The sequence below is a fragment of the Emydura macquarii genome, unplaced genomic scaffold (genome assembly GCF_026122565.2).
Source record: "Emydura macquarii macquarii isolate MOO-44397 ecotype Brisbane River unplaced genomic scaffold, CSIRO-AGI_Emac_v2 contig_2863, whole genome shotgun sequence".
NCBI lineage: Eukaryota > Metazoa > Chordata > Testudines > Chelidae > Emydura > Emydura macquarii.
The window spans coordinates 2,327,370-2,604,597 of record NW_027133000.1 but is presented as its reverse complement, the minus strand read 5'-3'; the positions used below and the strand labels follow the sequence as shown (position 1 = coordinate 2,604,597).

Genomic DNA, 277,228 nt, shown 5'->3' with positions numbered 1-277,228 from the left:
TGCTGTGCCTTTATTTCTCATCCCCCACCCTAGCTACATCAGCACCCTCCCTTTCTATCCCCACCCAAGCTATGAATGAATAAAGACACGTTTTCTAATGCTGCAAAGTTTTATAAATGACTCGTTTTAATGGGGGGAAAAGGAAGATTAATTCACATTTTAAAGTGGCACTGTGCAAGCAACTGTGATTGCATGCAGTTCCTAAAGGGGCCATTGCATCCTTCTGCTTACCTCCACCGCTGTGGAGTGCAGCACCTACTGCACCCTGCTCAGTCTCCTCCTAGAGCTCTTGGGAGTAGGGGGGCTGCTAACAAAGAATTAGGCGGCGGAGCATTTTGCAGGGGCTGCAGAGGGAGTCTTTCCTGCCACTGCTCTTCCTGGAGCTCTACCAGATACCTCAGCATGTCGGACTGATCCTTCATAATACGTAACATCTCTTGTTGGGTATCATGCTCCTGTGCAGATCTTCTATGCTCCATCCATGTCTACTTTTTCAGACAAGGACATCCTGCAGGCTCTAAGCTCTGTATCAGCAGCCATGGAGGCGTTCATTAGTTCACTAAATTTGTCATCCCACGATTTTTTTTTTCCCGCTTCCTAATCTGGGAAAATCTTTCAATGGGAATTCGGCAAGGGCGGGCCAAAGGCCAAGGTGTACTGTAAGAAACGCAAAGCACAATGTTGCCATTGATAGCTGCCCAAAGTAGTAAAGGAAATGTTACAATATAAAAAGTATTCCCCTTCATGTTCACAAGTCTAAGCCAGACGCGCATTCCATTCTGTACATTTCAGAAGTGTCGGACTGGTGTTACAGACATGGTAAACAAGGGGTCCTGGCATCTGTTATAGAGAGGCTTCATTAGCACTAAAATCCACAATCCACACTTGAGCAAGGAGAGGGTTCACTGGGCTCCCCTGTTACATGCAAAGGAACAGTTTGGGAGGAGGTGGGCAGAGCAGAGCAGAGCAGAGGACACTGTGGGTGAATTGTAGTGGCAGAAAGATTAGGGCAACCATCATACCAACCCACAATGCCCATTGCAACAGTAATAAGAATAGGAAGGGACTTGGGGAGGTGCCCAGAGACCCCGACCATGGCACAGGATTAAAACAGAGCGACTGTATTGGTTGGGTACTTTAAACTTGCGCCATCTTCCCTAGGTGACCATGTGTGAGATCAGTCTCCTGAGGGGAATGCAGGCAGAAAGGGAAGATTTGCTGCAAGCATCGGGGTACAGGCTTGGCCCTTATGCTGCTATGCTGTGTTTTGCCATAATTCCTGCTAATTTAATAGCACAGTGGTGGGGAAAAGTCTCCAACCATGGCAGAAGAAATAAGGCTGCCCTCCCCAGAAACCTTCTGCAAAGATGAACAGATTACCTATATGAAAGTTTCCTTGAGATTCCAACGGATTCTCAGTGCATACCTCTGCACATAAATAGTCTGTTCCAGGAGTAACCCTCCATTGAAGTTTGCCATCACACATAACACCCTCCCCTCCAAAAAAAACCCCGTCCTTTTAAGAAGCTGGATTAGGGACATAACTGCAAAAAAATAAAAATTCCACACACACTCACCAGATGTGCCTTCTCTGGCATCTCGATCAGTCCCGCTGAACTGTGTGTGTCTGGATAGCTCTGGGGTAACGAATAGTTCCTGGCTGTCAGGGAGAATGGATACCCGTTCTCCTACACCCTGCTCTCCTCATCCTCATCCACAGAGTCCTCCTCATTCACCCTGGACTGGGATTCTTCGGAGGTTATCGATGCTGTGTGGTGGCACAGTGGTGGGGTCACCACCGAGAATTGTATGCAGCTCCTCGTAAAAGTGGCATGTTTTGGGCGAGGAGCCAGAACAGCTGTTAGCTCCCAAGCTTTCTGATATGCCTGCCTCAGCTCTTTGATCTTAACGCAGCACTGCTGGGTGTCCCTGTTGTGCCGCTTCTCCAACATGCTGCAAGATATCTTCTCATATATAACTAAATTTCATTTGCTGGCTCTGAGCTGAGCCAGAACAGACTCTTCGCCCCACAGACCAATAAAATCCAAGACCTCTGATTGACTCCATGATGGAGCGCATTTGGGCCGTGCAGTTGCCATGAGTGGTTCAGCTACAAAGCTCTCTCCACTCTGTCTACACCAGAAATGAAAATTCAAACTTTCCCAGGGATTGAGGGGAGGAGCTATTTCCTGTTTATGTGGCCATGTTACAGTAGAGTGTGAATGTCCAGAGCAATCACAATGGGGCTGTAGAAAGGTGCAGTGGCCTTCCTCCGAGCCAGGGCCCGAAAAAGGGCCACAGCTGTGGGGCCAGACAGAGAAAGACCCGGCAGCCCAGTCTGCCTGGCAACCAGGAGGCCGGCTCACGATAGGGCCTGCTGGCCGACCAATCCAGCACCAGAGGGGCAGAATGCAGGCCCCACAGCTCAGAGTGGAGGAAGCTGCCGCCGGAGGCAGACGTGCGGCCCCACCGGCTACAGCTGAAGCCTGAACTAGGCCAGGCTGCTGACACAAGCGAGCGCCCTCCGGGGCGGAGACCCTGGGAGCAGCCCAAGAGACCAACCGGTAAGGGTTGGGTAGGGCCCCGGGCCCCCTAGACTGGCCAAGGCCTACAGGCCCCCAGGACTGGGCCAGGCCCGTAGGCCCTAGCGATTGGACTGAGTTTCCTGAGCCGGAGGGCTGGGAGACCCCTCCCGAGGCCGGACCTGACCTACAGGAGCTGCCCGAGGCCGAGCCATTCCCCGAGACGGGACAGGACCTAGAGGAGCTGCCGGAGGCCGAGCCATCCCCCGAGCCCTGGGACCTAGAGGAACTGCCCCTCGCCGAGGAGCTTCCTGCCTCGCCACCTGTGGATGCCGAGGGACTGGCAAGCCTGTCGTGGGCGGTCTATCCCAGTGACTCTGAGGAACCTATAGATGCAGGTCTCTGGGGATACGGGGAGGAAGTAGCCCAGGGGTGGCCATAATTGTGGCTGAGACAGTGGCAAGTCCCAGGTGGCATGTTGCAGCAGGAGCCCCGCCGACTTATTGGCATGCCTTTGCCACTGCTAGGGCCCTGGGCTGGGACGCAGTGGAGTTGGGTGGGCCTGCGTCCCCCTCCGCTCCCCCCTTACCTTTGCCACCCAGAGAGTGAGTACCGTCCCCTGCACTCTCGAATTGAAACCACTGCTTGGCTCGCCCGCCCTGCCTGAGGGCCGGGGCGATAGACTCATATGTGCAGCAAACATTTCCCTTTTTGGAAGGTATAGTGGCTGTCCTCCAAGCCAGGGCCCGAAGAAGGACCACAACTGCGGGGCTAGACAGGCCCCCGTGTTACATGGGCATTATGGGATACCTCCTGGAGGCCAATGGCATCAATTTACGTTTACACGCTGCCTACACTGATGCAACTTCAACCCATGGAATTAGATTTAAGCGCTATGCCACTTGTAGAGGTGGTTTTATTAGGTTGACTTTTACCATGCTTTAAATTGATGGAACTAATGTGCCAGTGGAGACGCATACTTCAGGGGTTCAACTAAGCAGCGTTACATCGACCTCCATTGCCAGTCTCCCCTCACCTGTTGTTACTGCTGCCCATGATGGTGTGGCAGCAGTGGTGGGCAGCAAAGCAGAATGAATGGCAGCAGCTGTGAGCTAGTTGCAGCAGCAGCAGCCACAGCAGCTGAGGCATTACTGGATACTCTCCTCTGAACACTGGGTCTTCGCTGATCAAGGACAGAAACTGCAAATGAGGAGCAGTGGCAAGTGAGAGGAGTGGCAAAAGGAATATTTGTTGGACTTTTGCACTGCAAGGTGAGAAACTAAGGCAAAGGACACTACCCAATGTACTCTGGGGTGGGTGTTTTGCTCCTGGCATATGCTTTTCATAGAATCATAGAAGATTAGGATTGGAAGGGACCTCAGGAGGCCATCTACTCCAACCCCCTGCTCAAAGCAGGACCAACCCCAATTTTTGAATCATGGTGTTTTTCCCAAATTGATGCTGGCTGTTTTCCCAAATTGATGCTGACTTCCCTTTCCCTTTAAAAAAAATTGTTTTTTCTTTGCTACACACATATTCAGTGTTTATGAAAGGGGAAATGTTGCCTCTTAGAGGCACCTCTGCAATGGTGTTTAATTTTCCCAGATTGCTTGGGAGGGGGCTCAAACCGGATCTGTTTTGTATTGTTAAAAGGATCCCCCTATTGAACCCGGCCCTTGTTGCTGATGACTCCACCTGGAAGAAAGGTTATATACAGAGCAAGGAAACACAATTAAATTAATGTAACAGTAAAGCCATCAGGCACTGAACAGTGATTACATAGTCCCTCCTCCGTCACCCCCATCAAAATTTGACCTGTTTCAATTTTGTGTGTAGTCATGCACAATAGCTGATGAGTGCTGTTATCACCACATTCATTCAGCTGTGAAAAGAGAGAACTTCTGAAGTTCCTCCCCACCCTTAAATAACATTTTAAAAGTCATTGAAACTGATTGGGTGCTCCTGAAACTGTTATCTTCAGACAAGTGTTAATATTAACACAAAAACATTGCATGATGATGGCAATAGAACTGGGTCGACACCCTCTGCAGCACAAAACCCAAACTCTCAGGTGTTAACCCTGTGGAGACGCCCTGCTATGATTGTCTGTAATGAGTCCATAGTTACAAGTTCCAATGGCTAATTACACAGTTAGAAACATCAGCTACAAGGGAGCAAAACCCTCACAAAGGTATGCTGGTTCACAAATATGTACCAGCATTCTCTTGTGCTATTCCAGCAGCTGCATATGGTGTGATGGTGTCCCTCAGCACAGGCAGAAGTCCCCCATCTTCCCCTCTGAAGTACAATCCCAATCTCCTCATCATCCTGACATCATGAACCTTTAGTGTGTTTCTAGTGTTGGTGATCAGGAACCTGCCTCTGTGGTCCACCAAATCTTCTAGAACAAGTGAGTAAGTGACCCTTTTAGTTCACAAACACACGCACCCCTTTTGGTGGGCAAAGTATTGAGATGTGAGTGCCATTGATGGTCTCTGCACTCTTCAGAGAACCCCATCCTCTAAAATCCAGCTATAATGTCTGGTACTTGGGTTATGGCAACTACCTGTGGGTAGAGGACAGTATTGATTGCCCTGCAGCCACTGCTCATCATCCCAGGTTTCCAAAACCATGTGATTCCACCCACCCCATGGTGGTTCTCCCATATCAGAGGCAGTTGTCCACCCATGGGCATAGTGGGGCAATATTGGCAGTCCCCCTGTCTGTTCCATGGGACCAGAGTGGATTGTCAGTCACCCTCTCAGAAAGGCTTCTTCTGCGTGTTCTAGAAAGTTCTGGCCTAAATCTGTCCAGTATCTCAGTGATTGACTACTGCACCACAGAAACTTGTCCTGTAAGAAGGAGCCAGAGCAGAACCATATCTTCATTCACTTGCTTCATGTGTTCCACCAAGTTTGGCAGATGGGAGAGGTGAGTGGGAAATGCCATGGGCAAATGTGTGAAGGTGGTAGAGAATACCAACAACACACTGCAAGACAATTCCTAGGGTGTCTCCTGTGACCCTAGGATACTGCCCTGAAAATGGTGGTGTTAATGTAGCATACCAAATAGAGGCAGTATGGACATGGGTACACAGCATATACCCATGTCCAGCACAGCATATGTAGGCACTCTGTACGTGAGTGGGGCACATGTGCGATCATATACATGGTCAACTACCCAAATATGCTTACAAATGTAGACTTAGCCTTAGAGTCACTGGTCAGCATTTCGCTGAAAAGACACATACTCATGAAGTAGACTTTGCTGAGCCACAAGCTAGAATGATAAGGTACAAGCAAAAGCCATAGAGGACATTGCTTCCTCTTTAGTGCAAACATAAACTACCCTCCTCTGGCTTCCTCTTGAATGCTAACTCACCACCACCCTTCTCCAGTGCAAGTTGATAACGGTTCTTCCTTAGATTTGTGTGTAATAAGGTCCCTGTATCTTCATTAATTATTTGTATAGTGATAGTGCCTCTGAGACACCATGGTGCTAAGTACTGTATAAACACAGAACAAGAAGAGCCTACAGTCTTATTTCTGCATGTTGATCTGAGCCTTTCCAACCAGAAGAGGGGAAAACAGCTGCCTTCATGGCACCAACCCCAAGGGTAAAGAGGGTGGGGCAATGGCAATGTGCATCATGCCTCTGTTAAAAATGCAGAAAATTCACAGGACAAATGCAATGAATCTGCATCCATCCATCCACTTGTATAAATCTCATCATCATAGCATCTGAACACCTCTGCAGCGTTAAACCCTTGGAAGATGAGTATGCAAAAATTCCACCTACTCGGAAGTGGAATAAAATATCTTGCTAACAGCTATAAGGCAGCTAGAGATTTCAATCAGAAAGTGATGCACTTTAAGATAATGAATGAGTTGACTAATGGATGCTTGAAAGAGAAAACAACTCTTGGCTCAAAACTAATACTTTGTCCTGGCATAAATTGGCCCTTGGAAGTTACTCAGAAATGGGGTTTGTTTGATTTTCAATCTGACTGCTTTAAAAGATGTTTGATATTTGGTGTTTATCCTCTTTCCTTTTAATTTATAATATTAAAAGTCATTAGACTGTATCATGCAATTTTAAAAGTGTAAACCTGCCCTATGGTCAGTATGCCTGTTAGACACCAGAGAGCATTGACAATGCAGCAGCTGTTAGTCAACTGGTGATTTCAGAGAGGAACATGTAAGAGTTTTTGCACAGCTGTGTTGTTTTACCTTGAAGAAAGCCTGAGGGTTGAAATAGCAGGGCCTCTTTTAAATTTGCTTTCTACTTTCATAATAAACTTGGTTTTGATTACAGAACAAGTTGGATTTTTACACAACCTTCAAAGTGGACATGGGGTTTCTCAGTCTCTTGCAAGTCTTGCGCCCACCCTTGTGGTGTTTGGGTTTTTGACCTGTATCCCTTTTGTTATTTAGCTTTTATGAAAATATTACATTTTGCTCCTTTATGAAGAAGGGTGGGTAGGAGGGTGTGTGCACATGCACCAATATCATTCTTGTGACATTACCAGAACTGATTGTCCTAGAAACACCATCTTGATATCATTTTGAAGCTGAAGGGGAAGGCAATTTCACTGAAAACTAGATCAGTGCTTTAAAATTACATCTGGAATTCTTAAAGACAATAAATAGTTCCAAGTTAAAATGGAGTACAGAGGTGTGCCATAAAATTCCATTAGATTTGGATTCAGTCAAAGGATTCCCTCTTCCAAAGTATTAATATGCAGAGTAGCTGTAATCAGAAGGCTACCTGTTTATAAAATGGCATCTTACTCGACATAAATCCCAGTGGAACATAAGTGGTGCACAGACATTGTGCTAGTCCTCTGCATTCAAGGGAATTCCATATCCTAAACATACCAATTGAAATTGCATCTCTCATTAAAAATGTCCATGCTCTTATTTCACTCTTCCATCGTTTCAACTTAGAACAGCACTTACGGTGTCTTGGCCCACTATTCCCTGAGAGTTACTGGTTGGGTGGGATTAATTTATTAAAACTAGTAAAGAACAGAATTATCAGACATAGATAAACACGTTGTGGAAGAGTCAACGGACTTTTTGTAAAGGGAAATCATGCCACACCAATCTATTAGAATTCTTTGAGGGACTCAAAAAGCATATGAAGAAGGGTTATCCAGTGGATATAGTGTTCTTGGACTTTCAGAAAGCCTTTGACAAAGTCCCACACCAAAGGCTCTTCAGCAAAGTAAGTAGTCACTGGATAAGAAGGAAGATCCTCTCATGGATCAGTAACTGGTTAAAAGATAGGCGATGAAGGGTAGAAACAAAGGGTCAGTTTTCACAATGGAAAGAGGTAAATAGCAGGGTCTCCTGATGATCTGTACTGGGATTGGTGCTGTTCAATATATTCATAAATGATCTTGGAAAGGGGGTAAACAGTGCAGTCAATATTGAATTATTACAGATAGTTAGGTCCAAAGCTGACTGCTAAGAGTTACAAAAGATTCTCTCAAAAACTGGGTGACGGGGCAACAAAATGGCAGATGAAATTAAATGTTGATAAGTGCAAAATAATTCACATTGGAAAAAATAATCCCAACTATATATACAGAATGATGGGGTCTGTTACCGCTCGAGAAAGATGGATGGTTCTCTGAAAACATCTCCCCAATATGCAGTAGCAATAAAAAATGCTAACAAAGTTAGGGAACATTAGGAAAGCGAGAGATGGTAAATATCATAATACCACTATATAAATGCATGGTATGGCCACACCTTGAATATTACATGCAGTTCTGGTTGCCCCAGCTCAAAAAAGATGTATTAGAGTTGAAAAAAGGTACAGAGAAGGGCAATGAAAATGATTAGGGGTATAGAACAGCTTCCATACAAGGAGATTAAAAAGACTAGGACTGTTCAATATCAAAAAGTGACAACTAAGGGGGATATGATAGAGGTCCATACAATCATGAATAGTATAGAGAAAGTGAATAGGAAAATGTTATTTACCTCTTCATATAATACAAGAACCAAGGGTCACCCAATGAACTGAATAGGTAGCAGGTTTAAAACAAACAAAAGGAAGTACTTCACACAACATACAGTCAACCTGTAGTCAACTTATTGTCAACTTATTGTCTTGGGATGTTGTGAAGGTCAAAAGCATAACTGGGTTAAAAAATGGATTAGATAAGTTCATGGAGGAGAGGTTGATCAATGGCTATTAGCCAAAGTGGTCAGAGGCATATCCCCATGCTCTGGGTGTCCCTGAGTGTGTGACTGTCAGAAGCTGGGACTGGGTGATGGGATGGATCACTTGAAATTGCCCTGTTTTGTTCATTCCCTCTGAAGCATTTGATGTTGACCAATGTCAGAGATGGAGTACTGAGCTAGGTGGACCATTGGTCTGACTGAATATGCCTGTTCTTATGTTCTTATAATGGTCCTGGGCCATGGTCAACTACTCGTGCCACAAGTTCCTCCCCACCAGCCCTTCATCTCCATGCTCCCCATCCAGGTGCCTTGTGCCCAGATTGCTTATGCTTAAAGAAACAACTCATGGAAATGATAGCAAAACGTTAAGAGATGTGAAATAAACATGAAGTGATACAGATGAGAGAGCAGAATGAATTTCTAGATTGTTAACAATTTCTAAGCAGTGTTGGCATACTTGGTGCTGCACAGAACACCAATCTAAAGGACACCTGCAGCTCTCCTGCCTCATGCAAGCAGTCCCATTAACTTCAATCCACCACTCATGGGAGTAAAAGCACACAGGTTTTATGACCAATTGATGTCAGTGGCCAAATTCCATTGGCTTTAATGAAAGCAACAGCAAGCCCTGGAGTCTTAAAACATCAGATGCGAATTGTAAAGGCAAAGTATGATGTGGTGCATAAATCCATTATTGCATGATAAACAGGCTGGAAGCCTGATGGCTCACAGAGCACTTCTTCGTTGCCTGCAGAGAGAAGGCTGGTCACATGGTGTTGGCTTCTCTGCCTCATTTCCAGCTGCTGAGCTCAGTAAATATCTGCTGCAGTTGCACCAAAGATGATATGTAATTGCAAATGGAGTGACATATACAATATCATTATTAAAATGTGGTCCGTGCTACAAAAAATTTGGAGAATTCCGTTTCATATCATTATTGAATTTGTATTATCATAGTGCCTAGGAGCCTTAGTTATGCAGTATATGGACCAGGATCCCTATAACTTTATATTCAATTTTAAATTTATATTTTGTTAACAACTTCCTCTCTAAAGCCTACCAGGACTTGTCCATTACATTTTCCTTATATTTATTTAGTCTGAACTGAAGCCCATTTGAGTCAAATGAAAACACTCCCAGTGACTTCAAATGGGCAATAGATCAGGGCCATTGAGAACGAGGGTATCTTGTGAATGAGAAAGAGGAGATGGTTTTAGTAGCTTAAGTGCCAGAAATCTGCATGCTGAGCACCATACTATAGTACAGGGGTGGCCAACCAGTGAGAGACAAAGAACCGCAGTTACCTTGCCCTCCGGCAGCGCATCAATTTCACTCCCCCTCTTCTCCCAAGTGCCGCATTTGTCTGAGCAAAGAGCCGCATGCAACTCGCGAGCCACGGGTTGGCCACCCCTGCTATAGTAGTTTCCTATAAAACAGGCATAGATTGTGAATTTTATTCCATACATTAATATTTATTCCGTGGAATAACTTGAAAACACAGTCAGATACTGATCCAAAACATACGATGATGTAAATCTGGAATTACTGCACTAAAGGAATTACTTCAGATTTGTACTAGTATAGCTGAGAACAGAATTTGTCCTCTAAGATTTTTAAAAATCTTTTCTTCTTTCAGGCTATATCTATGTGATGAGCTACAGCTGTGATGCCCAGCTTACGGTACACATACTTGTGCTAGCTCAATGAGAGCTAGTGCGAGTATAAATAGTAATGTAGCTGTGGTAGCATGAACGCATCAGCTCAGCTTAGACATGCCGAATACAAAACTTGCCTGACCCCATGAGTATGTGTATGTGAGCGGGGAATCACACCCCAGCTCAGAGTGCAGACACAGCCTCATTGATTAGTGATTTGGGGTGACTCAATTTTTGGGTGCCTAATGTGAGACACCCTAAAGAGGCCTGACTCTCAGAAATGGCTGAACTGTGAACCTAGACCCCATTAAATGTGTCCATTTTGAGTACCCAGATATTAAAGCACCCAAAGTCTGTAGTTACTTTTAAAACTTTGGATACAATTTCTGGGCGAATGTCAGCTTGAGCAAATGTTATTCTCCAAAAGGCATCCAGTTGAAGTTTAAAGGCTGTGAAAATGAGCAATATTCTGGCTACGTGAAACATAGACCAGATACAACCCAATCCTAACTACTTTCCAGGCACAAATGCAAGTCTATTACACTGTAGTTTTTACCCATGACCAAAGCTGAAGGATCTTGTGGGTCAACTGTGCAGCTCTTCTGTGGCTGGAACTTCTCTCTTCGAGTGATTGCTCATATCCATTCCCATTTAGGTGTGTGTGCGCTCCGTGCACAGTTTCTCGGAACTTTTTTGCCCTTAGCAGTCCCGGTAGGGTCGGCTCAGGCTCCCCCTGGAGTCCCGCGCCCATGTCACGGTACATAGGGCACTGCCGACCCCACCGGCCCCCAGTTCCTTCTTTCCGCCCGTTGATGGTTGTTGGAACTTTGCTTCTTGCTTGCAAGTCGCAAACCCTTAGCTCTTTTGTTATTCACATCATTATAAACCAGTTAGTAGATAGTTTGGAAAACCCTCAGGGGTTCTTTCTCTTCGTTGGGCCATGCCTGGCTCAACAGGTTTCAAACAGTGCACTGAATGTGCTAAGCCGGTCCCTGTGAGTGACCCTCACTCACGCTGCCTCCGAAGCCTCGGGGAGCAGCACCGCAGGGACAGATGTAAAATCTGCAGGGCCTTCAAGCCGCAGACCCAGAAGGAGAGATAGGCGCGGCTGAAGGCGATATTGATGGAGTCCGCTCTATGTCCGGACCCCGAGCCAGCGTGGTCATCTGCAGCACCGAGCGTCTCCTCGGTGTGGAGCGCTCCGCCGGCACCGACATCATCCAAGGGGCCGGCACCGAAGCGCCGCAAAGAGACAACGCGCCGGGACTCCTCCACACCGCTGTCCCGGCACCGGGGGAGTCCGGAGATGCCCCAGCCACGTGCCATAGAGGTTTCTCCGGCACCGGCATCTCCACGCAAGGAGCCCTCCCCAACTCCTCGGAGTGGGGCAGAGCCCTTGCAGGGGCCGTCGACGCCAGAGGCGTTCGCCACAGCACGCGCCCTCATGGGCCTGCCCACGCTTCCGCCCTGCCCTCGGCCGAGGTTGGGGCTTGCGTCTCGGGGTAAGCCCGTAATGGGTGGACCCGGTGGGTGGAGACAGGAGTCGAAGTCTCCCCCCAGACGGTCATGGAGGGTGGAGAGTGCGGGCTCCCCTCCCAGCTCCGGCACCGAGTCCAACTCCTCATCGCCACGGGACCGTGGACGATCGAGGAGCTCTCGAGGGACGACGACACCATCATCCCTCGACAGCCCGGCTCGGCACCGCAGCACCCGGCACCGGTCCAGATCCCCGACACCCAGTCCGGTGCGGATCCCGGAGCCTCCCACGACGGCACAGCCTGAGTCAACGGCACCGCTGCCGCGGCAGACCCCATCATCACCGTCTGCGGCAAAGCCAGCTGCACTGTCACCGACTACGGCACCGCTTCCTGCGGCACCGGCATCTTCAGCACCGCTACTCGTGGCACCGGCGCCATCGGCACCGACTCGCCAGGCACCGACGCATAGTCCATCTCGCGTTCGGTCCCGCTCTACAGGTCGGCACCGATCCAGATCCCGGTCCTGATCTTCTCGCCAGCACCGACGGCATCGCTCCCGGTCACCTAAAGGGGGCAAACGCCGTCGGAAATCCTCAAGAGGAAGGAGACGCTGGGGTTCGAGCAACTCCTCCTCCCGCCGGCACCACTCGCGACGGCACCGGCATTCGCCGTCGTCCTCCAGTTCCCGGAGCCGCTCCCCCAAGACCAGGAGCAAACGCCGCTCCAGTGGATCCGGGTCTAGATCACGGCACCGGGTGACCCACTCGGCACCGATGCCGGCTCCACAATGGCCCCAGGGACCTTGGCAGTGGCCTTATTGGGGCCCTTGGGGTACATAGGTGGGACAGGCGACGGTTTCCCTCAAATCATCTGGGGCACCACCGCCTCCGCCTCCAGCGTTCCACAGGGAAAGGGATCACCCCTCGGACGAGGGATCCGATCCGGAGGAAGGCCCCTCCACAGGGCCCCTTCCCCAGTCCTCCTCCTCATCCCCCGATGACGTCACCTTCCAGGGTCGCAAAGGTCCATGGCAGGACTTTCGAGCCCACCAGGACATGCTTAAAAGAGTCGCTGGTAACCTGGGACTAGATCTCAAGGAGCTCTCCGAGGAGGAGAACCCCCTATTTGGAGCCTCGGGGATGGTAGGGCCATCTAGGGTAGCCCTCCCGATTCACGAGAGGGTGCTCAAGGTGGCCAAGTCCCTTTGATAGACTCCAGCCTCGGTCCCTCCAACTGCCAAGGGGGCCGAGAAAAAGTACTCCGTCCCTGTGGAGGGGGTGGAGTACTTATACACCCATCCGGCACTGTGCTCTCTGGTTGTTGATGCTGTCAACCAGAGAGAGAGGCAAGGGGGTCAAGCCAACACCCCAAAAAATAAGGATGCCAAGAAGTTGGACCTCTTTGGCCACAAGGCCTATACAATAGTGTCTCTGCAGCGGAGGATCGCCAACCACCAGGCGCTCCTAGGGAGGTACAACCTCAACCTATGGTCCTCGCTGCAGAGGCTTGCTGAGGTCCTTCCACAGGTCCTGCCCCAGGACAAGACTGCGGACTTCATGGCGGTAATAGAGGAAGGGGCCGCGGTGGCGGGAGCGGCCCTGAACTCTTCCAGCGACGCGGCGGACACCGCTAGTCGGGCCATAGCATCGGCCATCACCATGAGGAGGGCCTCGTGGCTTCAGTCGTCGGGTCTGTCCCAGGAAGCCCAGCGCACCATCCAGGATCTTCCTTTCAACGGAACTGGGCTTTTCGCGGACACCACTGACGACAAGTTACACTCCCTCAAGGACTCGAGGGCCACGCTACGCTCCCTGGGGGACTTTTGATGGTGCGCAAGGGGGTGGTACTCTTACTTACCCCCTGCCTCTCGACCGACCCTTTGCCCACAGATTACGGCCGTACTACGCCCACTGGCAAAGTGTCACGTCGGACCAATGGGTCCTTGGTATAGTCCGCAGGGGCTATGCTCTACAGCTCACGGCCTTCCCCCCGGACTCCCCTCCGGTCCAATCTCCCTTCAGGGACCCACTTCACGAGCAACTCCTCACTCAGGAAGTCTGCTCCCTCCTCCGGCTGGGGGCGGTGGAAGAGGTCCCACCAGGGGAAAGGGGACAAGGGTTTTACTCCCGATACTTCTTGATCCCCAAGACCAAAGGGGGACTGAGGCCCATTCTGGACCTCCGCCGTCTGAACAAGTTTATCAGACACCTAAAGTTCCGGATGGTCTCCCTGGCCTCGATCATTCCTCTCCTGGACCCAGGGGACTGGTATGCAGCCCTCGATCTCAAGGACACATACTTTCACATTCTATCCTCCCGGGACACAGAAGGTTCCTAAGATTCATGGTAGCTGGTATCCACTACCAATTTACAGCCCTGCCATTTGGTCTTTTGTCTGCCCCCAGGGTTTTACAAAGTGTATGGCAGTGGTGGCAGCGCACTTGCACAAAGGAGTCCAGATATTCCCATACCTGGACGATTGGCTGATCCGGGGCAGGTCCTGGGGCCATGTCAGGAACAGCCTGGAACTCACATGCGCAGCATGCACCGACGTGGGTCTGCTCATCAACGAGCAGAAATCCATTCTCACCCTGATGCAGCGCATAGAGTTCATTGGGGCCACGCTAGACACCACCCAGGCCAGAGCCTTCCTCCCGAGACCCCGCTTCGAGGCGATGGCTGCCTTGATAGACGACCTTCACAGGTCCGCCATGACGACAGCCAGGTGATGCCTTCAGCTGTTGGGACACATGGCAGCCTGCACATACGTGGTGCGGTTAGCTCGCCTCAGGCTCAGGCCCCTTCAGAGGTGGCTAGCCTCTGTGTACGCCCCAATCAGACATCCTCTCCACAGGATAGTCACCTTACCCACCCCAGTACTGACTTCCCTAATTTGGTGGAAGGACCCGAGGGAGGTGTTGAAGGGAGTTTCCTTCAGGGAGATGGTACCGTCGGTAACCTTGATCACTGACGCCTCCGATGTGGGGTGGGGAGCACACATCACGGGCAACCTCAGTACCCAAGGGCGCTGGTCACCAAGCGAGATCTTCCTGCACATCAACATCAGGGAACTCAGGGCAGTCCGCCTTGCTTGCAAGGTCTTCCTCCGGTTCCTCTGGGGCAGAGTGGTACAGGTCCTAATGGACAACACGGCATCCATGTTCTATATGAACAGGCAGGGGGGAGCACACTCCTCGGCCCTGTGCCAGGAAGCCATATTGCTCTGGGACCTGGTGGTGAGGCACGACTTCCACATAGCTGCCTCTCACCTCCCGGGGGTCAGGAACGACGAAGCGGACCGCCTCAGCAGATCATTCCTCCCCCGGCATGATTGGTCACTACACCAGGAGGTGGTGAATTCCATCTTCCAAAGGTGGGGGGTTCCCCATCTGGACCTGTTCGCATCGGCCTGGAACAGGAAATGCCCGACGTTCTGCTCACTCCGAGGGCACGAACTGGGCTCTGTTTCCGATGCGTTCCTGATAGAATGGACGGGGACCCTCATGTATGCTTTTGCCCCCGTCCCCTTACTATCCAGAGTCCTCTTGAAAATCAAGAGAGACAAGGCAGACATCATACTGATCGCCCCAGCCTGGCCGAGACAGCATTTGTTCAGTATATTGCTGGACCTGTCCATAGCCACGCCCCTGCCGCTCCCGAAGCGTCATGACCTGCTCTCCCAGGACCAGGGTCGCCTGCTCCACCCGGACCTGGACTCCCTCCATCTGACAGCATGGAGACTCTGTGGCTAACAGAGGGAGAGAGAACCTGCTCCCTACAGGTGCAGCAGGTCTTACTTAACAGCAGGAAACCTTCCACCCAGTTGGTGTACAGGGCCAAGTGGAAACGGTTTACATGTTGGGCTCAGTCCCAGGGCATCCTACCGAGCTCCTCGCCAATTCAGGTGATTTTGGAGTACCTCCTTCACCTGAAGCTGCAGGGCTTAGCCCTGACCTCTCTCAAGGTACACCTGGCGGCCATCTCGGCTTTCCACCAGCTGATGGAGGGCAGATCCCTGTTCTCACACCCCATGTCATCTAGGTTCCTTAAAGGGGTGGAGAGGCTATATCCCCATGTCCGTGACCCGGTGCCTCCCTGGGATTTGAACCTGGTCCTCGCCATGTTGACGGGCCCCCCCTTCGAGCCCTTGGCGACATGCCCGTTGCTCGTACTCTCATGGAAGGTGTTCTTCCTGGTGGCCATCACATCGGCCAGAAGGGTCTCTGAGATAAGGGCCTTAATCTCAGAGCCTCCCTATACGGTCTTTTACAAAGATAAGGTCCGACTGAGACCCCACCCAGCCTTCCTGCCGAAGGTGGTGTCCCAGTTTCATTATAACCAGGATATCTTCCTCCCTGTGTTTTTTCCCAAACCACACGCTTCGGAGGAGGAGCGGAGATGGCACTCCCTGGATGTCAGACGAGTCTTGGCCTTCTACCTCGAGAGAACCAAGCCCTTCCGGAAGTCGACGCAGCTGTTCGTGGCAGTGGCGGACCGGATGAAAGGCTCACTGGTCTCCACCCAGTGCATCTCCACCTGGATCACCGCCTTCATCAAGACCTGTTATGAGCAGGCAAAGGTACTGCTTCCAGGCGCTGTAACGGCACACTCGACCAGGGCCCAGGCCTCATCTGCAGCCTTCCTGGGGAGAGTGCCCCTGCAGGACATCTGCAGAGTGGCGACCTGGTCGACGGTGCATACCTTTACGTCCCAGTATGCCATAGTGCAACAGGCGAGAGAGGACGCCGGGTTTGGCAGAGCCGTCCTGGCCAGGGCAACGCAACTCTAACTCCTACCTATCTCCAGGTATGGCTATCTAGTCACCTAAATGGGAATGGATATGAGCAATCACTCGAAGATAGAAAACAGGGTTACTTACCAGTAACTGTTGTTCTTCGAGATGTGTTGCTCATATCCATTCCGCACCCATCCTCCGTCCCCACTGTCGGAGTCGGCAGAAAGAAGGGACTGGGGGCCGGTGGGGTCGGCAGTGCTCTATGTACCGCAACATGGGTGCAGGACTCCAGGGGGCGCCTGAGCCGACCCTACCGGGACTGCTAAGGGCAAAAACGTTCTGAGAAACTGTGCACGGAGCGCACACACACCTAAATGGGAATGGATATGAGCAACACATCTCGAAGAACAACAGTTACTGGTAAGTAACCTAGTTTTTCCTGACTTACTAGCTGACAGCGCCAGCAGGGCAGAACAAGTCGTCAGTGCCAACATGAAAAGCACTATATAAGAGCTCTGTATGATCCTTGCTAATTATTTAGAGGCCTTTATAAGTAACTTCTGTTACTATTGCTTTATTCATTATTTCTCTAAGCCACAAGCACAGATGCTTGTTTCAGAAGACTGCCAATCTACTCGACAGTTAGAGATATGTTGAGTAACAATTAGCTAATGGTTATTTTCGGCTCTTACATTTACTGTTCTGCTTCAAGTTTTTTCTAACTGCAGGGTTTTTTAGCTAATTTTTAAACTCCAAATTAGCACCAAGAGTTTTCTTTGTCAATTACTAAACATCCCTTTTGGGTCACATTTTACATTTGTGTTTATGATTTTTCTCTCTACAAGGACTAAATATCTTATATAGAAAATAGCTAGCTTGGATACAGAAAACTCTTCAAATGGAAGCCACTAGTCAACAATTGTGGTCTGATTATTTCCTTCTTACACAAGCATTCAGCTCAGTGCCCTCTGTGTCCTTATTTTCTGTGTTGCAGTTGCCTCTTGTGAAACACCAAGCCGGAGTGAAGAGTTTGGCCTTGGTTGAAGCTGGTGTGGTGGGAGGATGAAACCCTTGAACTGAATCAGTGGAACACTGAATCTATCATAAATAAAATAAATGATGACCTCATGTAATACAGAACATGTTTGCTATATCTTCAAAAAGAATAGTTTATAGCTCACTGGTTTAATAATTTGTGGAGGATTTTTATTTCCAACAACAAAACAAGTACATAACTCTAGATTTAAAGCAACCTCTAACTGAACAGGGAACAAAAAAAAAGGAGAGAATGAATGTCCTTTGGTCCCACTTGGATATATACCTGATGGGAAAAGCTTCCTTTAATCCTTTGAGTATTCTCTGGAGAAGAAATTTTTCCCAACAAAAGATGTGTTTTATAGAGCCCATAAAATAGTCATATAACTGAGACTAGATCAGGTCTCTCAAGTGCTGTACTTGGACCTGAGCCTTAATGCTACTGGCTCCCATTGTTTCTCTCATCTAACTGTTGAATCATCATCAGTGAGAGGATTAGCTGAACGTTTTCACTGAACTGCCCTATGCACGTCACTTCTGACAGCTCTTTGATCAAACCAAAAGCTGCTCATTTCACTCTAATACTCCATTGTGTGTTTCACTCGTGAGTTTAAAAGCAAGCAAAGGAGAGAAATCCATGAATGTCTCTGGTCTACTTATGCAGGTAGTCAGCCTCTCTCATTCTGCAACTTCCTCATGCCTTTCCACCAATAGTCCTCTCTCTCCTTCTCCCCAAACTACCCTCAAACCTTCCAGTCGGTGTCACATCTGTGGAACACAGATTTGAGACTAATGCTCTGGAAGCCTTCTCACATCAGTTTTATGAAGTACATTTGGCTGGCAGTCAGCCAGCTATCTTCAATCTTTAAAATGTCTGCTTCAGAAAGCCTTAGCTGGGTGTGGATAAACTGTGATTCTGACTCACTGAGTGTATCTGCAAAACATCTCAAATGAGCTAGTTCTCTTCTTATGTAACTGAAAATAGGCTATCAATATGCAGGGTTGTTCACTGACAGGAAATGGGAAAACCAATCAAGTTGTGAACTGTGGCAAGATGGCTTAGAACTTCATAGTGACAAGCTTGGTTTAAATAGTTAAACGAAGATACTATATGGTTTAGGTTTTTATAATTTTTTTGGTCCATGACCCACAAAATGAACAAAAAATTGTCCCCCTGCCCATCATATCCCACAATTCTTTGTGCCTTCATCTCCTCAGGGGAGATGCATTTAATGTGAAGGATTCCTGTTTTGAAGATGACTCCACACTGTACACATTTACTGAGTATTTTATGGTTGCTATGGGATCTTTAATATTTATTCAACCTCTATGTGCAATTTTAATAAAACACGTGCCCATGGGGCATTCCACTCCTGTATCCTTTCTTCCTTTTCTCATAAAAGAGTCCTTTATTGTTTCAGGCTGAAAGTTTGTCTTGAATTTGGACATATCTGCAAGAAAAATACCACAGTTTAGAGTTTTATCATGTAAACTATGAAAAACTCAACCAAATTATGTCTCTCTCATCATGGATTCACAACTTGTAAAAAGCCACATAATTATCAAACCCACTGTAAGTAGAAACAGAGACTGTCCGCGTAGTGTAAAATGCCTCAGAAGGAAGGGAATTATTTTCCTCTCTGACTCTACATTTCCCCAATTTATAGAGGTAGGGAAAATGTAGTGTAAAGGTATGTCTACACTGCAATTAAAAACCCATAGCTGGCCCGTGCCAGCTGATTCAGGCTCATGGGGTTCATGCTCAGAGGCTGTTTAATTGTGGTGTAGATGTTTGGGCTTGGGCTGAAGCCTGGGCTCTAGAACCCTGTGAAGTGGGAGGGTCCCAGAGCTTGGGCTGCAGCCTGAGCCTGAACATCTATACTGCAATCAAACAGCCCTTCTTCGACTGAGCCCTGAGAGCCCAAGTTAGCTGGCATGGGTGTCTAATTGTGCAGCTGCAGGTGTCTAACTGTGGTGTGGGCATGCCCTAAGAGAGGAAAATGAGAGGGGAATTAAAATAGGAATATATGTAGGTAATGGTAAAAGAGTAGTTGAAGAAAGGAAGGCTGGCTTTGTGGTTAAGGCCCTGAGTGAGGACTCACAAAATCTAAGTTCAGTTCCCAGCTTAGTCATCCATTTCCTTTGTGATTTTGGGCAAATTGCTTCATCTCTTTGTGCTGCAGTTCCCTATCTGTAAATCAGGGATAATGTTTCCTTTCTTTCACCTTTTAGCAGTCTTGTCTATTTAGAACTTAAGCTCTTAGGATCAAGGACTGTCTCTTACTATAGAATTACAGAATCATAGAAGATTAGGGCTGGAAGGAACCTCAGGAGGTCATCTCGTCCATCCCCCTGCTCAAAGCAGGACCAACCCCAACCAAATTATCCCAGCTTGGCTTTGTCAAGCTGCACCTTAAAAACCTCTAAGGATGGAGGTTTTGTACTATGTGCAGGTACAGCATTTAGCACAATGAGGCTTGAATCTTGGTTGAGGCATCTAGATTATTATTAAATAAAAGTCCATGAATTCTTTTTGTATAAAATTAGGGAAAGAAATTGGTGCATTAAAAGAAATAAAAATAGAGAGAGAAAGGGAGGGGGGAATATTAAAGATAAAGAAGGACAAAAGAAACATGAAGTAAGCAGTATCCATCAGCTAATTACACATTTCTGTTTAACCCAAATTCCTTTTCTTCTCCTACATCTACAAGAAACAGCCGATATGTGATGGCTTTTCTGTCCAGGTTCATACACTAGCACCCATCACTACAATATGGGTGGGTTGAGGGATTTTGGAAGAAAGTTTGTTAATATTTATGTAAGACCAACGTAAGTATATAAAAAATGAGATACATCTGTCTGCCACCTTCTGCCCAGATTTCATGTGTTGCTCATCTTCGATTGTAAATTCTTCAAGGCAGAGACCTTGGCCACCTCTGTTTGTGCAACCCCTACCTCAAGAGGGGCCTGATCCTGAATGGGATGTCTGGGCACAATTGTAATCTAAACATTAAATTGAAGTCCACAGAAGGAGTTGGTGCCAGAGCTGGAATTAGACTGTAGAAGTTCTCTGATTTCTTCCTACCTTGCCACGTAGCTTTGTCATTTGTTAGTCCCCAAAATCAGAGAGATTCCTTTCAAGGGGCTTTGTGTGGTCCTGAAAGGCTGGATTTGCACTACCAGCTTTTCAAAGTCGAAAGGACACTGAAGCAGCTGAAGTTCTAAACTGGACCTCTTTTAAACATATTCTTTCTGGTGCATTGGTTAGGCAGGTGATTAGCTGTGACTTTTGCTTTTCTGCTAAATTCTGTTAATTATATTGTTGACGCCACCATCCTCCTGCTGTATTCTGTCTGACACCTAGATTGTGAGCTCTCTGGTTCAGGGGCTATTTAATTGTTACCAATTGGTACAGTGTCAGTCTAATGGGGCCCGGATCCTTGATTTGGGGTTTAAAGGTTATACTGTAGTATAAATAATAATAATGATGGTGGAGAAAATCCTCTGGATTAGCAATGTGTCATACTCTTATTCTCCCACTGGCATCACTTCACTGACATGTTCCCAGAGCCGCTCCAACATCATCCATGATACCGCTGCACAAAGTAGGAAGTAATCAAAAAGGCATCTTCATTTCAAGCTCCATTAGAAGCACAGAAGGAAAGAGAAATCTTCATATGCTCCAGACCAGAAAACATACCAAGTCAGTAAGGGGGGCAAAATATTTTAAAATCTTCTTAAAGGCTATTTGAAAGACAAAAAGAAATTAAATTATTTTACTAATATTGGGCATGACACAGGCAAAACTGCCACTGAGACTTTTGCGTATGTTAGGACAGCAGGATTGAGCCTGGTTTTTTTGTTGGTTTTTTTTTTATCATGAGTGTTGCCACTTCTTATTCTAAAACTAGCTTTTAGTTCTAGTCTAAGTGCTGTCAAATTTAATTTCTTAAATCAACACAATTTTTTAATTATGAGTGTGGGGGGAAAAGCATCTGAAACTGGTAAACTTCTAACTTTTTAAACATTCGTATGACTTAAAAGTAGCCAAACTGTGTGTGTGTCTCTCTCTCTTTCTCCCTTCCCGCCCCCACCCTAAATCTGTAAATAGAATAAAATGCATGTTTTGGCCGAGACCTTCTTTGCCAAGGTTTTGTTTTGAATTAATTTTTTTTTATATCAGGCTAAAACTGTAGGCAATTTTTCAGTAAGGTGTATTACTCTATGACTAGTGTGAAACTGGTTTGAAAATTTAGGGCTGGATCTGCAGGTGTATGTGCAAAGGTGAGGTAAAGTACCCCTCTATACTTCTCTAATTCTGCTGCCATTTCTGGGCAGGGCCAATTTCTCCTGCACCAGCCTGATCCTGCATACCTTCCCCAGGAATTAATCTGATGTGCGCAGCTTTAAAGAGGCCCAGTAGTTGATAGAAAGAAGCTGCTATAGGGACAGCTAGATCAGTGCATTCTTTAGCTAACTAGCCATGCCCTTTCCTTGTTAGCACTTCCCATTTTTGGGGTGTTGTTTGTTCCTCACAGGCTCCCTGGCACAGGGAAGGCTGCAGTCTCTTCAGCTGCCATTATCTCACCTCTCTTGGGCTTTCAGCTACTTGGGGCTCCTGGCAGAAGTCAGCATGTAGTCTAGCCCCCCGCCCTGGAAAGGCTACTCCATGTATCTGTGAGGAAAAGGTCCCAATGGTATAGTCAATCTTGACCTTTTTCTAAACAAGCCTTGTTTTCTTCTATCTTGGAATGACTTAACTAGGAGGCTGGAATATTGCCTGAAAAGTCTCAGCAATGTCCTCATTTTTTTTCTTACTGGATTTTTTATTTGCCTTATTATCCACGTAATTTTTGTAAAACTATAAAACGCTCAATAAATGATATAATATAGGAGAATAAAAGTCCACACAGATTTGTGCTGAACAAGCAGGACTGTAATAGTCTTTCCAATAATCGCACACGAAGCACACCTTCTGCTCATATGTGACACTGATTTCCATTCACTCTGATCTTTTGCCCAAATCAGAATGCAGGAACTGAATAGGATTACAGGGCAATTAGGGGGTTCTTTTTATGCAGGCAGTTGTAGATTGCACACTTAATAAAGTATTGAAACATTATTCTTTTCTATCATCCAGCTTCTCTTGAAGACCAAGCTGCTAATGTTGACTTTTTTCTGTAGGAAGTCCATAGCATGGTACAACAATAAAAGAAATCAAAATATACCTGTAATAATTAGAATAAAAGTTAACATTTCTTAGATTTGTAAATCCGAGGGGGAAGAGGTTATGACTGCCTCTGTTTGTACTGTACCTGTACTCTGAACCTGATCAGGATGTCTAGATGCTACTGTAAAAAATAATTTATATAGTTTTATCTTCAAGAGCTCAACTCATAATAAGTATCCTAACTAATAACTAAGTATTCAAAATTCCATATACTTGCTTGCATGAGATAACTAGAATAGCAAAACATTAGATTTATCATCATCAGAAGGGTAGGCAAGTAAATTGGCTTGATTCTGATTTCACGCCAGGGTAAATTGAATGTAACACCACTTAAGTCAACAGAGCACAAGTGATGTAAAATTCATATCAGATTTGAATCTGCCTTCTACTGACAATTTTAGGTTGGTGTAAGTTGTATAGTAAATGGTCCTACTATTCAAGAAGGTAAACTAGCTATTTGGAAGTATCTGGGTTTAATGCTGTAGCTTTTCCTCTGATCAGATCTTTCAGAATGTGATTCAGATCACATCTTTGAAATGAATTTGGTGCTCTGGGTTTAGGTTTGGAAGGTATTTGTCCACATCTCCCAAAACACAACTCATGTTTTGTTAATAAGAATGGCAAAAATAGGTCAGATAAAATAAGAACTGACTTGAATCTTCACTTCTTGAAGTTAACTTTGTGTTTCATTTTCATGTCTCTGTACTTTGTACTTTATACATGCAGGTGGCGCTGGCAGCAGAAGTGCCAATATATTACCAGAGAGCTTGTTCTTGGAGTGTGAGCAGGCGGTACCCAAAATATCAGGAAAGATCCTCTTCCTGCAAGATTTTAAGCCCAATTTATAGACTAAAGAGGCAAGTTCAGCCTTGGCTCTTTAAAATTATTTCTTTCCTGAAGGAAGGGTATGTCTTCAAAAGGAACTCTGTGTTATTCAGTAGAACTCGCTCTACAGAATGGGAAATTCCTTACAGGATTAGGGCCTTTTAAAGAGCCAGGATTTTAAATTCAAGTGAGGTTTGATAACAAGGGTTTCAGAACTAAGCACTTGTCACTTCAGCTAACGCATCAAATACACAGATCTAGGCAAAACAGTAAAACACGTGTACGCATTTCACCACTCTTGAGCATTTTTGGGCTTAGGCCAGAGTCATCTAAGGAGCCCAGAATTCCACCCCTCCTGCCCATGACTTCTCCTTTGAATCATGGAGCCTCTCTCCCCTCTGCAGCTAGCTTGTCATAGTTAAATAGCACTCTGGAACTACAAAAGCACGTCCCTCTGTTTTCTCTCCTACCCAAGTTTCCTTCATCTCTGAGAGACCCTCCTGTATCTTTCTCAAGCTCTGTGGTTTTTAAGACCTAGCCCTAACACCTGATCTCTTTGTTCTACTGGCGGGAAAATTCCACTTTTTCAATCCCCAAACCTCTGCAGATTGCTTGGAGACAACTGGCTTTATCTAGGATGCAGTTACTCTTTTGTTCTTCCCAGGCAAGATCTGTTCAGGTGCTGATAGTCTTAAGTGATCAACCTATTAATGGATAGACATAAAAATCCAGACAATCCATAAAAATCAAACAGGAATTCTTAAGTTGCAATAAACTCCCCAAATGGTCTAAACGTGTTCACGTAACAATGGCACCTGCTTACTCAAAGAGATGTGCTTCCTTTGAGTCTCATCTGTTTTCTTTAGCAACAAAACCAAGTGTTTCTTCCTGTTGGCATTGGAGATCGATACAGCTGTGGAAGAGTCAGCTGAATTCCATTCTACATTATCAACTGAACAGCCAGCTACATTCTGATTGTGCAATCTTTATAAGCAGAAAGAACACAACCTGAGTTTTCAGGTCTCGGGTTGTGTTTGCTGTGCAGGCAATTACAAAAATAAAATAATCTTATAATCTATATATTAAACTCCTTGCAATATGAAAGCCAATGATAGAGAACAAACCTAGAAAGCCTCCACGAGTGAAATGGCACTTTTTCAGAGTTGACTCCTTGTGTGAGATTTAATCAGGGCCTGTGTTGTACATCAGAGTTTAGTAACATTCCTGAAGTCAACACAAGAAGACGTCTTACTATGCCAATATTAAAGAAAGTTTATTGTTTTCATGTGCTTGTGGACATAAATCCTATCTTTTTTACTTGAACTACACTTAACTTTCTCATGGCACCAGCAGTTTGAGAGTCAACTTCTTCTTTCTCCCTCCTTTTTCATATTCTTCTCTTCCTTTCTCATTCCACCCTTGTAATAATGTGTATAGGGCCATGAGGTGGTACACAAAGTTTTAAAGGAAACGTGATCTATATCTGCAGTATGCTGTATATTTTAATTCTTGTATTTGATAATTCTCTCTTGGAGTGATTGCTCATATGCATTCCAACATAGGTGAGTGCGCGCCCCTTGCATGAGTCTCCGGAAGCTTTTTTGCCCTAGCAACCCCCACAGGGTCAGCTCCAGTGCCTCCTGGAGTGCCGCTCTCATACCGCGGTATATATGGCGCCACCGACCCCGCGCGTCCCCAGTTCCTTCTTTCCGCCCGTGACGGTAGCTGGAACGCTTGCCTCTTGCTAGCACAAGCAAGTAGCAACCCTTGTTCTTTGTTCAATTGTTAGATAGTGTTAAGTACTTGTAAGTAAATAGTGTTAAGTAGTTATAGTGTAAACAAATAGTGTTAAGTATGGACTTTAAGCCCCTAGGGGCTTGGACAAGACCATGCTGGGCTCTACAGGCTTCAAAGCCTGCGTGACTTGTGCGAAGGCCTTCCCTGTCAGCGATCCACATGACAGGTGCCTTCGATGCCTCGGGGAACTGCATCGCAAAGCAAGATGCAAAATTTGCAAAGCCTTCAAGCCCCGGACACAAAAGGAGCACGATGTCCTCTTGAAGGCTATGCTAATTGAGTCAGCACTTCGACCCAACTCCGAGCCCTCCAGGTCGCCGGCGGCACCGAGCGTATCATCGGTGCAGAGTGCTCCACCGGCACCGATGAAACCGGCACTGACAAAACCGTCACCGAAAAGAAAGAAACGGCCTGAGGCCGTATCTATGGACTCCCCCCGGTGACCGGGACAGTTGCGGGTGATTCAGGAGATGCCCCAGCCCCGTGCCATGGACATACCAGCACTGGCATCTCCACGCAGGGAGCCTCCCCCAACCCCGGGGGGTGGGGTACTGCCCCTGCAGGGACCGGAGGCATTTGCGGCTTCTCGTGCCCTCGTGGGCATGCCTACGCCTCCGTCCCTACCTCAGCCGAGGGTTCCGGGAATAGCATCTTGGGGTAAACCTGTGCTGCGTTACCCCAGTGGGTGGCAGAGATGGGATCCGAGGTCTCCCCCAAGACGGTCGAGGAGGGACAGTGACAGCTCCCCTCCTAGCTCCGACCAAGGGTCATTGAGCCCCTCGGCACTGCGCCAGAGTGGGCGGTCGCGAGGTTCCGGACAGAGGCATCACAGCTCTGCCTCTGAGGGTTCCCGGTCCCTGGAATCCCGGCACTGCTCGCCTGCCCATACCTTGGCACCGGCGACTACGGCAGAGGGGGGACATTCTCCAGGGCGCAGCCCAGTGCGCTCGCCAAGCATCTGCACCCGGCACCGATCTCCCTCCCAGTGGAGGTCCCGCTCCCCCAGGTGCTCCACTTCACCTAGAGACACCTGGCACCGGTCCCGCTCACCAAGGGCCTCTTGGCACTAGTCCCGTTCCCCGAGGCACAGCCTGCACCAGTCACCATCTCCACTCCTGGTACGGCCACCCTCAATACCGAGGTGCGAACGACGCTTCCAATCCCCAGCACGGAGTCCGGCGCGGATCCCGGTGGCCAAAAGGACCAAATCCTCTCGGCACCGGTTGAGATCCCTGGTCTATAGCCCACCCAAGACGCAACAGCCTGGAAGGGAAAGGCGTCGCGAGACCCCCAGTCCAGTGTGGCCTGTGGCACCATGCAGCTCGACACCGGTGGAGGCCCCCGACTCTGGTTGCAAGACAACCAGGGGCCATAGTCGAGACCACAGAGGCTCTAGATCCCCGATGTGTAGCCCGGTGCGGGCTCTGGCACTGGAGTACACGGCACCAACTGCTCCGGCACCGCACCTTAAGGAGCGCACGCCAGAACGACACTGCTCCAGATCTCCAGTCTACAAACGCCATTCTAAATCGAAGGTGCACAGTAGACAGTCCTCCACCTCCTCCAGCCGCTCCCCCCCACACCGGCGCCACCAGCATTGCCAGGACCGCTCCTGGTCATCCCAAAGCACATCTCAGGAGCGGGGAGACAGAGACCACGGAGCCAGGAGGCACCACTCTTATAGCGCTGCCACCCAAGGGGCTCCCTCATACACAGTACTGGGACCGGTACCACAAGGACCCGCTTCATACCCGGCACCGGCAGCGGTGCCGACATGGCCGCAGGGTCCTTGGCAATGGCCATACTGGCAATGGGCCCCTCAGACTACCCAGGGCACAGGGTCAGCAACGTCCATGGGACCTCACCCCCCCCCTCCCCCAAAGTCAATTAGATAAAGGGAACTCTTCGGAAGAAGAATCAGATCCCATGGAGGGCCCATCCACGGGTCCGATTCCTCAGTCCTCCTCTTCATCCCCAGCTGACACAACTGCGAGAGATCAGAGGGCCCCTCTGCCAGATTTTAAGATCCACCAAGAGCTCCTCAAGTGACTGGCAGAGAATTTAAAGCTAGACATCAAGGAGCTATCAGAGGAGGAGGACCCTCTCTTTGGAACTGTAGGACCAGTGGGTCCCTCTAGGATTGCACTCCCGGTCCACGATCGGATACTTAAACTTGTTAAGCCCCTCTGGGAAACCCCAGCCACAGTGGCACCTATCTCTAAAACAGCAGAGAGGAAATACTATGTCCCACTGCAGGGCCTTGAATATCTTTTTAACCACCCGCCCCGGGAACCTTGGTCGTGGATGCGGTAAACCAATGGGACAGACAGGGTGCCCAGGCAAATACTCCTAAAATTAAGGACAGTAAAAAACTAGACCTTTTTGGGAGGAAGGTCTATTCCACAGCAGTGCTGCAGCTCCGCATGGCCAATTACCAAGCGCTGTTAGGATGCTATAATCTCAATCTATGGTCCTCCCTCCAGAGGTTTGTCCAAGGCCTTCCCCAGGATATGCTGACAGACTTCAACACGCTGGTGCAGGAAGGCTCCTTGGTTGCAAATGCTGCCCTACAATCGGCCAGCGACGCTACGGACGCCGCAGGAAGGGCTATGGCCTCTGGCATAGCCATGCGCCGGGCAGCTTGGTTGCAATCCTCCAGCCTCTCTCCAGAAGTACAGCAGACCATTCAAGATCTACCCTTCATGGGAACCGGCCTCTTCTCAGAGAGGACTGACGAAAAGCTGCACTCTTTAAAAGACTCCAGGGCCACCTTAAAATCTCTTGGCCTATATGTGCCACAAGCAGCAAGGCGGCAAGGCAGACCGCGCCCCCCGAGGTGGCAGCAGCAACAACAACAGCAGCCTCCACCCAGATCACCTCCCAGATCCCCCCAGTCAAGGAGGGGTAGAGACCGCTTCCAACAGTCGAACCGTCGGGACCGCCAAGGCCCTGCAGGAGGCTCCCAGCAAGGGCTGCAAAAGGGCGCCAAGCGGCAATTTTGATGGGGCGCTCGAGGGTGGCACCCTCCCCCCCATCTCCTGGGATATTACTCAGCCATTCATGAGCAGGCTGCGTCCATTCCTCCCTGAGTGGCAGAGCATAACCTCAGACCACTGGGTACTGAGTATAATACAGAGAGGTTATGCCCTGCAACTCTCTGCCTTCCCACCAGACCTTCCCCCTACCCCGTCCCTCTTCAGGGACCCCTCTCACGAGCAGCTCCTTATTCAGGAGGTAAACGCCCTCCTCCTCCTGGGGTCGGTAGAAGAAGTTCCTTCTCAGGAAAGAGGCAGGGGGTTTTATTCCCGATACTTCCTTATCCTCAAAGCGAAGGGAAGCCTCAGGCCCATTCTGGACCTTCAGCGTCTAAACAAGTTTATCAGGCGCCTCAAGTTCCGCACGGTCTCCCTAGTCTCCATCATTCCTGCTCTAGATCCAGGAGATTGGTTTGCCGCCCTCGACCTCAAGGATGCCTATTTTCATATTTCTATCCTCCCGGGACACAGAAGGTTTCTGCGCTTTCAGGTAGCTGGTGGCCACTAACAGTTTTCGGCCCTGCCCTTTGGCCTCTCTTCAGCACCCAGGGTCTTTACAAAATGTATGGCAGTGGTGGCTGCCCACCTCCGCCGCAAGAGGGTTCAGATCTTCCCCTACCTGGACGACTGGCTAATCCGGGGCCAGTCCAGAGACCATGTTCAGAACAGCCTGACACTGACTTGCGCAATATGCGACAGGCTGGGTCTGCTCATAAACGAGTAGAAGTCCACCCTCACACAAGTACAGCGAATAGACTTCATCGGGACCACCCTAGACGCTGTTCAAGCCAGGGCCTTCTTTCCACAGCCCCGCTTCAAGGCAATGACCGCCATAATAGACAATCTCCACAGGTCCCCCATGATGACATCCAGGCACTGCATTCAGCTGTTGGGGCACATGGTGGCTTGTATCTATGTGGTGAGGCTTGCCTGCCTCAAACTCAGACCCCTGCAGGGTTGGTTGGCCTCTGTATACGCCCCGGCCAGGCACTCCCTCACATGGGTAGTCACTGTCCTAGCTCAGGTACTGGTATCATTCAATTGGTGGACGAACCCAACGGAGGTATTGAGGGGTGTCCCCTTTACAGATTTGACACCCTCCATAACCCTGATTACAGACGCTTCGGATGTGGGTTGGGGGGCCCACATGAGCAGCGACCTCAGCACACAGGGGCTGTGGTCCACACAAGAACAGCGGCTCCATATCAATGTACGAGAGCTCCGAGCAGTCCGTCTGGCCTGCAGGGTGTTCCTCGGATTTCTGAAGGGAAAGGTAGTCCAGGTCATGACCGACAATACAGCAGCCATGTTTTATATAAACAGGCAAGGGGGAGCTTGCTCCTCGGTCCTTTGCCAAGAAGCGGTGTGACTGTGGGACCTTGCGGTGAGGCACAACTTCCATTTGTCTGCCTCTGACCTCCCGGGGGTCAGGAACGACGAGGCAGACCGCCTCAGCAGGTCGTTCTTACCCCGCCACGACTGGTCACTACACTGGGAGGTGACAACTTTTCTCTTCTGCAAGTGGGGTGTTCCCCTACTAGATCTATTCGCGTCGGCATGGAACAAGAAGTGCCCGAGGTTCTGCTCCCTCCGGGGGCATGACCTGAACTCCATCTCCGATGCCTTTCTCATAACGTGGATGGGGGCCCTAATGTATGCCTTTCCCCCCATCCCGCTGCTCCCCAGAGTACTCTTAAAAATAAAGAGAGACAAGGCCAATGTCATCCTGACTGCATCAGCTTGGCCGAGGCAGCACTGGTACAGCCTACTGCTAGACCTCTCCATAGCCACGCGAATACCGCTCCCGAAACGCTACGACCTGCTCTCCCAGGACCAGGGTTGCCTTCTGCACCCGGACCTGTACTCCCTCCACCTGACAGCATGGAGGCTTTGTGGTTGACGGAGGGAGAGAGAGCCTGTTCAGTGCAGGTCCAGCTAGTCTTGCTGGGAAGTAGGAAACCATCCACCCAGGTGGTGTATAAGGCTAAATGGAAGCGTTTCACTGTTTGGGTGGTCTCCCGGGGTACCCGCCAAGCTGTTCGTCCATACAGGCGATTCTGGATAACTGCTCCACTTAAAGTCGCTGGGCCTGGCACTGGCCTCCCTGAGGGTACACCTAGCGGCCATTTTGGCCTTTCACAAACTGATGGAAGGGAGGTCAATCTTTTCACACCCTATGTCCATTAGGTTCCTCAAGAGGGTATAGAGACTATATCCGCAGGTCCGTGACCCAGTGCCTCTCTGGGATCTAAACCTGGTCCTCTCCATGCTGACAGGACCCCCTTTCGAGCCCATGGCTACATGCCCATTGCTCGTCCTCTCTTGGAAGGTAGCCTTCCTGGTGGCCATCACATCGGCTAGGAGTGTCTCCAAAATAAGAGCATTAACCTCAGAACCCCCATACACGGTCTTCCATAGAGACAAAGTGCGACTAAGACCCCACCCGGCCTTTCTACCCAAGGTGGTGTCTCAGTTCCACTATAACCAGGATATCTTCCTCCCTGTGTTCTTTCCTAAACCACACGGTTCGGAGGAGGAGCGGAAATGGCACTCGCTGGACATCAGATGAGCCCTGGCCTGCTACATAGAGTGGAACAGGCAGTTCTGGAAGTCAACGCAGCTGTTTGTGGCAGTGGCGGAACGGATGAAAGGCTCACCTGTCTCCACCCAGCGCATCTCTACCTGGATCACCGCCTGCATATGGACCTGCTGTGAGCAGGTGAAGGTGCCACTCCCAGGACCTGTCACCGCACACTCCACCAGAGCCCAGGCCTCATCCACGGCCTTCCTGGAACAAGTGCCCCTGCAGGACATCTGCAGGGCAGTGACCTGGTCATCGGTATACACCTTTACGTCCCACTATGCCATCGTGCAGCAGGCGAGAGAAGACGCAAGCGTTGGCAGAGCCGTGTTGAGAAGGGCTGCTCGCCAGTGACTCCTACCCACCTCCAAGGTATGGCTATTTAATCACCTATGTTGGAATGCATATGAGCAATCACTCGAAGAGAGAAAACAAGGTTACTTACCAGTAACTGTTGTTCTTCGAGATGTGTTGCTCATATCCATTCCAAACCCACCCTCCGTCCCCGCTGTCGGAGTCGGCAGAGAGAAGGGACTGGGGACCCGCGGGGTCGGTGGCGCCATATATACCGCGGTATGAGAGCGGCACTCCAGGGGGCGCAGGAGCCGACCCTGCGGGGGTTGCTAGGGCAAAAAAGCTTCCGGAGACTCGTGCACGGGGTGCGCACTCACCTATGTTGGAATGGATATGAGCAACACATCTCGAAGAACAGTTACTGGTAAGTAACCTTGTTTTACATAAGGAATTATTAAAGAAAAGCAATGTTTTTCATGGATGTGCATCAACCTAAAGAATCACTGTTCTCTTTTAATTTGTCTTAATAATACTTCCAGGAAAAGCTTCTTAGAATTCTGCGTAATGTCCTCTCCAGTTAGAGCAGCACATACTGCTTTGCAATACTTTACTTTAATTGATTTTTCGTGGAAAAATGCTATTTGTGCCCAACTGCAAAGTTAATGCTGGGGAACTGTGATTAAGCAAAGTGTTCCTGTTAAGACCAAAGATAAAGAAATTTTAATTGCAATGAGTTTTTATTACTATTCCATCTTTCACAAAGCCTGTTTTAAATACAAAAAGGCTTTTAATTTCTTTCCTTCAGTAATATGTAATACAGAAAAATCATGGTTTGAATTAGCTTCATGTTTATGCAGAATATACTGAAAAAGCATTCATCGTTAACTCTTCCATTCTTCTAGTATTTAAGTCCCTTGGCAGAACTGAAGTTGGTGCCACATAGAGTAGAATCTACCTCTTGACATTAGTAAAGACTTCTGTGAAAACTAAGCCGCAAGTAATATTGATGTGCGCTCCACCCTTAAAGTTAGTTTTTCTCAAGCTGAGCTAGTGGAAAATGTGAAGGCATAACTTCTCCCTCCCCGCCCCATATTTTTTGTTTGTGATGGTTTTTATTATTAAGATACAACATGACTGAATGGTCAAGATTTAGCAGGTCTTGATAGCTGGGCATATTCGTAAGCAGTGTTCTTAAAACTGAAGGAAGTGGGAGGGAAAAAAAGAGGGGACTGAGGTGAGGTGAGTAATGCACAAGATTCTCTCTTTTTTTTTTTAAATGACTCTTCTTATGCCAATATAAGGGATTTTATGTCATGCAATAGAAACATGGTAGATTCAAAATAATTAAAAAAACGGGCTGATTGACCTGGCTCTGAAGGAAAGCACCATATTCAGTAGACAGCAAACCCCAGAAATATTTGAGTCTGTTTGGATCAGTTTCCTAAAACTAGTCAACTAAAGATCCCTGTAGGAGGCCTAGATGAAAGGCAGAAGATAAATCCACACACTCCCTTTCTCCTCCCCTCTCCTCTTTGTGGCCCGTTCCCCCTCAACGCCTTCCCCTCTTGACTTGGTTTCCTTAATTTTGTTTATTTGTTTATAATATGTGCCATAAAAATGCATGTGCTGGGAAAATGGCAGTTAATACACGTGGATCCAAATATTGTGTAAATATCTTGGTGTTCTCTAATGCATACTTCTTCTGTACTTGTTTTATATGTGGGCACCTAGAAAGTGTTAGGTTTGTTATAAAATAAAAGATTGAAAATATTTAATAAATAATACTTAAATAATCTTAAGTGTAAAGAGTATATTGCAGAGTTAAAACAAACTTCATTCAAATATTTAACATAGCAAATAGGTCATTATATTTGCGTTTTGTCTCCCTGTTAGGCTATGTAATGTGTAGCATGATTTCAAAGCAAAGTTTATTATGGCATCAGGATACTGTAGGGATCTTCACTGCTGTGGTACAAAGCTAATTAAAGGTGGCAAGAAGAACTTGTACCTTTGCAGCATGATCCCTCACTAACTTTGGTAGGTTTTCTACTACAAACTCAGTGGGTGAAATCTGCTCTTTTGCAAAGGGCCAGCTCAAGGGTGATGCACCTCTTAATAGCAAAATTTTCAGCTGATGTAAATTGGATCTCTATGAAATCATTTGCCGAGAGTCTGGCTCACAATATCATAGGCCTCAAATGGTGCATAGGTCTTGTGCTTAACACTCTGCCCAGGGTGAATTTAACCAAGTATAAATGGACAACCCCATCCTTACATGAAAGGGCTTCATCAGCTTTTAACAAACCATATGGTAAAAACATCTATGCATATTTTTCTGTTACCTTCAGGCACTGCTAAGCAGCTGGTATTAATGAATAAAAATAGCCAGTGAAATCATAGCATGTGGTTGCTAGGAAGGAACAATTTATAGCCAGGAGTATTATAGATTACTGAGGGGGGAGGGAACCCCACGACCTCTGAAAGCATGTATGATTTCTTCATTTCATCTGGATCTAGGGCACCTGTACCGCTCAAGGCAACAGAATGCTGGACTGATTAGCAAGTATTAATTCTATTCTTACCACTGATCACCCTGGAGAGTGGGAATCTGAGAACTGCAGTTTTTTAAAAGGGTCATTACTGTCATTTGTTTCCTTGTCACTTATAGCATGATGTCATCAATACAGGGCACAGAAAGTTTTACAAGGGAAGTTTCCCTCTCATATTCAATGCCTGTTGGAAGTATTTTCACAACCAATAATCCAAATGCAATCCATAAAACCAGCCACTAAAGGTGGCTGTCACATGTCTTAGTTCACTGGTTCTCAACTGCGGCCTGTGGGCCGCTTGCACCCCAGTCAGCACATAGCGGTGGTCCATGTGACATCTTGCTAAAAATAATGAAAGATGTCCGCACTGATTGCATCACCCCCAGGTGCTGGGAGGGGCGGGGCCTGGCTAGCTGGCTGAGAGCAAGGTGTTGCTATGGCGCCCTGCTGGAGTGCTTCCTGCCCTATCTGGGGGGGTGAGCATGTTCCAGGCTGCAGCACTCCCTGTATCTGCCCAGCCCTGGGCTGCTCTGCAGCAGACAGTACCTGCCTGCTGGCCGTGTCTGGACCTGGAGCTCACAGCCAGAGCAGGAGGCTGCCCTGTAAGTCCCATCTCTGGGGAGAGACCTGGTGCGGGATGGAAATTTGTTTGGTGGCTTCCCAGCTAGGGTCCCCATGGCCCAGTGGGTGGGGTTAGCCCAGCCACTGACTGTCTGGGAGCAGGCATGGCGGGTCAGGTGTCCGAGTGGGCAGCCAAAACTGGCAGGGGGGCGAGGAGTCCCCTCCCCCTTGTGTGCAATCTCTGCTTCAGGGCTCTAATGCCCTCCACAGCAGTGCCCCTCTCTAGCTTGAACAGTGCCCCAGTGAGGAGCCCCAAGTGGGGCTGAGGGCACACTCCTGGGCCCTGCTGCACTGAATGGGGGTCAGAGCAGCCCCCGAATCCCAGCAGCACCCCTTCCACAGTCACTTCCACCAGCCGGAGGTCAGGGCCCGCTCAGCCACGCGCAGAGACAGCGGCTGGGCAGCGTCCAGCAGGGCTCTTCCCTTGCCTCAGACAAGCTCCAGGTAAGAGGTGTTCAGGGCACAGAGCTGCTATGTGCCAAACGCCCTGCATGCTGCCCCCTGCACTGCAGCACTTATAGTGGAGGAGGAGGAGGACGACGATGACACGCTGCTAACACTGCAGATGTTTGTGGGCCCAGCTCAGGCAAGGTTTAAAGTGGGCAGAGTCGCTAGGGGTCACAGTCCTGGCAAAAAGGAATTAAATATGAAGTTGGTCATTGAGGGGTGCACTTTAAGTGCTGCCCTACCAAGTGCATGAACATTTATTTCAGATAGGATTATTATACCCCCTCACCCTCCCATACATGTTTTTTCCAGGCCACTTTAAGCGCTGAACTCTGGGTTCAAAATTATCTTACAGTGATCAACTCAGAACAAACCTGACTATTGTACAGAAACTGGATGATTCACCCCCCACTCCCCCTACCCGAAAGCATTAACAGTTATTGTTACGACTTATTTGGCTAATTTAAAAGGCTCTTAGACGTTTGGCAGTGTTGATCTGAATCGCAATGCTGTCATAACAAATACTAAACCTTGTTTTTTGTAGATGTACAGGTAGTACATATGTTGTGTGGATGCAGCCCACATAACACAGAAAGAGCTGCATATGCAGTGCCCAATGGCAAATAGGTGGAACCACTAACATAGGTCACATCTACATTAACGAGCTTACAGTGGCACAGCTGTACTGATGCAGCGGCATCTCTGTAAGATTGCTTGTGTAACTACTCTAATGCTGATAGAGAGAGCTCTTCCGTCGACATAATAAAACCACCTCAACAAGCGGCTGTAATTATATCAGTGGGAGAAGCTTTCCTGTCAACACAGCACTGTGCACACCAGCACCTATGCCTGAGTGACATACGTTTTGCTGACATAAGTGGTAGTGTAGACGTGGCCTCAGTTTAATGTGAAAGCACTGGACCTTGTAACATGAGGCAGGTATTCATATCCCTGGGTTAGATTTTCACACCTTTCTGTTTAGTAAAGTTCAACAGTACTTGAGTGAGCCCCTTTCACTTACAGAGAGAGCAGTGACTAATTTGCAGAACCAAACTGGGGTAACAGCATTAGAAGATTGAACAGAAAAGTGAAAGCTGCTAATTTTCAGGGAGGCATCTGATTTAATGCAATGCCATCCATTTAAATCAAAGTTCCAGTGACGTCCCCAAGCCCCTCCCCCCCAACAGAGTGGAACATAAAGTGTTGGGTAAGGAAGGGGTGCTGGCTTCATGGCATATTTTCCCGCAAATGCTCTTGTAGGTGCAGCAGCTACTATTGGCAGGACAACTCAGTACAACTGGGTTAGCATTCACTGGCACTGATTCACACCCTGCTCAGTGAAACCCCTCTGAGAAGCACAGGGAAGCACTAAGAGTTGGGAAGGAGAAGTTGCACTGACATAGGGGCTGATCAGCAGGACTACTTACTGTTCCCTGCCCTTTCTGCCTGGGGACAGGAACCTTTTCCTTCCCACAGACAGGGAGCATGGCAAGGGATCTCTGAGTGCAATCCCTCCTAGAGAAGAATGGAGGGGATAAGGGTGGCAATAAATCAATACATCTGCCTTGGACAGACAGCACCCAGCCTCTTTTTATAGTCTCTCAACACTAAGCCCAATAGACTGATGGCAAACTGACTGTGACTCCTAGCAGCAAACTTTCTTTTTATCTTGCTTGAGGCTCTACTCGCATCTATTTGTGAATAATGTGAAAATTACTGTGGTGGTTGAGTGAACTGATTGTTTCCCCACTACTAATAGCTATGGTTCAAATTGGGCAATAGTGCAAATTGTCTCTAGAAAACTTATGTCCCATCATAACATAATAATACTTAGCTTTGATAATAATCCAAACCTGACTGACTTCAATGGACTTTGGACCAGGCCCACGTTGTGCTTTTTCAGCTTGAATTTTCAAAGAGGCCCAAGAGAGCTAGGCAGAATTTGTGCACTTACTGCAACTCCTGTAGGCTCCTCTGAAAATTCCAGCCTACACCCACAGGTCTCAAGCTCCTTAACAAAAGTAGGTTAAATATGTAACTGTAGGTTTTATGTTCACCCTGTAAACTTGTATTTTATTTGTAGCTAAACAGTGACTTTTGGCAAAATTCTTATTAAGAGGCAAGAATCAAAGTTCACAATGAAAAGCAAAAGCAGGAAAGTAAGTATATTTAAAAGGGAAAAACTTTCATCACACATAAGACAGCTAAAAATAAATACTTTTAAAAAAATTCTAACACTTTTCCATATAGGTAATTGCTGTAATTGCCAGAAATGTTCTGATTTAAAAAAAAAAAAAAAGGAACACTATATTATACCATAAAGTGCATGTTAAATGGATTAAGAACTGGCTAACTGACAGATCTCAAAAATAAAGGGTTTCATAATTTCACCTTTTACATTTAATGACCAGTGTTATGGAGAAGGTCAGACTAGATGACCTAGTGGTTCCTTCTAGCCTTAAACTCTGTGAATCTATATTTGCAGATGAAAGGGAAGGAGGTCTGCAATGGGAGAGAGATGATCCACCAGGTAATCTCTTTACAAAAACTGAACCCACACTGTGGAAAATGTCCGAGAACCCCTGTTTCAAGCCACAAGCAGAACTTTTATACAAAAAAGGGTAGGAATTTCAATAGCACTCAGCATTTAATCAAGTTCTTCTGGCATTAAAGTCAAGGGGAGCTGAATTAGGCCAACATTTACTTGCTTTTGAAAATCCCATTTCTGTGAGTGTCCAGGGAGGTTTCATGTATCATGCAGGCTGTTACTGAGTGGATATTCCAATCTCCATCTAGCTGACAGTGGAACAGAGTGAATGTCTGTCATGTTTTGTGGCAAGCTCTAATAAGGACTTAATCACAAAAAAATTCTTGGGGGATAGGGAAGGCATGAACATCACCAAATCATAAGCAGCAGCAATCACGCAGTATTTGAGAGCATGAAGAGTATTTTGGCAGCCAGATAGGCCTGGTAGGGACTCTAGTTCCATGCTTTTATTTTTTCTTTAATTTTAGCTCTTTTAAACTTGCTTCAAAAAGCAGTCTGAATTTTTTGTTTACTCTCCATTGTTGGTAATGACCTCTTAAAAGCTGGGAAATGTAACATCTTTCCCTAACCAATTTTGTCCTTTTCCACTTGGTAAATGCTAAATCTGTGTGTTTGTCTGGTTCTAATATTCCTCTCTGGCCTGGTTGTCAGAAGGGCTGATTCCCTGCTGCCTTCAGTCACTTCCAATGGTAGTTATGGGTGCTCAGCTCCTCTGAAAATCAGGCCCTCTTTACGGCTTGGTTTTCAAAGCTGCTGAGCACTTGCAGTTCCCATTGACTTCAACAGGATTTGTGGGTGCTAAGCACTTGTGAAAAGGTCATTTGCTCTTAACATAGCTGTCACCTGCCTGCTACAAATCAATCTTAGCTAAGGATTTAATATGAAAATTACAAGACAATTAGTCCTTCATGTGGACAAGGTACTTCTTAGATACATCAGACAAAAAATAAATTGAGATAATTTATGAAAACAGAACTCCACAGGTACGTTAGCTAAAGACTTAAAAACTTTTACTTCAGAAGTCTTGATATGCATATTTGTCACATTTTAGCTAGACATTAATAAACTCCAATTCCTAGACTCTCACATTAGAGCCATTTCTAATTATGCCCAGCTGAAACTTGGCATAGCAGCTATCTACCCTGATCTTGGCCTTTTTTAGAGTTTTAACCTGAAATAGTCTTTTTTGGGTTTGTTTGGGTTCTTTTAAAATTTAGAAAGCATCCAAAACATTACATTTTTCTGGAATTTGGAGACTTCGTTTTTTGGAAAGTTGTCACCCACAAACTGAGTTATTCATCACTGTGGGCTAAGAAAAGCCTTAGGCATCAAACTTTTTTTTTTTTTTTTTTTTTTTTTTTTTTTTTTCTGTTGAGAGCATCTCATACTAGCAAATGTATGATTCATGTAGTAATATCTTTCAGTACAACTTCATGGCATGCCAGCTAGACTGTTACTGTACAAAGACCCAGCCAAATGAACAGGTCCATTGTACTGCTTATTTCAATGAGATGTTATGCGGTAATTTAAATGTTTATATAGAGAAATATGGGACCTGATCATCCACTCCATTATAGCAGTTTTACACTGACTTAACTCCACTGAGATTCAGATATATGCTAGCATAACACGGATGTAACAGAGGATGGAGTAAAAAAATTGCAGTTGTGTCTTTTATGATCAGAGTATCATTCTGCAAGCAGCTTGGTTGGGTACAAGTTCTGCTTTAGCATGTGTACTATTTTTACATTGAAAAGTCTACGAGGCACTTGTACTGTTGATCTGAATAAGTCTTTGCTTAAAACTATAATTTAGAATTGAATATAGACCTAAAACAAAACTTGGAGGGAGGTTTGAAATACAGATCTAAATTTCAGAGCTAGTCTTTCTGTCTATAATAAGCCAAACCAAAATTCTGGACCTCCAGACACATCTGAATGTTGGGATGCTCAGGTTCCAGATACAGTTTCTGGTTTGGGACTTTCTGTATTAGAACTACAGTTACACAGATCTGTGTGGAAGAAATAACATGGCAAGAATGACACAGTTAATTCAGATTCGTAGATGATTTGGGCAGCGTTATATTCATGTAAGTACCCCATATAAGTTAGCTGCAACTTAAAAAAAGGAGAGAGCTAAAAATGCAAAAATGGTTGTTATATTTACATTAACTGACCTATGTGTTTAAAGAATTAGAAGAAGAGTTCAGGCATGTAACTCCTATTGCTGAGAATGAGAATCTCATGGCTAGAGCCTACGGGCATCTCTGTGAAATAGTCTGACTTACTACATACCCTGTGAAGTGAGAATGGTTAGAGTTAACTATTCAGTAGAATTGTATTTATAGCTGGAGACTACAGAGTAGATGGACTTACCCATCTTTAAGCCAATTCTTGTGAATAACTATTTCAATTTACTTGACTTCCTGTCAGTTGAACTTCAGAACAGTTAATTAATCTTACTCTACTTAGTACTGCTTTAACAAACAGAAGCAAACCCATATTTTTATCCCCTACTCTGGGATGGTCAAGATGACAAGTCCACTCTGAATTGACCCCAGAAGTCTTTATTTTATTTTTAGGGGACCAAATCTTCAGGTTCTTATTTGATGTTTACCCAAACTCCTGCTGAAGTCAATGGGACTTTACCTGAATAAGGAATGAGTGAAAACTGAGAATCAGATCACTCTCTTCCATGGTAAATCCTGCAAGCGTAAGGCTAAGAAGCACCCTCTTGAGGAGCTTCCTCACCAGGCTTAGAGGGGGAGGGTTTATCATGGAAACAATGCTGAACATTGGATAATTGCAGGGATCTGAAGGAGGCCAGGACCATCCACAAGGAAGCCCTGTGCTCTGCATTCACTCTGTCCCTCCAGTGGTCTCTTACACTCCCACAGATATTACATACCAAGGACTCTCCTGGCCACACGCTCCCAGCCTGTTCCCTAAAAGGGGATATCCACCATAGAAAAAGCTCCATGGGAAAAATAATCTGGTTGACAGAGGAGCTGATGTGTCCCCATCTGCTTCTTTCTTCCCGAGCACATCCACTGCTGACTCAGACTTCTGCCAGAGAGGGGTGCGTGATCTTGCCCAGAAAAGTCCCCTCTGAATACAGACTGAGGAGCCTGATCTGGTCCTGAGTGATTTTCAGAATTTGACCAAAAGTGTTGAATCCAAACACCAAAGTGTTATAATAACCCAGTTTATTGTGTTTGGACATGCAGCCCATGAAGAAACTAGGCAGATTACCATTAAGAAATACCAATAGTGATCCTGGGGAATCCAGCCAACGCCTTGCTCCCCTGGCTTATGAAGCCATACACTGACCACCTCAACAGCTCCAAGGAATGCTTCAATTACTGGCTCGCAGGTGCAGAATGACAGTTCAATGTGCTTTTGGTCATTTGAAGGGTTGCTGGCATTGTTTACTCACAAGATTTCACCTCAGTGAGAAAAATAACTCAACAATTATAGCAGCCTGCTATGTCCTGCATAATGTATGTGAAGTAAAGAGGGAAAAGTTTCCTCCAGAGTGGAGGGCAGAGGTGGGGCACCCATCTGATGAATTTGAACAGCCAGATGCAATGGCTAATAGAAAAGCTCAGCATGGAGCTATATGACTCAGGGAGGTTTTGAAAGGCCATTTCAGCTATGAGCTGGAGTGGTGTGTGGTGTTGTAGTGTGCTCTAACTGGCTTTGCTCTTCTGTGGCCTGGTAAGAATCGTGTGTTGATTGCTGTATATGTAGGAATATAACCTTGTCAATGCCCCTATTAATTTTGTTACAAATGAGCCTATGAGTTGTGCCATGTTGTGCAGTAACTGGTAATTGGTTGCTTTCAGACCTGCTATGCACTCGGCAGCATGTGTTCTGAACTAATAAAGATGAATTATGTTCCAGAATTCATGTCCATTTCAGCTACACATATGCCAACCATGGCTTTCACAGGTCTGTGTGTGTGAAGCTGTGATTGTCTTTAATGTCCCCCAGGGTGGAGTGGTAGGGTAGTGCGGTGACCCCAGATGCCATGTGGAATGCTGGGAGAGGGTGTAGAGGGAGGTTCTGCTTTGGAGTTCTCAATAGGCTGCAGAGGGAGGTCCACCACAGTCTGCAGTGTCTGTTTCCTACCAGAGAAGCCCCATTATGCCGTGGCGCATCTCCCTCCCCTTTTCCTGCAGGGACTCCAGGGCCTTTTTCCTCTCTAATCTTTCCTTCTCCAGGCTGTCCTCAGGCCTTGTCTCAAGGTCCTATGCAGAACTGCAGGATCTCCTGGAACACGTCATCCTAGGTTCTCTTCTTTCTTCTCCTTACCTGGTTCAGGGGCTCCATCAGTGTGGAGGGGGAGACCCTGAAGGCCTCAGTGGCAGCAGCTGCAGATTAAAAAACCACACCGAGGAAGCAGTACCAGTGCAATCACTACAGAAAGTGACACTTGTGACGCTGAACTCACTCCCCTTGCTCTCCAAAAGTTTTAAGCACTACCTTCTCACTTCCGCTTGGGATTGCTTGCACATAGTACCAGTCATGGTGAATATGGCCCGCCAGGGGTTGAGGAAATGAGGAGGGAATTGCTCAGTTGCCTGATTCGAATAGTATAGGACAATGTCACTGAATACTGGCACTGTTTTCCACAGGCAGTGGTGATTTTAACTGGTACCCTCAGGAATGAGATGACAGGCAGAGAGAAGATGCTGCTGGTGTCCCCAAGCAGCCTGGGCCTATAGGCTGCTAGCCTGTGTCCTGCACTGATGCCTGCTGTAGTCATTACTGAGTGGTGTGGGAAAGTGTCCTTCTGTGGAGGAATAAATGAGGCAGCCATCTCCAGAAACCTTCAGCAGAGGATTGCAGGGTACCTTCATGAAAATTTCATTGAGATCTCACAGGAGGGTTCGAAGGACTTCCCTGTGTATGTAAACCAACTGCACCACGTGCCTCACACTCCCTGCCTAACTCTAGAAGGGAATGAAAAGCAGACAGCTACTCTACCTCTCCTGATTGGACCACTACCTCATCTAGCATGAATAAGTTAATGAAAAGTCAAAAGATTATGTCCTGCTACTGTGGGGATGTCAGCCCTGTAATTGAAAATTTATCTACACTCTTAGCTGAGGTTCCTTCCCCTGCATCGGGCTCACCTGTGCTTGACTTGTGGGACCAGACTGCAGTGGAGTTAAAAACAGTCCCAGCTCACCGTGCAGTCGGATCCCCTGGTTGCCTATCTCCCATATGTCTCCTCTTCCTTCTCCATGTTCTCCTCCTCACTGTTCACAGCAGGGGCTTGTAACTTGGGCTCCTTGGAGGTATTCATGGTGCTGTTTGGGGTGTGTGGGGGGTCTCCGCCAAGTATGACATGTGGCTCTTTATATGTGGCTTGGCACCAGATCAATTTTTGGCCTCCCTGGCCTTCTGGTATGCCTGCTGCAGTTCCTTGGCTTTCACGTGGTCCCGTCATAGCCCTTCTCCTGCATCCCCTGAGCAATCTCATAGATGCTAATGATTTTACAGTTCGATTGGAGCTGTGCCTGCACAGACTCTTCTCCCCACAGGTCCAGGACATCAAGTATTTGTTGTCTAGTCCAGGCAGGAACGTGTCTGGAGCACGTATCCAGCATGGGCAGCTGTGCAGCTGCACTCAGTGATGGAGAGCTGCTAAGTGTCCTTGCCAAGCTGGGCAATCAGGAAAAGGAATTTCAAAAATTCATGAGGTTTTAAAGGGGAGAGAAGCTTCCAATCTCTGTGACCCCGGGGCAGTGGAGTTCACAATTGTGACCAGAGCCTTCAGTGTGGGGCATCATGGAACAGCGCTGGTTGATAGTTAGTCAACATAACCAATGCAATGTCTGCACTTGCATTGCTTTATCCTCAGATCATGGCTCAATGCTGTTCGGTGTTACTATGTGGGCTTAATGGGGCGCTTACAGTGGTGAGAGAACAATTTGAGTGTAGACACATGCACATCTAGGTCCACGTAAGCTCCGTTTCGTTGACCTAACCATGTAGTATAGTCCAGATCTCAGAGACTGTCAAACAAGGAAGCTTTTCCTCCTAAGATTGGACTTCAACAATAGCAGCAGTAGCAGTGACATCTCCAGGCCATCTTAACTTCTTCTCCTTTTCCCCAAAAGGACAGTTAGTATCATCTTTGATACCCTTAAAGTGATTGCCAGACAAGGGATTTTTCCTTCTTAAAAGCTCTCCAGCTAAAGGGAAAAGAAACAGAAAAATTGTGTTAAAATAAAAGCATTTACATTTCAAATGTTTTTCCTTTTTTTCTTTTGATCTTTAATAAAAGGTTAAAAGGAGTTTTAATGGTGTGTTTGCCATGGTGCTAAGCAGGCAGTGGCCTCTGTATACCAAACATTGAACCTTGTTTAACATTGTTTAATGTTAGAGAGTGACTAAGTTATAACACCACCTCTGGCCTCTGTGTTCCCTCTACATTAGAACAGCAGATGTGTGATACTTAAGTGTAGAAAGAAGTTGGAGGAGTTTCCTGAAATGTCTTTGAATGATTACTAGCCTACAAATTAAAGTTTTAGAAAGAGTACTAGAAGGAAAGTATAAGGCTGAGATCAGAAAAGGGAGGCAAGGAGCATGCATGTAGGCTCATTCAGCACAGAGAAAGATACTGTAAATACTCAAAACTTTGAGTATATTTGAAACTGACCTTCAGGGGACGATCCACTTTCCAATCATTTTGTGCTTGATGCGCCAGTAGGATACTGAGCTAATTATTATAAAATATGTTCCCAATAAGCAAATCAGGAAGAGACATGGAAACTGATGAAAATCAAATGTGTCCTATGTTACATTACCACTCAAATCAAATGCATGTCTGTCACATTATCACTTACAGTAGTCTCTTTTCACCTGGATCACACTGACTGCACTGCATGATTTGTCCTGCATGATTACAGTTGTGAGAATACTGTGGGAGGATGAAAAAAATAGTTTATTGTTAAGTATTGAACACCCTATTTAATTTTAGAAGTATGGAGTGCTAGAACATGGGAAGACTACCGCACACATGCATGTGCACACGCACACACACGCACACTGTTATAGGACTTAAGACGTGCATACAAGAGCATAATCCTCCCCTTTCTCTTCCTTATTTAGTCTACTATTAAATCCATTCACGCTTTTTAATTTATACCTCAAAATGACATTTGGAAATCTCAATGGAATATAAGGAACATTATTATAATCTTAGTAATGATGGTGGTGGGTATTATAGAAAACACTAAGGACTATGTTCTCACTTTATGATTGCCCTATGTAAGGCTGCTCCTAGAGAAACCTGGGAAAGAGTTTGTGACTCAGTCACGATGTTCCTCCTGGTGTCCTCGCTAGTCCAGGGAGGAAGTATTTAGGTCTGTGTTTGGTGAAGTGTACTTCCCCCGGCACAAATATGTACGCTGGTGCTCTGGGGGCTATACCCTTGGCTCTACCCATTCACAGCCCTTCATTTGTGGGTTGAGAGGATGTAGCAGCTCTGTCCATTCTGCTTTCCCTCCCATGCTGCTATCCATGTTATGGGGAGTCAAAGTAAAGGGGCACCATATACCTCTTTCACTCCACTGTGTGGCTGTATAAGCTGAGCTGCTATTTGACACTTTGATAGGTAGACAGAATATTAATGAAGGTTTAAAAAAGGACTTTAAAAAAACTTCAGAAATGTTGCACAATGTGTGTATTAAATAGGTCACCTTATAGGGTGTGGCTATTTAATAAATCTCTGGGCATGGACAATCCAGGCTGACATCCATTCTTCTGTCCCACACTTCCCTGCCTTGAAACGGACCTGGAATACTGGGGCTCAGCCAATCATCCTTCCCGCTTCCCTCCATGGCAGAAGTGGTAAACAGCCTTGTGGGTTTTTCACCTTCCTTTTGGCATCCAGGAAGCCTGCTTGGGGTGCAATGTTTGTTGTTGCAACTTTTGGCAGGTTTAAAATGAAGACCATAAGTGACTTATGAATCCATAGCTCTAGTGTTGAGCTAGTCAGGATTGGGTTTTGAGTATTGTCTTGGTTCAGTGGGATTCCAGCCTCTGTCTCACTCCACTTGAAGCTCCCTCATACTAACACTTGACCTCATCTGAAGAAGGGAGAAGGGACTCTGGCTATCTGTACCAAGTCCTTTAGCTAGGAGTTTGAGTGAGACGGTATAGATAAGAGTCTCCTTCCTTATGCTTTCATTTATTTCTATGGCCAGCTTGAAATATACACGGACCTGGTACCAGGTAGTGTTTAGGGATATCCCATAAATCCTTAACCTTAATAGAGTAGAGTCTGAGTTCTCTTCCACCCTCCCGTTAGGGCTCGGCATTAAGCTGGCAGGGACCCCTCATTCGAGGAAAGCCTCTGATTGGCAAGTCCAACCGCAACCTCCTCGTGGTGAGAGTCGGTAACTGGCAGAATCCAGGCTGATCGCGGAGGACGAACCCCCCCCTGCTATGTAGGGGGTGGGGGGTGGGGAGGGCAGCCCCAACACCTAACTGCCCCCCTGGTAACGGGTTAGTCCCCCCTGGTAACGGGTTAGTTTCCCCCTGGAAAGGGTAGCCTCCCCCTGGTAAGGGTAAGCCTCCCCCTGTGAAGGGTAGTATCTTTTAAATCTATGGAGAAAACAGAAATTTTATTTCATACCGGATTGGCGCTGGACCGGGTTAAAAACGCCCCCGCTACTAGTTTCGACGCCCCGGCTAGTAGTGTTAAATTGATTAGGGGTATTATTCATAGAGCCGGACTGATGCGATCTCCTTATGCTATAGATAGAGTAAAAGATGGAATAGCTGGTTTTATGGATGATTTTAATCTCCAAGTTGGAGAGAAGAGTGTTGTTCGGGAGGAACAAGAGGATTTTAGTGAGAGCCAAGTTTTAGATTTTAATCTTTTACCGATGGCTTTTACGAATGTTTTATATAGTGACCTTAAGATAATCGATTCTAAATCTAGCTTTTATGACAAATATTTAGATTCTTTTGATGATCCATATTTAATAGAATTTAATAATCCTAATAATAATAATAATACCAATTTTAATAATTTACAACATGATTTTATGGAAAATAGAAGAAATATTTTAGGAAATAATTTTAATACAAATTTTATGAATACAGCTAGTTTTAAAGAGAGTAGTTCATTTAAAGAGGGAATATTTTATTTGGAATATCCCGTAGATTGTTTTAATTGTCCTATATGTTCACAAATTTTAGTTAGTTTCGGTAAATGGGCGAAGCATATAAAGAATGTACATAAAAGCACTTCAATAAGAGTTATTTGCAAAAAATGTGGTAAACATTCGCAGTTCCATAACATAGCTTGCCACTACCCCAAGTGCAGGCCCAAGGAGGTGGATAACTCAGAGAAGAAGTATGCCTGCATGGTCTGTGGGTCTGCCTTCTACACTCGCTCAGGGCAGAGTCAACACATCAGACATAGGCATCCCGAGGTGAGGAATGAGGAAAGAAAGGAAGCTAGAGTGGTTGGGAAAACAATTCGCTCTCGGGTATGGACAGAAGAGGAAATTGAATTATTGATTCAGCTTGAAATAAAATATGCGGGGACTAGAAATATTAATAAGTGTATAGAAAGTGAATTAAAAACAAAAACAAATAAGCAAATGTCAGATAAGAGGAGGGACCTGGCCAAGAATAAGGTTAAAAAGGATGAAGATTCTATGGTTTTATGGGAAGAGGATGGGATGGGAGATATTTTAGAAGATATTCCTCCACGTGAGAAAATTAAACCCTTAAAAGATAAAATTTAAATTGATAGGATTTTAACAGGAGTTAGGTGCAATGGGGCTCGTATTTTAGAGAAATTGGATTTTATTGACCAGCAATTAAATGCTTCTGCCACTGTAGCAGAAGGTTGGGGATTATTTGAGGAATTATGTAAATTATTGATGAACTCTCCTCATGAAGATGTAGAGAATTTGGAAAATAATAAAGAAAATAATATACAGAATGATAATGGGAAACAAGAAAGAAAAGTGGGTAAGCCTCCTGATAAATATAATAGAAATAGAAAATATGCTGGGAGAAAAGCTAAATTTAGATTCTATCAAACCCTCTTTGAAAAAGATAAGAAAAGGTTGGCTAGGATCATTATGGGAGAACCTGATAAAGCGATGTGTAAGACAGCAGTTAAGGAGATTGAAACCTATTATAAAGAAATTTTGGGTAGAGAAGGACATGGGAATACCAGAGGATGGCCAAAAGTAAAAAAAGTGGTAGATAATGAAATTTTAAATTGGCCTTTATCAATTGATGAAATTAGAGAAGCCTTAAGAGAGATTGATAATAGTAGTGCTCCTGGACCAGATGGAATTAAGGTTAAGGATTTATGGGATATTTATAATTTAGACAGTAGGATTTTAGTAAGGATTTTTAATATTTGGTTTTTAAATAGACAGATTCCAGAGTGTTTTAAAGGCAATCGTACGATCCTAATTCCTAAAGTCAAAGATCCACAAGAGTTGAAGAAAATATCATCTTGGAGGCCATTGACTATTGGTTCGATTTGGATTAGGTTGTATACAAAAATTTTAGCTAAAAGATTATCAAGTGCTGTTAAATTATGCCCCAGACAAAAAGATTTTATCGCAGCCTCTGGCTGTGAGGAAAATATATCGATTTTAGAAAAGTTAATTAAAGGGGCCAAGAAAAATAAAGATGAAATAGCTGTTGTTTTTATTGATCTTGCTAAGGCATTTGATTCGGTTGGCCATGGTCACATTTTAAAGGGGTTAAAGAGATTTGGGATATCAGAGAGTTTTATTGATATTGTAAAGGATTTGTATACAGATTGCTACACTGAAATTAGTGTTGGTGAGGATAAGACAGAACCTATTTTAATTAAGAGTGGAGTTAAGCAAGGTGATCCGCTCTCCCCTATTTTATTTAATATAGCCATGGACCCTCTTTTATATAAATTGGAAGATGAAGGAGATGGTTTTATAGTGCAGGGTAGAAAGATAACTTCATTGGCCTTTGCTGACGATATCGCTATATTAAGTAGGTCCTATAAGGGGATGGTTAAGAATTTAAAAATTCTTAATCAGTTTTGTAAAAATTCAAGTTTAAAAGTAAATGTTAAAAAGACAAAGGGCTTTCATATTTTCCCAAGCATGGGAACATATGTTATCAACCCAAAAGATAAATGGGGATTAGGTGATGAATTAATTGATTATATTCAGACTCACCAGGTTGAAAGATATCTAGGTGCAAGAATAGATCCATGGGTGGGAGTGGCTAATAATTCCCCTAAGGAAAAATTAGTTGATTGGTGTGAAAGTTTATGTAAGGCTCCGTTAAAACGTGTGCAGAAATTGATAATTTTAAAAGTTTACATTTAAACAAGAGTTTTTTATGAATTACTTTTAATTGAGCCGCCACTTTATATGTTAAATGAATTAGATGTTTAGTTAGGAACACTCTTAAAAAGATTTTACATCTCCCCCAGTGTACAACTGACGGGCTATTCTATGCTAGAACTAGAGATGGGGGTTTAGCAGTTACAAAATTTAGTACCCAAATTCCAAACATGTTAATTCGTAAATGGAGGAGACATATAGTCTCCAAAGATGATTGGATAGATTTCTCGTTTTTATATGCTGGGGAAAATTTAGTGGAGAAAATTTTAATATATAGTGCTAAAACAGCTAATCCTAAAACGTGGAGAGATGAAGAGTTTTTAAAATGGAGTAATTTAAGATGTCAGGGAATTGGTATTAAATATTTTAAAAATGATTGTATTAGTAATTCGTTTTTAAAATATCCTTGCTTGGCCAGGTCCTCCTCTCTGATTGCGGCATTGCAAACGAGAGCGAATGTTTTTCCCACCAGGGAAGCTCTAGCAAGAGGACGGAAGATGGAGGAAGGGTTATGTAGATGGTGTGGTAAGGTCAAAGAGACAATTCCTCATATCTCTGGTCAGTGCATAAAAACGAAAGAAGCAAGAATTAAAAGACATAATAGAATAGTTAAAGCGCTAATTGATAAAGTAGGAAATAAAGGATGTAAAATTTGGATTGAACCTTACTTTCATAATAAAGAAGGGAAGTTGAGAAAACCCGACCTCATTATTGAAAAGGAAGGAGTGGTAGCCGTTGTGGATATCACAGTTAGATGGGAAGACAACGCTGACAATGTGGAGGCAGCCCAAAGTGAGAAGGAGGCATACTACTCTGAGTTGGAGGAGGAGGTGCTGCAGCTCACTGGAAGATCATCCACTTCCTTGAATTTGTGGTTGGGGCGAGAGGTAAATGGAGTGAAAGAAATGATGAAATTTTTAAAATTTTAGGTATTGATAAATTTAAAAGTTTTAAAGAAAGTGTGTGCAGACTTGCTATGTATGCTCCGATGGATATGTTGGCTCTTTTTAGCGATAAACAGTGAACCCGAACATTCATTTTGTGTATCCTGTGGATTTTAGATATATTTTAGATATAGATATATTTATTCTCCATATTCTAAATTTTATCAATGGGCTTTAGTTTTTATACTATTGACCTGTTGGCTATGTTTAACTGTTCTTTCATGTAATTTAATTTAATTAATTGAATGATAAATATTACTTATAGGTTAGATCTTGATTTTAGATTATCTTAGGTACTGAATACTAGATTGGACGGCGGACTGGCCGCATAGTAACCAGGAAAGGGCAGGTATTTATGCCTGTACAATTATTGAGTTCATGGTTAATTAATAAAGTTGTGACTTCTTCGTAGAACCCATATTGCTTTGCTTGTGTCACATTGTGTTGTGTTCAGAGCGAATGGTCAGATGTATATACAATGAATGAGATAAAAGACATCCTAAAACCCTTACAAAACTGATTAAAATCAGCATGGTTATTTGCACTGCCATTTATAAGGGCCATCAAATATCAAATTGTGGTATCATCAGATAAAGATTTCCAGTTTTATCCAAAATTTGTGAACCTTCAAAAATCTTAGTACAAATGCCCATTTATTTCAATGCAAGAGGTAAAAAGTTTTAGTAAATTCTAATTTTTCATCTTATCTGCTTATTCCACTGATTCTGATAAAACAACCCACTTTCAAACCGAAAATAGTCTTAGGCTGTCATAAACAGTAAAAATATATATACTTTACTTTTCAACATTAGCTGAAATTTGGCTGGGAAAGAAATTGCTACACTAGCATCAATATTTCTTCCTTAAGAAGATGCTTGTTCCCCTGGTCACAGTGGGAAAACATTAAAACTTGATAACCCTGAAAACAGTGCATTTTGAGAACAAATTGCATTAATATTAGCAAAAACATGCTCTCCCCTTTGTTCAGTAAATTAAATACTTTCCATAACTTGTCTGTCTCCCCCGTGTTGATAACATTGCTGGACTTCTATTTCAAAATGAACAGTAAATCACATAATAAAGATCTGTATTTTTGTTTAAAAATGTAAAGGTAAATTTTGGTACTCAGAAAATGTAAGACGGATGGACAGACCAAAGCCAGGTGCAGTTCAGATGCACACTCAACCAATTTCCCACAGACAACTCTGTCAATGCACTTCAGTCCTGACCTGTAGTACTTTCTGCTTTGCCACTGACAGCGCACCACCAATGCACTTCAGTTCTGACTAGCAGTACAACTGGCTACAGTCTTCAGTCCTGAGCTTTAGAATGCAAGACCTAGCTTTGGGTCTGATCCAAAACACACTGATGTCAGTGGAAAGATTCCCATTCACTTCAAGAGGCCTTGAGTCAGGGTCTAATTGTACACAATTGGTTTTTGTTTTGGAGGGCGAGTGCATTTTAGTATTAAGACTGTCCTGCTCCTTTTCATTTCTTTGGCACTGGGTTTGAAGTGTATCAGGAGCTCTAGAAATATTTCATCTTGATACTGAAAATATATGTACTCCACTGTCCCATTCAATTTTGCCTTTTACCAATAGGCCAGAAAGCAGTATAAGGAGTACAGGAATAGAGGAATAGTATAATGAAACCTAGCTCTTATATAGCTCTTTTCAGCTGTAAATCTCAATGCGATAGAAGCACATCCTACCTGTCTATCTCATCCATCTACTTATATTTTGTCATTAACCTAGAATGCAACCTCTTTAGGGCAAGGACTGACTCATACAGCACCTAGAACAATGGGGTCATAATCCCTGAATAGGGTACCTGTGCACTACAATAATAATAATAATGCTAAAAATGAAGCCTGACACTGAGCAGCTGACGGCTTCTGTGACGCAACACTAGAAGAGCCAATTGCAAGAGAAAGGAGTGGATCATTAAAGGAGAGAAGTACAGCCCTTATGAGGGAAGACTGGACCACAGCACTATAATTTTGGTGTCTTTCCTTGGTGTCCCAAATGCACAGATATAAGACCTTAAATTCTATATTGCCCTCCTTGTTTGCATTTGGAAGAGGGAGCAGGTTTTCTTGGACGACAGTATGATTTTTCCTGAGAACAAGGCCTGAGGGTTCATTGATTAAAAGTTATAAATGTTAGATGATGGTGAGGGTAAGGTGGTGATTCACATGAACACCAGATGGGGCCATTGTTTTTTGTTTTGTTTTGTTTTTTAAAAACAATAAGCCATAAATTAATTCACAAGGTTAAAGGTGGTGCATTTATAACACAATTGCAGCAGCAAATAAACAAACAAACCATGCAGCACTTTCCAGTGCAGAAATTGCACATAATTAAAACGTTATTCTTAGAAGTATATTGACAAACACTTAAATCTTTTAATAAATAACGGTGATTTTCCTTTTTATATGAAGTAGACAGCTTAATCCTTTCCCCAAAAGCCCTTATTTCTAAAAGCATTTCTTCATAAATGCCTCTTGAGTCTTGGTATTATGTAAGTTAATGAGTCCCTGGGTTACAATAAATATGGGGTTGACGTTTTTAAACAACATTTTGAATAGTTTGGTTTCAACCCAAAGTTATTAGTAAATCAAACAAATACAAGTACTGCTCTTATTTATTACTTGTGTTGAGCCAGTTTATTCTTCTATAAAACTCAGAGTACCAGGACCTGACAAACATACCTGGAATTAAATATACATGATTTGTTACTTTAACACATAAGTTTTCAGTAGGAGAATCACCTACAATACCTGTAAGGTGACAAAACTGTTGCGCTATTGCAGATTCAATTCAATTATGAAGTTTGTAAACTTCTGTTGCTGAACCTGTGTTTATGCATCTTTGCAAATAAGATACCTGAATACATTTTTCAGTTCTCTTGTTGTTATTCTTTTGCTGAAGACCTGAGATTTGAAGTCCTAAGGATCTCATACAGCAAAGCACTGGGGCTACTAGTGCTTAAGCTCTGAAGGAGTAACTTGTTCAGGGATAGATAAAAGACTGGTCATCTTGATGAAAGAAGAATGTATAATCAGATGTTAGAATTGGATGGTAAAAGAAAAGCTGATAATCTTGCTTTGGCTCTGGATAAAAGTGTTTGTTTTTGGCTGTTGTAACTATAGCAGGATCTGACCAAAGACCTTTTGCCTGTTAATCTGCAAAGCAAGTCTTCCTCTTTTTACCAAACCCAGTATGTCTCTTCCCAGGCTATAGAAAGAGAATATTAAGTGTCCATTCCTTTACGAGTTACCTTCTCCTGGAAGGCCTCAGAAGAAGCAGACAGAGAATTTAAGGAGAAGCTGAGGTACCGAGAGTATGCCTGACATCCCTTTCATCATTCTCTCAATCTTTCTCATCCTCCAAGGAAGAGACAATACCCTTGCAATATTATATTATACAGGAGACTGGGATTTAGCAGGAGAGTCAGACACAGGTCTAGCCCCTTTGAGGACATAGATCCCAAGCTCATCCTGGCCCCCTTAATATGCATTTTCTGTCGCTGACGACTGTTCTCTTGCACGCACTGAAAGGGCTACATAGTCCATGAAGCATAAATATCATGTAGAGGGGGAAAAAAGAGACATCATAAGGTTACCTCAATCTGTAAGGGAAGTCAAAGGCAGACATGAATGTCTTCCTTCTGGAATCTCTATAACAGAGGAAAAGAAGACTGATTTCGAGAGTGACATGGTTCTGAAAGTAGGAATCTTGCTGGATTCTTGAGCTGCTGAGTTTCACATAGTTATGGTGTCTCTGGAAGCAGGAGTGAACGGTTCACTATCCACCTCCCTTTATAACCTTACTCTATCCAGAAAGGGGAAAGAATAGGTCATTGGGAACTTCTCCCATCTTTCCTGCTTTCTAGAGGGAAAAGTTGGCTACTAGCTGCTTCTGCCACTAATGTCAAATAGTTCTTATATTAATCTGATGACATAAACCACCTCGTGTATGTTGCCTTAATATTTCCCTCTTCCAATCATCTTTCAAATGATAATCTGACCTTCCTGTGTTTTATAGCCCTTTCTTCCAGACACCTCCACTCCAGGTCAATTCTGTGCTCATTTTTATGGTGCAGCCAGATCCTATCAATGGATGGTCAGACTATAATGGTGCTAACCAAACTACTCAAAATGAAAATCCAGCCCTTTGGCAATGGGGATGAGCTTCTCACACACTGACTAATATGGCCTTATACGGCAAGGTGCTGAATACTTTCAATTTCCATTGAAGTCACTCAGTACAGATCAGACTAACGAAGACCCTCAATTTGTGTCTTTTGGAGTGTGCCTGAAATGCAAACAGTGAAAGGCCCAGATTCTTGGCTCTCCTTGTGGTCTATTTGCACTGTTCTACATTACAGAATAAAATAAAATAAAAACAGAAAAATCTCATCCTCTCACATCCAGAGTAACATGATGTGTTTTCTTTTCCCCTTATTATTTCTATTGCATTAAGTGTCTCTGTTTGCTGACCTATTGGGCTGATTTTGAACAACTGTTGTCGTGCATATGCCTTTCTAATTGCCACTTACCCTCTATTTCTGGTCTCACAAACAGCAACATGGATCACATGCCAGAATCCAGATGGGATCTGGAAATAGCATGAATGTACCCTTTTCTGTATTATTTCAACATCATTGCCAGATGCTGACACTGGGCAAATACCAGAAAACATTCACATAGAGAAATGATTAAAAATACTAGGAACTATATTATGATTTTTAAAATGTGAATTGGAAAAACATTCAAATAGATAAACAAAAGAATGCTATGAATTATATGAATCTGATTTTTAAAATGTGAATTTATCTGATCTCTTAAAATTATGTTTATCTCAGTCATTCAGAAATATTGCATTTTCGGTTAGGCTGAATAATCTACATGTGAAACCTACTCTTTTTTGAGTACTGTGTAAATTTAGGTCATTACTGAATTCAGAATAAAATTATGTACCTTTATTAATTCATTTGAAATTCACTGTAGTAATCTTGGCATCAAAATAATAATATTCACATGTTGGTCATGTACAGTAAATGTCATGTACTTCTATTGCTCATCATCTTACCTTGATATATTTATTTTCTCCTGCACAATAAATAAAATAATTTAATCCTTGGATCAAGGACTGTATCACACAAATATATCTGCAGGTGGGTGGGTAAAGATCAAAAGAAAGCAAACAACTTCATACCCTCCACAGAAATCTAATCATTCCAAATAGTAGAATTAAACCCAGGACCACTTCCAAGATGATTGTTCAGGAAATGGATGAATAATAAATCTGGACTCAGAGAATATAGAAGAAGAGCCTTAAAATATGGATAGATACTCGGCATGAACAATAATTTCATTACTGTCACAGAAATAGCTCAGAGCACCATCATTTTTATAAATTCGTCCTAATGGTATTTGAGACGCTATGTGGTTTTTCTGAAGGAGCTGAGAATTGTTAAACTAAGGGCTCAGATCATTGCTCTACATGAGTTGACCTTAGTATCAGCTTGTACGTTTTCAGGGCCTGAGAATCATGATTACCTATCTGGCCCAGTCTCTATGAGTCCAATTTCATATGTATCCCCTCCAGTTCTGGTTCCTCAGCCTCCCCGGTCCTAGCTCTGTCTAGTTTTCTTTTAACTTCTTTGGGTTATGAAGTTTTCCCTCATCTGCTGGTTGCAGAACAAAACTACAGTGATTCCCTGTAGATCCACTGATTTTGATGATGGTCATGACAAATGTACATCTGTTTAGGTTGGGAGGGATTTTAGGCTGCAATGTGGCCCAGGGTCACTGGTCTCTTATAGGTAGGGCTCTTCCAATCAATAGACTAAAAACAAAGGCTTTTTCACACAGCATCACTGTCATTTCACTCAGGGGCTGAGGGAAGGCAGTGAGGATTCAGATGGATTCCTGTTGTCAGCCAGGAATTTTCTCTCTCTAAAACATTCATATTGTCAAGAATCTGATCTTCATAGGTGACCAAATGAGCTGGAAACAGATTCATTTTAGGAAATGGGAATGGCACATTACTCATTTCTGTTGTTTTGCTATAAAAAGGGGATTCCCTGAGTGGACCTGCAGGCCTCCCACTCAAGCAGGAATGTTTTTTTTTTCTTTTCCATATTCAAGGATCCAGGATTCCATGATCAGCATGAATGGTCTCCCTCCTGTTCCTGAGGGATTGTCCTGGTGAACACCTTTTCTCTGATAAGAAAAGCAAAGCCCCTGTTCACCAAGTGTTTAATTATGTGACTAACTTTAAGTATGTGAATCACTGTGGAATACTAATATACTTAAAGTTAGGCACATGGTAGGGCCTCAGAAAATTGTAGGGCCAAATACAAGGCCATCTCAAGAGTTCTAGATAGACTCAGCAGTTTTGGGAACCAATCTTTAGTCACTTTACTGCTAGTAGAGAAGCCAAATACCTTCGCATTACCTTTTACCTACTCACCAAGGGAATTCTGGTCAATTATGTCAGTCAGCTTGACTCTTGAATTTTAAAAGGAAGAAGGGTTTTTCAACAAGCAACTAATTGACACATTTCTACATTTTCTGCATATTACAGGGTTAATATTGTGATGGTGGGAGTTGTCATTGTGGAGTTGGGGGCCTGGTTCAAGTCTAGGAAGTTTTTGATTTTCCTGTGGCTATCTCCTGAGAGGAGGCATTATATATGTCTGAACTTTCTCCTTATCGGACTTTGAGAACTTAAACTAGCAGCTATGAAATTATCTTACTTTCTCTGAAGCTTTCTACAACTCCTTGGTGTGGAGCTGGTGTGTTTGGGGATTTGGAGGGGTCTTCTGCATTTATGTAGCAAATGGACACTCAAGACTAAACTTGTGAAAACACAAGGTTTGCATGGCCAGAAGGCTATTTTCTTTTAGATTAGGGGTGAAATTCTGGACCCATTGAAATCAATAGCAAAATTCCCATGGATGCTACTGGGCCCGGATTTCACCCTAGGTCTAAAATTTGTATGTGGTAGAGGAGAGCCATTAAAACCAATTATAATTTGATAGGCAACTGAGGATGTGCTATGAAAGGGAATCATAGTAGTTGACGACAGAAAACAAATAGAGTACATGAGAGCTCTTATTGAGTCCACTGTTATTAATATATATATGTTATTTATATATATGTGGTTGCCCTTAAAATCTTGTCAACTTTGGCAACATAATTATTTCCTTAATATAGGGAATATCTATAAATATTGTTAATATAGAGATAAGAACAGATCTGAGATAAACAGATATGGTTAAGGTTCTTAAGGTGTTCTTGGAAAGTGCTTACGGTGTCCACTTGAAAACAATCTAGCAATCCATTAACAGTGAAATGAGCTGATATTGCTGATGATATGAAAGTGTTGGGCTGGTCAATTCCATAGAATAAAATAAACAGTTTCACAATGATTTGAATATGTGAGGCTCATGGCCTGAACTAATGCATGTTGAGGTTAATGGGAAGACTCCATTGACTTCAGTGAGCTTTAGATCAGGCCATAAATAAGCAGCTCATGCAAATCAATGTAGGGAAGCACCAAAAACATCATGGGAACACTAATCTCGAGAGGCCATCATATAGACAACTGATTAGGGAGGGAGACTCAGAGCAGATTGTGGATGCAGTGAAACCATCTGCACAGGATTTGGGACCAGAAAAACAAGGCAAAGCAAGGTTCTTTCCGTGTGTAGATACTGAGAAGGCAATGCAACACATCAGTTATCAGTTATTCTGGCATTAAATAAAGCACCAATGAGAACACATTTGGAATATCATTGCAAGTAATTCTAGTCACCATTTTATTGAGAGGAAATTACAGATACTGAAAATGTGCAGCAGGTGGCAACCAAAATGATTTTCTGGGGACAGGAGGGAAGAGGTTTTAAATATATGAGTTATGCTGATAAACTTTCCAATATAGCTTAAAGGAAAGAAGGCTGGGAGAGAAGGGGAAGTTAAAGAAATAAATAATTTCCTGAGAGGTAAGGAACAGATTGATGTCAACAAGCTGTTTGAGTCAGAGACAATAAATAATTCCAAATGAAGAGGTCATGAAATGAATTTAATAAGCACTTCAGGCAGAGTCTGGTAAATAGAAACACCCGCTGTACTCCATGGTGAGTCCCAGAAAGGTGGGGGCTGAAACAAAGCTCCTTTTATTTTTTGCAGAGGTGGTTTAAGGCCTCATTCAAAAACCATTGAAGTCAATGGAAGGACTCCTAGAAATTAGCTGCTCACTTGAAGCAAGATTCTGCTACCCTCTACTCACACTAAGGGCTGGTCTACACTGGAAACTTATTTTGCATAGTTAGGTCTCTCAAGGGTGTGAAAAATCCACACCCTCCTGAGAGACGTAGCTATGGCAACCTAATCCCTGGTGTAGACAGCACTAGGTCAATGGATGTATTCTTCCATTAACCTAGCTACCATCATCAGGGAGGTGGATTACCCATGCCAGTGGGAGAACCACTACACTGCAGCTGTACCACTGTAGCCATGTAAGTGTAGACAAGCCCAATGTAGTACCTTACTCTGCAAACAGCATAGTTGATTTCCACATGAGTAAATGTGGTAGAATCTATCTGAAAATGACAACACAATGGCAGTCAGTCTGCATCATGAGGGTACTAGGGCTGTAGTGTTATTGGCAAAGTAATAGTTCAATGAAATTTCAGTGATATTGGATATTATTGGTCAACGTTAAAGTGAAAACCCACTCAATTAATCCGAATAGATCGATCTGACAGTAGTGAATTTGCTGCCGTCATTGAAGACGTACCGTTAGTAAAAGATGGTCCCTAACCCAAACAGCTTACGATCCAAGTAGATGAGATAAAGGATTGTAGAGGAAAGAGGTAGAGAGAAGTGAAGTATCTCGCCCCAAGTCACAGAGCAGTTCAATGGCAGAGTGAGGAATAGAACCCAGGCCTCTTGACTCCTAGTCTATTGCCTTAAAACCGTCACTGACATAAGATTGTTGCTAAATTAAGTAAAAAGTCACTAGCAAATCAATAAGCCACCATCATGTTTATTTGCCGTCTTAATTTCACAAAAATTGTGTCTTCTGTTTGAGATAAAGGAGATGATGCTCATCACTTGTTAATTAACATTAATTCAATATGAACAATAATGAGGCAGGCCATTTGTCTGGTTGTAAGCTGGAAAGTCCTGTTTTTTGAAAAGGTTTGTCCCTGTCTGGCACTGGAAGTGATTTTGTCTGGTATCGTCAGGGATGATGCCATTTTGCAGGGCAAAGCGCTCTGTCCCAGCCAGCATGACCTCAATGGGTCAGTGGCTACCCTAAGAACAACAGGCCAAATCATGGCGTCCTTTCTCAAATAAAGCTTCCATTGGAATCCATGAGAATTTCACCTGATTAAGAACTACAGGATATGGTTCAATACTTCCTATGGTTTTTGACAAAGATTTCCAGTAAATAATTGAATCTCCAGCCTTTGTCACTGATTTCAAAGGAAGTAGACTGAGGTCCAATTAATAGGGTTAATTTCATGCAGTAAAATGGCAGCTTCTACTGAGAGACAACAGGAACATTCAAGTTATAGAGGTTATTGAAACAATGACTTTTGAAATATTAGATATAAATAGAAATTCATATGATGTTTTCAAAATTAATTTAGACCCTGAACCAAAACCCACTGAAGTCAATGGCAATCTCTTCACTGAGTGCAATGGGTGTTGAATCAAGGCCCTTAAATAGCTAATAATCTGACAGAATTGTACTTTTCTAAAAAGATTAACATCAATGACTTCCTCTTGAAGAACATTTAAAAAAAATCTTCAGCCAGAAAAATCCTGCTCAATTTTAGCATGAGAACAATTTACCAAACTATCGGATGAAACAGGAGGTTCCAATTTCACAGCGCTTTAGGGGCTCCTGGCAGAGAAGAAAGCTGTGCATGTACATGCTGACAAGTACAGGATAAGCAGGTTTTCCATTCAATGGAATCTTGTCAATTTAATTACTCTCCAGGGTGTATTTGCAATAGCCATTTTGGAAGGCAATGCTGATCATGCAGGTTCTGCTAGTTACCAAGTAGTCACGCCTTTTCATTGAGAAAATGGGGCTCAGATTAAAAAGAGAAAATACTGCAACAGTAAAACTCATAGCAAGCATCCTCCTCAAACACTTAGGCCTTGTCTACACTACAAAGATAAGTCGACCTACGTTAGATCAACTTCCAGCCACCACATTAATTACTGCAGCAGCTGATGTCCACATTACCTTCCTTGGGTTGGTGGTGTGCTTCCTCACCAGAAGCACTTCCATCGACCTAACAGGGGCAGTGTGAGGAGCTTGGTCTCTCAGGTCCGCTGGCAGCGCTCTGTTGGGAGCTTGGCTGCCCCATAGGTTCCTGATGGGTTGCCCTCCCCGCCCCGTTCCCCTCCGAGAGCTGGGGGAAGCCACCTGAGGCTTCTTGCCCTGCTCCTATGGTTGTGTGGGGCAGCTGGACTCTAGCTGACTGACTTTCTCATCAATGACAGCCAACAGCTGGTGTAAGGAATGCCGTGTCTACACTGACACTGTTGCCCTAGCTATACCGATATAAGCCCTACATTTCTTGCTGAAGTGGTTTGATTGTGTCAGAATAGCAGGAGAATTACATCAGTGAGAGAAGCGTTTCAGTGTGTACACCTCCACTGTTTTGTTGACAAAAGCTAACTTTTGTCAACAAAACTTTGTAGTGTAGACCTGTCCTGAGTCAAGGCTCTACAAAATTGCAAAACTAAAAATCTTTATTTAGAAAGCAAGTTAAGATTGCTAAGTGACAGTGTAGTTACTAATCACAACATTAACACAATCCAAGCTTTTAAAAGCAAGGAAAATACTAGTTAAGGTAATCACAAATCTTGCACTTCCTACATAAACAAATATATTCATAAGTATTCTGATCTTAGGATAAAAATGCAAATTACATTACAACTATAACTCTGATCACTGGATGATATAGGGGCAGGTACATTATTATTTTAATATTTTTATATATTCTTTTTTAGGGATACCATTAAATAGGAAATACCAGTTAACAGATTTATCAGTTGACTAGATTTATGTGGTAAATTACGGTAAATAGTATAGTATCATATATGTAGCTTAATATGAAAAATATATAATATTATTGATTTGGGGTACACACACACACACACACACACACACACACACACACACACACACACACACACATCATGTGGACTTTCATATGAGGCTGATCTTTATACTCATGTTAACAACACATCACTTGTATTTTTTTTCCTTACAGCTATGTTATAATATTTGGGTTGGGGTCAGATTCCCAAGATTCCAAACTTTAGGACTGGCTGGTCCAACTTTTTTAATTCAGGCACCACGTCTAATGTTTAGCTCTTTTAATTTTCCCCCCTGCATAAATCAGCCTCAGCTTCCTAAGCATTTTTTGTTTCTTTTCTCTAAATTTCCCTCCGATTTTAAAATATTTTTCAGATAATGTAATCTGTGAAGGGCACAAAACTGAAGGCATTGTTAGCAGCTATGATTTTGCCAGCTAATAAACAATAGAAAACAAATATTAGCTATTTGGTCTCTGATGTGATGCCTCTGCATGTGTGTAGCCTTCAATCATACTTACCTGCTTTGCTAACATACCTTTTCTTAGACTGTAAGATCTTCAGAGAAGGGACCTGATATACTTCTGTTTGCATAGTGCCTAACACAGTGGACCTCTGATTGTGCTGGGGCTTCTAGATAATACAATACAAATAAATAACATAAATATATCTCTTTTGACATTACTACTTTACAAGTTTCTTACTCTAATTGAATCTCTCTCTGTTTTTAATTAATTCTCCCCAGATGTATGGTACTGACTTCCATCTTCCCAAGAATCTCGTTTTGTCATTTATACTCATATTCACAACCTATCTAGATCCTTACTGGAGTTCACAACATATCCCAGATTGGTATAATCTACAAATTTCATTGACATGCTCTTAACTGTTCTATTAATTAATTAAAATATTCAATAATATTCAATATTCAGATCGAAAACCTGTCTTTTCAACACCACACTAAACTCCTTTCCCAACATGATGCATTGCTGTTTATTATTACCTTTTGTTTAGGTTCCTTCAGTAAATTTTCAATCCATGTGATAATGTCCAAATCCAAGCCAATTATCAAATGTTTCACTAAAATTTAGATACAAAATGTCAGATCTATTATGTCTAATGCATTTCCTTCATCTGCTAATTTCATAATTTGTGTAAAAATTATTAATTTCTTCTTTATAAAATAGTGCTGGTTAGTGGTCATGATTTTGTCATTCTCTAAGGATGAAATTAATTCCCATTCAGAAGGCTGTCATAAAGCCTTATACATACACTTCTTAAGTTCCATTTTAGCCCTATATTAAAAGTTAAAATAGGGATGAAGTGGTGCACAGGACCTTGATCTGTCCCTCTGCACTGGGACTGATATCACCCTGGGTGCTTAGGGTTTTTTTGCTCTTAAATTATAGAAGGAACTGGAGACCATCTGTCTTCAAAATAATTATCAGGATTATTCTTTTAAAAATATATTAGCACCACATTAGCTTTTCTATAATCCTCTGGTACTTCTCCAGTTCTCCATGACATTTAAAAAAAAAAAAAAAAAAAAGCTAATGGTTTGATAAAATAGCTTATTTTTTTAATGATGCATGTCATCTGCATACCTTAACTGGTATGTATTCAAGTTTTTCCAGTTATTCTGTTACCTGATTTTTACTGCTTACATATCTCCATTGCTGTCTATTTGTCCAAACTTCTTCTCTTCCCCCACCCCCACACAGTTAAAGAAAGATTTACAACAGAAGTTAAGTATTTCAGGAAATCTCAAGACCATGCTTATGCTTAGCATTGCCTTTTTTCTCTCCTAATGACTCAAGAATTGCATAGGGCACAAGTCAGTATCCACTGACTGCAACACTTACAGTCATGCCCAAGTTTGAAAATTTGGTCCTCAGTGATTTCAAACAGATCTCAGAATTGTCCCAAAAATTAGAATAATTACCAACATTACAAACTCAGAACCCAATCATAGTCCCACTAAAGTCAACAGCTAAATTTCTAGGGTCATTAGTGGAAGTAGGATCAGCCCCATAGCTCAATTGACAATAATCAAGCTATGTCCCAACATGAGCAAGAATAAAATTCTGGAATCAGACTTAGTTGTCAATCAGGACAAAGAATAGAATGGAGTTTGCTCTTTTTGCCAATAATGTCACATTACAGAACTACACTAGTGATTAAGTCAGTAATTGCAGATGAGTCTGATAAGACACTAAGTGCAATAACACAAAACATTTTTACAGAGAAATTTTTCCACTCAGAGGTACAATTTAAGGGCTCAGTGGAAACCATGTGAGGAGGGCAGGTATAGATGACTGAAATATTTTTATAAGTAAATTTCTACAGAGCCATTTTTCTCTGCCTGCTCACTATTTTTCCTGCTTTCATGCTACCCAGATATACTTCACAAACCAGGGGACTTTATAGTTCCAGTTTCTATGGATTCTTAAAACAAAAAAAATCATCTGAATGAAAAAGATAACATTGTAACTCAGTTGAGTTGTGTAAAATAGCAATGAGCCCAAACTAAAACCTCAGGTCTGAATTTTGGAAAAGTTTTGATCGAGATCTAGATCTGAACTTTATTACCGGGATCCATCTCTACTTAAATGACCTGATGTGGACATGGTAGATTAAATTCTGCTTTATAACACCATTTTATCTGGATCACTAAATCCATTGTATTGTTTAAATTAGGGCAGGGTATCCTTGATATTTCAGATGAAGCTTGTATAAGTTAAAACACTAACCCTCTGCTTTATACACTAGGAATCAAACTGACAAATAGAGACATAGAATCTAAGAGCCAGACCACGAGTAACTATTGGTTCCACTTTTTGAATCCAAAGAACTTTGAAAGTACCACATTCTCTTGCTTTCATTATTGATTGAAGTCTGATAATCTGTTGAAAATTCTCAAATAAATTGTTCTGTACTCTGTACACTGTAATGTGCATTCTCCTTAAGACTGCCAATAGGATTGCTGCCTTTCAGATCTTTTTCTTATGCTATCTAGGAAATTAAAAACCAAATCAAACCAAACAAAACCAAACCAAACCCTGGTGGTCTAGGAGGCATATCAACAAGGTGCAGGAAAAAGGCAAGAATGTTTCAAACTATTGTTTAATATGCTTGCCAAAGTATGTACCCCTACAGGTCATGCCACAGGACAAAGAAATTATTACAGCCAATACATGCCATCAGATAGCTGCCAAACATTTCCGACCTTTTTTCATTTGAACAATTAACATGCTCCATCCAGGTTAAAATGAGCCTAGAAGAGAGAAATCTCTTTCCTAAAACCAAAAAAATGAACTGTTTCTTAATAGGTTCGATTAGCACCTATGTTTCTACTTTCTTTACTCGTTTATGTTATTTGAAGTCAGGCCTTTTTGGAGAAGAAATACAAGTAAAAAAAAAATCCTGTAGCAAGCTCTGGCCTCTTGTGAGCCTCAAGAAAATGTTACATTTTAATCACTGGTAGAAATGCTTTTATTAAATTAATAAGAATAATAAACCTTCACAGTTGGGGGTAGGTAGGTATGTGTGCACCTATGTTTGGCTTTTGCTGATAAGCTGCCAAATTACCAGCCTTCCCCATATGCCCTTAAAATACACTCCCAGGACACGTATTCTATAAAGTAATGCTAACGAGATCATATACTGTACTGCTGGTGTATGCATTTATAATTTCTGGTTTGCCTTTGGAGAATAATGTGACTTCCCTCCTCCCCCCACCCCCGTTTAATTCTCTGAAATAGTCTTTTGCTTGGTGGGTGGGAGGTTAGGTCTCCCCAAATGCTTTTGACATATGTTGTAAAGCTCAGCAAGTCAGATGAAAACCAAGCATTTTGAATTATTTTCTTATTTCAGTTTCTGGAATTCCTGACCAACTTTGAGAGCAAAACCAGATGCTAGGGTTTAGGGGAGGGGTCTTCTAAAATGTTCTAAGTGTCAGAGTGCCCAAGGCATCAGAACATGCATGCGTTTGGCTCTTTCCTACACCCCTGGTTGAGAGGTACTTTTTAGGGTATATCAAGAGGATCTCATCTCCAGCAAGCAGTGACTCACTAACTCACGATGTTGGTGAGGTTGAGAGGGCTCCACATTGGACCTTCTATAGGACCATCTTTCTTTCATCTTAGAAGCTATCCCACCCCAATCCACATTTCAACAGCTGTGTATGAAAAGTTATATTACAGTTCAAAGGACAGATGATCTCTTCTGAGGCTACACTCAATGTCTCATGATGACTGGATGCTAGTGGAAACATAACTCACCTAAACTTTGCCCGCTTCTGGAGATATAGAAATGTTGTTCCCAAGTGCTCTGGTAGCTCTTGACACCTGTTTCTCACCTGTGGTAATGCAGGGGCACTATGATACTATGGATTTATCTTCATTGGAGATTTAGCTTAGGTTCACCCATGCATTTTCTTCTTAACATGCTCCACATTCACACAGCAATGTGCCTCACTTATGCCATAGTCATGCCATGTGGTGAGGCAGCCACCGTGCCCTAAGGTATATTGTTAAGCCTGAGTTAGATTATTGCTAATCCAATCTTACTGCAGTAGAAATGCGCAGCCAGTCACAACAGTCGGTTTTGTCTCTCGAGCTCCCTAGACCCTGGGCACCCAGTCCTATCTTGCCATCTGTCTGTTCTCTGATTCCTGAGTGGAAGTAGCCTACCTTCATATGCCACTGCCTACTGTCCTTGGTCCCTTGCTGCTTGAAGTGTCTCATGCTTTGGTTACCTCTGGTCATCAATATGGTAGCAAAAAGAAAGCCTGGTAAGAAGCCCATGGATCAATGTGCAGCCACCTGACTTGAAGAGCGAGGGGAGGACACAGCATCTCAGCTGAGTAAGATGGTCATCTTTGTTATTAAAAATCACATTAAGAAATATTTATCTTAGAATCACAGCTAACTTTGTAGTTGTGGGGGGATGAAGCACCATGATGTTTTTCCCCCTCATGCCCCAAATCCTTCTACCTCTCTCTTGGTCATGTCATGCAAAATAACAGACAAGTGGAGAAGAAAACATTGAAAACCAGCAGCTTACAGCAGCATTTTAATATTGGAAAAACATTCTGTGGATGTTAAAGACTTAGAAGTTAAAAGTTCAGTGCCCATAGCCCAGGTAAAATGTGGTTTGCCATAACACAGTCCTTGAAGGCATTACCAGTGAAGTAGCCCAGCCTGTTAAGGTTCCATCCCACTAGTGGTTTATTGCTGATCTTATTTTGCTCCATTCTTGGAAAGTAACAAAATAGAATTTTTCCTTCACTCTTCCTTCCAGACACTCTTGGTGGTCTGATTTTTTGGTATGGAAAGGTTTCCCTCTGCCCCCATTACAACTGGCAAGCCATCTTCATCATTTATCAGTTCTTTGGTCACAAGATGCAGAAAGATTTTTATTACATTAGTTGAATGGGCTCCTACCCAAGACGTGAAATATTTACTCTTCCACTTTGGGATCCTGGGATCCGCAGCAGCCTGGAAAGGCTGCCACCAGCCCCTCCAATCCACCCCGTTCCCTCCAAAAAGAAATGTTTTGGAAAGATAGAAGGTAAAGTTAGCTCAGCATTTCTCTTACTGGAAATAGTCCTTCACATAACTTCAGACCAGCCAGTGGGTTGCTTGGCAAGAGAATCAGCAAAGGAAATGGCATTTTTAAAAAGATAAAATGTGATACTTTTATGAAATACAGCATTTGTTTGGTCTATGCCTCCATGTCCACATGGCCCTGATACGTTGGCGTGCTTCTGCTTGTAACTGCAAGCTGATGCCTACTTCTTTTTGGGCACCTATGAAAAGCCTGTGACCATCTCTTGGCAGAACCTTCTGCAGAGACACACCAGAGAAATATTGCCTCCATAAAAGCCAGCAGCTATTGGCCCCACGTATTAGGATGAGTGCAATCCATACGTTCAGCACTAAGCACACTGCTACTCCAGCTTGAGCCCTGCAGAAAAAATGAATATCCTGAGCTTAGATAGGGTTTTTAACTGGTGTAACCAGCTTTTGTATGGCTTTGATGTTTAAAATATTTAATGTGCCAGTTTTTTCCCAGTGCCAATATTTGGGACATAAAGTACTGTATAAGTCACACCCCTGTAGTCAGGCCTGCAATACCCTGTTACAGTAAGATAAGAAAAACAATAAAATAACAAAAAATCTATATTGGGTGTGTGTGTGTGTGTGTGTATAAAATGGTTTTCTAAAAGAGACTAATTAGCTATAGTTGGCCCTAGGACTTCTTCTGTTGGTAGGGGGACGGGAGCAGTGGCCAGTTTTTGTTGTTGGTGGTAGGGTAGCCAGTGGTCATTTTTTCTTCATTTCGGAGGAAGCAGACCTAGGCCTAAGCCATTTCCTCCGACAATCCCCAGAGTGATCAGACAAGTTGTTCTACAACACCCTGAAAGTAACACAGGGAGTTGTGGTGCTATGAGTAATAGGATACATACCTAGATATCTGTATTGTCTCTCATGATCAGATGCAGTACCTGTGCAGATGTCAGGCATGACAGACACTCTGGTGCATTAGGCTACCACATGTTGATTAACCTGTGATTGCTTAACTTGTGGTTAGCCTGCACTGAAGTAGTCAGAAGTGAAGAAAGCTACAGGAAACAAAGCATATTCATTTCCTGAAAATGTTCTGATGTAACATTCTTAGATCATCTAACTCCATTACCTAAGGTAAAGGACCTGTATCATGATGCATATGACTAAGTACCTGTTCTTTTGCTCTTTTCTGTGTACCACACCTTTACATTTTTAAGTTGTACAGAGTGGCCATTTTATTCTCAAAATGTTGCAGACAGTTAGAGTGTCCCCTAAAAGTACTTGAAGAGTTTGAGTAATGCCACTATGGCCTCAGCTTCCACAAAGAGGAAATCCTAACTGTAACCTCTGTGTGGTAGAGGATGGCAACATTAATTGAGTAGTAAATATGGCTCTGGGTACTGAGCACTCACTGGTATAAAAGATTAACCCTAAAAAGGGCCAACAACTAATTGGGCAGAGAAGCATTTGAAGCTTTGGATGGCAGTTGATCTAGGAGAAGGTAAATTCCAAATGAAAAATGTTGCAGGACTATTGCAGTGGAGGAGTGCCAGTGGGCTACTTCACGCCAATGTTCTTTATATACCATGGATTCTTCATGTTTGAGTAGTTTAAAACATGCTATCACATTTGGGATAACTGATGCACAGTCTTCCAGACAATAGCAACAAAACTGGCAACAGCCTGGAAATTGCACCTGAAATGTAGGTCAACGGAGGTGGTTGAGGCAATGGCTAGAAGGAAAATCCATATACTATTTCTGGAGGACAGTAGGTGGTGTAGAGGCAAAAGAAAAATCTTGAAAGATGAATTTAAAATGTGTTGGTGTGGAGCAAAAAAGAATATCAGGTAGCTATCATCACAAGCCAAGAGATTGCTGAGGGTCTCATGAGCGTAGAAAGAAGAGACCAATTGATAGCAGTATGGTTGATATAACCTACTGGGTTATATGTGTGATGGCAGCATATGCTCTGAAACAGGGTAGACCTATGGAAGAGAAGGAGAGCTTTAGAAATGAGTTGGCAGAGTTGATTATGGTAGAGAGTAACACCTTGTTAGTGGTTGGTGATGATTTAAACTGCCATGTTGACGAAGGAAGCTCTGTAGAACGAGTGATCAATAAATTTGGTTTTGGTAAAAGAAATGCAGAAGAAGAGAGGTCGGTTAAATGGTGTTTGTTCAATAGGTTTTCAGTGGTGAATATATGGTTTGGGAAAAAAAAATCCTACATGGTGACATACTGCAATGGAAATACTAAAGCCCAGGTGGACTATATTTTGATAAGAGGAGAACATATGAAAATGGTGAAAGATGTAAAGGTTATATTGAGTGAATATGTGGCTGAACAACATGAGGTATTAATAGAAAAATCCAACTGCAACCTGAGAAAACAGGAAAGAAGATGAAATAGAGGAAGAAATTGCAGTGGTGATTATGTAAGGGGGGAAGAAAGGAAGGGTTCTGCCAAAAAGCAAAGGAAGGCTTTCATGCTTTGCCAACAATAATAAAGTCAGTGGAGGAAGAATGGAGGAAATGTAAAGAATGTTTCATTAAGGCCTTGGAGGTAGCGTGGAAGAATGAGTGGTAAAATGGGGAGCTTTCAGAGAACAAGCTGGTGGTGGAAGTCTGATATACAAGAGAGATTAGAAAGAGAGATTTATTTAGAGAAAGTGTGGGGTCCACTCACCACAGATGGGCCTCCTTGTGGCTGGGTCTAGGAAGTAGCTTTTGCACTACCTGGTGCCCCCTTCCATCAGTTCCTCAGGCCGTGGTGACTCTCTCTCTGTGAGACTAAGCCCTCTGCCAAGTCACTATATGGTCCCTCCCACTTCCAGTGTAACAAAGTCCTACCAGGCAAGCTGTCCACATGCCATCCCACGTAGTCTTCTGTTCTGATTCCAGGTCCTGTGCCAGGTTGATGGTGGTTGGTAGGGGAACCCAGGCCTGCCCACAATTCCAGGTTCTAGCCCAGGGACTCTATGACTAGCAACCTAGGTCTGCGCAGTCTCAGACTTTGTTGCTGTTTATCTGGGCTCCTTCCTACCCTACCTCTCTATCTCCTTGCCTATCTCTGGGTTTATCACTGGAGTTTCCTCTGTTCCCTGGGGCTACTTCAACCTTCTTAGCCTCTTGCAGGATTCCCTAGCCCAGGACAGGATCCCAGGGTTTACTTTCCCCCTGGACTGTTTCATTGTCCCTAACCAATTCTCTTTCCCTCTAAAGAGTAACTCAGTCCCCTTTCCTGCACCCCCTTCCTACTCTTACTTCCTGGCTTTATACTCCTATTCAGCACCTCCCCCTATTGGGCTTCCTCTGCAATTAATGCTTATCAACCTCTGGCTTTCCTTCAAGTGTGGTATATAAGGTTAGTTGGCCCCTTCTGGCCCACATTAACTCTTTCAGGGCATGGGTATGGTGGATACCTCATCACATAAAGTTTTAGGAAGCAGATCATCAGAATGAGATAATCAAAAATCAATACAAAAAAAGGAGGAAAGGCTGAAAAGGATGTTGCTAAGAGAAGAATGGAGGCTGAAGAGGAATTATACAGAAAGTTGGAGAATGATGATGGTAGGAAATCTTTGTGAGTGAAGGATAGAAACTGTGGTGACTAACCCTAAAAAGGTGGTAGAGGTATGGAAAAAAGTCTGTTAAATGAGAAGAGAGAGTTGCAAGTGCCAAGCATCACCAAGAATTATGGGGAAACCTCAAAAGGTATCAATTTCTGCAGAAGAGGTAGAAGAAGCACTGAATAAAATGAAGAATGGTAAAGCAGCTGGTGAAGATGAGATAACTGTTGATATGATCAAGGCAGTTGGAGATACTCGGGTAAAGTGGCTTAACAGATTACTATGTGTTTGCTGATATCAGGCAAGAATGCCAAATGACTGAAGAATGGCACTGACTGTGCCTCTTGAGAGGGGTAATGCAAATGATACAAACACCTATTGAGGAATTACCCTGTTAAGCCAGCATCTCAGAGTCCTTGAGGAAGTTTCAGAAGCAAAGTTGAAATACAAGGTGGAGGGAAATATAGGAGAGGGGCAACATAGCTTTAGGAAGGGAATGAGTACTATAGACACCATATTTGCATTGAGACAGAGGTCTGAAAGAATGATCAATGGAAGGCATAACTGCTAGATAGAATTTATTGATCCTCAGACAGCATATGACTTGGTTCCATGGGAGCTGATATTTGGATTATTGAGATAAATGGGAGGGGAACTTCAAGAAGTGGAGGTGATAGAGGAGCTGTATTGAGGGTGAAGAGCTAAGGTGGTAACAATGGAATTTCAGAGACTTTTGAGGTGACAGTGGGATTGAGGCAAGGCAGTGTGCTGAGTCCACTTCTCTTCATCCTAGTTATGGAGTTAATTAGTAGGAGAACCAATCTGTGAAGAGAGAGAGAAAACTAGTGTATGCTGATGATCTGGCCCTTCTGGCTGACAGCAAAGAGGAAGTGCATATATGGTATCAGAATGGTCCTCTGTTTTTGAAGACCATGGTTTGAAGGTAAACACAAATAAAACTGAAGTTATGCAAGTAGGAAAGGTGGAAGAAGAGTTGTTGATTGACATTTCAGGAGAGAGGCTGAATCAGAAGAAAGAAATTTTGTACTTGGGAAGTACACTAAGTGCCATTGGGGAAGAGATCTGGACAGTTGAAATGAACCAACTGTGCATGGGTGACAGTGATTTTTTTATTTACTTCCAAATCATTGATGAAAATATTGAATAGTGTCAGACCTAGTACCAACCTCTGCAAAACCCCTTTAGAAATACTCCCATTCAATTTTCCAGTGACTATTTTTTGAGATCTGTCAGTTAATCAGTTCCTAATCCATGTAACTCATGCTCGATTGATATTATATAGCACTAATTTTTAATTAGAATGTAGTACTGTGTCTCAAATGTCTTACAAAGGTTAATTACATCCATTTAGTTATCTATATCAACCAATCTTGTTATCTCATCAAAGAAATGAAGCAGGTTTGTTTGACAAGTCCTATTTTCCATAAAAACTTTTTGACTGGCATTAATTATATTTCTATCCTTTAATTCTTTATTAACTGAATCCTATATCAGTCTTTCCATTATTTTGCCCTGGATTGATGTCTAGCTAACTAGCCTGTAGTTACAGGGGTAATCTTACTTGCCCTTTTTGAATATTGGTACAATCTTAGCACTCTTCAGTCTGTCTTCTGTTTGTCCATCTTGAATGTATCAAGTCATGATCACTGGTTTATAGGAAACCACCATCTTCCAGTCCAGTGATCAATTTATCTTTATCCATCATAATGATGTCCAAAACACAGTTACCTCAAGTTGGGTTTTGAGTTAGAAAATTATCATCTATAATTGCCTTCTGTCTTTATAGTCCTCTATTTTCAAATATCAGCTGAAATTGGTTTTTTCCTTCCTTGCCTGTGTTTTTTTGTCTTGTTCCACTATTTTATTATTTCATTCAGTTCTCACTATGTTATTTACTGTAACACCAAGGCATTTCTGGGAGGTGTTTACATGAAAAACTACATCTTTATTGTATTTTGATTGGTCCCAGTTCAAGCTAGAAGTTTTCATAGATAATCTTTTGCTGACGGAGGGAAGATTTACAGTATGAATGAGACAAAATTAGTCATTAATGCAAAAGATGTGTTTGCATAATTCAGTGTTTATGACTGTTGTATGTTCTGTCACATTAGGGCCATGTTATTTAATTTTTATAAATGATTGTGTGAGAGAAAAGGCAGAGCACACTGGAAAGGATTTAGGTTTGCCAGAAGAAGGAAGCTATAGAAATATAGTACACAAGGAATGGTAACAGTTGTTGGAATTTTAATCAAGATATAGGTAAGGTGTGTAGGGTAAGAATTCTAACTCTATCTATGCTGAAATTGAAGGTGTCATTTGCAGCTCATGTTGGCATACCTATGCTAGTTTTAATAGAGCTAGCAAGCTAAAAATACCAGTAAAATATGGCAACCTGGGCTTCAGTGAGGGCTAGCAACGTAAGTACATACTCAGGATCCCTGGGTGAGCTAGCACAGGCAGCACTGAAACCTGTGCCACCATGTCTTCACTGCTATTTTTAATAGCACTAGCTAGCATGGGTATGACTACTTTCGAGTGCAGTATAGACCTACCCTAAGACTATATCCTTCACACAAGATCCAGTCTAATTTAAACCAACCAGATTTGGATGTTTCCTTCCTACCTTCCAAACTCCAGCATCCCCAGCACTAACAAAGGTACAATCCAAGGAATAGAAGAGAGACAATATTTGATCATGATCTAACTGCAGTCCATATGCAGTGCTAGCTGTGATCTAGCTAAGTCACCACCACATGGATTCTTGGGTTCAGAAGGTCTTAACTTAATATTAATAGCAAAAGCAGAACATAAGATAATAGACAAATAATACCTACAGGTAATCAGACTATTATAAAGTTAACAGAGGCCTCTTGCAAAAGTATATACAAAATATATTTATATTTATTTATTTATATACAAAAATATATTAGCAGACAAGCCTTCACCTCAAACACAATGGACATCCAAATGTAACAGAAGTTGTATTACAGCACAAGTTCCACAACAATGCTAACAAGCATATGGCTGATCACAGGACACAGATCTATATGGTGATTAGCTATGTACTCTTCACCCAATTCCAATGGATATATTACAAACAAATGCCACAAAGAAAGGTAGCTACAGATGTTTTCTAATGGACATTATCAAAAGTATTCACCTTAATGGCTTTGGAATTTTCTGGATGGCTCCTGGCATGGCCAAGATGATCCTTTGCTACCTTCTTCATAGCAATCAGGAAGCTGGAATCCCTGATATGAGCAGTGGTTAATCTTCCAGATAGTGGAATTTAAGACTCACTACATTTGAGCAACAACACCCAATTCTGCCAAGGAGTGTCATTTGCCAGCTACATAAACATTATTAGGGCAATGGATCAGATGGGTCAGGCTGCCTCCAATCAGCTTTTTTTCATCTCTCTGGCACATATTCAAGCATTTCTGACTCCTGTGCAAGAGCTTTCTGAACGAAGCTTACATTGCTTGTGCTCATATACCAAGGTGGTAAGTATGATACTAATAGCTAGACAGAAATTAGTTAGGTAGGAAAGGATGGATTACTGGTGCAGCAAGCAGTGCTGGTATTCAGACATTCAAACATCCACCTCCTTTTCCCTTGGTGTGTGGACAAAGGGACCCAGTGTCACAGGAAATACAAACCAGCTCCTCTTTCATTAGCTTGAGGGAAGGTGAGGTGTGAAAGATCCTGCTGGTACAGAGGCATTCTTCCCCCACTTCTTTCACCACCCAGGGATGTGTGTTTGGGTGCACTCCTCTCCTGTTCTCCCTTGTTTTTTTAAACGTATCATCCTTCTTATGATACAGTGAAGGAGAAAAAGGACAGAGAATGTCTATGAAAGGGGATAAACGGTGGCTTTTAGTGGTATGTGCAGCATTTTAATTGGAAAAAAAGAGAAAGGAAGAGGGAGACGGTGCAGTTTCATCCACAACAATCTTTCCCTCTTTATTTTCTCTCTTCTTCCTCATTACAGATCTCTCTTTCCTTTCCCCGTGACCCAAACAACCATGAAATCCACTCCTCACTTTTCCCTATTCTCTGTCCTTTTTATCCCCTCTCCCCACTTTCTTTTTCCTCTGTGCTCCAATACTCAGTCAGTCATTTGAGAGTGGCTAGAAGGAGTTCTGATTGGTGAGAAATTGCTTGCAATGGAATGTTAATAGGATGGGAGCAGCACACCAGATGCAATGTAAAGTCTACGAAGAAGAGGTTTATACAGTAATAAAAAATATCACTCTGTGGCAGCACACCAGATGCAATGTAAAGTCCATGAAGAAGAGGTTAATACAGTAATAAAAATATAACTGTGTGTGAGAAAGATGGGGAAGGGAAGAATCGGAAAATGAATTACACTATGCAGACTTGAAAGACTCTCTAAATGTCTTGCAATGAAAAAAAAACCTACATTGAAAATAAAAAGCAGAGTGGATGCTAAAGAACAACAGCTGTTTTTTTCAGCCAGCCAAAATCTATACTAGCTAATATCTTAGAAGAGGTCAGTGCTAGGGCTTGCTGCCTACCAACCTTGGTCTAACAAGCAAAATCAGGAGTTCCAAGTCTCTGGAGAAACTATTTTATGTTTTAATCATATAGAATCATCTCTAGTTATCTGTCATATCTGCCATGAAAACATGATATCATATGTACTTCTGATTTGGACAGCTCTGAACAAAGGAGTGACTTGCTTGTGTGGTCACCACTGGGAAATCTAGATATGATCTTGACATTTATTGTTTGGCAAGTTTACAACTTAATTCTGTAGTAAAATAATGGAACAAATATTTAGAGAAAAGAAACCAAATTAATACCTGATGTAAATCCCATTGAAATCAATGGGAATCACATTCATTTACCCCAGGACTGAATTTGGCAGAAGATTTGTGAACATCTAGAACATCCCTGAACCAAGATCTGAAAGTGGCATGGGTTTATGAAATACAAATCATGCAAGACAAACTTGATTTTTTTTTTTTTTGGAGGGGGGAGAGCAGATTTACAAGTTTATTGGATGAAGGGAATGTAATACTGCAGATGTAATATATCTGAATTTTAGTACAACATTTCATACCGTGTCTCAGAAAATCTCTCTGACTAAATTAATTCAATATTGGTTTGCATTGGAACACTTTCATGTATTCCACAAAGTGGCTGATTGAGTACAAAGAGAGGATAAGGAATGTTAAAGAGCAGTATATTGAGTTGGGGGAGAAACTGAGAGGGATGCAGCTGGTATCAATGTTATTAAGTTTGTTGTGGTTTCAATAGCAGTACTAATGACCTAGATGATAAGAGTAAATAATTAATCACATTAATAGAATTTGCAAATGGAACTAAATTAGGAAGAGATGGAATACCAGTGGGGAGAGGGAAAGCTAGGGACCTATAGGAGGTGAGAAGTGTAGGCCAAAATAACAGATTCACCTTGCAAAAATGTAGGTTAGTAAACATTGGGAAAATATACTGAAACACAGCTATTCACAGGGAGGGAGAAACCTGAAAAACAGTACAGAGAGGTGTCAGAGGGCAGCAATTTAGACATGAGATTGCAATGTGATATGGCAGCTAAAAATATTAATTTTGGGTTCATCTGGAGAGATGGTTCAGGTCATCAGGACTACAGGATCAAGCCCTTGTCTATCTGTACATGACTATGCCAAGACTGCATCAGAACTATTATATTCAATGTGAAGCTCCTCAAGGCAAGGAATAGATAGAGAGAGAGAGAGAGAGAGAGCGCTCAGGGAAGAGAAACAAAAATGGTCAGGTTAAGGGTGTTCCTACTCTTGATTCTGGAGGAAAGACTGAAAGGTCTATATCTACAGAGCATGGCTAAGCAGTGACTGTGTGATGTGCAATAAATTTTTACCACCTTTCGAAGGGTGTGAACACCAGTGACAAGGAGGAATTATTTAGAGTGGGACATGGGGCATAACTAGAAATAATGCAATGGAAATTAAGCCCAAGAAAAAGATAAATTGCATATAGGAAACTGGTGAAGACCTGCTGGGTTTTCCAAAGGTTCCTGTCTCCACCCTTTGGCCCTGGCTCTAACATGAGGCCAAGGTAGAGCTCACCAAAGCTGTTGGTTCCAGTGGAACCTAGGATATCTAGTGCCTCCAGCACACTTCTGGCCAGGGTTTGTGGCTGAGCTACTTGAGTCGCTTTGTTAGATACCTCAACTATTGCTGTGTCACTTAGTTTAATTCAACTAATCTGCCACCAGTTTCACAGCCCATTCTCCTCTTCCAATGATTCTTTGCTGTTCATTTTAAAACACACATGTATAAAAAGGCTTTAATGTTTCTTTAGCAGCTGGCACTATTTGCATCATTTCTGCATTGGGCTTCAAGACCCTAGGCTGCCCACTTCATAGAACAGTCTCCGTTCTTGTTTGGCATTGTCCATTTAGCTGTTCTTATTTTTTCTTGTTGTAGTTGGTCTCCCTGTAAGCATTTATCATTAAAGATATTGAGAGGAAACAGCCCAGCTTCTCCAACAGGCACATGCAATATAGTCAATATGTGTGCTCCTGACAGACAAGACGATTGTAGCATTGCATGCGATTGGCTGTGCCGTGGGATATTCTCAGAGATACGTTCACTTGCATCATGTGCTTGATGGACATAATACTGATGGAAACACAAAGACTGCTCTAGTTCCTGTGAGTTCAATGTGCATGTGGCCTGGAAGGCCCTGAAGGTGAAAATCTCAGAGCACCAGAGTTGAGACCTCACCAGTATCATCCAGGTTGGTGTCTGTGACTTTTGTCTCCTTGGCCCAAAAGGAAACCAGCACAGATACGGACAGGCATACAGGCAGGATCCTGTCATTCTCCCAGCAAAGGAACCAGATGCCAGATAGTGAAAGGTAAAAACAAAGAGACAATTGTCTTCTGGCATTTGTGTGTCTTTGGAAGCTGTGTGCTTAAGGTATTAAATGACTACAGCTTGTTGTGTACTAAGAATGGACTTTGCTGTTACTGATTTGTACACTGTAGTTCAATTGTCCTCAATACAACAGTCAAGGAATTTGTAGCTTTCTTGGCTGCTAGCTTTTTTAAATCACTTTTAAAAATATATTAAATTAAATATCTATAGTAGCTAACATCCAAAAAGATTCAAATGCCAATAGATGGTTCTTGTTTTATTCCCATGGGCAAGTTTGACATATTTCTAGGATGTGTGGGCCAAATTATGAATCAGGTAGCAGAGGGACTTGACCTTGGGTCTCCTACATGCAAGATGAGTAGCCTAACTATTAGCTTTTCTAGAGTGCAGTTTCAGTGGCCTGCCCTTTTCTATTTTTAAGGGGAATTTCAGAAGGTGTTGGTTTTGCCCCAGTGTGGAACCAGATAATTTTTAAACTCTCAAGATTTTTCACAAGATGGGAAACCTTTTTCCATACAGCTCTAGCATTTTTATTGGTAGGCTTTGCAGACATGTGTTTTATGTACTGATTTGAATGAAGAGAGGGTCTTCATGTGTTACACAAAGCGAGAAAGGGAAATAGAAGCATAAGCACAGAATTAGGTGCAAAGATGAATACGGGGAAAGCTGTGAAAGGATCAGAAAGGAGGTCAGGGTGGAGCATAAGTAGTAAGAGGTTTATATAGGAAATAGGCAAAAATCAGAGATGTAGGCAGGTCAGATATGTACAGAAATATAAAAGTGAGGACAAGACTACCATCAAGAACCAAAGAGCTTGCAACAGCTGATACCTGACTAAATCCAGTCCAACTGTGGATAATATCCAAGAATTTGAAAATGCCACAGATGGGGAAGAGAAAAGTAAAAACAATAGCTCTGGCTCAATCATGAAGAGCAGATGCAGAATATTATTATTTAGTGCCAGAGGAGGTGGATTCACTTTCCATGAAAGAGTGATGGATGAATTTGATCTGCTCTCCAAAATTGGATTATTGACTATTTTAGCTAGCAAACACAGGACCTAAAACCTGATGTTTTTTTTTATTTTGCTGAGCATGGAAGGGGATACATCAGAGGATGTGTGGAAGAATCCACAATACTTTAGAAACCAGATCCTGCCCTCTTTACTCCCAGAGCTGTGAGTAAAGCAAGCAGGATTAGGCCCAAGAATTCATCTCCAGTCTCTGTGTTCTTCTTAATTTCCTGTTTCATTTCAGTAGTTGGTACCATGAAATTGCATTTATGATTTAACACGTTCTGGATCTTACAGTCAAGGAAAGTTAATATATAGGGGCTATGCACCCACCAATATTACAGACAAATAAATCAGAGAACATACCTGTGAAAAATATTTCCAGTGTTCTTGAGCTACTGGGGAAAAAAAAAGTTCCAGACCGGAGTGTTAGTATTGCATCCTTGTTACAAAAGTTTGTCTGGCAAATATGTAAAAGGAATGCATCTTCACTTCTTTATTGAGCCTTGATTTTTTCATTAAAATATATTAAATCTTGTAGTATGATGAAGCTTTTTCTTCACACTAACCACAAAAACTTGGGAGGAGATCTATTCTTATTAAAACTTGTTCCAGGCAAAATAATTTATGATGATCACAACTGTACTATTGATGCACCAGTTCTGAGAATGAAAGTTTAGAGAAATCTCCTGGGTTTCTCACCAGCCACTATGTTCAGAAGTGTCAGGGGCCCACAGCTGAACCCAGACCCTGATCATTGCCCTCAGCTGACTCAGTTAATGAATGGCTGATTGGCTGAAGAATGCAGTGGGCACAGCTTTAAACTCTGCAGCAGACCTGGCTTCTTCCTTAGCTGCTCAATAGTGTTCTATACTCTCCATAGTGTTTGTGGTCCTGTGTTAGCTCTCTTCTTGCTCTTAGTCCTTGTTTTAGTTCCCTGTTTCTGCTCCTTGTCTGTGGTTTGAATTCTGGGTCCCTGTTTTTGGCTCCTGCCCCTGTTCTGGCTGATAGTCTGTCTCTGACTCTTGGCTCTTGCTTGCTTCCTGGACTTGGTATTCATCTTCTGACTACAGCTCAGACCCCTGGCTCTTGGATTCTGGCTCTTGGATCACTCCCTGGACTTGATTATGTGGCTCCTGACTTGGTCAGTAGCCCTGGCTACCCCTGTTCCAACTGTTAAGCCAGCCTTCTGCCCTGACCATCAGGTAAGGCCACCCATGCTCCAGTCATTCTAAGGAGAGGTAAGGTAATGCTTTCACTTCTTTTTCTGTTTGGGAAGGAAAATGGGGGTAAGTTTACTTTTTATTCTTCAGTTGAGGAGGGCTATACCAAGCTTGTTGTTAATCATTGAATTTTGCTTTCATGGTGCAGTGTTTTTGGAGATCTCCTATCTCAGAACTTCTTGATAGGAAGTGTTGCACAATAATTCACAAATCATATAAAACATGCATTTTCCTTTATGTTGCAGAAGATTTAGGTCAAGGCTAACATGAGAGGTATTCATAACAGGCGTTTTCCTCTGATCTGCATAAAGCTAGTCGAGGATAACAAAAAATGTTGCATTCCTTTCTCAGAAGGTTTAGTTTGCTAGTTGTGTGTGTGTGGTTTTTTTTTCCTGGTCCAGTGAAGATTTCTGTAGTTTCTCAGGTTCTAAACTAGAGTCTTAGCTGCTCCACGTTCATTTTTACAGTACATGTAACACCTCAGACTCAAAGTACTCAGTGCTACATGCTTAGGTGGGAATCAAATGTCTGTTTCTGCATCTGCAGTTACAACATTCTTTCACACAATCTGCTTTTACTTCTTTAACAAAAGCCATCATGTCTGATCCAATAATCCAACACACACAATCTCAACTTCTGAGACATGAACATTTCAAATGATTAAAAACACTTTTACTCTGTTTTTTTAAAAAAGCCATGGTTTTATGTATTCTGATTGTGAAGACTGTCGCTGGAACAATGGTCAATTTTATCAAATGATTTAGGAACTGCAAAGAATGACAAAACCAATGCTGGTAACCCCTTACATTATATAGTAGCTTGTTAGTTTGAGGAGGAAGATATGTAAGTTTGTATCGCAAATGATTTTTAAGAAATATAGGTTCAGATTCTCAGGTGATTGTTAATATTATGTTATATAGAAAACAAAAAATAGCTATAACCAGCTATATTTTTCATGGAGTGTCTTCCACAGATTGTGGCTGGTCCTTGCTTGCAATCTTTCCCTCACTGGACATGCATGTAATTTTTTTCCCCAACACATGTGGCCCACACAAGTATGGGGTAGTTCCTGTACTCGGGCAAGCACTGCGATTGGGAAGAATTGCACTGGGAAGAAGTAGAGCTATTCTCCTTCCTGCACTGTGAAATTGGTGCACCATAGGGTGCAGGCTGCACCATCCTAAAGGATGTGCACCGCACATCCTAGGTGGATAAGACACTTCCTCCATGAGTGCCCTCAATGCCTTTATCAATATGCTGTTGATCCTAAAAACCTTCATTTATCATGCAGCGAGACTGCAGCAAATAGATTTGTGAGGGGACGCTCTCTTTGTACATAAGGAAAGTTAAGTGCTGTGCATGGTTGTGTGGCTTTTGTTTGTTCTGGTTTTGTTTTTCTTTACACTGGGCAGTCATTTCCAGTCCTTTTGCCTTCCTGTTGCATTACTCTCTAGCACAGGGTAAAAATGTAGTGTGTAGTAAGTGAAGAATGGCATGTCACTGCGCTGATGAGGATCTTAGCTACACATTCCCCTTATGCTTTACTCTGGCTACCAGATAGGAGAAAGTTGGTGGCTATGCAGCAATGCTCTAATTTACTCAGGATCAGGTTTCCCTATAATTCAAGTCCTACTCATTACTTTTACCTTATGTTTATATGTGCAACATTCCACACCTAAGCTGTACAATATCTATAACCCCATATGTTAGCCAGAGTACTGTTCACGCTGTACGAAAATAATAGAGGACTAAAAGACTGCTGCTGTTCTTTAGCATTTAATTTTTATAGCTGAGAAACCTCGGTAAATGCTGTTACTCCTAGGCCACTGTTGGCTACAATGTGACATGAGTCATTGTTCAGCTGTAGGGAGTATGAGCAAAAAGGTGATGCTGTCATCCTTTCAAAGTACCATATGTGCAAAGTTTTGATGGCCAGGAGCTCCTTTTATGGGCATTTTGTCTATGAAAGCAAGCAAGGGTAAGCTTCTTTCTGCCACCTGTGTTTTGATGTAATTCAAAGTTCAGCCAATCTGTCAAGGCTGTCCAGGAATGTAGTACTAAAGTGAGCACACTTAAATTCTCTATAGTTGTGGATATGAATGCAATAAAACGAAGTACAATATAGACCGTATATATAACTTCCACTGGCAATACAAAGTGGCTAAGATTTAAATTGTATAGTGGAGAAGGGTGACTCTCAAAACCATTCAATTTTGGTGTAGTTTGGATAGCATTAAAAAAATGCAGATGCTGAGCTGAACCTATTGGAGTTTCAAAACTGGCTAGGGATCTCAGAAGAGAAGGGTCATTCACAGGATCTCTGGTCAGTGATAGACTTTATTTTGAGCTGGATGGATCAGTGCTCAAGCAGCTGTTACCAATGGGCAATAGTCAACAATTGAAAGTGAGAGATGAAAAAGCTACATAGATAATTTGTTCATTTTTGTTTCAGGTTTAACTCGGTTTTGTGTATTTTGTTTATGGCTCCTTGAAGTCCCTTGCTATATAGATCAATAGATTGAGCAAAGTTTTACTCTCCTACCCTATTGCTCCTGAGTCTCTAAATTCCTGCTTTATGTTAGCAGTTCAGGAAACTTATAGTTAATTTCAACATGAACCTTAACACTGTTCCCATGTCCCCACCCTCACCAGGTGTAACAACATAACCTGCAGATGATCTGTCTTTTGGAAAAACTAAATGTAGTGAGCAGGAGGTTTGTCTGTCTGTCAGTGCGTGCAGTGGAAACTAGTGGGAATAATGGTGATCTATTGCCCATAAAGATGGACTAAAGGGGCCTGGGATACAGAGGCAGAGTTAAGGTTGATTTGGCATCATAAGGGCAAATTTCCTGTATTTCTGGAATTTTTGTTTAACTGTCATTTTATGTGTTTTAAGGAACAATATATTCTTAGCCTTAACTCTGTTACCTAAACATTTGTATTTGAAAATTACATCAGCTTTATTAAAGTGACAAAAATGACAGACTGGTTTATGCTTCTAGCAGTAATGAGACCTGTATTTTATCAGCAGTTCTCATGAGCATTACAAGCTCTTCAACCTAGCCTGTCAGAATTTAGAATCCCTATGAAACGCCACATGTGGTTCTCTGGAGATTACAAACTGATAACCATCATGAGCAGAACAATATTGGAGGCCTCACAGAAGTTATAAGCTTTGCTGGCACAACCTGTGGCGCTTGTAACTGCTGCAAGGCTCACATTTCATGCCTAACTAATGAGGCTTATGACTTTTTGGCAGAGTCCAGGGCTTAAAAAGACTTTTTTTTTTTTTTTTTTTTTTTTAAACTACATGTGGCTCAGAAACAATCATTGAGGCCCAGAACCCCAAACAATCACTGAGGAGGCCCCTTCTGATTCTGCACTCCCTAAGGCACTGTATTATGGACATATGACAATCTCTCTCTAATTACGATTCCAACCAGGAATCCATTATAAATCTGATTTTGTTCTTTGCTGCTGTATAACTGTGGATCGACATATTGTTTTGGCTTCAATAATTCTGTGGCTTATCTCAGGCTGTTTGGGATTTGTTTTTTAAGTATCAAGTAAATTGATCAACCCCAGTCTCTTCCCTCCGTCCCCTTTTTGTTACACAACTTTAAAAATTGCCAGATGCGTTTGGTGAGAGGTGGCTTGAGTGTTTCTGGTCAATAGCTTGAGGCTGGGCAGAGATACATGGGTGGAGTTGATATTATTTTTGGAATATGCAGTGTGATATCTTTAATGTTTATTGGAGTGATTACATGGACTGTGGGAGTATTTAAACCTCTTCCTTTAACTGTTCATTTCTATACTCTGATTTTTCCAATCTCCCAAATATAAATTATTTTGCTTTACTGAAAAGTCATGGGGTGACAGTGACCGTGGTACAGAGGGTCTGTCCGAGGCCTGCATGTTTCTTTACATTGAGGTGGCATGGAAGTATGACTCTGTGGGCAACAGCAGCTTGTGCTCTGGAAAAAACCTCCTCACCAGCTTTGCATTGGTCAGTGTGGAGGATGATGGTGCTAATGGCTGATGCTAATCACAGGAAGAAAACATGGGACTGTGGTTACATGGATTGAGTAATTTTCCCTCCACACACACTATTCAAGTGGCATGTAGAGGGTAATGTAGCCACCATTTCAGCTTGTGGAGAATGGGGGACAATGCAATAGCTCCAAGCCCAGGCCTCAAGCTGGGACATGCATTTCACTTAACCAGCCTACTTGCCTTTCAGACTCACTACTGAGACTTCATACAGCAAAGAAATTCCATATACTATAAATCAGTGATTCTAGGAAAAATCACTGTAACAGACTTACAACCTGAGGGATGGGTTACATTTTGTAGCTTATCTCCATCACAGAAAGGGCTAGAAAATAGACGGTTAACAAATCCAGGGGCCCAAAGTTGGATGCTAAAACCATATTTAGGTACCCAAATAGAAGTGACCTGATTTCTTTGTTTTTTTTGTTTGTTTGTTTGTTTGGTTTTTTTGGTGTTTTGTTTTGTGCTTTTTCAAATGCAAATCCAAATGTTCTCGGTGACTTCAGATGGAGCTGGGGTCGGTGAGCAACTCTACAAATCAGACCTTTTCTATTTAGGTGCCTAAGTATGGCTTTGGAGACTAAATTAAGTTTTATTTTATAAAAAAAAAAAAGGAAAGCTTTGATTAGGCAGAGCCTGTAGCATTCACCAGACCTGTCGGGGAAGCTATAATACCTGTGACAATCACTTTTAAAAAAACAAACAAACAAATGCTCACATCCCACCTTGGTTGAAAATAGTCGCGTGTGCTGGTGCTCACTAAGTTAGTGCATATAGCAAATTTGCTTTTACATAAAGACATTTTTTGAGTTGATAGTGACCGATAATGAGGAACTTTCAAACAGTAAAAAACCATGTTTTTCAAAGTCTCATTCAAATTCAAAAATGGTTTGTCTGATTACTTCACACTGTGTCCTCTGGGCACGGTCTAGACATGAGACAGTTTATATGGAAAGGAGCCTTTTTTCTGTTACAGAGATTCTGGATCACTGTATATTGGACACCGTTTTACTGCTCTGACCATGGAATAATTATCATGACTTCATAATAATGTGTGGTCAAGGGATGTGAAATTTAAGAATTTTCTGTTCTGTAATTCATCAGAGTGAATGATCTAGTTCATAAAAACTGGTGGCTGCAATATAAAAGTCAGTGGGGGAAAGTCCTGATCTAGTCATTCTGGCATATGTGCAGAACTCAAAGGATGCAAATGAGACACTTCAAGAATGTCATAATTTTTGCAATGTTCATATGACAAACCTCACTGAAGGGAAACAGACCCCAGAAAACCAGAGCTGCTTGATATAATCCATGATGAATTTCAGATATGATTCCATGGGTTTTAGTTCCATGGAAGAGGAATGAGCTGGTCTGGATTTATAAAGGCAGGAAATTGGCAGCAGCAGAGGGAGGTGGCAGGGAAAGTCTGCAGTCCCTCCCCGGTTGGAGGGAGTTGAGGCTGGCAACCCCAGAGAAGGAGGGGGTGCCAGGTGGTAAGAAAGGACTCTGGGAAAGGCAGTAAGGTCTAGAAGGAATAGACTGGGTACCCAGAGTAAAGGGTGGCCTGGGTCATCATGGGGCAATGAGTGGGAAGATTGCTGAAGACTGCTGAAGAGACTTTGATACTCTGAAAGGGGGAAGTGTGCATAGCGACCTGGCTTGTCAGCCAAGTCATGAAGAGGCAGCTCATAGAGTGAGAGAGGAGCTGCAGACTGGAAGATGGAGGACAGTGAGATGGCATGCAACTGGGAAGGGACACCTCACAAAATTCATCCCAGAATGGCCAGAAGGAAGTAGTATCCTAGCCGTGAGCAGAGCATCCTGTTACAGCTCTGTTTGACTTATTGCACATTCACTAAGAGCTAGCTCTACTAGTGTTTGGTTGATGCGCTCTTCAGTATTTCCTACATAATTTTTTGTTGCTAATTCTTTGGTTTTGTTGAATTGTACATTGCGTATCTGCTCCATAAACTACAGGTAATTCCATAACACTACAGTGAGTTAAACCTAAGTATTACACACTCTTTTTTTTAGATTGCTTTTTGGTGCATTTTGTTCAGCATTTGTATGCAGTTCTTCAAACTCGGCTGCAATATTATTTGGTTGTCACATATGTTAGTTTATGGGAAAACTTTTTGTCTTAAAGCAGAAACAATAATTAACTCCTGACCCTAGGTTGATTCTTGATAACTATTTAGGATAGTTTAAGTTATAAAAATTTTTATTTTAAATTTACGACCAGAAGTCAAAACTGAACCACTGAAAGATGAAAAACTAACATCTCTCAAAAAATTGTAGTGACTTAAATAGCCTTCTTTATTAAACAAAAAGCCTATGTTGTGATATGATAGTGAGTTTTGGGAGGGCTTTTTGTTGGGCTTTCACACTATAACTGCCACTCATGGGGTTGTATTTTAATCACTTTAAATGATCCATTAGTGATGCTGGTGCCTGGGTCTAAAGTAGATTTAGAACCTGGCAATATTTGAATGTTTAAGCAAACCATTGTTAGCAAACTGTAAAATGAAATTATTACTTTGAATAGTCATTGCAAGCAATCTACACAAGATTGTCTATTCTATATCCAGGGAGAGAGCATGAATCAAGCTGTATTGATGATTGAGAGTTCCATTGTTTCAAGTGTGATTCTACTCTGAAAGATGATTTTTAAACACTGTTGTGGGGATTCCAGAGCAAATTAGCTCAATTAGCTAATAAAAAGATGGCTTTTCGAACTGTGAGCCTTACAAAATCACCCATCTGATGAAATTATTTATTACTGATAGAGGTGAAAATGCATCTTGCAGGCCAGATGCTGTCCTCAATTATGTATGTTCATCACCATTGCCTTAAAATTGTGCCCTGAGCTATGTCTGCAACACCATTGCTTTTGAGAGTGTTGTATGAGTACAAAATTGAACATTGTCATTGGCACTTGCCTATGAATTCCAATGATGATCTATGAACCAAAAGAGAATTCAGTTCACTCTCATCTGTATTGGATATGCAAAGCTAACCGGAGCAGTCTCTTGAAAATTTACATTTGCCACTACAGTAGGTAGATCTGATTTGAGTACAGAGGTGCCATTTGTACATAGTTACTTTTTTTTGTGGTAGATGCACTTTGGGCCTGATCAAAGCCCACTGAAGTGGAGGGAGGGGGGGAAGAAACAAAAAAACTTCCATTGACTTTGGATTGGGCCCTTTAAGAATTGATAGGCAAGTCCTCCAATAAGGTTAAAATAGACTTTCTTGGAATGTCTTTAGAGAGTCTCCTAGTGTGTTCATATGTTTGGACAATGCATAACCCTTTGAAGATGCTATTGGGATATAAATAACAATTCAGTAGTCATTTTCTATAGTTCTCCATTTTTCCTCCCTCCTCCCCCCCTCCCCCCAATTTCTTATGCTACCTCTCAGTGCTTAATTTGTAATGAAAGAGGTGCCAGGACTTTTTTTACTTTCATAACTGATGTGGCAAGGCCAGAGGTGCTGGGTCTATGAAGTGCCAAGCGTAGAGTAATAGTGCTCAGCTCTGGCACAAATTAAGCACCGCTACCTCCGTTCTTTTAAAGGTATATCTGTCATGGTTTTAGTGTTTGGGTATAAGAATGGTCTGGTCCAGTCCATATGGGTCTTCAGAGAGGAAGGGGGAGAGCATTAGGGGAAAAACAAACTAAGGTAAATTTGCATTTATTGACTGGAAACAAGCAGTATTGAACTGGACAGGTTTGCAAATACCAACAGGTGTAGCAAAAACTAGTACCATAAACACTACTAGCTGTTGTATCTTAATTAAAATATAGAGCTTGCATCTCCAGTTTGGCCACTAGAGTCTAGTGTTTACTAAATTGAGACTAATTTTTGATGGGCTGTTTAGTAAGACTTTGTCCTTTCAGCAAAAGACAACTTAGAATCCAGCAATACATGTTAAAATAATTTCAGAAAGCAGTAGACCAGGATTAAATACAATTAGTAATAAAAATAGAAAACATAGAACTAGCAAGGTGCAGATACCATTCTGTCCCCTGACTCTGTCTTACTACATGTTTCTTCCCCCGCCCTTTCCTTCATCTGTTATAGTTTTTGCTAGATTATGGTCTCTGCAGGGCAGGAATCAAGTCTTCCTGTGTGTTTGTACAGCCCCTAGCACAGTGGGGCCCTGATCCTAATTTAAGCTTTTGGATGCAATTGTTTTTAAAAAAAAAAAAAAAAAAAAAAAAAAAAAAAAGGTGAGTTCACCAAATAAATACAACAGTAGTGATTTGTATTAAAGCAGTCAAAATCATGTTTGGAAAAATCTAATGGAATTTAATAGGAAAGCAACAGAGCTCTGCAGACATTGAATAGTGTTTTACAGAAATTACTCTAAAAACCTAACAAATTTGATAGGGAATGGTATTTTTTCTAGGTTTTTATTTAAAAAAAAAAAAAAAAAAAAATCTATAGAAAGGCAATCATTATCCCTTTTAATTATGTAGGTCTTTTCCATAAGTGGAAATTACAAAAGTCATAAAGGTTTTGTTGCTCAAGGTTTTGTTTTTGTTTGGTTTTTTTTTCCAGTACTCGTAATATCTCAGATTCAAGGGCATGTCAATTGGGTAGAGAGCATCTATATGGAGAATTTACATAGTGGATTCTTTAAAAGTATCAAGATGAACTTTTACCTCCAAGTATAATTAGCGTTAAGACATTAGGTAGAGTCATACTAGTTTAAGGTAGTTGCTTGAGAGTGTGGGAAAGTGCAGTGCTAGGACAGGAGGATGGGATCAGAATGCATATTGTTACATTATTTTTGGGTATCTAAATGCTGAGAAACAAAAGGCTAACAGTATACATTGAGAATGTGACGGTATCGGATCTGCGGACAGCAAGAAAAGGGAAGTACTGCATACAGAAGTTCGTTAAAACGAGTTGCAATCCACTTTGATCACTGCCCCTAAATCTTCCATATATTTATGTGGGACAACATTCGTGTGTGTGTGTGTGTGTGTGTGTGTGTGTGTGTGTGTGAGAGAGAGAGATGCCTCTGTAGTATACACCTTTTAAACTTGCTGGTACATGCTGTAATTCTGATAGAAATTGGATGAATTCAGTTAAATCAAGATTTCTGAACAGAGTGACGATTACCACAACATACAGCCATCCACTGCCTAAATAAAATTGAGAATTTTTTTCAAAGTTTATCTACAGGATAAACCATGTATCGGGGGAGGGTGTGTGTTTGAAATCCCCATAAACTAAAGGGACGGGATAGAGTGGTGTGTGTCTGTGAGGAGTTTCCTTCTGCTAGGAGTCATGTAAAAACTGTCTAGTTTTCACTTTGCTTACCCCCAGAATGTTTTTGACATCATTCCTCATAAAGGTAGAAATGCGCGCACAATGGGTTTGTATGAAGTACAGTGAATATCCCACGAGTGGGGAAACAAGACATAATTTGGAGCTGGAGCCTAGAGTGATTTATGAAGGTCATTGTCTTACTAGTTCAGATACTTTCCATATGTTGTAGAAACCCCCTTATGTATTGTATGTATAAAACATATGTAGTAAATTAGTTTCTATTTAACTTTTCTCTCTAATTATGTTTTGGTTTTAAAATGACAGTGTCTTTGTTCAGCTGATCTGTAATGTCCTACCTTCTTTTTAAAAGGAGTGCTTAAAATTATAAGATTGTCATCTCAAAATGTGAGGTTTGCTTTGGAGCCTTTGACAATAAAGCTAGGAGTGCTTCCAATACTAAAGCATCCCTTTGCATTGGATTTATGGTTTAACTTCTGTATCACGCTTAGCTGATATATAGTATGTTCTGTATCATGACTAAAGCCCTGAAGGTACTGACCTCTTGCAGTATGGGGGAAATACATGAGTTCTCTTCTTCCAGCTGTTGTGCATTATATATCTTTATTTAAAAAAATAATTTGAAGAGGGAACTGCTTCTATTAAAAGATATGCTATTTGAAATATGATTACTAAAACACTTTGGTATTTGAAGCACTAAAATACCCAATTTAACTTAAGTGTAAAAATGATTTTATTGTACTAGAGACTTTTATTTTACTCGTTGCTTAATATGTGAAGGGACACTTGTTAACCAAATAAAGCAACCTCATCCAAAGCAAGTTGACCAGAAGTACCCATTGAGTATAGATGAGTAAATAATTCATAACAAAATATTTATTCTGTGAATTGTCTGTTTGCCATTTTCTAGAATGTATTCATTGTTCAGAATTATTTGCCAAATTCTGCAAAACTTGACCTGTTTGCTCAAACAATTTATCATGTGTATTCAAAATACACAGTGCCTAGCATAATGTGGTCCTGATCCATGACTGGGGCACCTAGGTGCTACCCCAATACAAATAAATAATTCACATGGTATGTTTCTGTTCCCTGATTTAGGGCCTGTTCCGAAGCACCCTGAAGTCCAATAGAAAGACTCCCATTGACTTCAATGGGCTTTGGGTCAGGCTTTGAAGAGTATAACTCTTAGAATCAGATTTTAGAACCTATCGTGGTATACATTCAAAATTCACTCTCCACAAATTTTCTTCTTTTGCTTGAATTAGTTTATGACCATCCATTTCATCCAACTCATTTGCTAGAACATTTATGAAAAGAGAAGCATGAACCCAATTGAAACAAATTTTTGTTTCAAAATTAAAATTTAGTGGCAACTTTTTGGCTCTTTAAAATCAATATTTTTAAGCTTCTTTGCCCTCTGCAATGCTGAATAAGGCTTTTAAAGCTTCCCAATACTTCAGTTGCAGAGGGTATCTTAAAATCAGCTCATCAGCACAAAAAACTCAAATTTTAAAGATTTTAATAAAGCTTAAGCAACATCAGCAATACAATGTACTAACTGATATAGTTCCCTGATTAAATCAACCCAAAATAATCAGACAGCATGTTGTTCAGCAAAACATAAATTTTATTCTCTTCCCTGTTGCTTCAATATGCAGCTGTGCAATATATCACTGTAGCAAAGTCACTCAGTGTAATGCTAGTATGACTGAAGGTAAGTAGTACAGTAGCAGGTCTGCAGCTGTCTTTCTCCATGTCCTGTACACTCTGACTGTATCAGTGCCACATAATTGGGTGGGGGTTTTTTGTTTTTTTTTCTTTCCCACCTCCCCCCAGCCGTCAACTGTGTGTGAATTTTTTGCTCCTGTTAGGGGAGAAGAAATGTGACTGAAGTTTTAACATGTGCGAGAGCGCTGAAGATCTTGTTGGATGAGCTCATCAGCAGGTAGGTCCGCTTCTCCTTAGCACTGCTGTTAGCCAGAACCACTACTGTTGACCCACTGAGAATTACTAATGTATTTCAATGGACACAGGGGTAAGTTAGTCAGCCAAATAGGTATTTTTCTCATGTCCTAAGGGAAGGACAAACAGCTGTGAATGCAGCTTCTACTACTATGTGCATGTACATGACAAGGAAAATCTTGCTGGACCTTATCTGGTTTACTCATTCGTCTGTTCACTTAAGATGAAATTCAGCCCTGTGCAGAGGACCGGAACAAGGTTTATGTACCACTTAAATCTCATTTAAAGCCCTATTTCTGAGGGCTTAAGTGGTCCATAGGCCCTGTGCTGGCCCTTTGCACAGGACTGAATTTTACTTCATAAGACAAATTCTGCCTCCATGGCTGCAGGTGTTTTCACGTGGTTCCATTTGAATGGGGTGTGATGAGAGGATTTAGTGGGAATCCATGAGGGAGTTCTGTGGAGCAGGAGGGCAGAGCAGGAAGGGAATGGTCATGCTCTGCAGCGGCTCTCTGGCTTTTTACTGTGTATTTGTCTAGCACACAGCCTGGGTACTGGGCTGGGCCCTGGGTGGAGTGTTTGTCTCTTACCTCTGTCCAAGAACTTGTCTAATTATTTCATGGGTTCATTATTCTTTCCTACTTTAATTGTCCATCTGAGTAATTCGTTTTCCTAAAGAAAAACATATTACCCTTGCCGAAACTGCTAACTTGTCATCTGCATTTTATAACTCTCTTGAATGACTTTCTCAATGGTTTTTCTTAGGAATGAGCTAAGGTTTCTGATCTGCAATCCAGGCATTGCCATTACTGGGCACCCTTGACGCCTTTCTATAGTAACTATTATTTTAACCATCCCTTTCATTGTTTTTCAGCACGGAGCATTCAGATACAGTATATACTTGTTACAGGTTTCAGAAATGAGGCAGTGTTTGGGCTCCATCCTGGAAAGGCTGAGAAATCTAACCAGATGCTTTAGTACATGCTTAATTTTTAAATTGACTGACTTGAATTGGATTATTCAAATACTTTAAGTTAAACACATGCTTAAATGCTTTGCTGGATGAGGACCAGATTGCTCAGCACCTTGCAGGATTGAACCCTAGATGACTAAAATGCTGCCATAAATATATACTAATATTAACTGAAATAAACAATATAGATCGGGGGTGTCAAACTCACTTCCTATGGCGGGCCAGGTTGGAAGTAAATGTACTTCAAGTGGGCCAGACCCTCGTCATATCCACTGCCGAGAAATCTCGTGGCATCCTACTCTTCGGTGGCAGCCGCCAGGGGCCAGACCGAAAAAGCTGGTGGGCTGTATCCGGCTGCCCGCGGCCTGGACCAAAAAGGTTCCGGTCTGTGGGCCGGATGTTGGACACCCCTGGTAGATTTAATATACCACCTAAATGGTTCCACCAAAATGTCTTGGTTGGCTCTTTCCCAGTTATTTATTACAATATGAATTAATTTGCTAATATTCTTAACTCACAACAATTCAGTAAACCCCACCAAAAAAACCCAACAAAACCATACTTCAAATAAGATTTTTTTTTTTTAACCCTGTAAAGAGAGAAGGAAGAAGTGCCAGAGAATACATAAAGGCCTCTTGTGACTCAGAGTAAATGAGACTGTCTTGAAAAGCTTTTTGCAACATATTAAAACTTATAGCGATTTAATTGCTCTTCAATTTCTATTCAAATGTATGCAGCCGCAATACAAATAAATGCATACATATTTTAGGAAGTTATAGGGCACTGATGTAGCCAGAAATTAATAGTGAAAGAGTTTTGAGAATTGTCTTTCAGGAGTCTACTGGTGGTTGCACTGATACTAATAAATAAATGTTGGAAGCAGGGCTTGAATTAGACTCGGAGACAACAGTCCTTTCCTGGATGGAGGAAGTGACTATCTATCCCCTGGGAGAGAAGATGGGATCTCAGCTGACACTGCGGACTGGGGGGAAACTGAAGCAGGGCTTATCTCTATCATTGCAGCTGGCCACGGGAAGGCACCTTGGCAGGAACCCAGTTGCAGGGTCTATTACAGGGAGAAACAAAGAAGCGTTAATGCCACTGTACAAGACACAAGTAAGACACCATGTGAAATACTGTGTACAATTCTGCTTCTTGGCAGTCTGGTAGAGGATAGCTGGCCTCTGTAAAGACCAGGCAGCAGTTGAGAAAAGGGAACACGAAGGAGCAGCAGGTGAACATTGTGTGGAGAGAGCTACATGGACCCAAGAGCAGTAGTTGTGCTATGCTGGTGAAGAGATGTAGTGCAGAGAGAACTGTGGAGTGCTGTGAATGGGAACTGTTGGAGAGAAGGAGCCAGAGCAGGGAAATCCTGGTGAATAGAAGTCTCATGCAGAGGCCCCTAGATAAAAGGGATGAATACTTTCAGTCAATGAAAGCCAAGCTCAGGAACAAAAGGGTTGATTCTGGAAGGAGGTTCCCATGAGCAGGGGTTAGAATCCTAGGCAAAGAGGTCTGTGGAGAGGAATACTGCAGGACCCGTCTTGCAGACCACTTGTGTTGGTGGCCTGTGATGCACACAAGGTTAGACTAGATGCTCTGGTGGTCCCTTCTGGCCATAAACTCTGACTCTGTGGAGTGGTGAACTGTTTATTCTCACGGCTGCATCAGCTGCTTTTTCTTAGCCGAGCCACTGGAGTGGTTTCCCCCACGACTAATTGTTATCTTAGACCTCACTGGTGCCAGTTAGCTTCATTTCCTGGCTCCTCTTGAATGACACAACTTTAGAGAGGTGTGAAATCAGGTGATACAGTATTGGGGCACCTCCTACAGTACATGGCTACTACTTGGCAAGGAGTTTACCCTACTGTTCTTTTGTCACAACCATCTGGTTGTTACTACTCCACGCGTGTGCCTGTGTAGACATTCTCATCTTTATATACGTTGGGTGAATGACCCTTCCATTGAATAACTCTTCTCTCCAGATTCTGGGATGTCCTAATCAACATCCTCTATGGACAATGTGCTCCCCGGCCCTAGTCTCTAACACGTGCTTCACTATCCTTAATTATCTGCGTGCCTCCCTTAAATGGGAGGTGCTTGGCAATAGGAAAGCTACAGTACACTGCATCTCCTAAACTTGGCCTATATCAGATTGCAGCCCTGGGTAATAATACCTCTGCTGGTGGCCCAGTTTGTTTCTGCACGTATAATGAATGACCTTTGCCACTGCTATTACTACAGGATTTCAATGTGGGAGTAATTATCAGGTCCATGGCAGAACTGTGTGCCCTGTGTCTAGAATAGCTCTCATGCCCCAGATGACTGGAAGAACCCTCTCTCATCTTCACAAGAATGTTGTATTCACTCATAAAATGCATAATTGTCCGATTGAAATCCAGGAAGTTTCTTGAGTCTGTGGTTTGGTGGGGGTTAGTAGGGCAGTAATATATGGCAGACTGATATCTATACCTTTTTCTGGTTGAAACCTCATTAAAATAATTGTCTGCTAAGTTCCAGTTGTGTGAACTTGTGATGGTGCAAGAGAGAAAGAACTAGCTTAGCTGTTGAAGTCCAGGTTGGGTTTGGAGCAGTGGTGGTTAGGAAAAACACTTTTTAAGAAATTTGGCAGTTGAATAAATTTTGCTCTAGAAGTATTGAAACATGTTAAACTTGAATCTACACCAGGACAAGTGCACTCATTTTTCATAGAACAATACTGGAACAGTACCAATAGTTTATTTGTATGCATTATTTATTTTGAACTGTCTTCAGGTACACACAAAAAAGCACATTTTCCAAAATCCTCAACTCCTCTACTTTGGAAAGGCATGAGGTTTTACTTTAATCAATATTTATTGCTTTTTTCCCCAGCAGGTGGCGCCTGACAACCTGAAATGCAGTACTCTAGTATTGATTTTAAAATACACTTTGTATACAAACTGCATCCATGAGACTATTACCTTGGTAATAACAATATAGTAGCCCTAACATGCAAAGATGATAGCAACTCATAAAAAATAGAACTCATTCCTAACTTTTTTCTCTGAAGCTATAAATGAAATTGAGTAGAACAATAGTCAGTGTCCTTTCTTCATTTCTGTAGAAAGGGGTTGATTCAGGAAAGCACTTAAATACTATGCTTAAAGACTTAAGTGCTATCTTGAATAGGGAGGCTTTCCTGATTTGGGACCTAACTACTCAATTGTGTATGTACATGTCTATAACTCATCGGTATGAATGAAATTAAGTGTAATGGCATTATGTACTTATTCCACATTGCATGGAAATGACCAGTTTTTCCTTTATCCAAAAGCCAACGTTATAATTCAATTAGCTTCTTTTAAACAATGTTGTAGGAAAGGCATTTCAATCCAGTTCCGGCAAAGCACTGTAGAATTCCAGTTAATAATGAGGTTCTTGCTTATTCATTTAATCTAATAGGGATATATCCTAAATAATGGGACATGGGGATTTTTGTAATGACTGCACATACATTGAATAATGTGACTTGGTTCAAGTTTCAGAAGCTTGTCAGAAGTGTAATTCTATGAAATTCACATTCTATGAGCTTGTATTTACTGGGTCTTGGTGACTGGCAATTCCTTCCTCCATATTTTAGTACTTTTTTTTTAAAAGACATTTTTAAGTTATTTTGAAATATTCAAGGACTGCTAGAGAGTGTTAACAGAAAAGACCTAAGGGGAATAAAATTATTACTTTGAATAAAAACAAGAGGAAATAAGATCTTTGTGGCATCTACCTTTAATAAATGTCAAATACGATTGCTAAAAATTAACACTAATCTTTAAATAGAACAAATCACTTTAAAACGGGGGTTCTCAAACTTTTTTCCTGGCATCCCCTTTGAAAATATTTCAGGGTATAATGCTATAGACCTTTATTAGACAAGCTGCCAAATTCCAAAAGAAACTTCTCCTGTGGATTCTATCCTCGTCAGTGTCTTAATGACCTGCAGGATCATATTTTTCCTCTGGCCATGGACCCTAGTGAGACTGGGAAAGTTCTATGACTAGGTGTTGCAAACATACCTTAGATGATGTAGCTCTTCCTAGTATTAATTATCATTACAAATATAATCCTGGATTGAGCACTGAGATGATCACCATAAAAGTGGATGAGCTGCTCCCTGGAAACCCAGTTATAAAGGGAGATACCTCAAAGGAATTCGTCTTAGATTATGTTTTTTGTTTCAGATAAACTCAGATATTTTGTTTGTACACATTCACCCTTAGGTCACAAAGGGTGAGTACCTTCCCTCATCCCTCACTCTAGCCTCCTAGCCAACTTCCCAAACTCTGCTTCTGGCCTGATGCTTGTAACCTTGGGAACCAGCAGTGGGGAGGTATGTCATTTGGGGAATATATTCTGAAGATTGAAGGAGGTTTCAAGCAATGGGAAATATAGAGGTCTATGTGGCAATTGCCTGGCTGCTTAAAAAAACTACATTCCTCCACAGCTTAATAAACATACTTTTTGTCCTCAAACTCTAGTAGGGAGTAAAATTATTTTCATAAATGCCAGATTTTGGGGGAGGTGCCCAGCTGGCTATACCCATGTACAAAAACCTGATTTACCCTTGGACATCTGGTATGTATACTCATATGTTAGGGACACAATTATTCTTCCATACCTCACTGAGACAATCTGGCCCTATACTACAGCAGGATTTAAAATGGATGCAGTCCACTACAGGGGGACTGGACCTTCCAGACAATCAAAACAGGGCTCTAGATATGAATCCCAATTTCAGTGGTTGTCCCATTTGTATTCTGGATCAAACCACACACCAATTAATTCCTCTCCTATTTCCTCCTACCAATGAAGAAGAAGCTACGACTTATCGGCCCTTCTTACAGCGAGAGAGGAGTAAGCGTCTTCTGTCTTCCCGTGCTCCAGAAAGTGCTGCTATAACTTCCTTCTTCAGAATGGAAAAACAAGTGTACAGATAGTGGGCTTTCAACTATCTTGCAACCTACCTAGTTACTTACACTTGTGCCAAGTGGGTAAAAACATTACAATCGTGGAATGGCAGCATTTTAAATTTACATTCCATAGGAGTAAACCTGAAGCATCAGGGAATGGTAAATAAGACCTATTGTCTTTTAGTAGGGTTCTGAAGGCAGCTGATACTCCACTGAGAGGTGTCCATATGAGCTGTAATAGTGAATTAACTTATGAAGTATGGTTACAAAAAAGGAAATACTTCTGGAATAAATGGCCAAAAAAAAAAAATCCAATCACCAAAAAAACAAAACCCCAGTGGAGCCTGCTAGTGAATTTAATGAGTAGGACTGGACAATGTCCTTCAAGCCTCACACCATCCCTTAAAGGAAATAGCTGCCAAAAATCCCATTTGTGGACCCCTCTCTATCATCAAAATATCTACAATATGCATTCATAGGTCAAACCCACTATAGTACACAGATTGTTAAAATAAGTTAAGAAATCTCAAATTAAATATAATCCCCTTACCGTGTAACAAATAGTATATTTTGATGCACAATTGAAATTTCAAGCCTACTGCAAGTCCCAGCAGCACACATTCTCCAAATGAATGCATTCCAGCAAATACCAAACAAAAATAACTTCTCAACAGAAGTCTCTGGGGCTAAGTAAAATACCAACCCCCTGAGGACAATCATGCAGGAGAAAGTTAGTAAATAACTCATCAGAAACTGCAACTTCTTCCATGGATGCAGCCAATAACATCATGAATGGATGAGGGTGAGAAAAGCAAAGATTATGTGACAAATTCCTTTGTGCTCCAGATTAAATGAAATAAAGTCCTCCATTGCATCTGGTGTAATAAAGTTATGCTATTACCCCCTTCCAGGCCAAATGAGGCAATCAGAAATGGACACTTTTGTGCCTTGCTGCTGCTGGTTTTGATCAAAATTACTCTGTGTTCTTAGTGACTATAAATCTGAAGAGGGAAGTCTTTTTAGGAGATGTACGAGACACCCTCTTTGGTAAGCAGTCAAGACCGTCTCTGTACTGGGGAACTGCAAAAAACAGCATATGTGAGAATGTGGGATGCCAATCCTTTTTAGAAAGGTTTTCTGTAGCAAAGGTATGATGCTTATTCAATGACAGCATATCATGAACATTATTCAAGTGAAGGACTCCATAATCCGGGATCAAACAATTGTAGGCCCTTAAAAATTGTGATGGATCTTACGGGTTTGGGACTAGCCCTGGTTCTGTTCACCTGCTCATCCATGAAGTCCGTAAAGAGATTGAACAATGCCTATGTTGTCAAGCTATTGGAATCCTTAAGGATGCTAGTAAAACTAAACTGACTGAGCCTGACTATACTTTGCTGGTTACTAGTCTTGTACTTAATCATTTCCAATTGTTTTGTAAAGCTTTGAGGTTTTGTTTAGTTGATTGGTCTCTCCATAATCCTTTTAAATAACTGACACTATGTTCTAGATAATGAATACTCCAGGCAACATTTTTAAACTCAGCCTGCACTCCAATTTAAATTCCAAGGGAATTTCATTACACTGCTTCATGGTATAATGACTGATGCTTGATCTACTGTGAGAAAATAGTATTATAATCGAGTTTGTTCATCTGGAAAAGAGTTGGGAAATGAGGATCATAGAGATTAAGTATCTGAGTATGTCTTTTATACAGACTGTTTCCTATTAAGATTTACCTGATTAGGACCATGCAAAAGGTTCATCTGGAGCCTTAAACCTGCCTACCCAAATCAGCTATGGCCACAAATACTCAGCACAGCTGGCATGTACATATCTCACATTCCAAGCTGACTTCACACTTTAGATCCAGGAACCCCCAAGATATTATTTTTACTCTTTTTGAGTGGCTGGTGGCTATCTCCTTTTCTTCCTGCTATTTACTCTGATCTGCTAGCACCTCAAATTGTTTATCTGGGGCTGGTGCTTCTTCCTGTGGTTAGTAAAGTGTCTGGAAACACCATGGGTTGAGTGGGCAGCAGTCCAATATGCCAGCTTCCTTTTGAAGAAGAAAACTGGGAGGGCCGAGCACCCACAGTCCACCTTGGGGATGGGCTCATTTCCTCATTAAATAGAATAGATTTCATAGTTTGAGGTCAGATGGTACCATCAGATCATCTAGTCTGACCTCCTGTATATCACAGGCCATTGTTTGCTTGCCCCCAGGTTACTGAGAGATCCAGACAATTCTGTATCAGTTACACTTTTTATATTTTGGCAGAACATTAACTTCCTTCCAGTCTTTTGGAACGTAGCCAGTGTTGCGGGAGTTATTGAAAAATCAACATCAATGATCTAGCAAGCTCCTTGGTCAGCTCTTTTTAAAAGCTCTTGTATGCAAGTTATCTGGATGTGCTGATTTTAAAATGTCTAACTTTAGTAGCTGCTATTAACATCCTCCTGACTTACTAGTGGAATGGAAAGTAATCATAATACAATTACCCCATCTGGCTTATACCACAATACAGAACAATATTTCATTATATGCTTCTGCTTTTTCTGCATTATTATTGACAATTCTATCATTTCCATATAGTACTGCACCAATACCATTGTTGGGATTCTTTTTGTTCCTAATATATTTAAAAAACCCTCTTTATTGTTAATTCTGCTGGCCATAGATTTCTCCTTGCGTCTTTTTTTGCTTCTCTTATCAATTATCTCCAGTTTTACCTCTGATTTATATTGATTACTATTATCTTCTCCTTTCTTTCATTAGTTAACCTCTTCAGCAAAAAAAAGATATCTGTGACTCTCGAGTCCCTCTCTAACTCACCTTTTTTCTGGGCAGAGTCACCCATCCTGTAGGGGGTAACCTAGATTTATTACCTTGCATTTGGCTGTTGTTGTTTGTTGGATTGTGACCTTTTTAACCAGACTCTTCAGATCATGCTGTAATGGTAACCTGTCCTTATCATTGTTTACTGGCCCACCAAACTTTTGTGTCATGTGGAGTTGAGGCTACCAACCCCCTGAAAACAAAATTATAAAGTTTGGTAGGGGTGCCCTATGAATGGGGAAAAGACTTTCTGGGAGCTCTGGGTTCTAAGGAGCCCCTAACCCCAAATGAACAGACAGGCTTGCTCTAATTCCACTACCCATGACTTAACCCTATACATTTGGTTCCTGTAACCCATGTAAACAGAGGCTATGTCTTCACTGACGGTGGCATATTTGCCGCCGACAGATCGACTTATCTGGATCGACTAAGCGGTCAGTGAAGACCCGCTCAGTCAATCCAGAAATTGACATATTAAGACCACCTTCTCAAGTGGTGTGGCGCTGCGTCAGCGCAGTTCAGTGAAGACTGTGCGCAGAACAGAAGCACGGAAGTCGACAGGAGTTACACAAGTTTTTGCGTAACTCCGGTCGACTGCTGTCGAATCTCCGAGGTAAGTGTAGACAAGCCCTGACATTCAACCTTTGTCAGCGTTTAATGGCGCAAACTCATAACTAGTTTGTTAAAGCTATGAATGCAAAAAATAAAGAGTAACCATTTTAATGGGATTAGAGGGCGTCCTTTGTGTGACATGCTGGAATCTGCCTCCTCCCTCGTAGTGTGTGTTTGAGCTGTGTGAGATGGACTGATCCTCCCTCAACTTGATTACTGTTCTCATAGCCTCAATTGAGAAGGGCTGACCCTTTTTTCCCCATTCAGAAGCATCTGAGGAGTTCTCTTCTTTTAGAGCTAGACTTGAAAGAGCCCATAAAATAAGAATGAAACACTGAATTTTTCTGTCCCCCCCCTTGGAAATCATTCTTCAACCTCGTTTTCCTATCTATTTGATCTGGATTATACCAAAGTTCCATTGGGATACAGCATGGTTCAATGAATAGGGCACAGACCTAATAGTCATGACGTCTGGAGTCTAGTCCTACTTTTGCCAATGGCCTGCTTGGGCAGGACCCTTAACTTTCTATACCTCAGTCTTTTCCAATCATTTTTACTTTAACATATTACAAAAAATCCTATAAGATTAATGGAATGATGCACTTGATTCCTTTTTCCATTTTGTTATCAAATAGGCAATACCTAAGCCCAGGCAATTGACAATACAGTTAAATATACTGGATGCATAAACTCTCATCAACATTAAAAACCACAAACATGCCCAGGAATGAGATAACGAGAACATAAACCTAAGAAAAGGGGGATACAAGAGGAGGACAGAGTAAAATAGATATACGTTGTATTTTAAAATCTTTTGAGATCCTTCTCGCTCTCTCTTTTTACCCTGGGCCTTTGCTCTCAGACTAAGCTACATCAAATAATTATTTTGTGGGGATGTTCTGAGACCATAATTACCATCAACATATATAAACTGTCTGTATCCGCCAAAGTTTTCAGAGTTTCAGCGGGACAATTTCTGCCAAAAGTTAAACATATGCATAAATTTTTGCAGGATCGAGGCCCAAATAAGTGGCCTGATTTTTCTAAAGTGCTGAGCACCCAGCAGTTCCCATAAAAAATTGCTAGTTAGCCCAGCCAGCAGATGGATTTTGTATGTGCAGAGGAGAGAGGAGACTGTAAAATGATTAACCGACAATATGAATGGGCCTTCAGTTCAAAGCCATTTTATGCAGGTTTCATGGAAAATGATTAACTACAATTTTCAGTCCAATTTAAACTTATCACAAACATAAATGGTGACCATTTTTTTTTTTTCCTTTCAAGATTTTTATTTTGAATGATCCTTTTGATGGTGGAGAGAAATGTATTTTAATGATCAAGATGTAGAAAATGTTTGTCTGGCACAGATTTCTGTCATTCTTTCCCATTGTGGGCATTAGAATACTACAAGACATTTAGCATAAATGGAATATTTAAAGCTCAATGAAAGGACATAGTAGATAAAAGCCATATAAAATTTATAAAAATACTACTAAGTTACATCTTTCATGTTTCCATTATCTCGCTTGTAAGAACAATGAACTTCAAAGCAAAATTCTACAATATTATTTTCTACTTATAAACATAAGTCTGAGTCTATTTTATTAGTTACAGATTGCTATAAGTATACAAACTTTGCTTTCTTCTTGCCATTAACATTCCTAACTTTTAACGTATTTAAATACATTAAAAATTTGCATAGCACGGCAACACACTCCTAACTACCTATTTCTTCAAGGTCTGCACTATTCCAATCTCTGATAACAATATTTAGATATTGTTTATCAGTATCATATGCTACGTATTTAAAACTTCTTAAATCATATTTATCTGTGAAACTTTTGGTATCTCCTGTTTAAAGGGATACTGTCAACTTAAAAACCACATTTCTGTCTGAAATTTTCATCTACAATTTTATAATAGCCATCTAAGGGCTAGATCATGGTTTTGCCACAAGTCCTGTGCATGGAGCAGTATGTAAATTACTACTTTAACCCATATGTGTCTGCATAGTTCAAGGGGCAATCTAGCATCTGTGTGTAGTTAGATTCACTGTTTCCTTTTTATAGAGCTGTATATTGGTAGCCAGTCAGTTTTCTTAGTTGTTGGTTTAGGCCTTTCATACAACAGCAGGTAAGAGAAAAGTGTTTGTTTTTAAAAATAGGAAACCCTGGTTGTAAAACAACAAAGGTAAAAATCCCAAGTCTGCAAGACAATTAAACTGATTTTTAAAAAATTACTAGATTTCAAATTGATGGTGTCCTTTAACTATGCCAGTGATCCCCCAAACGTTTTAGATCACGCCCCCCCTTATTTGGTCTGCGTCCTTCCCCCTGCCCCCATACCCATGGGCTGGGGTTGGGGCCATGGCCAGGGCCTATGGATGAAAGTGGGGTGGCAGTGGCCAGGGGCTGAGTCGGGAACAGTGGCTGGGGGCCCAGGCCACGTCCCCAAACAGCCAGAGCTAGAGGTCAGGGTCAGGAGCTGTGGCCGGAGCCACGGTTGGGAGGTGGGACCACAGCAGATCTTGAGGCAGGGCTCCCTCCCTGCCTCCCATGGGGTTGGGCCCTGCTACGTCCCTCCCCTCCCTACAATGTTCCTCCATGCCCTCCTGGGGGAGGTGTGTGCACTCCACAGATTGAAGACCTCAGAATTATGCCTAGTAAGTGAAAATATGCACTTATGTTGCTGTATATAGTATATATGTGCACATATATACTATGCATGAATATGTAGGTAGAGTATATACAAGTGAGAATTACATAAGTAAAATTGCCAGATGAGACATAAAGCTATACAGTTTGTGGGGCTTTCAAACATCTTTTAGAAACCACAGAAGTGAAACTATATTATATTAGATCTATCTTATCTAATATGGTGACCCGACAAAAAGACTGTTTGCTAGATTTGATATAACATTTGCACAAAGTGTGAAAGGAATGTTCTAAATTGTCCAGAATAAATAGTACCCAGAATACATACATCAAAAATTCAAAATCCAAAAAATAAACTACTGATGATGATGATGATAAATATTTCAAGTCAGGAAAGGAAATTACAGATTGTGAGGTCATTGAATTCTGAATGAATAAAGCATCCTGAAAGTGCATGATTAAAAAAATGTTAGCAGCATTCTTACCCCCTTGTCATAATACTTATTATCTTCCTTGGAACAACAGTAGAATCACCTAGTAACTCAGTAAAATACCTCTTTGTGTGTCTTAGGCAAAATGTTACTGAGAGAGCTATAGAGCATTGTCACATGTGAAGTCCAATTGAAATTCACTCCAGTTTTAATCCCATGTGACTTCTCTCATCTATATAATGATTTGCAATTAAATTACTTTGTACTAATTATCCTGGGAAACTGAGCTGGCAGGGAACCCATAATTAATGTGTGATCACAAAAGTTAGCTTCAGAGAAGTTATTTGGAGAATCATGATGTCTTTGAATATGAGACATGGATGAGAAGAGAATTAACTCTTCTCTTCTCTTAGCAATTATATATCTGAAAAGGAAGTGGGTGCTTAAAGAAAATATTGCTTAAATATTGGTGCATGTTTGGTGACAGGAAGAACCATTGATTTGGCAGAAAGGGTATTTGAAAAGGAATGTGTGTGTGGTTTTGTTAATGAGTGGATTTCATACAAAGAAAGTAAGTTTCTTTGGTCTGATCAGGGAGATGAAGTCATCCCAAAAGTTAATTGAGACTTGACATGTAAAACTACAAAGTGAAAAAGGGCTTTAAGATAAAGGAAGTTTTATTGGTTACAAATGGCCACTGGATCTGAGACGGAATAGTGAACTGAGGCTGAAACAGACTACATTACGCTACGAAAGAAAAGCTTTTCTGCCATACTGCAGGTAATGTTCTGTACCATGTATTATTGACATGGAGCAATGCCTTTGGTAGTAGTCTTTTCTCTCCTCTTCTCCCTTCTTCTCTTCTTTCTGTACAACTGCCAAGACAGTCTGAAGTGAGTCATGGAATTGGGAATAACTAGAGTAGTCCATGACAGACACCTCCGAGAGGCTTCATTCTGATCTTGTAAAATGGAAATAGGAGGAGTAGATAAGGGTTTAATTCTGGGTGTGAAGGTTCTGGTGGGCAGCAGGCAGAGGTGGCATACAGGGAGGATTCAGTGGAGTTCCAATATCTGGAAAACCACAATTACCTGCTAGCCAATTCAGGCATCTTCCCAACTGCACGTTTAAGATCTTTGGAAGCTGAGCTCCTCTCCTCTGCACCTCCCAAACTATGGAGTAATGGTGCTCCTTTTTTGTAGACCGTAAAAAGCTAGTCAGTATTCACAAGGTACCGTGTTGAAACAACAGGTCAGATTATACCACAACAGCATGAGGGGCATAGAGGGTTAGGGTCAAAGTTTCCTGGGTGTTGATGGGAGAAGACATGATAGAAGGGATCCTAACTGGAATCCACCAAGACGATGCAAACGTTGCACCTGTTGCATAAACATTTCATTGAGAACTATGGTGTTTGAAAAAAGTATGTTCCTGCCACACACAATATCAGCATCTATGTCCTCTTTTTCATGGTTCCTGATATTTCCTTTAAAGTATTTCACACACTTTTTTATTAATTTACAGATAAAGTTAGTACGGTAAATAAAGTAACCCCCTAACTGTTGAAGTATGGAACTGATCAGAAGCAGTAATTGACAGATATATTTGGTTACTATTACAGGACATACATCCTTCCCAATAACAGACATGAGAAAATTCAAATGACACATTCTTGTAACACCTTCATTTCTGACCCTTTGCCAGAACTGATATTTGTAAAGGAACACGTTTTAATTTAAATGAGTGGACTTCACACAAAGAATAAACTATCTTGGTCTGATCTGAAAGATGAGTTAGTACCAAATGCTAATTTGTGTAATAGTCTTTCAGCAATTCAAATAAAATGCAGTGGTAAAGGAGAATAAACAAACAAATGATAGTGTTCAGTAACATGTACTCTACATACAAAAGTGGCTTAATGATGTACATGTTAAAGGATGGATGTGAAATGCTTTGTAAATGTCTTGAAAATTGCCTTTGTTTTTATTCAGCTGGTCAGAGTTAAGCCTGTTAAAGTGACTTTTCATGTCTATTTTGCTAAACAAATGTAGGAACTATAAGGATAAGATCTTTCTCCACACTTTTTTTTTTTTTTAAACTTAGTGATTTTTTTTCTGATGTTCTTGTTATGTATTTTGAATAATGGTTTTAATTGCAGTAATAACCTTAACTGTAAATGTTGTGGGATTATGGAGAGGAAGTAGTTTTTGTATAATTACAATGGGAATGAGTTACAGTCTAATGCTTCACTTCAGCTACACTATAGAACTATATAGAACTATAGCATGGAAAATTGGTTTGGCTGGAAAATTGCCACATTTACTCAGGAACCAAAGAAAAATTCTTTTACGTTACTCTGATTCAAACATACATTTTTGTCTCACATTTGTGTCCTTCTAGCTCAAAAATGGCTTATTGTCCGTTCAGACTTTCCATTTAGTTAAATGTCCTTGGAAATTTGTGCCAGTTATGTGAAGAAAAATAGGCTTTAATTAATCCAATGTTCATGATTTCTTGTTATGAATAGCTGTGTATGGAGAATACATAACTGCACTGTACTGGGGGAGTGTTTGAAACTGGAGGTTTTGGTGGCTGAGTATGGAAGACTTGGGGTTTTTGGTACCTGGGAGGGTGTAGAAGTCATTTAGAATTGGGGGATAAAACAAATTAACATCTTCGCTGAAATAATCAGTAGTGAAATAGTTAACAATGGTGAGATTTAAAGTATGGAATGTGGTCAATCACACCTTCCTTAGATTTACTGTTTCAGACAGTTTGCAGATGCAAGCAGACATCACCTTTATTGGTTTGCACGCAGAACATATTGGAAGGCTTTCTTAGCCATAAAAACAATTTTTTAAATGAAGGCTTAGTTTCCTGAAGACTATTTTGCAGCAGGAGTTCTTTTCTCTGGAACTATGAGCACAGGACTATAAGCTTTTATACCCATACAGGGTTTGTATTTTTTTTTCTCATCTTTGTATTATCTTCCACACAATAGCTGTAAACCAACTAGACTTCACATCCATTTCTTCCCCTAGGAAACAGAATTATCAGGATGTCCTTAGAGTTGCTCCAGATTGAATAATGTAATGAATAGTTCCAGAAGTAGATGATCTACCCTTGAAGTTATGGTGGATTTTATTAACTTCCAGATGAACATTTTCTGCCCTGTTATATCCATGCAAATCCTCTCATTTCATAGGGTGTTTTGGTATAAAGAGCAGATTTTAGCCCAGACTATACAATTTTATTCCCTTTTAAAACCATGTCTCTTTTAACTGATTGACTGGAGGGAGTTTAAAGAGAACATGTTAATATTTAACTGCATTGCAATAAATACAGACATTTTTAAACTTCTTTCATTCAGATTGGTCTGGATCTCACTAGCTTAGTTTATTTTTGATTATAGAAATTCATTTCAGTTAAATCATTCCATTATCAGCAGGATCTGTCCGCACTCAGTTAAATTAAATAGCTTAAGAAACCACAGTGTTTTTTTCCAATTGCTTTGATCAAAGTCACATTTAAAAATGTTTTATTGAATTGAGCTGGATCTCATTAATACAGAAATGATTATATAAAAGTCTTTAATATTTAACTATGATGGTACACTAGCCAGTCCCAATTTGACTGCAAGAAGGGACAATCATTCTGAAAATCATCTTTGCTGCCATTCACTGTGGTGTGCAAAAGACTAGAGGCTTCAGCTTTTCCTTTCTTTTCATTATTCTGTTGATAAATTCAGCAAGGATTTTTTTTTTTTATTGGTTGGTTTCTCCTAAAGTCTTAATTCTTGGTGGAAATAGCTGGCAGGTCAAAAATCAAAACTATATGTATATTGTTTTGGCTAATACTTACATTCCATCATGCTTCCAGTAGCTTCACATTGTAAGTAGGCAGCTTTACATTGGCTCCACCAAGACAGATCAAGAAAGTTGCTGTAAGCTTTTGTTTTTCAAAACAACTTTCCATAGGATCAGACTGATCTCCTTCACGAGTGTAAATCAGGAGTAATTCCACTCACGTCAGTGGAGTTATATCAGTGTAAAACTGGTGTGGGCCTGACTGTCACCTACACTAAGGCACATTTACATATCACTCTAGAAGCGTAAAGGGTCTTAAAGTGGATATAAACTTGTTTTATGCTCATTTTAAGGCCCTTTTACTACCAGAGCAGTGTAAAGGGGCCTTAGTGTAGAAGAGAATCAGGTCAGTGTGAGATCAGAATAAGGCCCATAGTTGCTAGTAAATATACCTCTTTTGCAACAGTTCCATATTCCCTCTAGACGTGCAAAACTGATGCAAGCATTCTACAGACATATGAAGAAGATTTTCTTCAACTCAGGGTCAGATTCTGCAAACATCTACTCCTACCCATAGTCGCATTCAAATACTCCATGATGGATTTCCAGGATCAGGCTTTCAATTTCTCTGACCTATAGCCATTCAGACTGCAGACTAAGCAAAATGTAAACATAAGCAGGCAAGGTATTAATTAGAGCTAGGCCTGAGCTGAGAAGTTCAGAGTAATGCCTGGACCCAAATTTCCTCTAAGTTCAGGGGTGTTCAGATCTGGGGTTCTGGTTTGGATTTATTTCTAGTATCCACCTTGATGATAATTAGGTCTAGTTTCTCACTCCTCTATGCAGCTCAGGCAACACAGGGAAACTGGAATCGGCTTGCAGCTAGACAGCTGAGAATTCTGGAGGGGTGAAAAGAATGCCGAAGTGGTATAAAAGCAGTGTAGCCACCCTCTACATCAACAACCCCTCTGTTCCTGGTGTAGGATGCTGAACGTGGAGTGGGAATAGCAGAATGCTTTTCTCAGATGGTTTACGCTTCCTTAGGGGCTATAAACAGGTGTCATAAGTTGGAGCAGCCCCATGGCTCTTCCGTGGTCATTTGGTGCATTTCAAATGATAAGGTTCCTTCTCAAATGCTTTTTAGCTCTTGGTAAATGGCTCCTACAGTTGTATGCTCACTAACCTTCACCAATTTGTTTTATTCCTCTACTTGATTAATTCTTGTTCTAAGCTATATTCCTAATTGAGATCCCTTACGTCTCTGCTGTTTGTTGATCCCGGCCTTGGCATTATTACAGTTGGCAAGGTCTAGGTTGCTTAGTAATTGCTGTGACTGAAAGGATATTGCAGAAAAGTGTTTCCATAGCTTTGTAGAATCACAAGTTAAGAATGTTACTAGAATACTTTTTGCTATTACCCTTGTATAAATAGTTCATAATTCAACTACTTGTAATAAGTCTGAGAAAATATTGAATTCACAGATGTGTGCACACACTTCACAATTTATGTGTAGGAGAATTGCAGGTAAGAAGGTAGTAATCATTAATGAATGCAAATGTATTTATGATGATTTCAAGTATTTATAAAGAACTCAAGTTAGGCTTTCTATATGGGAGTTCTCTTTACTAATTGTAGAAAGACACACTAGAAAAATGTGAAACATGTTCAAAAGCATTGTACAATGCACTTAGGATATCTGTCTTGTGTTTAGTGTGAACCTTTCTCTGGGCTTGTCCTGAAAATATCTAGGGTGAAATCCTGACCCCACAGAAATCAATGGTAAAACTTCCATTAACTTTAGCTGGGCCAAGATTTCACCCCTCATGACTTTCACCCCCACAAATGCCTAAATAGTTATTAAATGGTGGGGACCATTACATAACTGATGCTCAAACAGGGACTTGACATCCTGTGGATGTTACACACTAAAGATGAACTTCCCTTGAGAAGAGAGTGTAAAATGTGTATTGCCCCCTCTCTAGTATGTAGAATCATAGAATATTAGAGTTGGAAGGGACCTCAAGAGGTCATCTAGTCCAACCCCCTGCTCAAAGCAGGACTAACCTCAGCTATATCATCCCAACCAGGGCTTTGTCAAGCTGTAGCTTAAAAACCTCTAAGGATGGAGATTCCACCACCTCCCTAGGTAACCCATTCCAGTGCTTCACCACCCTCCTAGTGAAAAATTTTTTCCTAAAGTCCAACCTAGACCTCCCGCCCTGCAACTTGAGACTGTTGCTCCTTGTTCTGTCATCTGCCACCACCGAGAACAGCCTAGCCCCATCCTCCTGGAACCCCCTTTCAGGTAGTTAAAGGCTGCTATCAAATCCCCCCTCACTCTTCTCTTTTGCAGACTAAACAAGCCCAGTTCCCTCAGCCTCTCCTCATAAGTCCTGTGCTCCAGCCCCCTAATCATTTTTGTTGCCCTCCGCTGGACTCTCTCCAATTTGTCCACATCCTTTTTGTAGTGGGGGGCCCAAAACTGGACACAATATTCTAAATGCGGCCTCACCAATGCCGAATAGAGGGGAATAATCACTTCCCATGACTATGTAGAAGATAACAGCCCTTCACTATTGTTGTAAACTCCAGCTAATAGAGTTACTCCTTTTAGCTCGAGAGAGAGTTCAGCTCTGGTACAAACCTTGAGAGGACCTTGTGAAGGAACATGTTACATCTCCAGCATGGATAGGCTCATTACCTGGTTAATGCAGGTCACAGCCAGGTTCTTTGAAGCTGGTTAACAGATTGTTTTAGACACAAGTAATTTAAAACATGGCCTGCCCAGGTGTATCTCTCTCCACTCAAGGAAAATACGCCCCCCCAGCAAGGTTTTTGTTCTTGCCGTGTTGTAATGTTAGGCACCCAGTGTCTTCAGAAATACAATATTATTCCACAACTCCTTGCTGCACATCAGAAAAAAGAATACTAAATGTACCTTCATATTTATTCTAGATCATCTGCTGAGTGGTGTAAATAGGGCGAAGTTTGTGTTAGATCAGGTGAAGGCTTTAATACCAAGACTTATACTGTTACATTTCACATGTGGCAAGGATATGTATTGTAGTGGTACTGTACAATGTAACATAGTACAGCAAACAGTGAGTCATTGTCACATGAGTGGTGGTGATGTAGGTCAAATTCTGCCTTCCATACTGCCGGCACTTTGGGATGAATTATGATTTGTCTGCGTATTGCTGATTCTTTGTGGTTGGCACCCAAAGAGCTTGGAATTTTAGATGGAAACCATCCAAAGAAACTTGTTGTATGAGACAGAGAACTTACTGTACTGTTAGATACAGTCCAGCTCTTATCTCAGTTGAAAACAAAACAAAAGAAAATTTTAAGAACCCTATAAACTGATTATTTTTAATGAAGATTGCAGGTTGTGTGGAGAAACCCCATTTCTCAAGTCAAACACATTCATCCTACTAATTAAGAGCTCAGTCACATCTTACAAACAGTGGTCAGCCTTGGTGTTCGTGAAGGGTCAGCTTACTACACAGAATGTCCAGGGAGGAATTCTGGCCCCTTGCAATAAATAGCCTTCTGGAGTGCTCTGGCAATTAGGGGAGTAGGAGTGCAGCATACTCATCGCTGTGCGCAAGCCACTACTTTTTCTCTGCCCTTACTGGCCCTTTTGGAGTGTATTTGGCCCAACAGGTTTGAGTGATTCCTGCGTTCAGAGGACATCAACTGTGCCTGGCTGTGGGGAAGCTTCTTGTGTCAATCTCTTATGTACCCCCTGTGCACACAGGCACAATCTGATTCTGAAAGTGCAGTGTCGCTTTGTATTTACATAGATCCCAATTGCAGCTCTCAGGACACCAATTTCCTAGATCTTCACCAACTGGAAATTACATCCTGTATTACGGATTGAAGGTTTCTAATTAGAAGGAAAAAGTGGCCCTGTATTCAGGTGATTTTTTTTTTAATCTTCATAATCAATGCTCATCCAAAAATATTCCCCTTGTACAGAGTACAAGTGTACAGAGTGTTTCAGTAATGTCTAGTTAAAAAGCTAACTGGAACAAGTCTGACATCTTCTTAAATAATCTCTGCTTCCTTGCACTTTTTCAGTCTTTCAAATGCAGCCTATTCAGAGTTAAGTGTGTTTATGGGGCTGGAGGATTAGATTTAGGAGGAAAGAGAAAAGCAACAAAATATTAAACTTGTCCAAACAATTTCTGAGGCGGGGGGAGGGGAATATGAGGGACTTTTGTCTGGAGGGTGTAAATTCTCAGGAGGTGGGGAATTGTTTAGACTTGAAACAAGAAGATGTAGCTAGGAGTAATGGAATAAAATTAAACAAAGGCAAAGCTAGCCTGAACATCAGGAAAATAATATCTAACAGTGATGGCTTGTAGATTGTAGAATAGTCTCTCATGGATTTTTTGGAAGTCCCCTCACTTCAGTGATTTAAAACTAGACTGGTTCAAGTACTTGGAGATAATTTGTTTTTTTAATATATCTTGCATTATTGATGGGACAGACAAGATGACCTGAATTCCATGTAATTTTGGAGTTTAGAATGAGAGTATAAAAATATAAATTCAATAAAATGCTATTATTTTATTTGTATTACCGTAGTGCCTACGTACCCCACTCATGGACCAGGGCCACAATGAGCTAGACACTATTCAAACACTGATCTATGCAATGCATACCTTTTGATGCTTACCTCTTAATTCAATCTGTTTAAGTAGATGAATGCACTGATTGGGACTAGTTGTCAGCCTTTCTTAGGCTGGACACAGCAAGTACAGAACCCACCACAAAATACCATAATTTGATCCTATCAGAATGGTCACTGTCCGCATCTTTTTAAGCATGTTGCCACTCATTTCCCCAGGGTTTTTGTATATTTGTGTGTGTCAGTGAGAGTGAGAGAAATGGATTTTCAGAGTCCGTTCTGATGAAAAATAAAATCTCAAGGATTAGGTTCCAGTCTTGCAAGGGACTTCTTTTGGATGGTCCCTTGTGCCACACAGAGCAGGTTGCAGCGTCAGAGCCTCAGACTGCAAAGGCATCAGCAGTACCATATACCTCCTGTTTCTGTTTTTGAACCCCTCCCTATGTATGTCTGGTCCCTATTGGATATCTTTTCCTTTAAACTCAGTTAAGTGCTGCACTCTTCATTTATTTATTTTTTCCAAAGAGCTAATGCTCTATGGGTTTTTGTTTTTTATATAAAAGTTTCACTCATTGCTTGCACTGCCTGAAATGGGGCCTCTTCCAGAACAACCAGGAAGAGCCAACTTTCCTGACGTTTTTAATTACCATCAATCGTCCTCTTTGTTGAGAGGCTAAGTGGTCTGAAAAATGTGGTGTTGAACAAACTAGGGGGGGAACTTATCATGGAAAGAGACCTGGCCTCCCTGTTTTTCACTCTTCGCTGTTATTTTCCCAATGGATATACACTAGTATATGAACATCCCACAATCTTGCCAACTGTTGAAACTTTATAAATATTAAATTCAGTTTATGGGAGTGAACTAATTATGCTTACCCAAATGTATAGTTGAGTTGACATTAATTATCAAAAGACTTTCACCTGGAGAACTTGTTTAAAATCTGATATAAAATTATTAGAAAACATGAGCCCAAACCAAAACTCATAGCAGTCTATGGGAGTCTTTATATTGAGTCCATGGCCTTTGGCTCAGGCTCTGAGCCAGGTTTTCAACAGAGCTTTGTACCCAGTAGGCACCCAATCTGACTACTTTGTATATGTGCCTAAATATGGGCACTTTTAAGCTTCCCATTTCATTAAAGAAAGCAATATTTCAATATAAAACATTAGTTACTTGCATTTAAACGATTTCATGATACATATTTTGTAAGATCTTCCTAACATCTTGGTTCAGGAAAATAAAAGAAATATAAATAGCTGCCATGGCAATAAGCATAAGAGAAATGAATATAATAAAAAATTTGTATCCACAATCTATGGTTCTTCTCATGGGGCAGCCATGTTGTACTGTATTCCCGAAGCAGTCAGAATGCCAAAACCACAATTTTCAATTGCTCCAAGTCTGGGAGTCTGTTCTCTGATTTCATGTATGGTAAGAATAGAATAAAAGACAGTCAGTTACGGGTAGCTATTAGAATATCTTATTCAAACTACTTTTTGGTTTTTTTGTAAAGTGAATTTTCGACCCCCTTTTAAAGTCAAGGTAAGATACGGGTCCTTCCTAGATTTCACTGCTAACTCATTTACTACTTGAGTAGTACAAAACTCTTCATAACTGATAGAAATTAATGTGAGAACAAAAATGGCTGGTACAAGAAGTTGTTTTTATGGCTTTCTATACAAATACTTCAATCATTTGGTACCACTAGATGACACCACTACGTATATAAAGAAAGTTATTGATATTCCCCTATTTTGTCACCTACATCACCTGAGGAGAGTGGGGTGCAGCACTTTGAAAGCCTCATAGCTGCAGCTGCACAGTGGAGACACTACTTACACCAATAGAAGGGCTTTACCATTGGCTCAAGCAATCCACCTCCCTGAGAGGCAGTAGCTGGGCCGATGGAAGAATTCTGCCATCCACTTAGCACCGTCTGTGCCAGGGATTAGGTTGTATAACTGTCTCTCAGGGGTGTGGCTTTTTCACACCCCTGAGGGATGTAGCTATCTCTATGTAAGGTCCTAGTCTAGACCAGCCCTCAGTTGAAAACCATTATCTAAATAAATCGTGCGACCAGAGTGTGACACTGTAATGACTATTTTTAGCCATCTTCATAATAAAATAAATTATACTCTGAGCTATCCACTTCCCCTCAAACCATATCCTGGAAAAAAAACAGGCCATTTTATAAATTGTGAGTTGCTGTTAGGCTGGAGGGGATAACTAGTGCCCTTTTGGAGCATTACAGCATTGGAGGTATAGAGTTGCACTATCCCAAGGAGCTGCTACCTGGTGTGCAAGATGCATCATCGTTAATAGGAGTAGCCTGCTTCCAGGGGCACATTTGGCCTGTGTTTGGAGGCATGTGGAAATATGTCCTGCCTTTTCGTCTTTCTCCCCATGCCCTAATGAGTAAAGTGAACTTTGAGGGATGTATGGAGGGAGCAGTCTCTGTGCTACCCTCAGCATAGGGATGGCAATTGGGATAGGTTGCAAGGGCTAAGGACAATCTGGCTGTTAGTTTTAAAATGTTGTCAGCCTCAAAACTTGTGAAAGCTTGAGGTTGGTTTAAAAAAATCTCAAATTTAAAGAAAATAAATAAAAAATTTGAGTGTTTGCCTTCTGTTTATGTAACATTTAGGCATCAACCATGAAGGCTGGAACTTTTTTTTTTTTAAATGAAAGGTGAGATTCTCAGGTGGTAACCTGACTTCAGCAGACAGAACTTGAAGAAAAACACCAAATTTTGAGGGACTTGTGACACAATTGCAGGAGTTGGCAACACTGTTCATTTCTCCTTTAGAAATTCACATATCTCTTGCAAAATAAGCCAACTAATTTATCATTAAAATTAAGCTTCCACTTTTACATTCTAACTAGAGCCCAGTGTATAAAAGGTGATGTTTCTGCAAAATTAGTTTTTTTGGTCAAGCTGCTGCCTTAGTCCTTATTAATGAGAGATGCTCCTAGATTAAGAATGGTGGCAGCAAAGCCCATATTGATCACTGGCCAGGCTGGACCTCTCTCTGAGGAGAAGTTTGGTCCTCTGCTGAGTTTTACTGTATGGCCTCACTGGAGAGGATGCATACAGAGCTATGTAGATCTCCAGTGAAGGGGAGACTGGCCTGCTGAGATGAAGGGGCAGCCAGTAGCCACAGAGACAGACTTGGAGGAAGAGTTAAGAACTCTGCGTGGCAACTATCTTCCCCGTCTGCACAGCTCTTTAATGGCAAAGAAGCATGATTCCATTCCTGTAGACCTTAAGACCTTCACAAAGGTAGTGAGGAGGGAAAGTATGAAGTTGGCTGTTAGATGGTGGCAGATGGACAATATTTGTGGGCCAGGAGGAGGTGATTGATAAGCCCTGATGCTGCTGCCTGTTTCATGCACCTCTACTCCCTCAGTCTTGGATGACAAAATCTGCTCCCTCCTTCCCCCAAAATATCAGCAAATATAAATTCCTTTTTTTTTCTTCACATTCACTTCAATGAGGTCTGAACTTCTGAAATCAGGCCCCAGTCACCACAGTGAGATGTTAACTTCTTAGGTAAAGCTTAGGAACTGCTCCAGGCAGGCACTCTTTCACCAACCACTGCTTTGGTAAAAACAACAAAAATGACAAGTGCACCGAATCGCACCTCCTGTCAGTGAACCAGAGATGAGGCAGTTCTGCACAACTCATGCTATTCACAAATCGGGTCGCTTTTGGCTACCCCCTTCCCTTTTTGTTTTCACAACTTATGAATTGCTTTTTAAAATGTCTAAGATCAGTGTACTTAGTATTTGTCAAGGGCAAAAATATTCTCTATCAATCCTTTTAAGTGAAGGTGAGCCACAAATGTAGATGTCTATTTGTAAAGTGCTCATCTTCTTTGTTAGTATTTCCCAAACTTTTACTCCATTTATCTGTAGCCATTTGTAGCAATTACTAGGTGGGCTGCTAAAAGGAGGAATTTAAATGAATGGTGTGTCTCTTTGGAGGGATTGCTCTCCTCATCTAACAATGTCAATGTTAGACTGAGCAATAAGTGTTTACTGCTAGTAAATAAACACCACTCTTGGCTTGGTCTACGCTTACCTCCGCAATTCGGCGGCAGTCGATGGGAGTTATGCAAAGAACTGCTGTGCTTCTCTTCCGCGCGCTGTCTTTACTGCAGTGCACTGACAGGAACCGTGTTCCCATCAATGCAGCACTACAACACTTGCGGGGTGGATCAATAATGTCGACTTCTGGATCAACTGAGCAGATCTTCACTGACTGCTCAGTCAATCCAGATAAGTCGATCTGACGGCGGTGACTTTGCCGCCGTCAGTGTAGACATAGCCTCAGCTACTCTTCTCCAAAGCAATTGGTATTTAGGTGATTTACGTCAAATATGAATAAAAGTACAACCAGAGCTACCTGCATTCTAATGTTTATCATTGGATCTGTCCTTTTTAAACAACCTGCTTGGAGTAAGACATGATCGCTATAAAATGTGGCCCATGCTATAAAATGCAAAGTATCTATCTTAAATACCTACATGACACCCCCCCCCCACCACACACACACTATATTATCAGAATGCCTCACAATCTTTAATCATAGAATCATAGAATATTAGAGTTGGAAGGGACCTCAGGAGGTCATCTAGTCCAACCCCCTGCTCAAAGCAGGACTAACCTCTGCTATATCATCCCAACCAGGGCTTTGTCAAGCCGCAGCTTAAAAACCTCTAAGGATGGAGATTCCACCACCTCCCTAGGTAACCCATTCCAGTGTATTTATTCTCACAACACCTGCATGAGGTAGGGAAGTACTATTATCCTCATATTAGAGATGCGAAACTGAGGCACAGGGCGCCTAATGACTTGCCACACTGGAAGTCCATAGTGGAGTAAGAACTAGGTTTCCCAAGTCCTAGGCTAGGGTCCTAACTGCTGGACTATTCTTCCTCTCTTCTAAATCACATAATTGTTGTATTTTTAGGATGGGTATATTCAAAGTTGCTTAGTGTTGGATTTACTCAGCTCCCACTGTACTCAATGGTACCTCTCACGTTGACTTCAGTGGGGCTTTAGAAAATCCCACCCTGATTGTCCTGAATATTAAATTGTCATAGTTTTGGAAAATAAATTATAAATCAATGATACTTAACATGTACATTGTGCTTTTAATCCATAAATCTAAAAGTGCTTTAGAACGGCCAATAGGAATTTCCTCCCCTTTGTACAGATGGGAGGAAAATGAGAGATTAAATCCCAACTTGATATAACAGCAGAGCTAGGAATAGTGCTCTCCTGATGCTCAGCTCCCTGGCTTCTCCATTGGACTTTGTCTCCTTGTTATAATGTGCTTGCATTTTGTGCCCATGGAGATCATAATACCTGCCCTTGGTTCTTTTCTAAACAGAAAGTTAAAAGTAGATGAGGACTAGAGTCCCTGGGAAAAGAGAAAAAGGAGATGAAACTGTTACTGTTCTAGTGGCTGACCCAAGAGCTGCTGGTCTTTTATGAAGTTCAGATTTGTCTTTCATCCAGTTCCAGCTTTCAGAATGGTGGTCTGTTCCACTGTTTCTGATTCTTTTTTCTCTGCTGGAACTGAAACTGTACCAGAAAGGGTGTTTAAACACATGATGGAAAGTATCTGAATTTACAGCAGATTATGGTTTCATTGCCTTTTTTACTTTGTTCTTTTCTAATGGTTCCAAAGTTATCTTTGTAGCTAGCATAACTTGCAAACATTGGATCACTTGCTAATCACTAGAATGGCATTCCTGGTGAGTGGTTATATATGAAACTTTGCATCTTCAGTATTTTGTGCACTAAAGAGCATTTATTTACCCAAATGGAAACTGGCAATTTGCAAGAGTTAGTGTTGCAGGCGCTATGAAAGGCTAGGTCAGCTTTAGAAAGAGGTCTGATATATTTTTGTGCTCTGTCACCACCAAGCTAGAGCTGAACAAATAATTCACAATGAATAATCTATTTGTTATATATAGCCGGTGGTTGCTTTATTTTTTAAATATCCATGACTTGGTTGTAAATAGCTTGACATTACTTTTTAGAATTTACTGGACAAATATATTTTCAGACTAGAGAGTTGTGAACAAAAATTGATGTTTGTGTCTGACCATGTGCATGTGCACACAAGGTAACTTTTGTATATGAATCTTTATATTTTCAATTGCACGTGTGCAAATTCCAATATCTGACCCAAAATAAGAACAGCATGTAGGGAAAATCTTTAACAAAAGAACACCACTATCTTTTCTTTTATAATTTGATTTAAGAATGTATTAGTTTTAAAATATCCAAATTCTAATATTACATCATCCCATGGGATGAAGGGAATCCATTTGTGTTTTGTGAGCCCAGTTCAATTATTTAGCTCCTGCAGCAAGGAGGGAAAACAGGTGTGTTGTACACTTTTGGTTGAATTTGGTTTACAATTTACTTGTTTTGCTGCCTTCAGGGGCTGAACAAAGTGGACCAAATAAGTGACTAAAATCTCAAACGTAGTCATAATGGTCTAAATGCAACCTTTCAGTGTGCTTCTTTCACTAATGGTGGCTGTAGTGAATTGGCAGGTATCACAATGGAGGCTGGGTTGAAGACAAAATGCAACCCCAACTCAGATTGAGAGCAATCTCACCTTAATTACAAATTTCTTAATTTATGCTGGGACCACAATGCTCACGTTCTTGAATATTTTTGTAGCTTCATACACCCAGATCAGGTCGATTACATGTAGTTTACACATTCATTATTTTAAATTTCTGAAATTCAGTGATGGACCACAGATCAACTTTGTTGTTCAAAGTCCATTTGATCAACACCAGAAGCAGTTAAAAATATTTTGATGGGCTATGTTTAGCAAAATAAAGACACAACAATTGATTAACTCCAACACTAATATTCATTGCACATGCAGCTGTTAGTTTGCCCTGCTGCGCTTTCTCCAACAAGAACTTTCTTATAAGCATGCCACTTCAAGACTTAACCAGGAATGACACCTTCTTTATCAAGAATGTATAGGATAACCTATTAGAGGGACAAGGTAGCACGATAATAACTTTTATTGGACTAACTTCTGTTGGTGAGAGAGAGATGTTTTTGAGTTTCTTCCAATAAGATATTACCTCACCCACTTTGTCCTTCTAATATCCTGGGACCAACATGGATACCAAACTGCATATAACACATATTTTTCTCTCTCCATGCTAAATGTCATGCTCATTTCAGAGACACAGAACTAAAATCTGTTTGATCAAGCATACACCACAAACAAGTAGGCTATTGTTACAGTACAAAGAATGAACAAGCAAATGTGGATGCATCGTGAAGTACAGAACAGTCAGATGCATTTGTCTGACCTTTCTCTCCTTTCTCTCATGGGACTCAACTTACAATTCTCCTTTGTTCTAGTTGGTTATTGCAACAGTGATTGTTCAGCAATGTATAATAAACTGGGTGTTTATCTCATAAACTGCTGGGTTGCTTGTCATTACTCCTGGAAGTGTGTTGAAAGTGTAGCAGGCTCCTTAGTGTCATCAAGAGTCTGGGAATACTCCTGTGAATGGGTTCCAGATGCCCAAGTGCTCTGTGCTAGAGCTGTTCCTCTGGGGCAAAAAAACTGCCTCTTGGTGCTACATGTGGCAGTGTGATAAGTGGAACTGTAGAAAGTGTTTTGGGGAGGTCCCCAAAGGGGCATAGTGGTGGGGTGTGACATCAGGGACTTAAGAGTGCGAGCTGGACCATATTGCTACCACACAAACGCAGTAGTAGTACTGCACATCCTAGTACTGGAGTGCGTCAGACTGCACTAGCCCTTATTCAGATTGTGCTCCATGGCTAGGCTCAGGCACGTGATTAGTAGATCCTTACAATGACATGTCCACTGGCCTCCCCATTGGTCTCTATCCAAAATCTTCTCAGTAGTCTATGCACAATGAGCCTCCAAAGAGTTCAACTGCACACTCTGCAGGGAGCACCCATATCTTGCCCCTGGCTCTATGCTGTTGAACCTCAATAGTTCCACTAAAACTGAATATAGGGTAAGATTTACCCCTTTATACCTGAGTTTTTCCATTGAAAGGCTCTCTGACACCTTTGAAAGCATTTTAGAATGTTAGGCCCGTATGGTACATAGCATTCCACTCAGCATCTATTATGTTTGTTACTAAAAACCACATGCCCTCCTCCGTTTCAAATTCTGCTTTCAGTTACATTAGTGTGAACTCAGGGAATTTCATCAACGTCCATGGAATTAGCCTGGATTTACATCTGTCTAACTCAGTGCAAAGTCTGCCCCTGAATCTCCAGGTTTGGAGGCTGAGAAGAAATGTATGATTCATGTACTGGATGACTTTGGAAACTAGACAATTAAGAGCAAGTCACAGTCTATAAAAGAAAAATGAGACAACCCCATAAAATGCTGATAATTTGAACAATATGAGCTGTGTTGTCCTGGTTTGTATAAGGGAAGTCATAGCTGATGTTTTCCTGAGTTAGCTGGAATTGTTCTACCTGTATATTTGTCAGCAAGGGAAGTTTGTTTTGTGCACAAGATTTGGTGTATTTCAATGTTGTTTTCACTTTCTGCTATTTTCTAGTTAATGAAATTAACCTTTCAGATGCAGCATTCATTCTGTACATTTTGCCTTTGTGGTATTCAGTAATCACTCAGAGCTTAAGGAGCTTGCAGGAGATCAGCTTCATTCAGCATCCATGTTCTTGCTGTCTGTATATAACAAAGAGCTTCACAGGACCCATCCAGACTGTCAGGGAAGCCCATCCCCTAAAGGCACAGTCCCCAATACCAAGTCAAAACTTAAGCATAAAAAGACCAACGTTAATACAGCACAATTACTGGGGATATGGGCTGTTATACCCACTGGTCAGAGCAGAGGCAATGAAGGCTAGTGGTTGGAGCCAAAGGTCAGGAACTAGGAGACGGAGCCAAGGGTCAAAGTCCAGAGTTGGGAACTAAGCTGGGCTGGAGCAAGGCTGGGGACAAGGCAGACACAGGTGCAGTCACAGCCACGACCTGCTGCTACTGGGCTTAAGAGCATGCCGGCTGGTTCTCCACAGCCAGTCAGGTGGGATTGGTGTAGCTCATACATTTGTTAGTCCGTCTGAGCTAGTTAGCCCCAGGCTCAGTTGTAGTCCTTCATTCCTGACCATTACTATACTTATAAACAACTTAATAACTAAATGTGCAAACAATTTTCAATTTAGTCTTTAGGGTGACCTGCTCTATCACTTGGACCAGAAGGGCTCCCCTAGAACATCAGCACTGCTGCTGTCAGGAGGTGGCAAATCCATTGATTCTGCTTGTTTTGAGATTTGGGGACCTGATGTGGTGGTTGTTGCTGCTGCCACAATAACCTGTTGTGGTTATTGCCTGCCCAAGACCCCCTTGGGCAACACAGCAGACTCAGTGCCTCTTATACTCCTCCCTTCTGGGTTTTGGAGAAGGTGTCACCTATTTCTCATTCATCTGTGGTGGCAACCTTTTGTGACACCACTGCTTTTTCCCATCATAGAAACACACACTGCCATTTTCATGAAGTTCCCAGGACTCTAAATCATATAGAGTCTTTTGTTTTGCTGTGTTTCTCTTTACGCATTCGGAAGTCCCAGTGATTCTGACCTCGGTTTCTAAAAAGCATTTTTGTTTTCAGTTTTCTGTTGAACAAAATGTCAGCAGGTGAAAGCTCATGCTTTAATTGGTGCCATTCTGTAATTTAACAGTGGTAGATACCCTGGAAGGTAGGAATAGGATACAGAGTGACCTAGACAAATTGGAGGATTGGGCCAAAAGAAATCTGATGAGGTTCAACAAGGACAAGTGCAGAGTCCTCCACTTATGAAGGAAGAATCCTATGCACAGCTAGACTGGGGACCGACGAGCTAGGCAGCAGGTCTGCAGAAAAGGACCTCGGGGGTACAGTGGATAAGAAGCTGGATATGAGTCTGCAGTGTGCCCTGGTTGCCAAGAAGGCTAATGGCATATTGGGCTGCATTAGTAGGAACATTGCCAGCAGATCGCGGGAAGTTGTTATTCCACTCTATTTGGCATTGGTGAGACTGCATTTGGAGTATTGTGTCCAGTTTTGGGACCCCCACTCAACAAGGACAAGTTGGAGAGAGTCCAGCGGAAGGCGACAAAAATGATGAGGCAGCTGGAGCACAAGACTTATGAGGAGAGGCTGAGGGGAGTAGGCTTGTTTTAGTCTGCAAAAGAGAAGAATGAGGGGGGGATTTGGTAGCAGCCTTTAACTACCTGAAAGGGGGTTCCAGGAGGATGGAGTTAGGCTGTTCTCAATGGTAGTAGATGACAGAACAAGGAGCAATGGTCTGAAGGTGCAGTTGGGGAGGTCTAGGTTGGATATTAGGAAAAAGTTTTTCCACTAGGAGGGTGGTGAAACACTGGAATGGGTTACCAAGGGAGGTGGTGGAATCTCCATCTTTAGAGGTTTTTAAGCTGCAGCTTGACAAAGCCCTGGCTGGGATGATTTAGCTGAGGTTAGTCCTGTTTTGAGCAGGGGTTTGGACTAGATGACCTCCTAATGTCCCTTCCAACTCTAATATTCTATGTCTAAACCTGTACTTCACTGCAAACCGCTTAAACTCATGCCCACTACACTGCAGCCCATTGTCAGATATTTTTGTGTCAAGTATATCACGTCGAGCAAAAATAGATTTGATATGCACAGTCACCTGGTTTGTTGTAATATCTTCTAGTAAGACTATCTCAGAGTGAGGATAATAGTTTAAGGCAAGCACATAGTTTGTTTTGTTTGTTTGTTTTTCCAGCCAGCATAAACAAATCTACACCTTCTTTGATCTAGGAGGGCCAGTTTTTCCTGTACCCTGAACACCAGCTCTTTCCTGTGACAACTGTGTTTTTTTTTTTTTTTTTTTTGGCGGCATAAGTGACCGGCCTTGACAGGCTTTCTCAGTGTCATTCATTTGATGCCATCATAAAATGTCTGGCCTTTTTCTTAGATTTTTTTTTTTTTTTAAATCCCTAAATGACCTTCATGTTTCCTCTTCAAAATATTTTTATGTAACACTTTAGGAATAACCAGACTGGTGCCTTTAAACAAAATCCCATCCACAATTGAGAGCTCCACCCTAAAGTGAGGTAGGGCTGCAAATATAATGTCCCAGCTGCCCTGTGCTAATAACCTTGATTACTTTCTGCAGGGTCTCATCTGAGCGGTTGTTGTAGCATTCACAGTCCATATTTCATCTGAGACCAGACAAGGTTCCTTTTGAGTTTTTTCCAGATTGGCACATACAAAATTTAGGTCTGGACTTTGCTTCACTGCACTTTTGTCAAATGATCTATAGAGCAGGACTGAAACTCCAAATCTTTGGCTATATCACTTCATTCATTTAATTTTACACAAATAGTTTGTGTATGTCAACACTATCTCTAATTATCTAAGCTGGCCTTCATTATTAGGGCTAACAGGGAAGGGGGAGGGCAGCTTCCTAAAAGGGTAAAACCTCAGATTCAAATCTTTTCATGTGTGTGTTTTTATGCATTGTAGAGTCTCATACGTGTGCACACAAGCTACGTGTGTGCTATTTGCTAAACTGTATATATGTTTACTATTTAAATTTTTGTGTTTTGACCCACTGTTGTGGTGGTTCAATTTTACCCAGCATAATTCTGCTGAAATGGAGTGGCATGGAAATAGTGACTCAGGCCTTTACTGTGTTCTGTTAAAGAAAAATTGTGCCAGAAATGAGGACTGGGGTGCAGTGAAATTAGTCTCTCCCTCTCTCTTGGTCTATCTATAGTATTGCAGTTTTTATAATGCACCCATCACAAATGTATCTGGATACTAAACTTTCAGTCACATTCAGATAGAGACACACTTTCCTCTCACCTGTGTGACATTGGAGTTCGAATTCTGTCATATGTCAAAGAGAATTTGATGGTCTCAACTTTTTCTTGTTACCAAGTTGGCACAAATGCTACTCTGTGCAAGAGAGGACCAGGACTAAAATATCAAGAGTGCAAAAGGGCAGGAAGGGATTGGCAGAGCTGGAAGTGCTAATTTGAGAACATTGGCTTATCATATATTGCCTATCCAGGCAATCATTTGCAAAACATACCAGAGTTGGGTCACGGACAGCAATACATTTCTTTAGCTATTTTAGAATAATCTGGAGGGAAATAGCACAATAAATTGGAAACAGATGGACAAAGATGTATTTAGCCATTGAATATTCTCTGTAACCGAGTTAAGTGAGGTGTCCGACACTGACATTTCTGTCTCAGTAGGAAAGGAAAAGAACCCCTGGAGACTGAGTGAGTGGTGGTGGAGTTAACATTTTTATAGTTTTTCTATTGACAGAATTTTTTTTTCTGTTTCCTTTTAATAAGTTTTGCAATTGCAAATTGATTTTCCAAAATCTAACTGAAAATATGATTTTGGATAGGAGCTTAAGCTTGGAGGATAACATTTTTGCTATTCCATCAGATCATATCCATGCTATCTGAAAACCATTGGATAGGATATATAATCTCTGGTGTTCTTGAGTGGAGAAGTCAGCATTATTTTATCAATATGTAAAGCAAGGGAACCATCTGAAAAGGCAACAAGGAGAAGACAACCAGTTTTGAAATGGTAAATATGAGAAAATATAGTAAAGCCAGCTAAGCCTAACTTCCTTGTTAATAGAAATGTGCATCACATACCCAAAATTAGGGCCTGAGCTTGTACCTCCTGACAGGTGCTACAACCCTCAGCACCTAGCAGATGGGGCTAAGCATCTTGCAGCATAGAACCCTAAGGGTGCAGGATCTTTCTATAATATCTTATGGCACAAGGAGACTAATTAATTAGGCCATGATTTTTCAAAAGTGATTGGATGCCCAAACTGAGACACCTTCTATGGTTCTGATTTTTTTTTAAGGAAGTGCTTAGCACTTGCCCTCTGAAAATCAGGTGTACCTAATGTATCTCAAGGTATGATCCTCCAAATCACTATTCACCTTTGCAAATCTTGACTTAAAACGCTGTCTATTCAAGAGAATTGAACAATCAGTAAGTGAACTGGGGGGTCAGCACCACTGTAAGCAAGATGCGGGGTATCTACACTAGCCATACTACATGGGTGTGCCATAAGGAAAGAGTAATATTTTCCCTATTTTAGTTATTTATTTTGGCGGAAGGTTTAGGGATTGTTTTATTTGGAACAAAGAATCCTGAGACAAATTAGACAGACTGACTTTTAAAAGAAAGAGCTTCAATTGAAATAACCTATCAGCAAGCTGAGGCTAACTCCACTTGTGAGCAGTTCCAGAGACATTTTAGTCAGCAAAGTTCCCTAGCAAGATAAATTAACTTCTCAGAACAAACTGTCATTGGTTAATGATATCCTGAGGACATGACAGGACTTCTGGCTTTTCCAAATTAACTCTTGATAGGTGTCATGTACACCATAGGCTAGTTTCCCACACTCCTCTACACATGTAAACTTCACATTGAAGTCAGTGGGAGATTTGTCTGAATAAAGCATATAGAATGACTTGAATGTCTTAGAATCTGATCTTTAGTTTTCTTCTTTGGACGGGTTCATGCAACTCCCATTGATTCCAATGGACATTACGTATTGATTTGAGGAAATAGCTTGAACCTAACTTTTCTATACTGGTTAAATGACATGACTTTTTCAGGCCATCAAGTGATCAGTGGCTAGTATTATATCAATATATCTGATGCAGATCAGGCATGTCCTTATTCTTTGCTTCAATAGATACTTCAGATTGCTTCTGCACCCTGTTAGATTATGTAAAGAATGCAGAAAAAGGTTAACCCCGGTAACTAACAATCACAGAAATTAAATTTTATATGTTTAATTCATTGGACACTTGTGAGATTCAAACATAATTGATTTTTATGGGCTGATAATATTTGTACAAAGTCAATACATTTTTAGGTTGTTCTGGAACTGTAAAATATAGTTTGTATTTCACATAATTAACTCTGCATAGAGGAAATAACAGAGCCCATCTCTAACAACCTATCCACATATTGTATTTTCAACAATTTATATTGTCATTTAATCCCATCCTCTCTGATCTCTTTGGTGTCCAAAGCAAACTGAATTGTTTTTGAAGTACAGCTGTTTGAGGTTTTCGCTTCTGTCAACTATACCACTTGATTACATACTCTTTTCTCACATCTTTCCCATAATTTTTTCAGTGAGTTAGCAGTTCTTGGGATTATACAGGAATGTATAAGTATCAGAGATCTGATTCTCTGCAGCAGTGAAGTTTTTAATTATATAACGTTTATAAACTTTTAAACAATGACTCTTCTAATGATACCTTGACTCTCTTGCTACTGATTTTATGCCTTGACTACAAATATTTCCTAAGTGTATTTTGGTTTTTAAATTAAGTGCTACAAATACAACTTCAGCATACCTCTTGCACATACAGAACCTCCCTTCAATGGAACTTTGCTAATTTACTCCAGCTGAGGATCTGGCCTCTCTGATCTGTTTATACTGACAATGTATTCTGTTTGCAAAGGAAGGAAATTGGCAAAAGTTTTTTTCAATTTTTGTACACTCGTTCTCAGCGCGAAGTATTTTACATAAGTTATGGGTCCAATTGTCCTGTTTAGCTCTAGGGGTGCAAAGGGACTGTAAACCCAAGTGCATCGGTTCCTGGGAAATTTTGCTGGTATAGGGGAAAAATCCCTGAGTGACATACAGCGAGCTGGTGTATGCTACTGATCTCTGCCTTTCCCTCTCACCCTCCACTGAGAGAGTGGGAGGGAATGTTTCAAGGGAAAAGGGGGCATAGTTATATTCCTTCTGTGATTCAACTATTCTTCTCTGCTGGAACAACTTATTGATTAAAAGCAGAAATTTTGCTATGGATTAAATATGTAACATGAAACATAGAAGAGGATTAAATAACCATATTGTCCCTTCCACTCGCAACCTCTTCTCCCCCCCCCCCTCCCCCCAACAATTATCTTAAACAGAAGTGAGCTGACATCTTTTTGCAACTAAAACTTCTGGCATAGGGATAAGCAAATAGAAGTAGTTTATAGCAGCAGTAAAGAATTATTGAAAGCTGAGAGAAACTAAGAAGTAAAAGTAGATTGAATACGATGAAAACCCAGGAGTAAATGGCTTCATCAATTAATTTTTATAAAATATTTCATGAATTCCTAACATCTTAAGAGCCCTCTGCAGTTGTAGCTCCGTTGAATAGAAATATTTGTCACACATTAACTTAGGGACCTGGATGTCATTGTAGATTGAGCAGAGGGCTTCATTGCACTATGTGAAGTTGTGGTAAAATAAAGCAAACAACATGTGAGGGTACATAATATTGGGATGGAGGATAATAGAGAAAATATTACAATGCCATTGTATATATTAATAGTTTAGAACCATAGAGAATACTGTGTGCAGTACTGGTCACCCCATGGAAAAATCTATGGTACCATGAAAGATGGAAAAGAATGGGATTGTTCACCTTAGATAAGAGATGAATAATAGGGAATATGATTCAAGTATATACAATAATGAATCGTCTAGAGAAGGTAGATCAGGAGCGTCTGTTCCCCCTCTCTCATAACACAAGGACCAAAGGATATTCATTGAAATTAAAAGATGGCCAATTCCAAACTGATAAAAGAAAACACTTTCCCACATAATATGTAATTAAAGCGTGGAACCAGAAATAGCTAAAATATTAATCCCAAACCCATTGAAATGTGTAAGAGGTTATTGAACTGAGTTGGTTGGAATGCACATGAGTTTGATAGCTTTTCTTCAGATTGATCGGAATAGTGACACAAATGAAAAATATAAACAAAATTCTGAAATATATTGCAGCTTTCCTATTCTGTATTTCTAGTGGCTCAAAGTTGTTTTTAAAGAGCTGACTTTATGCTATTCTAGGTTCTATGGCTAAGAGCCTTAAAATTTACAGTTATGCATTTCCATAACAATGCAATATCTTTTCTGTGCAAACTGCTTTCCTCCTTGGATTTATCATATACTTCCAACTTTTGGTATTATGGGACACTGTTGTTATAGATAAAATTAAATACAAGTAGGGGGTAGAAACAGATAACAAAAAGAACCAAACAACAGATTTATCAAAAGTAATGTGGATAAAATAAAATCTCCAACTGAGAGTTTGCACATTTTTTTTTTTTTTTTTTTTGGCAGCCTCAGGGCTTCAGTATAAATTTCTGTCAACACTGTTTAAGTGCAAAATTGCCTTAACATAGTGTAATTGATACAGCAATGTAACAGTAACACAGTTATGTACGATTACACATAATCTCACAAACATATTTATATAGAAAATCCAAATGCAAAATATTAAGTTTTTTTTACTTAAAAAAACCCTGTAATTCCCAATTAAGTGCCTAAATACAGATTTAGGTGCCTGATTTTATACACGCAGTTAGCCTAATGCAAGTAGGGTTCAGAAGCAGACAACAAAAAGAGCCAAGGAGTAGATTGTTTTTAATTAATGTGAATAAGCATGTACCCAAAATCTAGATTCTAATTTCATAATCCCCAACTGATCACCAGTCCCATTAGAAACATAGTTGAGAAAAAAGCATATCAGAAGCTTAAATACATAATGCTTGGAATTTGTGGACATAAAATCTGTAAAGTTAGACCCAATGACATTTTTCCAAAAAAAAAAATATATATATTTTTTGCTTTTCAACTACATGTGACAAAAAAGAATATAACCTGTTCGTTTCCATTTTTTGTTAATATTTTTGTTGTAAATTTTGGTCTTCCCCATGTTGGATCATTTTCTGTGTATTTTGTCACTGGTTGCGATCTTCCTTCTTTGTGTGCAGTTGTCATTTCTCATCTCATCTTTGAGCAGGAGGTTGGACTAGATGACCTCCTGAGGTTCCTTCCAACTCTGATTCTAATCTGGGTGACCTGGGAGAACCATGTAGATTTGTTAATCTGTGTAGGCCACGTGATCTGGGGTGAATTTGTGGCCCAGAGGGTTCTCAGGTAGCTCTCATGGTCCAGAGGAACTGGCTGGCCTGGGAATTCTACTTTTCGTTTGTTTGGTGCTCATTTGTCACTTTCAGGTTTTGGGTTTTTTTGCATTGCTTCTTCAGAATGCTCAGCTAAGATACTGAGTAAGAGATTTTTTGAAATCTGAAAGGAAAAAAATGTTAGGGAAAAATAGTGATATAGAAATGAAATAAAAGTTCGGGCAAAAAATTAAAAAAAAAAAAAAAAAAAAAAAAAAAATCCGAAGAATCATCTCGGTTAAAAACAAAAAACCAGAAAGATTTAGATGTTTTTGTAATCTCCCCCCCCCCCCCTTGCTATCCAGTTCTGCGTAGAGCAAGGAGATCACTTGGGTTTGGGTTTATTTAGTACGCAACAACTAGGTGAAGTCAACTTCTGGTATCGTCAACTGTTTCTTATCTATATTTCATAGGTAGAAATTCTATGATCTTGGTGATCTTGCTTACTACTGAGATTACATGTTCGCTGTGTTTGACTCTCCAAGCCCCTTTTCAACTCCTCACAGAGATGATGGTTTGCCTGTAAAACTTATGTTTCTGGAACACTTATTCCTCTGTCAACTCTGAGTTGTCTACAGGTAACTCATTTGTTTCACACTTTATTCTTTGCTCTTTCATTTGCCTTTTATAGAAGTGAGCTGAACATTTTCTCCTTTGTTTCAAGTTACTATCCCCTTGTTTCCAGAATACCATGTGTATCCAGCCTCTGAGGCTGCATTTCTCTGCCATATGGAAAAACAATGTATTCATATATTTGTAATGGGTTTTTGAAAATACATGGAAATTATCGTTTCAATAGTTACATTTAATACTAAATTGTAAAACACCTTTGTATAATATCCAAACTATTTTTGAGGTAATGAAAATGCATATGTGTAGTCATGAGGTTTGTCAACTGCAGTGATAATACTCAGAACATATCTAGTCCCCATTACTCAGTTTTATTACGTATGTATTTTTGTTATGGTGTTGGGTTCAAGCCTGTTCCCATTTAAATCAATAGGATTTTGTTACTGACTAAATGTTAAATGACTGTGTTAAATGAAAATATTTTGTCACGATATTAATTATGGCTGGTGTTTTAAAAAGAGCTTTAAGGGAATCAAGTACTGAATTCCTGTTGAAATTCAAAGGGAATTGGGTCTCTAACTCTTAGGCTCTTGGAAATCTCACCCTATTTCATGATTGTCTTTTTTTAATAGGTATAAAGGGGTTATTGATATAGCTTATCAAATAGGTCTCTTGCTATAGGAATCGTGTGTTCCATATAATGATTCAGATTAAAGGTGACCATTTTATAATAGTTACAATATATTTTTAATAACATCAATAATATATTACATAACTAATACTTGTTTCTTCCATATCCATTTCTGAGAGGCTGACCTAATGCCATGTGCAACAGAGTTCATCACAGTCTATATTCTAATGCCATGGCTAGAAGCATAATCCTTAATTTAGCTGTACTCTATAGCCATGTTGCTCTGAAACGAAGTGAGGTGCATTGATCTAATTAGGTATCCCACATGGAACAAGCATAGGTGGGTGGATGCAGAAATTGGTCTATCTGCATAGGTTCTGCTAAGTATTTTAACCTGCAAATGTTCTTTTTATTTTCACCCAGCCTGATTTTTAGCATGCTCATGGAAATCTGGCCCTTACATTAACTTCATTAAGTGTTTCCTTGTTTTGTAAAATACTAATCTCCAATAAATTCTGGGAATGTACTGGAGACAACTTATTTCAGAAGGTGGAGGAAGTAACCAGGAGGGCAGCCATTTTATACTTGATTCTGATAAAACAGGGAGATATTGGTTGCAAATCTGAAGGTTGAGGGTAGTTTGGGTAAAAATGATCATGAAATGATAGATTTTGTGATCCTAAGGAAAGGAAGGAGTGAGAGCAGCAGAATAAGAACAATGCACTTCAAAAAAGCACACTTTAATAAATTCAGATCAGGTAGGTAAATTTCTATGGGAAGAAAATCTAAGGGAAAAAGGAGCTCGGGAGAACTGGCAGTTTCTTGAGGAGACAATATTAAAGGCACAAGAGCAAATTATCCCTATGCAAAGGAACGATAAGAAGAATAGTAAGATCCCAATGCCATCTGGACCTGAGAATCAGAGACCTGATTCTCTGATCAAAGACCTGAGAATCAGAAAGGAGTCCTACAAAGAGTTAAAACATGGATAGATCGCGCAGGGTGAATTCAAAAGAATAGAGCCAGCATGTAGGGACAATCAGAAATGCTAAGACACACATAATTACACCTAGCATGAGACATACAAGGCAACAAGAAGAGGTTCTGTAAATACATTAGGAGAAAAAGCAAGATGAAGGAAAGTGTAAGTCCACTATTTAGTGAGGAAGGAGTGTTAATAATGGATAATATCAAGAAGGCTGAGGTGTTTAATGCCTTTTTTGCTTCAGTCTCCAATAAAAAGGTTGTGTGAAGCTTAAGACAATATTAATAAAAAGGGGACAAGGTGAGATCAGTCAGAAGAGGTAAAGAACAAGTTAAAGAACTTTTAGATAAGATCGTTTATTTAAGCCAGCAGGATATGATGAAATATACCATCCGGTATTTAAAGAACTAGCTGAAGGAATCTTGGAATAGTTATTTATGAGAACTCAAAGAGGATGGGTGAGGTCCCAGAAGACTGGAGAAATGCAAACATAGTAGCCATCTTTAAAAATGAGAACAAAGACAACCCTGGAAATCATAGACGAGTAAGCCTAACTACGATATATGGAAAGATACTGGAACAAATTATTAAATAGTCATTTTGTAAGGATCTAGAGGATAATAGGGTGATAGATAATAGCCAACATGGATAGGTCAGTTTGGCATTATTTGTTTTTGACAAAATTTCCTCCTTTTGACAAGGTGACTGGCCTTGTGGATAGGGAGAAAATGGCAAATGTGATACATCTTGATTTTTAGTAAGGTTTTCAACACAATCCCACATGACATTCTCATAAGCAAACTCAGGAAATATGGCTTAGATGAGATTACTATAAAGTGGGTGCAAAACAGGTTGAAAGAATAGTTATCAATGATTCACTGTCAAACTGGGATTAGGTAGGTAGTGGGATCCTGCAGGGGTCTGTCCTGGGTCTGGAACTATTCACTATTTTCATTAAGCAGTTGGATAGTGGAGTGGAGAGTATGCCTCTAAAATTTGTGCATGACAGCAAACTGGGAGAGAGTGCAAGCACTTTGGAGGACAGAATTAGAATTTTTGTCAAATTGGAAAACCGATCTGAATTCAGCAATATCCATTTAAATAAAAAGAAGTACAAGGTATTACCCTTGAAATGCACAAATACAAAATAGAAAATAACTGGCTAGGCAGTAGTATTACAGAAAAGGAGATAAGGATTATAATGGATCACAAATTGAATATGAGCCAACAACATGATGCAGTTGTGTGAAAGGCTAATATCATTCTAAGCTGCATTAATAGAAGTGTCATATGTAAGGCAGTGGGAGATAATTGTCCTGCTCTACGTGGCACTGGTGAGGCCTCCGCGAGTATTGTGTCCTGTTTTGGGTGTCACACTTGAAGAAAGATGTGGACATATTGGAGAGCAACAAAAAGGATAGGGTTAGATAACTTGTTCTATGACAAAAGGTTAAAAAATTGGGTACAGTTAGTCTTGAGAAAAGAAGGGTGATGGAGTACCTGATAAGTCTTCAGATATTTTAAGGGCTGTTGTTATGAGGACAGTGATCAATTGTTCTCTATGTCCACTGCAGGTAGGACTAGAAGTAATGGGCTTAATCTGCAGCAAGGGAAAATTAGTTTTGATATTAGGAAAAACTTTCTAACTAGAAGGTTAGTTAAGCTCTGGAATAGGCTTCCAAGGGAGGTTTCGGAATCCCCATCAATAGGAGTTTTAAAAAACAAGTTAGACAAACAGCTGTCAGGGATGGTTTAGGAACATTCAGCCCTGACTCAGTACAGGGGGCTGGGAATAGATGATTTATCTAGTCCCCTTTCAATCCTATATTTCTATGATTCTGAGAAAATGAGAGACAGGATCAATCAGTTTACATTAAGCCCTTCAAATTCTTTATTAAGAACAGAGCAATCCCTTACTAACAAGTAATGTATTCAAATGTTGCCATCTCTTCTGTTTGCAATCTATCTAAATGCAGACATTGATTTTTATGGATTTGTTCATTGCTGAAAATTGTTTAGTGGACACTTCACACAAGCATATTTTAGCCTATCGATTGTTTACAAGCTATTTGCTTTAATTGTCTTTCTCTATTCATTTTCCTTGGTATGTTGTTGGTCACCTAAGTAACATGGTATTCATGTTGTTCCCTGGCTGAAACATCCATAAACATTGAGGGACTCAGAGATTTTTAGCTGCCCATGCAAATATTTCCAGGATGAGCCTTACCACAAACATGTATTTGCTTCCATGAACATGCATGCAAACAAAAATTAGTGGCATGAATATTTGGAGAAACAAATAGTCACTAATATAGTTGATACAAAGTTGCAGTCTTTATTAAAATGTGTTTGAATATTCTTTGCAGTGTTTGTCCAACTGTATTCTTGATGATATTGAATATCTCACTCAAGGCACTTCTCTAAATCTTTTGCTTTGCAAGCCTTATTAGCGCTTTCAATTTTTCCTCATTGGCTAAGTTCTGGTCACATTTTAATGATGATCAGAATTGTCCTTATGGATAAGTTCTCCCATACTTTTGATATCTTAGTTCCCCTTTCAGACCTTTTTCAGTCTCTTCTATGTATTTCTAAACTTCAGCGTGGTACTCTCAATGAATATGTGCCATTGTTAAATAAAATATCATGTTTTGTGTATTTTTTTAAATGCATTTGAGCATTTCATTCTATTTCTAATTCCTGCTGTTAATGGGCAGACTTCGTCAATGAACTACTTATCATGCTTGGTGGCCATCCTCCCAGGCACCTACTAGTTCAGTGTTCTTCAGCATAACAGAAATTTAGGTTGCTTTTACCAGAGGCACTGATCTTTCTACTTTGGGCTTTCCCTCCTTTTCTTCAGCTGCTGTTAATACCTAGTCAGATGTTTCATTTGCTTTCACCGCAGACAGCTTCTGGTCAGTCCCTTTCACATGGATTTTTCTAGGTCAAAGAAAATGTGGCCACATATAGTACAGGACTCACCTCTTTTGTAATTATAAACAGATTAGTAGAATAGGAAGAGACAATCTACTCCATCTTTGCTAAGATAGCGCTGTCAACTCCTGACACAAAAACACTTGTTTACAAGATCCCATCAGAGAACAACACATTCTGAACAGCTTTCATTCAAACAAATATAAATTGTTACATAGTTTAGTCATGATACAATCTTCAATTATTCTACAAAGTCAAGCTGAATAGATAATGTCTACAGTGAGGTCTACAGATTTTATAGAGTATTTTATTCTTGCCACATTCTAGGAAACTGGTGGGAGGAGGAGGCAAGGACTTGAGACCGAGTCATTCATAATTTTTGTCATGAAGTGGCTAAAATGACAGCTGGTTGACACATTGGCCTTGTAATTGGGCAGTTTGTTTTCCTAGAGAGTACTGAAACATGATGGCTTCGGGAGGTTTTATGGGTGAACCAACGAAGCTGGTGGGATGAAGAAAGGCTATTACCTTAACCCTCTCATTCAGGCCATCAGGCTCTAGTATCTTTTCAGGACAATCACTGTTGCACTGAGTACCAAAACTTATCAAGTGAAAAATTTGGGACCAAATTCTTTTTATACTTGTGGTTTCAGTGGAATGCTATGAATTTACACTGGCGTAACTGTAAAAACAGAATTCCTTTTATAACTGATTTTTAAATGGAGATGGGCCAAGCTGCTAGAAATATCTGCTGCTGCTTATATTTGAGGAAATCACTTTTTAATCAGTGAATCATTTCCCGTACACCTCACAGAAGACTCAGATTGAGAATATCTTTCCAGGAACCTATTTCTGAGATTTGACTGATTTGAAAAAAGAAAGCAATCTTTTAAAACTGCTGACATATTTTTTCCTAATGTCAACAAGATATACTGATCACACCTGACTATTTTTCTGTTTAATAAAAAACTATATTTCTGTAACAACCTAGGATTACATGGTAGCCTATTAAAAGAGAAAAAAAATTGAAAGCATCTTAAAGACTTCCCATGAGACTCTCTTATGGGAAAACTGAAAAGCCTTCTACTTGCAGTTATACAGCATGTGTAATATTTTTGGTATTTCTCTTACCTTGGGAATTTTTGAAGGACTATTCAAATGAAAACAGGATTTTTGTTGCCTAAGAGTTCATCGGTTGCTGCTGTTTGTTTTTCTCCCTAGGAGTTATAATTTTCTGTTTGTGAAATCACAAAGAGCTCGGAAGGAGATCCATTATTTCATACATACATGATTCTTTCTTTCAAATAAAAAATAAGCAGCTGGAATCGATGAACTGTTAAAAAGATCATGCAAAGTTCCTTAGAAAACACAGGGGATCAGACATATAGAAAATATGATAGGTACCTTTTGCTTCCAGGGGCCTGAATTGAAAAATTGGGGCCAGTATCCATATTTTCCCCCAAGTTAAGTGATGTTGATTTTGAGGACTTTGAGTTAAGGCCCATCTCTACATGGAGATTTTCAATCCTTTCACTAAACTTTCAAACGTGAATGCTGTAGAGCGACTGAAATTTGGTTGAACACCTGAATCCTTCCCTGTTATACTTCAACATTATATAGTGTAGCATATACTGTAAAAGAATAAACCATATTTGTTGTGTTAATTATACAAAAACTAGATTAACATTGGAGTGGATCTTCAATAGTGCTCAACATTGTCAATAGCGAGTGACTGCAGTGATAATACAGGTAGGCCAATGATGAATGTTTTTGAAATTCCTGTTCTATACAAGTGTGTAACCTGGTGACATTTTGCTTTAGGATCAGTCCTGGAAAGCCAGCAAGAGTTCTCACTTATTTCCCAACCCCCCCACCCCCCCGACTGTTTTTGAGTCAGTTGAAATGCAACATAATTTTGAAGTGATTTTGTGAATATTAAAATTCAGTTTAACACTGTTCTATAAGCAGAATATTTCTCAGGTATTTTATCAATGGAAGCCCATAGACTTGTAGGAACATGTGACAATTTATAGCAAAAAATGGGGGGTGTTTTGGGGTGGGGAATCTGAAATTGCAGCTGAAAAGGACATTCCCTCTGCCTGCCACAACTGAGGCTGATGGCAGAGTATTGCACTATTATACTACATACATACATACTACATCTTGCCTAGTCTTATCACTTGATAGTGGCTAATCAGAATTACCTGTGTGGATAAAAGAGCTGTATGTTAATTCCTTACACACACAGCAGTATTGAAAGCAAGGAACATTCATTATCTTTAAGATGAGGGGAAAGCTATATTTTGGAATGGAAGTAGTTTGATTCCTGCCTTATAAGCAACTCTTCAGCAGAGGAGCTAAAGCAGTTTTGATTTTTGTGTTGCTAAGAGCAAGGAACTATGTGCACTGAAACAGAGCTGTACCAATTGCTACACAATAGATAATGTACTTGTCAGTACACTATCTCATTTTGTATCAATTGTGTTAACATGTTAGACCAAGCTGGTGCTGCCAGTTGGCTGCTAGTTATGTCATATCTGTTTCAATTATCCTCAGTAACTGCAGCGCATGACAATTTTTTTCCTTAGGCTCCATTTTTTTAATATTATTTCACAATCGCAATTAAATACTATAGGCAATGTATTATGCAGGGATTATTGCATCGACTCTCTTTTATGACTGAAGTCTTTCTGCTTTTGGCCTCATTTTTTTCTCAACCCTATAGCTACACACTGCCTATTGTGTCTTACTATACTATAAGGTCAGATGCTATAAGTCAGAAAGTTTCTAGAATAAGCCATAAAAATGTGACTTGTTTAAAATGCTAATTTCTGAAACTGTGGGAAAAGGGCTAGGAATGAACCTAAGGTTAGTATTTGTTTTTCCCCCAAAAATTATTGTGAGCAAGAGGGTCATAGTTCAAATAGCATTCAACTGGGGTAGAGTGTAGGAATGAGACGCTAAGCTGCAACATTACTGCTTATTCATAGGCACACAATGAAAGGATTCAATCTAATCAGTTTTGAAAATGTGCAGCTATTGTATTATGTTCCTTTTTCAGCTCTCCAAAAAGGAACTGTGGAAATTTACAAGATATTCAAGAATACTCAAGGGTTATGTTGTTTTTAAAATTTCAAGTGAATTGCATGCTGGTGAAAGGTAGCACCAGAAATCTTCTATGTAGCCATCAGTAGTCTTTGATTTAGCCATCAGTTGTACTCAGTATAAATAAATTCACCCCTCAGATCCTACCAGCGTTCCTCTGAGCTAAAGTTATGAAAGGTAACTTAGGCACCAGGTCCATTCAGGCCTTCCACTTTTCTTCTGATATTGCACTCCAATCTTTAAAAAAGATTAATCTGTGAAATTCACTGCCACAAGATATTGAGGCCAACAGCTTAGTAGGATTTTTTTTTAAAAAAAAAAAAAAAAACCTAAACATTGACATAGGTAAAAAGAATATCCCCAGTTACATTAGATAGCATAAAAATATCCTCATACTTTGACAAGCCAACATTTGATGGCCTAAGGTTAAAAAGAAACTTTCCCTAATTGACAGGTTATTCTGTAATTGTCCATTTTGGGATTTCTTGCACTTCCTTCTGAAGGATAAGGTATTGGCCACTGTCAGAGATAGGATATTAGACTAGAGGTCTCACTGGTCCAATCCTATACAGTAACCCCTGTGTTTCTAGATGTAATGGTGATTATATGATATGGACATTTGTCTAGGAGGACTCTGAAACCACCAAACCATGTCACAAAAAGTCTTCAATTCAAAGACAGCCAAGATTGTTAGTCACAGAAGTCGTTCCCATTTGAAGAAATGAAAGGTTCTGAGTTGTAGCCAATTTCCTAAGCCATTCAGTTACCAGTGTAGCCCAGACATTAGTTTGATTGAAACAGCTATTAATTTTTTGAACATTAGTAAACTTCAGGAGGTTGCTCATATTAAACTCTAAAGGATGAAGGATGTGAATTATTTTACAGCATATTGTGTAATCCTGTATTAGTCATTGCACTGAATAAAAAAGATTACAAATTGATGGACTAACATCCTAATTATTAAATGGATTTTAAGACTACAGTTACTATTGTATTGATGAGAAATACATCCATATGAGTGGTAAGAAACATCTTTTCTTTTATTGTTTTGCCAGAGATTCTATGACTCAGATTTGTGCTGTGCTAATTATAAAAATGATATACTGATACTTCATGAAAACTTTCTAAGCCTTGATAAGTTAAGACACGACTATCTTCAATGATAGTGATTGTTTCACTAGCTCTAATATGAATTTGGGTGGTGGTGGTTCAACCAAAGGGATTTTTATTTTATTTTTAATTTGAATTATTGCAGACTGAATGTAGAGAGGTGATACATTTCTCTAGTCCAGAAACAGTCAAATGCGAAAATTACTCTAGTCCAGCAATTTTTTGACAATTTCTCTTTCAGAAAGACGTAGAAGCAAAACAAGATCCCAAACTGGGTTCTGGATTAGAAATCTTGCAATTCATTTTACTCTTTTGTTTGTATTTCCAGTAATAGTAAAGTAACTTTGAAATTTTGGTTGCTTTTCTTAACTAGAAAGGCATAATTATGGGGGGGAAACCGATAACACCACTTTATTATAAATGAGTGGGTAGTACATAACTCTGGGCAAAAATGATGAGAAGTTTAGATGATTTAGGCACAAAAATGTGTTGTAATAAATCTCTTTACTTTTTACTTCTTGCTTTTTAAATAATTTCCCCCCCTTTCTGGTAAAGCAAAACAATGTTTTGGTCTTTTCATTTTGGCCTTCTAATTGATAGGTTATCTACGGTGATACATAGGTCTAATCCTAATCTCACTCATACAGATGTAAATTAGGGATAACTCCACTGAAGTAAATGGAGTTAGTTGGTGTAAAAATGGTGTGAGATGAGAATCTACCCTGTATCATCACGTGTATATGCTCTTTTAAAAAAAAAATTGTGTGTGAATATGTAAAAGGAAGAGGGCAAATGAGAGAAAAAAAATAAAAATAACCCACTGGCTTTCCAACTCTTAGGGTTTATGAGCCTTAGGTAGAAGTGCAAAGAAGAAGGATTCACAATACAGAATCTGATTAGAAGGTCTGGTTTCGATCACTGTGTAAGCAGGAAATGATGAATCCTGGCAGAGAATCAACACTGAAACAAAGCAGTGAAGAAAGCTGATGCTGAAGTTTTGGAAAGACAGGGGAAAGAGGGGGGGGGGGGAAGCAGCTGGAAAGATAGGAGAAAAAAGGGACCCAGAAAATAGGAAATTGCAGACATATTTCATTTCAGCAGAGCTTGAGAAATCAGTTATCATTACCATCATTTTAGAACAGTTATTTGTTACTCATTCTGAAGAAAAACAGGAAACGGTTAAGTCTCCAACCAATAGGCTGAAAATAGGGTAAGTGACTTGGGGCTTCAGATTTAGCATAAAATATAGATAGACTACTTATGCTCTATTTGAGGAAATAAAATTATAAGGGAAAAATCATACACTTGTTATAGTAAGAAAATTAGCTATCCCATTGGGGTTATAGGAGACAAGTGTAGGAGCTGGTATACATGCTCCCAATTAATCATCATTTTTGTGATTAAAGGGACACTCTCTCAAAATAAAAATGACACATTTACTTTCCTCATCTCAATTTAGTAATGATTCATTATTATCTCGTCTTCTCCTCTCGTAATAAATAAATAAATAAAAAGCATGAAGCTTACAAATTGTACACTTGGCCATTATATACAACATTGTGTTCCTGTAAAATAGCATGATTAAATCAACCAGTTATACTGAAGATGTTCTTAAAATAGAACATAATCCATTAACCCCCTGTCACAAAGCCCATTGAAGCCAAAGGAAAGACTCCGATCATCTTCTATTGAAGTCAATGGTTCGAACAAAGATCTATAAGAATTTTTTCCCTGGTCATCCATTATTATAGAGAAGCTTTATTATGTCTTTTTTCCATAAACATGACGAGAGTATCTCTTATTAGAAAGAGAAATTCCCAGTCTGAAAAGATTTTGCATCAGAGTAGGGCCACTCCTTAAATACACCTAGCTGGTACAGAACACGACCACTCATTTGCTTTGTGGCACTTATCAGAAGAAGTATGTTACTCCCTTGTGCCAAGAGATCTGCTCTACCTCCCTGATTTGTCTCTGGGTACAATCCAATCTGAGTTGTTGGTTTTACTGTTTATAGTTTTATATGGTTTAGCTGGTTTAAATGGTTACCTCAAAGACAACCCCACTCATGTGATAATGTGATAGTTTCACTGAGCAATACGTTAACATGCTTGAATTAAAGCATCCTTGCTATGGTCGGGAGAGGGCTGAAGAGATGGCATTTTTCAGTGGAATATCTTCAACTCTAGTGCTCTGACTCTTATTGCTCTGCTAGAGACCAAATTTCCCCTGCAAGTTTCATAACAAGATGAAATGGAATGGTTTCAGAGCAGATTTGGAATGTGTAAAACAACTAGTGATGGATGAACCGCAAAAAAAAAAAAAAAAAAAAAAATCAGTTTCACTTGCAAGGACCTAAAAGTTCAAATGATTATATGTAAATATATGCAGCAGGTAGATCTACAAAACTGGAATGGAAATCTCATAACTGACTTTCTGCTTTCCTATTAGGTCAGAAATATTTTGAGGCTGTGTGGGGGAAAAAAAATCCAGTTAGCTTTCCCCCATTTTTCTGAACTTGACAAAGAGTTGGTCCCAGTCCAAACCAATTTAGTCTTCCCTAGTGAAATTCGAATGCATGTAAGGCTTTGTAGTAAATTGAAAAACTCCTAGACCTTCTGATGTGTCCAACAAAGATTTTGTTTGTAAGGAGATTTCAGATAAATCACATCTCCTCCAGTATGTCTCTAAAAACCTTAGCTTTAACTCAGTTCAGAGGATCCTAGGACTTCACTGTTAGTGACTAATAAAACTTTCCATCAAAAGGTAACCAGCTAATAATTCAGCTGGTCAAAACCCAGCTACGAATACAACACACCACCTGTTACCAGATGCCTTGACTACAACTCTTGTTTGTCTGTGTGTGTTTTTTAAATAAGGACTCAGCATTACAAAAGACTAAAATATCTCCTGAACATAAAATTATTTTAGTTCCTGTTTTGATTTTTAAATAAAGACTGTCCTATTGAAAAGACCCAAAAGGAGAATGAGAAAATCTATTGGCTTGTGAATTCACAATTCCTTCCTTCCACACACTCATTCTTCTTATTGGCTGGAAGGGAAAGTATTAGGCAACAAGCCCACAGATCTTTACCTCTTATCATTCAAACTCTCCCATGGCTACTTATGACCAACTGTGATACTCTTCTCCCCTCTGCAAGCTCACATAATAATAATATTCACCCAGGTCATAATAAACCTTGCAAATTTTGATTAGCTTTTATGTATTTTATACAGGTTTTTCTGAATCACTCTGGCCTGTCATTTCTATGTAATAATTTTGAGATGCTAAATTGGCAAATTTTCTACACTCATTACATGAAACCTTCAGATTATCACCTAATGAGAATTTTAGGTAGCCAAGCCTTGAACATGATGATACTTTAGAGTGATTAACTGCCTTTTTGATATTATTTTGGTGCTTGTTGCCTTGAGCTCCATTATAATAGAATCCAACTGGCTCTTCTTTTTAAAAAAAAAAAAAAAAAAAAAATCTGTTCTCAGATTCAAATGAAACCTTGTCAGCTCTTTACAAGTCTCTCAGGGATTTTATTACTTTACATAGGACCCTTAAACTGTGTCTTTTAGAGGCAGCTGCATTTGCCATACTTAGCAACCCATTCCTATAATTTCAATACTCATGCCAAGCTAAAATCAAACCCCTCCAATGCTTTTTCTGAATTTTTCCACTCCAGATAAGGTCAATATGTATTTTTGGAAATTTTTTTTAGAGAGGTTGGTATAATTAGGCTTTCTGTCTTCCCCTTATTTATTTGTTTGGCAAAAGCCCATTTTCCACATTGATCTGAGTTCTGAGAAAGCCATGTTCCATCTGGCCGTGGGCTCAGCATTCATCCCTTTCATCAGTCAGACCTTGGGAATCTGTTTTTCACTGAATGTAAAAACTGAGCCTGGTTTGCCTCTTTCTTTATAAAGAGCTGCTTTCCAGGAGCGAGTAGCAGAAAATTTCTGGACACTTCAAGTACAAAAAGTAACTCTATTGAGAAGCAGATTGATTACCAGTTTTTCTACAAACCTGGTTGTCACTATTGGTTGCCAGTTGGTGGCCAGACATTAGAGCAGGCTGAATTGATTAGCTGAGTCTTCCATCTGGTGGTTGGACTCTGTGTGCATGTGTCCTCAAACTAGGCTCAAATCAGAATCCCTTTAGTCCAAAGGCTCTGCTGGGTGAGATAAAAGGGGGATTCCCTGTGGACAGAAAGGTAGGCGACAGCGAAGGCCACTACTAATAACTTTATAAAAGCTCAGGGTTCAATCCATGAGCCTTATATAAGGGGTAATATATTCTTACACTGCCCAGGAGCAGTCCAGAAGACGGACGATGACTTTGAGACACAATCTGCCTACCAGTTTTCCTCTGTTCTGACACTCCTTATGCTTGGCCCTGTTCCCTGGTGCATCCACCACCCACACTCTGCCCTACAGAGGGGAGTATGCCCTCTTATTCCTCTGCACAGGCACACAAGATGGGCCATCATCAAGTCCTAAATTGGGATTCCCCACTCTGGGGAGCTGGTATTGTATAACATGGAATATACTGGCCACAGAAAAAGCTTACTTGAATGACACATTGTAAAGCCAGACAAAATTTGGCAACCAGGCTATCTTTTTCTCAACTACGCTGACCCAAATAACTCGTTGGCCACAAAGCGTGTTAATGACATTTATTCTTTTTTTTTCTCCTGAGTATGCCATTCCATCTTTCCATTGTTCTGTGATTGTAGGTAATACTTTCCTATGTTCAATGACTACATCCTGTCTCATTTCTTCAGTGACTTTTTAAAATAAAATAATGTAAAAAGCAAAGATAAATCAACTGGGAATATTGAAGAGGACGGAGTGCCACAAACTGCTGCTGAAATGGCAGATTGGCACTTTGCAGGAGAGGGAAACTTTCAGCTTTTCTCCTCCACCTCTAAATTTTTCCCACTCCAAAGCTGCCTCTGTTATCTCTAGGTCAGGATTTCCGATCCTGCACAAGAGTTAAACAGTTAAACCACAACCAGTCTTAATTCCCTGAGAAATCAACTATGCTTGAACCAAAATCGGGCAAAAGAAAGTAATCTATAAAAGGAAAAGGTGGTGAGAAAAGAGAAGCCAAAATGGCCAGGGATGTACTGACTCCAACTTCAGAAGGCCTTGTTGAACATACTCAAGGTTCCAGAACTGAACAGATCCAGACTCTATGTAAATGGAACCTTGGTGGGAGAACCAGGGCAAGTCATCTTATTTCGCTTACTTTAGAAGAATATTGAAGGAAAGCAGGTCACTCATATTTTGCTTCTAAATTACTAAGATCAAAATTTGCAGACTTGCTTTAAGTTATGGACCTAAATAAATTACCTTAGTGGGAGCTGCAATTACTTGACACCTTGGGAAGTGAGACCATTATTAGGTAGCCAGTTGTGGATTTGGGTACCTGATTTAAGCACAAAGGTATGAATATTTTGGCCCAAGGGTTTTATCTGCAAAATTTGAATTGAGTTTAGTTCACTGAAAACCAGTGCAAAAGGCCTAAGGAAGATGCTATTAATTTCCCTCCTGTACCAATGAGCAAATGAGTAGCTGCATTTTGCAATTTCGGCGGTCTCTGGATCAATTTAAAGTGAAACACCATTATAAATGTAGGCGGTAACATATATGCATATCCAAGGGCATAGATAACAATGAGGTAGGTGGATAAAAGCCGGGTACTTGAGGCTTAATGACCACCATTGAGTAGGAGGTGAGAATGGGTGATCAGAGCAAATTACTTCTTGTAATGAGAGAGCCATTCCAAATTCCTGTTTAAACCCAGTTTGAATGTGTCAAGTTTGCAGATACTGTTTGTCATTAAGTCTCAAGTACCTGGTTTTTATCCACCTACTCCATTGTTATCTGTGCCCTTGGATATGCATATGTTTGTTTCCTATTTGCTGTATCATTTCTACCAACTGCATCTGAGGAAGCGAGCTGAAGCTCATGAAAGCTTATGCCTGCTGAAATTAAATTTGTTAGTCTTTAAAGTGCTACAGAATTCTCGTTGTTTTTGCTGTATACAGACTAACACGGCTACCCCTCTGGAACCATTGTAAATGGATTATAATAGTGTAAGCTGGAGCTGATGAGAGCATAAATGACCATTGCAAGGAGGAAAGAGCAGGCTTTCCAGAGAGCTTGGAGACGGTCATAGCCATGGAAAAGTACTGTTGCTACATGGACTTCAAAAGGGATACTTTCTATATCCATGGATAAACAAAAGTGCACTTCAGGCATTTATATATATAAATCTAAAATGCAGAAGATTTTGTTTGTGATGGTAAGGGCATGAATTAAACATCCAAAAAATCCGAAATTGGAAAATAATAAGGTTCAGATAGGAATATTAACTTGGCCATGTTATTTATGTATCTCTTGCCAAAGGTGACAGGTCAAAAATGGAATCTTCTGACCAAGTGGCTGCAACTTCATTAAACCTTACATTTCAAATTCAAACAAAATAACTACAAAAGACAGGCTGTGTTGGCAACAGTGGCAACTCTTAGAGGGGAAGGCGTGGAGTCATCAGATGTCCTTCACTGTCAACAGTCATCCTTCCTATCCATGCCAACTACTACACAGGACAGTCATTAAGTGTTCCAAAGGACTTGAGGCCTTTCTGTATATCTTACAACAGTCTATGGGAGTGCAAAGCAGGAAGAGGCCTGCTTCTACCCAGTGGTCTCTTTATGGGACAGCTGCCTATCGCCTGATGGCCAATCCCAGTATTTGTCAATCCTAGTGCTTCTAGCCGATAGCAGCTCTCCTAGCAAGAGAAGGTGACCTTTCGATGGTATTCACTATAACGCCACCTAAGGGTGTAACCCATTCCTTGTCCCTGCCTGACAATCTGGGGCCAGCTTTGCCTTGATCTATTAGTTTCCATTTTTTAAAATGCACTGCTCCTCAGGTACCTATAAATATGGTCTTTAAAGTTGTTCAAAGTGTCAGGAACACTCATGGTGCGATATAACTCATAACAAAATGTCCAAATAAGCTAATGGTTCTTACTATAATACTGTAACAGGATGGCAGGGACTATCATCTCTGCCAAGATGCAGGGTTTTCCTGTTGACCTCTCTTGTTAGCCAGTGTTAGAAATCCACATAAGACTTCTGAGTTCATCTACTTCTCCCCTTCCCTACTTTCCTCACCCCTCACCACACAAACTTCTATTTATACACTACCCCTTTTTCCTCTTCCCCCTGCACACCTCCCAACCACAGCTCCTCACTGCACAGCCTAGCTATTCCCCCATTGTGTCTACATGACTCCTCTTCTCCCCCATCTTCCTTCCCACATTCTTGCTTCCCTCTTTAATACCCCACCCCACATACCTCCTAAAACCTACCTGCCCTGGCCTCCTAGTGCCTGTGTGCCTGCCTGTTTTCCTCATCCTCCAGCATCATGATAGTTGGGGGGTATGCATGACTGGGAAATTAGGGGCACAGGATGGGTGGCTCTGGGAATAGAAGCAGCTAGCAGAACTAGACTATTTGGTCTGCTTGTCTTTGCAGAACTAAATTAGGTTATGATGAATAAGGAGAATAACTCATTACAGATAAAATGGGATCTAGATTCAAACCACTCCTGGTCCTCCAAAATCACCCCACCACCAACAATAATTTAAAAAACCAAAAACCACTTGTTTTGTCCAGTTCTAATTTTCTTCACAGTCCTCTATATAACACATTCCTTCATTCACACCCTTTTATTGTCTAATTTATATTGAGACAGTAAAATAACATTGTGTACATCACTTCTAATAAGTGGTTGTTTTTTTTTTAAATGCTCTGATTTTTTTTTTTTTTTTTTTTTTAGTGTTAGGTGGTGGTTGGAGTCATGTTCAGTGTTTGATTGCTTATTTTTGTACGTTTCTTTGGTTAGCTATTCTTTACCTCATCCACTTACTAGTCTTTTGCAGATTAATCCATTCAAGGAAGATACTTTGTATTATGATTATATCTGCAGAGCAGCTGCTGTACATTTGTCCTAGTCAGAGTGAAAACTCCAGTAATGAGCAAATAACATGTAGCCAGGTTGTTTTACAGGCAACATGCATCTCTTTCATATGCAATGGTCATACAAATGATCGATAGACCTCATTACCCTGAAGTACTGTTGTACTGAAATGTTACCAGATGGTATCCAATGGAGTGCCATGTTACTATGGGGAGGTATTCAGAAAATATCCTGTTACTTGTTAATGTACTATGCAATCAGTGTTCTGATCTCGTGGTTTGACTTTATTTAGAAAGGAATCTATCAGTTCAAATAGATATTCACTCCGTATGTTCTATCACAGGCCTGCAGACATGCCACTTCAGGGGATTATCCCATCACATCTTGTTAGCTAAAGAACGTCAAATGTGGTCAATACTCAGATGTAATAACCTCAAGGAAAACACAGGTACTGCGGGAAATGTTCTTGGTGAATCAGTAGGTGGCACTCTTCCCTTTATTAAAGCTCAACTTGTGCTCCAGCGTGGTGCTCGTGTACATCCCGCTATCAGAGGTGCTTCTTTTTTATGAAATAAAGCCATTGCCCTAACCACTTGTCGCCTTGAAAGATCTCAAGAACTTTTTTTTTTTTTGTTTTTTTTTTTTTTTTTTTTTTTTTTTTTTTTTTTTTTTAAACTAGACTAACCTTAGATGCCATGGTAGTGTTTGGCATATTGCAGATAGACAGCCTTGTCCCTAGAAAGATTCTAATGAGTCAAAGCAGACAGATGTGTTTAACTAAAGCTATCTGAAAATCAGTGATTTAGATTTGGAATGTTTGCTATGATCTTTGTTTGTTTGTCTATATCCCCTTAGGTTTTGCTTTGAGTTTTGGTTTCAAACGAACTTAAATTAAAACTCAGTTGAAACTGATATTCTGCTTGTATCTGGTCCCAACGCAAAACCATAAACCCCCCTAAATGCCCTCAAAACTCCGTGTTTTGCCAACCCTTGTGATCATATTTACTGTGTGGTGGTGGGGAAGGGAGAGGGTCTTTTTTTTTTTTTTTTTTTTTTTTTTTTTTTTTTTTATTTAAAAAGCCTCAGTTCCTGGACATGTCCTCCCAGCCCCACCAAAAAAGGTTTCTAGTGCCCATTTAGAGAAACAAATTTCAATCTTTAGTTCTGGAGAAAATCTGAAAATGTGACCGGCGTATACATAAAGACTCAAGAAGTATCATGTGAAATTCCATAAATCTCTGAAAACTATTTTGTAAATCTTGTGATAGTTTTAGTTCATTTCATAGTTTTGTGGAGGCCTGATTCATGATTTTCAAATACTTGGGGTTGTCAACACTGAAAACAGGACTTGGGAATGGCTGAAATTCAGCTGAGGTTTGTAAAGTTCTTGGTGACTCTAGCTTCAGGTTTGTAAAAATCCTGTGTTCTGGGTTTCTATGCCATACTGGAATATGTTGTTGGGTATTTTAATGTAACTGTCATTCTATACTATCCATACTGAAATGCCATATTTAGGAACTGAAAGTAGTTTAGTGCATTTCTTATACAGATATTTCATCTACATTTTCCACTTGGCTTTAGCTTGCATCTGGCTGGGATTCACTGCTTTGGACTTTGGCATCTCTGGTTAGGGCACTGCTAAAGAAAGCATCCATTCACTTAACAACTGGACACATGACGCAAAGTTACTAGCACTTTAGGTTTGTTCTGATACTCCAGTGCAGTGTTTTAATATCGGATGGTGGCTTGCTGCCTTCCTAAACTGTACCAGGGAGATCTCAAGGACCAGTGCCAGAACACAGACCGGTCATTGAGAGAAACTGCTCTAGTGGACTGGAGTAAACTTGCCATCACCTTCGTATTAGCCCTGAATAGTTTTGATTTGAGCTGTTTTACCACCAAACTGTAGTTACTAGAGGTGACATCTTGACTCCTTTGGGAGTTTTGCCATAGTTTTCAAAGGGGCCAGGATTTCATCTCTAGTTGAATAACACATGAGTATTGCGGCCCAAAGACCTTCAGTTCATAGTTTTTCTGCTTGTATGGCAGGTTTGTAATTCAAGGAATTTACAAGTAGCAGTTCATAGTTGTCATTGAATCTGTTGCCTTCTGTGCAAGAGTTGGGCAAAATTATTTTTTTGTAAGATTAGTGTGAATTTTTTCACCAATTTATTGTGTGATTTTTATGGTTACAACTTTTTATTTAGGCTACAGTGTCAAGTTTAACTATTTGTGCCTCACAAGGTCTAAGAAATGTTTGGCTTGTGTATGATTAAGGATGACTAGCATAATTCAATTTGCTAGCACCAAAAATTCCATCTAACTAGACACATTCTTTTCTCACTTGTTGGTCAGTATTACTATGCATGAATTTATTTGCCAGATCTCCATAACATTGTGAAATTAACTCATTGATTATACAGTGCATAGAGCTTTTGAAGAGCACACTTCATCTTTAGTCTGTCTTCCCGTAATTATCTACTCAATTTCTCTACTTTTTTGGGGAGTGTAAGGCAGTAAATTGCTACAATTGTTACTCTAGGTAGTTTTTTGTCTGAACTGAGTTATAGTAGTAGTGAAATGAAAGTGTGTTAGAGAAAGTATTTGAACTGGTGTGGTTGAGGGTAGTGATGATGGGAGGGGGGAATGATTGGAAATTTGTATTTAATTTTGCTTTGTTAATGTCTGCACTGTTGAGAAAATACACTGGAGGAAGCTTAATTCTAAATTAACAGGTTTTTTTTGTGTGTGTGTGTGAGAGAATACAATTAGGATTAGAAAAATGTGGCTCCGATAGCAAGTGAAATGTTTTAGGTGATCTTACCTAGAAGACACATGTATGCATCAAACAAAATCCTACAACATCTGGAAAGCTTGTTTTGCTGGAAGTGGATTACTTCAAGATAATGGAAACTGATTACACAAGCTGAACTCAATAAATAAGATTTTAATTTATAATATTAATTGAACAAATATTTAAATGTATTTCTATGGGCACACACTACTTCAAATTCCACATAAATTTTCTGCTTCATGAGACATTTCCCGTTTATTTCCTTTGAAGTTCCTTAATAAGTTTGGAACAGTCTTTCCTTCGAACCAGTTGGTGACAGATTCTGAACTCATTTACACTGGTGTAATAAAATTGAATTTGGCCCTTGTTTGCTAATATTACTTTGAACAAAACTGGCACATTATATCTGAAACACAAGATGAATTTTGTGCGGTATTTCCGTGTTTTCAGTATGCCTAAGATAAAAACAAAAAACCCAACACTTACTCAAACATTTAAGAACCTTAAAAAAGTTTCAGCTCAATATCAGTTCTAAAAATGCAGGAAAACTTGTGTAGGGTTCTTATTTTATCCAAAGTATTTCACCTTTCCCAAATGGATTGGTTTTTCTTCTGGTCCTGGACTGAGCTTTATACATACCTTTCTTGAGAAGCTGCTGCTGAGTTGGTTGAATTTCCTCTGACATGGTCTTTCATTGTCTTACCTGTTGCTGTTAGTGCCCTCTTTGGTTCTGTCACTACTTTTTATGTTTGCACTATTTCTTGCTTCACTTATTTGACTTTAATACTCTCATCTTTGTACCGTGGCAAAAGCAATATATTTCTTTCAGGAATGCTGACCACTTTGATTCCCTCTGAAGCCAGTATGATCATATCTGGGAGCAGCATTCCAGCTGTTGCTCTTTATAAAGTACTGAATATAAAGAATATGAGAGAGAAACATGATCAGATACAGTGTGGGAGGTGTTGGTGACCTGTGATAAACTGTAAATTAGATGATTTAGTGATCCCTTTTGGCCTTAACCTCTATGACACTGTACAGGTACAGAGTTCAAGAAATTAGAAATTAAAAAGTAAGGCCTTTAACAAAAAAGGCTGTGCAATAAACTAGAACTCCAGGAAAAACTCTCTGCTACTTGTCTTGGTCACTGACAATTTACAATTTATTATCTCACTGAGAGAGAGAAATGTACTGATATCAGTGTATTTATTTCTCTTAATATAAAACTTATTAAATATAAGTAGAGATCAGAATCAGGCACAAAGTATTGTGTGATCCATATTTTCCAGAGAAGAGAAGCAAATCACATATGTAAAAAACATCAGTCTTTTAAAAAGCATTTTTGCCATTTAATTTCCATGCAATGCAAGATTAGCCTACCCAGAATCACTTGTGTGTGGAAATATTTTCCCCCTTATTTTAAATTTGTTTATGGCTAAATTCACCATCATCTCACATTTCTATTATTTGCCTTTGCTATGTGCTGTAGATGATCTTGTGTAATATTTTCCTGCATAATCACAAAAGAGATGACCTTAATGCATACTCTGGATGAAATCCTCTCCATCTGCAAAACGTCTGAGTTAATCAGGTTCTATGCAGGTGGAATGCAGAGGAATAATGAGGGCTGCTGTGGGCTAGGATAGCAGCTGAAGATCCTCCTGGGCCTGCTGTTGAGGCCCAAACCTGTAAAAATTTGGGTCATGTGGCCCTTCCACTGGCCCACCCCCAGCTTGCCCCTGTCATGACCTTCTCCAATGGCTTTTATATGACACTAATGCAGACTTTCTGCAGCACATAGTGGGAATTCAAGTGCCTCTTATAGACTCTAAGACCAGAAAGGACCATCATGATCATCTAGTCTGCCCCCCTGCACTTTACAGGCCATAGAAGTTCACCCACTCAGTCTATAGTAGACCCATACCCTCTGACTGCACTACTGAAGTCCTCATATCTTTATTTAAAGGCTTCAAGTTACAGAGAATCCACCGTTTAGTCTAGTTCAAACCAGCAAGTGATCCATGCCCCACTCTGCAGAGGAAAGCAAAATCCCCTTGTCAGGTTCTCTGCCAATCTGACCATGGGGAAAATTTCTTCCCAACCCCAAATATGGCAATCAGTTAGACCCTGAGCATGTGGACAAGGCCCACTATCCAGATACCTGGCAAAGAATTCTCTGTAGTAGCTCAGAGTCCTCCCCCTCTAGTATCCCATCTCCGGCAGTTGGAGATATTTATTAAGAACGGTTGCAGAAGTCCATATGCTGTTGTAGGCAACCTCATGACACCATCCCCTCCATAAACTTATTAAAATCAGTCTTAAAACAAATTAGTTTTTTTTTTTTTGCCCCCAACCTCTCCCCTTGGAAGGCAGTTCCAGAACTTCATTCCTCTGATGGTTAGAAACCTTCATCTAATTTCAAGCCTAAATGAATTGATGGCCAGTTTACATCCATTTGTCCTTATGCCAATATTGGCATTTAATTTAAATAACTCCTCTCCCTCCCTGTTGTTTATCCCTCTGAGATATTTATAGATAGCACTCATATCTCCCTTCATCCTTTCATTTTGTTAAGCTTACCAAGCCAAGCTCCTTAAGTCTCCTCTTGTAAGATAGGTTCTTCATTCCTCTGATCATCCGAGTAGTCTTTCTCTGCACCTGTTCCAATCTGAATTCATCTTTCTTAAACATGGGAGATCAGAATTGCACACAGTATTACAGATGTCTCACCAGTACTTTGTAAATGGTATTAACTCTTCCACATATCTAATGGAAATACCTTGCCTGATGCATCCTATGATTGCATTAGCCTTTTTCCCAGGCACATCATATTGGTGTCTCATAGTCTTCCTGTGACTGATTGATACTCTCAGGTCTGTTTGTCTCCTCTGGTGTTTCCAACTGATAAGTCCAGATCTTGTAGCAAAAATTCTTGTTGTTAGTTCCTAATTGCATGACTTTGCACCATTACATTTCATCCCATTTCTGTTACTCCAGTTTTCAAGGTAATCTAAATCCTGTATGATATTCTCGTCATCCTCTGTATTGGAAATACTTCCCAACTTTGTGTCACCTACAAACTCTGTCAACACACTCCCACTTTTTGTGCCTTCCTCTGAAGCATTAAAGATGGCCCCAACTGGAGATGGGACATTGGACGTGAAAGACCAGGGCTCTGAGGTGGCACTGATCATTTGTTCTCAAGGTGCTTGGCTGGCTGGTTCTTGCTCACAAGATCAAGGTCTAACTGATAGTCATATGTGGGTTCCAGGAGGAGTTTTCTTCAGTTCAGACTGGCAGTGACTTTGGGGAAGTTTTTGCCTTCCTCTGCAGCTTGGGGTCCAGGTCACTTGACAGGTTCAACTGGGTATATCTCACATAATCAATTTTCTGCCATTGCAGGGGCCTTAAGTATTCGTGCACCTTAAACAAGGAGAGTCCTGAAGCACCTTAAAGACTAACAAATTTCTGTGGGCATAAGCTTTCGTGGGCTGCAACCCATTTCATCAGATGTAACAGTGCACCTTAGTCTCTCCTATTCTCCTGTGCCTGTGGCACATAAATAGTTTAGTCTTCTGTGGGGCATAATAACATTGGTCTAATTTTGGAAGTAAGGTTTAGTGTGGTGGATGCTGGGTGATGTTGGTAGCGTGTGATATACAGGAGGTCAGACTAGATGATTCGGCATTCCCTTCTGTTCTTAAATTTTATGACTGTGACACAAACCCTATGTGTGGCATATGTGGTTTGAAGCACTCTGAACTACAGTTAAATTTCAATTTATTTGGCTCTTATTTAGCAAGGTACCACACTTAAGCATGTGTGTAATTTCAAGCACATGAGCAGTCACGCTGAAGTCAATAGGACTAACTCAAACAAGTGTTTTAATTTTAATGTAAAACATGATTGCAGGATTTTTTTAATGGATTTTTTTTCTTGCATGAGCAGAATTATCTGATGGGTAGACACTTCCCTGAATTATTATTGTGGATATCTTGTTTAAAATATTTAAATAGAAAAACAAGGAAAGCCCCCAAAACACTACACTAAAATCCATTTAATTCCTATCAAATAAAAATAATTTGTAAAATGAGACCATTTTAGAATTGCGTGGGTAGCCCTCCCCAGAAATGTGGTTCAAGCCTCCTCCCTGGTTCTTGCTTTTTGGAGTGGGCTTCTCCCCTCTCCTCACGTAGGTTGGGTCCTGGATTCTTTGTTGCGACACCTGGTGCCTCCACCCAAGGTGACTCCTCTGTCTGCCTCGGACACAAGAAATGCTGTCCCTTGGGAAAATTGTTACACTTATAAATGAAATAAATAGCAGGATCTTATTCAGGGAGGGTAAGGCAATACACTACGTTTATTGTGAATACAGAGATTCCAAAAAGCAATTGCACACGCATGCGTGTGCGCATACACACCTACCCACCTGCAGGAGGATTATACCAGCCTCTGTGTTGCTTGAGCCAAGCCACTGGTCAGGTGGATCGGGCATGAGGATGGAGCCGGGCTCTGTCGGTCGCAACATGATGCTCCTTGGAGTTTGCAGAACTAACCCAAAGTCCTTATCTTTTCACCCCATCTTTATAGTAATCCATCCCCATCTGGGTCCAGGGATTTCACCATGTCACGAGTGGTAGATACCCTGGAGGGTAGGGATAGGATACAGAGTGACCTAAACAAACTGGAGGATTGGGCCAAAAGAAATCTAAAGAGGTTCAACAAGGACAAGTGCAGAGTCCTCCACTTAGGAAGGAAGAATCCCATGCACAGCTATAGACTGGGGACCGACGAGCTGGGCAGCAGCTCTGCTGAAAAGGACCTGGGGGTAACAGTGGATAAAAAGCTGGATATGAGTCAGCAGTGTGCCCTGGTTGTCAAGAAGGCTAATGGCATATTGGGCTGCATTAGGAGGGGCATTGCTAGCAGGTCACGGGACATGATTATTCCCCTCTATTCAGCATTGGTGAGGCCGCATTTAGAATATTGTGTCCAGTTTTGGGCCCCCCACTACAAAAAGGATGTGGACAAGTTGGAGAGAGTGCAGCGGAGGGCAACCAAAATGATTAGGGGGCTGGAGCACAGGACTTATGAGGAGAGGCTGAGGGAACTGGGCTTGTTTAGTCTGCAAAAGAGAAGAGTGAGGGGGGATTTGATAGCGGCCTTTAACTACCTGAAAGGGGGTTCCAGGAGGATGGGGCTAGGCTGTTCTTAGTGGTGACAGATGACAGAACAAGGAGCAACGGTCTCAAGATGCAGGGCGGGAGGTCTAGGTTGGACATTAGGAAAAAGTTTTTTACTAGGAGGGTGGCGAAGCACTGGAATGGGTTACCTAGGGAGGTGGTGGAATCTCCATCCTTAGAGGTTTTTAAGCTGAGGCTTGACAAAGCCCTGGTTGGGATGATATAGCTGAGGTTAGTCCTGCTTTGAGCAGGGGGTTGGACTAGATGACCTCCTGAGGTCCCTTCCAACTCTAATATTCTATGATTCTATACTGTCTCTGTGTTTGATATGATTGCAACATCAAGAGTAGTAGATAAACATGAGTTTTCTGTTACCCCTTCCATTCCTGTTTCACACTGTCTTGTTCTTGTCCTTGGATGTTAAACTCCTCTGTGTTCCGGGATTATATTGGTTCGCGTTCTTTGGCCATCTGGGTTGTAAACGTTTTTTTTTTGTTTGTTTGTTTTTAAACGAAGCATCTTCCCTCCCTCCATCTGCCATGGATTTAAGGTTGCTGCCTCTTCATCTCCTTATTTTCTACAAACTCAAACTGCATTCACTCCTCAATCACACAAACTAACTTTTTTACTTCTAACAGGACGTTCTGAAATTCACTAACTGGGATCACATACCTACCAAATACTATATTCTATAATCTTAGAAAGAAAACAGATACCAGGGTAGCATTAACCATTAATGTGGGTTCCACTGACATTCATTATCAGAGACCTATTTACAGTGGATGTTCCTTGATTTACACAACAAATGCATTCTTCATAGGCATCAGATACTTACATGTTATAGCAAAAGGGCCTCAGGATGTTCCCAAATGAACATACATAAGTTCTGAGGAACAACGTTCCAAGGTGTTACAGAATGTTAACACAATAGAAGCCCAGGGTGCTAGGGATTTCTAAGTGACAGCAGGATGTTAAGCTATTGCTGTGGCTCTTTCTTGTTAGATTTCAGTATATTAGGCCATCTCAATAGTGAAGATCTCAGATAGTGGTTTAGATTTTAGTTATCAAACTATTGCTCTCGTCCTGGCCTACAGCCTGAATTACAAAATAACTAATACTACTGCTTTTAACAAAGAGTTTGATCCAGTACACAAGAAACCAAATATAATAATGTTACTGAAACAAATGAAATGTCACACCACAAATAACTATGTAACTGGGGGTGGGGACTTTATTGTGGACAGGAAACAGAGGCTCTAGGGAAGGAAAATGTTAAGGTCATCTAATAAATACTATAACATTAATAACACAACAAATTCCCCACCTCCCACCATTCATAACTACCATAACCCCCTCTCTGGCACTTTTCCAGGCAAATGGAATTCTCTGATAGGTGTAGTAATGCTGCAAAAATTGGCTGGCTTCAAAAAAAGAAAAGAATCATCTCCTGGCTCCCTGGTTATGAGTCCCATGGAAGTCTCATCTGGCTCTTGGTAGCCAATGCTGGATTGGATCTCTGCCTCTCTGGCTGATTGGCCTCTGCAGGGATGGAACTGTCTGACCACATGCTAAATCCCACAGCAGTTCAAAAACTCCCTTTGTGGGGGGATTGGGAGTTAATCGGAGACTTCCTGAGCTCTTTTGCTTCAGGTTTTATTTTCCTAATCCCCACTCTCATGTATTTTTTTTTAGAACAATCACTGTTTGAGAAGGCCCCAAAGATACGAACAAAGGGTGAAATTTATGCTGTGAAGAGGGCAAGAATAAATCTAAGCACCATTTCAACCTCACGTAAGTCCTGTATTGGAGACTTACTGGTGCAATATGTGGCATGGCTTAGACTGACTCTCTGCATTTAGATGGATTTCATCCACATTGAACAGGAACCTAATGTGTTTGCACATAATTAGCATAAGCTAACAACATATCCTAGAGATTGAGGAAGCAAGTAGAGAACTTTCAAGTTTAATAATAAATATGTAAGTTTGCTTTATCACAAAGTGAATTTATCTGGTTTCTTTCCAAGAGGAGTTTTAGCAATTTTGTTTTTGTTTTTCATTTGGTTGCAAAGAACTTCAATTTCTTTAAATGTGCAATGGAAGAATGAAGACCCTAGGTTTCAGATATTGCCTTCTTTATTTCATTAATGTTAATACAGGAAACCAAAAAAAATCTCACAAAGACCCAGTCTCATTATCAGGATGTTGCTTTTGATCCTGAACATACCAGAAAAAGAATGCTTGATCCAGCAACTTCAAAAGAAAAAGCCAGTTGGGCTTAGTTGGTTTGCCTTCCAATTTTTTCTGCAAAACAGAAGGATTTAGCTAATTTTTCCCTGAGTTGCACAATTGCAGTCTCATGCTTTATCTCTCTTTATTGCAGCTGCATTTTATGAAAAAAAAATATTATTTGGTGTTCAACAGATGGACTCATTTTAATTAAGACCGTGCTGGCAACTAGTCTCCTAAGATACCTTAGCATTAATAGTGCTAGATAAATTAACTATACTTTTATTAATTAGAGACTCTTGATACTAATTTTCCTGTTAGAAAAAAGATGGTGGTCAACTGGGCTAGATTAATGCCTTCTCTGGATAAACGATTTTGCATTCTCCGGGCCCTTTTTCCCCAAGCTCTTGCCGCTGCTCTTACTATGGATTGAACATTTTGAAGACTCCCCATGACTTCAGTGGGAGCAGAGTTAGGCCAACCCTATTTGCCATTGATTAAGCTATGTCTGAGGGCCATGATCAGGTTCTTAGAATCATAGAGTTGGAAGGGACCTCAGCAGGTCATCTAGTCCAACCCCCTGCTCAAAGCAGGACTAACCTCAGCTACATCATCCCAGCCAGGGCTTTGTCAAGCTGCAGCTTAAAAACCTCTAAAGATGGAGATTCCACCACCTCCCTAGGTAACCCATTCCAGTGCTTCACCACCCTCCTAGTGAAAAACTTTTTCCTAATGTCCAACCTAGACCTCCCGCCCTGCAACTTGAGACCGTTGCTCCTTGTTCTGTCATCTGCCACCACCGAGAACAGCCTAGCCCCATCCTCCCTGGAACCCCCTTTCAGGTAGTTAAAGGCCGCTATCAAATCCCCCCTCATTCTTCTCTTTTGCAGACTAAACAAGCCCAGTTCCCTCAGCCTCTCCTCATAAGTCCTGTGCTCCAGCCCCCTAATCATTTTGGTTGCCCTCCGCTGCACTCTCTCCAACTTGTCCACATCCTTTTTGTAGTGGGGGGCCCAAAACTGGACACAATATTCTAAATGTGGCCTCACCAATGCCGAATAGAGGGGAATAATCACTTCCCGTGACCTGCTAGCAATGCCCCTCCTAATGCAGCCCAATATGCTATTAGCCTTCTTGACAACCAGGGCACACTGCTGACTCATATCCAGCTTTTTATCCACTGTTACCCCCAGGTCCTTTTCTGCAGAGCTGCTGCCTGGCTCGTCGGTCCCCAGTCTATAGCTGTGCATGGGATTCTTCCTTCCTAAGTGGAGGACTCTGCACTTGTCCTTGTTGAACCTCATTAGATGTCTTTTGGCCCAATCCTCCAGTTTGTTTAGATCACTCTGTATCCTATCCCTACCTTGCAGGGTATCTACCACTCCCCCCAGCTTAGTGTCATCCGCAAACTTGCTGAGGGTGCAATCTACCCTATCCTCCAGATCATTAATAAAGATGTTGAACAAAACCGGCCCCAGGACCGACCCCTGGGAAACTCTGCTTTTGACAGGTTGCCAGCTAGACATGGAGCCATTGATCACTACTCGTTGAGCCCTATGCTCTAGCCAGTTCTCTATCCATTTTATAGTCCATTCATCCAACCCATACTTCTTTAACTTGCTGATAAGAATACTGTGAGAGACGGTATCAAAAGCTTTGCTAAAGTCAAGGTATATCACATCCACCGCCTTCCCTACATCCACAGAGCCAGTCACCTCATCATAGAAAGCAATCAGGTTGGTCAGGCATGACTTTCCCTTGGTGAATCCGTGTTGACTGTCCCTGATCACCTTCCTCTCCTCCAAGTGCCTTAAAATGGATTCCTTAAGGACCTGCTCCATGATTTTTCCAGGGATTGAGGTGAGGCTGACCGGTCTGTAGTTCCCTGGATCCTCTTTCCTCCCTTTTTTGAAGATGGGCACTAGATTTGCTTTTTTCCAGTCCTCAGGGACCTCTCCCTGTTGCCATGAGCTTTCAAAGATAAAAGCCAATGGCTCTAAAATCACCTCAGCCAACTCCCTCAGCACCCTCGGGTGCATTGCATCCGGCCCCATGGACTTGTGTATGTCTAATCCTTCTAAATAGTCTTGGACCCGTTCCTTCAGCACTGCGGGATGTTCGCCTCCTTCCCATTCTGTGCCACCCAGTACAGCAGTGTGGGAGCTGATCTTGTCTGTGAAGACAGAGGCAAAAAAGGCATTGAGTACCTCAGCTTTCTCCACATCCTCCGTCACTAGGTCGCCTCCCTCATTCTGTAAGGGGCCCACACTTTCCCGAATCTTCCTTTTGTTGGCAACATGCCTGTAGAAACCCTTCTTGTTCCCCTTCACGTCCCTTGCTAGCTGCAACTCCAATTGTGCTTTGGCCTTCCTGATTTCATTCCTGCATGTTCAAGCAGTGTTTTTATAATCCTCTCGAGTCATCTGACTAAGCTTCCACTTCTTGTAAGCTTCTTTTTTGCATTTAAGTTCGCCAAGGACATCTTTGTTAAGCCAAGCTGGACGCCTACCATATTTGCTATTCTTTCTGCACATCGGGATGGTTTGCTCCTGTGCCCTCAATAAGGTCTCTTTAAAATACAGCCAGCTCTCTTGGGTTCCTTTCCCCCTCATATTAGCCTCCCAGGGAATCCTGCCCATCAGTTCCCTGAGGGAGTCAAAGTCCGCTTTTCGGAAGTCCATGGTCCGTATCCTGCTGTTCTCCTTTCTTCCTTTTGTCAGGATCCTGAACTCGAACATCTCATGGTCACTGCTGCCCACTTCTACTTCCCCAACCCAATCTTCCCTGTTTGTGAGCAGCAGGTCAAGAGAAGCACGGCCCCTAGTTGGTTGCTCCAGCACTTGCACCAGGAAATTGTCTGCGACACTCTCCAAAAACTTCCTGGATTGTTTGTGCTCTGCTGTATTGCTCTTCCAGCAGATGTCAGGGTGATTGATGATAATATACTGCATCCTTTTATTAGAAAAATCTGAGACATATAAGGCCTGAGGCATTGCATATTTTTCTTCATTTTCATCTCTTCTGACAATAATTGTCAGGAGTAGATGCTGACTCTTATGGCAGTCAGGGGCAGTTATAGCTACTGTATTTCAAAGTTTGTGCAATTGATCTTACAGGTCATTCAAAATTTGTTCCAGTATTTCTAGTAGCTCAGTTGCTATCAAATTCCATATCAGGTTTCTGCCAATCCATACTCACTTCATTAAAACACAAAAAGTACTCAAACTAATACATTTAAATGTAAATTTCAGCAACACCTATGAAGCACTTTAAAGCAGAAGCCAATGGTTGGGTTTCAATTTTCAGTCACAGTGCAATCTTGGTATTACTGTAACTGAAACATATTAGACTTTTTGCATACATCACATAACATGTTTGAGAGCTTCCAGTGTACAGATCCGATTGATTGTTTGCAACAAGCTCGTATCTCAGAAGTGAGTTGATGCAGTTTAATAGCTCTACTACCTGGCAACTGTCCACTCTAATGTATCTTAAAGATTCACTGAGGGCTAGGTATGGGACATATATGCAGCCCATAGAGTCTTTCTACTAAAACATATTTTTAATCACACCATAAAGAGATGAAAAATTGTTTGGGTTTTGATTTGTCTGGTTTTGACCCTGAATAAAGCTTACTGTTCATTTGACAGGATTATTGTAGCTAATGCTAAATCAGGGACAGGTGACAGCGAAATGGCACTGGGAGACACCTGAGCGCAACACAAGCATGATGAAGTGTTTTGTATATTTTACAACTGTGGAAGTTATATTTCACCTCATGCAATTTTTTCCATGTTCCATGTTTTATTCAACGTTTCAGAACAAATCCAAGGTGACAGTTGGAAGGCTCCCCCCATTGTTTCATGTTCTTCAATATGGTAGGAATGGATTAAACTTGTAATGCATTCCAGAAAACCAAAGAGAATTTTCATTGTGCACAGTATCAAACTGCAGATATATGCTCAACAAGAAATACAAAAATAATATAGTCTGTGGGACTCGATAACATAAGGGATTCATAATAGGATATAAAGCGAATAGTTCACCTTTTAAAATCTAGTACATGTGAGTAGTAACCAAAGGCTTTTTCTGTTTAAATGCTATTGGATGGCTTATGTGAAAAGAGATTAATCTCAGTCCTGTTTCCAGTGAACAAAAGTCCACAGTAGAAAAAACACTAATTGGCACTCTTTTAGTCTGTATGATCAATTCTTTGACGTTAATGGAAATTGATGGATCAGGATCTTCAACTGAAATCTTAACAGAGGCTAAAGATTAAATGGATTTACACACAAAACTATCTTGTGTCTCCAAGAGATTGTCTCTCCAGTTCAAGAGATGTTGGAGGGCACATACTGTCTTGAACCTGTTTTGGATAAAGATATGGCTGCACTGAAATCATTGTTTAAGCCATCCATTGTTTATGGGGATATTCATTTGTGTTCCTATCAACTAGATGTTTGGAGTGTATCATTACATTTTTGTCATATGTACTTTCAGTTTTGCGGATCTGTTAGGTCCTGAGCAGATGCCCATTGAAATCTGTGGCAGTCATGCCATTAGCTGTTTGACATACATGTTTATTTTGATCTACCAGAATGGTGGTGAACCTAAAAAAATGTAAGCGGGAGTATCTTGATGGTTTTTAGGAAGTGTGGTATACATAAACTTCTTACCATACTTGATGTCTTTTAAGATATTGGCTCTACTCACAACAATTTTCCTGACATTGGCTGATCACTTATTTTATATCTGAATAAAAATTGCTTGAAAATATAAGGATATTTTAGTAAGATCTCTAATGGCATGTGAAATGACGTTTTTTCCTTTCTCACAGATATTTAAACTGCATTCATAGAAGCACACAGGACAGGTAGTAAGCACCTTACTATAGCATTCAATAGACTCACTTGTTTGTGTCCACTAATTTAGGTACCTTGGTTTTTGGGTGCACAACTTGAGATATGTAATTGTGTACCCAAAATTAGTAATACCTTTGAAAGTTTGAGCCACAAATTTAAGAAAGTAATACATATTCTGTCCTTTTGGATATTTCAAGGATTTCATTTTGAAGTATTTTGGTTATGGGTTATGTCTCATCAAGCACCGATTCATCGTATTCAAGGAACCAACAAAAGTGTTAATTTAAAAAACAATATACCAGGGTGGGGGAATTATTTCCTCTAGGTAAGATTAGTTACAAGAGCTGAGTGAATGATTCATAATTAAGTCTGAAGCTGGACTAGTCACCTGATTTTGTTTTTAATTTGACTCAAAACTCTAGTGAACTTTTGAGAAAGTTGGAGTTCTTGGGCAAACTTTATGATTTTACATAAAATCAGGTTAAATTCACACTTTCCTGTGGTTGTGGCATCAGAGTAGGTGATATTCAATATTTTGGGTTCATCAGGATTAAATCCATAAGTGAAGCACTTTTCTCTATGGATGTCAGAATTAAAGAAAGATTAGGTTTGCCTTAAACCCTTGTGCTGAGTTTTGCACAGTTCTGTTGGCTACAAAAAGGATGTATGGCTTCAGGAGCCACAACTGTTTCAAGAACAACTAGACACTGGTTTTATTTCTCTGTCACTTTGCCAAGGAAAATACTCAATCAGAAGCCGTAAATATAAGTTAGGGTTACAAACATCTCACTGTCCTAGGATGCCAATCAGTGTGAAAGCAAATTTTAAAGGACTGCAGTTTGACTGGCTGTTATCTTTTTTTCCCCTCCCATCACTAATCTTTATGCCAACTTCTCTTGTATGCCTCCATTCCCTGTGGAACTTGGATTCACTTAAATGTTGGTGGATAAGAGACAAGAAGGATCTGTTGAACACATGTAGATCAGATGCTTAGGGAGAAAAACAATCTTCTTGTTCGTTTGCTGTTATTACTCATTTCCGCTGTCTCACTGTCCATGCAAGCACTGACCTATATGAAGTTAGTCTTTGGGATTTTCCCAGGTCAGCAGCAATGAGCCCACCCAGGAGATCTTTGATATGTGAATGTTTACAGGAATGAAGTTGATTGAAGATGTCACCTCCTTCCATCCAGAAAGAGGGCTATGAGGAGAAAAAAATAAAACATGAATAGAATCAAACAGTGAAAGGGGTCATTCTTGCAAGATGCAGAGCAGGGTGTGCAGCAGCACTGAGATGAAAGGAGTACAGTTGCACAGCACCAACATTGACTTAGAAAGTCACTCAACACGTTATGCATCTCGATGCAACAGCAAGTCTTGCTCAGCACAATGCTTACTACTAAATCTCAGAGTTCAGGATTGCTCAGTGGCCAAAGTGAACATTCCAGTGGATGGAGTTGGGAAAGGGTTAGGGAGTTGCATACTTATGCATGATTTTAGGCATGTTTGTAAGGTGCTTAGCTGACACATTGGCCTAAAAATTAAATTATTTTTTCAATGCACAAGTGACTTCTTAGGCAAGTGTGTTCAGCTACAGGACTTAGTGATTCTGAAGAGCTCAGGCAATAATTCCTCACAAGGAAAGTAATTGAGATGTGAAATATCCAGTAAGTTAGAGAGGGATTGTCAGGGTTTTGTGTTTTTTTTTTTTTTTTTTTTTTTTTTTTTTTTTGCTTGGTGCGATGAGGGAGGAAGTATATGGATAGAGATGGATTTTGTAGTTTGTCTGGAGGTTCTTGGCCCTTTAATAGATACCTTAGTAGGGCTGGGATGGCGGAACAACGCTGTCATGCAGTGTATATGGAAGCATGGAGTACAGTTGGTTATGAGAACTAGAGGTCTTCAATCCCTGGAGTAATAAAGATGCGGGAGGAAGGCAGGAAGAAATCGTGTGAGGCAGAAAAGAAGACTGAGATATTGAATTTTGATTACATTGGATTGACCCATACGCAGGAACTCCTGCGACAATGACTGCAAAACAGAGTGTGCCCAATTTTCGCTGCTAATTAACATCCAGAAAACAGTATTTAATTTTTTATGACACATCAGCCAAAGCAGCAAACATTGTCTTTGCTGCAAAGCACGATGGAATCAAAAACTAAATCCAAATAAAAACCCAACTCACTGTCGTATATCATTGTTTATTAGGCTCAACAACTCACATCCCTAACTAGTGGAGCAAACTGTCAAACTAAAAAGATGCTGAAGAAGCTGGACCACTACTTAAAATAGTAATATATGAATTGCTGGAAAGAACTAATCAAAAACATCAACAAGCTAGACTGCTACAGATCCCTGGGCAGAACTGTCATGTTAGCAAACTATGGACCACAGTGAAATATGCAAAACTAAGGTTCTCATTAAATACAATATCAGTGACTATAAACTAGAAGTAGAAACTGGGAGGCATAAAGCATAGACTAAACCCAGGGAAAAGCAACCGTGGAGTCAATGTGACAGAGGAGAGATTGAGAGAGAGATTTTCTGCTCCAAAGTTCTAAACACAAGCAGATATGAGAGAGAGAGAGTGTTCCTCAGACTGTCAGGAAATGTACAAGTTGTCACATCAAAAAACGAGAAAAATGTGCCTGGCTCTGGGAGAAAGGAGACAGATGCTATATGTGCTATATAGCAACCTACCACTAGCTCAGGAATGGACAGTGATGACAAATGGACACAGATTGTCAAACCCCAAACATAGTACTTACCCATCCCAATGGACACCTGAGGGTTTTTTTTCCCCCCCCCATACATTTTAGCAACACTGTACAACTTGTCATGCCAGTGAAGTCTCTGTTATGAAATCACCTGCTTTCTCTCAGGAGGATGAGATGTTAGTGGGCAAGACATCTGGACTTTGGTCCATGTTGGTATGCAAGGTCACTGGTTATTACCCATGACCCAGGGCAAGACCCCTGATTCTGCATATATAACCAAGATCTGGTTGGGTGGCACTATATCAGTTTTGGCACCATTGTCCCAGCCAGGTATTTGTGCAGCATAAACATAGAGGCAACGTGGCTCCTGTCCCAAAGATAGATCTAATAAAGTGTGTCCGTTGTTCTATATGTAATCACATACAAGATCACACAAACTGTGCTTCTTGTGAACCGTGAGACACCCTTCCTGGCAAAGGATAATCAGATGTCCACACTGTAATTATTTGCTCTATCCATTGATTTCGTTACCATAGATCACGAGGTGGTGTTGACTTATAGTGCCTTAGATGGGAGTAAGTGAGAATACTTACAGGCAGTTGCATTCCTTTCTCTCAGAGATATCCCAGAAAGTAATGTTGGATTGCTACTCTTCTACCCTAATCATATTCTCGTGTGCCACTGGATTCCATCTTATCAAAAGGGCCATATGTGATAGATGATGATTTCTGGGGAGTGGGAAAGTCCTGGCCACATACCCTGTCCCCAGCCACAAGGGGAGTTGGGAGAGGCATTTACATGGAAAGTTCTTTGCTGGCATTACATCTGTAGAAGATTCCTTTGTGCTGGTGTGGTCAGATACCCAAGCTTTCTTGCTCCCTTTCTCTATTAGCACATCACAAAGTGGTCTCAGTGCAGGGGAAGTTGAGGTTCATACATTTTGCATGCAAACAGCACTTAACTACCTGATCTCTTTGTGGATCTTAGTTAATTAGCTTGCCAGAATGGTAGCAGAAGCATGTGCAATTTTTGCTCTTGTGGGCACAAATTTGCACAAACTGCAGGCATAAGTGACAGTCTTCCAAAATGTGACTGTAGTAATCTGGTGTTTTCAGTAGCTGTGAAATGGTTTAAAAGAAGCTGCATTTCTTCAGATAAGTGATGTAGTACAACAAATATGGCATACTGCATGGACCAGCAACATATTTAATTGCTTCATGTGAAGTGACTTAAGTTTACTAGGCTCAAGAGAACAAAAACATTACTAGAGATAATGTTGTGATGAATATCTTAAATATGATCTGGTTATGCATAGCCCCCAAATCAAATGACCCAATGGCAAAATAGTTCAGATTTAAGTATGAGTACATTACTGATGACTGCTGTCTCTTTCTCTCCTTCCCTCACTGGAGCTGAAATTGCTTACTGCTTATCAGTGAAAATTTTAGTTATTAAGCTTAGCTTGTTCGATGTAATTTCCTAAAACTGTTGCAGAAATAAACTGTTTGCTTCTACAGACTGAAAACCTCTACATTAGCTGATAAGGTGAAATAATAGTAAGGAGACAGACATGGCAAACGAGAATGGAAAGAAAAGCTGTAACATGTTAAGAACCTCCAACTGCAACAAAAAAAGTGGTAGGACACCCAAATTTTGAGGAACCTTGTAAAGTCATGGCATAGGGTGGGTGTGTGTGTGTGTGTGTGTGTGTGTGTGTATTTTTCTGAAGATATTTGCTTGGGATAAATAATATGGTCAAGTGGCTTTACTTTATATGGTTTCCAAAAACGATTACTATTTTAGAGAGATTAGTTCCAGTGGAAGTCCCAGTTTCCTGTTTTTATTATCTACACTTCACATGGTGGTTTAAACTAAATTGCCCATTGCAGATTTTGGAAAGCATTCTCTTCAGCTGAGTGTAGTGTATTGTCACTTTCATAGAAATCTCTCTGGGTTTACATTTTGAGAGCTGTTATTTAGACGTATAGTTACTAGATCCGTCTGTTCTCCCATCCATACACACTCAGATGCTACATCCTGGAATCACAGAGCTAATCATTTTATAAGGTCTAATTCAGCTTTGTTTCCAAAAACAAAGTAACCCAAGAACAATCATTTGAGTACAGAACTAGGTCCCAATTCAACAAGGTACTTAAAAGCATGTGCCTAACTTTAAGTATATGACTAGTCTCATTAACTTCAATGGGAGTTCTCACATGCTTAAAGTTAGACATATGCTTAAGTATCAGAATTGGGGACCTCTGTTATGTTCCCAGACATTTTACAAATTTCATAGGCTACAACATTTTCTCATATTTAAATATCAATTTTTTTTCTATGGTTATGAGTGCTCATATGCTATCACCTTTTAATAGTACTATTAGTTAACTTAATGCAATGAAAATACATAACTCCAGAGAACCATGTTCATATATAGGGATTCTAGACAGTCAATATTTTTGCTAGATTTTTTGCTGGAGAGGTTGTTAGCAATATTTCTTCTCTTCTTTCCTGCACCCCTGCTGTTTGTGGCTGGACAATAATGTATATTAAAAATGTAGGAATTGCTAAAAAGAATAATTATTTAGATTTTATTTTTGAGTACCAGGTGGCTACAATATATCTGAATATATTTTATTTAGCGTGGCTGTGAAACGACTTCCCTCATCACCTGATTGCCCTCTTGCCGCAAGGATGAAAAAAGGTTATCCTGAACCTAAAAATCCAAATGAGATTAAAAGAGAGAAGGGTTATCTCATCATCTACAATAACATTACAATATATGAGCTGTTAAGTAATTTAATGGGAATGTTGTTGAAATGATGATGTATGCCATCAAACGCTGAGTATACAGATGTTAATCAATATTTGTTTCCCATAATGAGATGGTGAACTATCAATGACTTTTCCACATTTGATGTTAGTGTTTAGGTAGGTCTGAAGTCGAATTTTCTCTATGCATTTTGTCCTCCCATTTCTTATTTTTATTCAGTGACAAGTGAGGCATCTTTGTTTTAATAGGTAACAAAAAGGGGTATCCTAAATGAAAAAATGTGCTTTCTTCATGGGAAATGGCATATAATGCATTAAAATCACATTTTTAGACTAGTTTTATTTCTCTAATTTTCATAACATGAACAATTTATCTCTATTTATACCCCTCTTGGATGTTTGGCCATTCTAAGGCTGGTTTATTCAGTGAATGCTCTTCAGCTATCATGCCCTTTTCTCTTCAAGAGCCTCTGTTCATTTTTTTCTTGAGACCCAGTTTTCTGTTTTCTGGGTGATGTCTTTCTCTCTCTCCTACTTCTTTCAGAATATTGTCTCTTTATTTCCATCTCTTTCTGGCTATGTCTACACCGCTGGTGGCACAGCCGGCAGTGCAGGCTCGATTGAGTGGCAGTAAAGACTTGCTCAGTCGAACCCGGAAGTCGACTCCGTAAATCCACTCTGGCAAGTAGTGTAGTGCTGTGTCAACGGGAGGGAATTTCCTGTCAGCACAGCGCAGTGCAGTGGAGACACTGTGGTAAGTAGGCATTAGGAAGTTGACAGGAGATACGCTAGTTACTATATGTAGCTTGCATATCTCCTGTTGACTGCTGCTGAAATCCGCGGCCAGTGTAGACCAGGCCTCTGACTCAGTCCCACACTCTCTTACTGGTGGTTCTAATCTTACCTTTCTTTTTCCCAATCGAGACTCTCCATTCTGCCATGAGAGGAGGTATTTTGCTAATCTTAGCTTGTTGTTACTTTTTAGTGAAAGCAGTGTGGTTTTAACGGTATCATTTTAGGATGATGAAAACCTCTCATGATAGATCATATAATCTCTAGACTGAGCATTTCAAAATTGTGTTCTCAGTTGCCCTCGTGGTTTGCCAAATCAGTGGGGTTAGATGATTGCAGCAGAGGGAAGGATTTGGCGCAAAACATATTAAGTGGGTGCAGAATGTACTACTATTCTCACATTCTTGTGTTTTATACACCAGTCTCTACCATTCTTCAGTGCAGTACCAGTGTATAATTACCTATGCTAGTATAATTCTTGGGTTCTAGATCAAGTAATGATTTCTTTCCCTTGATGTCTAAAAATCCTTGCCATAAACGTTTGCGTTTGGTAATAGTCTTCCCAGATTCTCTTATTGTTTTCTTTTTGAACCTTTGACTCTATTATACATATGTTCTTGCGGCAGGTATTCCTCTTAAAAATAATTTCAACTCCAGCCAAGGGTGTGTGTCTCCTGTATATATTTCTATCTGCTTGTTACACACAGAGAAGAGTTGGTTGGTTCTTCACCAAATCTTGACTTCTTATCAGATTACATAAGCAATGTGAAATCTCATCCATTTTTTGGGGGGCATATTTAACAACAAAGATCACAAACTGGATAAATGTAGCAGTTTTCTCTTAATTTTATATTAGCGGTGAATATCTGGGCTGTCTCTTGATCAGCAAAAATGTTAATCTTCATCTGTATACATCTAGAGTTGGTAGATATTTTGTGAATTTCAAAATTTCAGTGAAAAATATTATCCACACTTTAATGAAAAAATAACAAAAGAATGTAATACAACTTTTTCTGTTTCTCCCTATATTTTTGACCAGTTCTACTTAAATCTCCTTTCACCTCCTTTCAAAATTGTCACTAGATGTCTGCTATCTGAATAGGGTAGAAGAGAATTTAAGACCACTTTTCATACGCGCTTGTATATGGTCTTCCATTGTACAAGTTTGCATGTCCGGGTGCAGTGCACATTTATGTTACAGATGAGGTGATGTAATATGGGGAAATATAACCAAGTTTATATTTTCATAAGTGATCTCAGTATATTGCTATTTTGGTGCGTCTGCTAAGAATCTTGCAGCTATATTCTTGATATCATAAAGAATGATTAAATGAATTAGAAGGGAGGTGGACATTTTCACTAATATTTCCCTTTATAACATTAAGTTCTGTTTGAAAGAAAAGCATTGAGTATCTTTTTTGTATTTTTTGTAGTTCTATTTTGAATTTTATTTTGAATGGGCTGCTTGCCTTCAGCCCGGATATTAGATAGTTTTATCAAGATATAACTTTAGCAAAATAAATATAGCTATATCTACCTTTTGCTAAATGTCTCTATATCCTAACAGAAAGCAAGCAGAGGACTATTTTTGAGATGTCTCCCCAAGTAAGCCCACAAAGAATCATAGAAAGCTCTATGTTATACCAGGATTTGACTTACTAGAAGAAGCATGTTGTTAAAAGAAATAGAAGAAAAATGAAGGAAAAAACCCCATGGTTCTAATGGACAGAAGAAAGAAGGAAAGAAAACTTTGATTTAATCTATTGATTTGCTGTAAAGTAACAGAACAGATGTTTTCTGTTATATCCCTGGAATAAAATTCAGTAGGCGCCAGTAATACTTAAGGACCGGTGACTTCTGATAAGACTGAAAACGGACGTCTGTTCTATTGTTACTAAATGGATGTGGCAGGTTACTCTGCTGTAGGTAGCTCGTTTCAGAGTATTTTAAATAAAGAAACAATACCTCTTTTCCTAGACCAAGACAAAACCAAGAAATATTTAGCCAGCCGTTCTCCGCTACAAAGACATGTCAGGCCAGACTCTGAAAAATCTTCCCATGATGAGTTTTTAACCTTTACAGTAGGCAGTTTCACACAGACATTTGCTTTGCTCTAAGGCTGCATCATTCCTGGTGCTTAGAAAAAGAATAGCTTCTCTTCATTTCTCTTATTTCTATCTGTCAGCCACCTCTTTGAATGTCTAATTCAATAATTATCAATAGGGGTTCTCAATGTTGTATGATTGAACTGCTGAGGTGTTGGAACCAGGTTGTATTAACGTTGGCTTAGTTTAACCAACTTCCTTCTCCTCCTTCATACCCGAACATTAACCAGACCACCATTTAATGGAAGTTCAAAGGCTGCCCCAAAAGGTTCAAAAGGCTCTGTGATCTCTTAAAAAAAAAAAAAAAAAAAAAAAAAAAAAAAAAAAATTACTTTGTTTTTTGTTCACCTTGGAAACCACTTGAAGCAGCATAATTTCAGAACTCCGATTGTCTCCTGGTGCTTGTGAATGGGCCTGACATAATGGGTTTTAGACCAAGCCCACAAGGAGAGAACAAAAACTAAGCTGAATCATCCGTGTGCACATGAACCAGACACACATCACATATGTTTATGTACATTTACACACAATTGATACAAAGAGGATGAATCTGTGCTTTTAGTGCATAACACAACTCAGCCATAACTCCATCAATCACATGTGTCAATATGTACCTAGTGTGTGTGTAATGTTACTGAGGTGTCAGGAGGGACTATAGTTAAGAGCAAATCTCAAAGCAACCTTAAAGCAGGATTCAAATTTATTTCACATTTTGATGATTAAAATTAGTTCCTACATTTGGCACAATAATTCTTCATAGGTAAACTAAAAGTTTGCTGTAACTCTTTAGTAAAGAATTTTCTATTTTTTTCAGAGGAAACATTTGAACATATTCCCAATTATAAGGTTTCATCACTTTTCTTTGGGTCCCTGTTGCTAAACAAGCACAGTCCCCAGAAACAGCATAGTTTGACACATTCTTATGTCATGAAGGAAATTGTCCACTTTTGGAAGGTTGAACTTAAAGGTGTAAAGAATTATGCTTCTCATTCATGATAACCTAAAGAGCTATGTAAAGAATATCCCTGAGAATAGCCAATAGAACTAGAGCTCCAAGAGGAGTGAGATAGTGGGGTGGTTTGTTCCAGTGGAACAAAGATGCATAAAGCTACCTTCAGTGGGCTGCTACTGGTTCCCCTCCTGGCATTCCCTGACTGACATAGGGCTAGGATAGCCAGGTCTACATGACTGGAGAATTGTATAATCAAGGGTAAACTTGGTTAAACTGAGTTTACCCACTTCTCATTTGTGGAATATGGAGTTTAGTTTAGGCTAGTTTATCCAGTTTGTTTTCTTTTAAACCACTACACCACTGCTGGTCAAAAGGTTAAGCATGGGGGAGTGGAATGACTGGAGTGCTACTGTGCTCCAGCTCTACCCGATTTACATCATGGCCCTTTGAGGGCCTTTATTAACTGGCATAAGTTAGAACAGCCTTGGAGTTGCTCTAACCTATGTTGAGGGCATAGCTGATCCCCTTGATATCACAAGGATCGGGGAAGCTCTTTTCATCCCCAGGCCCTCAAAACCCACACCCCATCATCACTCCGACCTAGTTGCTTTCTTTCAGGGAAGGATTCGAAGCTTACTTCTCCTTTGTTGAGATGTTAGGTGGGTGACTGCAGTAATTTAGTCTGACTTCCCAGACATGTCAGAGCAAGAGAGGAGGAGGGGTAGCTTTATACCTCAGATGGGAGTCTCTAAGTCACAATGAAACCCAAGGCTACTCCAGAGTCAATGCAGCTTATGCACCAGCAATTGCTCAGGGCTATACACAATCAAGGCACAGTCAAACTTTGTGTCTAGTTAAAAGGCACCATATAAAAGCATATTGTGTGGCAAACCTTGGGACATGGTAAGAATGGTAATGGACAGAGTTAATTTTGAACTAATCAAGAAGGAACCACTTGGGCAACCTTCTCTGTGCAAAACTGGAATTTGGATGAATTCAAATGCAAATTTAAGCAATTTTAATTTCACAGAGATTAAAAGGTTCATGTATGAAAGAGCCCAAAAGTACAACAATTAGATTGTCAATAAATATCAGAAAGTGTCCTATTTTTAAGAAAACTAAGTTTATCCCTGATTTTATCCTAAACGACCCAGTTAAATCTTGGATTGCTGACACCTTGGGTCTTTCCACACTGTAATGTTCTATAATCTTACACAAATTTTGTTAAAAGGGTAAACTATGCATAAAACAGTGGTTTTTCACTTTAATTTTTTTACATATTGTGGGGTATCTGATTCTTAATATGGAAAATAAGCATGTTGCGTAATGCGTCTTTTGTGGTATTGGAAAGAACAGATTTTTCCCAGATGTGGTGATGTGTAGCAAGCGATTAATAGGCTCCCTATTTTACATGTTGTTATAAGGTCATTTTGTACACTTTGTCCTGTGCTGAAAGGATAGCTAATTCCATATATTGTGTCGTATGCAGAAAAAAACTCAGAATGATGAATTTAGCAATAAGAACTGGGCTAAAATACAAATGCTATACTTGGAATCCAGCCTTGACACTGCAGTTACTCCCTATGGGTGAAGTTCATGGCAGTGCAGACAACCTGTGAAAGGTCCTACACATTATCTTAACCCCTTGATGGAGGATTTAAGTGGCAAGACAAGACTTACTTTCTATGCGTGGAAAGTAGAAAAGAGAGAGAGACTGCAAGCAGTACAGTAAACATTTTGAAACGATAGCTTGTGCTTGTTTGTGACACCATCACTGAGGGCAAAAATTATTTGGCCTCCTACCAAATGTTATTGGGCCCAGTATAGGAGCTGAATGTAGCCTAGTTGAAGTGGGCTTGTGTGACAGTGTCCCCCAGGATTGACACCCTAAAACCACTCAGGGTGAAGTCAGTCAGAACACTACTGGGGTGGGTCTTGCCCTCAGGGCTCACTCCCACTAGGGCTTCAGTGCCCCCCTGGGTCTGTCTTCAGAGTGTTAGGCACCCCTGTTCCGCTGTGAGCTCCCCTCAGTGAGTCTGCCTGGATGGGATGCCTGGGGAGCTCCTACATGCCCCCGAAGGAGCCATGCACCTCGCCTTGCGGTCAGAAGCAATTCACAGCCAGCATGGAAAACAGAAGGGTTTTAGTCCTCAGAAACACAGCATGAACAGAACTCATTAGCAGATGAATCAAGACATTACAACATACACCATCTGGGGGAGTCCTAGAGCTCCCTTCCTGGGCTCTCCCAGCAGGACTGACTCCTTCCAGCTGCCCAGCACCAGACACACCCTCTTGCCCCTTCTTCTTTGTTCCTTTCCCAGGCAAAGCAGGTTACCTGATCTTTTGTTAATCAATGCATCAGGTTGGCTCCTTGCAGGGGATGAGCTCTGGCCATTGTCTGTGCACAGGCATTTAGAGTCAGTCACACTTGCCTTCTAAAGGTCACTACAACACCCTTAGCCCAACACCTAAATACTTGAATGATACATAGGGGAAACTGAGGCATATGCAGTATTTGTTAAGAACATTCCTGTTTCTTCACCGTTTGGCACTACAGTACTAGGAGCAAATCAGTGAAGCAGAATTATAACTGAAAACAAAAGGTGCTATATAACTCTAAAAGTAGTTTGAAGTGCTCCATTACTGTAGGTTCTGGTAAGGGTAAGATCAGTCATAGCTTTTAAACCTCTCAGGATATCGAAGACATTTTTCTTAATAGAAGGAATGTTGATGGAGATGTTGGGCTGTTCTTGAAGTATCCAGTAGATCTTTTACTTCTACTTTGTTCAGCATTACCTGGACAGACACCAGAAATTGGTGGCTCCATACATACCTTGATTTAGGTCCCATCTCAGCAACGCATTTAAACACATGCTCAACTTTAAGCACCCGAGTTGCCCCTTAAATCACTGAGATTGGTGAATGGAGATGGGATTACTCACATGCTTAAAGTTAAAGATGTATTCATATCCATAGATTTCGAGGCCGGATGGAACTACTCTGATGATCTAGTCTAATTTTTTGCATAACACTGGCCATAAAATTTCACCCAGTAATTCCTGCATTTAACCCATAGCTCTTCTCAAGCCAGATCTTTGAGGAAGATATCCAGTCTAGAGACTTAAAATTCTGAGGAATCCATCACATCCTTAAATTAGTTGTTGTATTGGTTAACACCCATTATTAAAAATTTGGCATCAGATGAATTCAGACTAGAGATATATCTTCAGCTTCCAGTTACTGGATCTTATGATGTTGTCTGCTAGATTAAACAGCCCTATTTTATCAGAACATCTCTTCCCATGTAGGTATTTATAAACCAGGATTAAGTCACCTCTAACCTCCTGGATAAAGTAAATAGACTGAATATTTTAAATCCCCACTGGTAAGGCTGGGCTTCCAGACATTGAAAATTTCCTGTAGCTCTATTCTTAACCCCTTCCATTTTTTTCAACACTTAAGTATATGTAAGTGCTTTCCTGAATTGGAGTTATTCTGCCTAACCTGAACAAGCAACCTTTCTAAAATGGCAGCATCCTATAATGACAACTGGTGATCAGCAATCTTCAGAATGTTCAGAAATGTGGTTTGGATAAGAACCCAAAAGTCTCGTTTCTTATTCAATCTCATCCAAACTTTCCACAATTTTAAGCCTGGAAAACTGGGCTAGAATGCTCAAGTGAGTAGACTTTTTTTTTTAAATAAGATTTCTGATGCTTCAGGATGAGGTGTATGGCAATGGAAAATATTGTGGGAGAAAAATATATGTGAATGCCTAAAGTCTCTCACACATCCTTTTGTTAAAAATAAAAAAATTAGGGTTCCTGCCCTAGATGTGGTTAAATCTCCTCAACTTTCATTGACATCAGGAAAGGGTGAGAGCATATAGCACCTTGCAAACTGTGCCCTAGGACAGCAACAAATCTAAAAGAGAAAAGGGACTGCTTTGAGGACTGTATGCTAATCTGTAAGCATTTGTTTACTACCTACATCTGTGTAAACAAAATAATGCTATATTGCCAGAATGAACTCAGTGAAGTAACTTGGTTTTGGTATGCAAGATTAATGTGGGACAAACTGAAATAACATCATCCAGATTCCAGAATGAAGACTTTAACGTGCAGAAGTTCAGGCCAACCTTACTATCTTTAGAGTTTTTTCCATGGAGTTAAACTATTTATATCAGATTTTCTCTAGATGCTAGTAAAACTGACTCGAGTTCCATGGCAGAAATATAAATAGATCATCAAGGCTATTAATGCTACAACCAGTGGTCGCAATTATAGATTTGCCCATCTGACCAGCTAATGTTCATCTTTAAATCAGCAACAACTTGTATTCCAGACAACAGCTACAAACAATACAGCTGTGATTCACTTAACCTACCACTGGATGTCAGTGTTTACTGTACACAAATTAAAGTGCATTAAAGCCTATAGTCTGGCAGTAAAAAAATGAACTCTTAAAGAAAACCTCTGAAGTGTTAAAGTTTAATTCATTTAGTCTGTGGTAAGAATTTGATGCTTTTGGAGGTGATCAAGATCAGACCTTATCAAAATGGTCTGTGTCAGAGTAGCATCCTCTGTGATGCATGCGAGGTGAACATAAATCCTCCTATCACATTATTCCTCACTTGGAAAGCTGGAGAGTCACAAAAGCAAATGAAATCAAAGACAGTCATATTATCATAACACTGACACAATACTGTGGTGATTGTGTGATTGGTGTTGTGATGTTGCATCAGCAACCACTGAATATTGTGTCCTGCTCATTCAGCCTTGAACATCAGAATGCAGATACCAAAGAGACATGTACCTTTGAAATACCTAAAGATGGTTAGGTAGATAATGTTAGGAAGTTGTCCCAGGACTGTTTTGTAACTCTAACTCCATATGTCTCCCATCCTTTCTCCCACCAACTTTCCTACTCCTCTTAGCTTCTAGGAGGGAGTTAGGGAAGGTGTTTCTTTTCTCTCTCCTTTCTGCTTCCCACGTCTCCATAATTAGTTGCTTGGAAAAATAAGAATGGATCCTGGCAGTTCTGGTCTTTTTACTCAGTACTCCTTTCACAGCCAGGCAAGTCAAGAGTAGCTCTTTTTAGGTTCACAGATTCCATGAAAATGGCATGTTAAGGCCTCAGTGAGCTGTGTGCCTAGCAGTACATTCAACAGATTGAGTATTGAAGCTCTAGCAAATGTATTGGCCAGTGTAACTTATTCTTCTTTACTTCATCTATAACTGTCTGTAGACAAAATCTGCAATGATTCTAGAAAGATTACAGGCTGACAATATTCTGCTGAGACATTAAGAAACTCAATTCCATGAATGTTCTTTGATTGAAGAAAAATCTTAAATGGGGGTGGAATGAATCATTTAGAGAAAAAAATCAAATGGCAGTCATCTCTGTTGGCAAAACATTTGATACTGACTTGTCCCTAAAGAAGACTCAGACTGGCTTGTGTATAAACTAGACTGAAACTAAACTAGACTGGAGTATTTACAGACTCTCTAACATTTAGTTGGTGATTGTATTTTAAAATGTTTAATTTCATGATTTTTTTAAAAAAAATATTTTGGTTTTAATTAAAATGTTTTACCAGAAATCAATACAAAAACTTCTTAACAGTCTTAACAAAGCTTTTACTATGGGAATTTCCTGATTTGTTTCCAAAAAGGAAACTAAAACATAAAAAGTTTTACTTCTAGGTCTTTTTGTGGAACATGAAATATACTGTAGTCTTAACCACAGACTCAGTACCATAGCACGTGTTGATTTTTTTACTGTTAGTTTCATGGTATAAAACCATTAATAGTTCATTAATGCCCATTTTGCACTCTGTGATGTAGCTGGAAATTTTTTCATAGGGAGAAAGCCACCTTTGGTTTCTGTGAACAGTAAGTTGTGTGTGCATTTTTCATTAAAATAATCATTTCAACTGAATCCCCCTTTAAGCTTTGGCCTATCCTTATGTTTCTTGGGCTTGTGCACACTGTCTCAGTAACTGAGCATCCCAATTTAGGTTTGAAATTGCACAAGTGGTTTTGAATGTGCACCTTGGGCCTTTTTTGCTGAAAGTGTGCACTGCTTTCTTCAGAATTTAGCTGGCAATTTTGCTGGTGGTGATCAAGGCAAAATAGAATTCAGCTGGCTTTTTCATACCTATATAAACTATGCTGGGCTAAAATTAGTAAAAACACATAGTTCCTAATAGAGCTATGTGTCTCTAAACTGACCTTGTCAGCCACATAAGAAGATATGACTAGAAGATACACACCAAGCAGATATGCTAAATATTAGTGACAATTTTACACAGACATTTTCCTGACCACAACACACTATAAAAACACCATGTATTGTGCATTATTTTTGAAAATTTTACTCCAAACAACATACACTGACAAATTTTATAAGGCTGGCTAAAGCTGCTTTGATTTCAAAAAAGATTGTGGGCCAAATTTTCAAAGTGGGATATTTCTATTTGCTTTCATTTCAAAATACAAAGTTACTTTAAATATAAAAATAAATCTTTTCCCTCTTCCATCTTTAAATACCATATTGAATCAATTTTAATTAGCTGCAAAATCTCATAAGGAGGATGTCCTTAGATCTCCCTTGAATTAGTTAACATATGAATCATGCCAACATTTGGTTTGAGTTGTGTAAGCCATTTGATGAGTAAAAGAAGAAATGCACCAGAAATTTCAGTTTTCTCAACACCATTGTGATTGATTAAAACTGGGAATTAAGTAATGATTATCACTGAGAATCAAAACTCAGGAACAGTTTATTCTCTTTGTGCTTTGAGCACTCAGTAAATTAAATGTAAATTCCATCTTAACATGCATTTAATTTAGTTTCAGGTCACATTTGTGATAAAAATATTTGCAATTTAACTTGTATTTTGTTGTCTCATCACTTTTATTGGTTTGTTAGGTCTCAGAGGAAGACTGCCATGTTACACTGTTTGCCTTAGCCCGTTCTAACCAACATATGTGAGATTCATTTAGAGTCCAATCCAAGCATGGCAGTAAGTATGAATGGATAAACTGTTTTGGATAAAATGAGAATCGATCCTACTCTTGACTTTTGTCTGAAAACCTCTGAGAGTTAATAGAAAGAGTCAAACTTTTAAAAGTTTTTAGCAATACTTAAAAAATAAACCATTTGTTCGTTTCCATTCATAGAACTCTGATTACTCCATCCTTTAACTAAGGAGGCAAGATACGCTAAATACACCTGATTTAACTACATTTATTATTCATAAAGCCAGAATTTATTTAAGGGATAACAAAATTATAACCTTTGAAACATACATGGGAAACTTATTTAGGGACTGCCATACATTATATCCTAAAGGATGGTGTGACCTACACAGTTCCCACACACACTGGCCCTATAGGGGAGGTATGGCTCTGTATTGCTCCTACCTGGTCCAAAGATTGAATTACACACTTTTGCCTGTAATGGAGCCTACCATTAGAACCAGTAAAATCACAGAGCTCTACAGAAGATAAACACTTTAAAGGAACCCACTGTTGATGCTCAGTTACCATTGTGATGGGCACTGTGTAAGAGGCAACATAGATAGGCATGGTACTGCTAAAGATGCACATTCCTAATTGGCCATGTTCTGATCTGAAATTGCTGGTGCACATTACTAGTTGCATTCTTTATTATTTCAACTGAAAAAAATAACGTCTAACTCCCGCAGCATGAAATATCATGTAACATCTTGTGCCAGCTCAGATTAGTTATGGGAAGGGGATCAAATAAATAAAGAGACTACATAGTTCAGCCAGCAACATTTGATGTTGTTACTGATGTCCTTATAATTCTTCACTCGTCTTTGTTTCTCTTCCCTTGTGTTATCATTTGAAAGTGATACTGAGTGCTAAGACAATTTATTTTGTCTTGTCAAATCTCAGCCAATTGTTTTCAGGTCCTTAATTTGGTTACCAAGTATTTTCTGAGATACCAGATGATAGCTGCCAATAGTCTGTGTGCTATTCCCTTCCTGCTGTGAAAGGTTGGGCAAGTCACTATGTGCCTTTTAGTCTCTCATATCTAAATTGCAAGTTCTATAGGTCACAGTTTGTATCTTATTGTATAGTTTCTTTAGTGCCTAATGCAATGAGGTCCTGACCTTGATTGGGGTCTCTAGGTGCTACAGTAATACAAATAACAATTATCTACAGCTATTATATTTTTGACACAAGCCCATATTGAATTATTGATCCTTATGTCAGTCAAACTGATGATCACCAACCAACTTTGTTCTGATAAGAATTTCAGTGTTGGCCTCTTATTTTAAGTGTTTTAATTGGGTTTCCATTTCCAAAACATCATTACAAGTGCATTTAGTCACCCACCTCTTACTGTACTTACATGTTTCTTAGCCTTCTATGTGCCCAAATGTTTATATTTTTCAGGATCACATTAAAAATACTACTGTAAACTCAGTTGCCCTTCAGCTCACGGTTTATGCAGACTAAGCAAGATTTAAGGCATCCAGATTCCTGAAGTGTCTTTTTAAAAAACATACTAATATTCAAGTAATGTTCCATCTTTAGTTCTATTAAAGACAGTATGTTTAAATAAAACAGACAAATTTAGAAAGTGGTACTTTTGCTGTGGAGAGAGCTAATTTGATCAGACAGCTTTGCATATTGTAATGGGTATTCAGTTTTTCCAACTGTCAGACACATTATCCCTTTCAATTAAACCTAAATTTAAAGATTTTTTTCCAACATTAAGAGTACCAAAATAGCTAAATTTCTAAGTTAAGTCTTACAGAACCTTAAGCTTAAAAGAAGAGTGATAGAGTGGATGATAGGTTTGCCCAGAGAGGTGCATGAAGTTTTTACCTAATGAAAGACACGTGGCTTGTATGGTGAATTGATGATTCATGTTTAAGACAATGCTAGGACAAAAATAACTAGAAAGTAACAGAAATATTAAATGTCTCCTAACAAGTGCATGTGACCACCTACAGAAATTACATTAGTTTGATCCCCTACCTTACTATTAATTGTACTGTTTAGCCACAGTGTCAATGTACAAATGACTAATAATCTGAATTTCACCCTAGTTTTCATAAACTTTTGGATCTGGAATTTGATTTTGCCTCGTATAAAGCCCATATGCAAACTTTGGATCTGGTTGCCAGTTCAGATGTAGAACACTTGATGTAGGGTTTAAATTTGGGCCCATCTCTATTGGGCCAAATCCAATTAACAGTAGCACTGTCCCTCTCTTTGAAATGAACAATTGAAAAATATGCCTAAAGCAACCTACCAGTGATTTTGTTAGCTGTTTGTATTAGGCTGACTGAGTCTGGAGAATTATTCCAATACAAATAAATTAACATTGCTGCCCCTCCTGTTAATTTCTGAGAATTTAAGATTCTATTTAGCTTTTCTCTACGCATCAAAACTAATTTCTTATTGTGATGTGGCCCCCTGGATTAACTCTAATATTGATATCTACCTTGATCACCCATTTTTCCCACAAGCACCTTTTTGTGCTTTGTCCAGCCCCTCTGGGAGAAAGTAAAAAGGTGCTTGTGGTACAAGCTCCTTTTGATTTTGCTTATTGAAATTGGACACTTTTATTTGGAAATGAGTGTCCACACAGACACTTGCACTGGGATAACAAAATGTGTGAATGAAAACTGATTTAGATATTTCAGCTCAAGTTTGTGTGTAGATGAGCCTTGAATACATTGAGACTTGGTTACCTCAGAAGCCACTCAATCCTTGTGTGGAGTAGCTGCTATTATGTAAAGAGGAAGGAGTGGCTGAAAAGACCAAAGGCCATCCTCCATTTTGGAAGGCGAGCTGTGGACTGCAGGGAGCTGTAGGTTCTGGTTGGTGTTATGTTACGTAATGTTTAAATAAAAGTGATTTAAGTGCTAAATACAAGGTCTCCCTGCCGTAAAATATGAATAGCAACGCACTTCTTTTTGTTTGGTAATGGGGCATTTGAGATCATCTCCAGGGCTGAGCTAGCTAATACATCTTTGGTTTAATCGGGAGGAGGCTGCAAGCAGGGCATACTCAGTGAGGAGGCCTTTGGTTATAGAAATGGCATCATTTGTCACACTGTTAAAGTCCCTCCTTTGGGTCACTCTGCAAGGCCCTTTTGTTCTCCAGGGCTCTTCCTGGAAGAGAAAACATAGTTACATTTTTGACTGTGGAGATCTGGTAGATTTCAGGGGGTTCCATTTGTTGCTGATTGGATGTAACTATATTCAATGGCAAAACTCTTCAACAGAAAGGATTAGGGTTGTATTACCATTAATTCTATAGGCAAACACTTTACAATAAGCCAGATTTTACCATCTATCTGGATGAGATTTGAGGCTTCTAAGGGGTGCTATGTCAGTTTATACATTAAAGGAAAATAATATTTATTGTGTGAGTAGCTGAATGAATAAATTTTGTCATGCAACATAATCTATACTCGGTATATGCTTTTGTTAGATCCCTTTTGACAGGCATATACAAGTTACGGAATACTATTAGATAGAGTACAGCATTGTTCAGTGATATTGAAGAATTAGGATTTGATCCTGCATTGAGAACTGTGCTGACACACCTTTGTGCCCATTTAGCACTCAGTGTTATGTCACATGGAAGGCATTTTGTTACACTAGAAAATGAGAAGACTGAAATCACTTATCCTTAGTTAATGTTCTGTAGTGGCTCGGTCCTACAAAATGCTGAGCACTCTGGTCCCCATTGAGCAAAGCACGTAAGCATGAGTTTAGCTTGAAGTACACTGGCTTTGCCTAGACATACCCCTGTGTCTGTTTAGGATTCCCATTGAAGTCGACAGGACACCACATGGGTGCAGAGATCCTCCAGCATGAAAGTTGTTGTAAGATCCAGATATAAATCTAAAGAAACCCCGCTAAGTTCATGTTCCATGATTCAGAATTGTTGTCCTTATGCACCCAAGTGTGTGTTTTACCTTTGTCTTCAACCAGGAATTTTCATTTTGAGAGAGCTGAGAGATGATTGTACCTCTCTGGCATATTTTTTCCCAAACGCCACGCTAGGAATATGTTAATATCTCTCTGCTACCACAGAGGAATGTGGAATGCACATTCTGACAGAATTTCCTGTGCTCAGGGAGAGGGCAAACGGGGAGAGAAGCTGGAGTGATGGGATCTTTGCTCCCTGTGGGAGTTAGGAATGGAATTTACTTCATGCCACACTTTTATGCTGGGACTCCTCACAGTTCTACCAGTGACAACACTGCATGATATTAAATCATCTGTTCCTTACCACAAGCTAATGCTCACATCTTTCAAATGACCTTGGGATAGTTAAGAGTGAAAGAGAACAAGAATCTGAAGATGTATTGTTTTTTCTCTGTGATTAGTAGTAGTAGTAGTAATAAAAATAGAGCAAATATATATCAGTTTGGTGCTAGTTTCAGGTATGTTCATTTTAACTTTGAGCATTGCTTTCATATGTGCTTTTATCTAAACTTGCTTAAAGCCTCATCGTATGATCACATTTTCTTGCTGGTTTAAGCTTCTTAAATATCATGGTCTAGCTATAGAGAGACATCTCCATCATATCCATTATATGCCACTGCAAAGCCCTTGTTTCCATTTTTTGCCAAAGGAAAAAGATCTATTGAAAATCAAGTTGTGCTTTGTAATCATGGCTTTTATGGCTGGCAAAATAAGAGAAACAAAGATTTTACAACTACCTGAGTTGCAGTGATATTGATCAACTGCACCTCCCAGTGATCTCAGTGGGAGCTGAGGTACCAGCACCTTTGAAAATCAGGTTATTATACAATTATTTTGATGACTGTGGCAGTAGTTGAATTTCAATAGGTTAGTGCCATGGGATGAAAGGTGCAATTCAAGTTTATAATTATTATTTTAGTTATTATGACTGTAATACAGCTGGGAAATTTAGCCATTTCCTTAATTCTTGCCCTTTTCTTCCCAGCACCCTTTCTTGTACTCCTATTTCTTCTTTGCCTGTCCTTCTCTAATCCCAGGTTACAGTCACATGCATATACACACATACATGCATGCTCTTTTTCTAGCTAGCTTTATTAATACCTGCTGTCTAGTGACAATTCTATTTATAAGAATCATTCTCTGTGTGTTTATGCCCTGTAGCTTGTGCTCTCAATCCATCTGTATTAATTCTGGTCCTTGGTGCATGTCCCTTGCTCCTTTCTTTAGTTTACAAATGTAGTAAATTAATCCTCTTCTTATTCTTTATCCTTTGTTTTAGATACGGCTCCATCTTTTATCTTGTTTTGTATGTTGGAAGAATGTGTCAGTTCTGAGTGAAGTGCAGCTCCCATTGTCTTTTTTTCTTACTTAAACAAGCCATTCCAATTTTTAGAACAATTCTAGATACCTCTGCTTCAGTGGAGTCTCTCTGAAATGATGTATCTATACATACAATATGAAAAAACTAGGGTATCTTAGTTATGACATGCTTTCTGTTGGCAAATATTAACATTTTAATGTAGATAAATAATAGAGCAGGATAGTTGGCTTTTCAATATATGTAAACATGTAACAGTGCAAATGGCATCACCCATGACTAGATGCAGGCACATTTTTGTCAGAGGTCAACTGGAACCCATCTTAAATACTGTGGAATCCTCTTAAAATGAGTTTTAAGGGACTTGCCATGAGTGATATCACTGTGGTCCCATTTCAGCCAGGCACTTAAACACATATTTTTACATTAAGATATGACTAATCCCTGACCTCAGTAGGACTCCTTATGTGCTTAAAGCTAAGCACATGCTTAAATGCCTTGCTGAATTGGGCGTAAAACTCGGAATTCACTTTGATATAGCTCTGAAGCAGAATGGTTTTCCACTTAATTCTAAAACATGAGAAAAACAGAACAGATTCATGAAACCACATGCAGTAATTAGTTTGGTGCAGTCTGTTCCCAGTCTTTCCTCAATGGCAGTGGCATTTTTCCCAGGTCAGCTGAAGCCTTTACCAAAACTTTTCCTCCAGCAAAATCCCATTGACATCAATAGGATTTTTGCATAAAAAAGGATTTCAGGATTTGGCCTTGTGACCGAATGTGTCAACCAGAGGTCCCTTTGTTCCAAACTTGAATGCTGCCTGTAATTTCTGCCAGATGAGGGACTGAGTTGCCTGATCCTGGGAGATGCTGAAAGTTCGTAACTCCCGCTGACTTGAGTCGAAGTGGCAACGCTTTCTCCAGATCAGGCTGCTTATGTTTACTAATGTGGTTGTTCCAAAGTCCTGGTCAGGAATTTTTGGAACATTTTCTGGGGACATTGCACAATAAATTGCCCCCAAATAGGCCAAATATTCCCTCTGGTCTCAGAATTGTTGCTAACCTCATAATTTTCCTCCCCTCCCAGAATAATGGGTATTACAAAGTTTATACCCTATTATAATAGAGCCTAAATTTTGGATGTTCACGCAAACCTTGTAAAGCCCATTCCGTATCCCATCTCTCTTCAGTAAGTCTTTGGTGTTATTACTCCCATTACCTTTAGTGTAACTCAAGCTCCTTAGTATTCAGATTTCCCAATATGCACCCACCCATTACAGCTCCTCTGAACATGCCTCAGCTCCTCAGACCTGGGGGTCGCTCCACCACCTTTGAAGAGCTGCTTTGAAATATGCTTTCTGCGTTCTGGCCTGTTCTGGGGCTTTCAGCCTGAGATGTCTCCCAGACTGTACTATTACACACACTGCTCATGAGATTTAAAAATTGGTGGTCCCCATGAACCCAGGAGAAAGGCAGCCAGATGGATTCTCTAGGATAGGCCAGTCTCTGAAGAAGCTACAAGTTTTAGGTAGGGTTGGTCAAAATATTTCTATCTAAACTGATTTTTGACAGAAAATTGGGGTTTTGGCTGAATGAAACTTTTCATTAAAAATGTTTACTGTCTGTGGAAGATTTTGCTGAAAAACCAAACACCTGAAAACTGAAAAGATTTCCAGCCAAAATATTTGTTTTCAAATGAAACAGCTTGGTTTTCAGACACAATATTTCACTTTTTGATATTTTACCAAAAAGTCGGTACGTCTTGCATAACCTCCTGTCCTCCCCATTTTCAGACCAGCTATAGCTTTGATGGATTTGGTGAAGGGGAAGAAGGTAGATGGCAAAGCTGTAACTGAGAAGAACTTTTTGTTCTGTGGGGAAGGAGGCTTGAGGCCGGGCTGTTTTTGGAAAAGAAACCCCAGCAGGTTTGGAAGTCACATGATAGAAAGATGGCACATGAGTAGGCTGTCCTTGACCAAACTGGCCCTTAGGAAGGTTTAATTTGGAGAAAGAACGGAGATTTGAGCTGGCGACTATATGATAAGAATAGGTTGACTATCCTTAGAATTCTTCCCTCATTTCTCCCCCTTACTCTCCCACCATTTTGGAGGGAGGGAAGGGGAGACAAAGGCAGCATTTTCCTTTTAAGTTTGAAATTATGAAAGAATCTTATGAATGAGGAATTTTAAGCTGCTGGTTTCCCCCACGTTAGCAGTACAGGAGACATAACTGTAAGTGATAGCTGGCCAGCTGAATGCTGTTTGTTTTTGCAGCACTGGAAGCTCTTTGAAAGCTCTAGGAGTAGGGATGTTTCTGAAGTTTTATTTCATTGTTTAGCTATCTGTCATCCAGAAGTGCAGTGTTTACTTAAACATTACAAGTTCAGTGTTGTTAATTTACAAGTCCTGTTGTAAATTAGGAGTCTTGGCTTTAAACTGTTGGACTATTAATATTATAATTGAAAACAGCTCAACAAATGTTTAGCTTGTGAGAACTAACTTTGCAGAAGTACCTTAGTTTTAAAGCATTATGTTCCAAAGGAAGTTTTGAAAGTTTGTAAAACTGTCTTTTTCTTAAGAACATAAGAATGGCCATATTGGGTCAGACCAATGGTCCCTCAAGCCCAGTATCCTGTCTTGTGACAGAGGTCAGTGTCAGATGCATCCGAGAGAATGAACAGAACAGGGCAACTTACTGAGTGATCCATAGGTGTTGTCCAGACCCAACTTCTTTAGTGATCAGAGAAATTTGCTACATAAAAGTTTGGAGTATCCAGACAATCAAGGTTTTGATGTCTGTTGTCCTCTTGAGCTTCTGACTGTGCTGCTAAAACATACTATTAATTAATAGTTAATTAATACTGTTAATACTATTAAATGTTAGTTTCCAAAAATGAGACTGCAATTTAGAGTATAGTTAAAACACATTGGCACAGGACAGATAGGAATTTCATCATGTGGGACCTCTATGGCAGTGCAGATGGAGTAGCAGCTGTTAAGAACTGAGACTTCAGGCAGGCAACTATCATGGGATTCAAAGACTATATAAACAGCAAAATTCTAAGTGATCTCTTCCATAGTGGGCTTGACATCAGTGGACTTGCCAGGACCTCCTGAGGTCCCTTCCAACCCTAATCTTCTATGATCATTTAGCTGGATAAACAATGAGTCCATCATACATGAAAAATCCCTCAAAACAGGTATTTCCTCCATCCTATTGCACAGGTCACCATAAACAAACAGCATCACTGCTAGGGGGGACTTCTTAGGGAGAAGTATATACCTCTAGGTATATGTGTGATGGGGTTTACAGACCTCACACTAAGGTAAAAGGGGTAGTGGAACAGTTTTGGGCCAAGAAGGTCCTGCCCCTCAGCAGCTGCCAGGCATGCTCCCATGGAGGACCTGCTTATAAAGGAGCTCTGGGAGTCTGGGGGAAGTAGCATGGGGAGAATTGGTTGCAAGAAGGCAGGTAGGCTACAGTCATTGAGACAGCACAGTCTATGGGGGGAAGGTTCTGGGACTGAATAAAACTTGGCCAGGTCCCCCTTCCACCTGACTTAAGGGAGTGGGGAGCAAATGGATTCTGAGTGTGAATAGGGATGCATTCTCTGCCACAGCTGAAGCCCTGAACTAGTGAGACTGTAAGCAGAAAGCTGGGGCCACTCCCCAAACTGAAGGGAAACAGGGAAGGTAGGGAAGTGGCTCAGGGGAGGTTGATTTTCCCCTTACCTCTTATCCTTGGGACCTGGTGGAGAGGGATCACCTCATATATCCCCATATCCTTCTCTCTTCTCTCAGGCTATGTCTACACTGCAACACTAATTTCAAATTAGCTTAATTCGAATTACGGAAAGCAATTTATAGAAAGCACTGCAGACTGTCCACACTACAGTGTTTGTGCTGGTTTCTTGCGTCCACACTGGCCAGCCTTAATTCGAATTAGAAAGCAGTGCAATGTGGGAAGCTATCCCACCGTGCAAGTAACCATAGAGGCTGTTGTGACGACTGTCATCATCCCAGGATGCAGCGCTGCTTCCCCCACCCCCAAACAAACAGGAAAAGGATTTTCATGCTGTTTTTTTACTCCCCCGATCGCCATTGCTGCAGGCACATGGAGCCAGCTGAACTATGCTCTCATTTTGACCGTGACAAATACATCACAGCTTATCCTGGATTACTTTAGAACTGTATGCTGTTTGCCTTTTATGCTCCCCCCACCACTCCCTGTATATTGCTTGCCTTTGATTTTGATTCTACAGGTGTCTGTAGAATGTAAGATAAACAACAATGGAGTCAGTTAGTATATTAATACAGTGATACAAATGTTTCCATTTCACTAATGGAAAGCAAGATATAATATATCCACATGTAGCACTTGGAATAAACTCTTAAGAAAGTATCAATTTCCATGATTGGCCACTGAAACAATGTAGCAAAGAATTTCCTCTCACTTCAGGCATTTAAAACGCATTCATCATGCGGGGAGGGGAGTGGGTGGTGAAATCTTTCAAAGGGACAAACTTTAAAGGGCTAAACTGCAAAGGGCTTGCTGGGCAGTTAAAATGCATTCACCACGTGGGGAGGGGGGTGGGTGGGTGGTGAAATCTTTCAAACCCTTAAAGAGACAAACTGCAAAGGGCTTGTTGTGTGTGTGTGGGGGGGGGGGGGGTGAGTGCAGGTTGGATTTTAAACCCATTCGCTGCAGGAAATGAAGGTTTAAATCTTCCCAGGGCTGCTTTGGGGGAATGTACTGAAATGGGGCATCATGGGATACAGTCTGGAGGCCAATTAATTCGAATTAAGTCCCATTGCGTCCACACTCGCACTAATGCGAATTAACTGATGCACTTCAGGCGCTAATCCACTTGCAGAGGTGGTTTTATTAATTTGATTTTAAAGGCTCCTTAATTTGAATTAACAATGCACAAGTGTAGACGCGGGAGTAATTAATTTGAATTAAGCCACTAGTGTAGACCAGGCCTCAGTCTGCAGAAAGATTCCAGAAGATTTGCGGGGGGAGGTGGGGGAACTGATGGTTGGCTGTCAGGCCTCCAGATTGCTCAGAAGAGCTGTCTCCAGGCTCAAAGAGGCTGGCTGTGGCCTGACCAGTAAGCCTGCTGGCCCCTGACCAGAGCCTGCCACAAGTGGGTTTCACATTTTCCTCCTGAAGAGATGAGTTCCATATCCATGACCCCATGTGCTCTGTGGCAAGCTGGATGTAAGTTCTGGGGCAAGATTTCAGGCTTCCAATATTATCAGCTCTGAAATGTCAAAAATCATGACACACACAGTTCTTGTTTGTTTTTAAATCCCATTTCTTTTTAGTTAGTTTTCTGATATTTGAACTCTCAGAGGGAATTGATCCATTGGGAGCTGGGGGTGGAGGTGGTACTTCAAGGAACTCAACCAGAAATAGACACATGGGTGGGTGGGGGTCACCTGCTCATTTTTAAATTTTTCACTGATGGGGAAGTATACTTTCTCAGCACCTCACACTGTCTACCAGCTCTCCCCTGGCTGCATCTCAGACCATGTCCCCAACTTCTATGCCTGAACACAGGGTAGTTACTATTGATCTCAGAGCAAGAAGTGGCTCTTGATGTTGGTCAGGCCAAATCCACTGATTGTTTTAAAAGTCAGGATCCGGACTAGGACACAATTGGCACAGATATCTCCTAATTACGCAGGAAAAGAGTCCTCTCACTTTTGGGATTTTCTGAGCCAGTCCTATAAGCAGCCATCTTGCTATGAAATGGTGTCATTATGGATCATAGCAGCAGGAGATCTAGTAATCAAGTGAATCTGCTTTTAACGTTTAACAGTGAGAAGAAAAAATACTTAAATATTATATATATTGTTGATTGTTAAATCCTGACTAAAGCAGGCTGGAAAACTGCTCATAATGCTGGTATCACTAATAATAATGCTTAGATTTCCTCATTCTGGTACTAGGCAAACAAACCCTATGGAATGAATTTAAAAAAACGTTAGTTTGTAGTGACAGCTAAGTGTTTCTTACTGTGTGGGCTGCTTTGTTGATCAAAATGGGTTCAGTTTTCCTGTACTCAGTCACTGAAATACATACACTGTTGATTTACAAACCCAGACTGTAGTTGGGGCCCGATCGAGAAAGGCACTCTATGTGCTTAACTGTGGTCAATGGGATTACTCATACTTTAATTTAAACCTGTGTTTAAATGCTTTTTTGGTCAGGGTTTCAGAGCCTGAATTTCAGAGGTGTTGAGCACTGGCCGCACCAGTTGAAGTCGATGGGAGTGGTGGGTGCGGCTGATCACCTAGAGTTTCATTTTGCAAGTTGTGGAGTGCCTTCTGGGAGGTGCTGAGCATCAAAACTTCACAACATTCCCAGACCTGTCTTCAGGCCCTGATTCTGCAAAGTGTATGGGGCTTGATTCAGCATGTGCTTCACTGAATCAGGGCCATAAATCAAGTAATAGCATTCTGTGTATTGACCCTTTATTTTTCTTAATCACATATAAGCTCAAAGCTGTAACACTGAGTGCCCTCGGCAGTAGCTGGGCACCTTCATCTCTCAATCACTCAACGGGTCTGCCCCTGGAATAGATAGTACCTTTCTCTCTAGGAATCACTAGGTTACTGTTTCCCAATGTTGTTTGGTGGCTGAGTTTGTTACAATGCTTGTAGGGCTTCCAGGTGTAGCACTTTACATTGATTTATGGCCCCCCATCCCCACTTTTTGTGCATCTTTCTGATTTGACTTTTTTGCCTTATATCCAGTTCATATAGATCTTGAAATTAAAGTGAGATACACGACAGACACCCTCTGCTATTGTATGTCACAATCTAGATAAGCACTTGATTTATAGTTCTGATTCTACTCTACTACTTTGAACTGTTGGTTTACTAGTATATATATTTTTATTTAAGAGGTTAGAAGGTTCATGTGTATTTTATTCATGAGAAATCAAGTTAGTTTCTAACACGATACTAGGTGTTGACATTGACCATTTCAGCTCTTTGACATTGCCCAGCTTTGTTTATAGCTGAGGAGCAGTACATGTATGGGTGGAGGATCTTACATTTCTAGATGCTTGTATTAACCATTGGCTTCAAATCAGGAAACATGTGAACAACATTTACTACATTTATCAACTGCAGACGCATAAATTCATGGCACTTACACTAACAGTCTTCCATTTAAACTCTTAGTTCTCCCTCTTGAGTCAGAAACAATAATTTAACATAACCCTCTAACATTTGTATATTTCTGATATTACACACAGATTTGGGAATGTTTAAGGTACAGGTGGTCTCAGACCAGGTCAGGAGATCCCATCTTGTCCAATTCATGAACAATGAGCACATTCAAACAGGGGCTGAACTTTGTGGTCGGGCTCATTTTATAGTTGGCTGAACTAGATCACTTTCACTCTTTTGGATTACTCAGGCCAATGGCTAGTTTAAAGAACCATTATGGAAAACTTTATAAATCCTTCTCTGTAGAGTCAGTTCTCCTTCGATATCGTACTTCCTGTACCTTCTGGCTCTCTCTCTCTCTGCACTTATTACTAGAAATGGAAACAGGATCTTTGTGTCTTCAAAGTTCATCTTTTCCTTCTGTTTATTCCTCACGTGAAGTAGTAATCCCCCGTTTGTGGTACCAAAATCCCCTCCACAGCAGCTAGTAGTGATTTTCAAAGAAGGTTATATGGCTTCAGGTGAGGAAAAAGTCTGTGAAAGGAATAAACTTCCTGTTCCATGCAATTGCCCCTAGAAATAGAAAAGGAAAAAAGAAAAACCAAGCAAAAAATAGTAATTGTAGAGCCCGAATAGAGCTTGGCTGCTGTGTGGGTGGGTGTCTCAAGGCAACAAGAACATGAGGCTCTCCTCCATCCTTCCATCCCAAGAAGAGTGGGTGGGCACAGCTGCAGTCACTTTTTGCACGCTCGAGTATAAGACATCCCAAAGGAGGCTGGGAGAGGCAAGGTCATAGCAGATCTAGCCAGAGGTACAGATGTGAATGCTGCATTCTTCCAAAGGGATGGTGTAGTGGGTGCGATTCCCCTGCAAACCAGAGACACCGCCTCCTTAGATAGCATGGCTCTGCACTGCCCTCCACCTGGGCCAGTGACTAACATGCACAACAGAAACCATAACATACAGTCAAATGCTTTTTTAAAAATTTTTCAAGTGTTCCAGAAGGTGGTGGCTGCTCTCTTAGCTACAACGTTTGACAGAACGGTAATGAGAGACAAAGGACAAATTCCTTTAAAAAAAAAAATCCAAATAATTTAATACAAATGAAGCAGAAACATCAAAGCACTCGTGTACAAATTGTGCAAAGCATCAAGAGTTTGTGTTCTCTTTTCAGCATTGACATGTTATATAGTGCGGTTACAGCTATTGAGAAAATACAGAGATATTTCCAAACAGTCCTCTTCCATTTAAGACAATAATTTGTCTGTTTTAAGTGCTGTGTTTCAGTGCAGGTAGGTAGGATTCTTCTGCCTTGTAGTAGACTGAACTAAGCAGTTTTGAAGCTATCTCTGAGGATTAGGCATGGACTAGACATGAGTGAAAACTTTGAGTATGTAGTAAACTTTCTATTTTTAATTCAGTATGCCTAAAACTGAATGAAAAACACTTTGGCTGACAGTAATAGAAAAGAACTAGAACTTATTTCAAAAATAAAATGATGGAAACACACATGGGATCATAGGTGGTACTGAGAAACTGGGAAGGGTTCTGCGCAGTCACAGATCCATAATCAGGCTGTTCTCTGGTTATGTATGTTAAAGTAACAGCTTCATTCAGGTATATTCTTGGGGGTTTATTGGCTGGAAAGTATGGAAAGGCCTGTAGATACTCTGTGTATTGTTTTATAGCTGGTAGTATAAAATATATATTCCATGACAATCACTTGGACTCCATATCTTGACTGCAACTTTTCCTCATTTGTCACAAACGTTTCCATTAACATTTCAAGGTGACATTTTATGGGTTTTTTTCATATGGGACACAGTCCTAATTTAATTTTTAGCTTGCCTGTCACAAGATAATTCGAGTCGATGTTTGTTTTATATAGTTTTTTGAGCCAATCAAAAGAAACTGGGGTAAGATTGTCTTTCTATATCTTTGTTTGTTGTTTTCAATAGACTAATAATGCATTTATTGACTCTTTGTATACAGAAATACTCTGTCATTAAAATGAAAATGAGCTCTTATTAGAAGTTGTAATTTCAGTGAATGGTATAGTTATTTTTGATATTGTTCTTTACATTTGATTCAAAATATATCTCCTAATATTTTCAATTATATATAAATTTCTTTATGGATATTGCAATGATCCATTGGGGGAGCTACTGAACCATTTGTTGCCAGGTGGATTATGGTCTGACACTTCAGCTGAGGGGCTACTTCACCTTCCACTCTGGGTGTAGTGTGGACAGGCAGGGTCTGAAAAGGGTGGAACCATGGCTTAATTTCTTCCCACTCAGTATGCAACTACTGCACCAGATTTGGTGCAGCAGAGGAAGCAGTCTGAGCCAAATACCTTGGCGCACATTACTTTCCCCCAGAGTAAGTGGGAAGTAGTCAGTTAACTATGACCCTGAATCATAATTAAACCTCTGCTATGCCCCTTACTCAGGTTGGACTGCAAGGTACTGATCCAGCCCTCAGAAAACAACTCATCAGAATAAAGCTCTTCCCTTTTGTTTATGCTCAGTAGCATAGCTGGCTTATATGGTTAGAGGACTGTGCCCCAGATCCTGGTAGGTGGAATTCACTTTTGTGCAGAATGAGAAGGACAAGGACTTAAGTGAGGTTAAGGTGAGAATATTTTTTGAAATTTAAAAAACGAGATGTTTTTAAGGATAATGAAATATGCATACAAATGACAAAAATGCACTTTTTAAATGTGTGCTGGTGTCACTACTGCCAGCAACGTTGTGTTTTGAATGAGTTAATCACAAAATACTGAACAAGTGCCATTGATGTTTACTCTGAATAACAGATCTTCATAGTTCCAGTGTTTCTCATCACATACAACACTGTTCATCACGCTGAACACTCATTCCCCTGAACATATGGACCAGGGCATATGGTCATTTAACTTAAACCTGCACAATAAAGCTTCCTTGGGATTTAAATGGTGCATAGGACTTGTGCTCAACATGCATTAAATAAAAGCATCTGTGAAAACAAAGAAAGAAAATGTTACATTGTAAATATGCACCTCTTCTTTTTTTACAAATGTGTTTAAAAGTCTTAAAATGACAAGATGCAGTTGCTAGCTAATCACTAGAGGGCATTATGATTGTCTTATAGCTGAATCTAGGGAAGGTCTAGAAGTGAATGCAACAGAGATGTCAATGTAGCTGCACTGTAATTGAGAAATATTAGAATTGCGCTGTTTATTTTCCTAACTCACTCACTTGGCATACCATATAATGGAAGGGAGCTTCAGACCAACTCATGGATGAGGCAGAAAGGTATTCTTTGCAATTCATTCTGAATTCATTTTCTCCAGTTCTTCATTGCACATCAGCTTTTCTTAATGTTTCTGCGATCCTTCAAAACAAAACAGATGCCATACTGATCCCCTTCCCTATGAAAGCTGCCAAAACAAACAGCGCAGATATTTTGAAATATTTATATGAAATATCAGGCATTTCTGTTTGTAACCACTTAATCGTGTACACATGTTAAAGGAAGTCAGGTTCTTGAACAGTTATTTTAGATTTCAGTTTTCCATAGGCAACAAAGCCTAGAGAATTTGGTTATTAATATATAAACTATTCCACAGACATGTTTGTCTATTGCTACTGTCTTCACCTGCTCTGGAAACCAGCAAGAAATTCTCTGCATTTAAAGTATTTTCTCTGCTTTCATCTGCCAAAAGCTTTTAGGATAAAAAATTGCTATCTCAGTTAAATATCAGCATGGATTTCTTTTCTTTGTCCAGTTTTCTGTCCTGTTTTCTCATACTGTGTCTGAATGCATCAGTCATTTAAACAACTTGATATAATCTCCAACAAGACCGCTCCAGATACTGCAAGTGTTTGGTACAGTATAAAAAAAGAGAATTGAATAGAATCAAATATTCCAGATGTCACTGAATTGAAAGTCCTGGATCAAATGAAGAGGTTTGTTGTTCAGTTGTTGTTCAATCCAAACTCTTATTGATGTAAATAGGACTTACACAAGCTTTGGTATTTTTATTTAAATCACCATTATAATATATTTAGAGGTCAATCTTTATTACATTCTGGTTCCTCCAGTTTCATCTAAAATACTATGCAGAAAAAAAACTTGAATGACCTTGCAAGCCCATGGCAGCTCCAGCCACAATGCAAATCTTGTGTTGATAGTGTTGGACAAGGCAGGGAAGAACCCATGCAGAGGGACTCAATGCCTTGGTGCTAGCCATGGATGTGACATCTCTCGTTGGTTTGTAAAGAGACATGAAGTAAAATGATTGTGTGAAGTTGTCTGATGGATGAGTGACCAGTAAGTCATGACACATTTGTATTATCCAAGAAAATCTAAATCAGTGGGAGAACAGTTTTTTAGAATTCTGATCTATCAAAGGATATTTTTTGGAGTACTGGAAAAAATCTTAAGCATAGTTTATATAAAAGAGCTTTTAATGCAAGTGCCTATTCGACTCATCCATAATAATTATTAAAGCGAACAAAAAGAGTATTGGAAAGGAGATAAAGCCATTATGTTTTAGGGTTTAAGACAATCTCTATTAGGATTTAGGATGAGAGATTCATGGGGGACAGAACACCCCACATATGTCTAAAAAAGGAGTTTCTTGCAACTTCATCTGAAGCATCTGGTGCTGGCCACTGTGGGAGACAGTATACTGGACTAGATGGACCTTGTCCTTGGGTCTGATCCAGTCTGGCAATTACTGTGTTTCTATATTGCTAACTATATTGCATTGCTAGATCAGAACTAACTGTGTTAAATTTACAGAGGCAAATTTATAGATAGTAAAGGTTTATAATCTACCTACCTTTAGGTCACAATGGCTCATCTTGCAGATACAAGGCCTGACTGTGCAGTCCTTGCCCACTGAAAACTTCCATTGGCATCTCAGTGGGAGTTTGGAATACCCAAGGAATATCTGTTTAAACCCACAAATCTCTTAATCTGTTTAAAGATTAATATAAAGATTAACAGATTTTTTTAAAGAATGGTATTGTAGTGGACCATTATGATAAATGACCAAATCATCTTACTAGAACTGAATCCTATTCCTCCCTGACCTATTTCTTTTGATGTCAATCAGACACTCTTTAAAATATTGTTTTTGTTGGCTTTTATGACTCCATCCTCTCCTGTCTCTCTTCCTACTTCTCTGATTGCTTCCTCTGCATCTCTGTTAATCAGTCTTTTCCCTCCTCTCTCTCATCCTCTGTTTAGTTACTGACTCTATCCTTCAGTTCTTACTTGCCTCATTCCTCTTCTTCCTTTACAACCTCTTTCTGATTATCTCATCTGCAAACACTTCTACACCCATAATCCACAAATCTCTCTCTCCATTCTTGAGCTCCAGCCTCCATCCAATCCTCCCTCTCAGTTTAACTCTCACATCTCTTCCTGGGTGTCTTACTAGAGATTTAAACCTAATATGCAATGATTGATGACAACATTGTGAAATGCATTTGTGAAATGGCTTTGGAGAACTTCAGCATTGACACAGTGTTCATTCCAGAAACCGACTGCAAACAAATTGATGTTTACTGTGCCATTATCACCGCACTCAGCTAAGGCTGTGATATGTGGACTACTAATCAATGCCACATAAAATGCTTGGACCAGTTCCACCTATGATATCTATAATGGGTAATGGAAATTAAATGGCAAGATTTGGTTCCAAACAGAGGTCCTTGAGTGATGCACCATCACAGGCACTAGCACTTCTATAGTGAGAGTGCAGCTGAGATGGTGTGGTCATGTGGTCCCTATGTCTGACAGTAGAATACCAACGGTCATCTCTTTCTATGGAGAATTGCAGACTGGAATTGATTTTAGGGCAGACTAAGAAAATATTACAAAGATTCTCAAGGTCAGCCACCAATCTTGCAATGTTGTCCAACACCTGGGAGTTCTTAGCCTGTGACAATATCCGATGGAAGCAGCTCTGCCATCTTGGACTGAAAGATTTTGAGAGCCAATAGATTCTTGCAATCAAGAAGAGACCTATGAGGTGCAAAGCTAAAATCAGTGCACAATCATATACAATTGCCTTTACTTGTGGCACTTGCAGATGGGGCTGCAAGTCCAAAATTTGTCTTTGGTTTTATCTCAGGCCCCACAATAAGTGAATTAGCGGAGTAACCCATCAAGGTGAATAGATACACAACTGAAATCTGCTTCTTTCCTCTAACACCCTTTTTGCTCCCCCATTCTCTACCACTTATGAAAACACATCTTCTCACAGGCATGTTAAATAGGATTCATCTTTGATTCCTTCCTGTCTCTTGTTCCATGCATCCAGGCTGTGTCTAAATCTTTCGATTTATTTCTCTTTAACATTTCTATAAGCTCTCCTTTACTTTCTCTACAGTGAGTAAAAATTCTTGTTCAGACACTCATTGATTCCCATCTTGATTAGCGTAACCCCTCTTCTCTGGCATCCTTCACACACACTGCTCCCTCCAATCCAGTTGCAACACAGCTGCTAAGTTCATCTTCCTTGCTTTTCTCTCTGAGCATATCACTGCCTGTGTTTAATCTTTCAGTTGCCCCCTTCTCTCCCAAGTTACACCATATCAAGTTCAAGCACTTTGTCAGGACCTCCAAGGCTGTTTGTTCTGCCCATCCTTACTATCATTTTAAAAACTGAAAATGAATATATAAGAAAATTAAATATTTATGAACTGAATATATGATTGTATCCCTCTTGCCCATTTTTCATATGTCATTTGTTTTTTTAAGTTTTGTAAGCTCCTTGGGGAAGTCTCTCTCTCTCTCTCTATCTATCTATCTATCTATCTTGTGTGTGCGTGTGTGCGCGCGTGCGTGCGTGCCTAGCACAAGAGGATCACAGTCCAGTTGAGTCCTCTGGGTGCCGTGGCAATATGAATATCAAGTAATCTGATATAGAAGATAAAGATTTATGTCAGGCCACCTCTCAGAAGTGCTTGTAAAATTCGTTCACTAAGTTAAGCCCTTTGAAAAAATTCCTTTGTCAAGCCTTGCTTGTATTAAAAAGGAAAACAGCTGTTTTTAAAGCTGAAAGTCTTCAAAACCATATTCTATGGCAAACAATTACATTAATGAGGGACATGACGCTAACCTTTTCCCTAAGTCACTTGGTAAACCCAATAAACTGAAATCTGTTGAATCAGGATGAAGCAGACAGACAGCCTTCTACAGAAGAAAAAAACAAACGACGTATTGAATTAGCAAGCATTTTTTAGATTGTTTTCTTTATTTAAAAATACATCTGATATTCAAGTTTGGTGACTTAAGACCACAATAAAAGTCAGGGTGGGCTTCATCAGAAAGTCACATTTCACAGAACATTTGCTATTGATATGTTGGGAAAGTGTCAAACTTGTGAAGGATGGGAGAGTACTTGCATGATCTATTAATAAGAAACAGTTTAGTGTACTAGATTACTAAAGCATGGTTAATTTTGAAGCCAAAACCCACACATTCTTAACTTGGCAGATACTGGCTCTAGAGCTGGGAAATGTACACTGGGTTTGCTTTCAAAGAATAATCCTGTACAGTGTTTAGCAAATCTGACATTGAGCGAACAGCACAATATATTTTAAGTGGTAGTGCAGCAGAAAACAGGTAAATTTGCTTTACAAGTACTATGTTACTGAGATGTTTAATTTGTCTTGACGTTCAAGATCTGTCAGATTGACAGTTTTATTAAAGATCCTTTGGAGAGCTGACAATAAGGAATGTACAGTGTTTTCTCCCAGTTTACATTCTTCCCGGAGATCTGCTGTTGAGTGAAGTTCTGATCATCTCAAGAACATCCTGAAAGGACGACTTAATCTCTGTGAACTACTTTACAGTTGAAACTGCTGTACAACATTCCAAGATATCATATCATTCTTGCCTCCCAGAAACATGCATCTTCTTCCTACACATTCAAAAGAACAGTAGTGCAACACATAAGCATGTGCGTGTGTGCGCATGCATACTATCCAGAGAAAATTGTAATCTGGGTTGAGTAGCTATTCCTATATTCCAGTACAGAATACAGTAATATACTTCCATTGTTCCATTTTGTATAAAAGGACTGCCATGTTCTATACAAGATGGAGCTTTTGCATGGCTTACAGGGTAAACTATGAATGGATCAGTAATTACTTGATTAGCAGTAATTAAGCCTTGAGATGTCAAAGGTATGAGTCATCATAGTATGGTACTTCATAACTGAAGGGGGTTGGGAAGGAATGGCAGTTGGACAACGTTACTTTCTGTGATCTCTCTATAACCCATTGGAGAAAATACTTTAAGGCAAGTCTTTCCAACCGCTAGTCCTGCTGTCAAGAAAGTAATAGCTCATGGTCAGTGAAGAAGGTTGCCGGTAGATGGCGCAATAGCCGCATAGATAACTGACTTTTGTGCATTTTCCTGCGTATGTCAATCACCAAGACTATGTCACAGCCTGATTGAAATCTGAGTGACTGGAATGCAAAAATTTGAGGCTACCAGATGTTGTAACTAACTAGCCACCAATTTCTCAGTGATCATCGTCAAAATGGTACGGTTAGAAACTGAGTAGTAATTTAATGAAGTTTATTAACATCCAGCACTCTTTATAGACTGTTACATAGGATGTCAGACTAGATGATCATAAAGGTCCCTTCTGGCCGTGGAATCTGTGAACAAAGACTGTCATTACGTGTGTCGTCGTCGTCCCGTCCCCCCCCCCCCCCCCCCAAGGTTCTTGACTCTTGGCCTTTCCTCAAGGAGACACTTTTGATCTCCCTTAAGAAAGAATGCAGACAATATCCAATGGCTTTAACTACAAGAAGCTGTGCTCTACCTCCTAGATACTTTCATAGAAATCTCCCTGTGCATATAGAATCTTTTTTACTGTGAAATCAGGCAAAAGTTAGCCAAGGACAGGGCATTTGCTCTGTACTATGGTGGTGGTGCTTCCATTGCTCCAGTGAGATTTCTCCCAGTCTAACTAATCATCTCCTCCTCCTCCTCCTTTTTTACATTCAGCTCTGGAACCTTGTGATAGACAGTCCACCACTCACAAGAGTTTACTGGTCAGATGCAATAGCGGACGAAAACAAAGCTCTCTTAGCCCTCACTACAGCCACAACAGAGTTTCATAAAAAACTCCATGTGGTGAAGTCAATTCAAATTTTCAGCAGTCCATCACTGTGAACACTCTCCTTTCCTCTCATCTCAATTGTTGATAGTCATCTGTAAACTAGTGGGGATGGTATATGGTTTGATGAATAGCTTCTGTAAAAAGACAAAGCACTAGTAAGCAAATATTACTGCAGTAAACATCTTTTTATTTATGGCCAATGTAGAGAGAAGCTAATTCGCTTTCAGGTAAAGCAATACAGCTGAAACTGAATAATACACATTTGTGATACTTAAGGATGATAAATATGGACAAGACTTTTTGATGTAATTGACATGGAATTGCGAAATTAACATCAGACATCATATTTATCTACAATAGGAAACATAGATCACACTCAGTCTTTTTTTCCCCCTCTTGCAATATTTTGGTATCTGTGACCATTTATCCTCCATTTGCAAGAAGTTCTTTGAGTTAATGGCAGAAGATGGCATATCACCAACAACTTGTTTACATATAGTCCATAAAACAGTGTATTCCATGGTTCAGATGTGCATATATACATAATGAAGACATAGGTACTCCTCATATATTGGCAGCCAGGACTCTGTTTGAAGAGGGAGTTGTGTATATATCAACATTTTGAAACAAAAACGAAGGTAATATTTGTCATTTCTAAAAGGGATCAGATCTGGGTTGTGAAAATGCTCAGGGTTTTGTCTGTTTTTTATTCGAAAGCGTAATATTGATAATTAGATCATAGATTCAAAACTTTGAATAAAACCCTTCTATTATAAAAGAAACCAACAAAAAAGCCCCAAACCCCAAATTTTTATTGTAATGTTTTTTCTCTGCTGTTTTTATCTTGTAAATCTTGATGCATATTCTTTATTTGAAATCCTTTCCTTCTTTCTACCCCGCTTTATCCTCTTCGTTCTCTATTTCTACTCTCTGATCCCTTCCCATTCCCTCATTTCCTTCCCCTTGCTTTTCTCTACTCCTTTTCCCCATCAGTTCTTATCCTTTTCCCTGCTATCCCAACCTTAATTTCTTGCACCCCAAATTTCCTCTCTCCATTCTTGGGGCTTTATAATTGTTTAGGTAAATCTGAGTGATTTGAGTGCCTACCCTGTTGGGATACAAGTTAATTTTTTGGACTGTGAGCTAAAGTTTTAAAACTTCAGAGAAGCCAAAGAAGATCTAGCAAGGACTGAAAGAATCCAAAACATGAACTGGGAATAGTCTTAAAAACCAACACTTTCAATGTTTCATTAATACATGATGTTTTGCTTTAAAAAAATCGGAAAATCAAAGTCAAAGATCAAAGTCTCCATAGCCATCTAAACAAAAGTTAACATTTCTTCTAGATTAAACATGTAAATATAGTTGCAATTTGCTCTTAGGACTAAAAGCAAGGGTCAAATAATGGAAATAAAGGGAAAAACATGTAAATCTGTTTGTTCTGCATTCCTTGGCAGCTGTAATGTTTCAGTATTCTGGTACTTGTTATGCAGAAACATGGAGCTGCCCATGGCAGATATTAGTGAAAAAGGCAAGGGACCAAATTCATCCCTGTTGTAATTCCATTGATTTCAGTGGAATTCTCCAGGGATGAATTTGGAAGGGCTCTTCCATTGAGTGACTTTGGAGAAGAAAATGAGGAAGGGGAAAATAGGAGACAAGGTAATGGATAAACAAATCAGATGAGATACAGCAGTTGCACCTTCTTCCACCTCTTAGACCAGCCGGGCATTGTCTGACCCTGATGAAAGGCGAGCTCTCCTTCTCATTGCCCTCCCACAACCAGAGAGTGATACAGACAGAAGAAAGTAGCTGTGGAAATAGTGGGGAATATAGCAGCAATAGTTCATTGTGTTGGTATCCTTTATTTGCCGCCTCTGCCTAGAAGATAAAAACAGAAGAAAAAACCAAAGTCCGAATTTTTGGACCCCTTGCACTTACTTCATCTGGACACTGTGCATATAAATACCTTTAAAATATATTGTTTGACACTACGGTATGGTGCCCTCTTGAAACTGCCCATCTAGCTGACTTTCAAGCAAAGATGAAGGAAACAGTTTTGGGGCTGAACAAGAACCATCTTGAACTTTCTCCACAATCTTTAACCAAACCCAAACTGAGCCATTGTTTGTACTTTCAGGGTTTTTGTTTCATTATGTTCAGTTATGATGTTTCGTTTCCTTCATTCCCAAGTTCCTCCACAATGACCTGATCTACACCTAACTGGGTCTCCCAAAGCAGTCTAACAAGACATTATTGATTAACTAGTTGTAGCAAATGTGATCATAGGGATTACAGTCTGGATGGGACAGATAGGTTTAATCCATTTTATTTGGTAATGTGCTCATCACTGTAGTATCTAATAGCCAAGGAATTTGACCTGCCTTTTTTGCACTTTGCTTTTGATTCCATGAAAATACTTAGTGAAAACATGTTTAGTACATTCTAGAAGGTTAAGCTCCCTACGATATCAATTTAGTTTTTTCCCTAAAAGAAAAATAGGAAACATAACTGAGCATGATCATACAGAAAGAGGCAGGAGATCTCTGGCAAAAAAGAGACACTGCTAGCTCTCTATACTGGAGATGTTTCCAGATTAAACTCTCCATAGATATAATGTACTACATCCAGAAATTGCTGCAACATATTTCAAAGCCTTTCCAGAGTTTTGAATGCTGAGATTTCCTGCCCCTTCCCCCCCACACGTGCACACTATTTTTCATGTTCTTTTATATTTCCTGGTTTCAGCTTGGAGAGGATGGGGAAGAGGCAAAAATCCTAAAAATGACATTCACCCCTGTACAGAAAGTAGCACGTAAGTCCCTCCTAAGAACTCAAAATTGGACTTAAGTGGTGCATAGATAAGCCTTGTGCATGGGAGAAAGTCTATCCCTGTGAGAATGGCTGTCCTTATAGTATTGTTGGCCTTGCCTAGTACAAGGAACACTGGAAACATCATAGGAGAATCTGTTGTCATAGCCTTGTTTTGCAGAACCCAGGACACTCTGGTTAAATGTGAATAAGCATTTACACAAACTTTGGAACCTTTTTGAGAGGGCAGTGCAGTTTTTAAAGCTGGACAGCCCTACTTTCCTATCTGCTCCTAAATGTTAATCCTGCCTACGCTTCCCACCTCTTGTTTCCCCCCCCCCCCTCCACCGCACGCCCTCCCCACCTCCCCCCCAAGGAGTTCTGGTTCCTGGATTTGTTCCTGAAACTGACCTAGTATCTTACCGCATTCCATAGTTCTGTGAAAAATATTGGGGGGCTATTCATTTTCACTGTTAATTTTTTTTCTATTTTCACATTTTGCATTTGACTTCCAAAACTACACATGAAGAAAAATCTTCTGCCCCATCTACTTTTAGTCAGAAAATGAGTTTACTTCATATAAAAATATTCAGATGTGATTCCACATTTATCAGCGAAAGTGTGAAAATAAAGTTATTGAGTGTGTATCATAGCTAGTTTCCATTCTAACCCCATTTTCCACCTTTCATGACTTTCTGAAGCTTTCATCTTTGAGGCTGGAGTTTTATTTCAGGTTATTTTTCTTTGGAAAGTTTGAGCAAAAGTGGCTGTGTTATGGTTCTTTGAAAATTACATGTGGCATAGAAACAGCATATTTTGCATAATTTTTTTGCGAAGTTGAAAGTGCTGCTCAGGAATTCTCTGGGCTCAGAAAAGCGTGTTGTGTTCAGCAATAGTCTTCCAGAGGGGCAACAGAACATGTCATAGAGACACTGCTTCTTCCCTTTTGCTGTCCATAGTCCTATTCCTAATCCTGTCCGAGTCTTCTGCCTCTTTCTTTTCTCTCCAGTAGAGGTAGATGAGAGAATCACCTCAGGCAATTCCAAGAGACCAAGGATGAATTTTTGACCTCACCGAAGTTAATGGGAGTTTTACCATTGACTCAGCAGAGTCAAGTATTTGGGCCGGATCCACCAGCATGCTCCAGCTGCCACCAGGTCAGCAACATATCAACATGCCTGACTGGCCAATTAAGCCAGATTTATAGATACATATATATTTTTTTTTCTGACCAGAAAGTGATACCTGCACACTAGGGCACCCCAGCTTTACCCCAATCTGTAGGGCTCAAGGCATAACCTGGTTAAGGCACCCCCACCCTTTCCCAATCCATAGGGCTCTAGGGGAAAGGCACCTACCCTTACCCAATTCACACTGTAGGGCTCAGGGTCACCCATTCCCAGGCCATAAATTAACTAGGTTACATCTGAAGCCCCAAGTACTCACCCTTTCCCAATTTGTAGTGCTCCAGGCATAATCTTCTATGGGCTTGCGGGATCTTTTACCAGCGAAGGAGTCTTACACAGTAATATACAGGTTCTGTATTTATTGACAATTAGCAAAACAGAATACACACGCTAAACATACAATGCTCACCACTCTCAATAAGGCAGACAAAATTCTCCTCATGGCCAATCAGGATTAGATCATCTGGGGACTCTAGCTGCACAATACTATTGGCAGGGTGTTGAGGTCGGGCAGCTCTGACCTTGGGCCTTGTCCTGGAATTAGTTTCCAAAGAACTTCTTTTGGGACCTTAGTTTATGTAGTTAAAGCTTGGGTCCTGCTTAGTTATACCTTAACCAATCATTTTAAACTAAAGCACTACAAAACTCCAATCCTAGCTCATTACGAAACAGTTCTTTAACCAATCATACCCCACCACCGTAATTGATTTAAATATTGCACAATTAGATATGCAACAGACAAACAATCAAAGAACTATACAGAAATCATTCAGATAAACAACAGAGAAGTGGGTACTGTAAAGACTAAACAATAAGTGTAGATTTTACAACCACAACTGTTAAGTGATTCCTTGCCAGACAGAATGCTATCAAACAAAGTTTCCTTTAAACATCTTGACATCTGTTGCTTTATCTGGTGGTGATTAGGTACTCTTAGGATAGTAGTACCTTCTTAACAGCCCGATATTACATTGTTTGATGTAATTTAGATGGGGATGTGAAGATGTGACCACATGCTTCTTAGCTTATGGCTGTTGTCTCTCCTGATATGGCCTCTCTGCTTAGCCAAAAAACAAGGCCTTAGACCTTACAGAAAGGACTACTATGATGATCTACTCTGATCTCCTTTTGGCTACTTTCAATTGCTGGTGCAGGGTAAAGTAATAAATCTGGCCTTTAATAGTGAGAAATATACATTGAGTCAAATTCATCACTAATGTAATTCCATTGACTTCAGAGAAATTGTACTAGGAGTGAATTTGTCCTATTCAACTTGTAACAATATTACCTGATGATCCCGGCTCTTCTTCAAATGTATTAGCATAGCATAGGTTTCTTTGCACATACTACAATAATTTCCAGGGAATAGAAACCTTTTCTTCTGTTATTGGTTATTTCACTAATAGAAATGACCGAATCTTCCTACACCCTTTTATCTCCTACTTTCCTTTCTGGTACCTAATGATTGCCATTAGAGTAATTAAGACTTTGGTTGCAGTGAACCTTTCAGTTTTGCATCCCCACCAATGGAAAGGAATTATCTAGATCAGCACCAAAATCTTTCCCTTTGGTTCCTTTTTCTCTCTGATAGGAGTTGAGATAAACAGAGTAGTGGAATCGTAATCAATACAATTCAGATTCTGCTTTTAATTCAATGTTTAAGAATATTTTGGGATAATTTTATTCTTTAAATTAATTGGGAACCCAATTTTAGTTTCTGAAAGCGATATTTGTTGATACTTATCATTTATCTTATGTGTGGGATGGAGTGTAGTTAGGAGCATTTTCTTGTGATTAGTCATAGATTCATCGTTAGTGACCACGAATGATAATACTTAGACTGGCTTAATTGTGCTGACCTTCCTTTCATGTAAATTGTAAATGTCTAATGACAAGGTTCACCTTTGGCTGATCAAAATGCCAAATCTTAAATAGTTTCCATGTATGAGTAATGCTTGTCCTGGAAAAGATCAGTGGTAGCCACAGGGTGGAAATTAACACACCCTGTTTCTGGCATATTCATGGCCAACAGTTTTTACCCCTGGGAAACTGTTATTTCCAACCCTGAAAGGTTAACAAATGAGCTATGTAAATCTGGAATTGTGATTGGCCAAGCCAGTCCTGCTACCATGCAGTTAGTTAATACTACCACACTGTTCTGTACTGTTTTTAATCAAGGAGGTGAACTCATGTAATGAACAATAAGAATAAAACTCAGTACACACCTGTCTGAATAAATCAACATCAGAAAAATCTCAAATGTGGATTTTAACCCAGTTTTATAAATTACTGCATCCTTTGCCTCCCTTCCTATGGGCAATGGGGGGATAGAAATTAGACAAAACTATCCTAGAACGTGATATCTGTTCCCTTTCTGGGAGTTCTATTCTGTGGTTAGGGCACTACTGTGACAGAGGGATCTCCCACAACCCATGTGCATGCTCTGACCTCAGGACTAAGACTTATAAGGCAGGAGCCACCACCTCCTAGTCCTCCTGCTGCATTTTGGATAGGCCCTGATTTAGTAAGCCTATTCTGAGCACATCTGTTGGATTGGTGCCACAGGCAAGATAGGTGTTATCCCATCTATCTTTACCCAGTCTGAGGATTGCTCTGAGCATTAGCCCTGTGATAGGGCTCCAGACACCTCTTACGTACAGGCAGAAACTTGAGGACTTTTATAGCAACACTTTAGCTGCAGAGTAACTTTAGGTCCCTATAGGATTAGGTGATGGCCAAGTGGGGCTTTTGTGAATTGCAGTGGTGCCTAAATCTGGGATTTAGGTGCCTGTGTCCTTTTCATGGAACTGAGCCCAGTTCTGCAAGCACAGAGGGCCTGATCCCAACCCCACTGAAGACAGAGGAAGTATTTAGCTTGGATTAGACCTGTCAAGCTAAAGTGCCGTGAGAATTTCCATAACTGTTACTATGGAAAGTGAAAGTACACAGCGATGACATAGAAGCATGAAATGCTCCTAGTAGCTAAGGTGTACTATGGCAGCAGGGGCACTTGGAAGTCAAAGTTGTTTTCCTTCCTTTCAAGTATCCTTAACACTCTTCACTGAGCCCAAACAAAACTGGGAACTGCTTGATGACCCTGATTGTGTTTTTTCAGTAAGAAATTAAACTGGTGAGTAGGCCCTAGGGGGAGCGCTAAGGGAGGCACTAGCTATATCTGGGCTGTAAAAGCTGTTGCATGGGGTGGTAGAAATTCAATGCAGCTGGAGAAAGTAAAAAAAACAATAACAAACAATACACCTTTATTTTATATAATGTCTTTCATATAATCTGTATCCCAAAATGCTTTACACAGAATTAAAAACAGATTCCATTTAAAGAACAGGTAATTTTGTTTGTTTAAGGGGAATAAAACATAGGACCGGAAACTGAACTCAAGCTGGTTTAAATCAGGAATAGCTCAACTGAAGTCAATTGAGTTGTGGTAGTGTAAAATGTGTGAGATTAGAATCTGGCCTGTAATGTTTTTCACATATAGGTTGTCACCTTAGTCAGGGTAAAGGGTCTTTGAGACTTTTTCACTCAAAAAGTTTGCAACTCCCTTTGAAAAAGGGCTATTTTCCACTTTTTTGAACTATATATATCAGAAAAGACTAAATCACTTGTCAAAATATGGATAAATTTTAATACCTGTAACTAAGCAAAAAGTGTGTTTAAAAACTTCTGTTCCTTTTTTGTCATTGAATGAGTAGAATGATTTCCAAGGTTTTTTATTAAATTTTCCTTCCATTCCTTTCCAATTTTCCTTCTGCCAGTCCGTAACTTTTTAAAAACATCCTCATCTCTTAAGAAGTTTCAGAGTGAAAAGGAAAAATGAAGAGGAAAAAAGCATGGAAAAAGTGGACAAACAAACAAGCTGGTCATAATGAATGCATTCTGTGGCAAAAAGGACAAAGAGAAGAAGGGGAAGGGGACAAAAAATGAAATTTCAAAATTATGAAAAACTAACATTTTAAAATACAGAACTTCAAAATGCTAAAAATTCCTTATTTTGAAGTTGTGACCCGCCCCCCCCCCCCCCCATGGAAAAAAAAAAAACCCGGAAGCTTTTCAGAAAAGTTTCTAGTTTTAAAAAAGGCCATTTGTTGGTTGGAAAAATATTTTCAATGAAAAAAATATGACGAGCTCTAATTAAAGCAAGTACCCTGATATCTTTCTAGAACAAGGCTAAAAATGTACTTATGTGCAACAGCATGTTAAAAAACATTCATACAACCGCTAAAATGGTTTCCTATTACCCAAAGTATAAGAGATTCTCAATTAAAGTTGTGAACATTAATGTCCAGAGATAAACTTGAGGGATAAATCCTTCAAGGAGATAGCTGCATACATTTTTAGAAATAAAAGCTTTAGTTAATCCCATTTCAACTTCTGAAGCTGTCCTCTTCCTGAAGGGAAGATGGGGAAAATGGAAGCTTACTTTTCCCTCACTAAACAAGTAGAGCTGTGCAAACAATCGATTTTTAGGTTCATTGGCCAAAACGAAAGAGTAAAACATGTTTTTGTTTTGGATCTATCCAAAGCAAAGTGTTTTTGCTTTTCTTGGTGAAATGAGCATTTCTTTGGTCGGAGGGAGAGAGAATAACACTCTAGCCTGATGGTTAGGGAACTCTAAATTTTCTGTGGAAAATAGAAAATGTTTGTGAAACAATTTTTCATCGAAAACCCAGTTTACTGTCAAAAATAGCTTTGGAAAGTTTTTCACCAGCCCCATTGTTACCCCTCAGCTTGGCACTAGCTTGCATCTTGCTCGGAAACTTCACTATTTGAGTTTTCAGCTGTTTCTGTGTAGAGAATAATGTTGTTAGTATTATAGTATCTATAGTTTTATATACTTAGCACCACCTATATCTAATGTTCCCCCAACACTTCCCATTATAAAACCCTATTTCAGGTGCCTATAATTTGACCAGACTTTTACCATTTGGGCAGAAATTTTCCATGACAGGTGTTTGCCTCATGCTGATTTTATGAGGAGAGGCTGAGGGAACTGAACTTGTTTAATCTGCAAAAGAAAAGAATGAGGGGGGATTTGATAGCGGCCTTTAACTACCTGAAAGGGGGTTCCAGGGAGGCTGGGGCTAGGCTGTTCTCGGTGGTGGCAGATGACAGAACAAGGAGCAACGGTCTCAAGATGCAGGGTGGGAGGTCTAGGTTGGACTTTAGGAAAAAATTTTTCACTAGGAGGGTGGTGAAGCACTGGAATGGGTTACCTAGAGAGGTGGTGGAATCTCCATCCTTAGAGGTTTTTAAGCTGAGGCTTGACAAAGCCCTGGTTGGGATGATATAGCTGAGGTTAGTCCTGCTTTGAGCAGGGGGTTGGACTAGATGACCTCCTGAGGTCCCTTCCAACTCTAATATTCTATAATTCTATACAGTTGCTTCTAAATCCTCTGCAGATTCCATCCACACTGAGCATGCACCATCCTCTCACAACTCCTGGTGCTGACTAGTGTGCACCATCCCCAGAGAGCGAGTGAACGAGCATGCTCCATTCTCTGCATGCCGGGGCTGAACAAAACTTTCCTTTCAATTGCTCCTCCTGACTGCTGTGGCACTGGGCTCATGAACTGATCAGGGAGACTGAAACCCGCCTGCAGCAGTCAGCCACCCTGAGTGCAGTGGGGGATGGAATAGGGTGGGGAGAAGAGGGCAATGCAGGAGCTAGAGGGTGTGGGGAAGCAGAGGATGAGGGAGACAAGCAGCCGAGGGGGTAGCAGTGGTGAGGGAGCAGGCGACTGTGTGTGGGGTGGATAGAAGCAGAGAGGGCTGGAAATGATAGGTGCAGATGATGAGTGGAGCTGGAACTGGTGGGATTGGATAGGAGAAGAGGAGGGAGGGAGAAACAAGCCAGGGCAGAGAGATAAATAGGAGCAGAAAGAGGGGGACGAGAGGTCTAGGAAGGGGTGGGAGGCGCAAAAAACTCATCCTAAGCAAGTGGAGAGACCCTTAGCCCTCTTGCACTTAGAGTGAAAACCAGAACTTATATCTTCAGTCCACATGGAAAAAATCAGCTGCCAAGGAGAGAGAATGCAGACCTTTTCTCCAAATCCTGCAAGATGCTGCAAGGCATTCTCATTCTACAGAATCCCACCTAAGAAACATATAATAAAATAGGGCCTAGCCTCTTGGACTGCTGAACAGTGCTTATTCTGAGTCAGTTATTTCTGATTCATCCCTCCACTTAACTCAGTAGAATGGTAATAGGATGTATTTAGCTAACTATTATTATACCTTTGTAATCCCACATTTTTCTCCTCTTTTCTTTGAACCGATACCCAGGGGCATAGAAGCTAATGGGAATCTTGTCATTTGCATCATGGGGCTCAGGATTTGGTTCATGTTGAAGACTCGCAGGCTACATACATGATATATGTGGCTTTTTATTTAAAAACAAATAATCAGATTTAGAGTGCAATCCTGTTATTTGCTCAGTGCCTCCTCTGAGATGTTCAGCACCCTCAATTCAGTGGGAGCTGCAGATACTTGGTACAGGTTACTAGACTAGCTTTTATTTTCATGGATTCTCTCTCTCTCAGCCATTTGTTTTATAATCCCATAAGGAGCAAATTTGTTTGGTGGGATATTGTCCATCATTGCTTTGTCTATTTTTGTTGATCCTTACTTAAAATATATAGGAAATGTATTTTTAAAAACATAAATACTAGTGAGTGTTGATAGGGGGGTTGTTTGATCTTGCAACCCTTGCTCAGGCAAAAAGTGAGTGGGAATGTTTCCTGACTGAGGACAGCAGAACCAGATTGACAGTCCAGATAAATTGCATTTACTTAGGGACTCATTCTTTTTTCACATTTACTTCAATGGGAGAAGGTTGCTCTGCCTTCTATTGAGTGCTTACAGTGTGTTCCTAATTATATAAAGCATAGAAGAGACACATCTCTGCCTCAAGGTGCTTACAAAATAATTAGACAAACTGGCTGTTTACTATAACCGCCCATAGCTTTCTGATCCATAATCCGAAAATCGGATAGAAGTTACGCAATCAATTTTAGCCAGAAGGAAAAAAGGTTTATTTACCTAAGTGAAGTTATAAACGGGCTTCGCACGCTATGGGGTAGTGATAACTGAGATGGGAAGCAGAGCCCATGAAACCTTGCCACTTTATAGTTCTGCTCCTTTGTCACACGCTGGTAAGCTAAGGCTGAGGCTAAGGGAAGGCTGCTTTGTGACATCTACTGTGAAGATTGGAAAGAGATGTGATTTACATGGTAATTGCTTTCTGCTGTACCTCTCTACCCCTGGCCAAAAGTAATAGGACTGTACAGCCGTCTGAAAACTCTTCTGGCTGCCGGAAAGAAATGCAAGGCTTCTCTCATTGTGGTGATAAACCAGTGAGCTGCATGCCTGTGTGTCTGTCCATCTCAGTGCGATTTATGTTTGAATGGGTAGGTTAGTGTGCGCCTCTAGGGGTGTCAGGGCTGATTGGGTGTTTCTTTCTATGTGGCTGTGATTATAGGGATTTTTCTGTGTTCTGTCTGTTCAGATCTCACTTTGCTAGTTTTCTGTGAAGTTAAAGTTTCTTTAAAGTGCTTTACAACTTTTTATTACAGGGAAGGATTTTTTTCAACACATTGGGAGCTGGGTCGCAATTATTTCATCAGACTAGTGTTGTTATAGGTGAAAAGCTCACACACATGCTAATTCAATGAGACCCCTGATAAGAAGTTGCCTTTTACTTTGGCTGATAGATGATTGCCCTAGCTTTTCCCAGATTTCCAATGAACCAGATCACATGAGGAAAAGGCGTGCGAACAAAATGGGGAGGAAATTTTTTTTTATCACCTTGCCAAGGAAATTACAACACACTTCTCTCTTTCCCCGCTAGGAACTTTCCTATAGAAATGCCTTCCACAATTATACACAGATGCAAATGCAAAAATCATCCTTCATTTCCTAATTCTACCCAAGGCTGCAAAAAGGGACAAAAAGTCAAATGCTGTTAGCAAGGAGAATATGGTCAGATTGTTGATGAAGTTTCATTTCACCTTCAGTCCCTCCTCTCCTCAAGGCTAGGAGAAGGAAAATGTGAAACATGTAACCCTTTGTACTGACTATAACAAAACAAGGACTTGTCTAACATGAGAATCGGACTCTTTGCAATGCAACACAATTTATTTTAGGACCCTCAGGATTTAACTTAAGATTCAGTCTCTATAGTTGATCTGCCATTTCTGAATAATGAAAATAATTTTAAATCCATCCATATTAAAATTGAGTATTGAAGCTGATAACTTCTTTGGATAAGAAAAAAAGAGATTTTAAATAAATCCCTCCATGTAAAATCAAAGGCTTGAGTTGAAGTTTTTATAAATTCACTTCCCTATTACCAGAAGCTCCTCCTAGATTATCACAAAGCCTAAAATTGGGACACGTTGGCAGCAACAATCCTCTGTTCTTTTAAAAGACTGTACAAGGTATTGTTTCACATGAGGTCATTGCTGGAGACAGCTCCTTATCTCCTTAAAAAGGATCTAGCCACAGCTTAACAGCCAGGAAAGGGAGTTCACAAAATCACAAAAATAAAAGATGCTGGTTCAGGGGGCTTTCCTCTCTCTGCCCTTCCCCCCTCCTTGCATGCCTTAGTGATTTCCTCTTTCTCAACTGCTGATTTAGCAGGGAGAAGGGAAATGAAGTTTCATTTATTCCTCCCCCTAACCATGTAAAGGGGTATAATAAGTGGAAATGATTGATTCTATGTCAGATGTATAGTGCTGTGGAAGGAAAAGAACCCATGAAAATCCAGTTACTGAACTCCTCACCTCCCAAAAAATTATTGCTTACACTTAAATGTGTAAACAAGCAACTTGCAAGAAAAACTGTTCTCTCCCTTCCTGCCACGAAGGAATTAAGGGTTTGTAACTAGTCCGCAGAAGTAAAGACATGACCTAGGGTAAGCCTTTTGCAATGAGTCTCTTGCAGTTAATAGGATAAAGGTAAAAGCTGGATCTACACAGATACCGTCAGATCGTGCTGATTTTTGCACCCAAGTTCCCAATTCTGTTGCCTGTTTTCTGGATCCAGTTGTTTGCAGTCAAGCTGTGATGCCAAGATGTACCATTCTCTCGAATTTTTTGGCACACTAGTAATAGCTAGATATGTTCTTAGGTGGTTGAATTTGGGAACCAGGATACCAAAATTGCCCCAATCCATGTCCCGGATCCAGATGTTTGTGGCACTACAGCATCGAGATGTGTCGTACTCAGGAATTTTTTGGTGCACGGATAGTATTTGGATGTGTTCTTTTATTTGGAGAATGGAATTTAGAAGCTTGGGCACAAAAATTAGCAGGATGCAGAAGGATTCATGTCCTGGATCCGTGTTTTTATGGAGCTACAGTGCCAAGATGTCTCATATTCTGGAATTTTTCTGCACACTAGTAATGATTGGACATTTTTTATTTAGACGGTGGAATTTTGGGGCCCTGGGTGCAAAAATTGGCAGGATCCAGCAGAATGCAGCATTTTCTGGCAGAATCCAACTTTTACCCACATCCCAGATAATTAAGGGTACAATTTGGCACAATTTTTTTTTTTTTTAGTAAATTGCACAGCAGAAGTACAGGAGGAAAAAGTCACAGAAAGGTCACCTAATGACCCATTCAGAGCCCTCGAGCCACCACTACCAGCCCAACCCACCTGGAGCCTTTGTCCCTTCTTTCCCACTACTCCTTACCCTCCCTGATGGCAAGACTAAGGCCCTTGAGTGGTCCATCCTGGTTCCAGACCTGTCCTGTTCCTGGTGCCGAGAGGAGCTACTGCTGTGGTTTTCACAGCTGGCAGCTGAGTTCTGCTGCACAATGCAGAGTATGTCTGACATGCTACACACACAGCATGCCGCAAAGCAGGGGCTGTGGGACAGACTGGCTGGCTGGGCTACACTGCAGCGCATTCCCTCCCATCCAGGTTTTAAAAAGGTGGGGGGCATGGCCCTTTGTCCCCCACCTCTGTCTCCAGCCCCTTATGGAGCCGGGCCTAGTCCTGCTGTGCGGGAGCCACCACTGTGGCCTGAACTCATCTTGCACTTTATTCAAATTCCTAATACTCTGAACACCGTGAATTGGTGCCAAAATCTTAGCCTTACATAGTCCAGTTAAAAGGGATATGTGTCCTTAAGTATGCTGACCCCTGAGTCCCTATGTGTACATACATGTGTCCAGGAGGTGTGCTGATTACTCAGGGACACAGAAAGCTTTGTTGCTAAAGATAGGGACTACATCTCCTGTCTCCCAGTCAAAGTGGGAAGAAAGAGCCGCTGCTGGGAAGGTGGGCTGCAGGGTAGAAGGGGTAGACGAGTCAGTTTCACTCTTTCCTCCGCCTCCAGTTCAGAGTGACAAAGAGAGAATCCATTGTGGAAAGTTATAAAAAGTAAAGGAGGCAGAGAGAGACCAGAGCAAAGTGAGAGACTGTCGGAGAACAGTGAGTGTGTGTAGCGGTCTGTGCTAAGGAACTCAGTGAATTTGTCTAGATGTCTGTCTATTTCTGCCTGTGTGATTCTGACTCCAGGTCTTCAGTCCCAGGGACTCACCCTGTCTGCTTGTTTGCCGGATGCCTGGAGCCCCTCACCCCAGCACCAGCTAGTCTGTAGGAGGAGGAGAACGTGTTCTTTCACAAACACTCGCTACAGATGCTGAGGCAAAAGAAAGAAAAAGAAGAAGGGAGGGGAATAAAAAGGAGAGAGAGAGAGAGAAACAAAACTAATCCCAGCCCTTGCCGGTGCTGCTTGGATTGGATCTGGTTTGAGTTTTCTCCCTGCTGACTTGTGTAGCAAGAGAGGAGGAGTGGGGGGAAATAAGTAACTGACTCTTCCTCTGAAGCTTGAGCAAACCTGCTGGGTGACTCCACTGGTGGGAAGCTTCCCTGGGTGCAGTTGCCTCATAGTTTATTGCTCCCAGTCTCTAAGAAATTTCCTGAACTTCTCAAGGATCTGGAGGAAAAAGCCGACACTTCACTTGATCTGAGAGTTGCTCATTGCCTATAGACTATACATATTTTTTTAGGGGATTTTTTTTTTTTGTCTCTCTCCCAGGACAGCAGTTTCCTGGGCATGTGGCATTGAAATCTATTGAATTGTTTTGTTAACAAACTTTGGGATAATTTTTTTTCTTTTTATCCCTTTGCTGTTTTTTTATCCTCTTTTGGTGGGGAGGGGGAGATGATGATGCTGATATGGAATAAGTACTCGTGCTGTCTCCTCTTACTAGCTGTGATCCTGATGGTGGAGAGCTCCCAGCTAGACAGCTCCAGCTCCAAGGTGAACTCTATCAAGTCCACCCTGATGGGGGAGGCTCCAACGCAGGCAACCAACGGATCTGCAGGCATCCACCAGGGACTGGCAGTCGGTAGCAGTAAGAAGGGCAAAATTCTAGGGCAGAGGGGAAAACCTCCAAAGCACCATCATGGACAAGGAGAGGTAGGACACAATTAATATACACCCTCTCTCTCTCTCTTTCTCAGGTGTAAATGATTATTTTTATATGTGATCTCTCTCTCCCTACCTACTTCACATTTGTCTAACATTCAACTTTATTATGTTAAAAAAGTCAGATTTCTAGACCCTCTCTTCTTGATAGAGCTTTCCTTCCAAAATTAAGCTAATTCACTCCACCAAGACTGTCAAAGACAACATATTGTTTTTAGAGAAATAGATATGAGTGGGATTTATAAAGGTTTTAAAGCTTTAATTTTTCTTAAAAGTATCAAAAATTGACTGAGAGTCAGTAATCTTAAAAAATTATTGCTTTGAGCATTTCTCTGCTAGAATCCCTCATAAAGACAGCTGGAGATAAAACAGTTAATAATAATGAATAAAGGATGTAGTTGCTTGCTATTTGTTTTAGTAATTAATAAGTCAAGTTTTAATATTCAATTTAATAATCATCAAGTCAAGATGTCAAGCTAGAGTTAAAATGAAAACAATGTTACTAGTGATAAAATGAAACCCCTCATAAAATCACAAGTAGGAGATTCATCAGGAGAAATCATCTTGGGTGGAAGTGTACTAATGAGCGTTAGAAGGCTGGTCCAATTGGACCAATTGCTAGTCCAATATTTTAGCAAAATCCTGGGGCGTAGTTATGTGCTTAGGGTGAGGTAGAGAAAGGATTGCATATTTCACTCTGGGACACCCCACAATGCATGCAGATGTTTTTCTTTGGTCATGGCTGTGCTAGGCTGGGGACAGAATGACAGCCCTCAGGATGGGGAGGGCAAAGTTGAGCTGAAATAAAAAGGAGTTACAGTTACGGAAGTAGGATGGGAACCCAATTTGGCTGTGAACAACAACTTCTTCCTCCTCTCCTTTCCTCCCCCTGCTTTGGATACACAAAAATCTGACTGAAACATTTCTGCATTCATGTCTCCTGGACAGTGACTTAAAATGCTACTTTATCATTTATCAGCCTTCTATTGCCTTTTAGGTCTCAACTTGAATGGTACATTATAGTGATTGTATAAATGGTATAGATAGAGCGTGCATTATTTTGCTTTAGAAAATATTGGTTTTCATACAGTCAGGCACTAGTAGCACCTCCAGATACAGCTGCTTTTCATAAGCAACAGACAGTGTTGCGGCAAGGGAGCTGCCAACATTCAGCACTGGAAAGGAAACATACTGAGTGCCTGAAGGGTCCCTGTCCTGTTCACATGTCTCTCTAAAGCAAGGAAGAAGCTGCAAATTCAAGTGATTCATTGAATTCACTGAAGTATTTCACAGCAACTTGCTAATAATTTGGATATGGCTATTTTTTAATGAGTGCACGTAAAACTAGCAATGTGTGATTAGGGTTTTATTTTAAGCTAAATTATTGGATTTTTGAAGCTCTGTAGCCTCCTTTCTCAAACCTCACAATTGTTTTATAATTCACACAGAATTTGGCGACCTTTCCTTACTTCTGAGCAAAAATTTAATAGCAGGTGCTATGTTGAAGTCTCATATTACTAAGATTATTGAACTTTTACTACTTTTACATTTACTAGGATATAACGGAATATGACTTCTAATAAAGTTGCCATTGACCCAAAAAAAAAAAAAAAAAGAAAAGGAGCACAGTACATTTTATTATTCATTCTCCTTGCTTTCTTCACTGTGTTTAATTTCCAAGAGCCAGATTCTATCACCCGTACTTGCACCGCATAATATATTGTTCTCTGAGCAGTCCCATTGACTTCTGTGCTGCTGCTTCCAAAGTAACATACTACACAACAAGCGCATGGAAGACAGAATCTGGCCATTTGGTATTAACCTGGCCATTCTTATTCAGGATGAGTAGTCTTTAGCGCTAAGTCTGATGTTGATCACTACTATTCACCTAGTCCCAGTGAAGTCAGTCGGACTGCTCACGCATAAAATTTGTAGGACTGGGCCCTTACTCGCTAAATTGAACTTTTTATTAATTTATAATGGCTCTCAGTCACTAGCACAAATTGGCGAAGCTTCACTGAAAAACACATTCAGACACACATTTATAATTATAAATGTCCTTACTGGGAAAGAAGATGTCACTTAGTTTACGGATCCTGTTTCATATAATTTGCACTAAAAATATATCACCTCTGCCAAAATCCTGCTACTTTACGCAAGTGAATAGTGTCAATATTTCAATGGTATTATGTGGATGAGAAAAGCAAACAAGACTTAGCCCAAGGGGCCCCATTTCTGTACTCTTTGCTCAGGAAGAACTTCCATTAGAATCTAATGGGAGTTTTTCTTGAGCAAGGAATACAGGATCGGCGGCTGTTGAGAGCATAAAGTATTCATGATATTTTCTCCTATTTATAAAGCTTCATCCTCATTTGTGGCTACGTCACTTGGTGTGGCATTGGATAGCCACGAAAATATCTGAGATTTACAACCAATAATCCTTAGACATTATTTCTTTCTCTCCTTTTTGAAGTAAGATAATTAACACAATACTGCAGTAAAAACAACAAATCTTGTGTTGATAGTTCATTTTTTGTTGACATTTATGGTTTCAGAGCTGCTAAGCTTCTGCTTTTCTAAACAGTGGTATCATATATCATAAACCAATTAAGACATGACATTTTAATAATTTTCTTTAAATAGAGTTTTATTAGATTTGTACTTTTCCTTGATTTGCTTAAATTATCAGACATTGTAATGGAACATGATATGTTTTGTTAAAAGAGCAGAGCTTCCTACATTTTCCTTTCTGTTTTTTGCCTTAGCGGGATTGATAGTGTGATTTAAAAACAGCAGTATCTTTTATTTCCTTGGTATTAAAATTTTGAGACCATTATTTTATTTACAAATAGGAAATTGTTTTGGCAAGTAATTAGGGTGCAAAGAAAAACTAATATTTTGGTATTAAGGCAGCTATGAAGGCAGCTCAATTCTTTGCTCGGGTAAACTGGTAGAACTCAACTGAAGTCAACGGAACTCTTCCAGGAAAGAATTTGGTCCACGTTGGACAAGAGAACAATAGCCAACAATTAGGTTGGTTTTGTTGTGGGTTTTTTTTTGTTTTTGTTTTTGTTTTGTTTTTGTTTAGACCATGTTGGAGCATTTCTTAACTACATTTATCGTTGATGATCTGAAACATCAAGATTAGGGTTGGCTCTAAAGCCTTTCATCTATTAAAGAAATGGATGTGTTAATAGTCCATGATTTCTCTGGAATGTTGATATGTTTCCTCTAGCGATTGATGTGTCATAATGCTTTCACTTAGAAAGGGATGATCTTGCACTTCTTTCTCAGGCAAAGATCCTATTGAAGTCAATGGGAATATTCATATGAGTAAGGCAAGCAGAATCTGGCCTCCTAGATTGTCCACACAACAATTAAATACCTGCGGCTAACCTGGGTCAGCTGATTTGGGCTCACGGTGCTCGGGTTGCGGGGCTGTAAAATTGCTGTGTAGATGTTCAGGCTCGGGCTGGAGCTTGAGCTCTGGGACCCTGTGAGTGAAGAAGGTCCCAGAGCCTGGGATCAAGCCTGAGCCCCCACAGCAATTTTTATCCTGGAACCCTAAGCCCCATGAGCCTGAGTCATCTGGCCCAGGCCAGCCGTGGCCGTGCCGCAGGTCCTTTATTCCCATGTAGACATACGCATACAGGGGCAATCAGGCTGAATGTGATTTTGACACAATCATGCCTATACAATGCACATTATTTCCTTTCTATCCTTATTCATTTTGAAAGTATTCATAGTATAGCTTAGCTGTTTTGCAATAGCAGAGAGCATAGAGTTACTAAATCATCTGGATTCTGGCTGTTCCTTCATCTCTGTCCCTTCTCTCCTCAGTTTTTACCATAGTGTACAATGTACAAGTATGCACAGTAGGCAAAATATATAGACATACACAGGGCCATATGCTACTCCAGTTACTCAGTAAGGGCCTGATTCTGTATTATTGACTCACATGAACAGTCCCATGAGGAAAGATGGCAGAATCAGGCACACAGCTAGTTGCTGCTCCATGGGGCTCAATGAAATCAGTGGACTCTTTTCCTGAGCAAAGTGAGCAGGAATAGTAAGAATGTACTATTCTAAGAGGGCCTGGTGAGATACCATTACCTCCCCTCACTTTTCTTTTTCATTTTGATTTAGATGCGTGAATTCTACAATAGCTAATTTTGGCTTCTTGAGAGAATGATTATGGATTTATAATCTTAATTTTTTTAAGGTTAATGAAAATGCCAGATTAACAGCACTGGCAATTGAATTTTTCTAGCCATATATCATATATAGTTTACACCGTAGCAGGGCAAGCTTTCCCATGCTGTCCCCCACTGTTCGGGAAGGATCACTTTTTTATGGACAGAATTCCATTGGTCTTACTTATGGTTGAAAGTAATGAAAATTCCCTTGATTTCAGTGAGACTACTTGTATGCCTACCTCACTTCACCACAATCTGTATCTGCCCTTCTCTGTTTCCTAGAGACTCTTCGCTCTCTGCCCCGCAGCCTTCCTGAGTACCTCTCACTACTCTAGGCATAGGTCCCCTCCAGTCCTCTGACTCTCCCCTCTGCTGTGCTCTATCCACCTACTAGCTGCAGCTACTTTCCTTTACTAATGCATGGGTTCTAGTAGCCCCCATCTTCCCCCGCCCATACACACACACTTTTCCCTAACCCTCCTTCCTTTTTTCCTCCACCAAGTCCTGTCTCTCTCTCAGCTGCAGTTTCTCCCACTGCTGCTGGCCAAAACAGCAGATGCTGAAGCTGAACTGGATCTCAGCTCGTCAACGGTCCTACCCTTCCATGGTGGTGAAAGGAGAAGGTGTACTCCCTATTGTTGGGGGAGTGGGCAATAGCTTTGAGCTGGGCGAGAGAAAAATGGGGGGTTAAAAGGTTACAGGAAAGAGCAAGTGAGAAATTGAGTGGGTAAAAAAGAGGTTAGGTTAGTTACGTGAGAGAGAAAGATGTGAAAGGGTGGGAGGAGTAATGAGAGTGGAGAAGATAAAAACAGGTTGCATCCAAGCAAATATTTGTGAGTTCAGATGAGTTTGATATTTATTTTTTTATTTATTTATTTTAACTGAACGCTCTGGCTAACGCTTGGGCTGGGATCTTTGAGTCCTCTCAAAATGAAACCAAATGATAAGCCTTATGTGAACTGAATCAAAATGGCAGAGCTTTGCACAGCTCTAATATCTACCAGCTCATTTACCTACTAGTGTGTCCCAACTGGATATAATCACCAGCATGAACACTGTGACATCCTAGAAAACACAAAGATAAGATTTCTTAGTAGGCAAGTAAAACAGCACGAGATTCAGTAATTGACCATAGTATCCTGAGAACACAGCAATAAAAGGTACCAAAGACACCAAAAATGTAACCACAGTATCTTGAATTGCTAACAACCAAGACAGCACCAATTATTTAACCACAGGATCAAAACTAATTTAACTACAGTACCCAAAACTATATTCAGCCACAGTAATTTTATATAAGTAACCAGAGTTGCTACATCCATAAAGGTCACCAAATAAATTATTCATCTTTTGCTTTCTGAAATATGGATGCTGACTGTTAGTAGTCTTGTTAAGTGTCTAAGGAAATTGTTTCTCCATTAGAGAACTGGGCAGGAATTATTTCCATTCTATGTCTCACTTTGAGTCCCCTTTAATTTTTTGTTATTAATGTCTTAATTTGGAGGAAAAACGCCCATAAAATAGTATTATTACAATTTATTTATTTTATTATGATTGTTCCTATAATAGTAGCATCTAGAGAGTTTCAGCTGAGATTGGAGCTCCACCGTGCTAGATGCTGCATAAATCAAAAGACAGCCCCTATCCTAAAGAGTCTCAATAGACTACACAGACAAACGGGGGGGGGGGGGGAGAGGAAGAGTTTGATAACATTTTCCATCTGCAAATGGTACTTTTAGGATCACCTGAGCTCAATTAAGTTGACGTTTATATGCGCAATTGATGCAATTTTAATTTTAGATTGAACTGAGCATGTTTGTCTGTTGGCAGTATGCTACATCTCTATCACATTCTGTTAGTTGATTAAGCTTTCTGGGTCTTATTACTAACTGCCTGACATGTCCCAGGATGCATAATCCGGTAGATAGTTAATTCTGCACAAAAGGGGCTTCTTAAAGCCAGTTCCTGAGTGTGTTTCATGTGTCTATTTGCTATTTAAACCTTTTCCACATCAAGAATAAAAAAAAAAAAATCTTTTGGATAAAATCTTAAAAGCAGAGGCCTGGCCTACTCTGCATGGACATTAAAGATCTGTGGCCAGATCCCAGGGCACTTTTTTATAAGTAGTTCTTTTCCTGGTGACCTTCACCAAACTGTCCTCACCCCCCTACTGTAAGTGTGCCATTTGGTTGGTGCTTCCAGTGCTTAATAGTGTGCTTTGTGCAAATGGCAGAAGTGTTGGATATGTAGAGTGTGTAAATTGTCTAGGGAACCTTAAGCAGGAAAGGAACTATATAAATATAGAAGAAAGTAAAGCACTGTGTACATGTAGATTGTTAATTTTAGAAGACCCTCAAGAAGTCCTTTGAAAATTCTTTAAGGGCTAGATTGTGCCTTTGGTACCCTTAGATGGAAACTAGTTCCCTGAGCTGCAGCTCCAGTGACATGGAGAGCCTCACACGGCCGCCAAAGTCCTTAAGAGGAAAACTTTAATAATTTTGTTCCTGATGATGTTTTGTCTGCAAAATTTAACTTTAATTTTTACAGTGAAAACATGAATATTAGTGTATTCATTGCAGATCCATCCTTGTGTAAAATGGGCTTAATTTACCTCCAAATGACACCTGCTCGGAGTGAAATTTTGTCTTTTTGACTCAAATGAAGATCAATTTTCCCTTAAAATTTCATGAAAACAGAGCAGTTTTCCTTTTCAAAATGGAACTTGAAAACAATCAGATTTCAGGTTTTCAACTTATTGTGAAAATTTCACACAGCTCTAGAACTAGCTACAAAACTTCATGTTAAGAATATATATGTGTCTTTATATTGTACATTGGGGAAGGAGACATAAATGGACACATACAATTATGCCAAATGGCCAAAGTACAAATGAAAATGGTGCTTTGCTTTTTTCCCCCCCATCATAGTTATGGTTTTCACAATAATCATTGTTCTTGTGGCTGGCCCCATACCCATCTATGATTTATTACCTCTTTTGGGGGCATATAGACACAGAGGTCATTGATACTGAAATGGGCATATCTATAATCATGAGTGGAAATAGAAAGCTTCTTCATTTAACAATTGCTTTGGACTTTCTATGAGTAAAGACTGGGAAAAAGGAAGAGAATGTTGTTTAAGCCCTTTGTCGCCAAAGTACTTAAGCACTTGCTTCAGTCCCATGGGACATGCTTAGTCTTTGATATGACAGTGATGAATCTTTGAAAACTACGCTTTGCATATATGTAGTGCAAATAGTACAACTTTTAGTACATTTTAGCAATGACAAAGGTGGGCTGCTCTCCAAATGCTCAAGGTGTGAGGTATTCCTCAACTCCATGGGAACTGCGCTTCACTCCACATAATGTAAGTGTGAACCAAGAGGTGTATGGTTCTAAAAGTGTACACATCAATCCAATGAATGAAAGTATAGGCTTCAGTCCCATGCACTTTGTGAAGCTTGCATTGAGTGAGCCAATGGTCTGCAGGACTTGTGATTGCCTAACTGCAATTCTGACATTTTTTAAAGTAGAGATCTTTTTTAATGCAATTATAAAGAATACCAGCAATATCGTGTATATATTCTGCAGTGCAGTAGCCATCTTACATCCCTGAAATCTCATTCTCATCCATGACATTTTCTGTATATCATTGGGGCCACAGCCCTGGAAGTCACAAACCTTATGGGAAAAGACCCTTAGATGGTGCTGTTTTTGACACAGAATTCTGAGCAGGGTAGTCTCCAGACACCCTTCTTTCATTCCATCATATTAGACTTTGAAGGTTTTTCTCCCCCCTCTCTTCTGTTCAGTTTAATGAAATTCCCAAAAAGCCTAAAACTACATGGATTGTAGTAAAACAAGATTCATTATGAAGAGAATGAGAGAAATCATTAAAACAAAAGAAAAAATATTAATATCATAACCAGTCTGAAACTATATGCCAAAGCTAATTTAGATGGGTACATCTTGGATAGCTACAATGGAAACATTTTTTTAAAAGTCTAAATGACTTTGAAAGTCATTTGAAAATGGGACTTTGGCTTCTAAGAGGCTTAAGCACCTAAGTGCTATGTCACTTCTGAAAATGAGAATTGGACTCCTAAATGATTCAGATGCTTTTGAAAATTGTACCCACCTTATGTTTCTTGAGCCACAGGTATGCTCTGATTCCTCTCTCTCACAGTTTTCTTATCTTACTTGTATTCATGATGATCACTTGATGATTACCTGTTCTGTTCATTCCCTCTGAAGCACCTGGCATTGTCCACTGTCAGAAGACAGGATACTGGGCTAGATGGGCCATTCGTCTGACCTGGTATGGCTGCTCTTATGTTCATGTAGAATATGTTGGGGTGCTTTTTTTTTTGTTCTGTTTTATCTGAGCTCAGTTCAAAATATTTACAGATTGGTGTTTAAAAAAGTTCTTTCTCTTAAAACAGAGAAGCAAAGATGAGTTTAGGACATCTCCTCTCTCAATATCTCCTTCAGAAGAGGCTGCAGATCAGGCTAAATGAAGCTGTCTTACAGGCCTCTCTCCCAGAAGGGGTAGAATGGGCTGCACAAATCTCATCTGCCACTTTGCTTCTCCTCTTCTCGGTTAAAGACTGGGGACAACAGGCCGGTTTCTGTCCAGCTGCTCTTCATTATGGGGATAGGGTCATGAAGAGACTCTCGCATTTTCTCTTGACAGAGTGGTGAAAGGCATGTTCTTAGCAAGTTATTTTCCTCCCACTTCTCTTCATGTGGGGAAAAGGCTCCAGGGTGTAAATGTTGGGCTAAGATCCTCCTCCTTCCTCTCTTTATAAAGGGTAAAATTAGGGTTGATGAATCTGCTGTTCCTTCCTCACTCACTCCCTTACTAACAGCTACTCTTCATGAGAGAGGAGGATCAGGTGGAGAGGATCTGGTCTCAGTCCTGTTTTCTTCAGGGGGAATGGCTATGAGGACAGGATTGTGAGAGTTTATTCTCCTCCTGGTTTTCCTTCTCATGGAAGTGTAAATGATCAGATAGAGGATTCTGTTGTCTTTTTTCCAGTGGGGTGAAGGGGCTGGGATTTGGGAGTTCATTCCCATTTATTTCCTTCCTTGGAAGCAATCAGATAGAAGAAACTGTGCTTCATCCATATCTCACAGGGGAGATGATAGCTCATAGGTGAGGAGAGAGTTGTCTTTTGGATAGGGGGATCATGCAAGGCGAGGGGACACTGAAGTGACTTAGAGAGGGAAGAGTAAATTCTGCATTGGAAAGGAGGTAGCCCTCATGAGAGGTATGTCTTTCACCAGTGGAACAGATCTCTGTCTTGGGTCAGAAAATATGTAATTGGGATGAGTGTTTCTGGGTCATGGTTATAGGGTGACATACATGGCAAGCAGGCCTTTTGCAGGAGAAAGAAGGGGATACTACGATAGTTAAATGATTATGAATAAGGCTGTTCAAAAATAAACAGGCCAATTTCATTCCACTGTTTGAGAGATCATATTATTAGTCATTTGTGAATATGTGGACAGCCACTAAGTAGAGATAACAATTATTCTGTAATCCTAGACGTTTCCACATTTTAGCAGACGGTCTAAAAAGTCATGTTGGAGTGTTATGCAGTGTTGTAGCCATTGGGTTCCAGGGTATTAGAGAGACAAGGTGTGAAGTAATATCTTTTATTGGACCAACTTCTGTTTGTGAGATAGACAAGCTTTCAAGCTTACAAGGAGCTCTTCTTCAGGTCTGCATAAGCTTGAAAGCTTGTCTCTCCCATTGGAGTTTTGTCATTCTTTCTCTTCAGTTTATCACCCAGTCAGGGAGCAGGAATGACACCATGTGATTTTAGATAACCAAATACATGGCACAAAGAGTGAAGTAAACAGTTTGTGATCAACTAATGGGGCTGAAATTGTTCATTCAGACTACACAGTGAATATTTATAACAAACGAATTAGTAGAAATGGGGATGAGTTTATGAATGACTCAAAGAATATTCTTCACCATGAAATAACTCAGCCAGCTGCTATGGGGGAGCCAGTATTGGGCAACACATGGGAATTGTATCTATATGGAAACAGTGGATCCTGCTGTCTGGAAGGGGCCAGGGAAAAAAGGTGGGCTTACCCTCCTCTTTCTCAACAAGCTCCAGAGCAGAGCCTGGTGGCACACACAACATCATGTGCATTTTGTTAAGGGTAATGTGTTCACTGAAGCCAAACTTCTGTCAAAAGTTATGTTTAAAAATCCATTTTATATTAAAAGTTTTAGTGGAAGGGTTAAAGAATTTAACTTGGTAAAAATGTATCTGCAATTGCTTAAATTAATACAGTGCTTTCAAAATGCTCTTCAGGAATGCTTGTAAACTTCTGTGCTTGTTTCTTTTTCCTTCTCTGGGTTGCTATCTTCCAGAACAGCCTTCACAAGGAAATGGCTTTTTAACAAGAAGAATCCTCTTGAAATTACATTTCCAAGGGGGTCCTTGCCACAGCAGCTGCAACAAATTGCAACTGAACTTTAGTCTCAGTTGGTCCTTATTGTTAAAAGGATAGGTGACCAAATAAATATTTGCATTAGAACTCCATGACAATTTATTAAGCAGCGTTTTGCAGTATGCTGAATTAATTGTCTAACCAGAAAATCAAGCTTTCTGCGCAAAAATAAATATCTCCAAGCCTTTACACCAGTGCTTGACCTGAAGGGGCCTGAGGAAATAATCTATTCGGTTCTATTTGATTTAGGTTCTTATATCATGGGCATTAATCACTGTGGCATCTGAGTGCCTTTCAGAGGGCCAGATTCCAATACCCTTACTCATGCTGGTGCAGTATTTTACTCCTTGACTATTTCCATTCATTTCATGGTGCGGGGGCTGCTGAGAGGTCAGATACAACTCAGCATGAATACAGGTGACACAAACAGTCCCAGAATGAGGAATCTAAACAAAAGACTAATGTCCATCATTCAGATCTCCACTGATGAATCATCTCTGCTAGGGATAACTATACGAGCAAGACGCCTCTGAAGAACAAACCTTTTGCCTTTGGGATACCAAACTGCATTAAATGGGAAGCGTTTTCAGAACATTTTTTCCAAAAGTTTTACTCCTCTCTGTGTTGCTCTGTTATAATACTTACATGGAAATTTTCTTCCTTTTGAGCCTCCCAGAGCACTTTGCAGACATGAACTAACATCCCTGTGAGAGAGGTAAGCCACATTGTTCCCATTATGCAGATGGGGCGAGCCTTAATCTCGATGACCCTCAGTTTCCCCATCTGTACTTAATTTCTTCCCAGGGATGTTGTGAGAGTAAATTAATAATTAAATACTGGCATTTAGATTCTGCCCTATTTACAGCTATGTCACATTGCCCAAGGGAAACTCGAGAAAGTACTGACCAACACCTCAGAGTGGTACAAGCTGCTTCCCCAGTGCTCTCCACCAGTTTTGTCAGCTGGTGTGTGGGTAGAGCCACGGCAGAGCCCGCTTCTCCTGCCTGCCACCCCCTCTTCCTCAACTCCCAATTTGGGGGCAATTTACATCTATGGGTCACAAAGAAGGAAAAATCCCTGTGCTTCCCTAAGGCATGTGATTGACTTGGCTCTTGCATGGAGTGCACAAAGAGGTGGGGGAAAAGAGCACTTACTAGAACCAGAGACCATATGGATGAGTTGCTCAAATGTATAAAAGGTGCGATTAGAAAAGGCATTATTACAGTTTCAAGTGGAGCTGTGGATACATAAAACTCTCAAAACAATTACTTAGTTGCCTAAATCCATATAACTGTCTAACATTATGCACCCAAATTTGAAAGTGTTGGTCTAAGTGTCGTCATCATCCACATGTCTGTAACAGAGCCAGTAATAAACCTCCAAATTCCTGCAAAGGTGTTGCAGGTCAGAATTGAATTGGCAGCGCTATATATGGAGGAAGACTAAATGTTATATACCTAAACCTATTTCACACCAGTTTTGTTAGTTCTCTACATTTACAAACACTTAAAAATATGCAATTCTAAATTAAGACAATATAATTACAGATAGAACAATATAAGAGTTTTCTTTATCACTGGATTACAGTTCAAAAATAGGAGAGAAACACATTTGGAATGCTGAGGGGCAGACAGTTGTAAGATGGATAGAGAAGGAATCTGTAGGTCAAGGCTCCTGGGTTCTTTTTCCCCACTCAACCCTGTTTTGCTGTGTGACCTTCGCCTGATCAGGAAATCTTCCTTTGTCTCAGTTTAGCCATCTGTAAAATGGATATACTCATTTTTACTTTGTAGCGGTGTTGTAAGGCTTAATTAAATATTTGTAATGTGTTTGTGGAGACTCGTGGGAAAGGCACCTTTATAAGTGGAAAGTCTTATTTTGAAAATTTACGTCTAGTTGCTATACTGAATACAGCCTAATAGGAGTTTACACACCATAATTCAAACCTAGCAACACCCACTAACAGTGAGGGAAGTTGGTATTTGTTTTTAAACTGCAGCTTAGGCCCATCTCTGCTTGTTAACATGTTTGCTTTAAAAAATGCTCTTATGATATTACAGTGATAAGGACAAGTGCCTTTGTATAAATACTGTTCTCCTTAGCTATCAGTAGGGCTAGATAGGAGAGTCTTTAACAAAGGCGGACATGTGCATTGCAGGTGTGAAGGGAATGCTCAAACTGTTTATGAGTGCACAAGTCCCATGAACAAAAAGGGCTGCAAAGGATATTGTAATTTTAAGGGGGAATATGTTTTAAAGGCCTATTAAAATAAAGCAAAAAGGGAATAGCAAATGAGCTGCAGATTGTCCTGTATAACAGGGATTGTCATTAAGAAAATTCTTTATTATTCCAAACAGGCATGTATTAGAGACAGGTCCAAACAGCTTAGATGCCATTGGACACTGGGGTATCCACTAAGTCATTCAGGCTGTGTCTGAAGCAGTTACTCATAAAATTCCTATTCTCATTGAAATAAACAGGGAGACAGTGTAAGATAATGTTGTCCTAACCCTTTTAAAGGTGCGCGCTCGCTGGCTCGCGCTCTCTCTCTCATATATAGGGACTTGTGCGCTCATAAACAGTTTGAGCATTCCCTTCAGACCTGCAATGCACGTCTGCCTATGTTAAAGACTCTCCTATCTAGCCCTACTGCTAGCTAAGGAGAAGGGTGTGGGTGTGTGTGTAAAATGGGAACCAACGTATACTTGTACAAATAGGTACCCAGTGGTGCACATGCTCCATATATAGGGTGAAACCCTGGCCCTACTGAACTCAGTGAGAATTTTTCCATTGACTTCAGTGGGGCTAGGATTTCACCCCTGGCACTTACTCATCCGGCACTCTTGCACCAGGCAGAGTTTTCATCAGCTTCAAAATTAACCCTTAATCTTCTTTCCCTAAAATGACCTAATATTTTCAATATAAAACTGGACTAGAATGCAGGGATGTTGCAAGCAGAGCTGCAAGAAGATCCCTTCCTGATCCACCATATCTAAAACAATTGATGCTTAATGAGTTGTGTAGATGGAGCAAAAGCACTGGTGCTTATACAAGTATCTGAAACACGAGTGTTTTCATTTTGGCCTTGCAGCAGCACTGATGTTCTCTTCTTCAGCAGTGTCTCCCAATGACCGTAGATATAGTGGTAGCAGCAGCAGCAGCTGAGGAAGGGCTCTCTGATTCAGATTTAGTTGAGTGTGTGAGAATATTATGCACAAGAGCCACTGAGGCCAAATTTCTAGTTTTGATTGATTTCCTCTCTTGCGGTGAGTACTGTCTCCAATGCCTTTTCTGGTCACCTTCCAGTATTCGCTATATGGTCGGTGGGTGGGCAGGCGGGGGGAGGTTTACAGGGAAAGTACTGCAATGTGGAGTTGTGAGAAGTTTCTTACAGGCAAAAAAACAATTAGAATGAAGCCTGTTAATTTTAAGTTCACACCTGTACAGAGCAGCAGCATGAGGCCTATTTTGAGGGCTTAAGTGGGGCTTAGGCTAAGGCCCAGCTACCACATTGGCACAGGGGTGAATTTCAGTCAAGATGATCCATTCTGATAATGGATGCTGAAATGCTTAGAACACATAGCAAGAGCAGAAGAGAGAGAACATGAATTTGTAGTTGCTCATGAGACTTGTGGCATAACTCACTTCTGTGCTGAGCGCACAGGGGATCCAATATCCAATTCACACTAGTATTCCCATTGCCTTCACTGGGAATCTGTGTTAATAAGATGAGAAAATTCAGCACTTGTTCAGTAAAATTTCACACTGCTTTTACTTAAAATTTTCCCCCCAAAATATAAATGTGTAAAAGGCAAAAAATTAATGTAAATTTCTGATACTTGAAGAAATTTTGTGAACATCCACACTGATTACAGCTTATTTTCACAATGTGTTTCACCACAAATATTTGGCAGAGTAAAATAACCCAGACATTCAGACTTCCCCTCTTCCTTCCTGTCTGTCTCAAGTGCCCCACATTAATAGTGTGTTAAGATTCACTCTTAATCATAAACCTAAAGGGATCATTGTCTGTCAAGAAAACTGACCCAGCAAATGGCAGATTTATAACCACAATGAACCAAAACATTTTTATCTCTGGTAAACTGTTTGCCACAGCTCTACAAAATACGAATGTGAATGGGACCAGAAAGCAAATGCTGAGACTAATATTGAGGGCCCCAATTTAGCAAGAATAAAATTAAGCATTTGCTTAACTTTCACCATGAATTTAGTCCCAATTACTTCAGTGGGAACATTCGTGTGCTGGGAGTTATGCATGTACTTAAGTACTTCGCTGAACTGAGGCCTAGGATGTTGGTATCATGTTAGGAGTATTTTGATATCAAGCCCATTTGGAGCCTGCTCTCTTTCATTGAAATCAGTGACAAAACTCTCGTGGACTTCAGTATGGGCTTGTTGTCTAAAGAGGCTGCCTCGTTTCTAAATGAGATGTTAACTTTTCCAAAGAGAAGATTACTGCAGGGGATAGGAAATGAGTGGCTCAAAGAAATCAATGGAATGAGAGAGAAACAGAGTGAGAGGTGTAGGGCTGGATTTGCAGAAGTGTACAGCACACATCTGGGGCTGGGTTTTCAGAAGAGCTCTGCTCCTGTTTAGGCAGTTAAAGGACATGACCAGATTTTCAAAAGTGCTCAGATTTTCAAGTCATTCATCAATGGGAACTGAGGTCTTTTGAAAATCTGTCCCTGCAACTTCCTGTGCTGATCACTGTCATTCATAAAGTTCTTCCTCCCAAAGAATTCCCTTAATAATTTCTCATTACAGGTGAGGATGAATAAACTTTTGCAAAATAAAAAGATCCTAAACAGGTCCTGTCACTTCGTACTGAGCATGCAGAGTTTAAATTATTTGCTGCTTCGAGATGCAGCTATTAGGCCTTTTGTTGTCCCCAGAAAAGATTTCACATTCCTTTTTGCCCAGATCCTGCAGCCCTTATATGTACATAACTCCCTTTGAAATCATTTGGAGTTCTCCATGGATAGTGGCTGCAAAACCAGGCCTTGCAGCAGAATAAGTATAGTTTACTCATAAGTAAATAGTAGAGGTGGTCAGCATTTTCTCCTATTTTTGATGAACCAAACAGTTATAGCTACAAAATGCAAAACTTTTGAGAAAAATGTTCATAAAATAGTATATATTTCATTCAAATATTCACTGAATACCATATTAGTGCAAATTTTTTTACCACTTCTGTTTTGCACCCAATTTGTGCCCAATGCAAAGGTTACGCCATTGTTTATACCAGATACTCCATGGAAGTTGCACACACTTACGCCGGGGTGAATTTGATTCATTATCCACATTTTTCAGATGGAAGAAATGAGTCTGACTGACACACTGATAGACTTTAAGGTCAGAAGGGACCATCATGGTCATCTAATCTGGCCTCAGACACAGAGAACGGAGGCTAGGTAGTAATTCAGTATTAGAGTCAGGAACAGAACTCAAGGGCTTTCTTCCAGACTCATGTTAAATTTGCTAGATGAGGGACTGAGGGAGCCTAATAAAAGTTACTTGGTATTTTAAATGAGGTCTTTGCCCATTTTGATGTTGACTCAAATAACTCCCCTCCCAACATCAGGTGAAAGCAAGAGATTGCATGTCATCTGAAAAACACTGAATTCCCTTCACGCCCTCCCCTGGCTGTAGTTTCCTGTAACAAGTTATTTAATAAATATATTTAATAATAAAAAATATTTCCCCCTTTGCCCTACCCTTCCAGCTGCAAACTCCCACCGTTTGGAGCCATGATGAATACATATGTTTAAAATATTTAAAACAAAAAACAAAAAAATCTTCTTCCCCCTGCCTTCTACCTCCCAGCTGCAGATTTCCAGCCCCGTAGCAGTTTTTCAGCCCTTAGATTGCAGAAATACTTCACTGGGAAATCCAAACTGTCCCAGTGCTTCTTCCAAGTTGACTGGCATTGCCTCCTCACAGTGCTTTTAACTGCTTCCAAAAGGAACCAGCCATGAAAAATGATGAAGACAATGAGTCAAATGGAGCCTGATGAAGCAGTTTAAACTGGGCACAAGTGTAATGGGAAAACTGAAGAGTAATCCTCTAATGAGCTTGGCTGTATTTTTGTCTCAGTCTCTGACAAATGTGACAAAGCCCAGGACTTCTAGGGCTGTTTGATCAAAATCCATAATGTCTGTCACCCCCATCTGGCTTGCTTTGAAGACCTTAAGCTCCAGGTTCCCTGCCCCCAGAACACAGAGAAGAGCACCCCAGCTGGCTTAGCAGACCTGCCAGCCGGCTGATAGGGGCTCTGCTCCAGAGCACATTGAACTCTGAGACTTGGTGATTTACCTGGTGATTATTAGAACATGTGCCAACGAATCCATGATTCTTGATTAAAAATGACAGGAACACACACGGCCTTCTATATAGCATAGATGTAAAGAAGTTGGTCTCCAGAGCTGGACTGTCTAGTGAATGGCTTCTAACAGCCCTAAGAAGTGCTGGAATACTTGACTCATGGTGTGTGTGTGTTTGTGTTCTTCTGCTTTTTCATTCAATGTATTGATGAGTATAGCTTAACTCCCCCACCCCCACCTTCCCTTTAACTGGCATGCTATACAGTATTGACACAGACTAAGTTTTAACAAAACAGGTGCCTAAATTTAGGTTCCTTAAGCCCATATTTGGGCAACTAAATAAGTGGCCTGATTTTCAAAATAAGGTCCCTGCAGCTTTCAAGGACGAATGCTTTTTAAGTGCACAGGTAAGGACTTAGAAGGCTAACTTCAGGCACCCGTGTTTAAAATTTCGGCCACACGTGAACACCCATCATGAGAGCCTCAGAAGCAACATCTACTAAGTTCTCTTCTTGTGATGAGTTCTACAAGACTGAGCTACTGAATGGCTTGGAATCATGGGAGTGCTAACTGTAAAATACTAACAGCATCACATTATCTCCACAGTAAGGTGGGGTACGGTTAGCTGCAGGTGGGTATCCAGGCAGGATCTTTTCTGACTGCAACCCAGCCCGAAACAGTGCAGATAGAAGAACTGTGAGTGAGAGTCAGAGTAGCAGGCAGTAGCTTAGCCCACAGCTGATTGTTGCTGGCTGCCTGCCGGCTGGCCAAGCTGCCTGGGAGAAAGATCAAGGACTTGGAAGTGGGAGGAAGGTAAGAGTCCATCTCAGAGATGTGGGGGTAGCTGAGAAGAGGAGTCTGTCTGGGGTGGGGACCAGAATTTTAATGGATTCTGACTCTGTTAAGCCTTAATCTATGCTGATTAGCTGTCTGGGTCATTTCTCATTTTGAAGGGATTTCTCGCTTGCTCTCTCTCAATAGATTTTTAAATCTATAGATCTATAAATGTACAATGCCAAATAAGAACAGTGGCCCAAATCCATCCCTGTATAACTCCACTGACTTCAGTGATGTGACGCTAGGGATGAATATGGTCTAGTATTTATTTTTTAAGGAAAGAATTGCTGCCAAAAAAATTACGAAATTAGTGTGCTGTCTATTTTCACTGACGAAGGTCATGGAAAGGCATTCAGGAGGTAAGGCATTCAAGAAAAATAGCACCAGTGACAGGCCTGTGTTTAATCCATTGCTCTACTTCAAAGCCTTTTTACTCTTTGCACTAGATTGCAAATTAAAATGATGGAGTTGGTTTGAATTTTCAGGGTTTTGTGTGAATCAGAGGTTGGCTTGAAAACCCTTGTACTTGGAATGTTCAAAATCTGAATCAAGATCCAGATTTGACTTTTGCAAAGGCCACTATCTTTATAATGAGATGATCCAAATACCCCCAAAACTTTAGGGTGATCCCAAAAGTGAACTATAATTTGCAGCTTGACCCCATCTTTCTTCTATGGGGGTATCTACACTAAGCTTGTTTTGCCCAAAAGTTCCTGTTTCTACTACCAGTTCAGCTCCTCCAGTGGGAGCAACAGTTAGAACTCTACAGTAGGCAGGCCTTCAGGCAGCCACCATGTTTCAACCGTCATATTGTCTAACCCTGCCCAGCGCAGATCTACATGACATGGCAGTTAAACCTTTGGCAACTACTGGCATCTTGTCTACATAAATGTTGCTACTACTGATGGAGCTGAATCAGTAATTGGGGACTGGAGGGAGAGAAAAAAATGCCGGTATAGACCAGGCACAAGTGACTCAGTAATTGAGCTAGTCAAAAAAATGGAAAAAAACATATTGGGGTAAAATTGAGAAATTTCAAAGTTAGGTTTTGTTTTGCAGTGTTTGAAATGGACCCTTTCCCCTAGGATGTGGGCATTAGAAATTTCCTGGAATCTGAACAGACACCCAGAGAATGTCTGTCCAGGCTGATCTGCAGGTGGCTAAGTAAGATTTCTAACATGATTTAGAATTATTTCCCCTTACATGCAAATTGCCATTTTGTCAACTAGGGGGTGACATGTGGAAAGTAAACAGGCAATTCCAACTGCAGTGAGCAAACGAAATAGCCACATTTGAAAAACACATTATTTCTTTCTGTAAAGGTCCCCTTTAGTTTATATCTAAAATAGTGAAACTTCCATGAAGGGCCTGTTTTAAAAGTAATAATTTGTTTCCTGTAACGAAAGACCACTTGACTAGGCAGCTAATGTTTGCTGGTCTCTTAGGTGGGCTGTTAAAATAGATTTTATCATATTAAGTCCAGTAATTCGCTTTGTTATCCAGACCTGATGGTTTTCAGTGTGTAGTACAACACAACCAATTATCACACAGTTAGACTGCATGTATTATAACAATGTATATATTATACTATCCCTTATATTACAATATTGCAGTATATGTAGTACATTAGGGCCCATGTGTACTATATATACTATATGGTAAGCAATCTTCTTGTTAAGATAATGCCTACCATCCTCCACCTAGATTGAAGCCCTACTGTGCCATGAAGTGTTTACAACCTAAAGTCCATTGAAGAATTTGAGATTCCTTTCATTGATTTCAGTGGGCTCTGGATAAGGCCCAAATAAACAAGACCAAGAGTGAGAGAAAAGAAGTATTACCATTATTATTTTACACATGGGGAACTGAGAAAAATTAAGTGATTTATCCAAGGTTACATAGGAAATTAGTAGCAGAGTCAGCAGCTAACCCAAATTTTTTGAGTTCTAGTCTAGTGTCTTGAGCACAAGACTATCTTTCCTCTCAATTCTAGAGAAATAGGGAGATGCTACTATATAATAGTGAATTTCACATTGCCAGACAATTACGGTGTATCATGGTAGCAGTTTTATTCTGCATGACAATTATGATTTTTTTTTTTTTTTTTGGAATGCAATAAATACTAGGAGGATGATAAAAGAGAAGACCAAATGAAGGATTATAGGAAAAGACTGGAGTAGAATCAGAGGGTCCAAAGGGGGAAAAAAATATAGGAGTGTCTAATAGTGCCATAAATTTTTCATTTGTAGATTTTAGAGCACAAACAGTTAAACAGTAAGCTAGTCTCAACTTTTATCTTACTGTAGTGCTATGCTACTACACCACTATACTTTTATTGTGGGGAGGGCAGCTCGGTCCCGTATACAAAAACGCCATTTTAAAAAATGCAATTATAAGGCAGACGTTGGTACTCATTTCAATTAACTTATATTTGGAGATAGTTTAATTCAATGCTACTGATATTGTTCCTTTTGAAAAAGGCATGACCGATGATCAAATATAGGCAAACAAGGAGTTTATTATTTTTTTCCCTTCGCTGGAGAGGCACTGCGTATGTTGTATAATCCTTAGAGTTCTGAGGATTTTCCCACTTTAACCCCATTTCCTCATGTTAACACTCTCTCCGGTGTGTCACCATAGCCTCAGTAGGCAAGATATCCTTTGCATCCCATTGCCACTACATCATCAGCAGGACAGGCTGCTGTTAAGTGACACAAAACCACCCCGGCCTGAGTGCCAATTTTGACTCCACATGTTTTAAGCCTCTCTTACCCCAGCCAGTGAAAGACCAGGAGTAGGAATCAAATTCTGGACTCCTCTGTCAGGGGCTGCATTGAAATGAACCTGCGAGAGTTGAGAAAATATGTGGGACCTTGATTTGCTTTCTAAGAAGAAAATCTCTGTATAGCCCTTCGCTAGAGTACCATCCCTGAGCAAGGAACTCCAGCTAAAGTTTTCAAAAGCACCTACATCCCATTTTCTAAAGTGTCTTTAAGTGACTTCTGTGGGAGTCTGTCCCCCTGACCTGCAATTAGATTTAGGTTCCTAAGTACCTAACTCCCTTTTGAAAATGGAAGTTAGGCTCACAAGTCACTTCAGTGCTTTAGAAAATTTTAACCTCATTCTTGTCTTAACATCTATAAAGACACTACACTGTTGCTGACCAGTTGCTTTTTTGGCAGTATAAATCATTCACCCTTTAAATCAGAAGCATGTGATCCTCGCTAGCAGATGAACATTTTCCATCAACAATTTGAAGAGAATAAAAATCTAAATAAATAATCTCCAAGGTCAAAAAGAGTCTATACACCAAACATTGGTAAAGTCATTCCATAGTAAAATAAATGTTCAGTAATGGGATCTTTCATTTGAAAATTGGATCCAGATTTTGCATACTGAGACGAGTGAGCAACTGTGTCAAAGGCAGGGGCAGTGTTCTAAGTCTGAAAATAACATTGCCAGAAGGTGATACTTTGCATACTGCACATGCAGAAATGCAATCATGAAAAAATTAAGCAATTTGTTTGTATATCAAAATCGTGGTGTTATGAAAAAAAAATAGTGTCTTCCAGAGAGTTCAGAATGATATAATTCAGGACAGATTTATTTGGCAACACATGGTTTTGAAATTAAAGATTTCTTTGAAGAAAGATGGAAAAGTCATTATGCACTACGTGCATAAAATTGAGCACGCAATGAGATTTTTGTGAAATCAGACATTCTGTTCTCTGTGTATATTTTATTCTAACATCACTTTTGCTTCACTAAATTTACTATTTTATTTCTTGCAAATCAAGTTCTTATCTTGAAAAGACTTTGCTTCTAAAATGAAGCTAAACTCCTTTATACTAATTATTATTTCTGGCATAATATCCAGGCTAAAGCAAAGGAAGAAAATATACAGTGTTTTTACAACTGTAACATCAAATGCAGTGGATAATAAACTATTAAAAACCAGTAGTAAACTAGGTGCAGGAAGAACCTTCAAGCACACACATTTATTTTAAAACTATGTATCCACATATCTAAATTGTGGGAAAAAATAGTTACTGAAAATCCAAGGATCTGATTTATACCTGTGTGTGAGTCTACTGATTACAAAACAGTAATTCTCAGTTTATACCACATAAGTGAAAAATTGTTGAATGTGAGCAAGCAAATATAAATTTGGAATTGATGAAATTCCTAGGAGCTGGAATTACAGGTTGAAATAGATGTAGCAAACGTTAATTTAAACTGCGGAAAGATAGATAGAAGAGGAGACTCCTGAATTCCTAACTAGAAAATTATTCAATGTTTAGTAACAGGGAGCAAATAACTTAAGAGAAAGTGTGAGAGGAGAATTTCCCTGGTTCCCCACTAAAATAACTCACCCTTTTTTGAACCTGTGGATCATTTTGTATTAATAATGACACATGCACTGTAATTTTAGCTAAAGAATTTACATTTTATCTGGCTTACAAAACTGTAATTATTACATGTAAGTAGATCTACATTGTTTGATCTATCTTTATTTTTAATTGACTGAAAAGGTGATTACGAAATTGATGTCTAAGCCCGCATATTTCACTTACCAAAATGTTTAACTTTTAATACTTCAAATATCTTTGGAAGGGAATTTAGAGCTTTAGCATTAAAGTATAATAATATTCTGAATAGGGACTTTGTAAAAATGGCATCATGAGCTTTCATGTTTATTGTCTCTCAATCACTCCATATAAAATGTGCTCAGTCTACAAATAAAGAGATGCTAAATCTAACTGCTGGAGCTGCACATTCACCCTGGGAGCAGAAAGTCAAGCTGTGCTCATTTTGGCTCACACATCACCACCACTAATAAAGATTCTGCAGTTGGAATTTGGTCAACAATTCTGTTGATGATGCACAAGCCAGAAGACAATCCAGTTCACTCTATTGGCATCCAGCTGTATTGGCTCTGCAGAGCTAACAGGAGTAAAAAGTAGTAAAACATTGCTTTTAGTCAGAAAAGTCCAGAATCCATATGATTCCAGACAGAGAGCAGAGCTATGGCCAGGCATCTGACACTTCTATATAATCACTTGTCTCAGCAAGTCACAGTTCAGCTAGACTGAATAGTACTGAAGTCTGTTTAGTGGAAAACAGTTGCCCCTTAGGTTGAAAAATTTTTAGCAATTACTTTTTCAACTGATGAGGCAATAGTTTTTCCTTTAAATTGAAAACTCCTGTTGCTATCATCACACTTGGTTTTGAAAGAGGGAAGTAAAACATCTCCCTTAAGCAAACATTTTCCTCTTTGGGTAGTTCTTCCCTTGTATTTGTGCTGGGCTGTTTGTACAAAGTGGAGTTTCTGCTAAGCACCAAATACTATCTTCCATGCTATGAGGCATCCTGGGATTTTCTTTGACAGCAGCAATAGGTTTTCATATGAAGTGCTACTTCTACCAGCATCTTCGGGGGGGTCACAGGTGGTGGCTGCCAGTTAGACTCCTTTGAAGAACAACAGAAGTAAGAAAAGAAGATCTTGAGGCAATGCAGAGACACAAGATGCCTGTTATGGTAGCCGCAGCTCAGCAGGCTATCTACTTCAGAGGAACAAGACTAGCACGTGTAAGACAGAAACAACTACCCAGGCACAGAGAAGGTCTCATTCAAAGCCCCCTGAAGTCAGTGGGAGTCTTTCCAGTGACTTCAATGGACATTGCATTAGGTTCCAAAAGAGAAATAATAATCAGTAGAACTTTGCACTTTTATAACTATATGCAAATACTGATTAGCTCTCAGGGCAAAATACTCAACTCGTGTAATCTGGCATCGTTCTATTGAAGTCAGTGGTTCTTTGCCAATTTCCACTAGTGGAGTATCTGGCCCTAAGGCACTTTAACTTCTCTTAATGTTGCCCCTTCTTACTCCCCATTTTAAACTAACATCACAACCCCAAGCCATTTAAGCTGTTTCAAATTTTAAAACTCAATACAATATCCCTTATCCTGGAGCAACATGGGCCCTAAAATAGTACTGTGTTTATAAGTCTGTATAAGTAGCTAGATATGACACACCACTTTAATCAGTGGTACCCACCAAACTTCAGTGACTATTTTAATAAAATTGGAGGTGGATGTCTGTTGAAATTTGCCTTAGGTATATACCCCCTCTCTCTCCCCACCGTCACCCCACAACCCACTTTGGAGTCAAATTTTAAAACCGAGATATAATGGATGTGCCTATAAAACCACATGTGCGCACGTCAGCCTAACTGGTTACTAAGTCTGTGAGTGGAAATGCCCATGTTTGAAAACGTGGCCCTCAATTACAATACCTCTTCTCTATCATCGTTCCCATTCAGTAAGACAAGGATGATAATAGTCACAGAAAAATGTCTAGGACTGCACTTATCTATTTGTAATTCATGGTCATTCATAGTACGTTGTTGTAACTGGATGACCAAAACTATCTGTGCAGCACATCACATGAGGTTTTTAAAAAACAATTCAATGAGATAGTCATCTATATAGCACTTTTTATGACTCTGAAATAATTTGATAAAAAACTGTGGGGAAATATTCTTCTAGGGGAAATTGAAGCCCCTATTTTCCAGTGGTGTGAATGCTGCTATATTTGGATAGTAAAACAGAATAGTTTATAGTGCATATGGTAGATATTTGAAGAAAAAAATGCTAATTCCATCTGTGGAAATGGAGGATATCTTGAGTTATTGTGGGATGCAGAAGGAAATCATGACCTTTTACAGGGACACTTTAAAATCCCTACACCATTCGCTAGTTTTCTCTTGTCGCACCTACTTAAATTTTCAAAAAGGCTTTTTAACGTACTGAGTGTGCTCTGGATCATACTTTTTCTTGAGCACTTTTGACAGCTTTCAGAGATTGCTAGTGGCTCCCAGCAGATTGTAATTCTAGAAACAGGAGCCGGATGCTAAGCATCCCCACCTGTTCTCCATTATTTTCCTTTAGAAGAAAACAATGCTTGGATAAGATTACACATTAATGGAACCCATTTTCACTAAATAGGTATATTTGGTCATATGTAATTTGGTGGCCCATAAAAGAAAAAATATATGTATAATAAGCTATTTTCAAAAGAGAGAAGCAAATAAAATGAAAGGTTTCCTAACTTAACATGTTAGATCAAACTGAATTTTACTGTAGTGTACACAGAGCTACAGTACATAGAGGTACCCAGCTGGAATAACTGAATTTTCAGTCTGATGCATTGACACATCGTAAAAAGACTTTGGTTGGACCTAGTTCATTTCTGTGTAAATCCCCTGTAGTCAATGGACTTCTATGTCAGAGATGGATGTGACCCCTACAGGCACTTAATGGAAAATTCTGAAATACATGTTTGTACAATGCCTAGAATGATGCAGCTCTGTTCTGTCCTGGGCCTCTTAGGCTAAAAGAGAAATACTAATCAAATCATAATATTTAGAAACAAATCTGCCCGTATGATATTCTTTAGGATTATTTGTTATTCATAATATACTAGTACAGCATACATGTTTATATGACACTTTAGTATAAAACAATTGTATGTAACAAGATGGAAGGAATTTTTTAATAATATCAATGGGACGAGTCTGTATTGTTTCCAGTGTCTCCCAATACACACACACACAATCTGTAGGAGATCAATTTTCAAATATGGGCACAAAGGGCATGCCAACAAAAATAAATCACTATGCTACTCTGTGGCATTTTGAGGTTCACTCAGGCCAGGTAGGGGATCAGTCAACATCTGCCTTGCAACCTTTGTGGCTGTGCAGCTTTGCCTGACCCTGGCTTTGCCCCACTTGGTTAGTCTTTGCAGGCTGACCTTAGCACCCTTCCAATCTCTCTCACTGTACCCCCACAGAAAAAGTATTAGATTCACTGACTATCCAGAGACAATATAACATTGTAACATGTTAGCTTACTAGAAGCGCACACTTTTCTGAATTTATCCAGCACTGATAATTTATCATGAAAGCAAAACAAGTTTATTAACAAAAGAGCAAGGATTAAGTGGTACCAAGTAAAAGAAATAAAAGTAGTGATAGTTACAAGCAAATAAAAAGTGAAAACTCATCTAAAAGTCTAGAACTTAACGTAGCAAGGTGTATAGTCTTTGTTCAATATGGTTTTTCTCTCACCAACGTTCCTCTTTCCAGCTGAAGTACATAAGCATATGAATCTATTGAAGTCAGTGGGTCGATTCATATTCTTAAAGTTCAGAATGTGCTTAAGTGCTTTACTGGAGTAGGTCATAGTGCCTAAATATCGATTTGGAGCCTAACTTTAAGCACCCATTTTTCAAAATGTTGGCCATAATACCCCACAATAAAATGATTCAGAAGTCAGAATATAGTTAACAATTCTGGTGATGATGCAAGAATCCAAAATTGCGCTGTCTCACTCTGAATTGTGTTTACTCCAAAGTACTAAATAGGAGAAAAGTAGGAAAACTCTGAATATGCATATGGAGCAGATCCAGTGCCGTTCTTTCGGTTAAGTTACAGAAATGACTGCTTTTTTAGCTCTGAGAGGTTTAATTTTGGATGGAAGAGACGGGCTTGTTCTGACAGTGTCAGAGTAGGAATGACAGCTTAGTAGCTACTCCTGCTGTATGCAGTAGGATCCAACTGTATGGCAAAGATTAGTGGATGTGCTATTTCAGAGAAATTAATAGATAGGAACAAGTTTTCCTGCACATAGAACTGCTTCTAAACAGAATGTTTTTCAGTGTTTTCCATGGGTTGTCTACTGTTCTAAAATAACTCCTTAGAGCTGAACCATTCCAACCAGTAAATAAGGTTACATTGCCTGGCATTCTTATGTTGCAGCATATTTAGGCTCTACTCTGCAAGCCTTTACTCATGTGACAACTATTTACTCTAGTGAGTAAATCCATTGCGGTGTCTGTTGAAGCCAATGGGATTCTTTACATCTGTTAAGGCCTGAGTACGGGATTGCCAGATCTTGGTTTTAGCCTTATCTTCAAAATAGTATCTTTTTTCTGGTTTTTGGCTGTGGAAATTCCTTTGTTGGCCTGATAGCGTGGGAGTAGCCTAAGCATGACTCATTGCCCTGTGCAGGAAGGGAGAAGGGGAGACTGGAAGGAAGGGGAAAGAAGCCCAGGAGCTCAGAGAGGTGAGATTACTCCCCCCTCATGCCCTGTGCCTGGGGAGTAGTTTGAAGTTTGGGGAAAGCTTTATGCTGTGGGGACACAAACTTGTATAAAACATTGTAAATAAAGCACATGCTGTTGAACTTTTATGGCAGTGTGTGATGACTGCTTGCAAAGTGAAACATACCTGCGACAGCTGGGCAGCCACAAAATTTCCATTCATTTGTATCAGTTTTCTCCAAACAGGACAGACAACAGTAGTGTGAGATACAACATCTAAAATAAATCATTTTCCTAGAGCTTTGGCATTTTTCCAGTCATTAAGCAGTGAATAACTTTACTATTATTCATGAAGCACAATAATCAAAACGATGATTTGGAAGACTTATGAACAAAGTTTAAGTCTTATGAGTCTCATTAAAACAATTGTTTGTTGCTTTTCTTTTGAACTTTACAAAAGCCTTGCTTGAGTTTCATCTGATATAACTGCTAAGGGTACTATGGACATCCTTCAGGAAATCTGTAACATACAACTGTTTGTGTATGTTTGTGTGTGTACAAATTAGAGATGGATCCAAACTAAAACCTCATATCTGAACCTTTTGAATAATTGGGCATTTGGAAAAATGGATAGGTCCTTAAATATTGTGGTTTAGGCTCATCTTTGTTGCAGTTTCAAATACTATGATTTAGCCACCAACGGGGGGGGGGGGGGAATAAAAAACACACGGGGCTTTTGTGTGTACATATAGACAAGATAGCATGACAGAACATGAAAACCAGGAGTGAAATCTTGGCCCCACGCTGAAGTCAATGGCAAAACTCCAGTTGACGTTCAGCTGAGCCAGGATTTCACCATTTCTGTATAAATGACAGAAAGAGGCACAGAAGTGCATCCAGTCATTTCCATTTTGTTACCCAACCACCATATCTTCAGTCTCATTACTCTACATAGTAAGCCAGTAGTCATGATGTGATATATTATAGCACTGCCATTCATACAGCCAAATATCAGCACTACCATATACATATTTACAGGGTTTCATAACTAGGTCCTAAAAATACAGCTAGCAGGGGAAATAATATTCAGGTTAATGATTTTGCAGCCTTTGGTTTTCTCTTTTTTTTTTTAGTCTTTCCCATATCAGCCTTTACTAGTCTATAATGTCAACTAATGCTTTTAGGATTTCTGGAGAAATACAAAAGTGAATTATTTTATTTAGGGCCAGAGTCTATTACCTTTATTCATACTGTTGTATCCTATGCTATGAGAAGCCCCATTGATTTCAGTGAGAATTCTCATGGAGTAAAATATTACTCAGTGTCTGCTTTTAGAAAATTAGGACCTGACTCTCCACTACTTTGCACCTTGTATAGTCGTTGGGGCATATTCAAATGCTACCGTCCTGATCTGGTAGTGTTTTGCATCCCCTTTGCACAACTACACAAGGTCCAGGAAATCAGGTCCTTGCTTTTCTGCTCAGACAATCAAATTTCAGATTAGTATGTGAGATTCATGTGTCCATCTGGCATAACAGAACTGTTAAATTGTATTGGGTCAATTGTCTGTGAACTAAGACAAATGACTATTTGCAGCTTCATTTACAACTCACTATTTTGACATCCTCAGGCTTTCAGATATGGTTGACTTAATGGTCTTCAATTCCTTAGGCCTGAAGACCAAGACCAAACATAGTATCACAGTTTAATATCTAATATGTTATCTTCTGGGGACTGTATTGGGTATTTTCAAACAACCCAGGCATCCTCCATATATGCTGACTTGAGGAAGGACAGCTCGTGTGGGTAAAGGTTTGCAGGATCAAGCTCAGTGTTTGTAATGCACCATGTAAATGTATGATACAATATATGTATTTTGTAATAATAATAATAATTAGCAATGGAACATGGTATGAGAAATACCAGATGGAGAAAAAGGATTTGTGACACTATTCTCAGCAGCAGCTTTACTGCATTAGGAAATCTGATTTTGTAGGATCTCTTCTCTTTCATGGAGGCATCCCAAGGGCGGGGGAGAGAGGAGGAGCGTGTATCCCTGCTTCCTTTGTACTTTTATGTGCATATTCATAGGATGCAGAATTAGCACAAAATAGATTACAATCTGAATTTTTGCCATCAACTCAGAGGGTGAAATGTTAATGTGGGTTCCCGTGAAACAATTCACTTCATATGCAGTTACATCAGCAAAGCACTATGTAAGCTTTGTACCTTGTGCTGCCCCTGAAGTAAAAATAAGATACATGGAACTGCTGGTAGGAGACTGGCCTGTGAAACCACTCCTTTCACTTTATTCATGTGAGAACTTTTTTAATGACACCTTTGGAGACTGAAGGTCTGTATTTATCTATAGAACGTGGTTAGCAGCAGCATGAACTTCTCCATGCATGTTCTAACGAAGAAACAGAACTTCTAGCAGGCAAAAAGCAGTTCATTCTTTGAGTCCATGAAATCTTTAGCATTCTTTGTAGGAGCATACACCTTATTTATAAAACCATTTACTGTTTTAACTCTGCTACGTATTGAACATAAATGCTATGGTCTAAGCCTAGAATCTCTAATCAGGAAAATCTTCTGGCTGTCGATGGGAATTTTGTCTGTGTCAGAACCGAGTGGCCCATGTAGGGGATGTTTTCTGTGCATTTTTCCGGTGGGCATTTCTGTCCAGTTTTTCCAAGATATTTTGGCCACTAAATTTGCAGGCAAGTGCTTAGTGGGGTTTTCAAATGTGCTGAAGGTGGTTAGACACCTAACTTCCCTTGATTTCCCCATGCAAGTGAGATAAATCCATGAACAGAAACCCCCTCCATACACAGGTGTGGAGATATGGTGCTAGGACCTTGTTGTATGCTATGTATGGTAGTTTAGGCTTGCAGGAGCACACACTGTCTCTGCTGTGTGACATTTACTGTGCTAGATTCATGCAAGGATTTTACTGTATTGATTTTGTAATACATCATTTGTTTGAGTGCTAATTATCCTGTGGTTTTTGTATTCACCTGGACTGTAAGAAAGAGAACTGGTTGAGTTGGAGAAATATCATTCTCGTAGACAAGGAAAGGCATCTGTCATTGCTTCACTGATCCTCACTGAGGGGGTAATGTCAGTCCAGTCCCCATGTGTCCTTACTTTGTTTCCTTGCAATGTAATTACAGGAAAATATTCCATCCCTCCAAAAGGCAGAACACAATGTGAGCATAATAAAAGATTTATGAACAGATTATGGTATGATCCAGTACATAAGTCCATGCGTAACTTTAAGCATGTGAATAGCAGTCAATAGGATTACCTGTGTGTTTAAAGTTATGCAAATGTCTATGTGGTTTGGTGGATTGGGCTCTTATTGAAAAACCGTAGTTCCTTTCTGCATATATGGACAAATTTTATTTTTAAGAGCAATTAAAATTACTTGTATAAAGTCTTGTCAACATTAGGATTTATCGTTATCCAAGTATTAACAATTCCAGTGTGGTTGGGGGACAGCTAACACATTATAACAATATTAGAACATACTAGACCATAGCACAGTTTTGTCTAGCAAGATTGAAGTATGCAAGAAATGACATCCCACTATATGGCATGCTACAACAATGATAGCAACCAGTATGTAAGGTAATTGCTTGTCAGGATCACAGAGCCATGGTTGACAGCTGTTTTTAACATGGTTATCTAACACAGTTTAAGGCCAACTCTCTATACAGGACCTCGTTTGTCTGCTAATGAAATATCAGTGAGTTATTAATGGAAAGCCTGAGTAAATTAAAGGAAATAAAGATGCTGGAGGATATATTTCCCTTGATGGGATTAAACAGGGAGACTTGAGTGCCTGTGGTTGGACACCAAAATGCATATTCATGCACCTAAATATGTGGGCTGATTTTTAAAGGTGCTGAGAACCCACAGCTGATATTCAGCAAATTGGAAGTAGTAGTATGGTCTTATGGTGAAGGCTGGGACTGGGACTCAGGAGATCTCAGTTCAGTTTTTTTCATTATTGCAGGCTTTCTACATTACCTTGGGAAAGTCACTTTAATCTCTCTATGCTGCAATTCCCCATCTAAAATGAATACTAATAATACTTCTTTTCTCCTTCCTTGTCTATTCTATTTTAAACTATTTGGGAAAAAGATTGTCTCTTACTTATGTGCATGTACAGCACTCATACTAGGCACTGCTATAATACAGATAATAATAATAATTATTATTAATAATTATTAATATCAAGTACTAATTAATAATTACATTATATTATATTATATAATTAATTAATAATAATAGGAGTTTAAATATGGATTTACTGCAGGTGCCTACATTTAGATACCCAAGTTTGAAAAGATTTGCACTCAGTGTTTACTAATGCATATGGTATGATAGAGAATCTGACACTTGCAGAATGAAAGTGGTCAGGAAGAGGGTGCAATATTACCATAGTGCCTGATTCTTGTAGGCCAGGGGTTCTCAAACTTTTTTTGCAGGGACTTCCTTTGAAAATATTGCAGGCTATGATGACCCCCTCCAGGCTTTGAGAACCCCTGTTGTAGACTCTCAGTGGTTCCCAAAGTGCAGGTTGCGACCCCACCTGGGGTCACAACCTCAGCAGATGGGGTCGTGGGGATCCCTTCTTTGCAGAGGACATCATTTTGCTTGCAGAGCATGACCTTGAATGCACAATGCATGCAAGGTCATGATGCATAGAGGACATCATTTTGCCCTACTAACTGGCATTCTCTGCACAGCATGACCTTGCACACACCATATGTATGAAGTCACACTGTGCAGAGGACACCATTTTGTAGACCAAAAATGGCATCCTCCGTGTGCTGTGCTCATACATGCATGTAATGTTATAGTGTGTGGAGAATGACATATTGCTCTTCAAAATGGCATTCTCCATGCTGTCTGGGGTCCCAGCAGGAAAGACTTCATTATAATGGGGTTATGCCAGCAGAAAGTTTGGGAACCCCTGCTCTAAGTAATATTAGAAATGTATAGAAGTTTTATTACAGAAGATTTGCATGAGCTAAAAAGATAGTATCGGGTTGCTGTATTTCGCTTAGTTTCAGAGACAGGAAATATAATAATGTAAATAACTGGGCCACCCACTATAAAGTGTGGGTGACCAGTATTATGAAAACACAACAGCGAATCTTCAATGCATATTTATTCCAAAGGAGGCCACAAAGAAATTGCTCCCAGACTGATGTTTTGCCAAGCATAGGGGATTAAACTTTTTAATTACTTAGGTTGATTAGCATTCAAGACATCCAGGAACAAAGAAGAGGTTCCATAACTAAAGATGCCAAGAATATTGCTTTCAGACGAGCAGGGGTTGCAAAAATGGATCAAATGAATATTGTAAAATATATCAGGGAAGAAGGTAAAGAAGTAGCAGCAGAACCTGAGGTTAAGGGTGGGTCGTCATACTATAGGCACAGTAATGTCAGTGTTGTATAAACGGGCAACTTTCTATGTATTTATTTGCACATCAGCAGTCAGTGGGTTAGAACAGAGAGCTTGCTTGGCTTCTCAAATGCATATGGTTTCTCCCTCCCCTTGACATATTTTTGGAGGTGCATTTATCTGTGTTACACACAGTGACATGCAAGGACCTTTCTGGAGTTACAGACTCTGTGTCTGGTTTGCATTCTGGTCCCTTTTGATCATTCCTATGGCATTAAAGGAGTTAGAAAACATCCACATCTACCTGTCTGGCAGTGTAGGACTGTCCGTCCCTTCTCCTTCAGACTTTGGTGTAGGGGGATGCCAGGACATGGCTGAGAGTGGAAGGGGGTCTGTAAGAGGGAGAAGAGGGCCAGACCATATCTTGAGAGGTGCAGCTCAGAATCAGGACTAAGGTTTGCCAGAGTTTGCAAAATGCTATATAAATATGTTAGTGTTCATTTCTTTTGACTCATATTTTTGCCTTGCTGTTTTATTTGTTTTTTTGTTTGTGCAAAACTAAATAACAATTTAAAAGAAAAAAATGAAAAGCTTTTATATTGTTTAAAAATTAAGAGTTATATTGTTTACCACAGGCTGAAATAGCGTGGACAGCTTCAACGTAATCATACAACACCATCATCATGATTTTTTGTGTTGCTGTGAAGGGTCCATGCTATTTGGCACAGTCCCCCTTTAATCTTAATTGGCCTCTCCAAAGGGAGAGATTGATTATTGTCATTAATGGTGTAATACTGTGACATGGACTTTACTATTGTTAGTGATGAATCAACAAAACAAAGACCCAGGCAATACCACCATGTGACATTTCAAAGGCCACTACCTGCCATTTACCTACCTATAGTCCTTCCTCATGCAGGTAGTCCTGTTTGAAGTCAGTGGGACTATCCATGAGTAAGAATTGCTGCATTGGGCCCCAATATACTTCACAGTATGAATGCAACTCTGGGCTTTCATCTTTATTACCAGTGACGTGATTTTTGAGTCCCATTCTGCAACCCTTACTCATGCTGACTAGCATGGACTCACCTGTAAGGATTGCAGAAGTGGGATTTGTTATGTTAATGTATATTCAGTCCCTATCTATATCTAGATCCTGAATTCTACAGTGCTCTTGTGCAATGAACTGGAAATTCAGTGATATCTTCCTTTAAATGTAAAAATGAGCATTTTTAATTATCATAAACATGAAAATGACTAATACAATCAGTGCAGGTGCCCTATGTTATTATTTTGATATTAAAATCAGATTGATTCCTACTGTGCAGTGTTTTCAACTTTTGACATGTGTCTGCGCTTTGGGGCTTGATGTCTGAGATTCAGTCCCTGCCAGTCCTCTAGACAGGAGAACAGTACAGATGTCACACAATAGATTTTGCACTGTAAAGTAGAATTTGACAGAGAAGATGAAAGTCTTTGGAACCTGGGGCAGTGACAGTCATGGCCTTTGACACCTGGGAAAGCAGTTTGAGATTGTGATGTAAGCAGGTTAGCCAGCTGGTCCTGCTGAAATGTTCAGCAGGGAAGTAAATAACAATGTTGCCATATACTGACATCTTTATTTTTCAGAGCTAACAATCAATTGAGATGACTAACACAGTTCATGCCTTGCAGTGCTATTGTTTCTGTCTGGACACTCCATTCACATTTTCAAGGTTGTACTTATAAACATAACAGCTAGAAACATGGATTTAAAAAACCCAGAAATTGTAGATGCTGTAGAATAATTCAGGAAAGGGGTGGCTTCTACTGTCAAGTCCATAGACATGGAATTGCAGAATATGTGGGACCCTGCACATATTTTTACAACTGCAGCTGTCTTTAAAGATGAAATCTTGGTTTCATTGAAATCAATGGGAGTTTTACCAATGACTTCAATGGGGCCAGGATTTCACCCTATTAACTAATTGCTTTTGCTATGTTTTGGTGGACTTAGTACAAAGTAGGTGTATTGCATTAGCAGCACTTTGAACCCACATTGAATCACAGGGAAAGGCTATTAACTCTTCTTGTTTCCATGCTCTTGGCCCATTTGTAATTTCTTATGGCCATGACCGCTGATGATTATTATGTAGAGATGGGGCCAAACCAAAACCCCAGTTCAAAACACCCTCTTACTTCAGGAAAGTTCAGATCTGTATCCAGCCTGCGTGACTTGGGCCCTGTTGCAGAGTATACACATCCCATCTCCCCTGGTGGGGGATTTGGGGAGTGCATGGGGTGTCCCCGCAGATACAGTCTATTGGCTGTTTCCGGCCTCCCAGCCGTATGGCTCAAGGATCCAAGTCGGGATGGCAGCCCCGTTGGGCTAGGTGGCACAGCCTAGCAGCCAGAGTCAAAAGTAGTTGCCCAGGGCTATGAGGCCTGGCAGCCAGAATCATGGCCCATCATCCAAAGAGGGATGCGGGTGATAGCCAGGGGATAGGAGAACACAGACCCACCCATCTCCACCAAATCCCAGCCCATGACCCTGTTTGTGGGAGGGGTGGTCCCCACCCTGGTCAGCAGGGATCCCATCGCAACATACTGACCTGTCTCAGGCTGGAGATCCCACTCACCTCGTCCCCCTGGGCCACTTCCTAATGTGTCTCCTGCCGCTGCCACCCAGGCCTCATCGGGGTCTTCGGGTTCCCTGGCACCGGTAGCTCCCTAGGCGTCTGACTCTGGGCTGTCAGCTATGGGCCGTGGTGTCTGTTCGGATCTCTGGGACTTCTGGTTCCCTTCCACCAAGCATCTTTTCTCCTCAGGGGTCCATCTGGAATGAGCTGGGCTTCTCCGCTCATAATGTGTGTTTAACTCTTTCTTTCTTAGTGCGATCTGAGCACACCCCATCACACGTCATGGGGTATGCACACCCTGTCATAAGCCCATTTCTACTACTCTGAGATATTCTGTTTGGACAGGGTAAATTAAACATTGCAAGAAATGACCAAATCTATTTAGGGCTGGCCCCAGTACCACTCTGTCATTAATCATTTGCAAGGCGGATGCCTCCAGACTGAAGATTCTATTGCAGATTACACATGAGGTAGTTCAGGACCGTGTCACCAAGCTTCCAGAAATCCATTTAAAAGATAAAGAGGCAGTGATTTCACTCTGTTGCTCATTCACCTCACTTATATACTAACACAGGAGCAAGAGCGGGTCAAAAATGTTCCAAATTTCTTCATAGAAATTTCCAATTTGGACTTAAAAAAGAGAGGGGGACACTTTTTGCAAAAGTTTTGGAACATTTCCCTCCGTGGTTTATGACTGTCTCTAAATTGGAGTAAAGATTTTCCCACAACTTTCATCCTTAATTCTAGTGATGGAGCAGAATATTGACTTATAGGGGATGGACTGGAGAAGGATATAAAAGGGGTTGAAAAATTGACTTCTCCCCAGTTTCCAATCTATATTAATAAACTCCTTACCATAATGTTTGAGTACCTGCCTGAGGTTTAATTCCTGGTGCTTTGTGTGCCATAGAATCTGCTAGCTGCTAGTTTCCATCTGGATAGTATTTTTAAATGAATAAAAATACGTACTTCTAGCATTAATAGATCATGTATGAAAATTATTTTTGGCAACCCACTGTTCATCCATAGCCATAAACATGCGGATCAAAAAGCCAGAAAGATCATACTTGGGAAGAGATGATTAATAGCCAATTAGAGCCAAAATTGAAAAGCAAAACCAGCAGAAAGGGGTGGGAAAAAAGCAGAGATAAAATGACAAACAGACTGTTGAAAAGGCTGGATATGGAACAAAGCGTATACTAAAAAAACCTTAATCTTTCAAGAAGTCTTTGGTGAGGCCTTCAAAGATGACATAAAATCAAGAGATAAAGGCTTCTTGTCACAACTGATTTAGTTCTGTATGGCTGCTTTAAAAAATTACCTAATGTTACTTTGGTGCCCTCCATTATAATGCTGCTGCTGTTAGTTCATCAGCCAATATGAGCCACTCTGGTTGAGCCAAAGCCAGTAAAGGTTGGATCATACTGACTATTCCCCAATCTTGGAACATTTTTAACCTATCTCATCAAACATATCAATTTTAAAATGGAATAAAGGGCCCACTTTCAAAGTCGATGGACATAAATTAAGCTTGGATTCATGGATCCAGGCCCTGGGTTTGGAGGAGATCATGGATCCACAAAATGTACACCCAAAGTCTGAATGGGAGGCAATGCCATATAGTGAGGGGGGCCACAGGGCAGCAGGAGTGCCACAAGCACTATTGTTGTGTGTGCCCTTTGGCTGGATTGGATCTGGCACCCTCTGGGTGTATTTAGCTGCTAATACACCAGTTTAGCACTGAAGCTTTTGAGAAAGCATCTCTTTTTCCCTTGGCAGTGTCATATGCAGTCTGACTACACTCAAGCCATTCTTGTTAAATATGCAGATTAGTTAAAAGAGACTAGTAATTTATTTATAGTCTACTGGCTGGAATATGTCACAAGGACACAGGATAGAAAGGGCTGACTAGTAAATGCATTGCACTGGGAGCCGCAGTTCCTTCCCTGCTCCCCAGCAGTAGTATTTTAAAGCTGACTTGAAATACCAGCACTAAATTAGTATCCTCTGCCCTGCATTTTGATTCAGATACATTGGCCTTTGAGTATGTAGGGATGAAACCAAAGCTCCATCCATTCTCTGCCTCTCCTATCCACTCCTCATCCACATACCCCAGGGAGAGAGTAAGTGGGTGTTGGGGCTGCTTATCCTTATCTATCCAGCCCAAAGGTCCAGCTAGTTGTGCCTGAAGGGTCCTTATACTCTCTTACTCCTCTGGATGGGTGTGTAAACCAAGCCCTAACATGCTAGTTGAAACATGACATCTAACAGAGCCAGAAAGTGAGTGGGTGTGCGAAGGAAGAAAGCACTAGGAGCCCATTCTTCCAAAATACAACATGGACTAGTCATAGTGGCTGTCCCTATGCATGGTGGATGCACACTGCACTCAGTTCTTGGTAGTGTAATTGATACCACCCCTTCTTCCTGAGGCCCCATTGAGACACAGTGCCTCCAATAGCGCCGCTGGGTGGCATGTCTACACACTGCTTCTACCACAACTCCCATATAGTGTTGCCCATAGCATTTTAGTAAGAACTGGGAAAACCTGGTTTGTCAAATTTAGAATCCACGGAATACTTATGGGCTCTAGATTCAGAAGAGAACTCAAAACTTTAAGGTCCAAGTTTTATTTGGCTCTGGCAAAGCATGAGGTCTGGACTGCTGCACGTTTTTAAAATTTTATTCCACTGGTAGTTCTAGAAACAAGGTGAGAATTTCTCTCAAGCATGAATATTTATTTTCTGCATAAGACAGGTTTTCATTTAGTTAGAAATACATGGTTTTAAAATTTGTTTTCCTTGGAAAAACAGTGCTTTAAATTAAGGGGAAGAATGTTTTATGTAGCTCACTAAGTTTCATGGAACCCAAAACTTTTTTGAAAAGTTCTAGTGAAGTCATGTAACTCTCTTCCCCAATTTGGTGCATTTTTTTTCCAATTTATTATATTATCAGGAAGCTATTCACCCACAGAAGTAGCTACATTCATGTAAGTCAGTCCCATATAATGCTAATGATAATTAAACAACAACAGTGATTTCCATTCACCAACACAGTGGGAGTGTGATTTTTTCCCTGTACATAGAACAGGAAATGACTGTAGTTTATCAGATACTCTGGTGTCTTGTAATATGAACAAATGTCCACTAGGGATTAAGCTGAGATCACCAAACTCATTTTCACTTGTGACCTAATCAGGATTTTAATCCTGGTCTCCAGAGATGCAGCCCTAGTGCAACACCTGCATACAGTGCTGTCTATGCATAGCATGCAATTTAAGATTATCTTTAGGGATGGGCAAATTTGTGCTCTTGAAAGTTCAACTCAAAGCCAAACATTGTTGTGCTTGTGTGCTGCTAGAAGAGGCAATGAAAAAAGGAGCAGAAAAGGGGGAAAGAATAAGTATAAAGATGCTTCTTTTATCTTAGATGCACTGGATAGCACAGGCTTCCTTTTAGTTTTAAAAAAAAAAAAGCAGAGGCATTTTTGTTTTGTTTATTTTTAATTAACCATGAGAAACTAAAGACTAGAATGTGACTGGACTGCATATCGACATGGAGGAATGTGAGGGGGTAAGAACAATCACACCTCTGTGGGGGCTACGTGGACATTGGAATCTGGGGCATATGAGGAAGGAGATGCACAGCTTTCCCCTGAAGCAGGTGAGTGAGGGAGGTGTGAGGAATTAGTGGAGACTTGGCTCCAACCCCCCAACACATCAGCCAATACAGAAGGGTGCCATTATTTGCTATCAGAATAAGACAAAAGTAAATTACTAGTCCTTGGAGCAAAGAGGAAGGAAGGAGGGAATTGTGCCACAGCGGGCTGTCTTTTCCGAGACACAGTGCTTGCTGAGGCTATTGCTGAATCACTGCCGTTTATTCACAGTCCCTTACTAAAGGCCAAATCTAGCCCCAAGAATTTAAATTACAGGTGAAATATGGTTTGAGGATGTTGAACTAATTTTGTGAACCCAGAGAATAATTTGAATTCCAGTACATTTACACATCTATAATTATCTATAATGCAGACGTCTTCAAGGACAATGAAACAGCTAACTTTACAGGCAGTATTGCAGAACTTCAACAGAAAACATTCACACAAATGAGAGAGAGAGGTAACTTGGAGTCCATGTAATCAGTGAGTTCCTGGCATGTGCCAGTTTCTGATTCCGGTACCATAAACTAGCCCCTTCTATCTTGTAACTCGGCATTTATTCTTATTAGGCTTGAATCCAGGAAAGAACCAGTTGCTGTTGCTACTACTACTGAGTACTCTGATATGGAGTTGCTGTGGTGTATCACTTGAAATCAATTTCACAGTACAGTAGTTGGAGTGGGCAAAAGGACCCAGGAATGATTAGACTTCTAGGCTTCTTTCCTGAAATATTAGAGATGGAACAGAGTCAAAATTTGCATCTGTCCATGAAGAGGTTTGGGGCCAGTTACGCAAGCAGTTTGCTTGAATGACTTTGAGGGTTGCCTTCTACACCAATGCCATAGCAAGGAGCAGGAAAGGCAGAAAACTGAATGGAAAAGGAGAAAAAAGTGGACTAGTGTGGTGGAAACAAATACTGCACTGTTTGATGACTGTATTGTGTGACAGGAAGAGGGTCCCCCAAAACATAGGTAAATGGGGAACTAGCCAACTTCCCTTAAATAGACTTGCCTGCAGATATGGTACCTTTCTGCAGAACTGAATGAGAAATTGCTGTGAATGGAATCAGAAGGTGCAGACAGTACCATCATGTTCACAGCTCCCCATGAAACGGGTGCACAGTTGCTGGGGTTTTAAAATAAAAATTAATTCTTGTTATCCTAAAAGAAATTCTAGGTAGCATGATGGTGGTGGTGTTACTTCTCAAGTTGGCAGCCAGTTCCTACCTGCCCATGAAGGAGAGTAAAAGTGTCGGGTGGGGATAAGAACCCACTTATTCTCTTACATGGACCTGTGCCTCACTTACTGTTCCTTCACCCAGAATGGATGTGCAGGGAGTAGATGGGGAGGGATGAGGAATGAGGAGAGGCTTGGTTCCAACCCCCCAGCACACTGTCCAGCATAGCTGAGCTGGCATAGAGAGCTGTTGGGGAAGGGGGGGAATGGTTGGGATATTCTGGCACAGCAATGGGGTGAGGAGCAGGGAGCGAATGATGATTCAGAGGGCTGTCTGTGAGGCAGAAGGCTTGTGGGGCTCCTCATGGAGTGGGGCAGCACCTGCTTTCACTCATGGATAAGCAACACACAAAGTCTGGCCCTGTGTGTGTTGGCTGTACTGCCAGCTTTACAGCCAGCTACAGAGAGGGTAAGTTGAAAAGTTAAGGGGGTTATTGGTGCAAGAAAAGAATGTGAATCAGTGCCCCCCTTCGTAGCCTAGCTCACTCAGCCCCATTGACTTAAAGGGGCTTGCTTCTGCTGGCATAATCTGGGACTGAATGCGGTCCATCTCTTAATCCTCACCGCACTGCAGAGAGGTGGGTAAGTGTTATTACACCATTTTACAAAGTGAGGAAGAGAGGTTATGTGGTTGAGTCTGTGACTACTCACCAAGGGCCCATTCTAGCTACCATTGACGTCAGTGGGAGTTTTGCTGCCGTGGGAGCAGGAATGGCCAATCCCACAGCCAAGCTTAGCACTCAAACAATTCCTGGCTTGATCAGCCTCCCGCTGAACCTATGGCTTCTCTCTTTCTCTCGCTATCAAATTAAGGAAGAAAATGAGAGCTGAGCAAATGATTCGCAGCCAATAATTTTCTCAGAGGAATTAGCCTCATTTTATTCTTTGCAAAGGTCTGAGAGCAGATCATGATTTCTGCAGTGGATGAAGGATTGCCTGTCTGCATGCACACACTATCAACTTTACCAGAAGCAAAAACAATAGGCTTGTTCACCAGCAACTGTGCTTGCGTAAAGCTGAGAACTGGCAGTACAGTGAAGAAGCTGCATTGTCGCTAAAGACACACATCCTGTTTTTCACATTGCCTCAGCCAGTGCTTAATTTGTAATGAAAGAGGTGCTGAAGCTAAAGCAATTTACTACTTACCCAGAGGTGCCGGGGCTATGAGCTGCCAAGCCTAGAGGTGCTGGGGTCAGCCCTGGCAAGCCCTGGCACAAATTAAGCACTGCTGTTAGTGATAGTTCTTCCACAGCAATGAGAATGCTCTCACCCCGCTCAGGCCACTTCAGCCAGTCTCGTGCAGTTTTCTTAAGGAGCTCAGGTGGAGAATCTGCTCACTCAGAGAAAGCGGCAAATGGTGACATAGTGGATTTCCTCATGAGATATGCTGGACTAACGCTATGAACAGCATGTAGCCACACAATAGTCCTACATGCTCCATTCATTTCAAGAAAGACAGCAACTAGAATTTGACAGTGGCAGAGTGGCCACTTATTTGCAGCTTGTCTGAGCTTCCTTTTATACATGAATTCAAATTCTTTTAGGGGTAAGGAGCTGGGCAGAAAGGGGACAGTTCAGGGCAAAAATACCAAATCTGTTCAGAAAAATATATGGGCTGAGGCATTTGTTATTGCTTGTGTGATGGGGTATTCACCCCATACCAGTCCTGAATGGGTTACAGTGGCACAGATAGGGACAATTAACTGTATCGGTGCACTATCTGGAAAGACAGTCTTTGCTCACCTGGCTGGCTGAGCAATATAAGAGCCTGCAAGGCTTTATAAAGGAGCAATTGCACATGAAGCGGTGGCTGCTCCAAAGGATGGTGAGTCCTGCGACAGGGAACAGTCACCAGGCACAGGAAATACATAAGATGGACCCTGCGGACAACCCAGACGCACTCCTTTGGAGAAGGTAGCTGGAGGTGTGGGCTGGGGCAAGGAGAACTGGGCCCTGTGTCTAGCGCCCTATTTGACTGGGCAGATGCACGTGGCCTATATGGCTTTAACAAATGAGCAAGCAAGAATATGAATTGGTAAAGTGGCCATTTTGGATTGGGTGGACCAATCCACTAAAAAATATAGACAGAAATTTCAAACTACAAGATTGATGGGGGAGTCTAGCCCTAAGGTTTTGCCCAGAGGCCGACAGACGGGGCCATCCATTGGCTGAGGCCTAACACCCAGACTGCAAGGGAAATAATGGACATTCTGATCCTTGACTAGGTTTTACAGAGCCTGCCCAAGAACACCCGAGTATGGATCAGGTAGCATCAGCCTGCCACACTGGACTTGGACTTCACTGTTAAACTGACAGAAGAATTCATAGAGGCGGACCTCCTCTGGAAAGGGCTGACCATATAGGAGGTCGAAACAAAGTAGTAGCCAGATTGCCACACTTCGTGACATTGGGCTCAGATTCGAGCCCATTCAAGAAGCTGTATGGTGCCACAGGCCCCAAGCTGGAGGAAATAAACCTAAGTGTGAGAAAATACTGAAACTGGAAGAAGATAGGTTGGTAAACACTGGAGCTAGGACAAGCCATTAGGAAAGGAAAGAAAGTGGAGTGCCGTGAGAAACAGAGGGGAAGGAGAAGAAAAATATGGAAACAGAGGCAGAAGAAACAAATACCCCAAGCCTGGTAGCCAGGGTTGAGAAGTCATCAGAAATCCCACGCGTGCACACACACACACTGCACACACCAGAACACCGAAAGGAAAGAGCCCAGACATAGTTTGGAGGGTTGGGAGAAACAGGCACCCTGAGCAACCGGGTGGTAGAAGGTTGGCCACAGGCCCCACCACAATTGTGTGGGTGACCTCTGCCCATCAACTGCAATTTCTGTGGGTGAAGAATGAATGGACCCCACGAGGGGACCCCAGATGACCATCGTGGGGGTGAGGAGAAACAAGGGAGGAAGAGCCAGAGCAAAGAAAAAAACAGGACCAGCAGATACGAAGGGAAGGTGAGTGACAGAGAGCTGGGAACCAGCAAATAAACCAGCACTCTCATCACTTGAACACCAATTAATTCCCCGCAGGGAGGACCTAATTAGTTGATTAGAATGAACTGGGGGAGGACTAGTGAGCAAATTGCCCATTGATGAAGGAAGTATACGAAGGCAAAGCAAGGAAGCACAGGGAAAAGAGGCAGGCTAGCAGAGCTAGAACTAGGAAGGATCTCTTGAAAGAGAGAGAGCTTTTCCCACTTGTCTCCTTGGCAGAGAACTGAGGAGAAACTGAAACTGTAAATGACTATGGTGTATGAATCCGTTAGGTAGTGGGAAGAGAAAATAAAAGTAAACTGCACTGGGGTGTTTAACAACTGAAGGTCTCCCAGTCTGTGTAGACAGAGCAGAAGACAGGAGCTGGACATCGCCCTGTCACAGCTTATACAAAAAGTGGAAAAATAAGGGTTAGTTTTCCACCACAAACTATGTCCTGATGCTTTCAGCAAATACTTCTGATGTTTTCAAAACTAAAAATAATCCACTTTTGTTGTTTTTGCCATGACCCCTTTGTGATTTCCCCTGAATATTCCCATGATTCATTCACAGCCCTTGGCATTATGAATGCAGCAAAATTACTCTTTCAGGGAGGCCTCTTTTTAGAGCTGACTTCCATGCCTCAGCTGAAACAGGATAGTCCTTGAGGGCTGATCCACCTGAATGCCACAACACAGACTGTGAAGGATGCACTTTCCAGCAATACCCTCTCGAAAGCAAAATTGCACAGTCCTCAATCCCAGCAGTACCACAAACATAAGTCCTTGGAGTGTGGTTTCTAGACACCAAAATCAGCAATAGCGATTACAAATAGACTCACACTAGACTGAAACTGTGGGCAGGGGTGGAGATGGAGGAGAGCAACAAACAGTGTAAAATAAAGTTTCTGTTATTAGATTTAATAATGCAACTTGAGCTTCCATCTCCCTGTCATAGATCCAATCTGCATTGTTCTGTGGATTTATTGAATTGACCAAGCCTAAAGTTGGGCTGAAAACATGAAAGAAGTATATCTAAACATAGCTGCAGTGAATGTTGAATATTATCTATCAGTTTATTCACTGAAGCTCCTGTACAGTCAGAGCTGTGCTTAGTGGATGGACATTTAAAGCCATTGAGAGTAACGGTATCCATGGCAGAGGAGTCTTAAGGTCTGTGGTGCAGCCAGCTGCTCTTTGTACAGCTGGCCATAAGTGCTGGCCTAGTGGGGGAAGGAAGACTTGGAGGGTGGATTATGGCTCTGCCTCTGCCCTGCCCCTTTTGGGTTAATTTGCACCTTGATGGATACTGGAGGAAGCTGTCCCCCAACTGCAAGGACTGTGCTCGTCCCTTGTCCTTGTGTGGGGTGGGAGGATCCTGGCTCTCAGCCCCCTGCATAGCCATGCAAGGGCAGGTACACTCAATCTACCTCTGAATTATTACTTTGTTTCCTGACCCCAGAAGTCAGTTTTGTGAACTGTCATCAAGCTCAATCAAGCTCACTACTTGAATCAGCCTTCACATTTTTCACAGCAAATTAACTCAGCACAGGGTAGTAGAGCAGCTCTGCTAATTCACCATTGTGTGAAAAAATACATTTTCCATGATGTGTATAATTTGATTGTTTAAAGATATATTTATAAACTGGCTCAGCCATTGTTGGTAATAGTACATTTTGTAACACAGTGAAAAATCCCATCTCAGGCATTAAATTATTCCCACTCATTTGACACATCAGTGGAGAACAGCTGGCTCTCTTAAAACCAGTATCTCCAGGCAGATTGTTATAATAAAGACAAAACTCTACCCATAAAAACTATAAGGCTGTGAAGTGACACAAATCAACAGAATGTAGAAAATTGAAAGCTGAGGCTGATGCTCTGTTCACTTCCCTCACTATGTTATATTTAAAAAAAGTAAAAATAAACCAACAAAAAATGATATGCAAAAAGATTTGGTTAACTTTTTAATTAAAAAGATACTCTTGATTATCTTTGCACTCCGTAGTGGCATTTCCTGCTTAACTGAAATCAGGAAGTACCCTACTGGAAATCTCACAAGAAAACCAGTTAGTTCTCAAGGGCTTTCTAGGCAAATTCCTAGGTCAAAGGGGCTGAGATAACTTCAGATAAGTACTTTAACTTTAAGTTTTGCCAAACCAAATCATGACAGTACCTGGTGGAGGGTCTGATTTATGCGGGAATTATAGCTTGATTAAGCAAAGACTAAAGGGAGCATATACTGAAGGGGTAAACATGAAAGGAAAGACTTCCTGTGGTCCTTGAGTAGGAAGGCGGATGCAAAAGTACCTTTTACCTTCCTCCGCAATCCCCATGGATAGGGGCAGTTCAAGAGCTCAAGAAGCATGGCCCACAGTCCACTGAGGCCAACTTGGAGTTTCCCAGGACTTGAAAGGCATTGGGTTATATCCAGTAAGCACTGAGATTGCTCTCATCATATACCCTTGAGAGCAAGTGCTTGGAGAGAAGAAGAGGGCCATGGCTCCATACCCCATATTGTACCAGCCTGCAATGCTGGCTATGCTTGTTGTACGAGGCTGCATCCTTTTCCTGCATGCTTGGAAGCTCAGAGAGGGATTGTGCTCCCTGAAATTCCTAGGTAGGCACTAGAAAACCAAGCCAGGTTGGTTTAGGGAAATCAGATGTAGATATCCCATACAGTAAGGAGTAGAATGTGGAAGCTTCTGTTTAAATGCATCCCCCTCATTTAAATTACCAAATTTCAGTCAGCCAAAGCACCTTCTCTTCCTTCACTCTCCATGAAGCAGCAGTGTCAGCTTCTGAGGCAGCTACAAGGGAGAAGGAATAAATGCCACTAAGTAAAGACTGGTAAATTCAAATTTTCAAAAATTATTTTTTATTACTGCATGTTCATATTTTAACAAATGGCCTTTTTAATATTGCATGTTGTGCAGGGAGCTAATTATTTGGTTGGGAAACAAGCTTTGGGAATCAAAGATGTAATTTGCAGCTCATGTAGGCATAACTGATCTAGCTTTAATCTAGTTACCATGGCTAAAAAAAGCAGTGAAAACAGCAGCACGGGCTTCAGTTCATAGGTTGCAAAAGCCTGTCCAGTCCCCTTGGGAACCTATTTGTATATCTGTCCTCACTGAACCCCATGTCACCACATTTAAAGGTCTAGAAAACATGACCTGTGAGGGAAGATTGAAAAAATTAGGTTTGTTTAGTCTGGAGAAGAGAATACTAAGGGAGACTGCAACAGTTTTCAAGTGTATGAAAGATTGTTACAAGGAGGAGGTAGAAAAATTGTTCTTGTTAACCTCTGAGGCTAAGACAAGAGACAATGGGTTTAAATTGCAGCAAGGGCAGTTTAGATTGGATATTAGGAAAATATTCCTAACTGTCAGGGTAGTTAAGATGACAGCCATGGAGACTGAAGTCCTCTATTTATTCCAAGCAAAATGTAACAATGCAAGCCTTCCCACTCTGTCCTCTTAGCAATGTGACTTAATCTTGTTCTGGAGTGGCCATCATGCCTGTTCAATTATTGACTTCTCTGCTGTGATTGACAGCCAGAGTGCCAACTGTGATTTTTGTGAAGTGGCATAAGAACATTAGTTTCAACAGTCATTTACTGTAAGCTACTGAAAGGCCATCAGATAGCTAAACTTTGTCACTGCCAACCTGAGCTGGATTTTACCTGGTGATTTTGGGATGAAAATCTTTTTATTACATTATAATTCTCAAAAAATGTACAGTAACAATTTCTGCAAGATACACCTGAAAGTGTTGCTTTGGTTTGGCATCTAAGTATGCATGCCTTATTTGGGGATTTTAAATAGAGCACCTTTACAAGAGAGGTAATAGTGATGTAACAAACCGTGTGGTAGGCCAGGGCATTTGTCAACCATGTACAGCATCGGGGAATACTTTTTTTTTTTTTTTTTTTTAAAGCCATTCAAGGGATTAAAGGAAAACTGCATCCAGGTTTCTTGCCAACAAGGCATGCCCATATTTTTAAACAATGTGATTGTGTGGGGCATGATGACAGTTTAGGGACCAAAGTACTTTCAATCAGTTCATCTGGTTTATGTTTGTGTGTCTCTCAGAATTATCCAAGTTTATATTCATTACAGAAGGGCCACGTAGAAAAGAGATTATGTTGTACAGCACCCAGCACAACAAGGCCCCACTGCCAGCTAAGCCTTTTAAATGCTACCATGTTGCAAATATATATCAGTAGTAATATAGAGACTGGCTGAAATAAGATACACCCTTTGTGATGAGTAACAATAAACCTGATAGTAAATACTTGTCATTAAATTGGCATCCCCAAAATACCTGTGTATCCCTGGCCACTGTAAACAATTCACTGTGGAATCATTCCTCAAAGATGCATCTTCAGATGGCAGTAGTATCCTAGGAATAGCCACTGGAACATCTAGTCAGTATTTTCATGTTGCAAAGTCACTTCTGACCAGAAGAACAATAAGTAATGCACTACTGTCAAAAATATGGTGGTGCCCCTGGGTCAAGAGAATAATGCAAGAAGCAACAGCAAGACTCCCATTTAGCTTGCCAGACCTCTTGATTTGTCTGTTCTGGGCAGAGCTGGTCAAATTTTTTTAAACAAAAAGTTTTGTCATCAAAAAACGGTCTTTTTTTCTAAAACAAAAATTGTCATGAAACATTGTCAACATAGTCTAAATTTTTCATTTTTAGCAAAGAAAAAAAGAATTTTTAATCAATTTTTTAAAATCAAAATAATTTTTTCATGTACTGAAGACCAGTATATTTATCAAAACCCATGTTTGTGGTAAACAAATAATTGTGTTAATAATTTTGATTGTGTTTTCAGTAAAAATTTTGGGGCAAATGATTAAAAAAATTCTTCAACATTTTTGACAGTTGTTGGGAAACTAATTTTTCTCTCCGCACTGGTTCTAAGAGACGTGTTAATATCCAAAAAAAATCCAATAATATCCCAAATCCAAAAAGTTAAATAGAAAATTAAATAAAACCTTGTGGAAAGTCTTGAATTAATTCATGCAAGATAACAAAACAATATATATTTTTTTGTGTAAGTGAAAGGATAATTTAATAAGCACTAACCAGATGCAGCAGTGAGGCACAATTACAGCTGCTTAAGAGCCAGTGATAGGATTCCTGGAATGTGCTGGGGTCCTTATGTGGGGCTCATGGAAACATTATGTCTAATCTGAAAGGACGAAGCTTCTTTTTCTCTTTCCTTAGGGCCATATTCTGCTATTCGCTCATAAAAGAAGTGTCAGAGGGGACATCTTAGTGGAAAAGAATTATGGTTTTGATGAGTACAGGAGTGTTCTTTCCTTAGTGGCAGTTCGGACTGGTGTGCCTGCATGAGAGAGAGAACTCAGACTGTGTGTGTTTGTGTTGTATACTGCGAAGGATAATAGGGATGTTGTTATTAGTTAGTAGAGAGAATTTAGGGACCAAGGTATGAGAAAGTTGGAAATGAGGTAAAAATAGAGTATCCAGGTGAAAATGATAGGCATCAATGGGAGCAGTGTGTATGCAAAAGAAGAATTTGTACTAATGTGGGAGTATTCAGTGTAAAGATCATGAGCTTATGGGAAAGGTCTCTCCAACCACGTTCTTGACCATGACTTTGGAACCATTCAAAGTAAAGATGCCACCTAAGTATTTAGCCCAGATTTTAGATAAGATCCAGTACAGAGGACACTGTGGGGAATTTTCCTACTTCCAGGTGGATCTCCAGCAACGATTAAACTGCTCATTCCTTACTTTGGATTCTTGAGGTTTTTTGTATAAATTGCATGCTTCAATAACTTGGAATGCATTAAAATATAGGTCAGATTCTCTCTTGCACCAAGATATGCTTGATGTAAGAAGGAGTAAGGCTATCAGGGAGCTCATTATGGCTCTCTGATTCTTAAGTTGCCACAATTCTAACATCAGCTAGAGCAGCCTATGGGCTGCTCTAATTTACAAAATATGGCCATAGTCCCTGAAGGACCATATGCCAGCTGTGAATTACTGTAGAGAAGTAAATCTTTATTCCACTTCCTTGCGGCCCCTTCTTGGATCTGATAAGTACTCCCCCCTCCTGAACATATCTCCCACATTTAGCTTTTCTTGCTCTCATTTCTCTGTTATGATGTGAAATATATGAATTAAGAATGATTATTAATTATTAGTTTATTTTAACTCTTACTTTTTTTCTGACCAGGCATACCCGTGCACTAATGATAAAGAATGTGAAGTTGGGAGATACTGCCATAGTCCTCATCAAGCTACTTCAGCCTGCATGATCTGCAGAAGGAAAAAGAAGCGTTGCCACAGAGATGGCATGTGCTGCCCTGGGAACCGCTGTAATAATGGTACTTAAGCAGCTCTTCTTATTACCTTTTATAAATGACAATGACTGGTTTAATGGCATAAATTGAGAACATATGCAAGCAGAAGACATGTCTAGTAGTATTTCTATTTGGGTTACCACAATTCCTTCTTCAGACCAATGGGAAACCTCTGAAAAATGTGTAACAACACCGAGCCTGTATAATTATGTCATGTCCTTTCTTCCTTGTAATTAGAAGAGATTCAGTGATTTTGCTCTGCTAGTAAGAAACCTAAGACATGATTTTCAGAACTGTGAAGGCAACTGTCTGACTAATTTGTGGGTGCAGTTATTCTGACTGCCTGCTCAGACTGTATTTGCATGTGGCAATAGGAAGTTTGATGCATAACTAGCCATTTAATGTGTAGTCAAAAGTGAAATTAGACTGGATAGATTCATGACTCTTGTGTTAATGCAGCGCTTTTGTGTTTCACACTAGTACAATATCAATGAATTTTCTTTAATGTCATAGTACATTTCTATTCATTTAACATTTTGTGATCCACCACTCTGACCCCCATTTTTTTAGCTTTTTAGTTTTTTTTAACCAAACCTGTATTTCATGACTAAACTACTGGTGGCTGACAGATTACTTTTACTGAAAAAGAATGATTGTCCAGTTTGCTACTGAATCAGTGAATTAATCCATATTTTAAGTAAAGGGTCAAATTCATCCATGTCATGACCCCACTGCAATCACTCCTTGGATGTTATAACTTAATCTTGTTATTGTTTATATTGCCATAGTGTCTAGATGCCCCAACTGAGATTGGAGGTCCTATTGTAAGAGACTGTCCTATCCCAAAATGCCTAGAATTTAAATCAACAAGACAGATGGGGCCGGGAGGGGAACACACAGGCACAGAGAGGTGAAGTGATCTGCTCACGATCAGTAGCTGAGCTGTGAACAGTACTCAGGTCTCCTGAATTTCAGTTCAGTGCCCTATCGACTGGACAACACTGCCGCTCAATCTCTACCACATCCTTCTAACAGGCCTTCCCATTTCTAACATCTCATTCTCATAGGTATTTGCATACCAGTAACTGAAAGCATCCTTACTCCTCACATCCCTGCTCTGGAAGGGCCTCGCAACAAGAAAAACGGTCTTTATTCTAGCAAGGACTTGGGTTGGCAGAATCTTGGGAGACCACAGTCCAAGCTGTCACATATCAAAGGTAAGATTGCTTTTGCAGTACCATCCCATTCATTCACCTCACTGTAGCAAGACAAGATACAACAATGTAGGCCAGACTGACTTACAATAATCTGCTATGAAATCTTGGGAGGTCTGGAATTGTCATCATTCACAGACCACAAACAGTATTATACCAATTTGCTTTTATATGTCAGTCACAGACTCTGTGCTTGGACTAGCGTTTGTTTCCTTTACTGTAAGCAATGTGTCAGGTATGGTGTGAAAGTGTATTTTCCAGTTGTGCAGTTTGTGCTGGCTGCATCTTACCTACCTTGTAATGATCACGCGTTATGTAACACATGCCTTTGTGACACAAGGCTTCAGTAGTTAAATTTCTCCTTATCAAGCCTTACGGTAGATCGTATCGATATCCTCCTTGCACCTGTCTAGCTAATCCCACCACACATATTGGTTTTTATGTACTTCAGATAACTGCTGATTAGCATCATAGCCCCTCTTTCTTAGTCAACTTTGAGCCAAACTATTATGAATCTATATTTTCACTCTGTCCCAGGCGCTGAAATATTTTGGTTGCTTTTCTTAGGGCATGAAGGAGACCCCTGCTTACGCTCATCAGACTGCATTGAGGGGTACTGCTGTGCTCGCCATTTCTGGACCAAAATTTGCAAACCTGTGTTGCATCAGGGGGAGGTGTGTACCAAACAGCGCAAGAAAGGCTCCCACGGCTTGGAGATTTTCCAGCGATGTGACTGTGCTAAAGGGTTGTCTTGCAAAGTATGGAAAGATGCCACCTACTCTTCTAAATCAAGACTTCATGTATGTCAGAAAATCTGAATGAGCTTCGGGAAAATGTTACTAACAGACTGTGAATCTGTGTATTTAATGCATTGCAGCATGGTGGGAGATGAGGATTGTAAATAAAAACAGAATGGGTAAAGAAATGATTGGGGTAGGAATAGAAATCACCCCCAACTGCATTTGTTTTGAACTGGAGATGGATACAATTGCAGCTGGCGCTTTTCCATTATGCAATTTCTTTGTGTAAATAATTTTGACAGTTTGTGGAAAATGCTATTATAAAAAAAGCACAATGGAAATTATTGACATTTACCAAGCTGCATGGTCCCATGACTTTTCAAGAGCTCAGTGTTAGGGGTGGTATAGGTTTCCACCATGGTAATTACTATTAAATAAATTGTATGCAGCATATTCCAACACAAAGCAGTGCTTTATAGGAAGACTTTTTCTGTTAACACATTATTGGCTACTAAAATATAAGTGATAAATCGCAGCTGTTAGAGATGGGAATAAAATTTACTGTGAATGTCCACACACCTTGACTATCAGGGCTGTCACTTGAAAAAGGGAAAGCACTCCTGCAGGGCAAGAGTACTGAATTTTGCAGCCCCAGTGGGAATGGCAAAATCTCACCACACAGTGATTCCAAGACACCAGTGGCAGTTCTTCTGATCAGAGGCATTTAAACAGGGTTTTTTGTTTAATATATATATATATTTCTATAAATATTTAAACAGAAATGCCTTAATCTTCAGTTACTATAATTAATAGCTTGTATTTGTTTCGGTATACTGCTAGCATAATGGGGCTGAGCAGATAAGACAAAATATGTGCATGATGATTCCAGAACGATACACATTCAGTTGCTCATAAACCTAGTAAATATACTTTTCTTGCCAGAACATGCTTGCATTATGATTGGTTCCATAAAAGTGATTTTTTGGAAAAATTATGAAGAGCTGAATATGGAGGATTATAACAGAAATTGTTTTGCAATCTTAACTATAACAGATGCTGCCTGCATCTGCTACAATTAGATTGTATGCTAATAAATTAATTTTTTATACTATAACAGTAACAATAGGCTTTTAGTGTAAATCTGGTTCTTCTTTGGTTTGAAGAAGCTAAAATGGATTGGATTCACCTTACACAGTCAGCAAAAAAATAAGAGAAGTTGACTTTTGCAAGCATCTCATCGCCACTCCTAAAGGAATAGACATTGACATGTGATACAGTCAGATGACATGCTGAGAGCCATCATGTGATGTGACACAACAGTTCAGACTGAAAAGAGAACAAGTTCTGGTTGAATGCATTCTAGGAGTTTGGATATTATTGTGCACAATGGGTTCTCATTGATTCCAGTGGCTAAAGAAATCTGTTAACATAACCATATCCTGCTGGTGAACTGGCTAAAAGGAAGGATGTCCACCATCTGACTTCTCTCCTAATGTCTTTGCACCTCTTCTTACTTTACTCTCTTATTTTAAAGGACGTTATCTGTGTAAACATAAGCAGAGACTGGAGTTTCTTTAAAAAACATCTGATTATATAATTTACTTACTGAATTATCTGTTTCCACATTTTATAAGACAATGGCTCTCTCCTCTGGTAAACCAGTTCCAAACAGCTTGGGTACAGCAGTGAGTAGTTTACTTTAATTTTGAAGACCAACTTTTGACTTTTTCTCCCTCTCTTTATAGCACCTTTTCCCAACCTTGCATTTCAGCACTAGTGCCTTTTGTACAAATAATGGTTTATATACATCTGACTCAAACTCTCCAACTGGAAATCAGACCCGAATGACATTTCCTGTATCATTGATAAGAATCTAAATTCCAACATATATACTAGATTAAGGAGAATGATTTATAGGCTAATATTTTTCATATCCAAGCCAGTTTTCATTGTTCTAAAGGGAATGGTCTGTAGAGATAGGTTCTTGTATTCCTTAAAAATGATAATCTAAGTCTGATCTCACTGCCACAAGTGCTACATTGCTGCAATTCCAGTGACTTCAATGGAGTTACATCAGTGCAACCGAGAACGGAAATAAGGCTTGGAAAGTGAATAATTTCAACAGAACAACTGAAATATAGAGGCCAGTTCTGAAATCCTTTCTTACACCAAAACAGCACATACTCATAAGAGCCATCTCACTGACTTCAGTTGGTCTACTGGCATGAGTAAGTGACACTCAATGTGATTAACAGGTTGCAGAATTGGCCCCCCAGTGATTTGCATCTTACGTGCTGACTTCTGCATAAACTCCTCCTCTCACCACAAAACTTAGTATTTGGAGTAATTTATTTACAGGAAACGTTTAATGAGATGTATTTTCTTATAGAGATATTGCTTACAAAAAGCTTTGTAGCAGAATATATGTGCAGCCTGATGACTTTGTAATTTAGAAAAATAATGTATAATAAGATTAAATATATTAAATGTCCTTTTTCACCAAAATATTTTACCCATATTCCTTGCCTGCTGGTTAAGTGTAGGTCTTTATCAAACGGGTGGATTGAAAGGTGTACTCCATATTGTCAAAAAAATCATTAGTCAGGCCCCAAAATCATGAGATTGGCTTACAAATCATAAGATTTTTTTTAAATTGGGTTCTTTTGATTTGTCTTGTGGTTTCTGAATTTTAGAATGCATTTGTTTCATGTTTGCATGGGGCTTTTTTAAGAACCTTGAGGGCTAGAAATATTTTTTTAATGAAAGCCTAGATTTTCAGTCATTTTCTTGACTACAACTGCAGGGGTTTTTAAAAAGCCCACCAAATATTTCCTCTCAGATATCTATAGTGTCATTTATACAAAACTGACTTAAATGGGAACTGTGTATATGCCTCTGAGGAGAGGATTTGCCCCATAGGCTGTCAAGAATAACTACTTTAAAAAAAAAACTGCAGTCAAGGAACTCAAACAGACCAACCGCTCACATACCCAATGATTTCTCTGGTAAGAGTACACAGATAGAAAATAGCCAGAGATTGTACTCAAACAATAGGACATATTACTATTAATCAAATCATGCAAGTGCTGATTAACTGAAATGTAGTCACAAATACAGGCAACATCTTAGACCATCCAAATGCTACAATAATAAAACAATAGATATGACACAATCAAAGACTTCCACTGACAAATTGCTAATAAGGGGTCAAATTCTGCTCTGTCAGGCAAAGCTGGTCAAATATTGCAAAAACAGTGTCTGTGAACATTTGTTCCAGTTTTGAACAGCTGGTCAGTTCCACTATATCTATATCCTTTTAATTTGTTATTTGCAACCATTTGTGTGAATGGGTTTTCATTCACATGAATGTTTGGAAAATGGAATATACTCCTGTGAGCAATGGTATTTGTACAAAACTAAAAGGATTTGCTATCTATTATTTGCTATTTGTCCTTTGTCATCCTGTTATTGAAAAAGATTCATGGCCTGCTTTTCAAGGCTATGAGCATCTGCTGCTCCCATTTACTTCAATGGAAGTTGGCTTGCACTGCATCTCTGGAAAACAAGCCATCAGTCATCCAATCAGGGAGCAGAAACAGTAGCCATAGGAAACCACTCACATGCTACAAATAATAAATAGCAAGTAGCTGAACTGAACAGAGGCTGAGACTTGTTTGCATACAATCTATTCAGTCAATATTTTTAATAAGAAATACATTTTCTGAAATAAAAAAAAAAAAAAGAACTGACTTTATTGGATATTGATTTGCTACTGGAATAAACAGAAGGCTAAATTTGGCTCTGTGACATTTCAAAAATCTAACATCATGAAACGAGTGTTGAAGAGACTGTTGCTAAGCAGCAGGGATGCTCTAGCTGTTGCCTCCAAACAGCCTCAGAGATGCAAGCTCTTTTCAGAAATACTCAATAACTTCTCTAAAATGAATATATATTTACTGTATAACAGCATAATAACAGCATAGAAACATACATCACATATGTATAGTACATGAATTATGTCACTCACCTTTGTCTCAAGTGCTTTGTACTGCATTCTATGGTATTTAGGGATTTTAAACATTGTAAATGAAAGTAATTAAAATATTTCTATGCATTTATCCCATAACTTCTTATACTGCCATATGGGGCATAAACCCGCCAAATGTGGTATCTGACTCCTAAAACATGGGTCAGAATTTCACCCTAGCCTCGTGTTTCCCTCACCATACTCCTTCCATCCTGCCTTCTCTGTTCATCTCACCTGCAGAAACTGCAAAATATTGTTTTTCAGGTTTTTAAGATTTTTTCTACAAAAACCTGGGAGGAAAAAAATGTAGAAAACAGACATTTACCAAAGAAACTTCTGTTTCAGCAAAAAAAGCCATTTGCCATCCAAAAACAAAAACTTTGTTGCTTTGGGGTTTTTTTTAACCAGCTCTAGTCAGTCAGTGAAGATGAGAGAAGAGAATTTTTTTTCCTCAACTGTTTTCTCTTTCCTCTAGTGGCCATTGTCACAGTTGCTGAGCAGCTGTGTATTTCCTCTCATTCTCCTCCTGCCCTCTCAGTGTTCTGCCAGTGGGCTGCTTACCTGCTCGATGCAGCATAGTTGGAGATGAGGGAAAGGCGAAGCGAGTGGGAGGAGGGATGGGACAGAGGTGATCAGGTGCCTGGGATATGGGGGAATGGGATCCTCTGCTGGAACTCCCTGAACAAAGGCCTAAGGCCAGGGGAGAAAGGGAGCAGCTCCTGTCGCAAAGCCCCAGTCTCATTGCCAATCCCCGGGAATGAGGAATGGGCAGAAGAGAAGCTTCTGAGTGAGATCCCTTCAGCTTATTCTTTAAGGGCTTGCAATACAATAAGCATGGAGTGGGATGGAAGTAAAGTCCAGAGAGGGGAACTAAGATTTGCAGGGTGGGAGGCACAAACTAGAAAAAATATATATAAAAAAGTCAGTTTTGCCCCCAGCCATTTCCCCTGGCAGCAACATGCACCAGGCATTGCTTCCTTGCTTCTCCAAACCTCAGTGTTTCTAGAGATTTTGGATGTGTCAAAACTTTTTAGAAAAACACAGTTTGGGAAGAGTTAGCACAGACAACAGTCTGTTTGTGACCTAGGCTTCCCAGTCAACCTCCTTCTCCTGAAAAGCAGCAGCAAAGAAAGCAAAAGAAGAAAGCAGAAGGTGACTGCTGCGCTGCAGAACTGCATCTATTCCCTTAGCTATTACTTTGAGCACCACTGCTGTGATGGACCCTGATGGATGTGCAGCATCTCATTGCAAGCTTGTTTATTCTGGCAATTCTGTGTTATTTTTGGAGCTGCTGCTGTTATTGCACAAGTGTCAATTACTTATTTACAGATGTCTGGTACAAATAAACGTTTTATTTTGTACAGTACCAGCTTGTTTAGAAGTGGTTTGGTGCATGATGCATTTTCTAAAACAGAGGAATGAATCTTAAGTGGAAATGAACATTTTGAGATGTATCATGATAGTTTTTAAAGAAAAAGACAATTTAGAAACTTGGTAGCAAAAAAACCCACACAATTTAACATAAAAATACTTTTCAAAATGATAGGCAAATTACAAAGGTTAGGCGCGGACTCCCAGTTACACTTGATACATACATTCCTTGTTGTTATTGTCGAAGCTGCTCAAACTGTGATTAACAAACCAAAAATGTTATGAATTTAGGCCTCTCTTTTTTTTTCTTGTTATCCATTCACAAACCATTTCTTTGATTGTATATGTGTTTCTTTCATATTTACTGAATAGTTTGGGCTAGTGATTTTTTAGCCTGTGGACAGTTTGCACACTGATTGGTAACTGTTCACTATAACTAACCGGAAATCACAAATTGTGAATACCTTGGTACCAGTTCTGTGCCCTAACTGAATGACTGACATTTTTCACAGGAGAATAACCAATGACCTATAAACAGTCATGAATAACATACTTCAGACACAATGCAAAAACATTCATGAATAACTGGCCAAATATTTGGAAATAACCCCATGAGTGGCAGCAAATTCAGATCAAGTCATCTCGTTGCAACTATGTTTAAATAACCTTTTTTCCTCATTATCTAAGCAGTTCTAGCGATTGTAGTAATACAGTAATATATTTACAATTGAATAAAAAAGCCAATGTATGTACTTTGTCAGTTTGTTGGGTGGAGATTAAAAAGTGGCTGAATATTACCTTTCAAATATGGCATGTAGCAAGCTAATTTTTCAGTGAAGTGTTGCTTTGCGTGGGCTAAAAAAACTACTGGTTTAAGCCATTTAAAAGTTATTATTGTTCAAAAATCAGTGCTGATTACTATTGCTACTGAATCTAATGGACCTATCTTTAAACTGGGGGGTGATGGGTGTTCATACAAGAAGTGATGTAAAAGACAATAAATCCTATAACTTTACTAAAGACAATGAAATTACACTAATTTCTATTGGTATAATTCTGTGGAAAATGAAGTGTACCAATGCATATGTGGTCTAACAGAGGTTTTCGTTGGGTACAATCTGATTTCTGTTTCCCTGCTGCCACGAATTTCTGAGTGACCACAGCATGCATCATACTGACAATCTTAACCTATGGATTTGTCAGATTATTTTTCATTTCAGTGCACCTCTGGACTTTCTCGTTCTGGCCAGGGTTGGAAGCAGGAGCACCAAAATAGCATGAGAGAGGCTGTTCCCATAGGACTGTCAGGAAGTACAGCCTTAGTACAAAAATTCCCCTTGAAAAGACTGTTTTCATAAGATTTCCAGCTCAAAATTTGCACGCAACATGCTCAGTTACTTTAGAGAGACGCATCCAGAATTATGGGTGTTTTTCCAAATCAAACTCCTACCATCAAACATTTTGCGGTTCTCCTATCACTATAACCTCCCCAGGATATGCATTGTTATACACTTTGGATTATCCATGCAGAATAGTACACAGCTGAAAATTAAAAGTTAAAAGATATAACGCTGATGATTAAAAGTCGTAATTGACTCATGCAACCATTTGACAACATGGCACTGGTATTGTTTTCACAGTCACTGCATCATTTATCCATTCAAGGGAGAAAAAATACACCCCCTCGCCCCCCAATGTAAACAGGCACATCTCGAACACAATCTAACCAAGTTCTTGAGTGACTCCTAGACTACACAAATGTTTCAGCATCAGCTGTATATATGCTGTACTGTGGTATATCATTCAACAGTTATAACTAATAAAATATGCCTTTTGTGTGTGTGTGTGTGGGGGGGTAACTATTTCTTGAAGATAAATGTTTGCAAATAAGCAATTCCTCCCATGACACCATAAATCTGTGTTTGTGGTATCATAATTTCTGTGCCAGGAATGGTTTTGTTACTGTCACCAGGGAAATAATTTCTTTGAACTAGCAAACAGAAGGAGGCTCATGATGAAGAGATTTTTTTTCCTTCCCTACAAAGATTTTAATAATAAATTTTAATTTAGGCTTTAAAAGGCTTTGGAAGGATTAGTAAAACTCATGCTGCAGGGTTTGACCCAATCTAACTATAAGGTTTTTAGGGTTCACAGGAGGCAGATTATCCCACAACTACCTACTGTAGTGTTTCTTGCACATTTTTCTGAAGCATCTGGGGCCGGCCACTGCTAAGGACAGGACACTGGACTAGATGGAACTTGTGGCTGAGCTGGCATGCCAATTCATATGTCCTATGTACTCTGTGGCAAGCTGGATCTAATTTATGGAGCAATATTCCCCTAGTTTCTGCTTCACCCCTGTGCAGCAAACTGAAAATGTTGTGATGGCTTCAGGTTTATTGAATTAAATATGAAAAGGAATAATTCAATTAGTACATATTATTTATTTTGATATTACAGTCCAGTTATATTACCCTTCCATTTTTCATTGTGCCACAGATTTTTTTTCAACTGTAACACATGACCATTGTGATGGGATGTTTATCCCACACCTGTCCCTTAAGGAGTTAAAGGTAGCTAGGTGGGCCAATTAGCTGCATCTGGAGAAGAAGGCAGGGAAAAATGAGAACTAATTAAAGGATGAAGCTCAGCTGGACAGGAACAGGCAGAGCTTGTATAAAGCTAGGAGGTCTGTAGTCCCTCTGTCAGTGGCTAGGGAAGAGCAGCTATAGGAAGTAGTCCAGGAAAACAGCAGTCCAGTCAAGTGTGGGTAGTACAGATGTTAGCTGGTTGTGTACAGACAATGGGGGTCCCCCCCCCCCCCCCCCCCCACACACACACACACACACACACACACACACACACACACACACACACACACACACACACACACACACACACACACACACACACACACACACACACACACACACACACACACAGAGAGAGAGAAAAGGAAATGGGTTGGAACCTGAAGAAGATGGTAGATGGAGGTTTCCCTACCAGCAATGGAGAAGTTGTACCATAGAGAGGCATGAATTGGAATGTTATCTAGAATAGTTAGTACAGAGACAATGTGGTACATTTCACAATCACAAGCACCAGCAATCACTTTTTTAAAATGAAAATTTAGATTCTGGAGCCGGACTCTACTGCACTGAATGAATTCTCATTATGGAAAAACATAGTCCATGTATATACTACACTGAGTGCCACTAGAAGCTTGTTAGGGCTGCAGTGTCACAGTGCTGATTTCTTAAGTGCTTCATGAAATGTGGGGGAAAGGTAGGGGCACAGAAAGGAGACATAAGGGATATCATGGAAGATGGCATGAGCAGGAGAGTGGGGAAAGTGGTGGTCAGGAATAATTGCACTGCTATACAAATAGTAAATAGTAACAAACACAAGGCAGGCCCTCCTAAGTATCTAATAGGTTCATTCAATTCAGCTCTTCTTCAAAAGACAGTGGCTAGACCTTTAAGGTATCTAGGTGTTGCTCTGCTCAGCACTGCAATATCTTTCCTTTTGGTGGCCTGCCATTTAGTGCAAGCCTCAGTCCTGAGCTAGGCAGTCAAGATGGCTAATGCATGGGGATAGTTAGGAGCCTAAGAAAGGAATCCTCAGAAGCCAACAAGCTGAGCAGGGAGATGCCTAAACTAGCCAGGAGTGAAATGCCAGGGAAAGAGAAGAGAGAGACTTACTTGACTCAGTGGCTGACCTGGTGTGCCTGGCTGACAGGCCAGAGAAAGTCATCTCTGCTACAAAACCCTCTTCTGGAATTGGGTGCCTAAATCAGGTCAGCTGCTTATGTAGCCTATGCCCAAGTCTCTGAAACTTTCTTCTGCTCTTGTTCAATACCTCTTTCTGTCACCCTACGCTTCCCTGTGCCCCCCAGATACCTTGCGTGTGTGCAGTGCTACCCCCCAACTGCTGGTGGCCTGCGTCTGGCCCGCCTGTTGCAGGGATTGGCAGGCTGCAGGTCTCAGATCTGCTCAGAGTATACCTACAGGATCCAACCCCACTGGTCAGATGAGCATTTCCCACCACCTAGTTTGAGAATTCCACTTTAGGGCCCCCGGGGCTTTGGCTTGAGTTAGGATTCCAAACAGCTGTGGGTTCAGGGTGAGGTCTGCCCTAGGGAAATGTACACGGTGACAGCTGAGTGACAGTTTTGAAAATGTCAGTGGCACTTAAAGGGTGGACTTAAGCATGTAAATACCACTGAGGATCTAGGCCTCATAGTAAAACAGGGCAGGAGAATCTCATGCTTTTGACTAAACGAGGGCCTGATTCAAAGCTCACTGAAGTCAATAGAAAGACTTTGTTCATTGAAATCAATGGGTTATCTAAATTAAGCCCCAACTATTTTACAAACCACACAACTAGAGAATGAAGGAGAAAAATGGTGATAATCCTTCAATAAAACAGTAAAGGAAAGGAGGCAAAACACACTTAGTGGTTGAACCACTCACTACTTTCCTCTTTTGACTATATGTAGCCTTAACACTTTCAGGTGCATCTCACTTGACAGCAGTTAACTGCAGAAATCCTATTAGCTGCCATTCCCGTCCCATGAAACCAGTTGCCTTTGGTATAGCTGGAATTACAAAATGCTCCTAAAGCAATATGGTAATTTAAATTACATTTTGCAGCCAGGCAAGGTTAATACGCTGTAGATGGAGATCTCAGTCAGCATTTTAGTAAAATAAATGATGTATGGCAGTCATATGCTAAAGATGCTTTTCAATTTCATGTTTGAATATATTGCCTGGAAAATGCAGCAGTCTAACCCAGACCTGTTGAATGGAGACCCTGAGGACATGAATTAAAAATTGCCTGTTTATAAGGGGTGCAGACAGATGCATATTTTGCTGGATAGCTGAGGAGGAGTTGATACTGAAAAAAATCTAGGCAGAACTATTATTTAAGAGAGAAGGAATATACCTTTGTCAATTTAATTTTAAGTCTCTGACCTTTCACCTGAAGCACCCTGGTTTGAATCCAGCTTCAACTAAAGGGACTGGAACTTATTCTGATGATGTGATAGTAAAATTTTCTACGTGCTGAGTCTGGCAGTATTGGCTCTGGTCCCAAAGAACTTGAGCTCCCAGCACAAATCAACTTTTTGGTCCAACTGGCAGTATTTGGTTTTCGTCAAAAAGGGGCCTGATGTGCAAATGTTTCACTTTAGGTTTTTTCCTAATGATATAGTCTCTAAGGGCCTGGTTATGCACAAGTGACGTCAATAAATGCTTTGCCATTGACATCAATAGGAGCAGGATCAGACCAGAGTGAAGTGTCAAGGTACATGCTGGTAAGGTGTGTGGGGAAGCCTGTAGTGTGCTGCTCTCCACTTGACTTGTGGAAGGAAGAGGATTGACACTCCTAGCCTTATCTAAACCTAAAACAAGCTTTCAGGAACACATTTGTCATCTGGCAAAGCAGAATGATTTCATTTGTGGTCAGTACAACACAGTCCACAAGGAGATGTGATGAATAAGCTGAGAGATTCTATTCAACAGACCTGTTGACTTTTCTTATGTGGGAATGTTTATTAGAAATTATGCATCTGCATGTTTCCAGACAGACTGCTGTAATATCATCTAACACATGATGATACAACGTCAGTACAGTCCCCTAGAGGCTTGATGCACAGGATCCTGTTATGTTAAACCAGCTCACACGTTTAATACCCCACATGCCAGGCTGACGAGTTACAATAGTGATTTTGACCCATGTGCTTAGTGTGGCTATCCATTTCCCAGCAAAAGAAACGGCAATAGACACTATAAGGCTTGCAACTTAGGAAATCACTCAACTCTGAAACATTGAGTGAGATTTTCAAAATTAGTCTCCACTTAGCGCACACAGATTCAGAGTGCATTGCACTGCCTTTGAGTGTAGGTTGGTGTCATACATTTCCAGGAGTGTTGTTTTTGTAGATCACTTCAGCCCATCACTGTAACATCTGAGTGCATTCCACAGAGAACTGATGGCAATAGTGCAGTCACTAGAGGACTTTATTGACTTTCTAGCACTTTTTCCTTTCTGAAGTAAAATCTCTGCTCGGGATAAGATTTAATATTTTAATTTTATGAATTTACTTTTAAACGTTTTCAGAAATTTGTTTTGAGGTAATTTATTTTCCTGTTGATAGTGGGTTTGGGTATGAAGGGGGAGTGTGGTGTGTGAGTGTCATTCTTGCAATGTGAAAGCCATTACAGCACTTCATAAAGATGGTCAGACTCTGAATTTGCCTAATTTCCTCTGGAAATTCTTTCTTTCTTGTATTTCTTCAAGTGCTGC

At 40.6% G+C, this 277,228-nt stretch overlaps 1 protein-coding gene across 5 annotated transcripts; it reads left to right on the top strand.

The window, feature by feature from the left end:
• Window positions 1-78,951: 78,951 nt before the first annotated feature.
• Window positions 78,952-266,641, top strand: DKK2 (dickkopf WNT signaling pathway inhibitor 2). 5 transcript variants are annotated; one of them, XM_067568196.1, is made up of 6 exons: window positions 78,952-79,285; window positions 90,526-90,599; window positions 214,156-214,364; window positions 263,444-263,594; window positions 264,638-264,787; window positions 265,352-266,641. In XM_067568196.1, the coding sequence occupies exons 2-6, from the start codon at window positions 90,584-90,586 to the stop codon at window positions 265,600-265,602; spliced, it is 777 nt and encodes a 258-aa protein (XP_067424297.1). In that variant the 5' UTR covers window positions 78,952-79,285; window positions 90,526-90,583; the 3' UTR covers window positions 265,603-266,641. The 5 variants fall into 5 exon arrangements, 3 of the variants coding, with proteins under 3 accessions (XP_067424297.1, XP_067424298.1, XP_067424295.1); XM_067568197.1 differs by lacking the exon at window positions 90,526-90,599; XM_067568194.1 differs by lacking the exons at window positions 78,952-79,285; window positions 90,526-90,599 and having other exon boundaries at window positions 213,845-214,364.
• The last annotated feature ends 10,587 nt before the right edge of the window (window positions 266,642-277,228 follow it).

Coding starts and splice junctions, on each gene's coding strand:
- DKK2 (XM_067568194.1), top strand. CDS start 214,107: ATGATGATGCTGATATGGAATAAGTACTCGTGCTGTCTCCTCTTACTA. Junction 214,365..263,443: donor ACCATCATGGACAAGGAGAG/GTAGGACACAAT, acceptor TTTTCTGACCAG/GCATACCCGTGCACTAATGA. Junction 263,595..264,637: donor TGGGAACCGCTGTAATAATG/GTACTTAAGCAG, acceptor TCATTCTCATAG/GTATTTGCATACCAGTAACT.